At 37.0% G+C, this 288358-nt stretch overlaps 1 protein-coding gene, 1 long non-coding RNA gene and 1 other non-coding gene across 3 annotated transcripts; all 3 read left to right on the top strand.

The window, feature by feature from the left end:
* Nucleotides 1–69367: 69367 nt before the first annotated feature.
* Man2a1 (mannosidase alpha class 2A member 1) lies at nt 69368–239072 on the top strand. The gene is made up of 22 exons (XM_074076978.1): nt 69368–69502; nt 89322–89576; nt 91920–92064; nt 106577–106748; nt 122609–122736; nt 135950–136123; nt 139492–139678; nt 142974–143151; nt 148884–149086; nt 152285–152467; nt 155788–155902; nt 157147–157217; nt 189904–190069; nt 191384–191602; nt 192264–192386; nt 195155–195269; nt 210987–211120; nt 214829–214970; nt 218969–219102; nt 225609–225809; nt 234397–234507; nt 236272–239072. Exons 1-22 carry the CDS (start codon nt 69368–69370, stop codon nt 236422–236424), a joined length of 3444 nt encoding a protein of 1147 aa, XP_073933079.1. The 3' UTR covers nt 236425–239072.
* LOC141424447 (U6 spliceosomal RNA) lies at nt 204141–204251 on the top strand. The gene has a single exon (XR_012449374.1). It is a non-coding gene; the product is annotated as a U6 spliceosomal RNA (small nuclear RNA).
* Nucleotides 239073–248418: 9346 nt separating the features above from the next.
* On the top strand, nt 248419–273430 carry LOC141423899 (uncharacterized). The gene is made up of 3 exons (XR_012448662.1): nt 248419–248922; nt 271856–272033; nt 272711–273430. It is a non-coding gene; the product is annotated as an uncharacterized lncRNA (long non-coding RNA).
* Nucleotides 273431–288358: the final 14928 nt, after the last annotated feature.

The raw sequence follows: 288358 nt of genomic DNA, 5'->3' as shown, positions 1-288358 counted from the left end.
CCCATCCTGTCCAGGCTTTCTGAGGACATTTAAACATTTGGTCATTTTAGCTCTTGCTATTTTTCTCTTATTATTTGTTGAGAAGTTTGTTGTTTGCTTTTTTAGTATTAAAATTTTCATATACTGATATTTTCAATGAGGATGTAACTGATCCCATGGAAAGTAATATTTCAAAAGCTCTAATTTGACAGATAATGTTGACTTTCACGTAAACCAGCAAACAAGGACAGCAAAAATTTAGCCGAAGGTCTGGAGAAAATTTGCATTCAAAGACTGGTCCAGAAAATGGAGGTCACTCAGTGAGGCACTTAGAAACTCCACATGGTCAAAGCTAGTGCCAAATAAAGAGGAATAAAAATCAGCATTCAGAGGCCACCATGTTTGAATGACAATGGGGACGAGGCTGGATGCTTTTATTTTGACTAATTATACCTGATGTCCGTAATGGCAAATCATGGGTCCCGCTGGTTATCACATAAGCACGGTCTAAAAACGGTACAGGCCATTGTTCCTTCTACTCTGACTTTACCTTTGGATTAGACCTCTGATCCTTCTTAGGTATTAATCCAGTGAAAAATGATAGCTGTCCAAAGTATTAATTTTCTTATTTCTTTAGAAGAATATTGCTTTCTTTCCACACCTCACTTCCAAATTCTATTTTTCATTTTAGCATAAGTACCTCTCCTTGCTTAAGTATAATCTTAAGGGGAAACTCAGCATATATTTATAAGAATCATTTTCCCCAATAAGAGGAAGACCAGATTTAATCTTTGTTACCTGAGGCCAAAGAGGAGAATTCATTCACTAATCTTGAACCTACTTTAAACTTCATTGCTTTTGTTCTCAATGTAGGCTGATACTCCTTGACTTAACTTAAGTTATTATTTTCTGTTTCCATGCCACTGTTTACTTTGACATAGACACCCCTGCTTTTGATTTCTTTTTGATACCCAAATGTCTGAAATCATACTGAGATTTTTTACAGTTTAATAAACAGAGAAGTATGATGTCCGTACATATAGATACTCAGGTCTATCTCACAAGGAAAATTAATTTATCTGTAAGGCTCTGGGCTTCCCAGCTGCTTCAAAGTCACGCACTGATAGGCATTGATGTGAATATGTACATATACATACAGGGTTTAAGAAATAGAGTCCTCTGTGCTTTGCTGCAGCTGGGATCAGGGACTAGTGAAACACAGCTGGGAGTTCTTTTCAACTCATAATGGGCTCTACTCCAAGCTTCAACCATCACACTGCCTGTTTAAAACACTTATTCATCTCCCAGGGAATGTATGAATTCCTGAAGGAGTTGGGAGAGAAGGCACAGTCCACATGCTGTGGTCTAGAGGGCATGAGCCAGCTTCTTCTGAGGGATGAGTTAGGGAAGAAAGGAAAGAGGCATTTCCTTTTTCCCTGGACAACCTTCTAGTGGTAGCTAAAGATGACACCAAAATTTGGTTGAAAGTGGAAGGAAAGGAAGTTGTTTTATTTATTATTAATAATAAAGCCTTCCCCAATCTTTTCTACTGCATTTCTGTTGGGGATAAAAAGATTCAACTGAGTAAAGACAGTTCGAAAAGTTCCCCAAGGTAGGCAAAATGTTCTCTGTATAGCAAAGGATTCAGCCATAAAATGTCTTTTCTATCCTAATGTATTTGGTTTAATTATAAAAAGTATATGAAAGAATCTATGAATGTTAATTTTGTTAAGGGTACTGTAGCTATCTGCCCACATCTCTTTTCTGGCTATGCCTATAGACACTGGTCAGGTATACATTCACTAGCTTTCTGGAAAAAGAAACCAAATCAGGCATCATATATGTGTATATAAACATAAAATTCAAGTATCACTGTCAGCACTAAAGTTTGAAAGGATAAAAAATTGGCTCCAAGCGCTGTCATGACTTGCAATTGGTCTGTTGATGCATAAACTTTTGTTGGAGGAAAATAGGTCCTCTGACAATAATTCTGGACGTTAATTTTAAGTGTTCTCCCATATATTTATTTAACTTCTGAAAATACCAGGCTTCAAATTAATGGACCATTTGTTTGAACAGAAGAGATGAAGAAATGAGCACAATACTCCAACTCTGGGTTTTGAGACAGGGATCTTGGTTACCTGCCCAAGTTATCCTGAGAAGGGAAAAGAGTACTTCCAGAAGTCACTGTCTGTGTTCCTCTCCCAGAAACTGAGAAATAAAAGTGCCTGGGGAAGACATGTTAACAACACTTTTTTAAGCACAAAAGAATGAGTGGTTGAGTGGTTTCCAGAGACTGGGGGGAGTGAGACATAAAAAAGTGGCCCACAGAGAGTTTTGAGGGCAATGAAACTACTTTGTGTGATGCTGCAATGGTGGATGCTTGTCATTATATATTTATCCAAACATATAGAATGTTTAATACTGAGAGTGAACCTTGATGTAAACTAAGGCCTTGGAGTGAACCTTAATGTAAACTAAGAACTTTGAGTGATGATGTGTTAATATGACTGTACAATTACAACAAATGTCCCACTAGAGGCTATGCATGTGTGGGGGCAGGGGACATGTACAAAATCTCTGTATCATCTCATCAAAGTTGTTATGAACTTAAGACTTCTCTTTTTAAAAGTTTATTAAAATTTTTAAAATGAAGATGTGTTTAATCTTTTCATAAGTTTACATGATAATGGCTTTGAAGGATTTTTGTTTTGTTTTGTTGAGAAATTCAACATTCTCCTGCCTGCTATCCAGAAATGAATAAAAGCTTATGCTGCAAGCATGGTTTTCTTATCCCAATTCAGGAGCAATTCTTGTTAAAACTATCCCTCATTATTTATTCAACAAATATTTAGTGAGTACCAGACAGGTTCTGTGATGGATGCTAAGGATATAGCAGCAAAACCCAGTCCTTGTCCCTTATGGAACCTAGAGTCTTGGCAGGAGGAAAACAAGTTAACAAGTGACTGCACTGTAGAGGAGAAGGCCTTCTCTGGCTGTTAATAAGGGAAGAGTTCTTGGGAGCACATCGAGGGGGAAGCCTAACTCAGTCTTGTGTCGCTCAGTATCTGGGAATATTCTCTGGAGGAATACACGTGTAGTTTTAACACAAAGAATCATGAGTTAGGGGAAGGAGGGAAGTCAAGTTGTGTGGAAGAGCTTCTCATGAACACAAGGTGTTTAGTCCTTCTGCTATGGGTGATAGAGGAAGATGGAAGACTGAGCTTCCCATTGACTAGACCAGCCAAACTTCAGCTGTTGTCTTGTTTTCATTATAAATACAGAAATAGTAAATAGTCAGTAACTATGAACAGATGAATGTGCAAACAACTTGGTACTGTATTTGCACCCATGGAGAACAAAATGTACACTAAGGGGTCATTTTGTTTTAGAATGAATTTTCACAAAAGAAAATTACCAATTGTTCCTGTGACTGTTTTTGACAACTAGCAACAATGACCTGAAACATTATTTTTTAATTATTTAAAATAAATCCTAGGCATTCACATGGTTGAAAATTTAAAAATAGCCAAAAGACAACACATTAAACATACCTTAATTTATCCTCTTAACAATACATCTTGAGAATCATCCCAAATCAGTCGATTAAACTGCTGCTTTCGAATGCTTCATTATGTTCTATTTTGTGGATCTAGCATATTATGATACCATTAAAAACAGATACTTTTTTGGTATTATGAATAATCCTATAGCAGTAACTTTGAATATTCTTATAGATTACATTTCTAGAAGATGAATTAATAGATCAAATGTTATATTCATCCTTGAATATCCTTACTCCTTACTCATCTACATGCTTCTAAATCTATGAATTTGCAGTGACGGGATCATTTCATTTTCACACTGTCTCTAAGGTGGAGAATCTTCGAGCACCTAATAGCAGCTTCCATGAAGAGCTGTTGAAAGGCATTGTCCTCCAAAAAACTCTACTCAGAAGCTTCTAGACATCATCAATAGCTACAGCAAGGTAGCAGGATATAAAATCAACATAGAAAAATCATTAGCATTTCTATACACTAACAATGAGCAAACGGAAAAAGAATGTATGAAAACAATTCCATTTACAATAGCCTCAAAAAAAATCAAATACCTAGGTGTAAACTTAACAAAAATGTGAAAGACCTCTACAAGGAAAACTATACACTTCTGAAGAAAGAGATTGAGGAAGACTATAGAAAGTGGAGAGATCTCCCATGCTCATGGATTGGTAGAATCAACACAGTAAAAATGTTGATACTCCCCAAAGTAATCTACATGTTTAATGCAATTCCCATCAAAATTCCAATGACATTCATTAAAGAGATTGAAAAATCTATTGTTAAATTTATATGGAAACACAAGAGGCCACGAATAGCCAAGGCAAATCTCAGTCAAAAGAACAATGCAGGAGGTATCACAATACCTGACTTCAAACTATATTACAAAGCAATAACAATAAAAACAGCATGGTACTGGCACAAAAACAGACATGAAGACCAGTGGAACAGAATAGAGGACCCAGATATGAAGCCACAAAACTATAACCAACTTGTCTTTGACAAAGGAGCTAAAAATATACAATGGAGAAAAGACAGACTCTTCAACAAAAACTGCTGGGAAAACTGGTTAGCAGTCTGCAAAAAACTGAAACTAGATCCATGTATATCACCTTATACCAAGATTAACTCAAAATGGATCAAGGATCTTAATATCAGACCCCAAACTCTAAAAAGTTGATACAGGAAAGAGTAGGAAATACTCTGGAGTTAGTAGGTATAGGTAAGAACTTTCTCAATGAAACCCCAGCAGCACAGCAACTAAGAGATAGCATAGATAAATGGGACCTCATAAAACTAAAAAGCTTCTGTTCATCAAAAGAAATGGTCTCTAAACTGAAGAGAACACCCACAGAGTGGGAGAAAATATTTGCCAACTATACATCAGACAAAGGACTGATAACCAGAATATATAGGGAACTTAGAAAACTAAATTCTCCCAAAACTAATGAACCAATAAAGAAATGGGCAAGTGAACTAAACAGAACTTTCTCAAAAGAAGAAATTTAAATGGCCAAAAAACACATGAAAAAATGCTCACCATCTCTAGCAATAAAGGAAATGCAAATTAAAACCACACTAAGATTCCACCTCACCCCTGTTAGAATAGCCATCATCAGCAACACCACCAACAACAGGTGTTGGCGAGGATGCGGGGAAAAAGGAACCCTCTTACACTGTTGGTGGGAATGTAGACTAGTACAACCACTCTGGAAAAAAATTTGGAGGCTACTTAAAAAGCTAGACATCGATCTACCATTTGATCCAGCAATACCACTCTTGGGGATATACCCAAAAGACTGTGGCACAGGTTACTCCAGAGGCACCTGCACACCCATGTTTATTGTGGCACTATTCACAATAGCCAAGTTATGGAAACAGCCAGGATGCTCCACCACTTATGAATGGATTAAGAAAATGTGGTATCTATACACAATGGAATTTTATGCAGCCATGAAGAAGAACGAAATGTTATCATTCTCTGGTAAATGGATGGAATTGGAGAACATCATTCTGAGTGAGGTTAGCCTGGCCCAAAAGACCAAAAATTGTATGTTCTCCCTCATATGTGGACATTAGATCAAGGGCAAACACAACAATGGGATTAGACTATGAGCACATGATAAAAGCGAGAGCACACAAGGGAGGGGTGAGGATAGGTAAGACACCTAAAAAATGAACTAGCATTTGTTGCCCTTAATGCAGAGAAACTAAAGCAGATACCTTAAAAGCAACTGAGGCCAATAGGAAAAGGGGACCAGGAACTAGAGAAAAGGTGAGATCAAAAAGAATTAACCTAGAAGGTAACACCCACGCACAGGAAATCAATGTGAGTCAATACCCTGTATAGCTATCCTTATCTCAACCAGCAAAAACACTTGTTCCTTCCTATTATTGCTTATACTCTCTCTTCAACAAAATTAGAAATAAGGGCAAAATAGTTTCTGCTGGGTATTGAGGGGGTAGGGGGGAGATGGAGGGGGTGGAGTGGATGGTAAGGGAGGGGGTGGGGGCAGGGGGGAGAAATGAACCAAGCCTTGTATGCACATATGAATAATAAAAGAAAAAGGAAAAAAAAAAAAAAAGAAAGGCATTGTCCTTCCCATGGAGGCATAGGGATAATGCTATCTGTCTCTTCCTCTAGTATAATAGTCGAAGTTCTTTCCAGGTGTCCTTTGCCAACTTTGGGGCTATGCATTAAAACCATAGCCTTGCAAAATCTTAAAAAGCTGCCTTTTATTATCAACCTTGAGATTTCTCTTAGAATTTGTATAAGGAAAACTATCTCCTAGAGTGCTAGTTTATTTCTTCCTTTTACAAAAACAAGGTGTGAGTGCTACTCCTCCATTCTTTTCTGCATAAATTCCTTTTATTATCATTATCATTATTTATGTTTTGATGAATTGCCTTTTGGTAGAGTGATCCATCTAATTAATAAGCAACCAATTCAATCCAAATTTCTCGTTAAGTGGAATATTTAACAGCTGCGCAGGTGATTCGGATGCTCTTTGAGGACTACAGAACAGTAAACTAACAAACAATGAAGTAAGATTGTAACAGCAGTATAGAAACTGCCCAATGACATAAGCATTTCCATTCTCTGTATGGTTAATAACAGCAAGTACCCAATGTATTAACAATTTTAACTTTTTTTTTTTTGCAGTACTGAGGTTTGAACTCAGGGCCTACAACTTGAGCCACTCCACCAGTCCTATTTTGTGATGGGTTTTTTGAGATAAGGTCTCCTGAACTATTTGCCCAAGCTGGCTTTGACCCACAGTCCTTCTGATCTCTGCCTCCTGAGTAGCTAGGATTACAGGCATGAGTCACTGGCACTTGGCTAACGATTTTAACTTTTAAATCACATTAGGATAGGGAGTTGCCCCCGTCTCTCTGGATATGTGTGTCTTCTTTCCATTTCCCTACTCTTATTCGCCCTAGATTGTTAGAAAGGAAAATTCATGCATTACTTGACTAAAAACAAGACTAGTTCCTAGAAAATTTGACTGAAGAGCTAACTGTCCTGTTTTGCTTAAGGTGGCATTGTGTCGTTTCTTCACTCTGTCTCTCAGCAGATTCTGACATAGAAAGGGCCAAGATAAAGTTCTTAAAACTTGTTAGGTTCTGTTCTTTGGTAGCAGTTTGCTCTTCACCTGGTTTTCAGGTGAAAAATTCTTTTGGGGAAAATAAAAGTGGTCATTCTACTTCAATGACCTAATGGCCCATGAGTTGGTTGGTCCTCATTTTAATCAGTGCACTGATCAGATGGTGCTGGAGAAGGAAAATATAATCATGGCAGCAGAAGCTAAAGCTGCCTTGGTTCAGACTCTCTCCAGGAGTGCAAGGGTTTGGATAGTACTAGAAGGAAAAATGCCCAATAGATGGGTGAGGAGGTGAGGACAGTGATTCCACTTTACCTGACTTTATCTTTCACCAAGTGGCCAACACAAAGCTGACCCAGGCTTAGAAAGTAAGGAAACTCTAAAGAAGAGGCAATTCATTAATCATAGCATCTTGATCAAGAACTTAAAACTGATATGTAAGGAAAGGAGGGTGGGCTGTCTTTAAGTGGAAAAGTCACATGGTGAAGGAAGGGCAGAGAAATCCCCTAGGCAGCTGCAGGGGATTTTCTTTTGACATTCTGCTATGGCAGAGCGTGTAATCCTGTGAACTGCTGCTGGGAATCTGGCTGAGCTGGCTCCTGGAACTTCATATTGTACATGTCATTGTCAATTTGGTAAACCAGGCAGTGACTGTAGCCACCATTTCAGAACCTCATAAAGTGAAACTGCATTATAATTTTAGTGGCGTTAAGAGAAACTGAAGGTTTGGACAAAATGAAACCCTGTAACTATAGATAGGAAACTCTATCTTCCCTGAAAGCAGCTTTATAGCATATAAAACCAACCTTCCTTTCTGCAATTAAACCAGAACAAGATAGATGTGTCTCATTCCTTGACGTAATGGCCTTAAGGCATCTTAATGGAAACACTCTAATAAAAGTTTATCTCAAATACTGACCAATACTTTCGCTCTAGCTGCAGAAGGATGGTGAGCAACAGCTCCAAGCATTCAGGTTTATCAAAGAGGAAACTTTGGTGTCAAAACGTGGCAATGAAGAAATCAGGATGAACTGTGAGAGCAGTGAGGATAAGAAAAATACAATTGCATCTGGACCTTGCTTTTCACTTCACAATTTCAGAGAAGCAATATCTGATCTCACAGTCAAAAGGTCATTTGAGGACCTCCTGATACTTCTGTCAAACCATCAACAGTGGCTAGAAGACAAATAGAAAGGCCCTCAATCTTCCTTTTCTCTGAGAGGAATGTGAAAGAGCACAGGGTACCATTGTACTTCTCACACTGGAACTTGGCCCCTAAAAAATATAATCTCTTTTAATCTCTAAAAGAAAGAAAAATCTTTTGAGCTACCATAAAGAAAATCCTAAGACGTTCAGGAAGAAAAGCACTCCCTGGAAATTCACCCCACTTGCAACCTCATAACCCCAATACTGTACCTTCCGCATGGATGGAAAGCATTTCCCTCACAGGGTTGTCCATTCCTACAGAAATCATGACATTTCCAAACTTGGCCTCCCATAATGACTGTATTCCACAGGCTCCAGCCCAGCTCACGTGTTATATTCCATTCTCCATCCCGTCATCTCAGCAGGGGAGGAGGGATTGACTGATCCTCATTTCAGCGAGTGCTGTAGGGGACAAATTGGTGCTCAAGGTAAAAAACAAACAATAATCAAGTCACTTTAATCTTAAAGGAAGCTTTGAAGTTTGGGATATGCTGGGTAGTCATTTTCATGTCCAAACCAGGTGCTTGATATCTTTAACTTTGCTAACTGAAGAAGAAAGCAGGCACAGTTTACAGTGAAATATAGCAGCCAAAAATGGAAAAATTCAATCACTGAATTCATTTCTTATTGCTCACCTATACTTGGGAAAATCACCTTGTTAATACTGTGATCTGACCATAGCACTGAGAAAAGCCACCTCTGAGTGACAGTTACTAGCAATGGACTTTAAGAACTCACCTATTCTAGAGCCTGATGTGGTGGTACACACCTGTAACCTCAGCACTTCAGCACTTGGGAGGCTGAGGCAGTAGGATTGTGAGTTTGAGACCAGCCTGGGCCACAAAGAAAGTTCAAAAAACAAAGAGAGAAAGAAACAAGAGGAGAGCACAAGAGAGTGAGAGGAGGAAGGAAGGGAGGAAGAAAAGGAAGGTGGGAGGAGGGAAGGGAGAGAAATAGGAAGGAGGAAGGAAGGAAGGAAGGAAGAAAGGAAGGAAAGAAATAAGAAGGAGGAAGGAAGGAAGGAAGAAAGGAAGGAAAGAAAGAAGGAAGAAAGGAAACTAACTCAGCCAGTCATGAGTCAAGGGCACGGACTTCCGAGTTATGTCCCTGTTTGAATTGGTGTCAGATTCTCTTTCTCACAAACTACTAGCTACACAACTTTGGGCAATTCGTACATCTTCCTAAACTTCAACTTTTTCATCTGTAAAGTAGCAACTACTTCATAAGAGGGTTGAGCAGAGACATTCTGATAATAGTTATCAACAGTACTGCCTGGTATCTGGTAGGTGCTTCTTAGGAGGTAGGTGTTATTATTAGAGATAATTATTTAGTTGTTTAGTTCAAGGATGTATATAAACAAGGCAGGACGAATTAGATGAAATATTCAATGTTTCTTTAGTTTCATTGTTTCAATTTCTGGCAACGAGAAGACAACATTGAAGCTTTCGAGAAAGAAAAAGACTCCCCCTTTTTTTATGTATTCAACTGGTGCCCTCTTTGTTTGGCATGTACACCCTGCCACAGTAGATGATGAAAATTCTATGTTTTCACTCAACTTCTGCCTCTTGGCAGCCATGACCAAAATCATCCTGCAGCTGTCATTTACTACAGGGAGCCCCAGCCAGTCACTTGCAGCCACCCTGCTGTGAGGGGCAGCTGCTCAAGAGTATTTCAAGCAGGAAAGTTGACAGAGCCAGATGCTATCAGGAATCCCTCAATGAGCTCAGGGCATTAGAAAACACTAAGCCTTGCTCCCCCAAAGAATGGGGACTCCTATTTTCAACTCATGCCAGGCAACTAACCATATGATCTTCCTGAGATCTTGTTAATTACAACAGTGAAAATAATGAAAGTCAAAGGCTCAAATACTTTACAGTACTTAGAGAGCACAAAATTAGGAGGAAATATCTGATCGCAATTATAAAATTACAGGGAAAGTTGGTGTTATGAAAACCCTTTAAATCTTCCTCGTAGGAGTTCAGAATCTTAAAGGCAATTATATAAGATGTTATGATAATGTATAACTTGGACTTATTTACAACCTTTTCAAAAAAGTAACACATATTCTCCTTTTAAGATATTATAAATTCAATAACCTGCTTGGGAAACCTAGGATCCTAGAATTTTTCTCAAATTCTTCCTGTGCTAAAATGGCAAAAATAAACAGAAAAGCATTTTATATACTGATTTTAAAAATGTTAGTTTCTTGGACTATTGACAGGTATTATAGAAAAGATATGTCTCAAGTTATCTGGGTGAAATAAAATTAAATATGATTCCTCATCTCCAGATATCAGAACTTTTAACACTCTTAATATATCTATATCATGGGGTATGTGTGTGTGTGTCTGTGTAGCAATGTAGAAATATGTTTTCTCTGCAATGTGCTTTGGAAAATACAGCCCCAGACTATAAGCAATTTGAGGACAGGGACAACGTTTTTCTTTATTAATCTCAGACCTTAGCATGATGCCTGGCATAGGGTACATATTTAAGAATGTTTGTTGACTAGATTAATGATTGTATAGCAGGGAGGAGGATCAGAAGAAAACAATCTAGGCCTGAGTCCTGAGAAAGCAGCAGGGAGACAGGGATGGCATAGTAGAGAGATAAAACCTGAGAAATCTGAACATGAGGAAGGTCACATAGCACCAGGGAGGGGAAATTCACATAGCACTAGGGTAAAGTAGCCAATAAAATGAGATATAACCATATATGGATTAGACCTTGCTTTTTGCTTCTGTAACTTGCTTGCAAGGGTATATAAGGTGAGACCCCTTTGTTCTTGGGGCTCAGCCTTTGGACATGAGTCCACTGAGTCTGTGCTGGCACAATAAAACATTGCTTCCTGCTAATTGCCTCAAGAGTCCCATATATCAGCTAGCAAACTCCCGCAACAAATGTTAAGGTGATTCCTCGGATTTACTGATAAATACTTATGTAGTTTGGGAAAGAAAATAGTTTCTGGTCAAGCCAAGGGAGTGGGTGCTAAAATGTGTCAACTGATAAAGAATATAATCAATCTTACAGTGAAATTTAGGACAATTCGAAAAAGAAAAAAGATCTTGGCATAATAGCAGGAAACAAGATCACAGTGAGTCATATGTCTACTAGAATAGAAAAAATATTTTATTACATAAAATTCTATAACTAATGCTTTGCAGATGAGTATGGAAAATATCATTTTCTACTTGCCCATGGACTGGTGATGAAAGTGACAGAAAGGCCTGTATGCCTCAAGGCAGGGTACATTGTCTTCTTATTTTGCGGGGAGCTCAAGAAAGGTGAAGGAATTCTGCAGGCTTGATTGCCCTTAATCCCTGGTGAAGAGATACTAGTGGAAGGAGAGGAAATGGGCTGGAGGAAGTGCATTTCCTCACCTGAGCCCCCTCTGTATGGGCCTGACACAGCACAGGGCTCACACACAGCACCCTCTACTGCCCTCTCTCAGCCCTTCCCTCATCCACCAGCAGTGTGGAGACCCTCTGGACCACTGTTTTGGGCAGTGCGGATAATGAGTGTCCCACAGAGCAGCTGTAGATGTAGATAATAAGGAATCCCACATCAGCTGCCAGGATGGCAGTTGCCAAGCTTAGCACCTGCCTCCTATGGAGGCTTTCAGGGATGCCGGAGAGGAGAGCTGAGGACCTGTTCTCATCTCAACCTTCAGGGTTGCTGATGCAAGGTGATGAAACATTCACCTATCTGTTGTAGACGCTCTCATCCATTGTTTGTAGAAGCATATCTTGATAATAATAAGAGATTGGTTTATGTTGTATTGAGCACTGTTGTAAACAGTTTGCATGTATTTACACTTCTAATCCTCAGGACAAATCTCCTTTTTAGAGATCTGAAAACTGAGGCACAGAAAATGGAAGTAACTATCTCTAGGCCATAGTAAGTTTTGGTACAAACTCTTTGGAAGGCATGCTACAAATTTTAAACTTTCATTATTTGCAAAGCAAATTGGAAAAAAAATGTAAATATCTATAATGGAATTGCCAATTAAATAACTTTATTTCTACAGCAGAGTATCGTAAAGGAACTCAATGGAATGAAATATATGAATTTTTGAGTAATAAAGCAAGTTGAAAGAATGCTGCATATTGTATAGATTTATTTATATAAAACTTGACACTAAGAATGTAAAATACATTACCTATGTATGGAAGTTTGTCGGTGTTCATGGAGACACTAGCTTTAAAAATCAGTGTTCTATTTATTTATTTATTTATTTTGGCAGAACTGGGATTTGAACTCAGGGCCTCATGCTTGCTAGGCAGGCACTTTACCACTTTGAGCCACTTCACCAGTGTGTGTGGGGGGGGGCGGGGTTTGAGATAGGGTCTCATGAACTATTTACCCAGGCTGGCTTTGAGTGGTCACCTCCTATGTCTGCTTCCTGAGTAGCTAAGATTATAGGTGTGAGCTTCAGGTGTCCAACTTCCATTTATTTCTAAGAACAATATATTTATGTGTATCTTGTATAAAGCTTATAGAAGTTAAAAGCTGCATAAAAAGTAAAAACTTGTAAAAATTAAAAAAAAACAGTCAAAAGATTCATCAGGAAAAATTAAAACAAAACCCCAAATGAACAAGGGGGAAGAGAAGAGGAGTTGAGTTTAGCTTTCTCTCGCCATGATTTTTAAACCAGTTTGATGTGCTCATAAAGGAGAGCCCTCAAGTTTTATCCTTTCACTTATTTCCTTAAAAATCTCAATCTTTATTATTCATCATTTATTTTCTTAAAACCTCATATAATTTATTTTGAAAAGAATACACTGGTCTAGAATGTTTTTGGACTGGTAAATTATCTACATCTTGTATTGAAAGCAAAGAAGGGTGTTATTTGTGTAATGTTAAGATAATTCAGTTGCAGTTTTTCAGTGTACAAAAATACTTTTAAATCTCTGGCAGAATGTCTATAATCAAGCAAAGTCTCCTTTTCCTATGCCATCAGCTGCTGCATTTTAAGTATTTTCCTAGGGATTCTATGTTGCCAAAAAATACAATTACTTTTCAGTTACTTCAGAAACTTTTAAACAAACTGTAAGAAAATGTCAGAACCTGAAATAAGAATCTGCAAAGAAACTTGTTTCAATCACATCCCTTTTGGCTGTGAGGTGCAGCCTTGGTGATTCCATCTTGGTAGATTGTGCTTCATTTGCCTTGTAAGCACCATGTAGTTTATGTTTAGAGTTGAATTCTATCAGTGGAAATCAGAGCTCTGCAGGATTTTCTGTCAGACTGCTCTCTGTGTAAATCACCATGTAAGGTTTAGGATCTGTCAGCTGCACACACAGCAGCAAGGATGATCAAGTCTCGCAATTGGTCTCATATAATTACAGAGTAACAATGGACATTAGGGACATCTAGAAAACCTTTAAATTTTGTGAAATAGCCATGGACTTCTATTTTCTGCAACTACTTTAAAACTAGAAGACCACTGTCCTGCATAGGATAAAGGCTGTACATGAAGATCCATGTTATTCTCATGGCCTTTTCTGATCTCCACAAAGGAGAGGGAAGCAAAGATTGACTGGGTGCCTATTGTGCTATTAATACTACTTCAGATTACCACATTATTATCTTATTTAGTATTCAGAAACCTCTGCAATGTTTCTATTCTTCTCATTTTCCAAGACGAGACAAGGGTACTGAGAAATTTAGTGACATGACATTAGTCATATAACGGATGTACTATGTGTAAGAGTCAGAATTTGAACCCAGATCTGTCTAAATCCAAAGTCCAGACTTTTACCAATAATAGCCAAGAAAAATTACATTAATTTGACCTGCCCAAAAAGATGGTATTTGACATGCTGTTGAATAAGTCTGTTCAATGCCCAGTGATCAGAATACTGACTTTCTTATTACGTACAACTCTAATTGAGTACCAGGCAGGGGGAGAAGGTATCCAAGCTACCCAAGACTGTTCTAAGTTCCCGAGATTCTAGTATACTGAAGCATTTTGCACCCAATATGCTGGAATGTAGGCAGCTCACAGGAAAAAATATGGGCCACTCAGGTTGGATTAGTCAGCTTCACATTACTCGAATAAAATTCTGGAGGCAATTAATTGACAAAGAAAAGGATTATTTGGCTCACAGTTTGGAGGTTCAAATCCAAGGTCATGTGCCTATTGGTCTGGTCTCTGATGAGGATGGCAGATGGCAATGGTGGGAGCAGATGTCAGACCAAGTGGTCATATCACAAGCCAGAAAGAGGGAGAGAGGGGGGAAGACAAGGGGAAACAGAGAGAGAAACAGGGATCCCATAATCCATTTCAAGGGCATGCTCTCAGTGACACATGGACCTTCCACTAGGTATCACATCTTAAAGTTCCATGGCACCTCCTAATACTATGGGGACCAAGACTTTACATACAGACCTTTGGAGGACACTAAGCCCAGGTGAACCATAGCCCATGTAAAGGTCAGCTTCATTTTCCATGTCATACCACACTAAAGTGGAATGGATTGAGCTCAGACCTCACCATCACCTGCCACTCACCTCAACTGTCCCTGTTTACTCCTAATTCCCAGAGTGTGGACTACTCCATCTCACTATCAGAGAAACACAAACCTTTATAAAGAAAGAACTGTCCTCTTGTCTCCTTGGGGCCCAGGCAGACACAATGGTAGACAGTCTTCAATAACAAGTGCATGACTACACTGGCACTATCTGAAGCTCTTATCAGACTTGAGCATCTGCATCCTGCCAAGAGAGAGACTTGAAACAGCTCAAAAGAAAGTGACCAGGATAGAGTGAGTCATTAACCATTTTGTCTCTATAGCATCTGTGATTCTACGGTAACTGGAACCTAAGGGGAGGCAGTTTAGCATAAAACATTGCCTATCTTTTAAGGAGCTTTGGACACTAGAACATTCCTGCCATTCTTAAGGTATTTACAGTGTTTACTATGTGCCAGGCACTGTTTTAAGTACTAACTACATGTTCAATGATGAAAAAAAGTGAGTAACTATTAAAAGGCATTCATGAAAATAAATAGTACAAATCCAGCCTATACTACAATTGCAACTGTAAGAGAACTGAATGATATGGATGTCCAGAGCATTTTTACATTCATTTTATAACTAAAAGCAAAAAAAAAGTAGGAAAATAGTCAAATTAGGTTGTAGAGTTAACTAATTTTTGTGGGTCTCTATTTCTTTGATGTTGGAGGTTTTTCCCTTGATTTTAATTAGGAACTAGATTCCCAGCATATTGAATGTCATTTGGGATAAGGTTTGGAGATGGTGTGTTAATAAGTCTATAAAGAAGAGACAAACCTAGATTCTAAACGTGGCACCGAGTCTTGATGTCTATTTGTTACATTGTCAAACTGTAATTCCCATTAGAAGGGAGGAAAAGAAAGGAAGTAGGCCTTATCAGCAAGAATTACAAAATAGGGCTATGCCTTGAAGAATGTTCACATATACTGTTGTCTAAATGAATTTGTTATTTGAGACATAGTTTTAGAAGCCATTGTGGATTACTCAAAATTTCCTACAACATATTGTTTTGGAACAGCCATTGTGTATATGTTACTTATAGTATTTAACCAAACATATTATTGGCAAATAGATGATGATAAACTGTTATAGATGACCAATCATTCAGAGCTGACCATGAAACCAGAGTTTTAGACCCAAGGCCCAGAATCCTGGGCTTCCACATGTTAGGTCTGGCCACCTGCCCTTTTATGCCTAATAAAGAGATGGTAATGGTGAAAGGAGAGAGAAAGGAGATTTATTACATAAGCCAGAACATAGGCAAAGTCAGCACTCAACCCATCTTCGGCCATCTTAGGGGTACAGACATGGGTTTTAGCTTTAAATAGACAAAAGGTATGCATAGTTAAACAATCCCAGTCACAAGTATGGCCTAGTTGTTCCTTATCTCCATTTTTTCTTTGAAGGTTCTAGAGAAGTTATTACTAGCATTGCTTGAGGGGAGCAATATGGTTCCCAAGACATGATTACTCTGGCTTCAGGGTGCAGCCTCATCATTACAGGTAATTGTCCTCATTTTGGGAGTTGGAAGAGCTAGTCTGTCTCCTAAGGCTCCCCTGTTCCTTAGGGGTAGTTTTGGTCTCTTGTCATAAAGATGTTATCAGTTATATCCTTCCTTGATTCCAAGGTGGCTGCAGGAGAAAATGACTCGGAGCAAAGGACAACAGGTACAAAATGGAGGCAGGGATGTCAAACTTTTCTCCTGCTTTTAGTTAATTCGTGAGCCCAAGTTAGGAGTCAGGACTTTTCAGAAAAGCAGTTTAAAGCACCTCTTACAATTAGGCTAAATCTAATCACTTCCAGGTTTTGTTTGTTTTATTTTATTTCTTTGTCATTTATTTATCCAGTCTCAAAGTGCTGTACTGAGTCTTATTTACACATCACATATTACTAAAATCATTAACTATATTGTTACTACCAACTCATTTGACCATTTCTCCATATGATTTTGCAGCATTTTCTGATTACAAAATGCCTTCAAGCAGCACGTAAGTAATTTCCAATTGAGCAGGCCTTCAGAAATTTTTATCTGGTACCAAACATCACTTTGTAATGTTTTTTCTTCCTTAGGTGGGCAGAAATTTTTATACTATCGCTGAAAAGCAATCTGGTGGTTGGTGGTTCACTTTACTGCCTCTACAAAGAATTCAGTCTCATACCATCGTTAAAAATAAAAAATAAATAAAACACACACAAAATGAGAAGCATTTCCATGAGTAATTTCACACACGCTGCTAAGTACTGCAAAGTATTGCCTTTAATCTCTATGGGAAGTCATTGCTGCTGTAAACTCTTATTTGCTGTCAAATGCCTTTTTCAGGGTTATTAGAAAGGATAGGGTGCAGGAAATCCTTCCCAGTGAGCTTGCCTTATTTTTGACCTGCTTTTATTATCATTATCACTTTATATCAGTTGATAGCTCAAAATGTGTATATTTCACCTCCACATCAAGGGTATATTTTCAGAGAAATGCAGACCAGTGTGGTCCACTGATCCACATCCATGGATTACTGTCTCAGCTCTAGGTAAGGATCTTATGTGATAAATTGGGCCTAAAAGAGTATGGCCAAGCTGTTTGGGAGATGAAGCTTACTGAAGCTGTTTGTCTCTTGGAGTTAGGAAGCACATGACTAGATATTTAGTAGGCTCTGAATTATGCTCCAGCCTTTCTTCTGTAAATAAGAATTGTGAAAGGGTCTGGATTTTGAGTAGGCACCTGCACTGGGCCCAACAGACCAAACCAATACACTGTTTAATCACAATAACTGAGCTTTTGTTGGTTGTAGGGAGTCATATGGTCAATTAAACTGTAAACAATTAACTAGTTAAGCTATAACCAACTTACTAGTTGATTGACTAAGCTATAGCCAATTAAGTCACTTTCTATGTCTCGCCTCCATTTTTCTATAAATGCTGGCTGATCTTGCTGTTGGTGGGAGTTTCAGGATGTGCTCTGGTTCTAGGAGATGCCTGCTTCTTGCATCCTTTTTTGCTTTGCTCACATAAACTCTCTTAAATTTAACTCATTCAAGGAATTTTGTTTTGAATACTTCTTACAGGATTCAATAGGTATTCTTTGGATCTCTTGCCCTTACTTGATTTACTAAGGGCTAAAACCCAAATCACTGTACAGTTTCCCAAATTTGAAGGTACCCTCCTAGTTTTGGAAACAGTTCTGGAACCCCTTTAGAATTTTTGAGGGATAATTCCTATGTGAGGGTTGGAGGGTTGGGTGGCAGATGGTGTCAATGGTGTACTGAGCCTAATTGCTAAGTTTTCAGGAATTTTCTGAACACCATGAATTGACAAATGCTACACAAACTAGCTGTCCCCTGCCCTCAGCCAGGAAGAGTCAGCATTGGCATGTATAATAAGCAGCAGTGATGATTCCCGACTGTGCCATGTGCTGCTCACTCTCAGTATACTCATCTCTTGGATCACATGCTTGGAATTCATTAAGTATTTGTTGAATGAATGAATGAGTTTGAGACAGATCTTTTACAAGGTATGCATTATTTGTTCTGGTCTTTGCTGAAATGTCCAAAAGTTTAGGTCTATTCCCTCTTGTCTCCTATTTGCCTCTTTAGAAGGTCCTGTGCTTACTTGCCTTCTTGCCTACTCACTTTATCACTCTTTTATTCCTAAAAATGAAGCTCACTTTTGCTTGCTCCCTGCCTCCCTTATTTCTTCTGCCATCTAGGTTCACAGATATCCTATGGGATACATCTAATAAAGTTGGGAAGAAAGAATAAAATAAACTCCTCAGAAAATCTGGCTTCTAACTCAGCCATGTGATTTCTCTGTAACCTCAGAGAACACGCAACTTCCAGTTCTTGGTCTTTGTGAATGAGCACCCTCCTTAGTGAACTGATGAGGATGAAAGGAGGTGATACATGTTCCAGGGCTTGGTAAACTGTAAAGAACCCTAAAGAATGTAGGTTCTTGTTAGAGTTAGCTGTTACCAGAAAGCACAACTATCTACCTTGGTCTCTGTGTCTGGTGAGAGAAGGTTTCAGACAAGACAGGAAAATGTAGTGAAAGTGAGAGTAAAATTTATTAGGAAAGGAATTTAGTATAACAGGATAAAAGTAAGGAGAAATGGGGGAGGGGTGGATGAAGAAACATTTCTTACTCCTCATGCAGTAAATGGGAGTAAAGAGTCAAAATACCTTGGTAGTGTGAGAAAATGGTCTTTTCTATCAAAGTGTGTGTCACCATTTTAATTGCCTGTATATCTGGCTTCTTTGTTTGGAAAATTGCCCACTAACTGTGTATCTTAATACCTCCCCCAAGTAGGTATAGAATTTCAGCTAGTCAAGAAGATTGTAAACTTTTGATGGACTGATCCAGGTCACAAGGCAGGTTAATCACATCAGAAATATAAGGGAGTATGGACTGCTGGTTCTCCTTTGTTCTGGTTTTGCTCATATGCATGCTAGCACCCTTCTGTCAGAAGTAAAGTCTTGCATTGCTGAGACAATTCTTTGTTCTCATGTCCTCAACTGGAATTTTCATTTCTAACAGCAGTAGTCTCAAACTTTCAGAACTGGGGTAACAGACATAGTCATATTGTCTAGCAACCTCTAATCATTAAGACAATGGATCTGGGTGTCTAAGATGAATACTAAAATAAGGCAATATCATCTAGGCCTACCCAAAACACAGGAACAATAGGTGAATTTTAGGACTTTCCTTTGCCAGACATGTCTTTTATTTTATTCTGTCCCTCTACCCATTTAAGGAGCTGTGCAGCTTGTTAACATCTTAAAGAAGAAGGCAAATGCAGATGGCTCCTTTATGCCTTCCTATTCCTGTAACTTAATGTCTAAAAGGTGATGGGAGGAGAGCTAGCTGCTCTGGCTTTTTAGTTTTTACTTCCTAGTTCCAATGTCTGAGTCTGGCCCTTTTAGTATTTATTAAGAATAATATAATTTCCCTGTCTCATTTATCTATCCTGCTTCATTTCCCTTCTAACTGATTTTGGTTCTAGGAGATGTGATTTTACCTTGATTGGCTTAATCTTGAGTAAAGAAAGGATTAAGCTTAGGTGAGTGGCAAATTTAAAAGGATCTTGTGACATTCCATGATGACCTTGGTGGGCCACTTTGATCTCAACAAAGACTGTTAAGAGTTGTAAAGTTTAATTACAATGTGTTTCTCCCAGAGACCTTGAAAAATCCCCATCACTCATGGCTAACTGCTACCTAACATTGTAGACAAACCCATTGAAGTAGTCATTGACTTCAGGGACAGTAAGAGTCAGAACTGAAAACTTGCTCTAAGGTCTTAAGCAAGACTTTTAACTTTCCAGAGTCTCTGTTTCTGCACCATAGACTAGGAATAAAATTTAGGTGGTTGTGAAAATTCGATGAAATGATGTATACAAAGGACCCCATGGCTGCCCAGTACACTGGCTGGTTTTTAAAGGCCTGCAGAAGTGCTGTTGAGAACTTCCACCAAAGCATGGGAAAGCTGTGAAGTTCATGGAGGCCAAAAGTCGAGGGGGCGGAATGGAGAATGCAGTAAGTGGTGGGAGTAATTTGAACTCAATGAGATAAATTTCCCAGCCACATTCTCAAAAACCTCCTTCTGCACCCAACTGGCTGAAAGAAGACAGAAAAGACAAGGTGTTAAAAAATTGGAAGGAAGATAAATTGCCAATGCTGAACGATACTAATTCAATTAAGGAAGAAGGGAGCTAACTTAGAAAAGATCAAAGAGAAAAAGGAATCAAAGAATCAAATGGCATAGGTTCATAAATAGGCTCATAAATTAGAAAAGCCTCGGTGGAGGATCCAAGATGGTGACTAGCGGGAGGAAGCAGACAACACGAGCTCCATAAATCAGAAATCTTGCTGAGATACTGGAGCCACACTTGGCAGAAAAAAAAACACCAAGAAGAAACAAAACTCCGACACCCCAAACCCCCAGCCCGTACAAAGCTTCTCCACGCCACTTTACACTGAGAAAACAGGAGGGCTCCCACGCCACCAGATGCTGGCTCTAAACCTGCTTGGGAAATGCAGACCAACAAGTGAGCAAATCAGTGACATGTTGTATTCCCACAGCTACCCCTGGGATAATCCAGGACAATCCTCTGGACAGACTGACCCCTGCACCCCCCAAAAAAACTGAATAATAAACAAGTAACTGAAAAAGACACACAGCAGAGAGGGCGGGGTGCTCTGAGTGGACTGGAGAAGGGGATAGGGGCAAGGAGCTGAACTGTTCACGAAACAAAGCCTGGAAAAGTAGCCGGCTGACAGCAGGCGATAGACGCCTGAAATAGGGCAGAGAGTGGTCCACAAAGCTCGTCTCCTGACCCAACCTCCTTGTGAGACTACAACAGAGCTACTGCTTAAATACCAACACAAGGACTGGATGCTGAAGGAGTAACACTAGAACTACTAAGACTGAAATTCTATTGTTCCTGAACATGGACTTTTTTTTTTTCTTTCTCTCTAAGTATTTGTCTTGTTCACTGTTTGTTAGTCCACCATCTCTCCCTTTTGATTTCTTTGGTTCTCTATTTTTTTTTCTTTTCTTTCTTTTTCTTTTTTCTCTTTCTTTCTTGGTTTCATTAGTTTTACTATTGTAAGTTAGATAATACTAAATTACACACAGACCAGGGACAGAAAGACCACCAAGTGGAATGATGGGAAGACAAAAAAGGGATGGAAACCATTCTTCCCTCAAAAAATAAATTAGTAAGGGATTCAGAGGGAAAGGAAGAAAATGGGTACCCAGTTCCAGACTCCAACAAAACAAAAATAGACTATCCCAAGGAACCCAACGGTGCCCACAAGAACATTCTAAAAGAAGAAATCCTGCAAGAAATCTTTGAGAATATCATGAAGATGTTACTAGGCAAAGTCAACCAAAATGTACAGGAGACACAAAAGAAATTCCAAGACAACAAAAACAAAGAAATTGAGAAGACACAAAAACAAATAATTGAACTCATAGGAGCCCTAAATAAATACCAAAGTGAAACAGAGAACACCATAAAAATAGAGAGATAAATGAATGAAGGATGAAAATTGGCAATATTAAAGAGGAAGTGATTTTTTCTGGTTTTTTTGTTTGTTTGTTTTTTCTTTTATTATTTATATGTGCATACAAGGCTTGGGTCATTTCTCCTCCCTGCCCCCACCCCCTCCCTTACCACCCACTCCACTCCCTCCCTCTCCTCCCCAACCCCTCAATACCCAGCAGAAACTATTTTGCCCTTATCTCTAATTTTGTTGTAGAGAGAGTATAAGCAATAATAGGAAGGAACAAGGGTTTTTACTGGTTGAGATAAGGATAGCTATACAGGGAATTGACTAACATTAATTTCCTGTGCATGTGTGTTACCTTCTAGGTTAATTCTTTTTGATCTCACCTTTTCTCTAGTTCCTGGTCCCCTTCTCCCATTGGCCTCAGTTGCTTTTAAGGTATCTGCTTTTGTTTCTCTGTGTTAAGGGCAACAAATGCTACCTAATTTTTTTGGTCTCTTACCTATCCTCACCCCTCCCTTGTGTGCTAAAGCTTTTATCATGTGCTCAAAGTCCAATCCCATTGTTGTGTTTGCCCTTGATCTAATGTCCACATATGAAGGAGAACATACGATTTTTGGTCTTTTGGGCCAGGCTAACCTCACTCAGAAAGATGTTCTCCAATTCCATCCATTTACCAGCAAATGATAACATTTCATTCTCCTTCATGGCTGCATAAAATTCCATTGTGTATAGATACCGCATTTTTCAATCTCTTTAATGAATGTCATTAGAATTTTGATGGGAATTGCTTTAAACATGTAGATTACTTTTGGGAGTATAGACATTTTTACTATGTTGATTCTACCAATCCATGAGCATGGGAGATCTCTTCACTTTCTATAGTCTTCCTCAATCTCTTTCTTCAGAAGTGTATAGTTTTCCTTGTAGAGGTCTTTCACATCTTTTGTTAGGTTTACACCTAGGTATTTGATTTTGTTTGAGGCTATTGTAAATGGAATTGTTTTCATACATTCTTTTTCAGTTTGCTCATTGTTAGTGTATAGAAATGCTAATGATTTTTCTATGTTGATTTTATATCCTGCTACCTTGCTATAGCTATTGATGATGTCTAGAAGTTTCTGAGTAGAGTTTTTTGGGTCTTTAAGGTATAGGATCATGTCATCTGCAAATAGGGATATTTTGACAGTTTCTTTACCTATTTGTATTCCTTTTATTCCTTCTTCTTGCCTAATTGCTCTGGCTAGGAATTCCAGTACTATGTTGAGTAGGAGTGGAGATAGTGGACATCCTTGTCTGCTTCCTGATTTTAGAGGGAATGGTTTCAGTTTTTCTCTGTTAAGTATAATGCTGGCTGTAGGTTTGTCATATATAGCTTTTGTAAGAAAACTATTCCTAGTTTTCTTAGAGCTTTTATCATGAAATGATGTTGAATCTTATCAAAGGCTTTTTCTGCATCTATTGAGATGATCAAGTGGTTTTTGTCTTTGCTTCTGTTAATGTGGTTTATTATGTTTATTGATTTTCATATGTTGAACCACCCCTGCATCCCTGGGATGAAGCCTACTTGGTCATGGTGAATAATCTTTTTGATGTGTTGTTGAATTCGGTTTGCCATTATTTTGTTGAGGATTTTTGAGTCAGTGTTCATTAAGGAGATTGGCCTCTAGTTCTCCTTTTTGGAGGTGTCTTTGCCTGGTTTTAGTATAAGTGTAATACTGGCTTCATAAAATGTGTTCAGCAGTTTTCCTTCCCTTACTATTTTGTAGAACAGTTTAAGAGGGTTGGTATCAGTTCTTCTTTAAAGGTCTGATAGAATTCAGCAGAGAATCCATCAGGTCCTGGACTTTTCTTTTTGGGGAGACTCTTGATTGCTGCTTCAATTTCATTTTGTGTTATAGATCTATTCAGGTGATTAATTTCCTCTTGGTTCAGTTTTGGATGATCATATGTATCTAGAAATCTGTCCATTTCTTTAAGATTTTCAAATTAATTTGAATATAGGTTCTCAAAGTAGTCTCTGATAATTTCCTGGACTTCCATGGTGTTTGTTGTTATCTCCCCTTTTGCATTCCTGATTCTACTAATTTGGGTTTTTTCTCTCCTCATTTTAGTCAGGTTTGCCAAGGGTCTATCGATCTTGTTTATTTTTTTCAAAGAACCAACTTTTTGTTTCATTAATTCTTTGTATGGTTTTTTTGGTTTCTATTTCATTGATTTCAGCTCTTATTTTTATTATTTCTCTCCTTCTATTTGTTTTGGGGTTTGCTTGTTCTTGTTTTTCTAGGAGTTTGAGATGTATCATTAGGTCATTGATTTGGGATCTTTCAGTCTTTTTAATATATGCACTCATGGCTATAAACTTTCCTGTCAGGACTGCCTTAGCTGTGTCCCATAGGTTCCAGTAGGTTGTGTTTTCATTTTCATTGACTTCCAGGAACTTTTTTATTTCCTCTTTTATTTCATCGATGATCCATTCTTCATTAAGTAATGAGTTATTTCATTTCCAGCTGTTTGCATGTTTTTTGTCTTTACTTTTGTTGTTGAGTTCTACTTTTACTGCATTGTGATCAGATAGTTTGCACAGTATAAAATCTGTTTTCTTATATTTGCTGAGACTTGTTTTGTGCCCTCGGATATGATCTACTTTGGAGAAGGTTCCATGGGCTGCTGAGAAGAATGTATATTGTGTAGAGGTTGGATGAAATGTTCTGTAGACATCAACTAGGTCCATTTGATCTATTGCATATTTTAGATCTTGGATTTCTTTATTGATTTTTTTGTTTGGATGACCTATCTATTGATGATAATGGGGTGTTAAAGTCTCCCACAACCACTGTGTTGGAGTTAATATATGCTTTTAGGTCTTTTAGGGTATGTTTGATGAAATTGGGTGAGTTGACATTGGGTGCACACAGGTTGATAATTATTATTTCCTTTTGGTCTATTTCCCCTTTTATTAGTATGGAATGTCCTTCTTTATCTCGTTTGATCAATGTAGGTTTGAAGTCTACTTTGTCAGAGATAGGTATTGGTACTCCTCCTTGTTTCTGGGGGCCATTGGCTTGGTAAATCCTCTTCCAGCCTTTCATCCTAAGCCTATGCTTATTTCTGTCAGTGAGATGGGTCTCCTGTAAGCAATAAATTGTTGGATCTTCCTTTTTAATCCATTTTGTCAAGCGCTGCCTTTTGATGGGTGAATTAAGTCCATTAACATTAAGTGTTAGTACTGATAGGTATGTGGTGATTCCTGTCATTTAGTTGTCTTAGTTGTTTGAAGGTTTGATTGTGTGTACCTAAGTTGAAGTTACTCTCTACTGTCTTGCTTTTTCTTTTCCTGTGGTTTGGTGCTGCCTGTCTTTTCATGGTTAAGTTGGGTTTCACTTTCTGTGTGCAGAATCCCTTGCAGAATCTTTTGTAGTGCTGGCTTTGTGGTCACATATTGTTTTAGTTTCTGCTTATCATGGAAGACTTTTATTGCTCCATCTATTTTGAATGATAGTTTTGCTGGGTAGAGTATCCTGGGGTTGAAGTTATTTTCATTCAGTGCCTGGAAGATCTCACCCCATGTTCTTCTTGCTTTTAATGTTTCTGTTGAGAAGTCTGCTGTGATTTTGATGGGTTTACCTTTGTATGTTACTTGTTTTTTCTCTCTTGCAGCCTTCAATATTCTTTCCTTAGTTTCTGAACTTGTTGTTTTAATGATGATATGTCCTAGGGTAGTTCTATTTTGATCTGGTCTGTTTGGTGTCCTGGAGGCCTCTTGCATCTGTGTGGGAATATCTTTCTCTAGATTTGGGAAATTTTCCATTATTATTTTGTTGAATAGATTACGCATTCCCTTCGCTTGCACCTCTTCTCCTTCTTCGATGCCCATGATTCTCAAGTTTGGTCTTTTGAGGGAGTTGGTGAGTTCTTGCATTTTCTTTTCACAGGTCTTGAGTTGTTTAATTAATAGTTCTTCGGTTTTTCCTTTCATTACCATTTCGTCTTCAAGTTCTGAGATTCTGTCTTCTGTTTGTTCTCTTCTGCTGGATTGGCCTTCCGTTTTGTTTTGCAGTTCTGTTTCGTTCTTTTTTCTGAGGCTTTCCATATCCTGGGTGGTTTCCTATTTAATGTTGTCTATTTTTGTCCTGAGTTCATTTATCCATTTATTCATCATGTTCTCTTTTTCACTTTGGTGTTTATACAGTGCTTCTATGGTTTCCTTTATTTCTTCTTTTGCTTTTTCAAATTCTCTATTTTTGTTGTGTTGGAATTTCTTGAGTGTCTCCTGTACATTTTGGTTGACCCTATCCAGTATCATCTCTATAAAATTCTCATTGAGTACCTGTAGTATGTCTTCTTTTAAATTATTCTTGTGGGCTTCATTGGGTCCTTTGGCATAGTTTATCTTCATTTTGTTGGAGTCTGGATCTGAGTTTCTGTTTTCTTCATTTCCCTCTAGTTCCTGTACTAATTTTTTGCTGTGGGGAAACTGGTTTCCCTGCTTTTTCTGTCCTCCTGTCATTGTCTTTGGTGTCGTTACTGTCCCTGTACTGTGTGCAATTAAGTATTTTCTAGCTTGTTTATTTACAGTCCCGGGAAGGATTCCCTTCCCCCAATCTTCATGCTCATGGCGCCCCACCCTCTTTCCCGCATGTCTTTAGTGTTCTTATTGCTTATTAGTCAGTTTCTCTTTTTTCCCCCGGTGGAGGTCAGTCTGTCCAGGGGGCTATGCTGCTCTGGCCCAGGCTTGTCTGTGGGAGTACCACGGTACTGCAAAGCTCACCTGGTCTGCATCTTCCCAAGCCATCTGGGCGCTGGCGACTGGCAGCCCGGGTGCCCTTCTGGTTTCTCTGTTTAACATGAAGTGGAGATTCTCTGCACCGGCTGGAGGTGTGGAGGGGTCAAAGTTACGCCTCTTCTCAGTGTTCATGCCTACAAAGTGTGTCTCTGGCATCTCTCCAAGATTTCACTTTAGGAGGCTCGCTTTCTGCTTCCTCCCTCTAGCCACCACCTTGGAATCCTCTCCAGGAGTGATTTTTTGATGATACTATTCTAACAGGGGTGAGGTGGAATCTTAGTGTGGTTTTTATTTGCATTTCCTTTATGGCTAGAGATGGTGAGCATTTTTTCATGTGTTTTTTGGCCAGTTGAATTTCTTCTTTTGAGAAAGTTCTGTTTAGTTCAGTTGCCCATTTCTTCAAAAGCACCACTAACAACAGGTGTTGGTGAGGATGTGGGGAAAAAGGAATCCTGGTACACTGCTGATGGAAATGCAAGCTAGTGCAACCACTCTGGAAAAAAAATTTGGAAGCTTCTTGAAAATCTAAATATAGATCTGCCACATGATCCAGCAATCCCACTCCTGGAATATGCCCAAAGGAATGCCACACAGGTTACTCCAGAGGCACTTGCACATCCATGTTAATTGCTGCGCTATTCACAATAGCCAAGTTATGGAAATAGCCAAGATGCCCCTCTACTGATGAATGGATTAAGAAAAGGTGGTATTTATACACAATGGAATTTTACTTAGCCATGAAGAAAAATGAAACCTTATCATTCACAAATAAATGGATGGAACTGGAGAACATCATTCTGAGTGAGGTTAGCAGGCTCAGAAGACCAAAAATCACATGTTCTCCCTCATATGAGGACTTTAGATCTAGGGCAAATACAGCAATGTGGTTGGACTTGGGTCACATGATAAGGGGAGAGCACATATGGGAGGTATGGGGATAGGTAAAAAGCCCAGAACATGAAATATTTGATGTCCCCTCTGCAGAGGAACTAATACAGAAACCTTAAAGCAACAGAGGTCAATATGAGAAGGGGATCAGGAGCTAGTGAAAAAGTCAGTTACAGATGAATCAACTTGGGATGTAACACATTTGTACATGGAAGCCATGCTAGGAATCTCTCTGTATAATTGTCCTTATCTCTACTAGCAAAAACTCTTTGTCTTTCTTATTATTGCTTATGTTTTCTCTTCAACAAAATTAGAGATAAGGGCAGAACAGGTTCTGACTGGAAGCAAGGGGGTGGGGGGAAAAGGGGGCAGGAGGCAGGGGGGCAGGGGGGAGAAATGGCCCAGACAATATATGCACATGTGAATAAATGAATAAAAAAAGAAGGACCCCATGTAGAGTTTCCAATAATCTCTTTCCTTTTCCAATTTCCCAGCTCAGATGTCTGAAATGATATTATCATTATAATTAGTCCATCATTAAGATTCCCCTAGTTGGATTGGACTTTGATCACATGATAAAGGGAGAGCACACCAGGGAGGTATGAGGATAGGTAAGACACCCAAAAAACTATATAGCATTTGTTGCCCTTAACACAGAGAAACTAAAGTAGATACTTTAAAGTGACTGAGGCCAATAGGAGAAGGGGACCAGGAACTAGAGAAAAGGTTAGTTTGAGAAGAATTAATTTAGAAGGTAACACACATGTACAGGAAAGCAATGCGAGTCAATTCCCTGTATAGCTATCCTTATCTCAACTAGTAAAAACCCTTGTTCCTTCCTATTATTGCTTATACTCTCTCTTCAACAAAATTAGAGATAAGGGCAAAATAGTTTCTGCCTGGTAGCGAGGGGATGAGGAGGGTAAGGGAAGGGGCAGGGAGGTAAGGCAGGGGGGCAGGGGGAAGGGGAGAGAAATGACCCAAACATTGTATGCTCATATGAATAAAATAAAATAGAAACAAAAAAGATTCCCTTAGTCCCAGGAAAGAACCATTCCTATCTTCTTGGTTGGAAGTACAGGCCCTAGAGTCAGATCATCTGGATTTGAAGCCTGTCTCTATACCTGCTAATTCTGATCTTGAGCAAGTCACATAACTTCTCTGAGCCTCTGTTAATTTTTCTCTGTGATTATATGTACCTGAGGTGACTAATCATCCCAGTTTGCCCAGGATGTAGGATTGAAAATGCTGAAACCAAGAAAGTCCTATGCAAGTGGGAATGAGCTGGTTACTCTAATCCTGACTCACAGGGTGGTAATGAGAATGAACAGAGTTTTGTGTGTGTGTGTTCGTGTGTGTGAAGTACTTAGAATAGCATCTACACTTAGTACATACAGTGTAGGTCTCAATCATCACTACTATCTCTCCAGAAACATTCCTTTGCTCCAAAGATTGGATGGTGATATTTAGGGCACAGAAAAACTATAGCAGGGATGTGGATACAGAGGCTCCCAGGCCCAGCTGCCTGCCCAGAGTCTGCAACTGACAGTGTTCTGCAACATCTTTGCTTCATAGGGTCATAGGAGTTGCCTCAACCCTTGTCCCTCTCTGCTACTATGGCTGTCCTTCTGGACACTTTGAAGCCACTGCTTGAAGGGAGGAGAGAAGTTGAAGAATAAAACAACCATCCAACTGATACTTCTTGTGAGGAGTGGCCCAAGCCTGGGAGGGTGAGAGAAGTTGAAGTCAGAGTTGGCTTCAACCTCCTGCCTTCCTCACCCTGTGTCTGGACAGGCTCCAATGGGGCTGTGGGACACACTTCTGATGCTGACCATTGAACATTCCTGAGGGGACTTGACGGATCAACTTGGGCCTGAGATCACCCTGCCAGGGATCCAGTTCTGCAGCTACCCATGCTGTGTAGGTGACCTTAGATCAACAAACATCTTGTGTCCTTCATCTGTGAAATAGGGTGATAATAAGAACAGTACCACCACTGTGAGGGTCCTGAATTAAATGAGGTGATTTATACAAGGAACTTCTCTTACATTCCAGCCTGGCACATGTTAAACTTTAAGTAGCCATTTCTTCAGGGCCTATATATATGTGATGTTGAAGGGAAATCGTGACTGTAATGTTGTTTCCAAACACTAAAATCTCTTTTTTAGCCAATTAAGTTTATGTATAGAATTTATTCACTTATTTTTAGCATTCCTCTGAAGTTAGGATGTTAAGACTATGACAGTATTTTTGTAGGCCTAATGTTAGTTGAAATGGTAATCATGTGTGGTTTCACTGCTTTTTAAGAGTTTGTTTATTGTCACTAACCAATAAGAATTTAAAATCTGAACTTCCAAAAACTGGTTCCAGAAACTACGTTTTAGTGTGTCATCATTAAATCCTGAATTAATTGATCTGGGGCAGTTTCTTCTACTTTAAAAATGAGGTTTTATTTACAGAAAATAATACACACAGGTTTTTCATCTACAGTTTGATAAATGGATCCAGGTTTTAAAACCAACTTGCCATAAAATTTAGAGATAGTCTTTGACCTTCAAGCAGTGAGTATCTGTAGGGTTAAAGGAAATTCAGAGACCTAACAGGAATAGGAATAATTACTAAAATTACCTTTAGCATGTATTTCAAATTACATCCAGATTCTTCTGGAAATAAGGGCAGAAATGAATGTCAACAATAAGGTTCTTTCTTGCATGTTTAATTGCTTACATGTTTACCAAAATTACTTTTTATATGAATAAAATTCCTGATCTTCTCTCCTATCAATGTTTCTGAAACAATTTGAACTGTGACAAAGGTAATTAAACAAGGTCTTAAATTTCTGGTTCTATTTCCCCTACCTTAGTGCTCCTCTGGGTTTGGCTTCTTGGTATTCTCTGGTATTTTTCCATGCAGAGGATCCTTTGGAAACATGACATAGGCCAGACTTTTGCCTTTAGACATTCTGGTGCTGGCAGAACTCCTGTGTGCTCCCTCTCCCACCTCCTCCATGCATAATAACAGCACCAGGAGCAGGCTGTGGACTCAGCTTTTATCCAATCCTGCTCCTCTGTAACAGGCCTGCAGGTCATCTATGTAGGATAATTCTCAAAGGGAAAGAATCTCCTGATGCCTCATCTTCCCAGTGTTCGCTGATGTACATTGTGAATCCAGTCTTTCAACATGTACAGCCGAAAAAGAAAATAAATAATGCCAAATTGATGCCTGCACCAAACTGAACCCTCTGAGTAAATGTAGTCTGAAATATATTCTAAAGGTGATTTTAGTAATCATTGCTATTCCTGTTAGGTCTCTGAATTTCCTTTAACCCTACAGATACTCACTGCTTGAAGGTCAAAGACTATGTATCTGTAAATTTTATGGCAAGTTGGTTTTAAAACTGGATCCATTTATCAAACTGTAGATGAAAAACCTATGAGTATTATTTTCTGTAAATAAAACCTCACTTTTAAAGTAAAGGAAAACTGCCCCAGATCAATTAATTCAGGATTTTTTGGGGGGTGGGCAGAAGAATGTGTTTTTTTCTGATTGTCCAGGTGATTCTAATGTGAAAACAATGAGGAGAACCAGGAAAATTGAGGATCATTTGTGTGCAGGATCTGGGTACTCTCCCAACATCTAGGCATATCTGCATCTCCTAACACTGAATTCCCACACTCAAATCTAATAGTGTGTTAGAGAATAGCTTCAATAATGCCATCCCCTTCAAAGCTGGTTACAATCCTTCCATTCTTTCCCACCTAGAACATTTAATAAACATGAGTTTGTAAAAGACATTTATGGAATGGCAATGATACCAGATTCTCTTCCCCTCTTGAGCCAGACCAGTAACAGGGAAAGGAAAAAACTGCCATGTAACATAACCCTCTTCAACAAAAGGTCACCCCCAGACTGGAATTCTCTTTGTCCCTGCCCAGGACTACCCTTGGACATTCCCTCTTGTGGTCAGAACTGCAGTTGTAAATTTCCCAAAAAGATGAGGGAGTCTCTTGGCGGAATTAGACTGGAAAATGATTCATGCTTGGAAAAGGGAAATCTGTTCTTGATCTGGCCCCTCAGGTAGAGCCCTCTACATATGACCTTATGCATACTGGTTGCGTCTCAAGCATACAAATAAAAACTTGAGAATTGGCATAAATGCATGTGCAGAATGCCCCCATATTATGTAACAAGACCTTGTCAATCAAATCTGTCAATCTAGCCTCTCCCATAAATACTGCCCAGATTTTTCCTGCCTTTTGTTCTTACAATTTATAAACTGCCCACTGAACAAAGATCAATGACTCTTGAGCCATCTCACCAGAGTCCACCACTATCTTGTGGTATATCCTTCTGTATATAGTATAGTATAAACCATATAGTATAGTATAAGTATAGTATATATCTATACTTTCCTATCCCTTTCAATAAAACTTTGCTCCTGCTTTGCAATCTGGGTGTTTCCATCCAGTTCTTTGATGGGGACACTGAGATCTTCTGATACCACCCACTGGTAATAGTCTCAACCCCAGAATGGTCATTTGCTTTATTGTAAGGTTTTTTAAAACGCACAAACCATTGAGCTTACTTGGGAAGTAAAATTACTATTTTAATTACACTTTAATGAGTTTGAATCTCCCCTATTTTCTTGTCCTACTCCCCTTTATTTGTCATCCTCAGAAGCAGTTCTACATGACATACTTAGAATTAGGAAAGAAGTGTAAGGCTGGCACAGGAAGGACTGAACATGTCCACCACAGACCACAAAAACCATGATTGGCAGCTTTCTGGGTTTGAGCAGAAGATGGAAGTGTGGCCTGCATGGGGAATAATTGAGTAACTTGTATCTCTTCCATCTGTCATGCATTCTGTACTCTACTGACAAAATATTTTTGAAAAACTGACACTGATTATCCCATGTCCTTATCAGAAGTTCCCAGTGGTTCTGTTCGTTGGAGGGTTAAATACAACCCACCACTAACTGGTCCTGCTCCTCAGGCATACAGTTACTACTTCTGGTTTTCACAGTCTTTATCTGCACTACTCCTTGGTATTCCCACACCTGTGCCTTTTCCTGGAGCACCCTCTCTCCAAACCTCACTTCTCTTTCTAGTCATGGCTAGTGTGCTGTGGCCTTTTCCTTTCCTGACAGTTCAAGACTGCATCCTTGTTTGACTGAGTATGGGCTACAGACTCAGACAGACCCACTTAAAATCCAATGACCTTCAGCTAGCTCCTTCATTTTTTATCTAAAAGAAAATAATAATGGGATGAGAATAATACCCCTGAGACATGCTTGTGTAAGAATTATCTGAGATCACATGTGAATGCATTTAGATGATCAATACATATTTCCCTTCCCTTTACCACTCAAATAGCCCTGCTTTCTATTGTGGGTTTTCAGACCACTTCTTACTGTCTCTGTAAAAGCACAGAGTCCTTGAAAGCAAAAGCCTTTTCTTAAACTTATCTGAATATTTTCTAACATTAAGAGGGGTGCTTTGTAAGTCCTCCATAAATATTTTCAATAGCTGAATAAATAAACAAATTTTTTGATCTTCTGTTAGAGGACAATGGCATGGAGGGGGGTGTGAGGGAGGGTACTTACAATAGAATTCCCTGACAAAATGTTAGAACTCTTCACGTAATTATGGAAAATGTATTAAGCAAGGTATCCAGTCATATCCTAGCCTATTTAGGCTTTCTGGGTAAGGACTTAAGGATTTTTAACTTCACAAAGATTCTCTGAGCTTGCATTCCATACAACAGCAAAGAGGTGCTCAGGATCACATAAAAGTTAATTCATAGACATTTGATGTCCTTACACTTGCAATGTAAAGGACACAATGGACTCTTGTAGTTACCTTTTGTCAAACTTTCCTTTAATAAACTGCCCACTACTGTGTAGTCCAGATGTCTGTTTGGTATATCAATGTAAAAGTATGCTTTAAATTCCATGAAAAGAGGGAGGAAGCATACAAAAGGGATGCTTTATGGACAGCCCAGGCAGAGATAGTACTTCTTTCAGAATAGAGACAAAAAATTTTTTTTAAAGATTCTGTGTATAGAAGGATTATTGCTTCATTATGAGGTGGACTGTTTGACAAAGAAATGAAGCCAGAGAATATCTATTCTTTAGGAGGAGATATCTGTGGCTCTCTCAGGAGAGAAAGAGAAAAGAACTAGATGTGCTACTTTTAATATTTACTACCCAAACTACTAAACAGGAAAAAAAGCACATAGTCTTCTCTGATGACATATTGCAAGGTAGAAATGAGTCACTTAGTGATGTTTAAGGTCTATTAAAATTTGCAGGTAGATTGAGACTGTTGACAGATCACCTTGAAACAAAACAGTGCAATATGATATTTTTTTACTACCAAATAAAAGACATTTTTGACAGCTGAGAAATGGTGACCAGGTCTTGAAGTCATCTTGTTTCCTCTTAGAGGAATTTGGAATATAAAACCTAACACAGAGGTCTTGGTCTTTTCTGGGCTCTTTGAGAGCTTAAAGTAATACAAGATCCCACAGATAAGCAATGATTTCTAATCATTAAAATTTAAAGGAAAAAATTAATGATGAGGTTTAGAATTAAATTTAGAGCATGGTTTAACAAATGTATCACAGTTTCATAGGAAAAATGTATTTATTCAGCTGAACCTTCATTGCCATATAGAATATTTATAGAAAAATAACAGTTATCATGAAAACCAACTAATGTAAATACATGATAATAGTTTCATAATTATTTCTCCAGCTAATACTCTTTAGTAATAGGTATGACCCAAATTAAGCAATGCTACATTTTATTAGCTTTGCAATCTGTGTGTCTTCAGAGTTTTTGTTATCTATATTATCATTTCAGATTTCATAAAACCATTTCAAAAGAGGGACAATTACTTCATATTAGTATCATATTACAGCTAGTGGATAATCAATACCATATGACTTTTTTTTCAATAGGTTAGATTCAGACCATGAAGGAAATTTGAAGGGAAACCAAAAAAAAGTGAATTTCTAAGATCTATCACTGTCATCAACATACAAGGCCTTTAACAAAATTCAAGAGATAAATGGTAATGTTATGTTATCTTCATCACCAAATATGACTATTAATGCTAGAGATATTTTCCAGTTTCTTTATGTCCTAAGTCTGACTGTGCAACATAAATGAGGACAAATATTTTGCAGCTATTTTATTCTCTTATTGGGAGAAAGCATTTGCTGGCACTATTTTTGAAATGAATACCTTTTTCAGCATGAGCTATAGTTCTGAACTTTTACCTCATGATGTGCAATAACTGACCTAGTAAGAAGAAAAAATGGGGATTCATATTTTAATGTATGCTCTTTTTCACATTTTTCTTCAATCAGATAGCAGCCATTTTGAGCCTTATTGTTTCTCTAATCAATAAAAGTGTAGGTGGGAGAATTTTTACACTCAAAACTGATCAAAATGTATTAGTTTCATCCTAAATCAACACCTTTGTCTAGAAGTTTTCATTTTTTTTCTCTTTTAATCTCTCAGGTACTCTCTGATTGCTTCCATATTGTAAAGAATGAATATTGTCATGACAACTAAGAGGAAACTTTGCTTCCAAAGTTATTCAAAATACAATGTAATTCTTGCTATTGGGCTTTCCAATGTTGGCTGAGATTATAAAAATGTACTTTGTGCTTCCCACTTCAATCTAGATCAAAGTGTTTTGGACTAATTTGTCTGCTTACATCAGGAAAAAAAGTGTTTACTTTTAATCTTTGTGTGGGCTTATTTGAATATACTTTTGGTATGGTAATAGTACATTGATGGATGTTTAAAGCAATGAAACCTAATTACTTTTCTTGGATCAGGAAGGTAGTGAGCATTCAGTGGGAAAAGCGTGGAGTATGTTTTATACAGCTTCAAAAACATATACTAAGATAAAAAAAATGCACAATAGCATTCACGTCTGCACTTGTGAGTGATAAAATTCTAAAGCAACACAGGTAATGGATAAGCATAAAGACAAGGCCAGTCTTGCTTTTGGGGGAAGGGAATGGCTTTGGGTGGGTTCACATGGAGAGGCCTTTGACTTGATCTGAGAGGTGGTTGATTGATTAATATATATTCATTTAGCTTCCTGTGTCTACTTTTTATTTTATAGTGGAGTATTTTTGAAATGTTAAAACTTGCAGCTTCAATTTATGTATAGAGCTCTGTGGGCTGTGTATAATCTAAGGAGATTTCCTGGACTTTAAGCTATGCCTCTGCTTTTACATGTTTCCATCTTGTACAGAGATGGTTACACATCAAAGAGGTTAAGAGAGAAAAGCATGACTAGAGGGGAAAAAACACAATTATTTAAATGTAAAATTTCAATAGCCTTTCATTAGTCTTGCCATTAAATTACTTTGTATAATAATAATGCCACATTTTTTCCAAAGAAATAACTACTGAAGTATTTACTAATGAAGTATTATAATATCTGAGATTTGCCTTAAAAATAATCCACTGGGGATGTAGTGAGAAAATTTGGGGTTATAGTTGAAACCAGACTGCCCAATGCCCATATGTTGTTGAAACTGCGTGATAGGTGTGTGGAGTTCATTCTATTATGCTTCTTCCTTTTGTATATGTTTGAACACTTCCATAATAAAAAGTTTCAAAAGAAGAATAATTTCTAAAGTGTATAGCAATAGTATATATATATTGAAAATTGTTTGAGTATATTACAGTCTGTATGAAGTTTGTGGCATTATATTAATTTTTGTACCTGAATATGACTACCTATAAAAATTTCTAAGAGAACTACCTTAAGGATGAGCCTTTCATTTGGGACTTGTTCAGTTACATATTAGTGGTTTAAGATAATTGCAATCAAACACTCCTACAACCGAAATAAAACAAATCTAGATGATGAGCAGGTGGTGATGTCTTCACTTCTGCCATTCAGAGAATCTCTGTATTGTTGCTAAACCAAAATCAGGGAAGAAGGAGGAAGGCATGAACAAAGTAGGCTTTCTGCACAAGCGAAATGGAATAGAGAATTGGATTAAATTCTTAGATAACTCACAGTGCAAAACACAAGAGGATAATAATTGTTTCTAAAGAAGCATAATTTTTCCTTTTCTTCTCAAGATGTTATACCTGTAACCACAGGAAGTGAAGTGGTTTATTGACTCTCACATATCATCACTTATTTAATGTAAAATGTTAAAGCTATATATAAATGTGCCATAACTCACAATCTTAAATTCTTACTGCTAAAATTTTATTCATTCTTAAGGAAACAACTCCTGAATATAAGAAAAAAAACATATTCCCTGATCAAAATAGTCTCATAATCAGCTTCTTAAGCTGCTTTCCTAATTAAGCCTCTTCCCACAGACCAGTGTCCTCTCCAGAAAAGGAGTTCACTCAAAGAGAACTGATTCCCAATCTGAAACCTTTTCTTAGAGCATGTTAGTCACACATACAACTTCTAGAAACTCTTTAAAAAGTTTTTTATTTGTAAATAATTTCAAACTTGTACAAAGATGCAAGAGTATATTAGAGAATACCAATGTTCATTTCACCTAGTTTCACCTATTACCAGTATTTTACTCAATTTGTTCTGTTATTAGTGCTTGTTATCTACCCTTCTATCACCCGTCTTTATTCAGTGTGTGTGTATGTGTGCTTTTCCTTGGACAATCTGAGAATAAGATGTGTATATCATGTTCTTTACCTCTCAATACTTTCATGTATATTTCATATAAGAGATGCTTTTACATAAATATCCACACTATCTACCTACTCAACCATACTTAAGTCAGTATTTTCCATTAACACAATACCATCTTTATGGTATTTTCCCAGTAAGGGGTTCAGTCTAGGATCAAATACTGCATTTAGTTGCCAACATTTCATAAGAATATTTCTATAGACTCTATCTTTCATTGTATTTTCTTTGAAATATAATGATATTGATATTTTTGAAATATATAAAAATATACAGTATTACTCATTTGGGGTTTAAAAAATATTTCCTCTTGATTTATTTCAAGTTATACACTACTGACCAAAACACAATCCAAGCAATGTTGTATTCTTTTCAATGTATAACATCTGGAAACAAATGACTTCCATTTGCCCTTCACTGGTGATGTTAATTTTGTTGACATGGTCAAAATGTACTGTTTGTTCATGCTGTAGTTAATAAATTTGCTCCCTTGTGACTAGTAAGCAACTTTGGGATTGCTTGAATAATATTCTGCTTCCCATCAGAATCTCACCTATACTTAGCATCTGTTGGTGACTCTTGCCTGAGCTAATCTTTGCATAGTGGTAATTATCTCACTCCAGCCCTCTTCACATTTGCCCCTTGACATAGCATTCCACTTTAAGCCAGGGTCCTCTTATTTTCCCCTATCGAGGTAGTATGAACACAGAGACTCCAATTTTTATAATTTGCTACTGTGCTCAGTTATTTGGGTAAGAAAATTGTTCTAGCCAGTGTCAGTTCCTTCAAGCTGGTCTGTATCTTTTTCCCCAGTCCTTTATTTCTAGCACATTAAAACATTAAAGGCTCATCTTGTACTTATTCTGCTGTAGTCTCATAATCAGCCATTTCTCTAAGAAGGCTCTGTTCCTTTTAGTGAGAAATATTAGACACTAAAATATGCATGGTAAGCATGCTCATTCTTACTTATCTTAATTTCAGGTGTTGTCAGTGACCAGGGCCAGAAAATACATAAATATATACATATATATAATCACATACACTTATATGTACATACATATGTGTATATGTGTATATACATGTATACTTATATATGCCTATACACAGACATACATAATTTAAAAATAATAAATTCACACTGATGCCATTCTTCTAAATCTTCCCTAGGGGTTCCTTCTTGTCTTTCTCAGTTCTATATTTGTGGGTCCCTTCTTCCATAGTGAGAACCTTGCCTCTTAACATTACCACATATATCAATCTGCTTAATTCTACAATGCATCTAAAATGGCTCCAAATTGTTTTGCCCATATCACTAGAGTATAGATAAATGTACCTGAACAAACTTCAGGATTTCTTTTCAGTATTCACACTATTGCAACCTGCAACCAAGGCTGAGGCATATAGGCAATTACACACTGTGTTTATAAATTCCTTAGATTAGTTCTCTCCCCTCCTTCAGTGTAGTTGTGGCAATCATTTGAAATACAATAGTGTTTGCTCATAACACTTTGTTTTCTATTTTAGTTTTTTTCCTTTGTTTCATCCTGGTTGATTTAACTTTATTTTTCATTTGTAGAACATTAACATGCTTCTGAATAAGAACTATGCAAAGGGGTATAAAGAGAGAAATGAAACTACCTCCTTTATTCCTACTACCTTATTCCATGGTCCCATTGTAGTCACCAACATCACTGTGCTTTTTTACCCTTCTATTTTTAGTCTGCCAGGGTTGGCCATAATAAAATACCACAGATAGGGTAGATTAAATGTCATAAACTTATTTTCTCACAGTTCTGGAGAATAGCAGTTCAAGATCTAAGTGTGGCAGTGTCATTTTCCTCTGTGTCCCCTTGGCTTGCAGATGGTCAACTTCTGGCTGCCTCTTTGCATGATCATCTCTCTGCGCACAGTCCTGTGTCTCTCTGTGCGATCTAGGCTCTCCTCATTGGAACACCAGTATCGTCAGGTTGCATTAGCACCTATCCTAACAGTCTTGTTTTGATGTAATAGAGTATGTTATAGCCCAATCTACAAATATAGGTCACATTTTGAGGTACTTGGGATTAGGGCTTCAGTATATGAATTTTAGTGGGGAGCACAATACAGTTTAGAACACCTTCTTGTGGTTGTGTGTGTGTGTGTGTGTGTGTGCGCATGAAGATAAACAGATAAGTATATTCTTATTCCCCTCATTTCTTTCACAAAAAGAGTATTTATACTCTTAGCTTTCTAAGATTAAAGAGTTTTATGCATTTGTTGCAGTAATATTATTGGGCATGGGTTACATGCTAAGGGGAGAACACGTACAGGAGGGATAGGGAAAGGTGGGAAACCCAAAACTTGAAAGTGTTTGATGTGCCCACTGTAGAGGAGCTAATAAAGTAATCTTAAACTAACAGAGGCCACTATGGGAAGATGACCGGGAAGTAGTAAAGAGGTCAGGTAGAGATGAACCAATTCGGGTTGTAATACACTTGTGCATGGAAACAATGCTAGGAATCTCTCTGTATAGCTATCTTTATCTCAAACAAGCAAAAATGCTATGTCTTACTATTGCTCAAGTCTTGTCTTCAACAAAATTGGAGAAGAGGGCAGAACGGGTTCTGCCTGGAAGCAAGGGGGAGAGATGGAGGGATGGGGTGGTAAGGGGGAGAGATGGCCCAAACAATGTATGCACATATGAATAAATGAGAAAACAATAATAATTTTTTTTAGATATCCAAATTAAAAAAAAAGAGTTTTATGCATTTGTAATGACTACATTAATCTTAGTCTCATAGAAATTGTGTTTGGACTAGACAGAAAGGAATCATCTTGGATTTTTGGCCAGGAGTCTTGAAAAATGATCATTCTTAAATATAGTAGCATAATCCACTAAGATAAATATGAAATAATTAAACAGCAAAGCTGCAAGTAACTGAGTCACTGTTGGATAGTGTGATATTTGACAGTGACTTGAAAGGTAGTATTATGGCCAATGTTTCTCACAAAGAGAGTCTCCACACCAAGTGTGAATTAGAATTTTCTCTCAAAAAGCCAGGGTGGTCTATACAATCCTCACTATCACAGCCCAGCAGAGAGAGAAAGCAAAGAAAGATAAAAGATACTCTTCAACAACAACCCCAAAATCTCACCTAAAAGCAATTATACTGCAGAGTGATCTTGAATATGCACAATCGCAAATTAGAAACAGTGGTAGCTAATACAATGGAAATGTACTTGCTAAAAAGACTTTATACTTAAAGCCAGAACATAACAACATTGAAATGAAGACTTCATCATCTGTGTAGGGAAGACAAACTGGGATAGGAAAACGTGAGTCTGGGTTTTAGAATCAGGCACTTGTGTATTTGTTAGATGTCTTTGGCCATAGCCACAACACCTTTAGGTTTTAGAAGAATGTACCCATTGGGTGTGAGTTCTAGTGAAAGTCAGGACTTGTATTTTCATAATGGCATAAAAAATTGTGTCACTTCAAAATCTAGACTTTGAAGTCCTAATCCCCAATGTGACTGTATTTGGAGTTACAGTCTTTTTTTTTTTTAATAGTAAAATTTATTAGGAAGGAATTTAGTATAAGATGATAAAAGTAGGGAGAAAAGGGAAAAACTTCCTGCTCACCATGCAGGAAATGGGAGTAAAGACTCCTTGAGTACATCCTTATGGTAGTTTTAATTTGTAGGATCAGAGGTTGATTTTTTAGTAAAGTTATTTGCTAAGAAATTTGTAAATGACCATTTAGATTTCTATTATAAGTCAAGATTGAAAGTAGAGAAGTTTATACCACTTAATGTTTCACAGTTCTCTACAGATTATACATATATATAATTGATAATCATGTTTCAACAACACTTTTTCATTTGAATTGTTTATATATGCTGTTGTGCTTTAATGATTAAAATTTTAATATTTTCTCACTTCCATTCACATTTGAAATGTAGAACATTCAATAAATGGATTTTTAAATTATATAAGTTTGGATTTTTTTCATTCATGATTAATTTTGAAGCAATATTTACTAAAATAGGTCAACATTATCTATAAGTGGTCTTATTTTTCTTTTATGTCTACTTATTACTTTTTTTTAGTCACATATGTGCATACAATGTTTGGGTCATTTCTCCCACCTCCCTCCACCCCCTCCCTTACCACCCCTTCCTCTCCCTCCCATCCCCTCGATACCCGGCAGAAACTATTTTGCCCTTATCTCTAATTTTATGAAGAGAGAGTGTAAGCAATAACAGGAAGGAACAAGGGTTTTTGCTAGTTGAGATAGAGATAGCTATATAGGGAGTCGACTTACATTAATTTTCTGTGCGTGTGTGTTACCTTCTAGGTTAATTCTTCTTGATCTAACCTTTTCTCTAGTTCCTGGTCCCCTTCTCCTATTGGTCTCAGTTGCTTTAAAGTATCTGCTTTAGTTTCTCTGCGTTGAGGGCAACAAATGCTATCTAGTTTTTAGATGTCTTACCTATCCTCACCCCTCCCTTGTGTGCTCTCACTTTTATCTTGTGATCAAAGTCCAATCCCCTTGTTGTGTTTGCCCTTGATATAATGTCTGCATATGAGGGAGAACATACGATTTTTGGTCTTTTGGGCCAGGCTAACCTCATTCAGAATGATGTTCTCCAATTCCATCCATTTACCAGCGAATGGTAACATTTCGTTCTTCTTCATGGCTGAGTAAAATTCCATTGTGTATAAATACCACATTTTCTTAATCCATTCATCAGTAGGGGGGCATCTAGGCTGTTTCCATAACTTGGCTATTGTGAATAGTGCTGCAATAAACATGGGTGTGCAGGTGCCTCTGGAGTAACCTGTGTCACAGTCTTTTGGGTATATCCCCAAGAGAGGTATTGCTGGATCAAATGGTAGATCGATGTCTAGCTTTTTAAGAAGCCTCCAAATTTTTTCCAGAGTGGTTGTACTAGTTTACATTCTCACCAACAGTGTAAGAGAGTTCCTTTCTCCCCCCATCCTCACCAACACCTGTTGGTGGTGGTGTTGCTAATGATGGCTATTCTAACAGGGGTGAGGTACAATCTTAGTGTGGTTTTAACTTGCATTTCCTTTATGATTAGAGATGGTGAGCATTTTTTCATGTGTTTTTTGGCCATTTGAATTTCTTCTTTTGAGAAAGTTCTGTTTAGTTCACTTGTCCATTTCTTTATTGGTTCATTAGTTTTGGGAGAATTTAGTTTTTTAAGTTCCCTATATATTCTGGTTATCAGTCCTTTGTCTGATGTGTAGCTGGCAAATATTTTCTCCCACTCTGTGGGTGTTCTCTTCAGTTTAGAGACCATTTCTTGTGTTGAGCAGAAGCTTTTTAGTTTTATGAAGTCCCATTTATCTATGCTGTCTCTTAGTTGTTGTGCTGCTGGGGTTCCATTGAGAAAGTTCTTGCCTATACCTATTAATTCCAGAGTATTTCCTACTCTTTCCTGTATCAGCTTTAGAGTTTGTGGTCTGATATTAAGATCCTTGATCCATTTTGAGTTTATATTGGTATAAGGTGATATACATGGATCTAGTTTCAGTTTTTTGCAGACTGCTAACCAGTTTTCCCAGCAGTTTTTGTTGAGGAGGCTATTTCTCCATCATATATTTTTAGCTCCTTTATCAAAGACAAGTTGGTTATAGTTGTGTGGCTTCATATCTGGGTCCTCTATTTTGTTTCACTGGCCTTCATGTCTGTTTTTGTGCCAGTACCATGCTGTTTTTATTGTTATGCTTTGTAGTATAGTTTGAAGTTGGGTATTGTGATACCTCCAGCATTGTTCTTTTGACTGAGAATTGCCTTGGCTATTTGTGGCCTCTTGTGTTTCCATATAAATTTAACAATAGATTTTTCAATCTCTTTAATGAATGTCATTGGAATTTTGATGGGAATTGCATTAAACATGTAGATTACTTTTGGGAGTATAGACATTTTTACTATGTTGATTCTACCAATCCATGAGCATGGGAGATCTCTCCACTGTCTATAGTCTTCCTCAATCTCTTTCTTCAGAAGTTTATAGTTTTCCTTTTGCTTGCACCTCTTCTCCTTCTTCAATGCCCATATTCTCAGGTTTGGTCTTTTGATGGAGTAGGTGAGTTCTTGAATTTTCTTTTCACAGGTCTTGAGTTGTTTAACTAATAGTTCTTCGGTTTTTCTTTTAATTAACATTTTATCTTCGAGTTCTGAGATTCTGTCTTCTCTTTGTTCTATTCTGCTGGATTGGCCTTCCATTTTGTTTTGCAATTCTGTTTCGTTCTTTTTTCTGAGGTTTTCCATATCCTTGGTTGTTTCCTCTTTAATGTTGTCTATTTTTGTCCTGAGTTCATTTATCTCTTTATTAATCGTGTTATTTGTTTTACTTTGGTGTTTATACAGTGCTTCTATGGTTTTCTTTATTTCTTCTTTTGCTTTTTCAAATTCTCTATTTTTGTTGTCTTGTAATTTCTTGAGTGTCTCCTGTACATTTTTGTTGACCATATCCAGTATTATCTCTATAAAATTCTCATTGATTACCTGTAGGATTTCTTCTTTTAGATTATACTTGTGGGCTTCATTGGGTTCTTTGGCATAGTTTATCTTCATTTTGTTGCAATCTGGATCTGAGTATCAGTTTTCTTCATTTCCCTCTGGTTCCTGTACTAATTTTTTGCTGTGGGGAAACTGGTTTCCCTGTTTTTTCTTTCTTACCGTCATTGTTCTTGGTGTTGCTATTGTCCCTGTACTGTGTGCAATTAAGTATTTTCTAGCCTGTAATAATAGCACTGGTGATATTTAGAATGTAAGGGTGAGAGGATATGGAAATCAAAGAAGTTAAAGGAAAAGGGAAAAACAAATAAACAAGTAGAAAAAAAGAAAACAAAGAAACAAACAAAAAGTTTCAAAGATATAAACAGGGAGAGATAGTATACTAATCAACTGTAAACTAAACAGACATTAGAGAGACAGAGAGAGGATTAAAAATAAAAAATAAAAAACTGAAAAAAAATATAAAAAAATCTCCAAGTTCAAATGCAAAAAAGTTTCAGTCTTAATAATTTTTGTGTTTGTCCCTCAGCCTCCAATCCTGGAGATGGTGCCTCAGGAGTAGTTCTGTGGTTGTCTCTTCAAAGGGGAAAAAGACTGGAAAAAGAAAAATAAAACAAAACTACACAAAACAAAACAAAAAATACCCCACAAAGTGTCCCAAGTTCAAATGCAATACAGTTTCAGTAAGTTTTTCAGCATGCAGGTGTAGTTTGGTTGTTGTCTCATCAAAGGTAGGGAGAGAGAAAAAAAAGAGTCTGGAGACAGTTCTGTGAATGGCTATCTGCGGCTATGGCTTGCCTGCCCACTGCTGTCAGCTTGCTGTTGCTGGAGGCATTATTTATGCAGATATCAGGGGTGAGCTTAACACTCCCCTGGCCCCTCGGGCTTTGTTTACTCAGAGTTCTCCTGTGCTCGATTGGCTGCTACAAGCTTTCCCCTTTGCAAGCACACTGGGGTAGGTGACACTGCACCCACTTTCTCAGGCCGGCGTGTTTATTTACAGTTCATGTGGGAAGTGGGCCTTCTTCTCTCTCCTGTGGAGTTTTCCTCTCACCGCCACTTGTACAAGCTTTCCCGCTCCTGGTTGCTGGATGTGTGCCGCCGCTCCTGCCTTTTCCACCCGGCTTGTTTATTTACAGTTCCATGAAGGATTCCCCTCCCCCCCTTCGACACTCAAGGTGCCCCACCTGCTTGGCTACATGTCTTTTTTTTTTTTTGGTTATTGCTTATTATTCAGGTTTTTTTTCCCCTGGGTGGGGGTCAGTCTGTCCAGGGGGCTATGCTGATCTGGCCCAGTGTTGTCTGTGGAGTACCACATGCCACTTAGCTCACCTTGTGGTCTGTGTCTTCCCAAGCCGTCTGGGCACTGGCATCTGGTGGCAGCATGGGAGCCCTCCTGGTTTCTCCATTTAACGTGAAGTGGAGATGCTCTGCGCAGGCTGGAGGTGTGAAGGCAAAGTTTTGCCTCTTCTCGGTGGTTTTTCCTGTAAGGTGTATCTCCAGTGTCTCTCCAAGATTTTACTTTAGGAGGCATGCTTTCTGCTTCCTCCCTCTAGCCGCCATCTTGGAATCCTCTGGAGTACAGTCTTTAGGCGGTAAGTGAAGTGCTAGTACTAAATGCAGTACCTTAATCTCATAGGATTGGTAGGAGAAAGAGAGAGAGAGAGAGAGAATTCTGTCTCTTTTTCTGCCCAAGAACACACAATTAGGTTGTATGAGCACATAGTAGATGATGGCTACTTGCAAGCCAGGAAGCGAGTACTCACTAGAAAAATGAATCAGGCAAACTTGATCTTGGACTTCCAGCTTCCAGAACTATGAGAAAGTAGATTTCTACTGCTTACACTGCCCAGTCTGTCCTGTTTTGTTATAGCCACCTAAACTGACTAAGACACTCTCCAAGACCCAGGCAGATCCTCTGCCTTCAGATGCTCTATGGAGCAAAAGAAGCAGAGAAGCCACAGAAGTGACAAGCTCATGTTGATGGTGGCAGCATCCCAACCAGATCCCTCCTCTAGCATTTAAAACATTGTTTATTTCATGTAGCACATAAATGCAATTTTATGTGAATGCAGTAATTAAATTATCTGTGCGCAGTGTATATTCTTTCTCTCTTCCTTTTTTTTTTTTTTTTGCATGATTTCATTAAACTTATCCTATCTCCTACCTACACCCAAGCCAGCCAATGACCTCTGGTGACAACCTAGAATATGTCCTTTATGTCTCTCTCCATATCACATATGCATATGCAAGCATGTGCAAATTCATAGCTGTACATATAAATATTTTGGTATTTTCATGCTTTATAAAAATGGAATCCTATTATAGATATTGTGTGCATCTTGCTTTTCTTACTCAGCAAATCCTGTGTAAATTTCCTCAAAGCAGATGAACTCTATTTATTTTTATTAATGGCTACATTGTATTCCATTAATCCACTGTAATGTTTTCAGCTATTCCTCTTCATGGTTGTTCACCATTACCACTTTTTTCCTACTATGAACAAGTGGCATGGACTTGGGTTGACTTCTGACTGCCTTGCCTTCTGTCTGTTCTTCTGACGGGTTTGAGGCTACTTCTACAGTACAGATTGGTACCTTTTTTTAAATGGCAAATATTATAATTTCTAGAAGGATCTGCATAGATCTCTGAGCTCTTGGATTGATCCTCCAATAGATTACAGTTGTGCTTGTGTCAACTAGAAGCAGAATCTATTGTTTGCCACCCAGAGCCCTCACTGGTACAGCAGGGTTCTCATCCTAGCTTGGCAATTATAAACCATGTGACTTCTCTGCTCCTTTAGCTCCTTGCAGAGTTATGAGAGTTTAGGAAATAAATGCAGTCTTCTTGATAATATAGTAGTTTGCCGATAAATGGTAACATGAATCATCATTAATAACAATAATTACCAATAACTGTCAGCACAAAATCCTTTATATAAGCAAGAGATCTTTCTTATGCCAATGTGATACTTGGAACAATAAAGGATGTGAAAGAGGATCCAAATGGGACCAGCACAAGCTTCACACACAAAGCCTTGCTAAAGAATTTGGAGGTTATGGTCAGAACCATGCTATAGTGTTTGGTGGAGAGGGGTGTTGTGTTTTCAGTATGTTTGGTTTTTCTTTGGTGTTGGGGCTAGAACCCAAGGTCTTATGAATATTAAGCAAGCTGTCTACCACTAAGCAACATCCCCAGCCCACTATGTAGTTTGTACATGTCTAGTTATTTACCACATACTATATATTCATTCTCCAGTGTGGGTCCAGGGAGTCTCATTTTGTCCTTTCCACTGCCATTATGAAGTTTGGTATTAGACAAATCTCCTGTGATACCAAGGTAAATATTAATTAAGGAGTGAGACAGTAGACTTATTTGATGATAACAAGCCTGATGTGGTCCAGCACAGTAAAGCTAAAGTGTTGGAAGATGTCTTCTAACCCCAAGCCTGTCCTGTGTACATGTGCCATGTTGTGTTGCCACTTGATGCTCCATAGAAATTCCTTTGAACTTTTTCTTTACCTTGTAAGGATATCATTACAGCAGTTATGCCAATGAAAAGAATGTCTACATTTAGATGCTGATATTTTAGGTGGGTCATGAAATTAACTTTCTCTCCAGGAGTGAGCATATGCTGACAGGGCATGGCAGAGCTGTGTGTGCGTGAGTGTAGTTAGGGAGCAGGGAAAGAGGCTTTCTGTCTTTTAGATGCATATTCATGGCAAATTCATAAAGTTCTTTGAGAAAACTTCCATTTATATATTTGATTCTTGATAATTAAAGCAAATTGAGTGAAAAGGAACCATTAGCTTTGCAGTTTTGTTTGTAGTTTAATGCCGTTAACACATGGCACTAATGTGTTTAATGTGTTGTTTTGCATTTATTTCCTGTTTTTTTTAGTTTAGAGTTATGAGATATATTTATTTTGATTGAAAACAATTTATCTTACTGCTTTTGGATGAAATAATGATTTCCCTTTATTAAACTTTCAATTTTTTCTTTGATATACTTGATTTTTGCCATTAACTGCATTTACAGCTATTTTTATTAAATATTTTTCAGTATTAAACTGGTTTATATTATGGTAATTCATGCTCATGGTCAGAAACTCAAAAAATATGAAAGTGTATAAACTGAAAAGCACAAATAGACCTCTCACCACAGTCATATACCTAGTGTTGTTGCTGTTTTCAGTCTCTTCCAGAAGTAATTACATATACATATTTTCCATTTAGAAAAGAGTATCAAACTTTCTCTCTCTCTGTATATATATATATATATATATATATATATATATATAAAATGCCATTATATCACTAGATTTTTTTCATATAGCATCTATCTTGAATATCTTCCATATCTGTGATATAATCTTAATTACTAATGTAATTTAAGAAAATATTTAAGTACATTTGTTCATGTATTCTCTGAACAGACTGCTTTATCTTCCATTGCATTAGATTTATAATTTTAGTATTCAATTTATGAACATTAAGACATTTTGAGAGTTGTTTTACAAGATGTAATTGATATCATGAAAATGCTCATTCTATTATTGAATAGCAGATATCAGCTGACTAAAGGAAAGGTGTGAAATTCACCAACATCTAACCCATGTCACCTCCATCTCAACAATGATTCATTTTCTGCTTCTCTAGCAGTGTTCTGGGACCAAGTTTAATAAGGCAAGTGAAATACACGTACGGCCATTTCTACATAAAAGTTTGCTAAGATTTAGGAAGGTAAATCATTTTGACAATCAGTTATACAATTTATTTTGATTACAATGAGTGCTTATCAAAAAGACCATTCATCGGGTGACACCTCAACTTAGCTGGTATGCATTGCCTGATTGTTTGCAGGGGTCCCATGAAAAATGCAGTGGCAAAATAATTCAAAGTGAGAAAGAGAATTTTAAAATTCACCACTAAATTTGCAAAGTGACTCCCACTTCTCATTTATTCTTACTGTTTGTGTTGTTTTCATTGTTGTGTGTGTATTCAACAAAATTTTTAAGTTGTCTTTTTACCTTTCTGTTGATAAATAGAATCTCTTTTTTGACTGAGAACTCCCATTTTGTGGGACCTGTCAACATGAGACTAATAGTGAGACAAGCGATTCACATTTCCAAGTTTTTTCTTTTCTGTCATTTCCTTAATGTCCTCAATTTTGTAAATAGTTCCTTTTTCATAATTTTAGTACCTCTTTATTTCTCACACATTGTAGATGTCCCTTGATGCGCTGGATCTCAAAATATAAATTATTCTTCTTATTTCTACCATTTCTGTGATATAAATGATTCCTAATTCATAATATTCCCATGTGTCTTAAAATGGGCCCAGATATTGTATCTGAATTGGTTAGGCCTTCTTCAGTGTCTTTATTTTTTATTCGGTATCTGTTTTGCTACCAGCTCTGAAATATCCATTACCTTATATTTCTTAACTCCTCTAATTCTGTAGCAGTATGTGAAAATACTTACACTGTGAAAAAATATATATCAACAAAACAAAAAACAATATTTTATTGAGATCGACTGCAAATTTCTTAAGTTGTTTCCTTGTTTGGGTTCCAATTTCTAGGATAGCGCCTAGTACTTAGTAGGTAGCCAATAATGGCTCATCAGGAGGTTTATTTGCTTTTTCAAATGGATCCAAACTGCTTTAGGTACAGTTGCACCTAAAATATGGACAATAATTAAAAAAAGAACATAGATAGTTGATTTGTTAGGTGAGAGAGTAGCAGGTATTTTGCAGTTGTTTTTGTCTTCTGGCATTGTTATGTGCTGACTGAATAATCAAAAGTTCTGTAGAGGATAAAAATTAATAATAGTTGTTCATATTGGTCTTGTGTCTGCTGTTTGTCAGGCACTGTTCCAGGAGCTTTTATGCATGCTCTCATTTAATTCTTAAGACAAGTTTGCTTCATAAGAATTATTATCACTTTATTTCAGGAATGAGGAAAAACCAAGATTTAGAAAAATTAAATAGCTTTCCCTACATGAGGATTAAATAAAAAGTTCGATAGAGCCCCTCAATTATGTGTCTAAGCCTATCAACAACTGAATTCCATGCTCTCTCTTTTTCTAAAGGCAGATCATATCCTGCACGTCCTCTGATTCTTAACAATTTTTGTACAGTAGAATTGAACCAGATCAATTGTTAAGGATAATGATGTAAATAAAAGCCAACGTTGTTATATACTCACCCAAGGGCCAAGTAAAATATTTAGCACCTTGCTTGCATTACTTTATTTAATCCTCTGGATCTCATTTCTATTACTATTTTCTCTGTTTTACAGATGAGTAAGGACAGCCCCTGAAAGATTAAATAACTTCTTAGGGAGCACACTGTATTTAGGGTCTGTCTTCAAAGTCCTTGCTAGGAACAGTAACAAAGCCTGAAATAAGCAATTTAGAACTGATTGCTGCAGGCACAGCTACTTTGCTCCAGCAGAGATGAATGGGCTGATTGATTGTAAGTCTTTGTTTAAGGGTGGTGGCTGAGCCTCTGCTTTGTATACTCAAGACTCCAACAAATCAGAATATAATTGAAGAACAAATAGTGCAGACCCATTAGGAGAACTGTTTGCATAAAAGGCCAAAGCATGGCTGGGGAAAAAAAAAATTAGGAAAACAACAACAAAAAACCCCACATCTCATTCTCAGGAATGAGATCGTGGAGATGCTTCTGGTTTAACCTAAGCCTAATCAATCACTCAGGATCAAAGGAAAGACCTGTTCAGATTCACTATGGTCCCTGAGCCCAAGGCTGATGGTGCTACAAGCAAGAAATGAAGGTTTGGGAACTTATGTTCTGAGCCACATAGCAGATCACATGTGGTAAGGGGTAAAATGTCAGGAGAGGAATCCTTTACATTGCAGTCTCAAGAGTCTTGGTCCTAGGAAGCCAAAGCAAGCGTCCCTGTAAAAACTGGTTGGAGTTTGGTTGAAGTCACAGGGTAAGGTGACTCTGAGTTCTTGTGAAACTGTGAGGCAGCTCTAGTCTTCATAGTGGGGCTACCCCTGCAGTTCAAGCCACCTTCTGACTGCTTTGCCTAGTCATACCCATAGGACAAAGGTGAGCCCTAGTACAATTCACTATACCCATAGGACAGAACCAATTTATTTATTTTTTGTTATTAAATATTGTTGTTCCAGGAAGATGGAGAACTCTTCAAGGGCAAGAACCATATTATTTTTACCAGCATATGGTAGGGCTTAGCACAATGTTGAGCGTAGTGCAAACAGTTGATAATTCCTCCTTTCCCAGATTTAACGTTAGTTTGCTTTTTATTGTAACACAAAACTACAAGGTTGCAAAAAGGTACAAATGAAAACAAAAACAAACCAAAACAAAAAAACTCCCTTCATCCTGTATATCACCAAAGACAAGGTTTCGAGGAAAGGATTGAAGCATTTTCCATCTCTACCAACCATTTCCCTGGGAAGCCAGGCCAAGCCTTAATGCTGGTTAACAATGTTAATACAATGATAATGTTCTGTAGGCAGACTGGCAACTTGAAGGCTTGCTTTTCACTTTCCCCCTCTTCTGCAGATAGAATGATTTAACTGCTCTAATTTTCAGAGAGACAGAGAGGAGACCGACTGAGACTGACTTCCAGATCCACCTGGTGAAACACATCCCGTATGAATGTAGTATGCAATCAACTTTAATCTACAAAGGCAACACAAATACTTTGTGCTTAACCCTGTCTACCATATCAGAATTAATTAGGAACCAAGACCTGAACAGGACCTTGATGTTGGGCTATTTAAGGGTCTCTTGCTGAAGCCAGTGAAGTTTCAGCATCAGAAATAGCTACAGCTTCTAGATCTAAGTGATTGAGAGAAAAAAAATAAAATACCACAACATCCATGACACATTATAGTCTGTCACACAGCTGTTTACTTATATTTGCCCATGTACTTACTTGACTAAGAGATCCCATCACTTCCACAAATTTTATAGGCAGACCTTGTACATGGCTAGAATTTCCCTGATAATGACTGGGTGTTTGTTAGTTTATCCTATGACAGAAATTAAATGGTAGGATGTCGTTGGTTATAACCAATATACTTCAACCTAATCCCTTTCTAATCTTCAGCAAGAATGTCATCTCTCTGAACCCCATTTCCTTACTTATAAAGAGAAGCTTAGACTAGCAGACTTAGAGACTCTGTTCGTCTAGAACTCTAATGTTGTGTGCTGTTGTTTATGAGATAGGTGTGATGGAGAGATATCCATCTAAAATCAAGAACACATGACTTGAGGTCCGCCTCTCCATTGACCAACTCATTATCTTCTCTGAGCCTTGGTTTCCTTTGGCTGTAAGATCCATTTCAGTTCTAAATTCTATGACTATGACATTGCTTATTGAATCTGAGAATAACACAAACATAAGGTCTCAGAACTTACCGTTAAGATTTTTGTGCCATACAGATTGTAACATATAAACAACCTAATTTGATCATCCACCACTGGCACTTATTGTACAAGCAAATGGTTTATCTGAGCCACTATGCAGGGGTCAGATGCATATTTTGCACACAGAATTCCTTGGTGGTTTTACTTGCTCCAAAGTAATTGAATTTTAAATCACTATTAATGCTTCACACTAATTACCACCAACCTGTCTTATTTTCATGAGGTTAAACACTGTGTCAAGTTGATAAATTCTATATTTTTAACATTCTGGATTGCCCGTTCTCTAGGATGGTGTTACTGGAAAATAGCCAAATAAGTGCAGATTGGTGCCTTCATACCATTGGCCCTTGGAAAACTGCATGCATATTGAAGTGATTATGTAATCTGCTTCTTGCAGTAGGTTCTACTTTAGGGTTTAATCAATTCAGCTCCTTACTCTTTTAGGAAATAGAGTCACTTGTTTGTTTGTAATAGCTCGATTAAAGCCATACTGCTGCCTGGGTTGTGAGAATGCAGTGAGCAAAGAATGGTTGTCTCCAAAGTGATGTCTGTAAGATGCAGAGGGAGTTCACATTGTTTTGGAATAGGAATTTGTACTCATTACTTTCCATTCTGTCTTACTGGCTCCCCCCTCTGAAAGACAGAAAGAGAATGTTGCCAAAAATGGCTTTAATCCTTGTCTGGCAGATGCCAAGGTCAAAGAAGGAGGAAAAGAGATGGATAGTAACATTTATTGAGCACCTCCTGTGTTGACAGGCACTGTTTAACTCATTCAAGGTCCATGAGGTTACTTTGACATGATAGAATTCAGGAACCCTGACAGTGCAGTCAGGTCTCTGTTTTACCTCTATTCTTTTCCCTCCTTGATTTTGTTCTCATACTGACTCCTATCTGAGGGCAAGATGACCACCAGCAACCCATGGATGGAAGACTTCTGACATCTGAGTAGCATTCCCATGGAAGACTCAAATGGACCTTGGTAAGTCATATGTTCAATGATTGAACCACTCCCTCTCTCAGGGTGCTACTAGTCTGCTCAAGAGTCAGGCAATGAAGTGCAGTGGTGGGCACCCCAATGTAGAGTAGGGGAGGAGTTTCTTTAAGGAGACAAAAAAGAGCATGGCATCACTTCCTAGACAGACAAGGACTCTACCACAGTCTGTTGCAATGAAGTACTCAGGAATAGCATTGGCTTGATCTGTCAACTTGAATATTTTGTCTGGTAGAACTGAATTGAGAATGCAAAAGGGAAGTTAAGGCTGTTTTACCATGTTTCACTGGACATATATATTAACATACATTTATCAGACACACTACATAAATCTGTCTTTTTTCCTTTTTTGAAGGTTCTTGCTGTGCAGAAGTAGCAGTTAGGTTTCTCTTGGATACATATGCACTCATCTAGATTTAAAGGCATATGGTCTGTCTTGGATCGCTTACAGATTGCAAGATGGCTCTGAAGCCAAACTTGCTGCTTATTTCATGCCCTGCATATTTAATTACTGCTTGATGTGAATGAAGCATTTTATTCAAAGATTTGAGCCACTAAAATTTTACCTGGGTTGAGTCATAAAACAGTTTTCAACATATTGAAGCAATCTTGGAAGGAAGTTTATGAAAAAAGTTGGCCTGCAATATCTCGTTATAGGTCATAGTGTTTTCAGTCTGCTTGATCATTACTAGAAAAGACAACATGCACAAGCATTCCCAGTTTGATGATTTTTATTTTTTTAGAAAAATTCTAAGGTTGAAAACAAAATTCTTCTTTTGGGGTTAATTAATATTGAAAAATAATTGGCCATTATTCAGAGAGCTTCTGAAAGAAAGGGCATTTCCCCTAGTCATTTTTTGTTCTTTCTTTTTTGGGGGGCAGGGGCTATACTTAACTGATGCAAATAGTTTCTCTGCAGCACAAGTTTTTTTAGTTCCTCTTTTTGGCTTACCTTCCATGTCTTCATGCCAGTTAAACCATCCTTGCAGTGGGCTATGCTAGGTACTAGCCAGGGGCCAGGGAGAATCAATCACTGGGAAGCTTATATAACCTGTCATTTAAGCAGGTACACAAAACTTGTATGTTCAGTTTCCTCTGTCTCATAGTTTGCTCTAGCAATTTCCAATTATGTATATAAGGATATACATGTATATAAAGAAATAGCTAATCTGGTGGTGAGGATCAAGTATAATAATGCTAGTGAACTACTCAACTTGGTTTCTGGTGTGTCCCTTTCATACAAGGTGATTGCTATGTTGTCATTATCAGTCCCAGGATACTATCCACACACACTGTTCATATTAGAAAGTGTGGGACATGGAGAATGTGTAATTAGCTATGTCTGGCTCCTGGATACCCACTCTGAAGGATTCTCTGCTTTTTCTTCCCTGCTAACTTCCCTTCTGTGCTTAGATAAAAATGTTTAAAAAATATTATTCAACCTTTCATCAATCCTAAGAGATAGAATAGATGGAGGAAGTAATTTTATTGACCTTTTACAAATCTTCAAAGTATTGCCATGCTCTCTCCCCGTCCTGAGTCTTCACACAGACTGTTCCCTCAGTCAGGAACATTTTTTCTCTTGTAGTTGTTTCTATTTTTTCAGTCAAGGACTTAGTTTGGATTTCTTCTCTAGAAAACCTTGACTGACTCCTGCTCCAAGGTCAGGTAATGTCCCATCTTTTAGGTCCTCTATGCCTCCGTTTGGATATGCCTGGACCTAGCAGCGTTCTCCCTGGAGACTGACTTTGGCAGAGACTGTGAGCTCTGGGAGGGGTGGAGATTGTGTGTGCCTCATTGATCCTTATTGATGATTGTTGATCATTCCTAGCTCTGAGCAGGCACTCAGTAAATGTCCTTCCTTAGAATATATGTCAGTTCTTTCTCTGAAGAGTCTTAAGGATCATTGACTCTGTTACATTTAGTGGGTTATCCATCTCCTAGAGCCACAATGCTGTTATGGTGAAATATCCCATAGCTGTGCTGCCCGGTACTGTGGTCAGAAGTCACATGCTGTACTGAGCACTTGGAATGTGGTTAGTACAACTGAGGGATTATATTAATTTAATTTAATTTTAATTTTAATAATGAAATATGGCAAATAGCTAGCCTATTGGCCAGCACAGTCCAAGATCCTGCGGTTTGAAATTTTGTTTCCATGACTTTAGGAGGAATGACATTACCACAGAGCTTAGAAGCAGCAGAGTAATACTCAAGTTTCGTTGATATTTGGAACTGAGTTACCAAAGGGGACACATACACACACACACGCCCCCCATGTCACTTGTTGGGTGCTCAGAGCATCCCTGTTTTACATAATCGAGTGAAAGCTGGGTTAACAGGTCTGCTCTGATACCTTCTAACATGTCTTTGGGCAAGTTGCTTTTTGTTTAGTTTTTTTTTTTGACTACAATGGGGTTTGAACTCAGGGCTTCATGCTTACTAGGCAAACGGCTCTATTACTTGAGCCACTCCACCAGTCTGGACAAGTCTCTTAACATCAATATGTCTCAGTTTTCTTATCTCTAAAATGGAGCTAATATTATTTTGTCTGTCAAATAACTTCATTAAATGAGAATATGTGTGTGTAATAATATACTTAATATTTTAGTATGCCCTAAAATGCTAATCAGCATGATTAATTATTCCATTCTCAATGTTTCTCCATCAACATAGTATTTATACACACATATGTATAAACCTAAATACTAATATATCCACTAAACTGCCTTAATAAGTTTTGGTGAGGCAGAATGAAAGATGAATGTGAGCATAGTGTTATGAGGTCAGACTACAGGAGTAATAGTATATTAAACTGGATCTTTATTAGGGGAAGGTATAGAAGTAAAGTACGATGAAATGTTATTTTTAAAGAGCAATGATGTTTGGAGTAGGAAGCAGAATTCTTGCTTACATGAAGGCTTTGCTATTCTGTTTCCGTTTTCCTTTTCCAGTGTGGCACCTGTAGGCTGCCCTTTTGCCACTCTCTCAATAGGCAACACGGTTAAGCAGCATCTGCTCTGTGCCAAGCACCAAGGGGACCGAAAGGGGCTGAATCTAGGAGTCTAGAATCCAACTCTCTAGTTTTACTATTCAAATCAGTGTGCTGTACAGTCTTTGCATTCTTTGTTTCTCCAAAGCCCTATCAGGAAGCTGAGTGAGGGCGGAAGACTGGGAGATGGTTCTCAGAATAAGTAGCTGATTTGCAAGCCTGAGGAGTTTGAATGAAAGGCAGCAGTAAAAGTCAGTCATCAGCTCTGATATTTATAGTGAGATGGAGGAAAAAAAGAAAGAAAGCCATGAAATGTTATTAGGAAGTCGGGGAAGTAGAGGGAGCTTCTCAGTATAACTCATTCCGTATTACCTGTTCTTCAGTTTTTCAAATGCATGGGATACATGTGGGGTCTGGTTTTAGAAATGAAAACAAAAAACTGTCCTCTCTCTGATCAATGGTATGTGATAAGTTACTATATTCTTTTGACACAGGAATTGAAATGAACTAAACAGAAATGTAGGCAGATGAGATCTACAAAGCAATACGAGGGTTTCCTCTTTCTTCCCTTTTTAAAAATTTTTTCTGTCAGAAATTAGAGAATCATACTGAATTTCAAATAATCTGCCTGGTCTCGATACCAAGCTGTTGCATATTTTGTAAGTTTAGATGAATTTTAAAAAGCATTTTTATAAAATACCTTTGGTTCAATGATAAGACAGAAGGAAAAAACCAATTCTCTCATGATATTAAAAGAATCTAGTGACTTGCAAATAAGGAACAATACAATATTGTGCAAACAAAAAGCACTTATTTTATTAATACAAGTAAATAGTAATAACAGTGATTCACAGATGCTTTGAAAACTGTTGGATACCCTCAAATGGCACAGAATTCAGGAATTGCCCTCATGATCTGTCATGGGTATTGTTCCAGTATTACCTGGCCTGATTGGTTATTTATTTATTTATTTGTTTGTTTGTTTTTTTTGTGGGCTTGGGGTTTGAAGTCATGGATTTGCACTTGCAAAAGCAGGTGCTCTACCATTTGAGTCAAACCTCCAATTCATTTTTGCTCTGGTTATTTTGGATAGGGTCTCCTGAACTATTTGCCCAGGTTGACCTCAAACTGAGATCTTCCTGATCTCAGCCTCCCAAGTAGCTATGATTACAGTGTGAGCCACCGGTGACCAGCTTATCGTCTGTTTTTATAACAGTTTATTTTTGTTCTGGGGAGATTATTCTACAGTGTTTGGAATTCTAATCATCCTCCAAGATCACTCCCTGAACTTCCTCACATCTGGGAAGTAGAACAAGCATTTTGGTAGGAAGACTATGCTCAAATATATAGTAGAGTAAAAACCATTTCTATATACCCCTTTTTAAAATTTCTTTTTGGGTCTCTGAAAGGCATAAGTTTGAGCATGAAAACTACCTCTTGGATTGAATCAGCCACTGTTAGGAGGTCTGATGAATGCTTCCACCATTGTGAGGCCACTGGGTTTCCGCAGCAGTGAGTTAGTTCATTAACCTGCAGCAATCAGAGAGTGTTAGAGAATGAAGAAAGAAAAGTGGCTACCACACCTGGTTTTGCAGGTGAGAAAACTAGAGTCCCAGAGGTTGATGGCCTTCCTCAGGCCACGCACTAGAAAAGGCTAACTCCAAGAGCCCCTTCTGACCTCCTTCATCAAGTGCTCCTCATCACAGCACTGGAATTATATGGTACCCACACCTACCCAGTGCCTGGCACCTAGTACACTCACAATAAATATCTACTATCTGGTGAATGACCTGGGAGCCTAAATATTTTAAAAAATTATTTGAAGTTATCTAAAATAACAAACAAATTTGGTTTTAGAGAGGCTAGCCCAATGCAAACAGGGTCATTATGTATAAGAAGAGGGGCAACAGAAAATATAAACAGGAGGAAAAAATTAGACAGTAGCTTATAGTAAAAAGCTTAAATTTATCTCCTGATGGAGAGGGGCTGAAAAACTGGTAGCCTGTGACTGAATCTGAAGGGCTAAAATATCGTTGGCTATGATGGAGAAAAACATAGCATGAGATTCCTTTGCCTTCTACTGCTATTCAAACAGCAGGTGTATGTTCAGAATAGTTCTTTTAGAGAAAGCAGGGTAAAATTTTGACATCAAAAGGTTTTAAGATAACCATAGCAATGAGAATGACCATTTGGGGAACAGTATCCCTTCTTTTATACTGAGTTAGAATATAGCTATTTTGAGCACTGTTATTCAAAAAAAATGGAAATTTTACTTAATTTCCATTTATCCTGTTCTTAGTCTACCAACCCTGCAAAGCAGAGGATGATTGATCTTAAAATGTCAATCTCTCACCTAAAGAGAGGAAGAAAAGATTTATTTAAAGAATAAAATGTCATAGGGGCTCTTAGGAGAAAAACTCCTGGGTTTGGATTTTCTCCTGACAGCCAGGCTTCCAGATGAGTAACTCCTCCTCCCTCTCCAGCCAGTCTATCCCTCTCTATCCAGCTCCCCAGATACCTTTCAATGTACATGTCTAGACTGGCAAATGCTTTCATGTTTTAGGTTCCCCTTTGGAAGTTCATCTGCCTGGGCACTGAGTTTCAGTAAAGATTTCTTGATATTAATAGCAAAAAGTCTTCAGAACTTTGAGGAGATGATAAAATCCAACTCCTGGAGATTCTCATTCCAGTGAAAACTGTGTCCTGAGGCTAGGGTTGTCTGAAGACAAGAGTTGCTGGGAGGGAAGGGAAATCCATGATGTGCAGAGCTCACCTCAGGGCAGTGAAAAGATGAGCAGGTACAGAAATTGTCAATGGGCTTGTCAGAGGGTCCCAGGAGTTCCCAGCATGGAGATGCAGTCTGAATGCTGCAGGTGTAATATGCACACTGATGTATTTTCAGCATCTGCAGCAGGGCCTGGCTGGCACAGTTCGCATCTGAGAACTATTTATTAAAATAATTTAGTGTTAAAATTAGAAAAGCCCTTCCCAGTGGTTTAGGTATGGACATGAGTGTACTTTGTTTATGAAATGTTTAGCCATTGTTTTATGATCTTGTGAATTAGAAAACAAAACAAAACAAAAATGAATTTAAAGAAGTGTTATCTAAATTTATCCCATTTCAGAAAGAATCTTACTGAAATCACCCTAGATAAATGAATTATTTTTCAAAGAGATCTTTAGATGGAGAACAGCTACCTATAAAGGTCCAGTGATTGCTGCCTTGTTTTTCTTTTGCCAGGATAAATAATACTTTTCTTCAGGTTGTTTGTGTTTTCCCAGTGATGGGCAGGACTCATGGGTTCTGTTGCTATTGTTTTGGACTACCTGGAGGTACCTCTAGTCTTCCTAATAGCCTGGAAAGCTCAACCCCTATCTGTATCATCAGTCCTTACAGAGGAGCAAAAGATAGGAGATTCTCTGTCGTTGCAGGAAACCAGACTAAGGAAGAACCAGTGTACAGATCCAAATCTTCAGATCTTAGGTGAGCCTGAGGAATGAGTCAGTTTGTCTGAAGACCAGTAGGCTGCTGGAACTGAAAGAGTCCTGTTCCATCTTTGAAGGACTGAAAGGGACAGAGGGCATAGGTGAAACACAGCTGTAGTTGGCTCCTTTGAAACCATGTTGGGAAAATGTCCTGAGACCAAAAAAAAAAAAAAAATGCTAAGGGGGAATAAACAGTGCTTAGATAATTCTCTTAACAGTGAGTCCTCCAGAAAACCACCCATTTCTAGCTTTCAGGTAATGCAAGGTTCTTTTATTTATGCATTCAGCAAATAGAGTAGCTGAGACCAATAAATATTACGGATTGACTTGGTAAATATCTCTGCTTCTTGGCAGAGAATGAAGGAAAAAACTTGCATACGATTTTGGTGGACTGTTCCAAATGCCTTTGATGGGTTACATGCTGATGGTTCAAACATAAGGAGGACAAAGAGAATGCTCTCAAAATAAAAACCACTCTTCAGTGATTATTAAAAAGTCTTGGAAGATTTGAAATAGAAGAGATGCCTTAGTGTCAGTCATGATATGAATGTACCAGAATTGCTCTATCTTACTGAATCCACTTCCTACGGGACAAAATATATACATGAAATAGGAAATACACAGGTCTTTGGTTTCCCAATGGCCTAGGGGAATTCTAATTTATTTGGAATCTGTTAGGAAAATAGGGTACCTTCTCAGTTATGTTTCATTTTATGATTTGGAATTTTTAATAAATTTCATCAATTCTTGCTATTTTTCTATGACACACTGAGAAAAGCAAATTGTTTTAGAATTTTCCTTCTAAATAATCTCCATAAAAGTCAATTACATTACTTTTCATTTGTATACTTCTTAGATGTTATTTCCCTTCTTTGTGTCAATGACTTACCACAGGAAAAAGTTTTCTACCCATTTCTTACTTTGTATCTAAATGAAGGCCTTAGCTTTTTCTACAAAGTACTCCAGCCAGACTGTTGCAGAAATATGATAAAATTACTGCAGAACTGGCTTAATGCAATACCAGGAACCAAGGAATCAAAACCAGGATCCAAGGAAATACTCATAAGCAAAAAAAGCTGGGGTTGTATCTGAGTCAGGGTGGTGTGTTACAGTGTAAGAGGAAGATGAGATGGAGAGACAGAGAAAGCCTTCAGCATGTGGAAGTTTCTCCTTAGGAGAGCCTTGTGGCTCATTGTGCCTGTCAAGTAGGCTAATGTGCCTGTAAATTTCCTCTGACAGAAAACACATCACAGCAGCAAACAACACAGCCAAACTGTGGAAGACTGAAAGCCCAGCCTTTCAAGGGTGATCAGAATATACCAGAGTGAAAAGATACAAGGCACTGAAAATAAACAAAATCAAGGGAGAAATGAGATCACTTTCTAAGAAAAAAGCATTCATCATTTATAGGCAAAGGAAATGCTTCTCCCACAGTCATTTTTTATGTATTATTTGGCAGTCTGAGTTCAAGGTCAAAAATATCAGAGGGCAAAAGGAATATGACTCAAGATTTAATATTTACCATGACTAGCTTTGTAATTGCATAAATATTAAATATGTAGAAATAATTGTAAGCACATTATCTCCACATCGCCACACATTGCTTTAATTTTTAATGTAATCTTTTATCTGCCTTTTTCTCAGCTGGCTGTGGGTTTGTGATTTGCATAGCTAGAATGATCTGGTGCCATCAATTTAGTAATGAAGTCGCTCATTGAACGAAGAGGTTTCTAAAGATTATACAAAGCTGCAGGAGAGAAAAGAATAGAAATGAAATTTTATGTTTCAGGTAAATGGGAAATTTATTTTAGAACATATTTTTTCACTGAAATTTGATATTATAAGCAGTTTAAAACAAAGCTGGAAAACAGAGAGGGAAAAACACTCATATTTTCATTATCCTAAATTATCAGTGTTCTATTTTCTGGTCTTTTATTCCTATGCACATACATTTTAACATAGATGTAATTATATTATATCTGTGTATGTAATTTTGCATCCTGCTTTTCTACTATTAATATACTTTGTATAACTAAGATGATACAATGATAATAAAAGGAGGGGTCCATAATTTATTCATCCATAAGTTTCTTGTAGCTGGAGCTGAATGATGGAATCAGATGGATCAAATATCAACTCTGCTATGAAATAGTGTGGATTTGGGCAAGTTAGTAAAGGTTGTGCCTTAGTTTCCTCATCTACAAAATGGGGACACTAACAGTGTCTCTTTTAGAGTGTTCTACTTAGAGTTAAAGGAAACAATCCATGGACAGCATTTAGCATTTAGTTTTACCATACAGTAACTACTAAAAGCAAGTATTATGAAAGGCAAAAATGTCAAACACATTACATTTGGTTTCAAATATTAGGGGAAAAAGTCCTAAAAGATTGTGAGTTTCCTGAGACATTGCCATCACCCTTCAAGTCTTCATGTGCCTGTTCCTACGTATAACACCTTCCTCTACCACTAACCAGGCCTCAATGTTCTGCATTTCCTTGAGTTGCTTCATCCTCTACATGTAAGAATGCTTCTCTAAAGATGTACCTTCATTTTGCCTGTTAATGAACTCAACATGAACGGAATTACACACACACACACACACACACACACACACACACACACACACACGAGTCACTGTATTTAGGTAAAACTAATGCTAAGGTTCATTTTTGTTGTGATGAAAAAAAGCTTTGGACAGGAAAGTAAGAACTTGAGTTCTAATCCAGTCTGCCTGACTGTAACTCAGTCACACTCATCTTCCCCTTTTCCAGGAAAAAAATGGAAGGCATCTGGGAAATACTGTGTAGATGTGACACTTGTCATCTTGTGGAATCCTATAGCAATGCTGAAAAAATTGCTGCTCCTATCTCAATGCTGGAAAATGGAGGCTCAGATATTATGCAACTTTCCCAAAGTCACAAAAGCTCTATATTCTGGAGAAAGAATCAGATTTGGATTTTTATGATGTGGGCCCTGCCCTCATGTTCTCCTAGATGTGGGCAAATAAAACGTCTCTTGTGTTTTTCAGCGTTCCTATGAAAAGCTCTAGCCCCAAGAGCCATAGAAACATACACACTATAGAGAATATTTACTTTCACGTTTCCTAGATACATTTTCTCATAGCAGAAGGATTAGATCTATAATCATTTGTTTCCCTAATGACATAACTATTATTGTATTATTCTGATCCAAAAGGAGAATAAAATTTCACTTATCTTTCCCAAAGCAAAATCTCAGTATAGGCTCCTATGTTAGTTCTAAAAGTGCTAGGAGATTGGAGTGTTATCTATCTATCTATCTATCCATCCATCCACCCATCCATCTATCTTTTCTAGATTTACTGAGGAATATTTGACACATAAAATCATATATATTTAAGGTTTTGATATAAGTAAGCATTACAGAGCATTTACAATTTAGTCTATTAACATCTTTAGCACCTCACATAGTTTCTTTTGTGTGTGTAATGAGAGCAATTAAGATTTGCCCTCTTAGCAAATTTCAAGTATACATTTTAACTATAGTCACAATGCTATTCATTAGATCTCCAGCGTATATGTGAAAATCAAAAGTCTGTACCCTTTAATCAAAATCTCCCCATTTCCCCCATCCCATAGCCCCTGGCAACCACTGTTCTGCTCTGTTTCTGTGAGTTTCACTTACTTAGATCCCATATATAAGTGAGATCATGCAGTATTTATTTTCCTGGGTGTCTGGCTTATTTCACATATCATAATGTTCTCCATGTTATCACACATGATGGTATTTCTTCCTTCTAAAGGTTGAATAGTATTTTGTCATGTATCTATACCAAGTTTTCTTTATGCATTCATCATTCACCCATTGATGGATAATTAGATTGATTCTAAATGGAATCTTGTCTATTGTGAATAGTGCTGCAATGAAGACAAGACAGCAAATATCTAATGAGATATCATGTCACACATGTTAGAAAGGATATTATCAGCTCTATGAGAAAGACTCACATATTAGTTATTGAAAAATTCATCTTTTGCATAAATAAGTAAAATATTTGTAACGTAGTAAGTAAGTAGCAATCAAGATGGCCCAAAATAATTTTCTAAAAAAGAAAAATTGTTTTGGATATATACCTAATAGTAGGAGTGGTGGATCATATGGTAGCACTATTTTTAATTTTTTGAGGAAACTCCATACTGTTTTTCAGCTGTAAAACAGTATGTACCAATTTATATACTGTACAATTTATAGGCTATACCAATTTACAATCCCATCAAGAATGTACAAGGGATCCTGTTTCTCTACTTCCTCACCAATGTTTATCATTTTACTTGTTTACTTGTCTCTAAAAGGATAACAGGAGTGAGATGACATCTCTTTGTGGTCTTGATGTGTAAGTCCCTTATGATTACTGGTACTGAACACCTTTTAACCTATCTGTTGGCCATTTGTATGTCTTCTTTGAAAAAATGTATATTAAAGTCCTTTACCTATTTTTAAATTGGCTTTTTTGCTATTGAATTGTATGGATTCCCTATATATTTTGGATATTAGCCCTCTATTAAATATTTTCTGCCAGCTGGGTGGATGATTTCTGGATTAATATTTGTATACTAGGGTAGGCATAATAAGAATGGGTGGCATAAACAAGAGAAATTTATTTTCTCAAATCCAGAGGCTAGAAGTCTCAGATCAAAGTGTCAGCAGGTTTGGATTCTCTCTTCTTGGCTTGCAGCTGGCTGCCTCCTCACTGTGTCATCATATGGTCTTTTCTCTGTGCATGTAACCCTGGTTTTTCTCTCTTCTTATAAGGATACCAGTTGGATTAGGTTAGGGCTTCAACCAAATGGCCTCATTCTAACTTAATCACCTCTTTAAATATATCTCCAAATTCTATTACATTCTGAGGTACTAGGAGTTGAGACTTTAAACATGAATTTTAAGGGGATAAAATTCAGCTCAGAATACTTTTTTCTGTGGTCATCTGATTGGTATGACCAGTCCCTGCTGCAATCATTTCACTTTTTTATTGAATTCATTTTTCAATGTCTAAAGTGGTTTCTTCCTTATATAGCTTGAACATATCCTAAAGACCATTGTAGAGTTGTCACCTCATACTCATGATGATTATTTCCTTTTCTCTAGTTCAAATATGTATTACTAAAGCATCTAAAATACTTGCTTCTTCCTGCTCATTAGATCCAATCAGCATATTTTTGTCAATATAGTGAACCAGTGTGTTATTTTATGGAATGCAGAGATGCTCAACATCTCTGTGTACTACATTAAGTAGAATTGGTGGACGCCTAAGGCAACCCTGTGAAGGTATACTCTTGACCTTCTTCCTGTGGTTTTTACAAATAGGTATAGAGAAAATGGTATTACTCAAATCAATAGCTGTATACCAAGTGCCAGGTACTGTGATGATTTGTTCCAGTAAAGATACTGTATTTGAGACCGCAGCTGCAATTGGAATCACTCCTTATTAAGTCTATAATAATCCCAAGTAATTCTCCTAGATCCATTCTGCATTGGTCAAAGTGGTGAGTTAAGTGGGAATTTGATAAATACCACTACTCCTGCTCCTTGCAAGTTTTTTGTGGTGACATTAATCAGTGCAATTCTTCCTATTGATGCAGGATTGCTTCTGGTTTACTATTTTGGAAGAGAGTGAAAGTTTGAGGAGCTTCCACTTAGCTCCTTCTTTTACAAATGGCCCTATTCATTGGTGAGCAAGCCAATGTAAGGAGTATGTCTATTCCAATTTCATATTTAAAAACTAGAAAAGTAACCACACGGTTGATGTGCCGACCAACTGAACTAACAGAACCAACTATGAGTTGGACATAAGCTAAGACTTCACCTATCACCTAGGCAAGGTATACTCAAGCTTGGTTTGAAGGTTGTGATGGTATTATTCATCCTCAAGAATTAGCATCAATTCATACCAGTGTCTAGAAAACTTCAAAAGGTCAATGTATTTCCTTTTTGCCAATGCACCGTCACTTAGGTTAAGAGTCTCATGTCATTTAGGGGAAGATCAAAGGGCTATGTCACATGTACTGTGGCTATGGTACAGTTCCCTCTAAAGGGGACACAGATTCCTCTTCAACCAAGGGACTCTGGGGATGTGAATTGCTTTAGGTCTGAAAACTTAGAAGCTGTGACTGTCCACTGTGGCAACTCAGTCAGATTTTGGCAAACCTGATTTAGGGTTTTACCTGTTATGAATGCAAATATTCTATTTTGGCTGCCTAACTATTTTGTTTTGAAAACAGCTCTGTGGGTAAAGGAAGTCTAACTGCTTGCTTAAGGTAGAAGTGATCACTCTGTCCCTGTTGGTTAAATGCTGCGTGGCCTCTGCTACTCTGGGTTCCTGTCATCCCCCCAGAAATCAGAGAACCTATTTCAACAGTGGCATCCTCGATATAATACCTAGCCTCTGGAGGGGAACATTTACAGAGATTTTCAAAGATACAAATGTTCCCTCATCCATGTCTTTCTCAGTCTTCAGTGAACGGGGTGTCTTCTGGGCATGCATGAAACACAGTTTGGGAATGGGTATGAAGTTGTGTATGATAAGTACAGTATAACATTTTTATTTCTCCAATCATTGATTTACCTTTTCTACTTTATGTCATGAAGTTCTGGCATATCATTTTTACACATTGTAGGCCACATTTCCATCAATCATCTAAGTTGTTACAGCCACCTCTAGCTGCATAAACTAACATACACAGCACAATAACAATATGTTTTGGCTCAATTTAGTATTTTCCCTCCTCTATGGTCTAACACCTTTAGAGTTTACTCCTGCATATAGTCTGTAGATATCTGGCAATAGATAGAGGGAGAAGATTGTGGTGGGTTTTTAGGAGAGAGTGAATTTTCTCTTAAGGCATCTGCTTTGGACAAAGCCAATTGCTTCTGGTGGCTTTTATGGAAAAGATATGTGTTTTAGAGAAATACACACGTGAATTGTCACAAGGTTTTCAAGCAGAGGGAGGCTAGTCTCAGATGCTGGAGAGCAACCTACTTCCACTGGTAAGAGAGGCTCAGAGTGACTGGAGGAGGGGGATTGGTTTAAGATAGACAGTTTCATTTGCATTCAACTCACTCCAAATTTTAGGATCCTATTAATTACCAATTAATACTTTAACTTTTATAGAGAAACTTGGCAAGTATGTGAATTCAATAGTAATTATAACTCAGTAACCTGAAAATTAAAATTTTGCATTTGATTTTCAGCAATATCATTCTTGTTGCTACAATAAGTAATTCTTTTAGAACTGTCATGCAATCTCTTAGATTCCCCTATCATAACTCTGAGAACTAGTGGACTTGTGCTGGTCATTTCTCTTTATAAGCACTCAAAAGTACTCTAAAGAATTCTTCCACACCTTAGTCCCTATAATCACCTCTATAGCTGTAGCAGTCAAGGGCAGCTGGCACTTGAGGATCCAAGGCACTTCCTCAGGATCAACCACAGGTGATTACTTAATCCAGATGACCTCCATTCCGTGAATTATCAGCATTCCATTTCTTTTTGGCAAGGAGCTCATGCCCCAAATCTCAATCAAACTGACCTTTAAAATCCCATTTTGCAGGTCTGTCTCTTGGACTACTTCATGGACAGGGGAGCCTTAATAAAAACAATTATTAACTATAACAGGGTGGTAGAATACTAAAGGATTCACTAGCAAGAAAGAAGACTCTAGATAATATAGACATAGCAGCTATGTCCAGAGGTAATCCTTGGGCTGAGAGACAGTAGTCTCAAGAAAGATTCCCCCATTCCTCCTAGAGCTAAGACACAGATGTTTTTGGAGAGCATAGAGTCTGGCTTATTGACTAGCAGAGAAGTCACCGTGGTGGTGCTCTGTCTACAAAACTTGTTAAATATCTGCTCTCTGAAACTTGCTGCAGATTGTCTTTAGGGTCCAGGAAAGCTGTTCATGGAGTTCTGTCTCTCCTCCATTACAAATCTACTGGTTACCATGCATTACTGGAATTCAGGAGTGGAGAAAACCATATACAAGAACCTGCCTACCAAATACACCATAACCAGGAACTGAAATCCTTTTCTTCAGCACCCTCTACTGACAAAGTCTCAGTCCTAGAGGGCAAAGGAAAACCTATTTAAAAGGCCCAGATCAATTTTCACGGTATAGTAAAAAAGGGTGAATTTGGAGTCCAGAGGCAATAAATCAATAATTGACACAAAAATCATTTCTCACATTCCCTTCATAGATTTTTGTAGTTAGAACTCTGAATCTGCCTGTATGGGCCTTTGCCAGCCTCTTTTCTCCCAGGTTTCACCAGGATGTCACCAAAAGCAAAGGAGGAAAGGACGAGCCCAAACAAAATTCTCAGATTTCTTGTCTTTCTTTTTCTTATAGCCCTTTACGGAGCAACCTTCCAAGACATTCTGCATCTGGGTGTTCCAGAGTAGAAAATCTGGACATCAGAAGGAACGTGGGGAAAACTCAGCCCCTGTAAATCGTGGGCTGCGGGGGCTAGAATGACACTGACTGCTGGCCTCAACTCCTGCAAAGCGGTCTCTCATGTCACAGAAGCCTCCTGAGGTCTTCCTCCTGCCTGTGCTGTGGGAGGCAGGCGCGGGGCGGGCCTGGCGGGAGGCGTATTGTGATTGGGCGCCGGGGGGCCCGCCCCCTCATCCCGGCGCGTCGAGAGGGGGCGGGGCCAGCCGCCTGCCCAGCTCCCGGGCTGCGGGCGCCTATTGACCCAACGGCAGCAGAGCGGCCGCTGTCTCCTGATCGTGGCGGGCGGTACTCGAGCTCCGAGTGTCGCTGGAAAACCGGTGCTTCCTTTCGCAGCTGCCGCCGCCATCTCCGCGTTTTCGGGGTGGGAAGGAAGGGGGGAGTGCTCACGGCTGCAGCTGGAGCGGGCTTCTCTCCGGGGACGGTCCTCTCCTCCTTGCTGTCCTTTTCCTCCTCCCTGCTCCTCTGCCGCCGCCCGCCCCCTGCACCCTCCCGTGCAGCCCGGGTCCGGGGGAGGAAGGTAGGGGCGCCGGGTGGCGGGAGACGCTGGAGAGCAGACGCGCACGCTGAGGAAACTCCTGCTGGATCTGTGCGCCCCGGCGCCCAGGGTGCACCCCGGCCCGGGCTGGGCGGTGGCGGCAGCAGGAAGGGGCTCAGTCGGGGGAGGCGGGGACGGTGCTGCGGGGGCGGGCTCGGCTGTCCCGGCGCTAAGTTGTGGGTCCGGGCTCCTCCGGTTCCAGTTCCTTCTCCCCTCCGCTCCTCCGACCTTAGCTCCGCACTCTCCGCCCCGAGCCGCCGAACCCGCGCGTTCTCTGGGTGAAGAGGGCACGCCTGCCCTCGTCGAGAAAACTTTTCCTGCCGACTCAGTGGGGCGGCGGTGGCAGGAAGTCCGGGAGCGACCTCTCCTTCGCGGGCCTGGCGCGCCCGACCGGGTGTCGGTGCTGATCTAGAGATCAAGTTCGTGGGAGCCCCTTCCCGGTTGCAGGCCAGTCCAGCCTCGAGAGGGACGCCCAGCCCAGGGGAGGACAGCCGGCCAGGGCGCAGGCCAAGGGCGCGTGCTGGCGCCGGAGTCGAGGTGCGGAGCGCAGCCGGGACCCGCATTGGCACCCGACAGCGCGGAGAGTGCGCAACCCCGAAGCAGGGAGCCTTCGGCGTTGGCTTCCTGGAGTCCACAGTCCGCCGTCTCCTCCGGGTGAGGACAGTGTTCTGGCCCCGAGTCTATCGAGGAAAATGAAGTTGAGCCGCCAGTTCACCGTGTTCGGCAGCGCGATCTTCTGTGTGGTGATCTTCTCGCTCTACCTGATGCTGGACAGGGGTCACCTGGACTACCCTCGGGGCCCGCGCCGCGAAGGCTCCTTTCCGCAGGTAGGCACCTGGCCGCCAGGGCGCGGGGGAGACCTGGGGGCCTGTAGTTACCAGCTGCTCTGCGACTTCCTCGCGCCATAGCTCAGCTCCCGGGCAGGGTGAGGCCGAACACGAGGGGGTTTCGAACCTCTTCCAGCCTGGGCTTTGCATTGCTGGGTCCACTGTGACCGCGACTCGGTGTCTCCTCTCCGGCGCGCCGAGTTAACAAAGTGCTGGGTGGCGTGCGGTGGCAGCATAGCGCTCGGGTAAGTGGCCATGTTCCTGCACTGGCACCCGGGCCTGTGGAAGGGGCCTCTGTCACCTGCTGGCTGGGGACCGGGCGCAGCAGGAGGCGCCCCCTCGTCAGCATGGAGCCTCAGTATCTTTGTAAGTAATCCCTGGGCTCCCACTGGGTTAAACTGCCGGTGGCAGCCCAGACCTCCTGCGCGCACAGAGTCCCGGAAATTGATCAAACACATCCCACCTGGGCGTTTTGCTTTTTCCTACTTCCACTGTCTATTAAGAGAGAAAAGTTTATTTCGTGTTGAGGCCCTTTTAGATGTGGATCGTAGATAGAGTTGATTTTAGTGTTGTCATTCTTAAGCTGTTATTACGTGGGGTTTGTTTGGAGCCAGCGTGGGGAGCCAAGTGGGGAAAGCGTGTGTTATACTCCTGCCGGAAGCTGTGGGGCGCTCAGTTCTGTGCCGGGTGGCCAAATCTGCAAATGAGTTGATTAAACAACCCGTCTGAAATCTTTTATGTAAAGTAACTAAAAGTAAGCAAAACTGACACAACCTGTTCTATTTGAGGGTACAGTGCAGCGAGTGCGAGGTCAGTTTGTAGCTCTTTGCCAATGACTGGAAATTTTAATAAAAGGTATTGTGTGGTGTGCTCTGTAGTGAATGAACCTGAAGAACCCAAATGCTGACAAGCTTATCTAACAACTCGTTTGCTTACAGATTGAAAAACCTAGAAGGTGACCAAATCCATTTTTAAATGTTTTTCTTTGTGACTGTATGAATGACCAAAACATATCCTTGCCATTTCATTCTAGGGCTAATGGTTTGGGTTTGAGATGAAAGTACAAACTTTACCTGAATTATTCAAGTGAAAAAGATCTTTGTAATGGATCCTGTCGCCAATACAGAGTGCTCAAAATATTTTGTAGATGATCAGTATTAAAAATCTTGTTGAGACAGATGTTACATTTTTTTTAAAGCTTCTGCTTCTCCTAGGTGATGTGAAAGAGAAAATACATTGCAAGCCCTGAGTTGACTTTAAATCTTGAACTTAGAGTTTGCCTAGTGCTTGTTGATGAGGTAGGGAAAAACAGTTTGAGAAAGGTAAAATCCTCTGTAGCCAGAGCACAAGGTCTCTAAGCTTCATTTGATATGTATAATTTGGGGTTTAAATTTACTGCAGTTTCTCTCTCCCCCCAACATAACCTCATTTTCAGAATTTTCTCCACTTACAGGAAAAATCATAAAAACTGATATATTTCGTTTAAAGTTTTTGCTTGAGTAATGGCCTTTGGCTTTGGCTTGGTGGTCACTTGGAAATGATTTATGCAAACATCTGCATGGGGTTCTCTGGCAACCTTGACATTTTCTTCTGTTTCTAAAGAAGCGAGTGACTCATTCAGTTACTGGAATTGTTAGGCAAAGTTAATTCCACTATTTTAATATCCATCCTTAGTACCCCTTGAAGAGCTTAAGTTCTGCTTAAAGTGTAAAGCATCTGATGGAAAGTGACTGGAAGAGAAGGGCCTACATACGTTTTATGTGCAAGGAGAGCTGGTTTGGAAGGTGAAGCTTTGTGTACTTGATGTTGCCCTTTTCAGATTTTCACTGTAGGAAAAAAGTGCTCTGATGGTTTAGTGTTTGATGGGCCACTGGGTCCCCAAGTAGATAGACTTTATAAGCTATCTATAAGCTTATAGAGGTAGACTGTAAACTTAACTCTTATGTATTTGACATTATTAGCCTGTGTTCCTATAAACTTGGTTCCCACAACCACCACCCAGTAGGTGTGGAAACTGAGGCACAGGGAGATTACCTTGTATAAGGTCCCACAGCTAAAACCTGAGATTTGAACAGCCTTTCCAGTTTAGTGTCTTAGCCCTGTACTGTCCTGACAATGCCTGTGGTTCAGGTTCCAGCCTGCTTAGGGAAAGACCTGATGTAGAATATAAACAATGTTACCCTGTGATACCTTAGCTTAACTTTTTTTCAAAGGAACTTTTATTATGAAGTCCTAAAGAATGTAGCCCTTTTCTGAAACATTAAGTGCTTGAGATTTATATCTTCCCCAGAATGTCTTCTAGTTTACTTCACAGCCAAACATTATAATGAAAACCAGTATGTAGCATAGCATCCAGCATGTGAGTTGATTTAAAAAAATTTTTTTTCACTACTTCTGACTATATGTTCATCTTAATTTAACAACACTACCCAGCATAACAAAAATATATTGCAATATACTTCTTTGGCAAGTTTGGGCCCTGAAGTCCTGCACTGTAGTAGTGTCAATATAGCCATTCACTAAATACCATTTTTAGTGTCTAGTAGAGTAATGTATCTGAAAAGGTATTGAATTTCTCCATATTGTCCATTTTAGTTTTCTTTCATGTGATATGAACTTCAGTAAGGTATAAGATCTATTTTGTAAGCAAGTGATTTTTAAGACCATCTTAGACTAAGAGAAATCTATTTTCTGTTTTGGGGCGTTTTTCTCTCCTCAAAGCTATGTTTCTGTCACTTGACCATACTCTGGGTCATGAGTGGACTCAGTCAGGGTGCTCCACTTTCATGCTGGAGCAGTTTTCTGCCTCTTACAATAGTTTTTGGAGGGTTTTCCCCTGTGCTTCCAGAAAGAATTCCTTTGAGGGCTAGAGGCAACATGCGGCCTTCTTTTTTAGTTTATATATATTTTTCAGGATTAATAAATCTCAGCTAAAAATTAATAAAAAATTCCACTATGAATGAGAGGCTGGACAGGGCCTAATGTCTTGAAAATGCATTATTGTACACTGTAATACTTTGAGAAGATTGTAAGGAGAGCATTGTTACATGTTTCTCTATGTAATATGAAAGTCTTCCATCATTCCAACAGGCAGATTTTACAAGTTACTATGTGCAGATTTTATAAGTTACTTACTATCTGTTTATCTTACTTAAGACCCTTTGTGGTTGGATCCAGAGAACTAAAAGTAACAATTTTTTTTAACGAAATTTGTTAACAAATTTGTTGTTAAAAATAACAAATCAGGTTTTGTGTAACTAATAATCAGTGTTTAACTCTTGTAGTATATGGAATAAATGTTAACTTTTGAATGTCTCTGCAGAAGCTGAGAGAGAAGAAAAATGTTAAAGAGGAGTTCACATTTAACCTTTGGGCTCAGATAATATTTATCAAATGAGAAAATTATAATGTCTTTAAGTATTTGATTGAAAGCCATTCAAAGGCAAGGACTTTTATGCCTTTTAAAAATCTTTTATTGTGAGCTGTAATGCACATATAGAAATGTGTTTAAATGCTTAGAACACTATTATTTTTTGAGTCCAACTCAGTAGATATTAATAAACATTGACTCATGGCAGTAAGTAGACCATAATCTCCCAGTTATTTTTTTGTTTTCATAAATCTGTAAATCTTAAGAATGACATAAAAGAAAAATATGATCTTCCACCTCTTCCTCCAGTCCACTCTATTTAAAAACCATAGCACTTGTTGCTGTGGTCTTTTCAGGCTTGTGTAGGGGAGTTTGTCTCTTCTTGTGATGTAATGCTTGAAATCTATGACTTTTGGGAACTGGTGGAACTTTGATTGTGGTGGCAACCGGCAGTTAGGAATTCAAGAACTTTAAATCCTCTCGAGGCTAGTCTCCTCCATTCCCTCCTGAGTTTAGCATCCTATGGGACTCTGCCCAGGCTGTCTGAGACTTAAGCTTCAGAGGAGCCAACTGGGCCAGACTTTGACTGCATCTGGTCTGAAGGTTTTAATTTATTATTTTTAAATTGATTTGAATGTTTCATTCCCAGATGAGGGAACAATATCAGGCCCTGAACAAATATATTTGTCTCATAGAGATGTCATAATTGTATTTATTGGAAGAGATTGTCTCTGTTACTCATTAATTAGCATAAGGGACATTTGGACTATGGACAGAATGTTGGTAAAAGTGATCACTTGTATTTGTTGTTTGCACACTGATCCAGATACTGCTTTTTGTGACAGCTATTAAAAACTTACCTTTATTTTAAAGACTGAAATGAGTAGCTGTTTCCATTCAACAGTCTCTGTTTCCCCCTTTCCACAGAGGAAAATTTTAAGAACATGGGAGGATATTGAACAGCTCTGGTGATCTGTGGTTGCTGGATTATAAAGATCTCATTGCATTTTTGGCCCCTTCTGTCTTAGTGGGCAAATTCCTGGTAGCAGCAGCTTTTGTAAGAGTTCATGTAGAACTAAAGGAAGGAACTTTCAAGTAGTGAGCTTTGCTGATTCTTACAGTTGTTACTAGGACGTTAATCAGGAGAGGAAGTAGAACATTTAACATGGGTTTCTGTTTCAGTTCTCAAGCCAAGCTGCTAATTTTGAGGTTGAAACTATGTTTAGGTTTAAACAGGTTTTGAGGGTTGATTGTACTGTAATGGAGCTCATACATCATGCTTTAGTGAGTGTGGCTAAATTTGCCTTGTGATAGAGAAGTCATTTGACTTGAAAGAACACTGTCTCTTGAGGTCTTAGGCTTTTGGTTGAGTAGTTCAGATAATATTTTCTGTACTTTGATGCAGAGAAATGCATGTAAGTATGTTAAAAATATTTTAATGTTAATTTTCTACATCTACCATATTGTTAACTAAGGTAAGATCAACCTTGAAGCACTCTAGTTTAAAACTGTATGTACTCTGACTTTCCCTGCCTCTACTCTAGGGTCTTACAACCCCCTTGCTATTGACATTTTGGAGGGAGAGGTTTTGGGTGCTGGGGCTGTCTTGTGCATTGTAGGGTGTTTAGCAGAACACTTGCTGTCTCTGCAGTATATGCCAGCAGCACCTTTCTCTTTTTCTTCTCCCAGTTGTAACATCAAAAGTATCTCCAGACATTGCTAAATAGCCTCTCATGGTGTGGGAGGGGAGAATTGTCCCCATTGAAAATCAGTTTAGTTGCAATCCACACAAAAGCCTATTCTTTTTGTCCAATTTACTTTCTTTGCATTTTAGGAAAGAGTGATCGAAAAGTTTAATTCTAATATTCAAAAGGGATAATTAGCTTTTTTCCATTCTTGAACTGTATTCTTCCTCTAGATCTGCAAAATTCAGTTACATATTTAGGATTCTAATTCTCAGTATGTTACGTAAAACATAAGGATAGATTATGTTCGTATACAAGTTAAAGAAAAAAGATTATTACAATAGAACCTATTTTTTTTTTTTAATCTTTGCCAATTGGACATATACTTTCTGAGAAAAGCATATGGTCAGGTCATAGTAAGTAGATCATCCTTTATTTTCTACAAGCTAATTTAGAGGTTGGAATAGTCCCAATTTATTCCCTCTTTTTAGCATAGGAAGATAAGATATTTTGATCAGTGATAGGTAGTATAAAAATCATATGCAAAAAGGATTTTAAATTCTGACATGTTCTCAGACAGGCTGTTTGCTTTTTCCAGTGTATCCCTTCATTTTATTTATGTTAAATCTGATGGTTCTAGCTGTCTCATTTTGTGTACCTTCTTATCATGAGAGAATGCAGGGAAAGTGGGAAATAGACTTCTCTACTTTATTTTGTCTTCTAAATAGCACTTTAAAAAAAAAAAAGAAAGGTGGATAGAGGTGGCTGCAAGAAAATAATGAGGTTTTTAGCAAATATCTTTCTTCTCTTTTGTGCTGAAGGCCTCTGGTCTTGAACTCTGCCTAAGTCAGCCAACTATGGGCCAAATTGGCCTGCCACCTATTTTTGTAGGTGTATGAGCTAAGAATGGTCTGTTTTTTAAGAAGAATTTTTAAATGGTTAAATACTGTTTCGTGGCACAGCTGTGACCATTTGTCTATGAATCCTGTCTGGCTACTTTCACACTATAATGGCAGAATTGAATAGTTGGGACAGAAACTGTCTGGCCCACCTAACTTAAAATACTTACTATCTGGCATTTTTTTTCAGGAAAAGTTTGCCAATTCTTGATTTAAACTGTATTTCTTTATCACCAGAGACAAATAGTGTGGTTGGATCTGCTGAAGAAAGATCTGTTAATTGAAAACATACAAAATTCTCGTAAACTGTTTATTAAATCAGCGTTCGTCAATTTTGTGTTTTTAGTGTGAGGTTTAAAACTCATCTGAATGTTTCCTAGACTTCCAGATACCCTAGGGGGAACTTCTGTGATAGAGCAGGGGCATGTTTGATGTATTTAAATAGTTTTCCTTTTGTCACCTGAAGGTTTTTCTAGGGGACTGTTCTAGGAATAGGGGTTCTGGACCATGAACTATGCAAAACTGATATATAACTTCAGAATTGAAAACCATGACTTTGTAATGTTTTAGATCTGCTGTAACTCCTAGATGGCCTGAATTCAGAGCCCCATCTGAGTGTTTGGGTGAGTCAGTGCTGTGGAAGAGCTTTATAAGCTATAAGTACAGCTCAGGACCTGGCAGTTCTGTCTGTGATCCCCAGGGCTGCCCAGCTTCAGGGAAAGAGAACAACCAGACTGTTAGCAGAGTTCCTAAATGGCTATTCTGCTTATCAAGGAGTCGTTAGTTCCTGCTAATTTTCATCACTCTTAAGGATTATGTGTCACTCTCTTCTTTTTTATGTCCTTAGAAATTATAGCATCATCTTTAAATAGCAGTACACTTAGTCTGAACCAAATGAGTGCAGTGCATCTTATTGAGTAGTGTTTAAGGATAGTGTTAAGTACAATTTTTAAGTACTCTTGTTTTTCATTTTTAAATGTATGCATTTATGCATTTTCACATGTAAGTGGATTTCCCACTGATCCAGAAAAATTAAATACCTTTTTCTGAAGAGTAGAGCAGTCCCCAAATTTGACCTTTTGCTATGAACCCCATTGTTCTGAATCGGGGGACTGGGGAGGTGGGGTCTTCACCATTGAATTTGTTTTTTAAACACTTAGTGTTTATAAAAGTATAAATGTATACAGACTTAGAATTCAAATGGTATACAAGAGTATACCTTGACAACTGAGTTAGTCTTTCCTCCTTCCTCATCCAGTCTATTCTTCTCTGAGTTCTGAACATTTCTTTATTGATCCGTAAGTGGTTCCCTACCTAACCCTAAGTATGTATTTGTGTATCTTAAAATTTTTGTTCCATTTTGAGCTTCTGCTTCCCTTTAGAAAAATGAGGAATTCTTCCTCTTTCCATTTTGTAAAAGTTAGTTTCATATTTAGCCCTCCTGTTTGATATACCTTAACAACTTTGAATGATATAATTTTATTTGTTTTCTTGACCCATCTTTAGATACAACCATTTAATTAATATGATCCATCCAATTTCAGATACAACATCTTGACTCCCAACTGTCTCAGATGAGGAAGTTGGCATTTCTCATTCTTCTTCCACTCATTTCCCTTCTGTCTCTTCATTTTCTTTTCCCTTGAGCCATCAGTTCTTTTATATCCACAAGCCTTATGTCATCTGCATTTCATTCTAGGATTGAGTGTCTTACATACATATGACTATCAGTTAACAAAAGTTGCAAGCCAATAAACAATGGATACACAATTTCATTTAGAAGGAATACATTCAAGAGAATTATTATGTAGTAGATATTAAACAGCTTTTCATTTTTCCTGTCTGTTTCTGATTCCTTTCCCTTTTCCTTACTGACAGAGGAAATGGGAGTTACTGAATCCTTTCTATTGAATCTCATTATTTTAAAAATAGTTTTACAACTCAGTGTGCATCAATATTTTGGTTGCTGTATCTTTATAGGGTTGAAAATATGAAGTCTTATCATTTGTTTGTTTATTTTTGTGGTTCACAATATTTACTCAAATTGCCATTTTTCCTCCAGGGCTGGTAGTGTTGCATTTCTTCTTTTGTGGGAAGCCCTTTCCCATTGGGGTGAGAAAATTGGTCTGAAGTGCGTCTTTTGCAGCAATCCCTCTTTCATACCATGGTTGTGGAGGAATGTGGAATTTTCATGGTTTTGGTATTGGTGGTAACATTTTACCTGTGGAGTGCTACAGGATCAAAGTCAGATTGTAAATCATTCTCAGAATAATATTCTATAATAAAAAAGTCCTGAATTTGCATTTTTTAGAATCCATAAAACAGTCATTCTTTTTAACAGCCACCAACATCCCAGAAAAGTCATACATATGAAAAAGTTAGGTACAGAATTGTAGAGTAGGGATAGGGAGGGACCTTCCAGGTCAGTTGATTTAATCTTTGATTTTTCAGGTAAGAGCACTGAGCCACATAGACTAGACCTCACAGTTTGCCCAGTCATAGAGTAGCTGGGACATGCATTTTGACCTATAATTGAATGGCTTTTTTGATGTTCCATCCCAAGCCTCTGTTTCAGAATTTACTATGTGTTAAAAACTACAGAAATTAGGATAGACATGCAGGTATGTATCTTGCCTTGAAAGAGCTTCGTAAGTTATTTTGGGAAATAGAATTACCATATGTGAAACAATTAGAGATAATTAAGTGCTAGTTAATTATTCATTGGAAGAGTTAAAGAGATTAGAATGGTGCTGGGCACATATTAAATGCTCAATAAATGCTAATTATTACCAATGGACAGACATTTATAATATACCTATTTTGTACCAGGTACTTTTGTATATTCTGGTGAAAAAGAATAAAATAATAGAATAGGATAAAATAATAGTCTGTGATTTTGTTTTATGTTCTTGATATAAGTTTAAAGGCCTTAAAAAAAAAACTAAGTTCCGGCGATGGCCTAGTTCAGGTAAACCAATAGAGAAGGGAAAGAAGCTAAGCTTTTCTGATTGGACTTTGGAGACCCTTGCCTAGTATGAAGTACAGTGTTTCCTGAGTCTTGAAGTCCTGAAGGAGCCTCACACTTTGAGAAGAGGTGGGAAGAGTGGCTCGATTCAGAATCAGCCTTTGGTGCTTGTGAAAGCAGTTGGGAGAGCACAGTAGTTTGAGATAAGATAGTGAATCACCTGGCGAGTCGGTTGTGAGTTAGATGATAGGTAACCACCTTGAGTTATTCAGTATACTAGGCAACTGCTAAAGAAAAGAGAATTAATTTTGTAGAAAAATTTTAGACCTGGAAGGGAGCTAAGACAATATTCCCTCTAGGTTATTCTAGTAGCAGTGTGTAGGAAGACTCAGAGCAGGAAGGCAGCTAAGAAGCTGAGGTAATAGAGACATAAGGCAGAAAACTCTTACACCAGGATTGAATTGGCTGGAATCGAAAAGGAGAGAACTGTGGAGACATTGTGTAAAGTGAAGCACCAGGGCTTTCTAACAGGCTTCATAAAGGGTAGTGATGGGTGCCTTGAGTCAAGCATTTTCTTTACCCTGTCCCTTTGGGACATTGGAGACTGTGCTTTTTGCAGACAAATAGTTGGAAAGACAAGCTAGTGTGGGAAGCTAAGATCAGTTTCACTTACAATGAAGTGGATGTTAGTGGAAATAGCCAGGTAGGCTGCAGTGCTGAAATGAGAGATGAAGGAAGGGCTGTTGATCTGGGAGTCATCAGAGTGGAGAAAGAGTGAGCTCACTCTGGGACTGTGCTTCGCAAGGAGAGCAGACAGCCAAGTACATTTCTTATAGCCAAAAGCAACACTTTTTATATTAAGATTATTGTGCAGCAGATGTTAATAAAATAAAGCAGCTAGTCTTCAATTTGTCAGAAACCAGCTCATGGATCAGCATACCTAAGAAAAGATTAGAGTATAATAAGGAAGGATTTCAAAACAGCATTTCAGTAGGAGACTTATTAAAAAGACCCTTCTCATCTTTAGCATTATTTATGGGACTAAATCATGTTTTCTAGATGTAAGACAACATTATTTTGTGTATATGGGGGTGGTGAGGTGAAGATAGAGATACAGAGGTATACTTTAAAAATTATATGTTTAAAAGGTAACACCCCATTAAGAGGCTCCTAGCTCAAGGTTATTCTGAAGGTCACCCAGATTTCTGGAAATATTCTCCAAAACTGCTTCTTGTTTAGAGCATAGAAGAGCCCCTCTTGTTTGGTTGGTGACTGACCCACACACTGAAGAAGTAAGAATCACCGCCTGAAGAAGTAAGGCTACCTCTTGAAACCCGTTGGGCCAAATGACTGCAACGTAACATAAGAAGTATTGCTTGTGACTTTTAGGGAAGAAAATCTGATCAATAATTGTTAAAGGAAAACAAGTTTTGAGAATCCAAGAAGTATCCTTAACTCCTCTTTTGCAGCTGATGGTATATTTAGAAGTTTGTATTACTGTATTCTTTTATATGATGTGTCTTACTATTGATTACTGCCCATCTTGCCCTCATAGACCAGTTGGTTCAGATGGATTTTTATAAAGTAAGGCAATACGAAAAAAATTGTCAGACTTTACAATCTTTGGTGCTTGTAAAACGTAGTTGAGAAATTCAGGGTTTATAATAATTTGGAGGGGACTTACCTAAAAACATGTTTCCTAATAGTAAAGACCAGAAGGAACTTGTTCAGGAAATAATTCCTATAAATAAGATTGAAAAGGAGGCTGATTATCAACTTAATACAACCCCATTTTCAGAGACTCTCCCAAACTATTTGTATATGAAGAATGATCTCAGGCATGTCAATTGCATTTATTTTAATAGGCTAACACTGTTTAGGTTGATTGGTTTTTTCCATTACTGACAGTTATTCTCTTTTTAAATTGAAATTGTGTTTCTCACAATTACTCGTGTGAAATTACATGTTGACAGAACTTTTGTCAACAGATTCTAAGATACATGTACTAGATGCCCTTAATCTATGGGGAGTGAATTTAGGTAGTATAAATTGATAGTCCATAATTACCCCATGTTCAGAGACAGGCATATGTAAAAAAATATAAGGCAGATTACCAACACAGACTAGCAGTCATTGATGAGGTGGCATATTTAACCCCACGACCCTGGTTAGCTGGAAATTGTTGCTGCCTGAATGTGCATCTCATGAATTTTCATGTAAGTTCTTGGTGGGATACATTGTTGGAAGATTATCCCAGAGTGCCAAGTATAAGAATAGAGCTATATTAAAAATAAGTTTTAGGGAAAAAAAATCTGTGTTTTTTCAAATTCTACAAAAAAAGAGTAGTGATTTCATTGAACAGTTTGGGAAGTGCTGAATTAAAGATTCTATTAGTCAATAGTTGATTTGCTTAGTGCTACTTAATTGTAGTTATTAAATGGATTTGTAATAAAGTAATAAAACTGCATTTTATTAAAATATTTTATAATCCAGACATTTTGTCCTACTTACAATCTCTTCCTCCTGTAACTGTTTTGACAAGGGAATCTCACTTTATATGATAAATTGGTGCCTAAAATGTTGCCTCGAGTTCCTGTGCAGCCTTATCGGGCTAGTGCAGGTGGGCCCATATGGTTTTAACCTGAACATACATCTGGAAACTTCCAGGGTGGAAATGGAGCCTTTTCCTGAAGCTTGCAGAAAGTGCCAGCAGCCGAAGTTCCAACCAAGTTCCTACCTATTCCAGCTAGGGCTGGGATTCCTCACAGTGTTTCTGACAGTTGGTTAGTGGTCGCCTAGGTGTAGTCAGGTTGCCTAGGTGTGTCAGGACACGGTAGGAGTGTCCAGATCCTCTCCTCACATTTTGCGCACTTGTTATTTACCTGCACCTGAGTGATGTGTGTTACAGTCATAGGCAGGTGTGAGATTTATGAATGATTTTCTGGGACTATGTGTGTTGGGCCAGTGTTTTGGTAAGGTATTACGTAATTAAGTAGTCTTTATACTGACACGACCAAGGCATTTACTTCTTTGAATGGGCAAGTGGCTGCACAAAGACAATACTGTGAAAAAAATTCAGGCATGTTAAAGCTCTAGTTCTGGAAAATAGCATTAGAAAGTCATTTGTAACTGTATATTGTGGCTTGTTGATGGAGAGGTAGGAATATACACAGAAATGTGGCCATGGCCCCAGTTCACACTTTCTCTTTTTGTCCTTTTCACATCTTCATGGGTGAAGTGGGCACTTGTCATTTTATCAAACCCCAAAGCCTTCCTGTTAGGTGCCCGAGATCTGCTTTAATAGCAGGATTTTCCTGTTCAGGTTGAGTAGTGGATGACTAACCAGGGACGGCTACAATAGTTATGGTACCCTGCTAGAAATGGTACCCTCTTTTACCAAATTACAGAACCTATATTTAGCTCGAGTACAGTGGCTCTTAATTGAGAACGTGTAAGAATTGCTTGGTGAGCCATTTAAAGTGATAACAAGCAGATCGGTGCATGCTCGCTGGGTAATCCCATTTGTACCCATTGCTTGACATTCATATTTATATTGGCCATGCAAGTTTATATATTTTGCTTTGACTTTTCTCCTGAGTTCTAGACTTGCATGTTTACTGATACCACTATTCAGATACCTGATAGTTGCACAGTACAACATATTCCCCTCCATCTGCCTCATGTTCCTCTAAAATGCTACCCCTCATCCTCCCATTTGTCCTTGCAAAAACTAAGAGGCCAGTTTTTCTTCCTTTCCTGTCCCTCCCATTGCTAGTCTATCCATCTTGTCCCAGCATTCCCTGTTCTACCTTCTTGCCCTGGTCTAAGCCATCATGGCTTTTCCCTGGCAAACTATAGTCATCTCTTACTCTGCTTGTCTCACCAGATGTCTAGAGTGGCTTTGAAACATTTTATATTTATTGACACTAAAACCCTATCCAAGATGAAAGTGTTGATGTTTCTTTCCCTGTAATTATTTTTAATCATAAAAGCTGACTCTGCCTTTCCTCACCTCATTTATGCAAAGAGAGGTGTAGCATCTTGTTTGACCAAGTTATACCCCTGGGAAACAGCTCATACAGGTTCACCCTCTGTTGCCCCATTGTGTGGGCTCACAGATCTCCAGTTCTTCTGATGCAGATTTGGGCAGACTTCTTAAAACATATTGCAAGTGTAAGGACACTTTCTAAGTTTTAGGGCCAACTTTTCCCCAGGTGTAGTAGTGTCCTATTGCTGCTGTAACCAACACAACTGAAAACAAAACAAAATGTTGTCTTATAATTCTGGAGGTCAGAAGTGTGAAGAAGCCTTACTGGACTAAAACCAGATTTTCTGCAGATCTGCTTTTTCCTTTCTGGAGCCTCTACAGGAGAATCCTTGCCTTTCCCAGCTTCTAGAAGATGACTGTATTCCTTGGCTCAAGGGTCTCTTCCAATACTAGCATCATTCGACTTCCTTCTTCTGTCTTCACCTCTTCTCCTCTGTCCTGATTCCCCCAGAGCCAGCCATTTAGCTAACAGACCTTTACCTTTATCTGGTGAAGGAAGTCATTAAAAAAAGATAATCACTATTTGTTGTTACATTGTGGGCACATTTAATGACAGAATCAGTACAGGGAAATCTCGATGTGGTGAATTGAAGTGTTAAGACTAACAGAATTAGGTTTGAAGGGATAAAAACAAATGAAAGGTGAGAGATCAGAAGTTCCGGACATATACATACACATTGGGGTGGAATTTTGTTTCTTTTGAATGCTACCATTAGTGGTTATATTATAAATATGTAATCATATTTCTTCTATAGTTCTCTTAACTAGAAACTTGATTTTATTGAGTGCAGATCTTATGTCACTATCATTTCAAAAAGCTTTCTGGCATCATCTTGAGGTCTCTGAATCCCCACATCAGGTGAAAGTCATAGCTTATTGGGTTGTGGGTAGTGAAAGCTGAAAACTTGTGGGTGTACTGTGCAGAATCCATAATCTTTAGCCTAGAAAAGGAGCCATGTATTTTACTCATGAGGCCATGATTATCACCCTGCGGCCAAGAATAGGCCAGGTTCATTTCTAAACAGTTTATTAAGCCACCCTATTAATTAGGGCTTTCTGTTCTTTTCTTACCTACTTTGTTTTCAATGAAGATTTGAACTTTTCTTTCTTAAAAGACTGTTAGTGTTTTGTTTTTATTTGAATTGTTTTTGGTATGGGTAATATGTCAAAAAAAAACATCTAATACTTCCTTGTTCTAGAAAATGTGACACTGTTTTTGTTCCCTTTTTTCTTCCAAGAAATATTTGAGATCCTCTTGTGCATGAGGCATTCTGCTAGGGACCAGAAACAATGAGGAACAAAATATCTATATTGTTTCTTTATTAACATACGGGTCCATTTAGTAAGGAAGAGGAGGGGAGATGTAATACATGAATAGAGTAGATAATTGTGTTAATGTTGCGCAGGAAACAACAAATGGTTGAGTTAAAGAATAACACAAGGAAGCCAATTTTAGATAGGATGACTAGGAAGGCTATGCAGAGGTGACAAATTGAGGCATTGTGTATAGAGAGGGTAGAGAGGAGCTGGCTTGGAAATAGGTTACAATCATGGAGAAAAGTTGGGAGAGAAAGGAGGACAGAGGAGAGGAGAGCTATGCATGTCTTTATTGACTGTGGTATACCAGAGTAGGTGTTTCTGGTTGTACCTTGTGGATATTTTAATTTTACTTGAAATGCAAGGTGAAACCAACCTTGGATGCTAAGAAGTATGTTGTAACTGAGTAGGGCGTGGATGGAGTATATAAGCATGCACGTCAGCTAAGAGGCTGCAGCACCAGGCTCGAAGAGATTATTGGTGACTTGAAGCCTTGTGTTAAGAGACAAGACGGACAGAGGTAGACCTACACAATGATTATGTTGGAGGTAGGTTGGGTGTGTGAGCGCCACTCATTGAAGTCTTGAGGATTAAAGTGGCTTTTGGGGAAGGGTGATTTTTGGGTTTAGGCTTGAAGTCTGAATAGAGATGTAAGGAAGGCGTTTGAATATATGGATCTGTTTTTCAGAGAAGAGGTTTCAGCAGGAGATATTAGTATGGGAGACATCATTACAACATGGAATTTGAGTCATGGATGGATGAGATCATGTTAGACAGTGTAGAGAGGGAACAGGGCTTAGGAGCTAACCTTGAGGCTTTCTAAATTTAGAGGTTGGAAGAGAAGTAGCCAGCAAAGGAGACTGATAAACAGTAGATAGGGGAAAAAAAAAAGCCCAGAAAAGCCAAGGACATGTTATACTGAGAATCAGTGAAGATGGTGTTTCCAGGGGAAGGAATTGTCTGCTTACTACCTGCTCCTTAACATGATAAAGTAAGGGCATAATATTTACCATCAGGCTTGAAATGTGGGAGGCCTTGGGGACTTTACAAGGGCAGCTTTGGTGGAATCGTGGGCAGGAAATGATTAGAATGGGTAGCAGCATGAATTTTAATTTGTAAGAAAGGAGGGATGATGAGTAGAGACTCTTAATAGTTCCTATACATCTATGAAGGAGCTGGGGGAGAGGCTGAAGAGAATATGGGATATTTTAATTAGGGTTCTACAGATTATTAGAACTGATAAGACACACACACACTCAGGATTTATTATGGCTCACTTGGTTATGGAGGCTGAAAAGTCACACAAAAGGCAAACCTGGAAAACCAAAGAAACTGGTAGTCCATGCCCGAAGGCTCTGAATCTGGGAAGCTGTGGTGTAACTCTCAGGTGGAGGCTTGAAGTTCTGAGAGCCTGGGACTAGTTGGTATGAGTCCTGGAGCCCAGACTGGAGAACCTGAACTTCTGGCTTCCAAGGACACGCTGGCTCTGGAAGAGAGAATAGGAATTTGTCCTTTTCTGCCTTTTGTTTCATCCAGGCCCCCAGCTGAATGGATGGCGTTGGCCCACATCGAGGATAGGATAGATCTTCTCCACTCAGTCTACTGGAAACACACACACACACATTATAGTCAATGCGAAACCTGGGTTTCCCTTTCAGCAGAAGAGGCAAAGGGCCTCAGTACCTACTGAAGCACTGAAAACCATTAATGCTTTAGTAGCTAGCTAGATCCCTTAGTCCATTCAAGTTGACACCCCAAATCAACTATCCCAGGGAGTTAAGAGAATCATAGGAATATGATTGACTTTTAAAAATCTATATAGGATATATTATATGGTAACATTTAATATTCATAGCATATGGATCCATTGATATGTTGACTATTTTTGCTCTATGAAAATGGTAATTTCTTGTAGTTTGGTATAATAGTATGTGCTATACTATAGAATGAAGTGCTTTTGGAAGGGGAATTTGATGGATCAGTGTTGAGGGGGTTTAACCAAAAGAACACAGCCTTTGAACAGTTGAGAGAGAAGGGCTTGGAAGTCAGTAGAGACTGGCCTTTTGAGGTAGGGAGAGGGGAAGTCACACGAATTTCAGTTGTAGTAAGAAAGAAGAAGATGTACAAATGTAGCTGAGCTTGAGTGACTCCAGGCCTCAGTAGCAAGTGTCATCCCTCGGGCAAATAATTATGTATTATGCTTAGATTTAGCTCTAAATACAGTCATTGATTTTGTTCATAGGATGGAGTGGATACTGATTCTATTCTACTTTGTAGCAGACTCTAAATTTGCTCTCTCAAATGTCTTTGATATTTCTGATTTTTTTCTTTTTGACTCACCAAAAAGCAGAGAAAATCAAATATGACCTTCTCCACTCCTCAGCAGTGCAGCACAGGGTATCCCTATAGAACTGATTAGCAAATCAAAGGATAAAGTGGTTTTCTCACAAGTGATTTTTCTGCCCTACAGAAAATTGTCTTTTTCAATATTACTATCAGCATTCTTTGACTTGTCTGCATAATTGAAACATTATCTATGATTTCTGTTGCTTTAATGCAGGCTGTGAGTGCATCCTTTTAAGGTCATGCCACTCCTTTCTGTTATGTGTACAGAATTTGCTATGAGGTGTATGTCAATAATTTTGACTGTTTGGAGGGAGATTTTATTCCACTGCACAATACAGTTTAAAATGATTTTCACTAGACTATTACACTGACATATCCCTAGGTCACAATTTTCTCCATGCACTTAATTTAGTATAGAATTCCAGGTACTGATCATTAATTGTATGTTTAGAGCTACAATGAGATTGAAAATTGTCTTTAATGTTGATAGGCTCCCTCTTCCTCTTCATGAAATATTCCCCAGTAATGTTTATTTTGAATAACTCCCTTATTCATCAGTTATGGGACCAGCACCATAGGAAAAGTGTTCCCAAGAGGGGTCCATTTCTCTCTCTGTGTACTTTTTGAGCAGTAGGCAGCACAGAAGGATCTGGAGAAGCGTATTAAAATCTGGCCCCAATGTATTAAAATTATAATAATGGAAAAATAAGAATAAATGTGGCATATTTAAAAATTCTGATATGATGGCATTTTAGACTAAGCTCAAGTTTTATGGAGATGGGTAGACTTACTAAAGGCAAGACAAATTGACAAGTTCTAATTCTCTTTGGAATAAGAACTTAATTTTCTGTTACCTGTGCAGTAGAAATTTCAACACTGAAATGGATTTGTGTCTTCAGTATTGGAAATATTCAACAGAATCTATCAGAAGTGATTTCAGGAAGCCACAGTCTGTTGTGTGTGATAATGAGTGAAGAAAAGTAGATTAGTCGGTGATGTACCTGACTCTCAAATACTTTCCTTCTTTGGATTGAATTTTTGGGTTATTCCAGAGGACCCTCTTTGTTCCTTTCATGGGGAGCTGCTCATAACCAATCTTATGTACGCTTTGTTGATGTGAAGGCTTTATAGTACTACGATACTGCTTAATAGCTTTGCTGATCTGGAATCCAGTGGTTCAGCTAGCTCTTCTATATCTTCCCTGAATTACTGTTGTACTGATCCTGTAAGTTTCCTTTGCTGTGCTGTTTCCAGATGTAAATTGAAGCGTATTCTTTTTTTTTCTTTCTGGTAACTAGGGGTAACAGGGTTTATGTTGCAGGAAGAGATCTGTGCTAAAACATAGTACTTCCTGTTTCTCTTTACATCAGTGAACCAACCTCAGAGTTCTCTTTGTGGTGACATACCACTCCAACGTAGAGTTGCAACTGCCTACAGGAGTACAGTTTTGACGCGTAGCTATGTCACATGACTCTGAGTAGAGAGGTCTGTGAGAGCAGTCTTTCAGGTCTGTGGAGGCATGTGACTGTCTTGTGCTCTTTGCTTCTTTATTATCAGGGCTTTGGGTGTTTATCTCCAGTGTTTGATGCTCTCCTTTCCCCCAGAATAATTTGCTGCTACATTTGGCTAATTTTTTGTTTTGTTCCAAAATTTCTTTCCTAGTCTCTTCAGATTTCTGTCCACTCTGGCAGTTTGCTGAAATGACTAGACTTCTCTTGGTAGTTCTCAGTCTACATTGACTTCTCTCCTTTCCCTTGTTGAACTGATTAGTAACCTGTGAGTACAACTTTCCTGTCTCCCACTCCCTTCCCGTTACAAAAACAGCAAATATTCATAACAGACTAAAAAAGTGTAAATATCCACAACTAGTTTTTAACCATCTTGATAAAATTATCTCATGTATGCTTTTTCAAAAGGGTATCATGTCACATATACTACTTTTTTCATAATACTATTTTAAAACTTCCCTGAAGATAACTATCCTTAATATTTGTTTTTAAAAAATTAATTTCTAAATTTTTAGCAGCTGAATACTATTCCTTGCTTTAGATATGTTAACCAATGATCCCTAAGTTTGAGAAATCTAGGTGTTTTCTTTGTTACCTTCTTCATTCCTTTCTGTTATTTCTTGGTGATGGATATCTGGAGTTGTTTGTTTACCATGCAGATAGTTATTCTTTTAAACCTTAATATAAGCTTTTTGGGAATTGGGGGTTGGTTGTTGCTTATAATGTCACCTTCTGTATTTAAAGACAAGGCATATCTGTCTTGATAGCATGTGGAATTATGCCTGACACAGTGGGTTTTTGGAGAAGAATTATTATTGTTCCAGAAATATGAGCGCCAGCTGACAAATACACTAATATCTGATAAATAAATGAGTATCTTTGAACCCAAGATATGGGATTGAGCAAGTCAGCTCAAAGATTGTTCTTGCTTTCATCAACTGACTTGTTATTCTGTATAATAAACAAGGTTTATGCTACAGAGATGACAGACCTCTGAGTATAAGGATCAATTTAAGAAAACCTTTAAGAAAACACAGTATAATAAAAGTAGTTTGAATGACTTTTTTCTAAGTTCTCTTTTTTTTTAATTCATTTATTCACATGTGCATACATTGTTTGGGTCATTTCTCCTCTCTGCCCTCCTCCTGCACCCTTTCCCCCTCCCCGTCTCAGTTCCAGGCAGGTCCTGTTCTAGTATGGTTACTTGGGGAATGGCTAATTAAGAGGTTAAGGACTGATTTTGTCTACAGATGATATTTCTTACTTAGGATTGCCTATTAGTGTTAACAGGTCAAGATGGAATGAACTTGTCAGTTTCATACTTTTTAACCCTTGGGAGTTAACTTGAATCAGTTATATGCAAATTTAAAATTTCATATTTGAATATAACATGCTATTGTACTTAGTGATTCCAGAGACCCAAAGATCTTTTAGGACTGAATATGGTGGGGGGGGGGGTATGTGGATAAGAAATACATCCCCAAATATTTTGGTTGTTCTGTTGTACATTTTGAAACATGATTAAGCAAAAATAGCAGCTATGGAGAAGATTTTGTGCTACAAATTGGTACTTCAATCCTACCAGCTGTTCATGCTTCCCGTGATCCACTTCTAAAAAAGTGTGTGTGCTCAGCCAGGCTATAGTGGTGTTTCATATCGCTCTTTTTATTTTTTATTATAGGGCCAGCTCTCAATGTTGCAAGAAAAAATAGACCATTTAGAGCGTTTGCTAGCTGAGAATAATGAGATCATCTCAAATATTAGAGATTCTGTCATCAATTTGAGTGAGTCTGTGGAGGATGGTCCGAAAAGTTCACAAGGCAATTTCAGCCAAGGTGCCGGCTCTCATCTTCTGTCATCACAATTATCCCTTCAGGTCGACTCTAAAGACTGTCTGTTTGCTTCGCAAAGTGGAAATCAGCATCCAGATGTGCAGGTAATATAGACATCCATTAATAATCACAGGTCTTTTTGATTTTAGATTTGATCTGGCAGTCTATTCTTGGTGAGTTGCTTAAGCTGTTTTCCAGTATCTCTTTTTGTTGAGTGATTTGTTTAGTCACATTATTTTTGTGTACTTCTTTGTTCTCTTGGTTTTTCTGGTGAATGTAGTCTTTTTGTATACTTTTGTGTTCTTATTTTCTGTAAGGGTTGAAACACTTTGGGGGTTGAATTTCACTGGAGAGTTTCCCACATTCCTATGGAGAATGTATGTTAGATTTCTTTTGGAATATTCTTTTATGAGGAAGGGAACTTTTTGAGAGCTGTACTTCACAGTGTGTCAGCTACTATCCTCATGTGGTTGCTGGGCCCTTGCAGAGTGGCTCACTGGGCTTGAGATGCTCTAAAAGTATAACTCAGTGTTCCAGGCACCGTGTAAAGAGCCTCAGTTCACTTTTACATTGGTTACATGTTGAGTTGATTTTATTTTGGATAGGTTAAATCAAATATATCATTGAAATTATTTTCATTTTACTAGAAAATTGTAAAAAATTACATATTTGGCTTACATTATATTTCAACACTTGGACAACACTGTTCTAGAGGGGAAATATAGTTGAAAACCAAGGTCAGAAGGGACTTCTGTCTTCCTTAAACTCCAGATGTGTTACTTATATTGGCCCTAGTTGGCAATTTAGCAGAGGGCTCCATTTAGCTTTGTGCTGTAGACCAGAAACTGGAACTCTGTGGGTGACTCTAATTGGTGAATATTTTAAAGCTAAAGAAAATTAGTTGGCCTGTAGCTTGGCTTTAGAGAAGGCATTTTCTATGAAAGCCTAGGGGCATAGAACATGACATGATCTTGAGGCCATGGTTTACAGGCCAAACTGGAAGCTGGGGCTAGGGCAGCCCCAGGCCTCAAACCTGCAGCCTCCTGCGCTAGTGTAGTGCATGGGCAACTCAAGTGGGATCAGAATCCCTCGCTATGTGGGGATGTCTGTTCTGTGATGCTTGATCCCACTTTGGGTTTTATTGAAGACTTCTTAAGCACCTACCCTTGTCAACCATGCTAAAGGAATGGCAAAACCTTTATTTATTTATTTATTTTTGGTCTAAATGTGGGTCAGTTAGAAAGGAGCTGCAGAGTAAGCATGCCTGCAGGCAGAGCAAGGCAGCAGGGGACCTGGAGGACTGCAGGGCCCAAAAAAGAGCTCTGAGGAGCAACAGGCTACCGACGCTTCCTCCTGCCCAGCTGCTACCCAAAGATTTGCTGGCTTATCCTTGGAGGGGTTTTATTTTATTTATTAAAGGCACATAGTGATAGATATGTGATTGCTTAAAAATACTTTGTAATCACTTGTGTATGTTTTTTCTGTTATAAAGTTTTTGTAACTCATTCATTAATGTTAGTAGCTTAATTTCAAGAGTGTAAATACTATAAATGGCTGTATTCTTTGTCACATTTGGTATTACGCAGAGTCTGAAGAAAAAAAGTAAAGTTTTATATTTTGGGGGGGGCAGTTGTTTTTCCCTTTGTGCCCAAATAGATTATTTTCTTCAATGAATATTGTATTGCAGAGCTAGAAAACATTTGTTTTTTGAGATGGGGTCTCACTATGTTGTCCAAACTGGCTTCCAACACCTGGGCTTAAGGAATTCTCCCGCCTTGCCTTCTAAGTGCTGGGACAACAGGCACATGCCACTAGGCTCAGCTGCAGAAAACATTTGAATATTTAAAAGTTAAATGTCAGTTTCAAGAATTTTCTCTACTGTTAAATGATCATGCCTAGTTGATCCTTTTACTTTTAGAATAAAAGAAGTAAATAAAGCATATATTGGCTAGAAGAATAACTACATGTGCATTTTCATTCAGGTACAGATTTAAAAAATATATATGTGATTGACCATAAAATAAAGATGACCCAAAATGCAGTTAAAAAATTTTAGTGCTGTATTTGAAAACATTGAAATATTTGGTCATAATCAAATTTTGTAAGAATTATTTTTGTCTGTTTCTGTCCATTTCTATTAAGTTGCATTGGAAGTAAAGTACAGGAAGAAGAAATGGAATGAAATTGTATTTATTTAGAAGTGGATGGGGAGGGGATTATTTATCAGGCTAGCTATGTAGCACCACCAACTTTTCAAGCCTTTGAGTGATGATGAACTGTTTTTTCTTTTTTCTCTTAAACTTTTCAATTAATTTCTTTGGAAATACTTTCATTTTTACACAGTATATATGCAGAGTATAACAATGAATAATTTTGAGCAAATATCTGCCAACATTGAGGGTAAGCTAATAAGGTAAACTTTAAATTTTTTCCTTTCATGTTTTTAGATGTTGGATGTTTACGACCTCATTCCTTTTGACAATCCAGATGGCGGCGTGTGGAAGCAGGGTTTTGACATTAAGTATGAAGCTGATGAGTGGGACTCAGAGCCCCTTCAAGTCTTTGTGGTGCCTCATTCCCACAATGACCCAGGTAAAGTCTGCATTTCACAATCCCTAGAGGTCATCCGGCTTCTGTCGGCCCAGAGTCCTTTAAGAAGCATCAAGGGTTAGCCTCTTCCTCCAACTCCGAGATAGCATTTTCCGACTCTTAACAGTGACATGTTCCTTGTATGTCATTGTAGTCTCATTCTCATTTTACCAATTCATGTGCCACTCCTGGGTAGGACTTGGGCAGTGCGAGAGAGTGATAAAAACAAGAAGGGCTTAGCTTTTGGGAGTGAAGGTTGCACATTGAAGCCTACTGATAGTTTGGTTTAGTTGCTTTCGGTAAAAGGTGGCGTGGGAGAGTTATTTTCTTTCTGTAAACTACTTTACATAGGCAGGACAGTCATGGGGAGGTTTGCATCTTTGCCATGGAGAAAGTATGGTTCAGGAGCCTTGGTACACATTGGCGTCCATCAGGCAAACATGAGATGTATCTCTGTCCTTCTCTCAGCACGAGGTGACTTTAGGACTTTAGGCAAGTTGCCAAATCCCTCTGTAGAGGAATTGTGCATGGCACAGATGTAGCTGTTAATATTATTATTGTTTTCTCTATGTTGGCTTTTACTTATTGGGGCCAAGGTTTTTTTTCCCCTTCAAGGTAGCTGCAGTTGCAATAATTACAGTGGGACATATGTTTAGATGTGGGAACTTGTTAGGGTGAGTATGCAGTGCACAGCGAATGCCAGTGCATTCAGTTGCAAACCTTTTTTCTGAATGTATTTCTGAAGGCTTCTTTTGAAGGACTTCATTGTGCTTGTATTTCTTCTTCTTCTTCTTCTTCTTCTTCTTCTTCTTCTTCTTCTTCTTCTTCTTCTTCTTCTTCTTCTTCTTCTTCTTCTTCTTCTTCTTCTTCTTCTTCTTCTTCTTCTTCTTCTTCTTCTTCTTCTTCTTCTTCTTCTTCTTCTTCTTCTTCTTCTTCTTCTTCTTCTTCTTCTTCTTCTTCTTCTTCTTCTTCTTCTTCTTCTTCTTCTTCTTTTCTTCTTCTTCTTCTTCCTTCTTCTTCTTCTTCTTCTTCTCTTTCTTCTTCTTCTTTCTTTCTTCTTCTTCTTCTTCTTCTTCTTCTCTTTCTTCTTCTCTTCTCTTCTTCTTCTTCTCTTTCTTCTTCTTCTTCTTCTTTCTTCTTCTTTCTTCTTCTTTCTTCTTCTTCTTCTTCTTCTTCTTCTTCCTTCTTCTTCTTCTTCTTCTTCTTCTTCTTCTTCTTCTTCTTCTTCTTCTTCTTCCTTCTTCTTCTTCTTCTTCTTCTTTTCTTCTTCTTCTTCTTTTTTCTTCTTCTTCTTCTTTCTTCTTCTTCTTCTTCTTCTTCTTCTTTTCTTTCTTCTTCTTCTTCTTCTTCCTTTCTTTCTTCTTCTTCTTCTTCTTCTTCTTTCTTCTTCTTCTTCTTCTTCTATTGGTGGCTGTCCTTTGGTTGGAACTCACTTCCTAGGCAGGTGATCTACTCCTTGAGCCACACCCCAGCCTTATTTGTTACTCTTTTTAAATGTCTCAATTTCCTTATTACTATCAGCACCACTAATTCACCTGCAACTTTGAAGGCTTTCTTTTTTACACCAAACATGTATTTCTCTTCTACTTATGTTCTGTCCCACTTGTTCATTAGCTGTATTCATTTCTAGTTCTATTTCTGTGTCAATATAACTTACAACTTTAGGTTTCCACGTGATTTTTAACACATTTCTTCCTTTTTTTTTGGGTCGTACCTGGGTTTGAACTCAGGGCCTTACACAAGCTATGTGAGCACTCTATCATTTGAGCCATGCCTCTGGCACTTTTCATTTTAGTTTAATTTTTAGATAGAGTCTTGTGTTTTGTCCTGGCAGGCCTTAGACTATGATCCTCCTACTTATGCCTTTGCATAGCTGGGGTTGCAGAAATGTACCACCCTGCTCAGTTTGTTTATTGACATGGGGTCTTGTTGACTTTTTGCTTGGGCTAGCCTTGAACAGCGATTCTCCTGATCTTTGCCTCCCAGATAGCTAGGATGACTGGTGTAAGCCACTGCACCTGGCCCTTTTCAATTTCTTTTTCTGAACTTTTATTATCCTTTCCCTGTTTCTAAAGCTGTCCATCATTTCTACCCATCTCAGTTCCTGTTATTCTGTAACATGGCCACTTAACTGTAGTAATGAACTTGGTGGTTTACCAGGCAGAGTGCCAAATATTTTGCACACACCTGATGCTTACCACAGTCCTTGAAGTTTGGTGCCCCTATTCCTGGTAGAGGTGTTAGCAACTTGTGAACATGACCTAGGTAGTAGGAATACCTCCTGTGCTGTTAATTGGAGCTCCCTCTAGAGTAGATTTGATGGCTGAGATCACATGTATCCCACTGAACTCTGTTCTCCTTGTCTGTCCCAGTACTTGGCAAATGGTAAGTGCTGAGTGTGGGAGCCTTCTCTGACCTGTGTCCATGCCCCTCCACCATGCCTAGACCGTCCACGTGCACACCCTCATTTGCACGTGTACATCTGTGCAGTTACGTACAGCACCTTTGCTTGGTCTGCTCACTGGAATGGAAGCTCAGCAAGACCTAGAACTCTGTCTTACTAACTGGTATGTGGGTAATGCCTAGAACAGTAACCAGCTCTTGGCACCGAGTTAAATGAAGCAACGGCTCTAACTCTCCACACTAGGTCGAAACCCTTGACTTGTTCCTTGGCCTTTGTTTTCTTTTCTTCTTTCCGTTCTGAGGTCTACTTACTTCCATTCTCTTTTTAAAAAATCCTATTTAAAATGTATTTTGTACTTTGATGTACTGACAACAGACAATCTGAAGCCCTTTGAGGGCAGCACCTGCCTCTGCCTTCTTAGTTTTGTTTGTTTGTTTGCATTGCGGTTCCTGCTGCTGTAGTTAGTACGTAGTTTTCTGACAAGTCATCCTTAATAACTCTTCCTGACTGCAGTAAATGAATCTGTCTGTTGGTATCCTAGCAACCACAGTTGAATCTTTTTTGTCTTAGTAAAAGATGGTAATGACCGTTACCCTTAGGCCCTTCTCCACTTGAGTTAAAAATAATGGTCAGAAATAGACCTTTTTAAAACTAAAGCAATTTTTGCTAAATGCTAGAGAAAAGAACCTGCTGACTTTTCTAGTAATTTTCACTATTCTTTAACACAAACAGAATATTGATAAACTAAATTAGTCTGTGAAACACTGAATCACTCAGATCATGAAGACTCACTCTTGGAACAGGGAAAAAGAGAAAAGTGTGTGCATGTACATTCCAAGTCAAAATGTGACTGTAATGGGAAATCTTTGTAGAATACTCCTAAATGAATGTGCAATTAGGCAGTTTACCTTCTAAATGAGATTTATAGAGATTTGTTTGCATTTTCTGCAGCAACAATTTAAAACAAGCTTTAGCTCAGTAGTCTGTTTCATCAGTGGATTTGTGTCTGTTGGGGATAGAAATTATTTGAAATAAAAACTTTTTTTTAATTTGAAATAAAGATTCTTGTGTTTAGACCCCTAATGTAAGGAATTAATGTTGCTGTGCTTACAGTTTCGTTCTGAGTTTATAATATCCTGCAAGAAAAGGTAAATTTCAAAATATATTTATATCTTAAGAAAATTTCTAATTATATGTTCTTCCAGTCTACAAGGACATGTAACCATTGTCGTACGGTATTTAAATGGTTTACATGAGGTAAGACAAAATTGGAAAGGAATTATTAGGTAAATGCTGATAACTTTATACTGTTAAGCTTTTGAAAAGTTTTGAATCATAGACCATGAAATTAAATGTTAGTTGATTGATACATGTTCATGTTGTATTTAATAAGCTGATTAAAACACAATTATTATAGCACTTTTGTATCTACAATCTTCTTTACTTCCCACTAGTTAAATTGCTGAAATATTTTGTTAATTTTCCTTCGAAGAAATCACAGTGTGTAGAGAAAAGATAAGGTTACTAAATGGAAGGTTGAACAGAAAATTGTTAGCTAAGCAATTTGTAACACGAACATTAGAAAATAATCCGCCATGCAGTGTGGCTCTAAAGTAGTAGGAAGAGCTAGACCCCTAGGTTACACTGGAGAATAATTTTCTTTTGTGTAGTTGTAGTTTTTTTTTTTTTTTCTTGGTGGGACCGAGGTTCAAACTCAGGGATTTGAGTTTGCAAAGCAGGCACTCTACCACTTGAGCCATACCTCCAGCCCATTTTGGTTTTCCTTTTCTTTTTAAAATTATATTGTTGTTGTATCAGAGGTACACTGTGACATTTACAAAGGCTCTTACAGTGTATCATAGTTGAATTCATCCCCTCCATCATTTTCCTTGATCCCCTCCATTCCCCCAGCTCTGGTTATTTTGGGGATAGGGTCTCATGAACTCCCCCTTCCCCATCTCTCCCTTCTTCCTCCTGCCTCAAACCACGGTCCTCCCAATCTCAGCCTCCCAAGTAGCTAGAATTATTATGGGCATGAGCCACCAGCTCCTGACTGTGTTTGTAGTTCTTTTGAAGAATTGTTTATTGACTCAGTGATTGGGATTTTCAGTTTTTTTTTTAAACTAAGAAAAGAAAATTTTGCATTTAGTATTATATAACTTGGACTTGGTTATAAATTCTTACTTAAAAAAAGTTTGTGAATAGGGATAAACATGAGGAAATCACAGTATGATAGTATTTTGGAAACATATCTGTTTAGATATTGTTTAGTCAGTATTTGAAAGCAGTTCTGGTCAGCCGTGGTTAGTGCACATGTGTGTTGATGAAGGTCGTAGAGAGAGTGGGTGTGAAGGTCAGTGGGGGCACTTGTGTGGCACACAATGTGGGGAATGCTGCTCCATTTGGCATAGCTACTTCAGGGTGAAGTCAGTTCTTTGGTTTTGATAACCATGGTGGGAAACTTGAATTTCCAGAGTTCACACAACATATGGAAGAATTGTGAACAAACTTTTTTCCCCTGTTTTGCATTTCTGCATCAGGGCCTGGAAAGTGGTAAATAAGTTGCTTTTTTTTTTTTTGTTACATATATTACATTGCACTTGGTAAGGGGTCTCATTGTGACATTTTCACACATGCATGTAATGTACTTTGATCACATTCACCCTCTCTATCACTCTTGCCTATCCCCTCTCCCCTCTTTTCTCTTTCAAACTTGACAACCAAGGCAGTGAGACTGAGGTAGTATATAGTGATTTGTTGAAAGTCAGTCAGTGGGGAATTCTAAGAAGCTGGTGAATGGAACCTCAGATTTGTGCGATTCTGAAATCCATGTTCTATTTACCATACTGTCTCTTAAGCTACTTTGTTTAATTCAAATTATTCTCTTCTCTTCTTGCTTTACAGGCATTAACCAATGTGGCATATTTGTCTGTACTTTGGATTGTTAGTAAGGTTGTCACATTTAGCAAATAAAAATATAAGCTACTCAGTTAAACTGGAATTTCCAGTCAATAACAGAGTTTCTTAGTGTGTGGATATGTGTGTTCCAGGTATCACATGGGACAAACTTAAACTAAATATTTACTTTCTGTTTGTCTGAAATCCAGATTTACCTTGGCATCCTGTATTTTATCTGGCAACTTTGATTGTTAAGAGATCATATCATTTAAGAATTAAATAATTACGTGGCTTTTTAGAAGTCTGGTTTTAAGAGATAGGTGAGATTCCTTTTTAGAGGAGGAAAATGCAGATGGTTTGGGCTGTCATTAGACTTCCTTCTTTGAGGAACATGTATGATCAGTGGTTCCTGAGAGAGACTGGTGGTCATTAAACCTGTCCCGATTTCCCTTATTTCAGTTACCTCTTTCTACCTTTCAAGCCTGGGTACATGACAGCTCACCAATGCCCTAGTAAGAAAAGTAATTGCTGACGCCCAGGGCATTTACCGTGTTCTGTGTACTAGTCTAGGCATTTTACATATATTAAACCCATTACTGCTCTTAGCAATATGATGGTCTTATATTATTAACTCATTTCATAGATACAAGAGAAGAGGAGAAGCAGGAGTGTAAGTAATACGTCCACGTAGAACTGAGTTTGAACCCAAGTGATACTGGCTTCAGAACCAGAACTTGTAGCACGTTCTTTAAAATTGCCTTTTGTGTGTAACACTTCTGAAACCACAGATAGAACATTTTGTAGGAAAGCATTCTAAGTGTTGTCATGTCAAACACCCTTTACTATTATTATCAATGATAAAAATGATTTTATTTACTGTCTTTCAAAAGTGGACACCTCACTGCACTATTTTCTGTCCTTTTTTTTCCTTCTGAGTTTTCTGGTCTATTCTTAATTGAAGTGGATGTCTCTGTCTTTAAATACCACATTAGTACAGGAGATGATGAGTGGTTTTCCTTATTGCTATATTTCTTATAACTAGAAAGTGATTTAGAAGCAGCATTCTCCAGCTTTTAGCATAGTCTTCTAGAAACTTTGCTAATTTGCCCAGCATGTCTGACCATAAGACTAAATATTTCTCTCATGTACCCTAAGAATGACCCATCAATGGAAGTCACTTTTGCTTCTAAAAATCTCTCTCATATTATATACACCTTTCCCCCCATATTGTGTCAAGAAACCATGTTCTGTTTGGGGAAGATTTATTAGACTTCAGTTGGTGTTAGATGCTCACAGATGGGAGGGAAAATAGCACAGATTTAGAAGTTATTTTAGAGGCTGATTCACGTTTGCAGGTATCACGTGGCAAGGTACTGCAGGTCGTTTAAAGGGCGCTTTTCTAAGCAATCAGTGAACTAAGGGGTCACAGTTAGACATTATACAGCAGTAGGATGAACTAAGCCCCAGCTGTCCTAATGGAAATGTAAATAGGTTCTTGTCTTGTGGGATAAAATTTTCAGAGAGGGCATCTTAGATGGATTTAAAAAGTGTTCTATCTCAAACAACTTAATGGAAGTGAGCTGATATGCTTAGAAAAATTATTAGAGACACTGACTCACCTGGAAGGAAAGAGTAGCTCATTTTGGAAATCTGAGTTCAAAGTATTTTGAGGAATCAGCAGGTTTCTAGGTTTCCAAAGACTTACAGTCTCTGGCTGCCCCAGCTCCATCCTGACTCTCTCTCTTTGTATTCTCCTAGTCAGTAACTTACTCTCTCCACTTTTGCCTTGTTGGTCTCTTTCCCTCTGTCCATGTATTGTAACCATTTTTAATAGCAGTATTGCAGCAGTCCCATGTCCTGTTCTTATTTCTTTTCTACTTTTTAGTCTATCCTTTATACTCTGAATACACATGCATTTGAAAACTTAGATCAGAAGACCCAAACTTCCTTCCTTCTAAGTTTTCTGTAAGAAACAAGGATGTTTAGATTTTTAATATCTGTCCCCCACTTCTATTTTTATATTTATTTCTTACGAGATTCCTTCATGTACTCAGCAGTATTCCTGAACCCTGAAACTAACACGTCTTCATGGTTTAGTGTTTTTCCGTATGCTCTTCCCTCTGTCCAGCTGATGGCTGATCTTAGAACCTGTCTTCTGTTACTCTGGCAGAACTTTGGTATCTCTCTGTTCCTGCAGAATTTTGCATATATTTTCACTTGCTCATATTTTCATTTAGCTTTGCTTTGTTACTTGGCCCTTGTTAGCTGCTTAGTACGTGATTGAATAAGTAAACTAGAATATTAATTAAAACACTTTCACAGCTATTGGGGGGGGGAGAGAAACAAGCCTACTTTAAAATAGAAATGTTGGAATTAAAATTAATCATCAGCATATTTGAGTAATAGTAATACCAATAGTAATACATATAGTCTTAATTGTATGTTGGCCTTTAAAAATAAGATTGGATTTTAGTCAAATATTGAAGGATTAACAAGTGATGGAAGAAACATGTTGATCATTTGTTGATAGAGAATAACTTAATTACTAAAAATGAAAGATTTCTTTTTATGAGCCCGGTCTATATGTATTTTTAAATTTGTGAATATATCACATTGAAATGGAAGTAATGCAAGCTTAAGTTGCATGTTTAAACATTTATTACCAGTATTTTTCTTATCTGAATATAATTATTTTTGATTTTGTGCTTTCCTGAAAGTTAGTGCATATTTAACTTTTGAGTGGAATTAATGTTTGTGGTGTTTTTTTTTTTTTTTTTTTTTTTTTAAATTACAGTTAGGACCATAACAATGTAACAATGCTTTTTTTTTTTTTTGTTTCTTTTTAATGAAGTGGAGGTTCTTTTTTAGGACTAGGTGTTTTAAATAATCTTAGGCATTTTAAAATATAAATATTGTAGCAACTTAAAGATAGATGCTAGGCAAAGATTATTAGGTTAACAGTAGAATAAACAGTGAATGTATTAAACCTAGTAGTGTAGTATCTTTTGATTGAATTAATAAATTTGCACTTATCCTTCACATGCCTTTTTTTTTCAGTCCTTTTGACCATACGTTTCATTCATCTACCAAGTATATACTTACTGAATTCTTATTCATGTAGGTTTGCAGCAGGTGCTAGATTCATGAGAGTTGGCAGGTTTGAAGGTTGGGTTGTAGTTTGTGCCCATGATGGCTTCTAAAATTTGCAGGGTCTGGAGCATAAGTACACAGAGGCCCACATATCTTGTGTCTAAATATTTTAAAGTTATAAATTTAAGTAATACATTGCAAAAACCAAATAAAAAAGGAAAGAAAGAAAAAAAATCCTCTCCTCTTGCCTAGAGAACTAGAAATAGATCTGGAAGAACAAGCGTGGGTTTAGGCTTCTCAGGCTCGTTTCCCAGAGCAATGTGGTGTTGAGTAAGGGAAGGACCATCTTCCTCTCCTCTAAGACCTGGCCTTGTCCCAAACAAGGAGGAGCTTTGCTTGCAGATACCACACTGCTTTGTTTGCATCCTTATCAGCTGCAGCCTCTTGCACACTGCTCAGGTAGAGGGGTTTCCTCTTGTAGGGTTGAGTGTCCTGATGAGGAAGGACTTTGAGAAGAGCACTGATAGGCTGTAGAAGCCAGCATGGTTCTGTTGGGTCACAGATTTCTGGGCCTTGATACTCAGGACACTGAGGAGGACAGAGCAAGCTCTGGGTGGGCAAGTTCTTTGCCCTGTGGATTTATTCAGCGGAAATGGTTTGATTGATCAAAAGAAGAATGGGGAGATCCTTCTAGAATATAGCTCTCAGGGTCAGATACCCTTGCCAAGGTGCTTACAGTGGCACTGTATATGCCTGTGAGCCAAATAAAAGTGCGTTTCTTAAGAGAATCCGATCTCCAAAATTTAAAAAATACATCCAAGCTGTGTATCAGGATTCCAATATTTATATTGGAATATTAACTAGGAACTTAACTATTCTTACACATTGAAAATAGGAAATAGGTTTTTCAACTTCATTAGTTTTTTTATTTTAAGACTTACATTTTATGGTACTGGCACAAAAACAGACATGAAGACCAGTGGAACAGAATAGAGGATCCAGATATGAAGCCACACAACTATGAGCAACTTATCTTTGACAAAGGAGCTAAAAATATACGATGGAGAAATAGCAGCCTCTTTAACAAAAACTGCTGGGAAAACTGGTTAGCAGTCTGCAAAAAACTGAAACTAGATCCATGTATATCACCCTATACCAAGATTAACTCAAAATGGATCAAGGATCTTAATATCAGACCCCAAACTCTTAAGTTGATACAAGAAAGAGTAGGAAATACTCTGGAGTTAGTAGGTATAGGTAAGAACTTTCTCAATGAAACCCCACCAGCACAGCAACTAAGAGTTAGCATAGATAAATGGGACCTCATAAAACTAAAAAGCTTCTGTTCATCAAAAGAAATGGTCTCTAAACTGAAGAGAACACCCACAGAGTGGGAGAAAATATTTGCCAATTATACATCAGACAAAGGACTGATAACCAGAATATACAGGGAACTTAAAAAACTAAATTCTCCCAAAACTAATGAACCAATAAAGAAATGGGCATGTGAACTAAACAGAACTTTCTCAAAAGAAGAAATTCAAATGGCCAGAAAACACATGAAAAAATGCTCACCATCTCTAGCAATAAAGGAAATGCAAATTAAAACCACACTAAGATTCCACCTCACCCCTGTTAGAATAGCCATCATCAGCAACACCACCAACAACAGGTGTTGGCGAGGATGCGGGGAAAAAGGAACCCTCTTACACTGTTGGTGGGAATGTAGACTAGTACAACCACTCTGGAAAAAAATTTGGAGGCTACTTAAAAAGCTGGACATCGATCTACCATTTGATCCAGCAATACCACTCTTGGGGATATACCCAAAAGACTGTTACTCCAGAGGCACCTGCACATCCATGTTCATTGTGGCACTATTCACAATAGCCAAGTTATGGAAACAGCCAAGATGCCCCACCACTGACGAATGGATTAAGAAAATGTGGTATCTATACACAATGGAATTTTATGCAGCCATGAAGAAGAACAAAATGTTATCATTCGCTGGTAAATGGATGGAATTGGAGAACATCATTCTGAGTGAGGTTAGCCTGGCTCAAAAAACCAAAAATCGTATGTTCTCCCTCATATGTGGACATTAGATCAAGGGCAAACACAACAAGGGGATTGGACCTTGAGCACATGATGAAGCGAGAGCACACAAGGGAGGGGTGAGGATAGGTAAGACACCTAAAAAACTAGCTAGCATTTGTTGCCCTTAATGCAGAGAAACTAAAGCAGATACCTTAAAGCAACTGAGGCCAATAGGAAAAGGGGACCAGGTACTAGAGAAAAGGTTAGACCAAAAAGAATTAACCTAGAAGGTAACACCCACGCACAGGAAATCAATGTGAGTCAATGCCCTGTATAGCTATCTTTATCTCAACCAGCAAAACCCCTTGTTCCTTCCTATTATTGCTTATACTCTCTCTACAACAAAATTAGAGATAAGGGCAAAATAGTTTCTACTGGGTATTGAGGGGGGGAGTGGGAGGGGGTGGAGTGGGTGGTAAGGGAGGGGGTGGGGGCAGGGGGGAGAAATAAACCAAGCCTTGAATGCACATATGAATAATAAAAGAAAAATGAAAAAAAAAAAACAAAAAACAAAAAACAGATCTGTGTGTGCATACGGCAACCACCCATGTCATGGACATGGAGCCGTAGATAAGTGGACAAAGGATGCATTGTTTGCAAGATGTTATTAAAAAAACTGATTTTACATGCAAAAAAAAAAAAAAAAACTTACATTTTAAGAAAATACTAAAATAGCAATATTGAGTTTAGATTTACACTCATTGTTTTAGATATTTTTCACTTATTTAAAATAGCTATTAGCTCTTTTATGGAGGGTAAGTGTTGTTACAGTGCAAAAGAATAAATTGAAAGATATTTGGAATGCTGTTCTAGTCCTGGTCCAATTTCCAAGTATATTCAAGGGAAAGAAAAAAGCTGTCCCATTGATGACTTAAGTAAATCATCTTGCAACTCAATTTCCTAAGATTTTTAAATCTAGAGGTAGAAATATAATTTTATGTTACAATTCATCCCATACAACTTTTCATAAAATACTTTCTTTCTGATTGGTCCCATGTTAATATACATTTGTAGTTTTTACAGTAATTTAAGAAAAGAAAGAACCAACTCAGTGTAAAAGGGAATACTTGATTACTCTATTGTATAAGAGCAATAAAAGCTAATTTACTGTTATATTACTCAATATTGAAAGCTGCAAGAGGCTATCCTTCAGTCATTCTTCATTAATTGTGCTATATTGTAGTGGTATTAATATCTATTATGGATGAGTTTTATGGAAGGCTTTTAAGTTGACATCTCTGAGCTTTTATTTTGGCTCACATAAATATCTTTGACATACTTTCTGCATGATTGTTGAAGGGCAAAGGAAGTGTTGAAGGCAAAATGGATTAATCAGTCATTGTGATTCCTCTATGAACGTTCTTGTGATAAACTAGTCTTTGAAATTATCTTAGTCCATAACAAATTACAACTGTTGAAAATACATAGTTATATTATAAAAACCTTTTACATATTGATCTTTATAAAGACTAGTTCTAAATTTGCCTTTTATGCTAGAGTACTTGAGTTTTTCTATTAAATTAATTTTGGAGGCATTCTGCCATTCATAGTTCTTGAATGACTACCCTAGTGATTAGTAATTAAATTTGACCTTTGATTAAATTTAGATTAAAGTTATATGTGGTATCTTAAAGATGGTAATTCCAATAGAGTCCAATTCCAATTTATGTAATTTCCGTGAATGAACAGCCTTTTTGTACGTATAAAGAACATGTTACCCTGATAACATTTGCTTATATACATTTGAGTGCAGCTTAATTTTGTAATGTGTAGGTAGATATAGAATTAGAAATATTATGATGGTACTTGATGACATAAATTCTTCCTGTCTTGAAATCTTTCATTTTTTGAGTGATAATTGCCCTAATTTGTTCTTAGGCTACAGACTGAGTGGTGTCTTAAACAATCAAAATATATTCTTTCACAGTTCTAGAGGTTAGAATTCCAAAATCAAGGATTTAGCAGGATGGTTTCTTTTGGGGCAATCCCTCCTTGGCTTATAGATGGACATGTTCCCCCTTTGTCTTTGTATGGGCTTCTCTGTGTATGTGTCTCTGTCCTTAATCTCCTCTTCTTATAAGGGCACTAATCATATAGAATTAGAATCCCCCTTCCCTCAAACTTTATTTTACTTATTCAAACACTTTATCTGCAAATACAATCACATTCTGAGGTAGTAGGAGTTAGGAATTCAATATACGATGTAATTTAGCCCATGTAGCAAGTGAATTCTATGCACACTGAAATTGTGGGTATGTTTAAGATGTGGATCAATTTATTTAAATATTTTAATTATATACTTTAAAATTAGGTGTTAAAAATACCTTTTTAATTTCTCCATCACCTAGTTTAATTGTACAGCTGGGGAAGGTTGATTAAAGACTGATGATGAAAATGATGACAAAAGCAGTAGCAGTTAATGTCCATCAGGTGCTACATTACATATATCCCAGGCTCAGTTCTGAGCACTTGATGATTTTAAATTTAGGGGCATTGCCTGGATAGCAGAGAGTTAGGTGACCCCACTTGAAGGTAGGTTGGATTGTTTGCTCATCTCTGGGAACCCAGATACATATCATGGTTCAGTTCTCTGAGGCAGGGCTCCTTGTTAGTCCAACATGGGATTCTTTGGAAAGCATTGTTTCTTGAGATATCTTTGAATGTTTTTATTGTTATTTATGTATATATTTTAAAGAAGTACAGTCTGTTTGGTTAAGCACAGAAAAGGTAAATTATCCAGGAAACATTCTTTGATAACAAACCAGATTAAAAGTGGCCCAGATTGAGAAAGTCCTGTAAAGAACATGTTGCACTGTATTCCTACTTGGCTCGGAGAGTCATACCTGACATGGTATAGGTGCTCAGTAAATAACTGTAAAACAAAGGTGTGAAAGCAAGAGGGATGAATGCAGTCATACGTAGCTGCAGTGCCCTTTTCAAAAGCACATATTTGTGTTGTCAAAACTTTTATTATCATTTCTGCCTTAGGAGGTACTTATTTAATCAGCAAATATAGTATTTATTGATTGTTAACCATAGACAGACAAAAGAAACTGTCATTTGGACCCCTTAAACCTCTCACATGTATGAATTTTAGAAACAACTGAGTAGTAGCTCAGCCTGGAAATACAGAAACTCTCCTCCCTGTAAGATTTCAGAGATAAGAACAAGTTATTTACCAGGAAGTCCACTTTGTCTACCACCAGTAGTTGAAATTGGTGGCTTTGTATGTTAGTCTTTACCATGTTAGTAGTCTAATGGGGCTGTGTTTGGACCTGTGATTCTTGTTAAAAATGCTTCTTATAGCCAAATTGCTAGTGGCTAGGTAAACTCTCCAGGATATTTGAGAAGTAGGGAAATTCAGAGAACCAAATTGTCAATACCTGCAGTTCTCTTTGAAAAAAAATTACACATAGGTGTGTACACATTTCTTGTTTGGTTGTTACTTTATGCTTCCAAAAATTTGAATAATGAACAGCCTTTGGGAACAAATGACTATTATTGGCAGAACTCTACTTTTCAGTATTCATATTAGTGCTGTAATTACCTTACTGCTCTGCTGCTGGCATTTAGGTTTAGTTTTTCTTGGTTGGTTTGACTTATTTAGTGGGTAGGAAATTTTAGATGTGAAGGAGAAGATAACAGTTTTGATCCCATATTGTGAGAATAGTATTACCAACTTGCTAGCACTGTTTAGATTTTTAGGATTAAAAAAATCCATAAACTAGAGATAAATAATTGGATTAGTTATTAGGTCCTAAATAACTGCTTTTTGGTATTAGACCATCTTATTTTTTCTCATTTCTATCTGAATTTTTGTGTAGTTTTCATCATTTCATGTTACTGGATTTGACTCGTCAATAAAAATGGAATTTCATTAATTAAAAATACTTGTTAAAAATTTAAATATATCTTTATATGAATGAAAGATCAAAGGGTATTGTAAAGGTAATACAATGGAATGTGACTGAGTTGAAAGCAGCCCTATGAACCAGACCTCTGTGGTGTATTTGTGTCTTGATTTAGGTTGGTTGAAGACATTCAATGAGTACTTCAGAGACAAGACTCAGTATATTTTTAATAACATGGTCGTAAAGCTGAAAGAAGACTCAAGCAGGAAATTTATGTGGTCTGAAATCTCTTACCTTTCAAAATGGTGGGATATTATAGATATTCCAAAGAAGGAAGCTGTTAAAAGGTTTGTTTTAAAATTTTTTGAAATTTGGTAATATTACAGGTTAATTGTACCATGGACAGTATTGAATTTTTAGAAGGTGAGTTTTTAGCTTTATATTTGAAACTGAAAGTTTTCTTTTTTCACATCCTGCTTTCATTTATTTTGGTTCATCTGAAAAGGTGGATCAAAAATTTCTATTGAAATTCTTGTGTTCCAACTTCATCCTAAAAATGGAATTATTAGGGCAAGGGGCTTAATTTTTTAAGCCCCTTAAAGCTCTCCCTTTTTTTTTAAAGCATATAAAGTGGTCCCTGGAAGGGTTGTCTTGGTGTATTTTTCAGTCTTCCATGTAGAAATGAACCAGCTTCTCTGCCCACTTTGGTCAACTTGATGGCTGAAAGTATTTTAATTTGCTTTCAATTCCTAACAATGTGTGTATTTTCTCATACATACAAAGGATTTGTTGTGACTTGCTTGATTACAATTTTTCTTACTCATTTGTAGGGATACATATTTTTTTTTCCTGATTTAAAATTTTTGTTATAATTGTTAGTCCTTGATGTGCAGCTCTAAAATTTTTATGTAGTCAGGTTTATTAATCTATTTTCTTTTGATATCATAGTTAGAAAGGTCTTCCCCAATCTACAGCTAGGCAGTCCTTTTTTTAACTCCTAGTTTTATCAATCACTTTTTCAAGCCCTGCAATTTTTAAAAAATTTGGTATGATGGGAGATTCTCCCAGTCACTGAATACCCCACTTTCAGTAGTTAAGAATTATGTTACCATGAATTATTTTACTTATTTAACTTCACTTATATATAACACTCAGTATATTAGTCACTGTTCTAAGTACTTTACAAATTGTTAACAGATAATCTCAGCAATTATGGGAAAGCGTGCAATTGTTATCTTCATTTTACAGATGGGGGCACTGACTGACTCATCCAGGGCTGTTCTGCTATGCCATTGCTGGTATTCCATTCAGCCCAGGCTGTCTGCCTCCAGAGGCTGTGTCCTTTGCACACTGTGCTGCATCTGTAGATTTGAACCATTCATTCTTTTCTACTGATAACAAGTGCCATCTTTATTGTATTTAAGTATGCATTGATTTCTGGGCTTCCTGACCTGTTCCATGGACTTTTCTGTTTGGCTGTAATTGTTGTGGCTTTATGATATGTTTCATTAACTGACATCTCCTGTCTTTCTTTATTGGAATATTCTTTTAATGAGTGACCATTTAATTTTCTCAAAGAGCTTTAAAATTAATTTGTTAACTTCTTCCTAGCCCGTCCAAAGAAATCTTTGGATCTTGATGGAAATTGATGTAAACATTTAAAGATAATTTGGTGAGAATTGATTTCTGTCATATTCATTGAAGACACCAGCCTTAGGCTGCTTGCAGTATGGGCTGGGAGGGTGCTGTAAGTGAAGGCTGCTGTAGCTTTGGGAGTACTGGGATGAGCAGGGTTACTACCATAGCCAAAGAGCCAGCCACTTTTCTACTGCAGACATGGGTTGCTACAGGAGCCTTTGTTGTGAGGGTATCCCAGTTATTCAAGATAAGCTGCAATTCTGAAATATTATATAAATACCCTGACTTTTAAAGTTGAAACATTACAGCTAATTTAGATTAATATGTACAAACACACACACACACACACACACACACACACACACACAACCAAACACAACACTTCAGAAGCCTTAGTTTAGATCTAGCTACCTATTAACTTGCAATCTTTTAAAAATTAAGAGCTGTCTTAGAACTATGTAGAATTGGTGTTTGTTTTATAGGCATTTCTTTAAGTATTAGTTTTTAAAAACAAATTTTTGTTTGTTTAGATCTTATAGTACTCCTTGAGTGTAAATAATACTTAATATTTTCTAAATAGAAAATTTATAGAAATTATTTCTGACATTGTTTAGATTTTAAGAATCTATTTATAGTTATTTTTGCTTTTTTGTTACTTCTTTCTGACTTTTTTCTTCATTTTTATTAGACTGGCTAAAGCTTTTACTTATTTCTCTTGGTTTTTACCCACCCCCACACCCTCCAGGACAAATTTGTATTTTACCTATTTTTACCCTTGACCTTCTGCTTTTTATCTTTCCTAATTCTTTCTACCTGCTTTCACTAATGCTAAATGGGCCAGTCCATTTATTTTAATAAGAAGTGTACCTCCAACTGTGTGTTTGCCTTTTAGCACTGTTCTAACTAGCGTTAAAATTTTTATGTCATTTTCTCATTATTGCATTTTTCCTCTAAATATTCTGTAACTGTACTTACTGTTTTCTTTTTCATTGAGTTTGTTAGAAAAATAATTTTCATCTTGCAAGTGCTATTTTTCTCCCATTTAAACTTTATTGAAAGCTAACTGTAATGTCTTACAGAGTATAGACTTTTTATTCTTTAGCGTTTTTTGAATTTTCCTTTGTGACTTAATATGTGACCAATGTCAATGAACCTTCTGGTATTTGAAGAGGAGGTATTTGTAGAATGTAGATTTTGATGGGTTTCCATGAATTCTATATTTTGTAATCTGTATAATCTTTTCTAATCTGTGTACAGACAGTTCTACTTTCATAGAACATACACATTTCTAAAAACCACTGTGCTATGCAAAATTGTTCAATAAAACCACAGGGCTTATGGAAAAAAATGGGATTAGGGCATACCACTCAACAGCCTCATTAATGATATACATACAAAAAAAACTAAGAAGGAAATCTAAAAAAGATGCTAGTTGAGTTTTATACACTTTAAATTGGTTAAGAAATATATAAATGGTAGAAAAGTATGTAGGTTCACCTTGAAACCTAAAATTTGCTTATAGAAGTAGGTGTTAGGAGTATTCATTGTGAGTTATTGTGAAATTGTGGCAAGTGTTTCTTGAAGTCTGATGGAAAGTTGTGAAGCAGGTATGCATGGGTGTGATTGATAAGGTGAGAGACAGCTGGCGAATGTTTGAGTTGTGCACATGTGTGTGTTCCTATAGGGCTCAGTGAAGCTGGGTACCATTTTCTGGCTTTACCTACTGTCCCTCAGGGACTGAATAGCACACAAACAATACAAAATTTATTCTTAATATAATCAATGACTTTGGAATAAATTCTTTTAAAAACAAGCATTTATAAGCAGAACTGACTGTACTTAATTTTTGTTACTGTTCTCTTGCCAGCTTCCTTTTATTTTAGCTTTTCCCCTGTTCTTGCCTATTTTCATCTTTATTAACTCATTCATTCACTCATTCACTCATTCGTTCATTCATTTGACACTCCTTGAATATCAGCTATGGGGCTGCGATTGCAAAGCACTCCTGGCTATTGTTTCTTTTTCATAGTCAGTCATGAATTTTATCTTTCACCATTGATGAATGATAATCTTTTCTCTTTTTTATGACTAACATTGCTATCACTATAAATCTTGTTGTTTGTTGGAATATGTCTGATCTGTGCTGCCCTTTTTACTTTAAGGACAGCCAACTTAGGATGGTATTTCAAAAGGCTGGGGGAAGGCAGGCTCCCCAGGGTTCAAACCCTGGCAACTCCCATCTACTATGTAATTTTGCATGTTACTTAACTAAGACTTTGTGCCTCAGTTTCTTTGTTTGTTAAATACAGATAATATTGTATCCTATTTTATTTGATTTTTATAAAGATTGCATTAATACAAATAAGATATTTAGAACATGCCTTGCTTGCTTGCTTGCTTATTTACGATAGTTCTGGTGATCAAATTCAGGGTCTTTTACATGCCGGGCAAGCGCTCTACCCCTGAGCTGCATTCTTAGCCTGACTGGCACATTTTAAAATCCCCTATATGTGTATAATATATATATATATTATATATATATTAGTGGCTCTTATTACTTTAACTTTCGTTTTTCACTTGAAATGTTTTTCTTGGACACTATGTAAATTTTAGGTCTGAAGTCATTTTTTTAAGAGTCTTCATGTTTTTAGTAGGAAAGCTAATTATATAAATTTACGTTTCTAGTCTGTCTTTAAAGAGCTGACTTTGATAACGCTTCACTGAAAATAACTTTTTTTACCCTGTGCTCAGATGCACTTAGGGTTTTAAAATATTTATCCTTGAAATTCTAAATTTTCACCAAGTTCTAAATCTAGGCATCTAGGCATTGTTTTCTATTCTATTAGTTCAAACATTGCCTCAGCATGTTTTCTGCACTTCCTAATTGCCTATTGGTTGTATTTCAGTTGTTTTAGAACTCAAATTATGTGGTTATTGATTCTAATCTCTCTTTTTCATATGCATTTTTATTTCTTTTATTTCTCTATTGCATTTACTATATTTTTTGGAGATTCTTCTCAAGGACCCCACCTCCCCTTCTACCCCATTCCACCCCCCCACTCCTCAATGAGTACACTGTGGCATTGAGTCTACTCTTTCCTGGCTTAGAATGCTTTACTTTACTTCTGTGTTCTTGATATCATTGTCCACAAGGCCAAGTATTTCTCCCTTTTTATTGATCCTTGAGCAAAACCAACTCTACCCACACCTAAAATTTGTCCCCAAATTGTGTAACTTCACTTTTAAGTCAAATGTTGTCAGTTTCCTTGCTGTGTTTGTTATTACTGGCTGGTCAGCATCCACCCCCATCTGATTTCCTTGGGAAATGCTTCCTCATGCAGGAAGTCAGATCCTTGATCTTTCTCCTGTAGGCCAAATCAGTCATTTTGTTAATCAGCAGATTAATTCCCAGGGTTTTGAATCTTTTGAGAATGAGGTAAGGGCTGACAGATGGAAGGGAGGGAAGCAGACATGGAGGGAAGTTTGCAGGTCATTCTCATGGCATCTGCATTTATGAGACCCTTCCTGTCTTGTGATATGGTCCCTGCAGGCCCTGCTGTATGACCTCATTTTCCTCTAGCCCTTTGTTAACCTGTTTTTTAACCTTGTCTTCAGTTATTTGTGCCCAGGAATGTCCCTCAACATATTTTCTATCCTGTGTCAGTTTGTGTTGCTTGCAAACTAGAAAGCTAGCTGATGTATGCCTACTTTGTTCCTTTGTTGGAGAAGGAGAATTAGATCATGGAAGAGTACATGAGCATCAGGGATCCAGCAGCTGGGGAAGAGCCCAGGTTATAAATGGAATTAGGTGAAGGAAGAGAGGAACTGGGAATCTGAGAAGCTCTGGATAAGGAATGCCCCTTCTATGATTATTTTCTCTCCTGCTGAGACCAGGGATGGCTTTCTTTCCATATGGCCTGGAAGCTAGGTAGGAAATGTGGGCTGTGAGAGATGCATCTTCACAGAGCATAGGAGAGAGTCCAGGCACCTCAGAAGGAAACAGGTGTTGCCTGCTGTGTTTGGTCAGCATGGCATGGCTGTCAGCAAGCCTTCCTCTGTAGCAGGCAAGGTGCATGGATAGAGAGGCTCCTACAGAATGGGAGCTATGGTTACTGTCTACCTCAAGATTCAGCTTTGCTCTAGCCTTTGGCCCTCCAAATTGGAGCTGTTGTCAGAAACTCTCAGAATTTTCTCCTTTTGTGCATACTGGTTTTTCACAGGCAGCTGTGGGTCAGTACTTGGATTCTTTTACTTTCAACTGCTCTAGCAGAAGCACTGCCAGTTTTATGTCATGTGGATGGCCTCCTTCTGTTGATTCTTCCTAGAAATTTCTTCTGATTCAACCCAGTATTAAAGACAGAGGATAGTAAGAATTTTTTTTTGGGAGGGGATATAATCAAATTAGAATCTAGTGTCAAACCTATTATTTTTATTGTTTTACTCGAATTCCTTTTGAGAGCCTTTTTTACCCCTGTTGGGAACTAAATGCTTGATGCATAAGCATTTTTCTTTAGCTTGAAGAAAGAATTATTCTATCATTACAGTAGGACATTGAGCTTTGTTTCTGATCAAGATTTGCTAAAATTCTTTCTTCTAGCTATAAATATTCACTTTTATTCATTTGTTACATTTGTCTGTGGAACTGGAGTAATAGTATTTGTTTTTCTTATTTGAACAAAATATCCATAGTGTTTGTTGCCTAAATGTAGACCACATGTATATATTTAGGGAAAAACTTCCTCCTATTGTTTTAAATTCTTAGCTGTGTTAAGTGGCATTATTAATAGAATTGTTTGACTACTAGCGTAATGCTTATGCAATGACTTGTTTTTCCCTTTTTGAGGATGCATTATGGATTAAACGTCTGAACTTAAAATTGCAAGCTAGGTGTTGAGGAGCAGAACCTGTTAATTCCAGCAGAGTTCTACCTAAGCTTTTATTGTCCCTGAAGAATACCAATTGATAACGGGAACTTAACAGAATCACAACTCAAATGATCGTCATAATCTATTCCAGACGTGACTTGTTGGATTCTTCCCTCCTGTGCAGGACTATTCGATTCTATAATCTTTTTAAAATTAAGAATCTAATTAACTAAAGAGAGATCCATGCAAACAACATCTATATTTTCTTTTTCCTTTTTTGTGATTGAAAATAATTTTATCACTTGTTGTCTTGACCCCTGTACGTGTAACTCATTTCCACTAGATTTAAGAGAAACTGGCTTCCATTAGGCAGTTTAAATAATCAGGATATTTTCTGTATATGCTTGTTTTTTATTTACTTTTTTGGGCTTCATACTTGGATATTTTTGGCTAAATGCAGTTAAATGATTCATAATGTTTATAATATGTTGAAATGTGAACCCTGATTCAGAGTCAAGCAGCTGAAGTGTTTGATTCTGTCAAATAATACCCCTTAGGCTTTCCTTTGACTAGCACCCAACATACTATTTATTGTTCCTCTCTGAGCTCTGAGACATTGGAATGGTTTTTACATTGCATCTGCGCCTGTATTGAGATCAGTGTCTGGTGCAGAAATCCAACAGCGGTTGGAACCTGCAGTACTTTGGTGTGCACTAAAGTCTTGACCAGCTTCTTCATGCCAACCTTTGGGTGTGAAATGATGCTCCCAGTGTCCACTATACCATCAGTTTGTTAGTGCGGGCTTTGTGTTTTCACGACACTGCTGGGTTTTATTTCTTTTCCAAGAATGTAAATTCTTTATTCATCTAACCTCTCAATCCTTTTATGTTTTTTCTTTCCCCCTCTTAGGTTTTTTCATGTGTATTTAAAGTGAAACTTTCACATGCTTACTGAAGTCAGAGAAATTTTGGATACTACTTTCTTAAATAATAAGAATTGAAGCTTAACGTACATTTTGTGTTTTCTAAGAAAAATGAACCATTAATATTTTCACACAGACTAATTTATTATACATTTTATGCAGGTCATATTTTTATGGTATTTAACCAAAGGCTGCTGTAAAATTTATAGAACAGTGAGGAGTTAATGTGACTTGTGAAGTTCAAAGTCAGTTGCAGATTTGGATGGAGTTTAAAGCTGAAAGATACTTAGCGTTTCATCAGAGGGTTCAAAGCAGTGACCTTGGGTCTAGGTTTAACTTTCGTTTTCTGGTTCCCTCTGTTTACTTCCTAAGTATCCCACTCTGATTGTAGAGTGACATCCTTTTCTTCCTCCTCTTTCCATTTTGCGTGATGTCCTCTGTGTTGTTTTAATTACCTAGTATTTGGGATATTTCCAGATTTAAAGTTCCAACCTTGACTTCTTTCTTCTTCCCTGATTAATGGTACTGGTAAGAGCCAACTTTTGTTGAGTGCATACTGTGTGCAAGCATGTTCTAATCACTTGTTTAGTCACTCAATCCCGTACTTTCTCTTGAGATAGATGCCTTATTATCCTCATTCTACTGTTGAGAAAACTGAGGCAGAGGAGTTAAGGAGCACATCTAATGTTAGGATCAGAGTCTAGCAACTTTGCCCCAGGACCCCTGTGGTTCTTTGTCTTTCAACTGGCATTAGTGCCACATCCAGTTAGTCCATCGCCTTGTCACTTCTGCCTCTTCCCCATTGCTTTTGTTTGTGTGCTGCTGTGAAGACCACCAGATGATTGTCCTGTTTCCAGGGGTGCTACTTCTAAGTGCCCTGTTTTTTGCCTGCAGAGGTAGGCTCCCAGGTGCTTCAGTGGCACTTCACAGTCACAATGTGCAGACTGATCTTCGCCTGATATATCCTGGCCTTTTCTATCAGGTTCTTCCTGATTGTCCACCTTTAGCTTCAATCACTTCCTTCCTTATACCCTATTTTTAAGCAAACTGAGCCACACAGGTGTCCACATTCACAAACTATTTTGTGCTTCTTGGGAATTTGCCCACGTGTTCCACTTGGATTTGTTTTTTTCTTCTTTTCCACACTGGATAATTTCAATCTCACTCATTTCCCAAGACTTAGCTAAAATATTACCTTATCTCCAAAGCCTTCCCTTATTTACTGCACCATTCTTTCAACAAATATTTACTGTGCTAGGCTCCAGAGAGATAGGTTGTGAGCAGTACTGGTCTGGTTCAGCCCTCAGGGAAAATAGGCAAGGTAGCATAATTAGACACAGTATTACCATAAAGTGCTTTCTTCTATGGAGCAAGAAGGGGTCTTGGAAGCAAGTGGTATTGAAAGTGAAATCTGAAGGATTACTACAGCTAGCCAGTGGAGGGGGAGGTAACAGATGGTCGGGAAGGAAGTCCAGATTGTGAGAACTGTGGTAAGGGCTGAGCAGAGCAGAATGCACAAATTCCTGAAAGCAGTGGTTAAGGCTGACATAGTCGAGGGCAGTGTACACAGAGGCCACCAGAGAGATACAATTGAAAATTTCTACAAGACACTTGTAGAAGTTTAAGACTGTTTTGGAACAGCTAAATAAAAAAGACTGACGACAATACGGGTTTGCAAGAATGTGCAGTCCTCAGAAATCTCTTAATTGCTAGTGGGAACATATAATGCAATGACTTTCTATAAAACCTCTGGAGTTTTCCAAAGTTTACAATATACCTTATGACCAAGGAGTCCTAGAAATTAATCCCAGAGAAATGAAAACATTATTTGTACAGACATTTTCATAGCAAACTTTTTCCTAGCACCTTTAAACTGGAAACAGTTCAAATGTCCAACACGATGATGGATTAAAATTTCATATAATAGAATACTGCTCAGCAATAAAAAATAATGAGTTACTGAAATATTAATCAGTGTGGATGAATTTCACAAACACATTAAGCAAAAGAAGCCAGGAACAGAAGAGTAAATATTGTATGACTCCATTTTGTGAAGGTTGAGAGTATACTGGAAAGGGTCTTGAGGGAAGTCTCCAAGTTAACAGAAGCATTCTATACTATTTTGAGCAGTGGTTATAGTTCTCACAGTTCATAAGATTGAACATATGTCTTGCACATTGTTCAATTAAAAATACTTTAGAAACGAGACAACTGTAAACATAATGATATCTAACTGTTGATATGGAAAGACATTCATGATAAACTGTATTTACCATCATCTTTTGTGCTTGCATAACAAGATGTGAAGAATGAGTTTAAAAATTTTGTTTTTTAACTGCTGTATTTTCAAGTTTATTTTGAATTAACATTTTATGAAGTAATATTTACTGTACAGTGAGATTATTAAAGTGTATCCTGTTTATTAAAACTTCATAGAAATTATTAACTAAACCACTTAATATGAGAAGTATTTTTCAATAAAATATCACAAGTGTTTTGAAGTTACAGTTTTGTTAGTTTTTAGTGCTTACAGGAAATAGGATAGCATTTAAAGTTTGTAAACATTTTTCATTTATCTTTAAATTATAAGCTCAGATATATAGTACACAGCCAAAGATCCAAATACCCAAATATGTTTTGCACCTAACCATCTCCTTGTTGTTTAGTTTATCCCACAGGAAGTGCTGAGTAGACTCATTTAGTGTACATATGTGTAGAAATATATATATGTATGTGTAGCATCCAATGGTAGCATGCTTACCACATTGTGCTGATTTTTTAAAAATTCTATTTGAGTGGTTCTGTTTTTTTAATGTGGTAAATATGCATAAGATTTACCATTTTAATACCATTTCCATAGCATTAAAACATTCACATTGTTGTGCAGCCAGTACTGTCATCTATTTTAAGAACATTTTTTATCATTCCAAGACTGAAGTTTTATACCCTTTAAGCAGAAATTCCATCTCTGTCTGCCTCTGCCTTCTGCCTTTTTGACAACCACCATTTTGCTTTCTGAATCTGACTGCTCTGGGTGCCTCATATAAGTGGAATGGAGCAATATTTGTATTTTTGTGTTGGCCTGTGTCACTTAGCCTGATGTCGTACGGTTCATCCCTGTTGCAGTATCTTTCAAAACTTCCTTCCTTTCTAAGGCTGCATAGTATTTCATTGTCTGTGTGTACTACATTTTGTCTACCCATTTGTCCTTCAGTGGACAAGGACTGTTTCTACGTTTTTGGCTATTGTAAATAATGCTGCTATGAATGTGGGTGCACAGATATCTTTTTGATTTCTTTCAAGCCTTTTGTGTATATACTGAGAAGTGGGTATTTCTAGATTTAATTTTTTGAGGATCATCTGTACTGTTTTTCCACAGTGGCTGTATAGCTTTACACTCATGCAAACAATATGTAGGTTTCCTTCTCCACATCCTCAACACGTATTTGCTGAGTTTTGTTTTCTTTTTATAAGGACCATCCCAGTGGATATTATACTATGTTTTGTAAACATTTTGGAGCACCTTTCATAAGGTCCATTTTGTGAATGTGGCTTAAATTCATTTAAGTGTTCTCAGTTGATGATCATATAGGTTTATTTCTGGTCTCTTTCTAATGCATAGTTTATCTTTTATCATTAACATAAACAGGGCTTTTTATATTTTAGAATTTTATTTTAAAAAATATTTTCTGACTTTTTGAGTGAGCATGGATAAGAGTATGTGTACATTTTACAAGTTGGTGGGTATTAACATAAGTATGTGAGAATTCCTTTTTCCACACAACCGTGGCTTTACAGTACATTGTGTAACTTTTTTGTCTTTCTGATGTAATAGGTGAGAAGCTGCAACTCACTGAAGTTTGTTTCCTTGTGAGTGAAGTTAAACTTATTTTCCTCTTCAAGTGCCAGTTTTTCTGAAATATCTGCTTCATGTCCTTTTATTTGTTTTTCTTTTGCAGTATTGGTACCCTTTTCTTACAGTGTTATGAAAGCAGGGAATATTCGTGTTGAATGGGAAATGAAACTGATCGGATCCCTGCCCTCACCGTGTGAGGAACAAGACAGTACATATACACATGTGTGATTAACTTTGGTTATAAATGCTATGAAAGAAGAGTTTAGGATGTTACAAAAGGTGACAATTTAGGTGAGGTTTGGGTGTGTGTGTAGTAGCCAGTAATGGTTTCTCATCCATTCATAAGAAGCAACTAGGGAGATATTGGAAGGGAAAATCCTAGGCAGACAGAAAGCATGGATGACCAGCCGATGAAAGGGCTAAGGTAGAATGAAATGAGGAAGAAATGGTGAGCGATGACTCATGTTCTCTTTTCCTGTTTTTTTTTTTTTCTCTTTTTCTTTCTTTGAAGAAAGGCATCAACAATATGAAAAAAAATACGAATTTTCCCCAATTTTTATATGAGGGGTTTTTAAGCAAATCTTATTTTTGCTATTATAATAGATACACCCCATGAAAGGAATAGAAGTCAGTGATTTTGACTAGAAAATGTCTTTAGGGTATATATTGATTCTTTGGGAGCCTCCATCTTTTCGAGTTATCTATTTAACTAATTTTTTATTTAAGAATGAAGCCCTGTACGTCATCTTATATTATTTTGTATTTCCCCAAATGTGTGATTACAAGTTCATCTCATTTTCTCATGTGAAATGAATTTGTGATTCTTTGAAGCTTACTAAATGATGCATTGTTTGCTACTAAGTTGTCTGTAACAATTTCCCCATTAGAGAGAAAAGCTCTTTGAGTGAATCTTTTCTGTGTGTGACCAAATTCCAAATATCTGATGATTCTTCATGGGGGAAGAAATGACACTCACCGAAAATGATTTATAGCTTCTTGTGCTTTGCAGTAAATTCTTAAGTGTAATTCTGCATCTTAGGCAAAATGAGCAGTGACAGATTTGCCCAGCTTAATTTTGATCAGTTATTTCCTTAAGCTTTTTATGCCAAATTTCCAGCATTAAAATTGAGACATGGAGGTATGCTAATATCTTTTGTGAGTCGACTCACATTGTAAAAAAGTGAAACATGACTACTGTTAAGTTTGAAAGTCAGGTCCTAGTTTCTAAATTTCTGTATTTGCTAGATGTGTGTACTCCTTTGTTTCTCTTGCTTTCTCTATGACTTTTCAGGTTTGCTTCTAGGTTTCATTTATTAGGAAATATCATGATGTATACATATAAAAATGTTGACCAGAAATCACAGAGCCTCCTGGTAGAAACTAAGGAATAGATCCTCTGGGGTGTGGGCACATAATTTTTTCATTATTTTTCTTAGTTTTCATATTGATGCTTGATGAACACTTAGTGAATGGAAATACTTGAAGTGCCAGTATTTAAGTAAAGTTTTTTTGTAGCTACAAGCATTTCCTATTACTTATTTTTAATTATTAAAGTCTTGAGGGTACAGTTACAATCTGTCATAATTTTATTGCTAACAATAGTGATTTTAAGTATTGGTACTTTTGAGGCTCATACAGCTTTTCTGTTACTGCTTATAAACATTTTAAAGGTATTTTTTGACACGTTGCTACTATGAGACTTTCCATTCTAATTTTTATAGCTATCACTAAATGATGATCATTGCTGTGTTTCTCAATAATTAGGTCAACAGTTTTTCTCATTTTTTTGGTGTTTTTTTTTCCTCATATTCATCAGATAATCAGATACTTAAATGCTATCACATATGTCCTGGAATACAGGGCAAGTTTTGTGTTTTTGAAGTGTTTTTTTTTATTTCCGTGTGTGTGTGTGTGGGGGGGTGAATGGTGTGTGGCAAGTGTTTTTGTCTAACCCAGTAAATATTTAATATCAAAGCAAACCTTCCTGCCTGCGAGAAACTTCTGGTTTATAATGTTTTTGCATTCTGATGGATGGTTCAGAAGGTCATACAGTGGGACAAATAGGCAGTTCAGTGAAGTAGGTGTTCTCAATTACCTGATTATCCCTGCTGTCATGTTAGTTGAGCTGTGAGTTCATATTTAAAAATCATGCTGTCTGTTTGTTTCCAGCTGGTGTTTTGTTCTGTCTGATTAGAGAAACCATGCTAAGAAAAACTAAAATCTATTCTCTTTCTGGCCAGCTATCATGACATAATTTATGTCTGTTTTTGAGCTACTTACACATATTTTCTTTAAAAAAAAAATCATAGGTGCATGGTATTTTAAAACAGCAGTCCCTTGGCTTCCATGGCGTAATGTTTTAACTTTTTCTCATGAGCTCATTTGAAACCGCTCTTATTGAAACTTAAAGAGAAAAAAAGCCTATATTAATTCATTCTTTCCCTGTTCATTTGCTGCTTATATTAATAATATAAATATTTTAAAAATCTACTTCTTAATCTTACTGTCTGACCTACTGATGTGTCAATTCTGTGTTGTAGTTATGGTAACTTTTCAACGTCTATAGCCAATGGGAAGGGCAGGTTTGTTTTGTGGAATGTTTTATAGTGTTTTTTTTTTTTATCTTTAACATTTCTTATCACTTGTGTCATCTTTCTATTTGATCTTTGACTGTCCTTTTGGTATTTTTCAAGATTTCCCATCCCCTCCTATTTTTTCTTTTTTTCAGTCCTCTGAAATGTAACTTTTATATAGGCCCTTTTAAGGTAAGTTTCATATTGCAGTTGGTTCCTTTTGGAGGACCCACTATCACTAAATAGCACAGACCAAATTTATATTCATGATTATAAATGACTTCCCTTCTCAACCCATTTCCTCTGTTTACTGTTATTGCTACTCTTTTAGACACCTGGATTGGAAAGTCCAAGGCATCTTTACTGAAATCCTTTCTTCTAGCTCCAATCATTTCCTAATTCCTACTGGTATTTTTCATGAGCTGCCTCTTTTCTCTTCTTTCTCCTTCATATTTTCTACCAGTACTATATTCTAGATTATAGAAACTCCATTCTAGCTGATCCTTTCCTTTCCATTTTATTTTGCTTACACCTGTGAGCTTGTCCTAATATAAAAAAACCTTACGTAAATACTGATATTAAACTGAGACCCTCATTCATTGATTTCTGAAAGCAAGCCTCTTAGTTCTTGGTAAGCAGATATGAGCAGAACAGTATGTCTTAGTCCCTGTTTCGGAACTTGTGTTCTAATGGTGGATAGGAGGGAGCAGAATGAGTAGAAACATGAATAAGCAAGGTCGTTTTGGTCCATGATAAAGGCTTTGATGTGATAGGGCGTGGGAGTACAGTGGGAGTGTTGGCTTGGCTTGTGTGCTCACGGAGACTTCTAGGTAAGTTCTATTGAGTTGAGACATGAAGGCAGCTGATGTGAGCTAAGTTGGGAAAGAGGGAAAAAATAACACTAAAAAACATCTTTAGTGGGAGGTCTAGTCTTTAAAAGAACCATTGTGTACAGATTAAGAACTCAGTATATTATCAAAGTAGTATTTCAGGCATCATGAGGAAGGGGAAGGGATGATTATTCACAAGTGGAGCTGTGAAAATTACCTGCTGTAATCCATGTGTGATTCTTTGCTTGGTTGACTGCTCCTTGAACCATTCATGTCAACGGGACAGGAGTTATGTAGCAAAGGGAAACTGACGTAGATGAAAAAGGAAAAATTCTATCTTTGGAGTGATTTTTTTTTCCATTTAGTTTTCAGTCTTCTTAATCAGTAATTCCTAGTCTCTATTCAAGCTCAGCAAAGAATTTGTTTTTCATTAATTTATGTCCGAAATCTTGTAAAAGACATTTTTTACTGGGATATGAAATATTCCATAGTTGATAGTCAGAAATTAAATTCCAAACTGTCCTGACACCTCAGGTTGCCATGCCTTATTCACAAGGCAGAGAGTGGCTGAATCAGGCACTTGTTAGCAAGATCTATAAAGTGACCAACTGTGAACAAAGGCCATTTGCACTTGGGGTGGATAGTAAACATAGCCTTGGGTTTAGTTGTGTTCTTAAAACAATTTTTATAAATTTCTACCATGTTTGTAAGTGTTGGTTTATACTTATTAAAGTTTCCTTGCTGAAATTTTACATTATTTTCTAAACCATCTTGTTACAAACAGACAAAACTTTGATCCTTAGATGACTGCTTAAAAATCTTGACCTCCATACTTTCTCAGATACTTTTTAAATTTTCTGTAGTTTATGGTTTTTTTTTTTTTCTTCCTTCTCAGAGAAAAGTATCTTCTTAACAATTGATATTTTACTAGGGCTGGGGTTCTTGTTACCCTGTAGGATATTATGGCAAAGGTACTCCTTCATATTAGAGCTTTTCATTCAATAATGAAAAATAAGCTATATAGCCTACATTTCAACTAAATCTAAAGCATTGCTTTAAATATTATTATTAATAATTTTGAGTAGTTTCTGTGATTTGCTTATCAGTGCCAGAGACTTGAAATAAATACAGACTTCTCAATATATGTACATTGACCATCCTTAAAATGACAGCTGTCCAGTGAATACTCACCAGGCATGGACCCTGAGTGAAGGACTTTGCTAGGTGCTCTGCAAGATTCATAAATAAATTGCATGTGTCTCTGACTTCAGTAACTTTTGCATTATATCCTTGTGGGAAAGTGACCTGCATGTAGCTGCCTAGGAAAAGAAGGGATACCAAAGATTCTCTCCTAAGGATTCATTCTCTCCTAAAGATTTAGTCACTGGTTTTAAAAAAAAAAAATTAACAACTAGCATAAGTGTTGGCTATATTTAAACATTGTTCTTAAATGCTTATATTCTTTTAGTTTTCTTATTTGAACTGTCTTATATTGATACAAACTCTTATGCTTACCTCCCTAGCTTACTACAGAACGGTCAGCTTGAAATCGCGACAGGTGGCTGGGTTATGCCTGATGAAGCCACACCACACTACTTCTCTTTAATCGACCAACTAATTGAAGGACATCAGTGGCTGGAGAAAAACCTAGGTATGTGTTTGTGTTTTTCCCTTTCGTTTGAGCTGTTTAGGGTAGGTAAGTTGAGGGAGTATGAGGCAAGACTCTTCTTTTATTGTTTTAAATAATTGATTTTCCCAGTACTGATAATTGTTGAATAACTTACACTTCATTAATTTGTGACATTTCTTAGATGATGAACTCAGATAGATAGATACACAGTAGTGTCATTTAGGGTCCTCTACCTTGTTCAATCTATTATTTTATCAATTTTATTTTTATTAATTTTGGAAATTTTTGCCATTATTCTTTATGAGGTGAAAATCTAGTATTAAGTTAAATAAAAAGAAATAAAAGAGATATTAATTGATATTATGTCAGTGAAATTGCAGAGGTGGTGGTAAGTTCAGGTGAGGCTGGATCCAGGGGACTCAGATTATGTTGTCTAGGTCCTATCTCTTTGGGCTTAGCTTCTTTGTGTTTCAGTCTTCCTGCCCTTTCCCACCTGGTGTAGAAGATGGCCCTAAGCAGCTGAGATACTCATTTTTCCAGTCTAGCAACCAGAAGAAAGAACTTCTTAATGTTTTATTTGGTTGTCCCAACTTGTGTTGGGTGCTTGTTGGTGAATCAGTTACTGTGTCCAGAGGTATGTGAGTTGGATTCATGGAGTCCTCTTTGTGTGATGGCAAGAGTCTTAAGGGACAGGGAACTGTGGGGGACAGGGTCAGCTCCACCTGAACTATGTGACTAGGTCTCTGTATGAGTGGATGCATGCAGTAGGTCTAGTGTGAGAGAAGAATTCCACCACAGTAAGTGAAAAAGAGGGTGCTTGACTGATAAAATCAGATGTTGTTGTGACGTAAAAACGTAGGACCAGTAGAAATCTTTCTGATGTCTGATACTTGTATTTTGCAGTATGATGTGTAATCCTTTTCCAATATTCTCCTATCTCAAGTATAATTTTGTAGTTTTCTGCAATGTAAGCATACACATTCTTTGTTGAAGTTATTGCTAGATAGTTTCTCTTTTAAATTTTTCTGTTAGGGATAAAATCTCTCACTCTGTTATTCTTTTTTCTTTGACATAATTTCAAATTTAAACAAAATCTGTAGGAATACTGCAAAGTCCTCCCATAAAACCTTCACCCAGATACGAGTTACTAACAGTTTGACATATTTGCTTTATTTTTTCTTTTACTCTTTCTTGTTGTTATGATTAGAACCTTTGAAAGTAACTTGCAAATGTTACACCTATGAGAAGAGTTAACCTAGTCTATCCAAAGCTCCTGTCCTCAGAAGGCCTTTCTTGTAAGGCTTGCCCTTGTCTGTCGCTGGCAGTGTGGATTTCCTAAGTGATAAGAGTGGCCCACTGCTTTTAAACTGTTTCATGGTTTGTGCTGAACACCTGCATTCCTTCTGGGACTCTGTAATCTTAGTATGTACTAGTCAGATCTGCCCGTGTGACCAGCTCCCAGTAGAAACTGTGCACACAGAGTCTCTAATGAGTTTCTTTGGTTGACAGCATTTCATATGAATTGTCAAAATTTGGTGCTGGAAAAAATTAAACACTTTCTCAGGGAGAGGATTCTTTGAAGCTCAAGTCAGGTTTCCTCTGGACTTTCTTCATGTCCATTTTTCCCTTTGCTGATTTTGTTTTTCATCCTTTCTCTGTACTAAATCATAGCTGTGATTATGGTAATAATGCTGAGACCTATGAATTTTCTTAACAATTCACTAAATCTTGTGGTGGTCTTACAGACCCTCTACGCAGTGATCCATTTTTCAAAATACTGAACAATGTCCTAGCTAAGAACATTTACTTTATGGACCTCAGTTGTGGCGTTTTTCTTTGGATTTAGCTTTCATTAAAGTATAATTTGCATACAGTACAATATATGAATCTTAAATGTAGAATTCAGTGAATTTTGAAAAATGTACATACCCAGTTAATATATACCTGAAAGTCTTTTCTCCTCCTCATCCCTCCCCTGTGGCCAAATCCTCTTTGATTTCTGTTCCTGTAGATGAGTTTTGCCTATTGAAGAACTTGTATATGGATTCAACTAGTGTACACTCTTTTGGGTCTAGTTTCCTTATCTCAGTACAATTATTGTACTTTATTGATATAATGTACTTTGCAGTAATATGTTTTACATACTATGAGCCTCACCTGTTTAAAGCATACAGTTGAAGTTATGAATAACTGAAGTTATGAATATTTACTAAATGAATACACAGTTGCATGACCATTTTTGAACTTTTAGCTTCCTTAAATTTCATACCCATTAGTAGTCATCTTTCTTGTTTGTTCCTTGTCTGCCTTTGTCCCAGGCTAACACTAATCTGCTTTTTGAATATGGTCCTTCCTTGATATCTGTGGGAGATTGGTTCTAAAACTCCCCACAGATACCAAAATGTAAGTCCCTTAAGTAAAATGGCATAGTTATTTGTATATAACCGTTGTATACACTTCTTCCTGTATACTTAAAATCTTTAGATTATATTTAATACCCAATAGAATGTAAATGCTACATAAATGTTTTGTAGGGAATGATGATAAGGAAAAAAGCTATACATGTTCATTGCAAATACACCTTTTTCCTGAATATTTTTGATCTGTGGTTGGTTGAATTCACAGACTGCAAACCCAGGGATATGGAGGCCATCTGTACATGGAGTGACTATTCTGGACATTTCAAAGAAATAGAAACATTTTATATATGACTTTTCATGACTGGCTTCTTTGACTTGGCATAACATTTTCAAAATTCACACATGTTATTACATATACCAGTACTTCTTTCCTTTTTATTTAATGGCTCAATATTTTGTTGTATGTGTTTACCACATGTGTTAATCCATTCTTCAGTTGATGGACACTTAGGCGTTTCTCCTTTGTGATTACTGTGATTCACACTGCTGTACCAATTTGTGTTAATGTTTTTGTGTAGACACAGGCTTTCATTTCTTTCGCACATAGACTTAGGAGGAGACTTGTGGTAACTCTATGTTTAGGAATTTGAAGAACAGGCAGACTGTTTCCAAAGCAGCAGCATCATTTTACCTTCCCCTTCAAGGAAGTAAGAGTAATTTGATTTCTTCCTTTTGTATCTCTTTTGTTTTATTCTCTTGCCTTCTTGCTTTGGCTAAGAATTCAAGTACTACAGGGAATAAGAGTGGAGGGACTGGACACCCTGTCTCATTCTTGGTTTTAGAGGAAATGTTTTCATGTTGGCTATCAGTTTGCCACATATAGCCTTTCTAAAAACAGAACAAATGTTTTATTTGCTTATTTTTATTCCCAGTTTGTCAAAAACATATACTTTTATCAATTTAATAAAAATGAAACATGAGAAAAATGAAATTTAAAATGGTTTACAGAATAATGTTTCTTTTTTTTTTATTAGAGTCATGTTGAAGTATATTTCTTGCATTCCTAGTTCCTTTAGGGCTTTTTGTCATGAAGGTATGTTAAATTTTGTCAGAGGCTTTTTCTGCATCTATAGAGAGGATCAAGTGATTTTTGTCCCTGATTCTCTTTATGTGCTGTATTCCATGTATTGATCTGTGTATGCTGAACAATCCTTGCACCTTTGGAATGAAACCAGCTTGATCATTGTGTATGCATTATGTAATGTGTTGGTGAATTTGGTTTGTAAATATTTTATTGAAAAACTGTACCTGTACATTAAGGAAATTAGTCTATAATTTTCTTTTGTGTGTGTGTGTGTGTGTGTGTTATTGTCCCTTTTGGGTTTTGGATTAATACTGGCTTTCATAGAATGAGTTTGGTAGTATTTCTTCATTTTCTATTTTATGAAATAATTATTTCTTCTTTCAAGGTCTAACAAAATTCATCAGTGAATCTGTCTAGTCCTGGGCTTTTCTTTCTTGAGAGATTCTTTATTACTGCTTCAATATCATTGCTCATTATAGATCTGTTTAAATTATTTATGTCTTCTTGATTCAACTCTGGCAGGTCAGATGCTTCTAGAAATTTGTTCTATATTTTCTAATTTATTGGAATATAAATTCAGAATATTCCCTAATGATCCTCTGGATTTCATTGGTATCTATTTTAATGACCCCTTTTCCATATCTAATTTTACTAATTGCGGTATTCTATCTGTTTCTTTTGGGTAGCTTGGGTGAGGGTTTGTCAAACTTACCTTTTCAAAGCACCAACTCTGTTTGATTCATTTTAGTCTCTATTTCATTAATTTCTTCCTTGATCTTTACTATTTCTTTCTGTGTACTAATTTTAGGTTGGACTTGTTAGTGTTTTCCTGAGATGTTGAAGTGCATTATTAGGTTATTTATTTGGGCTCTGTCTGATTTTTTTATTGTAGTAATTTGTAACTATAAACTTCCTTCTTAGAACTGTCTTTGCTCCACTCCTGAAGTTCTGCTAATATGTGTTTTCATTTTCATTTGATGGTAAGAATTTTAAAATTTCTTCATTGCTTAATCTCCATGTGTTTGGATAGTTTCTGTAATCTTCTTGCTATTGATTTCTAATTTTATTTCATTATGATATGACATAGTTTCCATTTTTTATGTGTGTGTTAGGACCTGCTTTATGGCCTAAAATGTAGAAAGTTCCATGGGTAGTTGAGAAGAATGTGTGTCCTGCTGCTGTTGGGTGGAATATTCTGAAGATGTCTGTTAAGTCTGTTCTGTGATGCAGTTTCATTCTGAAGTTTCTTTGATTTTTTTTTTTTTATCTAGTGATCCATTGAGGAGTGTGAGGCATTGAAGTCATCAATTCATTCTGTCTGGATGTATCTGTCTCTTTATGTCCAGTGGTGCTTTTTTTCTGAAATTGGATTTGGTGCATATATATTTACAATGATTATGTCTTCTTGATGGATTGAGCCCTTTATTATTCTGTCGTGACTTTTATCTCTTCTGACTAAATTTGGCTTGAGTTCTACTTTGTCACATAAAAGTGTAGCGACTTCTGCTTGCTTTTGGCTTCTGCTTGCTTGGTGTTTGTTTTCCATTCTTTCACTTTCATTTTGTATATGTCTTTTCCAGTAAGGTATGTTTATTGCAGACAACAAGCAGTTGAATCCTTTTTTTTTTTAACTAGTCTATATCTTTTAATTGGAGAGTTAAAACAATTTACATGTAGCCTTATTATTGAGGTATTTGCTGATTCCTATAATTTTTTTATGGTTGATTTGAGCACTATTTGTTCTTTTTTTTTTTTCTCACTCATTAATCGTAGGAGTTTGCTGATTTTCTGAGTTGAACATATTTGATTCTTTCCTAATTCTCATTTGTTCATCCATACTTATGAAATTTGTTCTTTCTTGAGCTCTCATGTTTGTGACTGTTTTCCTTCCTTATCTGTGGAGGATTCTTTTAAATTATTTTCTACAATACTGGCTAGTGGTCATGAATTGCTTTGCGCTTATCCTGAAAGTTTTGTATTTCTCTGTTGGTTCTAAAAGCTAACTTTGCTAGATGGGATGTAATAATCTTGGTTGACAGTTACTTACTCCCTAGGTTTGAAATATATATTCTGGCTTTTATGGTTTCTGCTGAGAGGTCTGATGTAAGTCTGATAGGTTCATCTTTGTAACTTAGTTGGTGTTTTTCTCTTTGTTATGTAGTCTTGGCTTTTTAACTATAATGTGATGTAGAGAGATTTCTTTCTGGTTATTTATGGTTCAAAATGCCTCCTATACTTGAAAGTCCATAGCTTTTTCTTGATTTGGGAAATTTTCTGCTATAATTTCATGAATAGGTTTTGTATGCCTTTAGTTTGTATCTCAGTTCTTTCTTCTATACCACAGATTCTTTGGTTTTGTCTCTTGAGTGTGTCCCAGATTTCTTGCAAGTTATGGTAATGCTTGCTTATTTTTTTTTCTTTATTGCTGTCTGAAAGTAATATTTTCTTAACCTTACCTTCAATTCCTGGTTTTCTTTCTTTTGTTTGGTTTAGTCTATTGGTGATGCTTCTGAGTTTTTATTTGATTTGTTGAGTTTGTCATTTCCATCCCTCCTTCCCTTCTTTCATTCCCTCTCTCCCGCCTCCCTTCCTCCCTCCCCTCTTCTTTCTCTTTCTCCCTCTCTCTTTCTCTCTCTCTTTTCTTCTTTCCGTCCCTCCCTCCCTCCCTTTGTCCCTTTTTCCCTCTCTCTTTCCCTCCCTCCTTTTTCCTCTCAGAATCTCACTTTCCTTACTTGTACAGGTCTTGAATTGATTTCCTTATTTATTTCATCTGTTTGAATACTTTTTCAAGTCATTGATCATTTTTAAAACTAAGCTTTTTAATTCTTTATTTGGCATTTCAATAATTTCATTGTCTTTAGATTCTTACTGCCTTGCTTTTTCATACTTCTGCAGGGGCTAATCTCAAACTGCTCCCAGTAACTGAGCCCAAGGACTCCCCCAACATGTCCCCTTGCAGCAGAGGCACTTTCCCTGTATGAGTTTGTCATGGAAAATTCCCAAGTAGAGGGTGCTGTCCACCCATCTCTCTGACCCTCTAGCAGTGTACAAAGCAGTCAAACCAAAGCAGAAGCATCTACTGGGCAAGATACGGGGCACTGATTGATCCTGTGCACCCTGGCCTCACAGTTGGCTGTCCTAGCACCCCCACTGCACATATTCACACTCAGCTGGTATCTCTCTTCATACTAGATTTTAGGCTGCGGCTCCTGATGTTTTCATCATCAGCTTCCTTCTGTGTCATGCTTGTTGCTCACACTTAACCATCTAAGTAGTTCTGTATTCATGAATCTGTGCCCAAGTCCACAACCAGTTTACTGATTTTGGGGGTGGCTAATTGCTTAGCCAGTGGAGGAGGTAAGAACTTTGGTATTTGTAGGTGTAAAATTGTAGGGTCTTCTTCTGTCTCTAGGTAAGAAGTTTTGACTGTAAGTCCTTTCCTAAGATGATTCCACTCATGGCACCAGTGAGCAGACTAGGAAGTGCAAGGGACACCTTCTCTAGTGTCTGCTGCTCAGCACACAGATCTCCTATCTTAGACTGTTTTTGTATAGTGACATCTTTTGCACCTGTGGGGCTTTAAGAGGCTTCCCTTTTCACTTTTGCTTGTAGCCTCACTGGGGGGTTTCTCTCCATTCCCTACTGTTTTGCTTAACACACTGGTTAGCGTCAGTCATTTCTTTTATAAGTTTAACCTTTTATAAATATAACCTAACATAGATTAGGGTTCATTGTTTCTTTTATCAATCTAAACTTCAGTATTTCTGGGTCTTATATGTTCTCTTAACTGTCTTGTTTACTTTTACCCTTTCTTGACTTATATAACATCTACCTTTTCCTGAAACCACATTCTTGATGTTTTGTTTCAGTTTCATGGAGATGAAGAAATGTGCTGGGTGTCTCTAATCAGCCCTTCTACCTTCCCTCTACTTTGATGGATGAATTAAAAAATACACCTCTTTTGTTTTGAGTTGAGGTTTTGCTATGTTGTTCAGGCTAGTCTTGAACTCCTAAGCTCAAGTGATCCTCTTGCCTTAGCATCCCAGGCAGCTGGGACTACAGGTGCCCAGTAGAAATCTTAATTTCAAAAACCAATTTACCTATTATTTTTCTTTCTCACTTGTGTGTTTGATGTTTTAATAATAATCCATTGTCTAATCCAAGATCATGGTTTAACTGTTTTCTTTCTAGTTGTTTTATGTTTTTAGTTGTTATATTAGGTCTGTGATTCATTTTTAATTAATTTTTGTGTATGGCGTGGGATAGAATTTCACATTCCTTCTTGTACATGTCAGAGCCAGTTGTCCCTGCTACCCTTGTTGAAAAGATGATTCTTTCCTTGTTAAATTGTCCTGGTATTCTTGTTGAGAATCATTTGGTCATAAATATGAGGCTTTATTTCTGGACTCTTAGGTCTGTCCATTAACTTATGTGGCCATCCTTACACCAGTATGACATTGTCTTGATTACTGTATCATTGTAGAAAGTATGGATTGGGTAGTATGATTTCTCTAGTTTTGTTCTTTTTTTAAAGCTTATTTTGGCTCTTCAGGGTCTGTCGATTTCAGTTTATCTATTTCTGCAAGAATACCAGTTACAATTTTGGTAGGGATTGTTTTGAATATGTTGGCAAATCTGGAAAAATATTGCCATATGAACAACACTGAGTCTTCTGATATGTGAACATGGAATGTCTTTACATTTATGTAGATCTTTAATTTCTCTCAACATTGTTTTTATAGTTTTTAGTGTAAAAATTTGATGATTTTTTTGTTATATCTGTTCCTAGGTATTTTATTCCTTTTGTTGCCATTATGAATGGGTATATTTTCTTAATTTCATTAAAGAGTATTCATTGATATATATAGAAAGAAAATTGGATTTTATATAGTTATCTTATATTCTGTCACCAGAATAAAGATTTTGAGATTTGTCTATGTGTATGTCAGTAATTTATTCCTTCTATGACTGGGTAGTATTTTATTGCTTATCTAGGTTGCTTTTGAACTTTTGCATTGCTTCCTTTTGTTAGCTATTATGACTTAGGCTACCATAAACATTTATGCACCAGTCTTTCTGTGGGCATATGTTTCATGGTAGTGGATAAGTATGGGGAGTAGAATTGCTGGGTTAAGGATAGATGGATGTTCAAAGAAGAAATTTCCCATAGTGGTTTTACTATTTTGTATCCCACCAGCAATGAATTAGAATTCTGGTTGTTTCTTATTCTTACCAACATCTGATGTTGTCATTCTTTTAAAATATAACAACCATTTTAGTGGGGATAGAATATTTTATTGTTGTTTCACCTTGCACTTTAATGACTAATGAAGTGGAATACTTTTTCTTGGGCCTATCGACCAGTCGTATGCCTTAGTTTGAATTCCTAAGTCTTTTACCCTTTCTTTGTAATTTGTTTGTTATCTTTCTGTGTTTCAGAAACTCTTTGTATGTTCTGAATATGAGCTCTTTGTCACATATGTTTTATGAATGCTTTCTCCCACTTTGTGGTTATTTGTTTTTAGTGGTGTCTTTGTCATCTTCATTTCAATATCATTTTATAAAACAGATTTTGATTTGTATGTGTGTCTATAAATCTACCTCACATGTTTACCATATCTTTTTGTTATCACTAATATTTTATATTAGTGGTTTTTATTAGTTATAGTATGTCATATCTTCAGAAATGAAAGTTGTTTCATCTTTCTAATACAGCTAACATTTAGACCATATATCTGTTTGCATTGTTCGAATCTACTATGATAGCGACATGTGATTTCCATCCTTATTCCAGATATTTAAAGGAAATTGTTTAGCTCTACTAAGTATCATATTATCTGTCATTTTATGGTATGCATTTTTATAGTATTGAGAGAATTCTTTTTTTGTATTTTACAATTTGTATTGCATGCTGCATATTATTATATTTCTTTCAGACATCTATTAAAATTATGGTTTTTCTAATTTGTTTTATGAATTTGATAGCAGTTTGCTCAATTAAAAAGTCATTGACCTCCTAGGACAAATCTCGTTTGGTTTTAGGGCTACTGAATTCAGTCTGTTTAGTGTTTTTCATTTTTTTAAATCTTATTTTATCATTTTTACAATCATTTACATGTGCATACGTTATTTGCCCCCCACCCCTCCCTGAACAGGGCAGAACCTATTCCACCATCTTGTGTTTAGTATTTTTTGTTTTTGATTTTTATATGTGTTTCCATAAGTGAGATTACTTTTCTTTTTTAATTATTTATACAAATCATTATTGGTTTATGATATTTAATACAATAATAGAGTACTATTGTGTCCTTCTTTATAATCTATGAAGTTTACAGACATTTGAAAATTTTTCTGCTACAATTCTATGCCTACAGGACCTTTCATTGGAGGCAAATATTTGAAAATGCAAAAAATTTCTCTACCATGTGATTTACATCTAAGATGTAAATTAAAAATTATTTTATCAAAAACCCATCTTACTAAAATTTAAATTATTTAGAATATAATTGTGCAAGAATCTTTGTCTTAATAATTTGTTATACAAATGATAGGTACTTAATGTAGGAAGACAGGAAAAATAACATTTTATCAGGAAGTAAGGAAATATTCTCATGTACCTTTCACTTAGATATAATTATCTGTGGTGAATAACATAATATTCTGGGTATTTCTGTATTTATACAATTTTTAAATTTTTCTTATATGTAACATTTCCCTAAATTTGTCCCTGTCCTCCTTTTAAAAAATATTATTTGCCTAATTCCAAGAAAAATCCTAGCAGGATACTGGATTCCTCTTTAAGTCTCTCCCTAGGCCTCCCCTCCTTTCATATCAAAATTGTCTTTTTTTTAAATACAGTTTACATCTTTCCTTTTCTGATTCATTACCTTTCAGGGATTCTTGATTCCATGCAATGCAACTTGGTTGTGACTCCTTCTTTCAAGTGATGTTGTTGTGGAAAAGAATCACCAGGATGCAGTAGTTGCTAAATTGCATGGGCACAAAACTCTCTGATGTGACTGTAGCATTTGACGTTTATTTTTGTTTATAATCGGATTTTGCCTTTGTCATTTGGGACAGCACATACTACTTCTCATTTTGTAACTTAATTTTGTTATAATTTCAAGCTTATAAAAAGTTATGATAGTACTTGATAAGGACTCCCTGAACATAGATTCACATGTATTTTTTTTTGACTATTTGAAAGTAAGTTAGAGGCATCCTTGTCCCCTGATTGTACCACTTCATGGTGTATTTCTTAAGTAATAAGGCTACTTTTATATACAAGTAGAATAGAACTGTTAACTAGAAGTGTTAACAGTAATACAATAGGATCTAGGTCAGAGGCTATCTTCCAGTTTTGCCAATTATCTCAATAACGTCTTGTACGAAGTCTGCCCTTTCCCTATTCAAGTTGAAGAGCCAGTCCAGGGTCAGTGTATTTAGATATCATTCTCTTTAGTCTCTTTGAACCTGGAATAGTTCCTCAGCCTTTCTTGGGGTTTCTTGACTTTTTCTTGACCTTAACATTTTTGAAGAGGGTGGGCCAGTTTTGTACAAGGTCTCCCAATTTAAGTTTGTGGTTAGATTTAGGTTATTGATGTGTCCTTTCTATTTGTCTCTTGCTAGAGCATCTCTGCAGATATGTTCTGTTGCCCTGTGCATCTTACCAGAAGGCACATGATGTCTGCCAGATAGCTAATGCTAGTCTTGATCAATTTGTTAAGGTGTGTGTACAAAGTTGCTGTTATTCTTTTCCTTTTCTAATTTGTAATTTATGGAGGATACATTGAGAATAATTAAGTATCCTATTCTCCACAAAATTTGATGTTTTAGTTTTAGCAGCCCTTGATAACTTTGTAATTCTCCCATTCCTTCTGTAATTATTAGTTGTCATTGTGCTAAATTAAGTAAAAGAGCTTTCCTTTCAAATTGTCATTTATATCACTGTGGATTCATGGATAGCTATATTCATTGGGTTTTGCTCTTGTACTATCGTTGTTTATTTAGGTACCCGTTTTGTCACTGAATTGGTCAGTGTAAACCCCTTTGAGCCGTGTCTTGAATTATTTTAATTTGTTCATATGATTCCTTGAACATTTTAAAACTTTATAATTCAAGAATATTCTCCAGGCTTATTTTGTATTTTCTTGACCTGAACTCTAGAGTGAGTCCGTTCTTGCTGGATATATCTATATCTATATCTATCTATCTATCTATCTATCTATCTATCTATTTTAAATAAAGAACGGTGTTTAGAAGCCAAGATCTGGGAACTAATGTGTGCTTCCTGGTACTGAGGCATTATTGTATCTAGAGCCTCCAGTGCACTATGTAGGAAGTCTGGGAAGGGTGTGTGTGTGTGTGTGTGTGTGTGTGTGTGTGTGTGTGTGTGCATACACTATAAATCTAAGCTAGACAAACATGCAAAATAATTTATATGCATTAAAAACATTACCTCTTTTTCCAATTCAGTTTCATAGGGTACATTCTAGATCCCCAAACTTCCATATTTGTGGTTTGTAGTTACTTTCCTCATTGTGAAAAACATGATTATCTTGTTGTCATTTCCTTGGTCGTAGAGTATATGAAAGGCAGTTTCAGAATTGTCAAATTCACACCATCATAAAAAATGAAATCATTAAATAGAGTTTAATATTTCTGTGTAATTTTTAGAAGTGAATATAAATGTGAAATAGACAAATCTTATGTGGTCAATTCTTTGAGTTCTGATACATACTCTTTTTGAGTTTTGACCCCATCCCCTTAATCTTCTGTGGGTCCTGACTTGTCCTTCTGAGTTTTCCTTGCTGGCTTCCTATCTCTATGTTATTCTTTAGTTTTGTTTCGCAAAGTTGATTTTTTTCCACTGTCTTTTGTATTACTTTATGTTATATCTATTGGTATGGTAGCCTCTGCAACTAGAGTCATTATCAAGGTTAGTTCATTTTAGAAACCCTATGGTCTCTCATCATGTTAGGTATGAGGAAATATTAAGTGACATTTTTGAATAAAAATGCAGACAGCAATATTACTTATATCAATTTGTAGGTTATCAGTAGAAGTCTCATTTGGGAATCCTGAATAACTGAAAGATCAGATTTGTATAACTCCAGATGAATAATCTTATCTCATTAACTCTAGCTGTGCATTTTTGTATTTATTTTTCACATTTTTATCCTCTGTGAAACAGAGCAGTGTTTTTAGTCCATGGCTCTTAAAATGGGGATGAGCTAGTTCTGAAAAGTTCCATTGGAGAGAAACCACCAGCGTCAAAATGTCTTAAGACTTAGTGAAGTATAGTAAATAGTTATTTTGGTCAATACTACCACTGTAAAATAAGATAATTAGGGGCTTTTTTAGAATGTAAAAGGCAGGCTGAAAAAATCCTTAATGTTGGGATCAGGAAGTATAAGATGAAATGACAGACGAGTAAGTTCCTAGGTTATCTAACTCCACAGACAGCAGGGCTGTGAGGTGTGTGAAGGCAGGGTTTTGGTCCTGTTTGACTTTCTATCTGTAGTGAATGACAGTGGCTTTACAATAGCTGTGAGGTGGCGGGGGTACATACTTCAACTCTAATTAATTACAGTGAGCATTCCCCTGTCTTGGTACACATGCAGAGGCAGAGCCCTCCCTCCAGAGAGTCCTACTGAGCGAAGGGTAATACTGAGTAGATACATTTTTCTTCTAACCCAGGCAACCAGAGAACTCTGGTGGCTCTGAATGTATTGTAACTTCTTTTTATGTCCTTTATTAAAAAAATAACACTTACTTTCTTTATCAACAGGAGTGAAACCTCGGTCCAGTTGGTCCATTGATCCTTTTGGACATTCACCAACAATGTCTTATCTTCTAAAACGTGCTGGATTTTCACATATGCTTATCCAGAGAGTTCATTATGCAGTTAAAAAACACTTTGCATTGCATAAAACATTGGAGTTTTTTTGGAGACAGAATTGGGGTATGTCATGTGATGAAAATTAAGATTCCACTTGATTAGATGTTATGTCATGAAATATGAACTTTACATTGTGGGTTTGATTCAGAGTGTCCTTGAAAACCAGATTGCTTAAATATATTACATTTATTTTCCAATGTATTTGTGTCAAGATTCTGTTACACAATGATGCTGATGTTTACAGAACATTATAGAATTTTTTTTATATGGAAAGGTAGTAAATAAATAAAAGGAGTTAGCATTGTAAAAATCATGCTTTTGCATCTAGTTTAAAAAGCACATGTTTTAGCACAAAGTTGAACATGCATTAGAGCTGATGTGTGGTCATTTGTCTCATATTCAGCTAGTGTTCCTTTCATTCTGTCTTTCTTGTCTCTGCATCTTTGAAGAATTACTCTTGAAAACCTCTATCATGTCCTGGAAGCGCCCTCCTGCTGTGTGTATCATCTGTTTTCACTCTGTGTTCTGTGTGCACACAAGTGTTCCAAGGACATACTTCTGCAAGTCTCTGTTGAGGGACAGGAGACAGGATCTAGGTCTCTTGGGAGGCTATTGCCTTTACTAACCCCTATTTAGTTCAGAACACATTATTTTAAAATTCATTTTTATTGATTGATTCTTATTATGGGTCATGCCTTATGTTAAATGCTTTATATGTACTCTCATATTTAGCATTTATCACAATCCTTTAAATTAGGTTCTATCATTATACCTTTTTATGGTGAAAACACAGTCTTAAGCTATGTGAAGCTATTTGTAAAAAAAGTCAGAGAGGTTTGAATCTGGTTGTGTGTAGTTCTTAAAACCCAAGCTCCTAACTCCCTGGCATTGAATTCTTATTAAGACTTTATCTGAAGAAAGGATTTTGTTGCTAAAAAGATGTTAGGAAACTACTGTATTACATCATACTTGCTTTCCTGCGTAACCCAGACCCTTAAGTGTTTCAGAACACTTCAGAAAAATCATTTGTAAATCTAGACTGTAAGTTTTAAGGAAAGCAATTAGCTCTATAACCTTTCTATTGTGGAAAACTAAACCTGTAGGGGACACAAGAACATGCAGGTGATTGCATCCTGCATAGTTTGATTACATGCAAAGGAACAAAAAAAAGACTGTTAATTTGAGGAAACCTAGCTTAAATAAATGTGCACATTCGAATTTCCCCTAAATATCATTTGTAAGAAATTATTGAGTACTTTCATGTACTTAATACAGTGTTAGGAAGAAACATAGAAAAGATCTTTGCCTATAAGGAAATTGTTTATTTTTTGGTGGTACTGGGACTGCCTTGTGCTTGCTAGGCACGCATTCCACCACTTGGGCCACACCTCCAGCCTCTGTAAGGGAACTGTAGTCTGATTTGATAAAATACAGATAAAATCAAATGCAGCAGAGAAATTAAATATGTACATATATAAATAGGAGGATATTAGGAAAAGTAGTAGGGTATGTCTTGATCTGTAAGAGAGAGGAGGAAGTCCCTATCAGTTCTGGGACTTGTGATCGCCTATATGCACATGGGACACATTAGTGACTGGCATACATGGTGTCATACTTGTACACATGCTTCAGTGGAACAGCTGACTGCATCTAAATATACAGGTTTTAATAGTTTAAAAACTTATAAAAGAAATGCTGATTATTTTAGCTAAATGGTTAAAACTGGGATATATTAGAACTTCTCAGGTAGATTTGAATATGTTGTTTTTTGAAAGATGTTTTCTGTTTTTCATATTGTTGTACTGGGTGTTCATTATGACATTTATAAAAGTTCTTACAATATATAACAGTTGACTTCGCCCAACCCATTCATTTTCTTTTATCCCCTTCCCCCCATTCCTGGAATGTTTCAACAGGTATCAATTTTCCATTTTCATACATGTGTACATAATATTTCCATCATATTCACCCTCCTTCACCCTTTCCTTCTACTCCCTCCTACTGATACCAACCCCCTAGACAGAATCTGTTTTGCCTTCCTGTTCTCCATTTTTATTAGAAAAAAAATGGCATTTTTGTTTGTTTAAGATAGCTTCACAGGGTGTTTCATTGTGGCATTTCCATGTATATATGCATTATAACCCAAATTTGTTCTTTCCCTCTATTTTTCTCCTTTCTACCTTAGTCCCCTTCTTGTGATGATTTCAACGGGTTTAAAAATTCTATATTCATTCTTGTATAGGAAGTACATCAACCATATTCACCTTCTTAACTTCCTTCTTTTATCCTCTCTGTCTCTCATATGTGACCTCCCCTCAGTGTGACCTGTTTTTCATAATATTGCTTGTATTTGTATTCCACATATGAGAGAAAACATGTGACCCTTGGCTTTCTGACCTGGATAACTTAAGATGACGTTCTCCAGTGAAAGATATTTTCAAATTAGTTTGAACTTGTTTATGTGTACTGGTTCTTAATGAAGCCATTATTATCATTTTTCAAAAATGTAAATTTTTTTGGTTTTCTTTTATATTTATTATAAAAGCAATATATGCTTATTGCAAGAAATAAACCCATACATAAATAAAAGTGGGAGAGGTGTTTAAAGCTCGGGATCCCACTCATCAGGATAGCCACTTTTAACTATTAGTTAAGTCCTCCAGTCTCGCTTGATGGTAGCACCTGACCTTTCCCTGGTAGTGGTCTCATGGTGATGCTGCCGTTTTCACTGAAAACAATTCTCCACCTGTAATCATCCCTTCTTTTCCGTAGCTTTTTTGTTTGCTTTATTTTTGTCTTTTGTAAAATTGCCTTTTCTTTTCCTGTGCTCCTTTCTTGATGAAAAGTCTCATTGACTCATTCTTGGCAAACATCATGAGAGACTCCATGAACTTTCCTCTCTCACACTTCTCTTCCTCAGTGCAAGAGGCATTTGTCCCATGTTTTCATAATCGGTCACCACCTTGTTCTTTCAGTTCCGTTTTTTAATCTTCTCCTCTTACTCCGCCTCTCTGGCTAGTGTCATGGTATCAGTGTGTCCTCTTTGCTGTGGTAGCAACAGATGTAGCAGGACCTGGCAGCCAGAGGTAGACATGGTCATGATTTTGTATGAACCAGCTGTAACCTTTGTTTCTACTCAGTTTGTATCCTTTCAGGTCAGCAGATGGTGACTTGTTATGGGGCTTTTCTGTCTCTGCCATACTTAGATAGAAAAGTTAAACAGAAACTGAAATGTGTATTTTCCTTCAGAATGACTATTAAGCACTGCTGGGGTAAATGTCCTGGTAGTGAAAGGGGTTGTTAATTTAGGGTAGTGGTTGCGTTATATATGTACGTATATGTGTATATGTATAAAGTAATTGCACTTGAACAGCTTTGGGAAAACAAATTTTGTAAATACAAGTTTGTCTGTCTGTTGACTTTTATTTTAGATCTGGGATCCGTCACAGATATTTTTTGCCACATGATGCCCTTCTATAGCTATGACATTCCTCACACTTGTGGACCTGATCCTAAAATATGCTGTCAGTTTGATTTTAAACGTGTTCCTGGAGGCAGATTTGGTTGTCCCTGGGGAGTTCCTGCAGAAGCAATATCTCCTGGAAATGTCCAAAGCAGGTATGAAAGTTTGTATTTCATAAGACAATATCATGAGCAAAGTAGGTACTCAGCTGTAAGTTGCTGAAGAGGTGGCTTCCTTATCCTGTGTATGTATCCATTTAAGTCAGATCTGGAGCCTCGAGTATGCCTATTATGCGTTATAATTTAATGGAAAGTGAACAATAGCAGATCGATACGCAGTGGCTAGCCTATAATACACTATTATTACCATCTCCTTTACCTTCATTATAAAAGCTTTCTACTGTGGTTGATTGATTTTATATACTTTATATGTTGATAATAAAACTTCTGGTTCCCATTGTACAAATTGGTAAGAAAAGCAACTCAACTGCAGAAACACATTTATTGAAATGGAGCACGTAAAGAGTGTAATTATCTGTTCCCTTAATAACAATTTCAATAATAGTGAATGCTGCCCAGCTCTGATGAATACATATCTTTGAGTCTCTCTGATGCTTTTGACTTTCAGAAAACCTTAATTAGGAATGTTTATACTTAAATACATTTAATTGAAAATCAAAGCAATGAACTATTTCTTTAGAAGAAAATTGTGCTAATGAAGGAAGCATTTCATTAAGCCAAGTTACCTATAGTTTCTAATTTTGTGGTTTTTAACTTCAATTTCTTCACTTAAAAATTAAAAATATATAATGTATCAAAATAAAACATTGTGTTGTTAAAGACAATAAACTTTGCGAGGAATATAATACATCCTTTAAAATAAATTAAGATCTTTGTACTGTCAAATCAATGTATTAAAAAAAGTTACTTTAAAAAATTATTTGTAAGGAAGTGAGATTGAATCTCTTTACCTTGACTTTATGACTGTGGTCACTTTTTGGTTCCTATAGCAGTGAGAAGAAATGAGGACCTCTTCTCACCATCTGCTTTCTAGGGTTAGGGTGCTCAGGCATAAGAGAACAAGCCTGTATAGTGTAGTAGAAGATATAGTGGAAAAGAAGGAATGAGTGTGGGAAATCTGACTGAACAGCTGCTTGTATTTATAGGTATTTATACCACCCTTCTCAGCTTAGGTGGTCAGTGATTGGGAACTATTGTAAGATTGGTTAGATGTTTCAGTCTACCCTTAGGTATTATGAAACCCTTTTTTGGATAAAAACCCACTTTGTATAATTCTCTTGCTATGTCTAATAACCCCCAGGAACACACCTTGCCCTTAGTTCCAGTGATTCTGAAAGTGGTTCCCACGCACTGGGGGTATATGGATGAACGAGTCTGTATAATACTTGTGTAGATTTTTTTTTAAAAAAAAAACTTCTTTCAAGTCTTGAAATCCTAACCTCACTGGTTACTTCACACTCAAATATTATCTTGTTTTTGACCTGGTAATACATGGAGATCAAACACAGTCATTTCAGCTCATTGACAACATTTCAACTTTTTAATACCCTCAAGAAAATGAGAAGATATCTTTTGATTTTTCATTTCAGCGGGTTCCTCCTACTTTGTAAATAATGAAATACCATTCTTCATTATTTGTTTGTCTGGTACTGTATTTTAGTTTGGCTTTTTTTCACTGAATGACATAAAATTTGATGTTTTAAGGATTTTTTTGTTGTTGGTTAGAGTCGACATTTCTTAGCTGATAGAATAAGTGCAGACTGTACCTGCGTCCCTTCTGATGTGATGTTGGTCAATTCAGTCATCTCAGTTAGCCATACATTTAGTCTCAAATATACACAGGTGGTGTAAAAATGGTTACTTAACTTTCCCAGGGTTGACACTTTCTGAGAAGGAGTTGGAGGTTTAGGACAGATGCCAGACGTAAAAGGCATAGGAATAATGTTTATAATTTTCTCTATGTGTGTAAAGCACATATGTACACAAGCTTTGGTATATCTGTCTCATAGGAAACCTGTTTTATGCTGGCTGCTTCAGGGATCCAGTTGGATGATCAGTCACAATGTATCTTTTATCTGTGGCTGATAGATTTGATTTTTTTCTTTTTTTGGCCCTTGTTTCTTTTGGTCTTATTTCTATTTTTGTGAGACTAATCTCATTGCTCTTATGTTATTTTATTGTAAACAATCTAAAATTGTTTTGGGCAAATGTGAAATGTTAGTATATTAGTAGAAAAGATTAAATACTGTGCTGAATACTAACCTCAGAAAACAAAGCATTATAATGTTGCATAAGAACCCTGTGGTTACATTTTTACTCACCAAATTACTAGATTATTGCTAAAATTTAATATTTGCAAAGCAATTTCAGAGACCATAAGTTTTAAAAGACTATAGGGGATTCTAAATGAAGCTAAATAGCTTTTCATAATTTTTTTTAAAATGCCCCTTTCTATTATTGATTGAGTTACTTTCATAAGTTTTTATACTGTGAATTGGAATTTACTTTTGGATAATCCTAGAAATGAAAACTAGAATGCTAGGTAAAAACATACTTGTCATTTAAACACTAATTTCTGAAGCTTGGGTTCTGTAAACCCTGTGAATTACTTTGGGTTCATCTGCTTGTTTAATTTGATTTTCACAAGCGATAAGCCTTCTCTCTTAGTTTGTACTACCAGACTTTCTCAAATAGTGACCTAACTCGGCATTTCCCAAAGGCTTTTCTGCAGAATACCAAATATGAAGTATAAAAGCTGTTCATCGTCTCAGCACATGTGTTTAGCTGACCTTTTGAGTCATGGGTTAGAGCCCAAGGAAAAAGAAACCACAATAGATAATTCAACTCCTAAGCATTACCCGGTGGTCAGTATTGAAAGGACACAGTGACAAATAATCAGATTATTAATGGCAGGTTTTTAGTGACTTGGTTTGTTTCTTTGGAAAAGGAAATATTGTTGTATGAAATGTTACAGGTTAACATATCTATTGGTTTTACTCAAAATGCACTTTTTCTATGTTTAATTAGGCTATTAAGATTTTTGATTAAATTAGAGAAAGGAATAGTCAAGTAAATCAAACTTCAAAGATGGCGTAGATGAGAAATACTTTTGTCTTCTTGGAATAAGTGAGTGTGAAACATGGTCTGTCTTGGATCCAGTTACTGTGGTTGAGCTTCAGGAAGACTTTGGAATCCCAGTAATTACTGGGACTCCAATTATTACTGATTTCGCGAAGGATAATCCATTGAAAAGCTATGGTTATTCATAAAAGATATGGTTGTTAAAAAATCCACCTTACAAATCCTATTTTGTCTAAAATCTAGAAAAACATTTAGTAGTTTTCTTCCGTATAGTACACTTGTGAATTTAGATACTTCTTTATTACTGAGTTGCCCCACTGACCTCACATTTTTCCTTCCTTTTTCATAGGGCTCGGCTACTACTTGATCAGTACCGAAAAAAGTCAAAACTTTACCGTACTAAGGTTCTTCTGGCCCCATTAGGAGATGATTTTCGCTACAATGAATATACAGAATGGGATTTGCAGTACAGGAACTATGAGCAGCTTTTTAATTACATGAATTCTCAACCTCAGCTTAACGTAAAGGTAACAAGAAAATGCTTATTTCTGGTTCTGTGTTTGAAATTGAGCCTCCATATTAAATGAGACCATAACAAACTATTCTTAGTTTCTTTGTCCTGTATCCCAATATTTTTTAGAATGTGTCATTCTTAGTAAAAATACCATTCATTCATTGGAAAATTGTCATATCCTGTAGTTCCATTTCTAAAGCTGACCCTTTCTTACCAATCATTGAGGATTAAAGAGGAATAGCTTTTAGTTTATTGAAAATTATATGCCTACTAAATTGTGGTTTTAATTTTCAGGCATGTCCTGTCTTCCTGCCAGTGTTGCAAGTTTATTGTTTCTCTCTGAGAACGCCATCCTTCTAACTTAGTAAAGGTGACGGCAGTTACAGATGAACATGTCATGAATTTTACAAATGTTTGTGTCCAGAGCATACACTTTTTCTTTAGTGAGAAGACTTCTGAAATTAAATCCTTTGCCCGTGGTTCTTATATTTTAATTTTTAATCCTTATGTAGGATTCAAAATGTACCTTAAACTTGAGAATCGTACATATAGCCCCCTTCTCTTCATATCCATGGCTCAAATTCAGTGTTTTTCAAACCAAGGCCCGTTGCTCTCACCCCTCTCCCAGGATCATTTTGGAGCAAATCTTAGCTGTCATGTAACTGTTTCAGTGTATATATCTAAGTGATAAGGATCTGTTTCAAGCTATAATCATGAAAATGTTAGATCTAAAATTTTAACAATAATTTGATAATATTATGGATCTGGGTAGATGAAAACTTTCCTGATCTTATAAAAACAAATGTTTTGTTTGAGTCAGGATTCAAACACGAGACATCCAAGCCTTGTATGCACATATGAATAATAAAAGAAAAAAAATAAAATAAAATACAGACTTCCCAGTCCACTTCTACAATTTCAAAAAAAAAAAAAAAAAAAAAACACGAGAAATATATTTGGTCAATAAGTCTTTTCAATTTTTTTTTTCCTTAAATGCATGCTGGAAGACCTGGTGTGATTAAATTAATTATTCAGTGTATTTATTACATTCACATATTAACTTCTAAGATATTCGGAGATTAGTCAACATATTATAGAAGGGAGGTGATGTTACTATGTAGATGATGGGCTACAATGGATACAGCAGAAGTTCAAGTTTATTAAATATAACCATATGTGATATCAAGTGGATAAACTTATATAAAATATCAAACTTATTCAGGATACTTAGAACTAATTTTCTTCCAGTTTACAATCTGTGAGCATAAGATGTCTGTATTCTCAACGATGATGCTCATACATGAATGTATGACGTTTTCACTCCTATTATTTCTATTTGAGTTTTATACGAAGGGAGTCATGTGTGTGTATTTTGTTGTGTCTGGCTTTTTGTTCCACATTGTGTATACAGTTTCTCTTCACTCTTTTGAAATTGTATGTGGTATTTCTAATGTACATTTGATGAGTATGCCATAATTTATACATTTCACTATTGATGGACATATAAGTCATTTCCAGTTTCTTCTATTACAAGTAAAACTGCTTGAACATGTTCGGCATGCTTTGGTCACATATATTATGAATTTATGTGGGTATAAAATGCAATGGATTTTTTTTTTTGATCATTGGGTATGCACATTTAACTTTAGATATTGCAACATTTCAGTTATGACAATTTCAGTTGTGCTACAGCCTTACTCAAACTTTGTGTTCTCAGAATTGTTTTTTTCTTGCATTTGTATCCTTTGGTAGATGTGTTAGACTTTTTGTCACTGTGACAAATATTTGAGAGAGGCCAGGCATGGTGGCTCATGTAATCTTAGCTTCTTGGGAGACAGATTAGGAGGACTGTAGTTTGAGGCCAGCCTGTGCAAAAAAAAAAAAAAAAAAAATTACTAAGACCCCATCTCAGCCAATAAGCTGTGAGTGGTGGCACACACCTATCATCACAGCTACTTTGGAAGTATAAACATGAGGACCACAATGTGATACCCCATTCAAAAAATAATTAAAGCAAAAAGTAATGGGGGCATGACTCAAGTGGTAGAACACTTCCTTAGCAAGAGAAAAGCCTTGAGATCAAACCCTAGTACTAACAACAACAATAACAAAAATATTGGGAGAAACAACTTAAAAAATAAAGATTTATTTCAGCTCAAGGTTTCAGTCAGTGGTCACTTGGCTCCATGTTTCTGGGCCTGTAGTATGCGGTAATGTTGGAAGGGCATCAAGTTGGAAAGTGTCTCACCTTATGGCAACCAGGAAGCAGAGCAAAAGAGTAAGGGGCTGGGGTCCCCACACACCCTTTAAAGGCATGCCCCTCAAAATAGTTTCTGCTGGGTATTGAGGGGGGGAGGGAGGGGGCAGAGTGGGTGGTAAGGGAGGGGGTGGGGGCAGGGGGGAGAAATGAACCAAGCCTTGGATGCACATATGAATAATAAAAGAAAAATGAAAAAAAAATAAAATAAAGGCATGCTCCTAATGAACTACTTCCTCCCCCTGAGCCCACCTCCTAACATTTCTTTACTTGCCCCTAGTGTCACAGCTGAGGAACAAACCTCCAGGAGACATTCCAGATCCAGACCCATACTGTAACAATAGATGTGATGTTTTTTTTTCTGTTTCCTGGGTGTTAATGAGTTGATCCCCTTTTCATAAGTTTAATACCATTTGGGTGTCCTTTTTTGTAATGTGCCTATTGCAGTCTTTTGATGGTTTTTGAAATTGAATTTTATTGCCTGTCTTTTCCTTACTGTTAATAGTTCTTCTGTATATTTTGGATTAAATCTTTTCCAGATAAAAGCTATGCAAATATTGTCTCCTGCAATGTAACCTGTGTTTTCACTCTCTTAATGCTGTCTTTCCAGGCACAGAAATTCTTAAGTTTAATTAACTCTGTTGTAACAATATTTTCTTTTAGGTAGTGCTTCTTGTGTTCTGTTTAAGAAACTTGTTTACCTCATGGTCAGGAAAATACATTTCTTATGAAGTTATTTTCTAGGAGCCTTATTGTTTTGTCTTCAGCATTTAAATCTAGCATCTATCTGTGATGGAGTGTTGTCAGTCATGTGAGATGTATTTTGCCCATGAGAATATCCAGTACCATTTGTTGAAAAGATCAGTTTCCCTCCCTGCAACATCATCATTGTCATTAATCACAAGCAAGACCACATTTGTGTGGGTCTATGTCTAGAATGTCTGGTAGTAGACTATTTAACTAGTCTCATATTTTATTAACTACTGCAGTTCTTACCTGATAGTGTAGGTCTTTCAGTTTTATTCTCCTTAAGATAACTATCCTTAGTCCACTTTAGTTCTGTACTGTAAGTTAAGTTCAACTTTTTAATTTCTACCAAAATCAAAACAATGAGGATTGTATTGAATCTGGATTCAATCTGAATACATACAGTTAACTGCTTTATAAATAACTGGACCAGAGTATATTCTGTGCATAATAATGCAATTGGCTTTTGCACTTAACCTTGTATTCAGTAACCTTATTACGTTTATTCATTTTATTTGTTTTTAGATTCTTTCTGAATTTTCTTTGTTCAAATATTGGCATATTTTTCTATTACTTTCCAAAGCTTCATACCTTTCAGTCTATTTTCTTGCCTTTGCAGATACCCTGTCCTTTAATTTCTATTCCTGTCGAATAAAAGTGCTAAGAGAGAGTGGACATGCTTTTCTAAGGGAGAAAATATTCAAACATTTAGAATTTCTCATCAGTTATGATATTTGTTTCTTTTTTTGACTAGGTGGTAAATTTTATCAGTTGCTCCTTCTAGGTCTCACTTTCTATTAGACCTGTATGCCTCATGAAGTGATTGGACATGCAGATACCCCAAGATAAAAATTTAGAACTTGCCTTGATGCATTTCCATTCTCTCCAGAGTTTTTGTTCCTTGAAGTGCTGATTGCTTTGATTCCTCTTGATTTTTTTGTTCCTAAAGTCTATCTAGTTGTATTGGTGGAATGTTTAAAGTTACTGCTTCTAAACTTTTTTTAATGAAAGGGAAAAGTAAGTAGCTGAGTTTAGATGTCTTAGGGATTAATATTCAACTGGCCAAGACAGTCAGTTTGCCATTGATCATCACTTATTTAATAGTTTTGTAGTTTTTCATATGTGTTGTTCTGATAGATGTGTCTTATATTTTAATATTTAATTTGTTGGGCTGGGGCATCGCTCAAGTGGTATAGCACTTGCCCAGCAGTCATGAGGACCTGAATTCAAAACCCAGTTCTGAAAAAAAAATTTTAATTTGTTGCCTTTTAATGTATAAACTACTTAAATATATGCTACTTAAATATATATGCATATATATTTAAGTGGTTTGTACATTACATGTATATATATATATATACACACATACATACACATATACATTTGGCAGTACTGAGGTTTGAACTCAGGCCTCACACTTGCTAGGCAGGTGCTCTACCACTTGAGCCACACCACCAGCCCTTCAATATTTATTTGATTATTTTTATGTATGCTAAATATTCACTTTATATGAGCTGCCAGGAAATTTTTAAGAAGATTTGCTTTAAATAATTACTTTTGAAACTACTGTAGCACAGTTAGAGGATTACTTTTCAATCCTTAAAGATTGGATTAAATTGTAGAAAAAAGTTCACTAGGGCACTTATCTAAACTTCTAAACATTGTTTTGGGAAATTGCCAAGAAAAAATTGTCATCCTGATGTACAATAACAATTGAAGTATTTTAAAGGACATGCTTTGTTGTTATTATCATCTCAATGCTATGCCATAAATTTCTAAATTTTGAAACGCAAAGGGATTTTTGGAATTATTTACCTGATGGGGTTGTAAGTGCTTTACTCAGAACCTAATTTCCTTTAGCAGAGATATTAGGAAATTACTCAAAACTACTAGTGAGATAAGTGCTAAATATTAGAAATAGGGTTTAGAACCATGACATTGCTTTATTGTATCAAAATGACTTTGCTCTGTGTGTGTGTGTGTGTGTGTGTGTGTAAGGGAGAAATAATGAAATTCTGTTGAATAATCTTTTTTGTAACAAGAGTTCTTTTTGATATATGTTTATACTGTCTTATATAATGTTTCTTTCTTTGATTTGTAGACTAGTTTGAACTCATATAAATTTTTGTACTGGTAATTTAAATCATTAGTTCATTTGAGTAGTCAACCACGCAGTTCTCAGCATTCTAATGTTTTACTTTTACTTACTGTAGAAAATGTCCACTTTTTTAAATGACCTGCTGTTCTTAAATTTTCTTCTTTCTCTCTTCTAAGAACTCAAAACTGGAAGATGGGTCAGAGAAAGTACGATATATGAAATACCTTATGGCTAACAGAAATGTTCTTTACTCTTAACTGGAACATTTTGCTTTTTAGTTTTGCTACCCACATCCCACCCTTTCATTCATTTAGATAACTTCATGCCTGGGTCCTTGAATACTTCAGAACTTTAAAGATATGTAAGGAGCTTTCATGGCCAAAAATTTGTAGTTCTAAATAATTCTCCTCCTGTTTAAGTGTACCTGTTTTCTCCTAGTTAAATTTGAAACTTGATGCAAGTAAAAGAAAGAGTCCCTTGTATTTTTGCCCTGCTTTTGATCCTGGTAAAATTTGTGCTGTATGCTCATTTTCACTTAGAAGTGTATCTTAAACATTTATTAGTAGCTTTTCCTTTCAGTGTAAGAAGCAACACATTTTAAGGTAGAAATGAATAAAGTATAACTTCCAATTTTTTTAACTAGATACAGTTTGGAACGTTGTCAGATTATTTTGATGCACTGGATAAAGCAGCTGCAACTGAGAGAAAGAAGGGTCAGCTGATGTTCCCTGTTCTAAGTGGAGATTTTTTCACCTACGCGGACCGAGATGATCATTATTGGAGTGGCTACTTTACATCCAGACCTTTTTACAAAAGAATGGATAGAATCATGGAATCTCATTTAAGGTACATTTTAGTTACATTTTTCATTCACTTCCTTTATGTTATGGTAGCCTTTTTGTAGAGTTTTGCATACTGTAAACCACTTATGCGGTTTTATAATGCACTTAATGTAATTGTGAAATTTTAATACAATTAGAAATGTCTCTAAAGTATAATCAGATTATTACATTGATTTGTTCTGGGATGAAAAGCAGTTTATCTAATTAGATTTTCTTGCATTTATATTCTGTGTTTTGTATTTTTATAATGAATTCACCTGTGTTAATTTACATGCTATATTAACATTCCACGAGATCATCACGTGTGTCTACAGACCAGTAGTCCAGAAGGCTATATTGTTAGAAACATGGGCAAGTGTCAATGAAGTAACTAGGACCTCTCATCAGCCCAAAGTGGCTCCAAGTGCACACTCTAAAACGAATGTATTGTGTGTGGGAGAACTTTAGAGGCTCCATTTCATTTCTTCTTTATGTAAGATGTATTTCTCTAGGTATGACTTTTCTGCTTAGCAGAGATGAAAATTGATGGGGCTGGCTGAGTGATTGGCTGAAAAAACAGACTGATTCAGAGTAGATAGAAAAGTCAATAGAAACTAATAACATCAATGTAGCATGAATAGTAGAACTTTCCACTGTCCAGTGGAACTTCCTACAGTGAAAAGTTCTGGTTCTGCACTGTCAAGTGTGGTGTCTGTGTCTGTCAAGCACTTGGAAGGTGACTCCCATGTATTGAGTTCTCAATTTCATCTAATTTTTAATTAATTTAAATGTCAGTAGCCATGTGGTAGTGACTACTGTATTGAGAAGTACGATTCTCAGAAATTGAGTCAGATTCTTTTTTTTTCTGGTAAAGTTGAACTACCTCACTGAGTCCCAAGACTTCCTCTCTACATATCCTAGTAGAGTAATTCATTATTATGATGAGGCTTGGTATTGAAAATGTATTAGATTGCACCTGCCATTTTTTTGTATACTAATGGGTTCTGAGTACATTTTAGAAAGACTTTTTATAAATCCCTAAATTTCAAGAAAATTGGGATATGAGAGAGAATATATCTTGTTATATTTATAATAAAAGTATTCATACATTGTGAGAAATGCATAAAATGATCAGTTATCTGTTAACTTATTCTCAGCTTTCTATGATAAAATAGAATAAATGCTAACAATGTAGAGATTCTTTCACCCCTGAATTTATGATTTTAAATGTTATATTTTCTAATGGTAGGGTTGTGAATATCTTAATTTATTTTGAAAGTCCTGCTTTAAAGCAATGCAAAGCAAAAATTATGTAATAGTTTTAAATTTCCAAATGTATTAATTTATTTGAAAATAAGTATCTTGTCTGAAAATAGTAATATTTCATCCTCATTTGTAAAATGAGGATAAAATAGAAAGGTATAAGGAAGAAAGTATTTTTAAAAACTACTGTTTAGCATTTTTGGATATCTGTATCACATATATTTACTCTTTTCAAAATCAGGAATATTGGCATGGATATATATACATTATTTGCTTAATTCTAACTTAGTGATTTTCATGCCATGATTTTTGGAACATTTTCAAGTGGAGTTTTTTTCATTGTCTTTCATTTATTTCTACAACATAGTGGAATCCATCAGTTTTTATAATAAAGCACTTCCAGTATCTCCTTTTTCTTTGAAACATTTTAGATCTGCCTTGATTTTATCTTTATTTTCCTTTACATGTTTGACAGAGAGGCTTCTTATGCTTCTTGCCACTTAATTTATGTCTTTTTAAATTTCTACAATTTTAGCATGTATTAATTATAGAAACAGTGAGTTTCATTATGCATTTTCATATGTGTAAATAATGTACTTTGTCATATTTACCCCCGTTCCCCTTCTCTTCCCTCTTGATTTTCCCCTTCCTTTGCTCTAATAGCCCCCCTCCTAGTTACATGTCATTTATTTGGTAGGTTGTTTGTTTTGGTGGTGCTGGGGTTTGAAATCAGGGCCTTGGCCTTGCCAGGCAGGTGCTCTGCCACTTGAACAATGCTTCCAGCCTTTTTTGGTTTATGTTATGTTTTAGATAGGCTCTTAGGCTTTTGCTTGAGATGGCCTGAACTGTTACCTCCTACCTATAGCTTTCTGTATAGCTAGGACCACAGGCATGTGCCACCATTCCCAGCTTATTTGTTGAGCTAGGGTCTTGTTAACTTTTTGCCTAGGTTGGCCTCAAACTGTGATCTTCCCTTCTGATCTCTGCCTCTCACATAGCTGGGATTAGAGGTGTGAGCCACCATGCCTGTATATATATATATGTATATATATGTATATATATATATATATATATATATATATACATGTATGTGTGTGTATGTATAGGGAGGTGTGTGTGTGTGTGTGTGTATATATATATATATATATTTTTTTTTAAAGATCTAGATTCCACATAAGGCCATGTCTCCTCTTAAAGAATTCCTTTAGAACTCTCCTTTTGAAGATTTCCTGAACAATTTCTTCTGAAGGAAAGAAAAGGTATAGATCATAACCCTCTGTGTTCTTACCCCCTGTGAGAGTAGATGGTATTCTGGTGGTGATGTCGTGGTATTCATCCTCTCTGCTGTGTTAAGATTTTTTTTTTTCACTGTGTTACTTACAGGAGCAGGCTCATTTTCAGGATCATCTAGAACTAGGACCTTCAATATCATTGTAAACATAGTGGCCTTTATTGGGTTTTTTACCATAGTCATCTTAGATACTTGAGAACTTAAATGTTTTAGATAGCTTGGTGGTTCTATATAAACTGTAGTCTGTATTTTTTAGTATAAATTGTATTAAAATTGTAGGCTTAAAAATGTTACTAGCATAAATTAATTATATGAAGGGTTTGATTGTGATATTTACATAGTTATCTAATATATTTTGATCAGATTTATCCCATCTATAATACTCTTTCTTGCTTTCTCTTCCTTTTCCTCCTTGCAGTAGTTTTCAGTGGGCTTCATTATTCTGCTTTCCTATGTGTATTTAATGTATCTTGGTTACCGTCTACTTCCTCCCTTTCCCCTTATACTGTTTCTCATCCCCGAAGTCCCCTTTTTACAATCATGTCATATTAGTGTAGATTGTAGATTAATTTAAAACCACATTTAAAAACTATCAATGTCATACATTTTAGATTATAAGCTAAAATATTTACTTTGAAATGAAATTTAATTACTCTTTTTTGCAATTAGGGCTGCTGAAATTCTTTACTATTTTGCCCTGAAGCAAGCTCAGAAATACAAGATAAATGCATTTCTTTCGCCAACACATTACATGGGACTAACAGAAGCCAGAAGGAATTTGGGACTCTTTCAACATCATGACGGTATAACAGGAACAGCAAAAGATTGGGTAGTTGTGGATTATGGTACCAGGTAATGTTATTAGGAAAAATAATTTTTAAAAATATTAAAAATTTGAGACATACAGTTATGTATATCTTGAGATGAAGCTCTTAATGCATGTCAGAACACATTAATAATGATATTCCTTGTATGTATTGCTACAGCAAGCATCACCACTTTTTCAAAGCGTTCTTCAAGAAATCTTTCAAAGCATGCTAGTTGCCCCAACTTTCTTATTGTCGTGTATTTCTCTGAATAGAGTAGTAAAACATTATAAAGGTGATCCTGTTTTCTCCTGAGTACAGCATAGAAATTAGGGTTATCTTTTTTTTTTTAACATTTTTATTAGTTTATAGTAGTTGTGTATGGTATTTCTTTGAGATATTTCCTTATATGCATATAATGTAAGGGGTTATCTTCTTTATCAATGATTTGGTACCAAACAAATCATAGTTAAAATCCAAGCAGATAAAAAGCCCCACTTCATTGTATAGCAGTTCAGTGTCATTCTGCTTGATAGCAAGTTGTTCTTGGATACTTAAATTATTATTAGAGGGACATTGACAGAAAAGAATGAGATGAGGAGCAAACCAGGAAGGAAAAGGACCTAGAAAACAAGTTATGTATGGGTGATGTAAGCAGCTGAGGATGAGAAGGGTGGCTGCGGTGTTGATATCAGCTTTCTTTCTCACTGGAGACCTGTAGGGTAAGCAAGGGAGGAGAGGCTCAGTTATTTCTGTATCAAAGAATTAGGAACAATGAGTACAGGCTTTGGCTCAGAAAGGGAAAGGATTTGGTAAACAATGCTCAATAGTGGAAAAGCTAACCTATTGTGAGAGTGACATCTCTGTTGTCCTGCCAGAGTGTGGATGCCCATTCAGTGCAGAGGAGATTCCTAATACTGGAGAAGAAGTGTTGGCTATTGTTTCACTGTAGTTTATACTCTTGTTCCAGATATTGTTTCTATCATCAGGGATAGGCAGGGCTAGGATGTGGCTCAGTGGTAGAGTATTTGCTTAGTTTGCACAAGGTCCTGGGTTCAATCCCCAGCACTGAAAACAACAACAACAACAACAAAAAAAACCAATGGTATTCTTTGATAATATTTTGAAATCATTAAAATTGTACTGTAGTTTTCTTATAAATTTAAAAAATGAATTGTCTTATTATAACTACTCCTATATATAAAAAGCATACATAACATGTAAAAATGAACACTAAAAGCCAAGTGCTGGTGGCTCATGCCTGTAATCCTAGCTACTTGGGAACCTGAGGTGAGGAAGATTGAGGTTCAACGCCAGCCTAGGCAAATAGTTCATGAGACCCTGTCTCCAAAATAACCACAGCAAAATGGACTGCAGGTGTGGCTCAAATGGTAGAGGAACAGCTTTGAAAGTGTGAAACCCTGAGTTTAAACTCCAGTCCAATGGGGAAAAAAAAATCACTAAAACATAGACCCACACATAATGCTGTTAATTGTAGTAAGTGTTAAGTTTTTATTTGTACTATTTTGACTAGTTTTATAGAAATAAGGGAAAATATTCCTAAGGTTTTTATTGTTGACTTCGGTACTTCAGAAGTATATTCAAAGTAGTATCTTGGATATCTTCTCAATTTTCTTGTGGAAAATACATTTTTCTCAATGTATTCTGTCTACTGAAGCTGGGCTAAAAGTGGAAAACTCATTAGTTGATAGTGATGTTTGGTATTTCTCCCAAAGAAAGCATTTTTAAAAGTAAGGCCAGAACCTTCATTTTTCCTTTTCACTGGTTCTTCCTTATTGGTTTTTTGAGAGGTTAGAAGTGAGACTACCACTAGAGCTCCTTAGAGGGAATAGAGCAGCCATTCTCTTACACTGCCTCCTTGCTTTTTCTGGCTGCCATATTAAATAGATTTGGGTATAGATCAGTTAGCTTTTGCTACAGAATATTTTTTGTATCATGACCTTTCCTTGAGGCCTGTCATTAGTTTCTCAATATATTTTGTATTGCTTTTAGTTTACAAAAACAGCCCTGTACAGAATTGCATGTTAGAGAAAAAAAAAGACAGCAATTTTCAAATTGTGCTTGACATTTATAAATTTGCTTTGTGAGTACTTCACACTTCAACTGAAAAGTTACAAACAGTGATCAAGTCATTAGCACAGACATTTTAAGTAGGAAATTTCCAAACACAACTTAGAGAATTACAAACAAAGAGGCAGATAGCATTGAGTATTCTCTTGTATTTGGACTGTTGACTGCTGTTCATTCAGTTGTTGGCAGATATGTTGCTGTGATTAGGGATTGCATTTATGGCTGCTGGTAATTGCAATTCCAAATAGAATAAATCCTTTTGTGCTTATTTTATGTCCTATAAAGGAAGTTCCTGGGTCAGGTATGACAGCTCCTCAGTACCATCATAGATGGGGTAACTGTGAGTGTTATACTCCACAGTAGACTGAATGTTTATATCATGAACTGGAGAGCAAGAATATATTGTGGCATATCTGGAAGTTAATTCTAATTGTGACATGAGAAAATGAATTAGACTGGGACTGTTCATAATGGATGGTCATTTTAAAAGTAGATAATGGGGTTTATGAGGAAGGGAAGAAGAAATTGTAATGAGGTCAGTTACAGAAAGGATTTAGAATTCTGCCAATTTTTCCTAAGTTGTAATTAATATAGGTAGGAAGAAACTGAACAAAAGGTCCTAACATATAGATGAAAACTACCGAGTGACAGATACCATACTATTTGTTTAAACAATAGCATTGACAACAAACTAGAAAGCTATGATTCCTAAGTGATTTTCCCTCAAGTATATTCCATATTAATAGGATAATTACACATTAGGATGTTAAAGGTTCTGAGAAATCCCATATTGATGAAGTACTTAAAACATTTAAAATTTGGTTATACCAGTTTTCCTCAAATTTTCTTCTGAACTGAGAGTTAATGTTTCTTTTGTACTTGTTTTAACCCTTTTTGATTTTCTTCTAAAATAAAGGAACAAATAATTGGTTTGTGATACAATCCCTTATAGCTATTGAAGTAATCATTCTGGATACTCTTATTGTTTGATATGATATTTATAGAAAGCATAAGCATTTTAAATAAGTTGGTATGTTTCACTGTATTCAAAGTTTTCTATTTAAAAAGAATCCATATCAGTGAAAACTTTCTGATTAGCCATTTTTCCTAATTATTTACTTCTGGAGGAAAAAATCCAGTTCATTATAGATTCATTATAATTTTATTTTATGAATGTAAGATGTAGGTACTGTTGGTTTGAGTGTTATTAAGGAAATTGAAAATATTATATGTGGATTTTTGAATTCTTAGATTAATGAAATTTTTGATCTACAGACTTTATCATTCATTAATTGTTTTGGAGAAGATAATTGGAGATTCTGCATCTCTGCTTATCTTGAAGGACAAAAACATGTTCGAGTCTTTCTCTTCTGATACCTTCCTAGAGATGGTTAGTTGAGCTCTTCCGTATTCATCATAAAAATGTGAGATTCTTTTGTTCTTGGACTGGAAAAGAGGATGAGAAACTTAATGAAAAGATATATTGAATTATAATTATTACTTTGTGTTTTATTGGGAAGAATTTGTATCACTTTATGTCAGTTGCCTGTTCATCCCTCTTTTCTATAAGCGTGTATGCATTTGATTTCTCAGATGTATTTTGTTCTGACTAAATCTTAGTATGAAAAACAATAAAGAGAACTTATTTCAAAGTAGGTAAAATAAATAGGCTTTTAGAACAACTCTATTGAGGTGATATTATAGGGCAACTTGGCATAGTAGTTACTTATTCTGCTTGGCTTTAATTGGATACCTCTTGATACTTAAAATTTTTGTAAGTCTTAAGCCAGTTCATACCAAACCTGAATTCGAGTGGTCTTTAGGTTTCTGGTTTCCGTATGTCTGTGGGAGGCTGTGGGCTATGCTGAAATGTGTTCAACAATAGTGTAAATAATGAGGAGATTCTATTTTCCTCAACACTGCACCTGATTGAACAGGCCTTGAGAAGCTATTTAGGTTTTTAAAATAGGCCCTCATTCATTTGTTTGTAAAATGGATGGTAACAACTGCTAAAACAGCAGAGAAGGACAGTTGAGAAATGGTTGATTACAGTGCTCTTTATGCTTCTTCTCAACAACTCAGATGTTTTTACAGGGTAACTTAGTTATCATTAGAGTCTTTTATGAATGTCAGAATTTGAATTTTATATGTAATTTGAATTTATGTATCTGGAATCAGATTCAGCTTCAATATTTTTAGACTGATGCTTGTTATCAAGACATGATTATAAATTTTCATTTCAAAGTAGGAAAAAAACAAGAAATGGATACAGATTTTTTTTTTTAAGGATATGAAACATAGGATACAGAAGCAAAGTAGTAAATTATCCATGTAACTGATTCATTTGGTTCCAAACTGGAACACAACTCATTGTAGACTCTAGCCCTGGTAATGTATGTTGTGCTTAAGTCTGAACACGCACACATACACACATACACACACACACACACACACACACACGCACTCACATGCAAACACACACAGATTGCTTGCTTTGAAATTTGATGTATTCTATTACATTTGGAAAGAGGTTTCTTTTTTCACATTGTGCCCTTTGCAAGATTTTTGCATAGTATTGCATAGCTAATTTTCATACTTATTAAAAGTGAAATAAAATATTGTTCATTTTTATAGGATTCAAAACAAAACTCACAAGATTCTCTGCCACAAAAACGTATAATACAGCTGACCACAAATGAGCCAAGGTAAGTTTGCAATTTCTTATAAATTTTTACTACTTTTCTGGCTTAACATGTTTGGTTTTCATAGTTCTTGTCTTTAGTCAGCATATATTTTGAAGTAGTATTTCATTTAACCAGTTACTGAATTAAAAAATTTTGAAGAAATAGATTTTCTCCCATGACTGTCATACTCAATGCTAATAGCTAACACAGTGCTTGGTACATTAATTGCTAATTCTATAATTATAACTGTTAACATTTTCCATAAATATGTGATAGGGGAGAGTAAATGTGTAGCTTATGATTAAAAAAATCCCTTATCTTTGTAATACTGGTTTTAGATTGTTACATTTCTTGGTAAACCTTTCATCTAGTTGTCTGCTTTTTATTAATCGCTGATCTTATTAAACTCTATTGTTAGTAGATCAGTGGTCCTCCTTTAAATTGTTCACTAGAAAACTGTCCTTTTGCTCATCAGACTGCCTTGTTTTATCAATATTGGTGTATGATAAAGTAAGTGGAAAAGCTGTTTATTATTCAGAAACTAGGACATTTCTTGGGAGGCTATCTCCAATTTATAAAGAAGTGCTTTATGTTTTTACTGGCAATTCTTTGTATCTATTTTTTTGCGGGGGGAGTGGCTAGTGTTTGAACTCAGGGTTTTGTGTCTTGCAAAGCAGGCATGCCACTGCTTGAACCACACCTCCAATTTTGGAGATTGGGTCTTGCAAAGTTTTTGCCTTGGCTGTCCTCAAACTGTGATCCTCTCAAGTTCAGCCTCCCAAATAGCTAGGATTAAGGCGTGAGCCACTGGCGCTCAGGTTGAATGAAAAAAAAAAAAAAATGACCTGGTATCAACCAGTCATTATTCAGGGGACCCAGCACATTGTGCATTTTTGTAATATTATTTCCTATCATTATAATTGAGAAATTTAGTGTTAACTGCTGACAAATTGAAAGGTAAAAGAATAAATTGAAGAATAATTCATAGTTTTTATAAAAACTACTAAAAAATGAATAGAATAGCTGGATTTGGTGGTCCATGCCTGTAATCTCAGCATTCCGGTGGCTGAAGCAAGATTGTGAGTTCAAGGCCAGCCTTGGCTGCATAGCAAGGCCTTGTCTCAAAAAAGTAAATAAAAGGAATAAAAGTATTAGAGGAAATTTATATTGGCTAGTAGAGTTGAGATTTTGGATAAAGTGTAGACTAAGCCTTGGTTGTCGAAACTTATTCAGTAAGTACAAACTTACGACATATAAAGCTTATATCTTAGAACAAGAAGATAAGTGGTTTTTAGGAATAATAAAGTTATTATTGCTATTATTTACATTACTGACATCTGAAAGGTTTCAGATTGTGAGGATATTGTTAGGATGAAATGATACTGATAGAAATATCAGTGAAAAAATAATATCAATCATAAAATAATAAAGTTTTCTTTGTTTTAAAATAAGTAATTTTTCAATACATTTGGGTTCACATGTCTGTTCCTTAAATATTTTATTCCTCATAAACTGGTGTCAGTAGCTTATTTGCACTTAGTCATAAATCGCCTGTTGAACATTTTTCTTTTGTATTTTGGTGAGGGAACGTCTTTGACTTTTCTGAAGAATGATAGATGGTTACTATAAGTGATGTTATGTTCCCTCCCAGCCTCTTTACTTTTCCTCTGGAGTGTAGGAGGCATGAAGCAGGCCAGGCCATAACAGGTCAGAGAAGGAGATATTCCCTTTGATTTCTTTCCTTTCTTCACTGGTCCAACCTTAGCCAACAGTAATTGACAGTTTAGCCTTACTTATGCTAGAGGAAGGGAGTCAGGGAAAATAAGTCTAGCAGTAAAGGAGAAATATTTTTGAACTTTAATATTGAGGGGTGGTTTTAGTTACAGATAAACATAAATGGAATTTATATAGTGGGGTGATTCCTTTTTGATGCTTCTTCTTAAACAGTTTGCACTTAAATAGTGTTCATCTTGCCATTATTTCTTTATAGTACTTTTTAATCAAATGTCAATGTGGCCATTTCCATAGGTAGGTAAATTAGGAATACTTCTGACTGTCAGATTTTGTTTTTATGCCTTTTATCTATTTCATACTTGAAAGCTTCATGAATAGAATAATTTATTTGTGGTTTTAAAATTTATTTTTGTACTTGTTAGTCACAAATTACCTTAGTTCCTGACCTGTCAGTAAAATCACTGAAGAATAAAGGAATGAGAGTGGCCTTTGAAAAAGGAAGAATGTGATAGTTTTATTGAACAGGCCTACAAGTTAAATTGCTCTTCTCAGCCTTTTGAAAGTTTTAGCGCTGTGGTTGTGAGTGAGTCTCATATTCCTCATAAGTCTTGTGATGGTTCTAGAGGTTAGTTTTGATTTAATTGTAATTCCTATTTAAGTAACAAATTTTTAATCTGAATAAACCATGCATTCACAATGGGGAAGATAACTCTCCCCAGGAGAGTGAAAACTGGTTCTTGGGGGATTTGGAGAATTTCTTATTCTTGTTAATATAGGAAGCACAGATAATAAAATGTAGAAGTAAATACCATGTGTGGCATTAATATTGGGGGGCGGGGTTATTCAGAAATAAATGTCTAAAAAGAGCTGTATGGAAATGATAATATAAAAAAGGTTGAGAAAAACTGATCTAAACCCATAAACTTAAGTAATATATGCAAATGAATTTGATCATTCTGTTGGCAATGTTAGTTATTGCTATAATTCAACATAATTTAGTCTGTGACTATTTAGAAAGTAGTATATACTCTGGTGAAAGTCACATTAGTACATGTTGATGTACCTGATGTAGCTCACAAGGTTATGTGAGCATGGATTATAGGGCATGGATTTGTAGTTTCTGTAGAGAAAGCAGGTACAGTTAAGAATTAAAGTGAGGGCGCCTTGAAGAAGCCATAAATTGTCTAGCCTTAGGAATCCTTAAATGCAAAAGAGATTTTTCTGTTTCTCTACATTAATAATTTTCTAAAGAAACTTATTAGAATGACTTGCAAGAGTCGGGTCTTTGAAGACACTGATGGTACAAGGTAAAAATCTAAGGCAGGTAAAGAGAATTTAGAATTTAGTATTCTTTCAATATTCCATCTATATAGGAAGGACAAGAAGAAGCTACCATAGAACAGACCAGGAAGTCATGTGGTAAACAGACTTCTTCTGTAAGGTGGATAATTTGAAATGCCTGAAATATATGGTTAAAATTATATCCAAATAACCTCTATAAATCTGAAATTAAAGATTTTTTTTTTTTAAGTAGAAAGTTTGTCTTAGTTCATTTAAGCTGCTGTAGAATACCACACTGGGTTATTTGTAACAAACAGAAATTTATTCAACTCATAGTTTGGAGGCTGGAGAGTTCAAGATGTCGGGGCTGTATCTATCTAGTGAGGCCTTGCTTACTGTGTCATTTGATAGTGGAAGGTGGAATGGCAAGAGAGCCTTTTCGGGAGGGGTGTGGCAAACATCCTTTTATCAGGAGCCTACTCCCAAGATCGCTAACCCATTTCTGTGATGACAGCATTAATGTACTCATGAGGTATGGTTCTCATTACCTAATGACCTCTTAAAGTTCTCAGTTCTCAACACTGTTGCACTGGGGAGAAAGTTTCCTGTACATGAGCATTGTGGGACTCATTCATAGCAAACTTTTCTAGTTTGACAATAGTTTATTCAAACTACCATTATGAATTTTCTATAAATACTTTCTATTTCTAGTAAAGTATTCATTGATAAGTAATCCACCCCTCTGTCTCTCATGTCCCAAAAAAGAGAAGAGATTAACTTGAAAATAAATTGTTGACATTGTGGAGACACAAGGCAATCAGTGGTTTTTTTTTTATTGTTTTATTATTCATATGTGCATACAATGCTTGGGTCATTTCTCCCCCCTGCCCCCACCCCCTCCCTTACCACCCACTCCACCGCCTCGCTCTCCCCCCACCCCCTCAATACCCAGCAGAAACTATTTTGCCCTTATTTCTAATTTTGTTGAAGAGAGAGTATAAGCAATAATAGGAAGGAACAAGTGTTTTTGCTGGTTGAGATAAGGATAGCTATACAGGGAGTTGACTCACATTAATTTCCTGTGCGTGTGTGTTACCTTCTAGGTTAATTCTTTTTGATCTCACCTTTTCTCTAGTTCCTGGTCCCCTTTTCCTATTGGCCTCAGTTGCTTTTAAGGTATCTGCTTTAGTTTCTCTGCGTTAAGGGCAACAAATGTTAGCTAATTTTTTATGTGTCTTACCTATCCTCACCCCTCCCTTGTGTGCTCCCATTTTTATCATGTGCTCAAAGTCCAATCCCCTTGTTGTGTTTGCCCTTGATCTAATGTCCACATATGAAGGAGAACATATGATTTTTGGTCTTTTGGGCCAGGCTAACCTCATTCAGAATGATGTTCTCCAATTCCATCCACTTACCAGAGAATGATAATATTTCGTTCTTCTTCATGGCTGCATAAAATTCCATTGTGTATAGATACCACATTTTCTTAATCCACTCATCAGTGGTGGGGCATCTTGGCTGTTTCCATAACTTGGCTATTGTGAATAGTGCCGCAATAAACATGGGTGTGCAGGTGCCTCTGGAGTAACCTGTGTCACATTCTTTTGGGTATATCCCCAAGAGTGGTATTGCTGGATCAAATGGTAGATCAATGTCTAGCTTTTTAAGTAGCCTCCAAATTTTTTTCCAGAGTGGTTATACTAGTTTACGTTCCCACCAACAGTGTAAGAGGGTTCCTTTTTCCCCGCATCCTCGCCAACACCTGTTGTTGGTGGTGTTGCTGATAATGGCTATTCTAACAGTGGTGAGGTGGAATCTTAGTGTGGTTTTAATTTGCATTTCCTTTATTGCTAGAGATGGTGAGCATTTTTTCATGTGTTTTTTGGCCATTTGAATTTCTTCTGAGAAAGTTCTGTTTAGTTCACTTGCCCATTTCTTTATTGGTTCATTAGTTTTGGGAGAATTTAGTTTTTTAAGTTCCCTATATATTCTGGTTATCAGTCCTTTGTCTGATGTATAGTTGGCAAATATTTTCTCCCACTCTGTGGGTGTTCTCTTCAGTTTAGAGACCATTTCTTTTGATGAACAGAAGCTTTTTAGCTTTATGAGGTCCCATTTATCTATGTTATCTCTTAGTTGCTGTGCTGCTGGGGTTTCATTGAGAAAGTTCCTACCTATACCTACTATTTCCAGAGTATTTCCTCTTTCCTGTATCAACTTTAGAGTTCGTGGTCTGATATTAAGATCCTTGATCCATTTTGAGTTAATCTTGGTATAGGGTGATATACATGGATCTAGTTTCAGTTTTTTGCAGACTGCTAACCAGTTTTCCCAGCAGTTTTTGTTGAAGAGGCTGCTATTTCTCCATCGTATATTTTTAGCTCCTTTGTCAAAGACAAGTTGGTTATAGTTTTGTGGCTTCATATCTGGGTCCTCTATTCTGTTCCACTGGCCTTCATGTCTGTTTTTGTGCCAGTACCATGCTGTTTTTATTGTTATTGCTTTGTAATATAGTTTGAAGTCAGGTATTGTGATACCTTCTGCATTGTTCTTTTGACTGAGTATTGCCTTGGCTATTCGTGGCTTCCTGTGTTTCCATATAAATTTCACAGTAGACTTTTCGATCTCTTTAATGAATGTCATTGGAATTTTGATGGGAATTGCATTAAACATGTAGAATTCTTTTGGGAGTATTGACATTTTTACTATATTGATTCTACCAATCCATGAGCATGGGAGATCTCTCCACTTTCTATAGTCTTCCTCAATCTCTTTCTTCAGAAGTGTATAGTTTTCCTTGTAGAGGTCTTTCACATCTTTTGTTAGGTTTACACCTAGGTATTTGATTTTCTTTGAGGCTATTGTAAATGGAATTGTTTTCATACATTCTTTTTCAGTTTGCTCATTATTAGTGTATAGAAATGCTAATGATTTTTCTATGTTGATTTTATATCCTGCTACCTTGCTATAGCTATTGATGATGTCTAGAAGTTTCTGAGTAGTGTTTTTTGGGTCTTTAAGGTATAGGATCATGTCGTCTGCAAATAGGGATATTTTGACTGTTTCTTTACCTATTTGTATTCCTTTTATTCCTTCTTCTTGCCTAATTGCTCTGGCTAGGAATTCCAGTACTAAGTTGAATAGGAGTGGAGATAGTGGGCATCCTTGTCTGGTTCCTGATTTTAGAGGGAATGATTTCAGTTTTTCTCCATTAAGTATAATGCTGGCTGTAGGTTTGTCATATATAGCTTTTATAATGTTGAGTTACTTTCCTTCTATTCCTAGTTTTCTTAGAGCTTTTATCATGAAATGGTGTTGGATCTTATCAAAGGCTTTTTCTGCATCTATTGAGATGATCAAGTGGTTTTTGTCTTTGCTTCTGTTAATGTGGTTTATTATGTTTATTGATTTTCATATATTGAACCACCCCTGCATTCCTGGGATGAAGCCTAGTTGGTCGTGGTGAATAATCTTTTTGATGTGTTGTTTAATTCGGTTTGTCATTATTTTGTTGAGGATTTTTGCATCAATGTTCATTAAGGAGATTGGCCTATAGTTTTCCTTTTTGAAGGTATCTGCCTGGTTTTGGGATAAGTGTAATACTGGCTTCATAAAATGTGTTAGGCAGTTTTCCTTCCCTTTCTATTTCATGGAACAGTTTAAGGAGGGTTGGTATCAGTTCTTCTTTAAAGGTCTGATAGAATTCAGCAGAGAATCCATCAGGTCCTGGACTTTTCTTTTTGGGGAGACTCTTGATTGCTGCTTCAATTTCATTTTGTGTTATAGATCTATTCAGGTGGCAATCAGTGTTTTCTGGGCCTGCGTGTCTTCAGAATGTTACCAGATATTAAAAAGTAGTTACATTCAGAAAAGCCACGCCATTCTGCCATTGTCATTTTCTTGTGAAATGGTCCTCCCTCAATGACCTCCCAGCACTTCTCATTTAAGTTCCTCTAGTTTTTTCCACATGCCTTCTTTTTGGACCCCAACCTTGATTAATAGCCTTATTTCTCTTTCAGTTCTCTCAGGTCTGAAATCCTAGAATTCATTTTAATCTTACTTTTTATTATTCCTTTATTGGACCAACCAGTGAGTCTTTTGGATTTTCCCTCTACTCATCTTTGAAATCCATCCTCTTTCCCTGTTCCCCTCTAGTTGTGAGCCATCCTTTATGCTTTACTTGAACTACTGCAATGACTTCTTGCCCTTTTGTCTTCAATTTCTCTATGCCCTTAATCCATTACATGCAAGTATCTGAATAATCTTCCCACCAGTAGAACTCTGAGAAAGTTATTTCTTATCTCTGCATTCTCCAGGGACTTGTTACTTCCTAGAGGAAAAACCTTATATTGAGAGATATGTTTTAGTAGTGTGTTCCCTTAAATACCACCCCAAACTTAAAAACAGTTTATTGTATCTCTCATGGTTCTATAGAGCTGCTGTGCAAGTTTTTTGGGGGGGTGTCTCATACCATTGCAGTCAGTTGGACATTGAAATTGAAGTTTGCTAAACCTTGACAAGGCTGAAGTCCACATTCATGTTTTTGGAAGCTGTACTCATGTAGTTGGGGCTGTCAGTTGCCAATGTTTGCACATGGCTTCTCTGTATGACTTGGGCTTCTCTAACCGTGATGGCTATTTTCATGCGAGAGGACCTTGAGAATGAGATTCCCACGACTAAGACACTTGGAAGTTTTCTGGGTGGAAACTGCAAGGCCTCCTAGGACCTAGCCTCAGAAATCCTAGAGGTCATTCATCATTACCGTTATTTCTATTGGACAAGAAAGTCACTAGGTGAAGATTCAAAGAGAGGGGAATTACTTTCATTTCTTGATGTGAGGGACATATTTACAAAGCAGAGGAATGACACCTGTCATCTTTGGAGACTATCACAGTTGAACTGGCCATTGCAATTCATATAGCCATCACACACAAAAAACACTGGCTCTTTTCCAAGATGCCCAAAGCCTCATCCATTATAATACTGGCCCCAAATTTTCATCTAAATCAAGTCCAAAATAGCTCGCTTATCTGGCTACCTAGTTTCTTTCTGCCAGTATATATGAAGTCAGTTTCAGTAGATTGTAAACTCCTCAGGGGTAGGAACTAGTTCTTTCCTTTATTTTCACAGCCATGCCTGTATTCAACATAGTAAGGTTTGTTGGAATGAACTTAATTATTGACTGAAGAGAATATTAAGCTTCAAACAGGAGGCATGCATAGATGCACTAAGTATGGAAAGATATGGTATATCTTCCCCCAGTAGTTCTTTCATCTAATATTTGGAGGCATGGTCCCAGAGTGATTCCTAATGAACTTAATGGTACTACATATAAAATAAATAACAATTCAGTAGAGCTTTGAATATGTGTAACTCCTCATTTGAGATTTTAGAGCTTCATGCCATGAATCCTTAAAAATTTTAGATTTCATCTAAGCTTCACTGCATTTTTATAAAATTAACACCATCAAGATCATATTTTGGGGAGTTTTTTTTAGAGTGAGTTGACCTCATCAGATCAGTTTTTACACACAGAACTTTTTATCATTGTTTTTGACAGTGTATTTGCTTGATTCTATATTTTGTTTTTTCAATATTTTCACTGTAAATAGTTCTTCTGGCAATAATTAACTACTGGTAAAGTGAATTTCAAGGATTCTGGTGATTTTTTTTTTGAATTTGTTATCATGTCATCCACATATTTTTATACCAAGTAAGAATACATCTGAGAAAGTGTCTAATATATCTAACCAGTACTGAGCTCATGGCCTTCTTTTTGTTACTTTGAAATGGAATTCCTAGGAAAAGAGAATCCTAAACACTCAGCTTTAATTTTTGTAACAGACATGGTAGAAGCATTTGTCCTTAAAGAGGGAGCTGAGATTCCTCCGCTGGAACCAAGGCAGTTCCAGTCTGAGAAACAAGTCTAATGAGGAGTCCTGTCAGTGTCTGGATAGAGCTGGCCTGGTGCTTGACGATGGGAACTGGAAGTGCCAGCAGCGATTCGTGTAAGAACTATTGATCATGGATTATAATGCCCTAAACTTAAGTCTTATCATATGTGAGAAAACTAGTATGCAAAAGTCTTCACATTGGTTAACAGAAAAATAAGTATCTTAAGTCAAGAAGTTTGCTTTCCTTTCTTGAAAATAGTGGGCTACATTAAAAAGGTATAATTCAGGAGATGGAGGTAGGAGGATCACAATTCAAAGCAATCATGGGCAGAAAAGTTACTGAGACCCTATCTTAAAAAAATAAACCAGGCATAGTGGTGCCTGTCTATAGTTGCAGCTACTGTGGAAGTGGAGGTAGGAGGATTGAAGTCTGAGGCCACCTCAGGCTAGGTCTAAGCTCAAGCCTCTATCCAGAAAAACAAACTAAAGCATACAGGGCTGGGAGCATGGTTAAGGCGGTAGAGTATGTGCCCAGCAAGTACAAGTCCCTGAGTTCAAACCCAGTATTGGATTTGACACCTTGGTTCCTCCACAAGTTTTGTTATTTTGAGAACAAATGAAATACCCTTACCTTTTCAAACTGCTTTATAAATTTTCTTTTGATTGGAGAATTGCTAATTGCTAGTTCCTATAAACGTAAAAACTTAGCTGATCCTGTGCAAGTCTAGCTGGGAGTTAACAGCACAGTGTAGTTATGAATTTATATTAGCTTTAAGGAATGAGTTCATAAACGTCTCTGAGATGCCTTTTCTATTTATACATAAATTTCTTGTAAAGATGTTTTTGTGTTTTCATCCCTTCTGTTTGTGTTATGTTCTGTTAACTTTTTCAAGATATCATTTGACCTGTTCTTTGATGATCCAGATACACATTTTATCCTATCTATAATCTGTTGGTTATTTTTAGACAAGATACCTTACCTGAATAAAGCATAATATATTACTTAAATAATCAGATGTTTTTAAGTGTACTAGAAGCATCATTACCATGATACCTTAATTTCATGCTGAAAGCTGTTTTCATTGACTAGTGTCATGAGGTAGTTTTGGATGATCATGTCTGGGTAACAACATAAAATAATCTCACCTGGTGTTTGCCATTTTAAATTAATCATCCAGAGTCCTGCATTTTGCCTAATTTTTCAGGGAACTATAAAGGTCTTTGGGGGAAGAAATAAGGAAGAAAGACTCTACCTTTACCACAGTATTCTCCCCACACCTATCATTTCTATTCCTTTTATGACATCAGGAGTGATGAGTATTAATATCTGAAATACTGTTTCAGCTTCTCATTGACTTAGATGAAATAGCACCTATTATATTTAAAATTGTTGAGACTTCCAATTTACATGATGGTTCACTAGGGTCCCTAAGACTGACTCTCTCAGTTTCTCACTAAAGCTCATATGAAAACATAGAAAAAGAAGAACAGTCACAGGAATACCATTTGATTTGATTTGACAGTCAACCTATTGCCACAATCCAAAATAGCAACAAACTACAGAGTTGACAGAACTGAAAAATGCATGATGAACAGAAGTAAAAACAACATGCAGGTCTCTAAAAGCAAATATGAAGAAGTTCTTCTGTTTGGAAGAGTCCTTTAAGTATTTTCTGCAGTACTGGTTTGGTAGTTGTGAATTCCTTTAGTTTTTGTTTGTCATGAAGGTTTTCAATTCTCCTTCAATTAGGAAGGATAGTTTTGTTGGGCAGACTAGTCTAGGTTGACAGTTGTTTTCTTTCAGGGCCTGGAATATGCCTTTCCACGACCTTCTTGCATTTTGAGTTTGTGTTGAGAAATCTTGTTACTGTCATGGGGTTGCCTTTATATGTGACTTGTGTTTTCTCTTTTGAAGCTTTCACTAGTCTTTCTTTGTTCTGTATATTGAGTATTTTGATTATGATATGTCTGGGGGTGTTTCCTTTTTGGTCCTGATGGTTTGGTGTTCTGTAAGCCTCCTGTATCTGGGTGACCCTCTTGTTCTCAAGATTGGGAAACTTTTCAGCTATTATTTTATTGAATAGGTTGTCTGTGGCTTTATTTTGTATCTCTTCTCCTTCTTCTACACCCATGATTCATAGATTAGGTCTTTTGATGGTGTCTCAGCTATCTTGCATGTTCCATTCATATTTTCTTATCATTTTTTCATGTTCTTTGTTTAACCTGATTACACTAGTTTGTCTTCTGTTCCTGATACTTTATTTGCAACTTTTTCCACTCTGTTCACCAAGCTTTTGATTGAAATTTTTATTTGGGATATTGAGCTGTTCATTTCAGACTAATTATTTTTCAAGATTTCTATCTTTATTGATTTCTTCTTTCATATCTTGCATGGTAGTCTTAATTTCATTCATTTGCTTGTTTGAATTGTCTTTGAGCTTTGTCTTTTAGTTGAATTCAATATTTGATGCTTCCTCTTCTTGGCTATTGTTTAGATCCTTAGTGATGGAGTTGGCTTTTAAGGGAGAGCTTAAAGCTGCCTTGCTGCTTCATGTTTTTGTTTTGAGATTAACGCATCTAGGGTTGTTTTTGGTTTGGGGTTCCAATCCCTTGTGCCCCTGTGGTTGGGGTTTTATGAAGATTATAAAGGATTGGGCAGTGATTGAGCTCTGGTATGTGTTCTTGACTCTAGATGGGGGGTGGGGATAGAGATCTGGTAGTACTCCCTTCTGCTTCTTTTTCTCAGGGTGCTGGATTCTACCCCCTGTTCCACTTAGATAAAGGAGGCTTAGCTATTAAAGCTGCTGCAGTTGTTAAACTGCAACCTTGAAATTACAGTAATCCTTCCTGAAGATCAGTTATTGCTACTGTTCCAGTATCTTGGTTGTCTATTGGAGCAAGGATGAATCTTTATGGTCCTGGAAATAACCTGTTGTTATGCTCAGAGGCAGGCTTTTCCAAATGTCCTCACTGACAGCCATTTGGTACACCTCAGCTTTTGCTTACCTTTTGCTCAGCTTTTGCTCTTGGGGTTCCAGCAACTTCCCTCAAGGAGAAGCACACACCATGCATGGTTCTTGTGGTGAAGATTACAGCTTTCCCTCCCTCACTGGAGGAGCTGGTGCTCCAGTTCTGTGGTGGGAGAGCTTAGGCTGGCCTGGTGTAGAGCCAGGTGCCTCTGTGCAGGTAGGGAAGCAAGCCTCCTGGTATCAGCAGAGCATGGAGTCTGTGCTGGGAGGGCAACAAAGCAGGTGGTTGTGTATCTTCTGGTGCCAAGGGAGCTGTGGGACCCTGAGCCTACTCAGGCAGTTTCAGGGCATGGGTGGCTAGGCATGGAGCCAGAGGGGAACAGAAGTGCAAAGATCCTCTTATGCCTGCCAGGAGCAGGGACTCCACAGGCGGTGGAGCAGGAGTGCTGACCTGCTAGCCAGTTTTTCATGTTGTTAATTGCTTCTCTCTTTGTGGGTTTGAAGAGAGCTCTGCTTCTCACTGGATATGGGACCTCCAGTGTCCATTGGGGCCCCCAGTTTCCTCCTTCTTGGGGATTTTTGGTCTTTGGGATTAAAGGGATGTCAACAATCTTCCATCTTGCCTAGAACTCCTTTGCTTTTCAAAATATCTACCCCCAAGTCTTTGAAATTTTGGTACTGTATCAGTTAGAAAAATGGACAAGTATTTTACAGCAGGAAGGATGATGCTTTTTGAGGCTGTGAAAAAGAAAAATAGCAATTGAATTCTCCCTTCCTCTTTCCCTAAAGTCTGTATTAACCAATCTTAATTGAGTTGATCAAGTAGGTGTCTTTTCCACAAGGCACCCTGACCTTGTAGCTGTAACAGGGTACTAGTGAGCCTTCCTTCAGTTTTTAAGTCATGTGATGGTCATGAATCAGTTGTTGATTCCTAAACCAGGTTTTTGTTATTTTTCTCTCATTATTTGATTAATTTTTGTCAAATTGATGAATTATATAAAAGACTTTCCCCCCCTTTTTCTATTAAGTTGGCTGCTTTCAAAAGATTCGTAAAAGGTGAGTTACTGATACATACTGGTGAACTGAATACAAAAAGACTGGAGGAAAAATTATAAGATATAGAGGCAGTCTGTACTCAGATTACTTAATATCTGTGAGTTTTAAGTTCTTGCTCTATTGTAAAAAACCTGAACTTCAAACCACAGATGATTTAGCATGTGTTTGGCTATGCAGAAAATATGACACAGATTCCCAATTAGTAATCCTATAATCAAAGCAACTGCTTTGCTCTTAGATCAGTAGATTGTGATATGATACACAATTGTATGTTTTATGGTAAAGTAAAATGTTGTTGAGAGTAATATATACTTAATGGTTTCCTACTGTAACTTCTACTTTCAGGTCAACTTTTAGGCTTTAATTTGTTTGATATATTGCCAGTCTTTTTGAACATATTGATGGGAGAGAGGTCCTTCACCGTGTGTATTTTATAACCGGTTTGGAAACTGAGGCTGCCAGTAGTTAGGGACCAGTGGGACTGATGGTAGATCATTGATCTAGGAAGTATTTGCTCATGGAAATTGCTGTTGTGGTGACATGGTCCAGAAGACTGCTGTGCTATTCTTTGTTGAAAAGAGAAGCCCTGCTGCATTTGTTCAGTCAGAGCTGATATAGAAGACAGAATGACAATCAGGCACAGCCACCTTAGATGACAGCCTTTTGGAAACTGACAGACAGATTTATGCATGTGAGCTTGTTGTTACTCTTCTTTCCATCACTGCATCCTTTTTACATCCTCTGTGCTGTCAATAACAAACTGGCTATTTCATTTATTCCTCTTCTCCATTTCCCTTGCTAAAATATTGGCTCCTTGAGGGCAGAGGACTTGTTTGCTTTTGAATCCCCTGGCAAATACATGGTATGTTATAAGTTTTAACAGGTATTTATCAAATAAACTAACTCTGGAAAAGAGAGGGACTTCAGCCAATACTGAAATAAAAAGAAAAAAGCAAGTGTAGCTTTAGCAAACACGGGGTCTGAGTGCATATCTAATTCTATGAGGATAAATGAGTGGAGGTAATTATTGGAAGTCTATGGATCTAGTGACAAGACCTAGGTGAGCATGAAGACCATGAAGAAATATCTTCCTCTTAAAATGATTTATCACTGAGATTGGAAGGAGAGGATTGTGCATTGAATTCTGAGTTTACGCGTCGTGAAGTGAAAAGCTGAAGTGAAAAGACTGGGTTGAGAGCGCATCTTGGTGGAGGAGTGCTTGCTTAGCATATGCATCGGTGTGGGTCCGATCCTTAGCACCTCAAATAAAATAATAAAACAGAACTCTGACTAAAATGAAAAGATGGGAAGATGACATGAAAGGAGGAGGAGTAAGAGAAGATTGTTGGGTAGACAGTAACAGAATGTCTTCACTAGGGATTCTCAACAGTGAAGCCGATGTTGTGAAAGGGTGTGTCTGACATGAAAACAAAAGCCCATAAGATGCTGTTTAAGAATGCAGAAAAGAGGAAGATAAATGAAAATAATGAGAAAGAAGATGATATGTATAGAGGATAAGGTTCTGACCAAAGAAATATAGATCTCTTGTGGGAAAAAAAATAAAGTAGAGGTAATGATCAAGGATCTCATTGATGAAACGTTTTCTGAGCTGAGGCTTCACGTTGTAAATGAAGAAGGCTAAGTTCTGGGTAATATAAAGAAAAGAGAATCACCCGTGGTGCACCTCCTTAGTTCAGATAGAAGGGAAAACAACTTATTGTAAAGGTTCCCAAGTGAAGACATATATTGTAAACTATATAACACAAACTGTCTTAAGGTTTCCCTACGATAGAAAGACTGAAATTTTGAAATATTTCGGATTCAAAGTCTTTCTTTCTTTTCCCTTTCTTCCTCCCTCCCTTCTTTCCTTCCACATATTACTAAGTTTACATGTCGTGAAAGTGAAAAGCTCAAATGAAAAGATGGGGTTGAGAGTGCATCTTGGTGGAGGAGTGTTGCTTAGCATATGCATAGGTGTGTCCCCCCTTGCACCTTCACTTTCAAATGTATATTGGACAATACATTATAAAGATAACTGTGATCATCTTGTTTTTTTTGTTTTACTTTGTGTCTAGATACACACTAGGTCCTGTATTCTACTTCTTGAATGTTTCTCAAATTTGTCTTCCTCTTTCTACCTTCAACGCTGTTACACTGTTTCAGGCTTCTACTCTCTCTCTTGGGTGATGGGGGCAACCTTACGAGTAGGGTCCCTGATTCATACATTGTTGAATGAGGCTATACATGCGAACTCTATAGTCTATGGCCTTGCACTCAACTAATATTAGTGATTGTGTTCTAACTCCTTAGTTCAAAATCCATCGTTTTTTCCACTGTCCTTAAGATAAACTGTGGTATGTGACTGCATTTTGTACTCAAAATTTGGTATCTAAATTTATATCACCCTAGCCTGTTTCATCTGCTCCAGCCCATCAGTAACTATGAATTCTCTGATCCCATGTACTGTTATCTCTAGAATTTGGTTACCTGGAAACAAAATAAAACAGCTACAAAAAAACCTCCCACTACTCCCAAACACACCCAAGTGTGCAGACACACACATATACCAGTTGCCTAATTGATTCCTAGTTGTCTTTTTAAACTCAGCTTAGATGTTAACATCCTCTGTAAACTTTCCCTGAGATCCCTGAGAGAGAGCTAGATGTTACTCCCATACACTTTTGTGGAGTTTTGTTTTGATTCACTGTTGTCCTCATTACCACATGCGTAATGTCCCACATGGATAATATCTGTTAAAGGTTTGGGTTGCAGCTTGTTCGTCATTGTAACACAATGCCTATTAGTCTTTGAGGAAACTGTCTTGTGCTGTGTGTCAGGAGCATTTGAACTGTGAGCTGCACTGGAAGGAATCCATCCTGCAGAAATTATCAGATACAGAGGTAGAGAGAACTGTGGGCAGTGTATGCTTCTCAGCTCTATTTATCATGTGAAAAAATGTCTTAAGAGACTTAAAATATTCATCAGAAATAATAAATTGGCCAAATATTCTACATTTGTAAAATATTATTTAAAGCTTAAAAATAAATACGTTAGCTTTCTTTTTGTAATAAAGAGAGCATGGGAGCAGTAAATTCTGAGGTTTTTGCTTAAGTTTTTATTAAATCTGTTTTTTAAGTTCCTGAAGAAAATAAAGATGATGTTTTTGAATTAAAGAAATTGTAAATAGTTCAGTGAAACATGAAAGATGTGTTAGGTACATAGGAAGTATTTACTAAATTAATAACCAAATATTGGGGATGGAAAGGGTGAAAATTATGATCAAAAATGTATTATTTGATAGACACGAGCAAAGCTTATCTATAGTGATGAATCTTTATAGGAAATTTTAAAATTTATAATAATGTTGGATTTTGTGTTATTTTCTTCTAGGAATAAGTTTTTGATACTTGTTGGCCTCCCTTTGTTACTTGATATAACTTCTTGTATATCTAATGCTTTGTTTTTTGTTAAATTCAGCTACATATCATAGGAACCTTATTATGGTGGCTTCATAAAGAAAGCGGTTGATTTTTCCTATAAATGAGTGTCAAGGTAGGCAGTTGAAGACTTGGGATAGGTTCCATGGTGTCATCATGGTCCAAGTTTCTTTTACCTTTTACTTCTGCCACTTTTAGACTGTGGCTGTCCTTCTTGTGGACTCACGGTAGTTCTGACTTCTCTATACACTGTAGAAAAGGGGAGAGCAAAGCTTGAAAGTCTTTCATTGCATTGAGGTTACAATAACTTCCTCAGAATCTCATTTACTTAATTCTCATTATACTTTATTGGCCAGAATGATGTCACACGACCACGCCTAGAATGTGGAATCAGTTTTGTTTTTGTTGCTGTTCATTTTGTTTTTCAAGTTAGAAGTTTTGCTACGCTAAATAAAATTGACTCTTAGTCAGTAATGGTTGTTGGGTAGGCAACTAGCAGCATCTACTCAGTGTATTTGTTTACTAGATCAAAAAGCAGATACCGTATTTTCTATCTAGTGGCTACTCTTCCCTGCTGCCTTCAACTCAAAGACTGGAGTTGTGTGCTGTGTGCTGTAAAAACAGTTTCATGCTGAATAAATCAGTCTTGTGTGCTAGAAATGTATTTAAGACTGGTTCTCAAGGTTTATCAGGTAGATAGAAAAATCATATCAGACACTGAGTAATGAAACAGAGAAAATTTGTCCTTATTCCAAAACAAATCATAATTGAATATTGAAAAATTAAGAATTAGTAAAGATTCTCAGGAGCCAGAGACAATAGGGTCATGAGTTCAAGGTTAGCCCAAGCAAAGTTAGTAAGACCCTCTCTGAGAAACAAAAGGGGTGAGAGCATGGTGCAGGTGGTGGAGTGCTTACTTGGCATGAGATGGGTTCGATCCCCAGTACTGGAAAAAAAAACCGTAAATGGGTAAAGTAAAAGCTCATAAAAACATGTGCATCCTATTGGGATTTGGGGTATTCAAATATTAAGAAAATCAAGTATTTTAAAACAGTTAAAATTTCTTGGTGACCTTTATAAGACCATGTTAAGATCTAGTTACTTATTCCTTGGTTCACACAGTCATTCATTCAATGGTAGGTTTATTTTGCATTCCTGTCCTGCTCAGTGCTGTGCTGGGATATGCTTTATAATTTTCTTGACCCTTTATCGATCCTTTCTTGCTCAGAACCCACAGTAGGATCTCTGTTCTAGTAGTCTATGACTTACAGTCTACTGTGCAGACTGCCCTTAAAAACAAGTCTTCAGTGCCTTACCTGAACTCTTCAGGGCCAGATATATTTTTGAGTTCACAGGGTATTTTTTCTTATTATTTGAGGAAAGTAATATGTGTAGATGCCATAATACTGCAGAGTCTACTTTAAAATTTCTGAGTGTTCATATCAAATAGGATAAAGATCCTGTACAGCATCCCATTGATTCAGTTTTCTATTTTGTCACCAGATGAGTTGGAAAAATCTTTTCACTTTTCAGAGCTTTTTTAGATTTCACAGATTAGAAATTGAACACTGGTTTGGGAGAATTGTGAAATTGCTTAAAATATCTAGGAAGTTCCCTAAAAGAGACACTGTGCAACAGAAACTACAGTGGCTGTCCAGAATGGTGTTGAATTGTAACTATTCTCCCGTGCTCGAGTGGCTCAGTTTTCTCCTCTATCTGAATTCCTGAAGAAAGTCTGTTGGAAAATGGGAGTCTTGAGAAATCCTTGCTGGTTGGGCAGTGCAAAGGCACCGTGTTCTTTGAGCCCAAACACATTCATGGATTGATTCTAAATCTTTGCTGGACTTCCCTATCTAGTGTGCACCAGGTCAGAATTCACTTCAGTCTGTTTTTAGTTTCTCATTGTATTCTTTCACCTCCTGAAGTAATATTTTTGCCTTACACATATCCCATCAGATAGTTTTAAGTTTATGATAGGTTGCTTTAAACAATGCAATTGTATATTAAGTACCTTTTTAGAATGTAGAAGTTTGAAGAAAAATGTTAGTAGGCTTGCGTCAGTCCCACACATTGATTTAAGTGCTGTATGGTGTGGGTTTTGCCTCCTTAGTGTTTCTAAAGAATGAATTTTTAAAATCATTCTTTTTGTCAATTTTACATGGACTCAAAACAGTCATCCTTCTCAAGGTCTTATAGTAAGTCTGGTTTCTGTTGTTGTTCCTAAATATAGATTGAGATTTTTTTTTGTGGCAGTGATTAAGCAGATTGTATTTAAAATAGTGGTTTTATCTCTTGAAAAGGAATGGCAAAATTGTGAAGTGTTCAGAGAACACCGGCCTAAATTGCTTGGTTAGCCTATTTTAATTGCCCTTTTATTCTAAGTTTTTACACAGTGTGTTTTAGTGTGTGGTTTGTCTGATAAAATTCAGACAACTACTTGGGGCTTACAATTGTCCTATCAAGGGCTTAAGCAGGGAAGTGCAGATGAGGGAAAATATTTGCCTGTATATGTAGAATTACGATGAGATACTTTGATACCTCACAATATAAAGGCATAATTATTAGCATGAGGACACCATTTAATATAACCCAAGAAGGATTATAATAATTTCTAGTTAAGATATTTGGAAATGCATAACTCCATAGAATCTAAGAAAAAATTTGAGAAGGAAATGAGGTAGTGTCAAAGAATAGTTGGTGGTGTGTCTGCCAGATACTGTAAATTTTAAAAGATTCTATTGTTTTAGCTGTGGTGCCTGTTTTGTCACTGACTAGTTACAGTTATGTAATGTACTGTGAAAGTGTAAAAGTAAACTAATTATCTGGAATATGAGTGATTTTAAGTGCTTTTTATTGGGGTTTGGGTTATTGATGATTATATGAGAGAGATTCCCTGGTCATTTACTTTTTCCAGTGTCTTGCGAACTTAGTTGTCTATCCGAACTCTGCCTTTTTGGGGACTACTTCTTCTAGTATCCATCATGTCTTCTGAAATTGCTAGCATAAAGCTAATAAACTGCAAGCAGTTCAGAGCATAGAGTGAAGTGATGTGGTGTATTTCAAGGTCTTCCATTCTTCTGAACCAGATTTTTTTTCCTTCTAAATGCAGATTAATAAAGCGTGCACTACAAGAGGAACAAGGAAAAGGATTTTAGTGAAGGTATCCTGATCCTGAAAAAGTCAGGGAGGGCTTCAAGCCCATCTTGGACTTCAGAGCACTTCACAACTTTGTGGTAAAAGAAAAATTTTAAATAGAGCCTTTGGACTGACTTATTTCATCCTTATTTGGAGAGTAGCTTTATTTATTTTTTTTTTGGCACGAAAATCATATATGAAGTTGGGCTACTTTTCAAAGTAAGACATATCTGGATTTCAGATTTGTTGTAGGTACTCAATATATATACTTAAAGTAATACAGGTAGTTGGTTGGTTTGTGTGTTTTTCTTCAAAAGTGTTCTTGTGACATTGTGTTTGCGTTCACTGTGAGTGATGTTTTCTCTAGTGTTGTGCATTTTCTTCAATTGGTTCATTGGACTGTATAGTAGGAATTCTTTCCTAGGACCAATATTGTTTCTAAAAGTGTTTTGAAAATAGAAAGCAGTTGTTTTGTTGTTTTCATATTTTTATCATTTGTATGCTTACTCACTAATATGAAGAGATACAGTACCAATAAAAAGTTGTTGTTTTCTCCTCTGTTCACCTGGAAAACTTGGACAAGATAGATTTCATTTGTCAACAAAGATATGTTGAGTGAATATGAACATACTTACCATTTCTGTCTTTTACAACAAACGACCTTATCTTACTGTGTTAGCTTTTAAGGTCTTTTTTATTTGTGAAAACCATTCTGCTTGTGTACTATATGTTCTTCCAAAGTTGCAGCATTTTATTCATTGGAGAAATGAAGTTTTCTTCCAGTAGATGAAAATTACATTTTGATTGAACATCATTCCTTATGCAGTCACCCATAAATATAATGTCTTTTGCTGTCTTGTCAGAAAATAGCTACAGATGTGATTTCTGAATTGACAAGAAAATAGAACATCTTAATGTTTTAGGTAAAACAGATGCTATTTTCATCTTAGGCAAAACTCTTTCAGAATGAAAGCAACTTAATTGGTGACAAGATTCCTGGGGTCAGCCAAATTATATACAATTTTTTTCTGTCTGTTTCTATTGCTTTAATATCAAAAGTTTTAGAATACTTAGAAATGAATATTTATCCTTTTAATTGACTGTTTTCTGTTGTGCATTGGATACACTTACAAGAATTTTCAGTCCGTTTTTGTTTCTAAAAGTTGTAAGATTACACATTAGTTCTACATTGGTCACATGTATAGTTTTAGAAATGATTTTTACAGTGCAGAGAAACCCTGAAATTTGTAGTTCTGCTTTTGAGGGTTAATAATTTATAGAATTGAGTTGCATTTGTTATTACAAAGTGTGATGACATTTATGATACTCTTTTATTTTCATACCATTGAGCTTTGGGAGATCACAGTAACAGTGTTGAGAAGGGAGCCCTACACTGAGAATTAGGGAGTTGGTTTTAGTCCCATATCTGTCACTAACCAGCTTCCTGTTCTTTGGAACTTCAGTTTCATTTGATATTTATCTTCGGTAAGGTAGGGACTGAAATAGGTGATTTCTATGGTCATATCCAGTTGATATTTATTTTTCTTGTCAAAGGATGAAGCTTTTTAAGACATTCATTTGGATAAACATCAGGAAAGGAAGTTTTGTGGTGAAACACTCAACTCTGGAAAGTAGCATACTATGTCAAAAGCTAGTACACAAGATAAAGAAACTGGGGTCTAGAATATACCATTACTACAAAATAAAGACCTATTATGTGGCCTGTTTCCTTTTACCGCCTCTTACAAAAGAAGGAATTTACAGAAAGAGCTGCTTGTGTTGTCATCCCAGAGACCAGAGTAGCAGCCTGATCTTCATAACCTCAAAGATATCTTCTTGACTCAGTCTTGCCCAGGCAGGTAGGGGACTGTAGAGTAAAGGCTCTTTGCAGGCAGCGGTGGGTATAGAGCTATCTGACGAGGCCCTGTTCAAAGAGGCACTGAGAGGGGATGAGATGCTCAGTGCTGCAAAGGACACCTCTGTGCTTGGAGCCTATGCATCCTGAGTGCCCTGCAAGAGGACAGCAGGGCCACCTTACTGACCTCCAAGCTGCCTCAGAGCTTCACTGATGTAATTGGAATCCTGGGTCTACAACTAAAATGATTATACAATCATGATTAGGATACAGAACCATCTTATATAGCTGTAAAAGGGGCACGATTTTAAGGCTTGACAGGATGATTGTAAAGTAAGCTGAATGAACCAAGTTAATTCAAGTAAAACTCATACCGTGTGCTCAGCACTGTTCTAAATTCTCATTAAGTTCCAGCTGTTGAAATTAAGATCTGAAAAACTCTCTACCACCATCTAAATCAAATTTATTTAGGTTAAAATTTTTTTTAATCCTTTAATACAGTTTTGTATTTGATTTGCTGCTTTGTTTCTCAGTAATGTGAACAAACCATAATTCATTGCCCAAGTAGTAACTTTTAACATTTTTCTGAAATATTTACTCAGTATTATACTGTTAAGCTGAGAACTTTCATTAGTATTATTTTATGGAATTCCTGAATTTGAGAGCAGTAAAACAGTTGCAGAAATTACTTAATAGCAGTTTTAGAAGCAGTCAGTACTGTTTTGTGAAGGTCAACATTGTTTGCATTTGATTACACTGCAGTGTTATTTACCTTCCCTTTTGAGTCTTTTTTCTTGGACTTGACTCTCCATGAGATGATACATTCATAATATTTTCCTTGAGTTTTGAAAAAGTTTTTTTCCCTAAATTTGTGGCAAATGATGAAATAAAATTTCATTTTTGGGAAGATCATGTAACATTTATGTACTGCTATACTCAAGCAAAATTCCAGTTTTCATTACTGATAAGAGCATTCTCTACTTTAACGTTGATTGTTTCTTTTTTGATTAGGCCATATTTGTTACTTAACCAATTAGCTACTTCAGATACCATCATTTTTAGTTTTTTCCCTTTCAAATATAAACTTTCATATCTAGAAATTGAAAATAAGTGTGATTGTTATTGTATAGTTCCTAGAAGGATTTTTATGGAAAACAGCTATATGTTTGTGGCCTATTATGTAAGAATAGATAGGTTTGTAAACCTGGAAACCTCAGAACTGTGAAAACTCTTGTACGTATGTTCATGTCTCTAGTGAATGGGGTGCAACATAGGATGTTCAAAGATTAAAAAATAAATAGAATTTACAAAGGTTAAGCATGACCACTGTGACCAATGTAAGGAACTATCAATCATTTGCCTTTTAGAAAGTGTAGACTTTATTTGTTTCCCTTTATTGTCTACTGTATGCCCTTGTGCTGGGTTGGTGGGAACTTGGGCCCATGGAAGTGGAAGGAAGAGGGCAACCTCTGGAGGGGACTGAGGGTCAGATATGCTCTTCCTGTTGCAGTTAACCCACCCCTAATCTCCAGGACTCTAGATTTTCTTTTATGTGTGTTGGTGTGAAAGCCTTTAGTCTTCATGAGTGTAAACCTGGGACCAGTTCGGGAGGGGGGAGGGTAATGTGGGGATGAATATGTTTGAAGTATTTTCCTATGCATGTATGAAAATAGAATAATGAAACCCACTAAAATTGTTCAGAAAGTGGGGAGAGAGAATAAAAAAGAGTAGTAGAGAGGGTGAATTTGATCGAAGTATGTTATATGCACGTATGGAAATATCACAGCAAAACCCCTTTGTACGGTTAATGTATGCTAAAAGTATTATGGGAAGGCAAAGTCTAGTCTTGGTGGTACGGAACTGGAACTTCGCCTCCGTTTTCAGTAGCGATAGTATAACCTGGTGCATTAGTTTTCTGTTGCTACTGTAACATATTACCAACAAAATTAGTCTGTTTAAAAAACACAAATATGTTACTATGCAGTTCCAGAGATGAGGTCCAAAATCATTTTTACCAGGCTAACAAAGTGGTGACATGATGTTTTTTTGTCCACAAGGGAAGAATCTGTTTCTTTGCCTTTTTATCTTCTAGAGGCCACCTGTGTTCCTCTGCCTGTCACTGTTCTCAAATATTCCAACTTCTTGCTTCTTTGGTAGTGTGACCTCCTTCTGTATTGAATCCTCCTGTATCTTGGTATAAGGACCCTTGTTGAATATATTGGTTCCATCTGGATAATGTAAGATAATCTTTCTACCCCAAGATCCTTAATTTAGTTGCATTTGGCTGAACTGTATTTTTCCATCTTAGTGTACCATTATAGATGGTATTACTGTTCTTACTGTTTCCTATAAAGAAGCATGGGTGACTGAGTATAGTCCAATTAACAGTTTTTACTTTTGTGTTCTTTTGTGTAGTCAGTATTCACTTATTTTTTTTCCCATATGTTTGACCTCCTTTGTGCTCTTCATGTTTCCTACAAGTTTTTAGTTTACCTGAAATTATTTTCTCTCAGCCTAAGGAACTTCGTATTTCATTTTGTACAGGTCTTCTGGTAAACAATAATCTCAGTTTTCTGTTGTCTAAAGTCATCTGTTTATTATCTAGAAAAGTTTTTTTATGGGTATAGATTTCTAGGTTGGCAGTTTTATTTGTTTTAAGCCACTTTAAATATTTAGTTCCATTGTCTCTGATATGTTAGCTGATGATCTTATTTGCTACTTTGACGTTCTCTTATTTTTACTCTCCACTTCTAAGATTTTGCAATTTTTGAGGGTTTGAGGGGCCTTAGCATGATATATAATGGTATATTTTCCTCCATTTTGGGGCTCACGGAGTGTTTTCTATTTGTGGATTATTGATGGAAAATTCTTAGCTGTTCAGATATTTGTAATGTGTCATCTTCTTTCCTACTTCCATGTACACACATCTTTTTAAATTGTTTATTCATTTATTCATATGTGCATACATTGTTTGGGCCATTTTACCCTCTTCCCCTCCCTCCCCTCCCCCTTTGCTTCCATGCAGATCCTGTTCTGCCCTCTTCTCCAATTTTGTAGAAGAGAAAACATAAGCAATAATAAGAAAGACATAGCATTTTTGCTAGCTTGAGATTTTTGCTAGCTTTGAGCTATCGAGAGAGATTCCTAGCATTGCTTCCATTGGTTCATCTCTACCAGACCTCTTCACTACTTCCCAGTCCCCTTTTCATAGTGCCTCTGTCAGTTTAAGATCACTTTATTAGTTCCTCTACAGTGGGCACATCAACCACATTCAAGTTTTAGGTTTCCTTCCCTTTCCCTATTCCTTCTGTACATGTTCTCCCCTAGTGTGTGACCCACGAGTAATATTACTGCATTTGTTTTAGTTCTATAATCCACATATGAGGGAGAACATGCAATTTTTGGCCTTCTGAGCCTGGCTAACTTCACTTAAGATGGTATTCTCCAGTTCCACCCATTTACATGAGACTGACAAAATTTCATTCTTCTTTGTGGCTGAGTAAAATTCCATTATGTATAAATACCACATTTTCTTAATCCATTCATTGGTAGTGGGGCATCTTGGCTGTTTCCATAACTTGGCTATTGTGAATAGTGCTGCAATAAACATGGGTGTGCAGGTGCCTTTGGAATAACCTGAGTCACATTCCTTTGGGTCTATCCCTAGGAGTGGTGTTGCTGGATCATATGGCAGATCTATGTTTAGTTTTTAAAAAAGAAGCCTCCATATTGTTTTCCCAAGTGGTTGTACTAGCTTACATTCCCACCATCAGTGTATGAGGGTTACTTTTTCCCCACATCCTTGCCAACATTTGTTGGTGGTGGTGTTTTGATGGTAGCTATTCTACAGGACTGAGGTGGAATCTTAATGTGGTTTTGATTTTCATTTCCTTTATGGCCAGGGATGGTGAGAATTTTTTCATGACATGTACTCACATCTTCGTTTATATGGTGAATCTTTTCAGTGAATTGCCCATGCCCCTGTTGCTCAGTTTTTTTGTGTCTCCATCAATTTGGGTATTTTTTTATTGACCTCTCTTCTGCTTAGTGAACTCTATTGTTAAACATATCTGCAGAATTAAATAAAAATGTTTGTTCTCTTAAAACTCAATTTGATTATGTTGTCATGTGTTGATTTCTATGGTGTAATTTTCTACTTTTGCATTTGCTTTGTGTTTCCTCTTTCATTGGAGATAGTGTAGAGTTTCTTTCCCTTTTTATTAGGGTAAAGTCTCATCAGCTAACTCCAGTTTCCCTCGTGTGTAGTTCTGGTTCTTTAATGATATTTTGTTTTCCTTGATGTTTAGTCACCTGGCTCTATTTTTGAATGCCTCATAATTTTGTTTTGAGTGTGAGACATAGTGTATACCATTATAGAGGTCCAGAAAATATCTTGTAGAAGATGTTACTGTAATCTAGGACTGTGCTGAATTGATACTGATTCACTTACTTGCTTGTTCATTTTGGCCTTCCAGGTTTTGTTATGGCCTACTCCCTGATGGGCTCTAGAGCATCATGAAATGTCCCTGTTTTGCATTTCAGAAGCTTTCTATTTAGGTTTTAAGCTTCTCTTTTTGTGCAGCTCTGTATTTGGCACATGTCCTGATGAGAAATTCAGCTGTGTACCTGAAGCCTCGCAAATCCTCATCAAATGCTCTTGTGGCTTGTTGGCCCACCAGTAATTACCTTCTGGCTCTGTTCTGGGCTTTGCATCTAACTCCTGGCCCCTTGCTTGGTGAGAATTGGCATGCCCCATGGTGAAGATGACTTGTGAAAGGCCATTCACTTTTCTCAAGATCTTTTCTCTCCCCAGCCTTTCTCTGTTGCCCTTAAGCAAATTATTACCATTTGTTATCTGGATCTTCTGTTTGGCTAGTAAAAGAGCTCTTTGGCTATCACCAGCTACTCCATCTCTTCTTCCAGAAGTGGAAACATTGGTTTTTTATGTTTTTTTTTTTTTTTTATAGTACTGGAGATTGAACCCAGGGTCTCATGCTTGCTAGGCAAGCGCTCTACCACTTGAGTCATGCCCCCAGCCCCTTTGTTTTTGAGATAGGGCCTCACTAACTTTATCCAAGGTGGCTAGAATGGAAGATCCTCCTACTTCTGTCTCCCTGTAGCTGGGATTATAGGTATGTGCCACTGGTTCAATTTGATTTTTTAAAAATGCTCACTTCCATATCTATTGGTTTGTAAAATCACCTTATAAAATAATTTACTTTTGATGTTTTTTTGTTGTTTAATTTTATTTTAGACAGAAAAAGTTTTAGGCATTTGTTTCCAAACCTGCCAGCCTTTTACTTTGTTGAATTCTTCTGTTGTAGTTAGTTAAAACCTTTTGTACCACAAATTATATATCTGTTTTCCTACAAACTTTGTATCACTTTATGTTCTTAATTTTAAAAAATACATCTGGAATTAGTGTTGATATGTTTTCTGTAATATTGGCATTGCATAAAATTCATGAGTTAATTTTGGGAGAGTTGGGGGTTTGGCATTGTTTTAGTTTTCTCACCTTGAATGATATTTCTCTTCATATCACTCAGTCAAGTTTTGTCATTTTCTGCATGTACATTCTACTCATTTGGTATAAAAATTAATTTATAAAGCAATCATAAAATAATTAGCCTTCCAGTTCTTAAATCTTCCTAATTGTGTGTGTGTGTGCGTGCGTGTGTGTCTGTGTGTGTGTGCACGCGCAGTGTTAGCCTAACTGCTGCTGGGCCTCATGACACAATGCGTGCATTTGCCTTATTGGTTACCCTATTATATTGAACTTTCTAATTTGTTTCTGTGTCTCCCCACTCCTAGTTTACTGGAGTAAACTTCCATGACAGGGACCATGTATTCACATTCATAAGTTGCTTGCAGGAGGTATCCTTCTCTCCTTTCTTCTTTCTTTTGTTATAAGCCTTGTGGTTATTTTACATGTGTGCCTTCTGCTCTGGTTCGTGTATCCCCCTCGCCCCTTTGCCTACCAATATCAAGTTATCAGAACCTTTGGCTTGATGTCTGTGTGTTACCACATGTGTGATTTTGTTAATGGCCTACGTGTGTGTATGTGTGTATATATGTTTATATGTGTGTATATATGTATGTGTGTGTGTATGTATTTCTTACAAAATAAGGATTGACAGCAGTGCAGTGACCTGGGTTTATTGAATCGTTCATTTTTCCACTGGTGAGATGTGTCTTTGGTCTGGATGCCATAAGGATCTTGTAAGGGAAAGGAGAGAAGTGAGTAGTTAGTAAGATTCTTCTTTGTGCCTGGTCTAATCTAGGTCATTTATGAAGTATTTTCTCATTTAACGCTAACAAATAATCTTTTCTCCTGATTTTATACGTGCGAATACTAAGTCATTGGGAAATGAAATAACTTGTCTAAAGCCTCTCAAATTCTAGGTGGCATGATAGAGATTTGCCCTTGAGTGTGTCTGACTCCAGAGTAGAGGAGTCACAGAAAAGTGACTTTTGAAGATCTAACACATCCAAAAAGACTCCCGTTGTTGGTTTTGTTTTATTGGTGGGACTGAGCTGGGTTTGAATACAGGACTTCACACTTGCAAAGCAGGTGCTCTACCACTTGAGCCATACCTCCAGTCCATTTTGCTTGTGTTATTTTGGAGATGGGGTCTCTTGAACCATTTGCCAGGGCTGGCCTTGAGCTGCAGTCATCGCAAGGTCAGCCTCCCAAATAGCTAGGATTATAGGTAGGAGCTGGTGCCTGGCTCCCTTTTTTTTTTTAATATCTTCATGTCATTCCTGACGACTAACATGGTAATCATTATATTCTAAACATAGAAAATGAGGTAGAACATAGCAAAAGGACTTCAGATCTGGAAATTTCTATGTTTCTTAGCATATAAATCCACATATTTCCATATTCACAATACTGAACTTTCTTCTTTAGATTATGTTCCACCGATAGGGTTATTTAGAGAAGATGAATACATTCTTGTTTGAAATAAAAATTTGAATATTCTGCCACTGATTAAGAATCCGACGTAATGAGGTCAAATTTTTGCCTTGTTCTTTCCTTTCTCTGACTTGTCATTTTCCCCTTTACAAAGGGGTTGATTACCTGTCTTCCATTTTTTGAGAAAATAAAATGAAATTTTTACTTTTAAAAATAAAGTGAAAATGCCTTGATAAAACTATAAAGTCCCACACTAACAAGTATTATTTATAAATGAAGCATTTGCCTTATGAAATTTTTCTTGCATTGTACATTCATCAACTATTTATTGAACATTACTGTGTGGCAGGTACTGTGGCAAGCACATGAAGTCACAATTATTTTTCATAGATCCTTCTGTTTGCTTACCTGGTTTTTAACTGTGAATATGGAGGACTTGAAGATGTTTTTCACTTTTATCTTCCTTACACAGTCACAGAAATAGGTAGTGTTTTTAAATATTTCCTCAAATATTGTTTTTGGTTGCCTCATGTAGTAAGGTCATAAGACAAACTCCTTAGTACATTTTGCAACTTTTTTTTCTTTTCTGTGGTTCCCCTTTATAGGTTTTCTTTACAAATGTAATGTAATTGAAATGTGAATAGCTCTTTGTTCATCCTGAGCTTCCTGAGGAGAGAGGCTCTGTTGGAATATTTGGTATAGCTGCATAGAAAGTTCTTCATGTATATTCGGAACCCAGGAAATCTCCACAGGAAACTGCAGCTGTCAAAAAGATGCTTATACATGTGTCTGTAAGGGATGTGGTTAAGAAGATGGCTCTGGGTTCTAAGCCCTTTTGTGGTGTTTTTAGCTGGGTGGGTCTTGGCAATACAGCTAATCTTGCTGAACTGCAGTTTTCTTATGGGAAGGATGAAAGGCTGTGCCTCCTATGTTGCCCATTCAGTCCTGAGACTGTCCCAGACAACAAGAAGCACTCTGAATAATAACTTCAAAGTCCCATTGACCAAGGGAAGTATTCCTTTCTCCCCATCCTTTGTCAGTCTGAGAAGGAAGCCTACATGGTCTTAGTGTATTGTTTACATCTTTGGGCCCTGATTTAAATTTGTTTCAGAGGGGACTCAGGGATTGCTCTAGCTGCCTTTCTCAACTAATTGCTTCTGCAAAATGATTGAAGGAACTTTGAACATATTCATCCTTGGTAGATTTTTCAAGGACAGAACTATGTTTACAGTGGAATTACAGTTCTTCCATAAAGTAATTCCCAGTTTGACTTGATCATGTGGATGTCCTTCCATTTTTCTCCATTCTTTTTTCTCCCAAAGTACAACATTTTCTGTTTTGTTATTTGATTGACAGGTAACAAATGAGTGTTTTCTACTTCATGAGATGAGAGTTGTTCTTTATATGTAGAGAATTAATTGCCTATAACCCCAGGTTGTTAGGGTCTGGTGTCACAATGAGAACTGGGAGGCTGGACATGACCTGGTGACAGATAATAGCTAAGAAATTAATGCTTATTTGTGGGAAATTGGAGGGGAAATTGCTCTCAAAAAGCTCTGAGTTTCCTATGAAATTATTTTGTAGGTAAAGTCATTATTAACCCTCGCCATTTTCAAGATATGAATAATACTGTTTTGTTAGTGTGGATCAAGTATTGTTAATTTTCAGTAAGTGAGCAATAGTTTGTTATGATATTGAAAGTTGTTGAATTCAGTTACAACTGAAGTTCTTAAGAAACTCATATTTTAGGTTATTGGCACCATAACAAATGCTTCACTACCAGACCTTATAATGACAATAAAATTTTATTTGTGATAGTGTACTTATTTCTAAGGGAAATATAATTTATGTTTATGTTTTCTCTGTGCTCCACTTAAAATGTATATAGATAGGAGTTTGTATGTGTGTCAGATAAATTTGTACTCCGATGCACTTGAAGAACATGCTGTGTATCTCTAATTATGCTAAAAATTATTTTCTTAGTGCAGTATTACTATATACTCCACATTTATTTTTCAAATAAATTCTTTGTGTGATAATTACATAATCATTCAGTACAGTAGAAACATCATTATGGTCAAATACTAATTAACTATTTAAGTGAAACAAAACAGAACCTAGTTCACAACTTACAATAAAAAGTGATTTAATGTGGCACAACCAAATATATGGTTAAAATTATTATTTTTAAGTATATTTTCCATGCAAACGAATCGGCGTTCCAGACACTTATTACCTAATTTATTGCTTGAGCACATGTTACATTTTATCTCAACCTTCATGATCAACTCTGAGTAGTAGAAAATCCAAAGAATCTTCTAGCAGTTCTTTTAGGCTTTGTGTTCTATCAGTGCCTGGGTATGCCTGCAGGCCACAGTTTTCTAGCGTTATTCATATCCTAGCTTTGTAGACATCTTGGAACTGTGGGTCCCAATAATATAGATCACTCATTTGGGGTTTCTCTTTTGTGCAGAGAATTAGTGGCAATTAACCATTCTTCCTTAATGCCCATTAGAAACATGGCACACTTCCACTGTTAACACTGTATCTTGGCAGTTATGATTTTCCCGATGTTTTTAAGATGGGACAACTATCAGCTGAAATATAAGCTGTAGCTAGCAAGGGATATTATGAGGGTGCAAATAGGTTGCTAAGTCTATCAGAAAAGTGTTTTGAGCACCCCTATTGAAGGGGCACCATCCCCGCTTTCCTTGAGAGTTGCTTCTAGGCATAAAACAGGGTTTTATCTAATGGTAGGAGGTATAGTGTTCTTTGTGAATGTTTGTGACTGCATAGCTTCCTTCATCTATTCTTCTGTGTTATGGAATATCAATTGAAACAAGTGATGCAAGTTAGATCTTCCATATCTCAGAGTATTGTTTAAACCATAGCTCTTTCTCCCAGTAAGCAATTGATAGGTGAAAATGTTTTACAGATTTTGTAGTATGTCCTCTTTCTTTTCCTTCGTTCTTTCTTATACTCTTTTGCTTACTTTGGTCACTGTAGGTATTCATTTTATTTGTTGTTGAGTGATTTATAATGCATATGAAAGTAAAAATGTATAGGAAGCACATGCAGATGAAAGAAGACTAGTAGTCTTTCTGATGTATTATGGTAAACAGATACTAACTTGTTTCTGTTTTCTATAGCTATTATGTACTCTGTGGGAGAGGCAGTTATTATCTAACTATAGGGTCTGTGTTTCTGCAGTTACAGATTTGTCAAGGAAAACAAAATATTTCAGATCATAGAACTATTCACTAGTGAATCAGTGAATAGTATTTGTCAAGCATTCTCATTGAAATATTCTGATTTATTTGGTGATATAAGTTGATTTTAATGTAAAATCATAAATCATGCAAAGGATGCAAGTTCCCTGAGGCCTGTCACCTGATGGTGTAGAATGTTGTTTCTCATAGGCAGAACCGTGAAACAGTGAGGATCTGGCAGAATTCTGATAGAGAGAACATCAGGATGTTGGGTACTTCAGTGGAGAATTACTTGAATGTGAGAGAATTGAAAGAGGTCTTTAGGCAAAATTATGATTTCTTCAGATATCTCTTACAAATAGTTATGTTTGAAACCATCCTGTAAAAATTTAATGTGATGTGAAGAATGTCTTAATGTGCTAATATAAAGTATTAGAAAAATTCTACCAAAAATCTCAGTTCATTCACTTTTTTGTTCAGACTAAGAATTATATATAGTAACAAATACTGCCAGAAATTACTTTAATAGTTTTAATTGTTCTTCATCAAAGTCCCCACCAAATCTTTTTTCGCCAATATTTATCATCACATTTTGCCCTTATTATAAGTAGATGCACTTCAAGTAACCTTTTTTCCACAACCAAGTTTCTTCAAAAGGGCTCCTTCTTTTATTTTATACATAAAATATATTTCATATTTAATATACTTTGTATATAAAAATATACATGTGAATTAAGATATCTACACATAGAGTCATAATATTTATTTTTTAGTGGTCAGAAATAGATATCACATTTTTAAGTGGAACAGATGGTGGCTAAATTGCAAAGGTAAATTATGAATTTTTTAAAAATTTAGTGAAATTAGGCAGGGATCAGGATATTAGTTTCATAGTGCTGATTCTTTCAGGCTGATGACTAAACTGTACTTATATGTCGTTTTCTGGGATACAAAAAAAGTTTTTTACAAGTGTGTTAATGTCTTCCATTTAGAAAATATCCTATGTTTTTAGGAAGTGCTTTTTAATCATTATTTTATTACCCTTTGTACTGTGTGATATTTGTCGTGAAGGAGATGCTGGTTCTATAAAAGCTCTACCAGAATGTTCATTTTAATCCTTCTTCACATGTTGGTGGTATGACTGAAGTAAGGTCTTACAAAGAGTGGGAAAGAAGTAAAAATATTTTTGAGATCCCAATAGTGACAAAATTGTTTTTGCAGATACCTTGTGGTCTATAACCCTTTAGAGCAAGCCCGAAACTCAGTGGTTTCAGTCTATGTGAGCTCCCCCACAGTGCAAGTGCTGTCAGACTCAGGAAAACCTGTGGAGGTTCAAGTCAGCGCGGTTTGGAGTGATGAAAGAACCATCTCAAAAACAGCTTATGAGGTATGTTGTGCCACAGACACATTGTTTTAGAAAAGATATAGCATATGGTATAAAGCTTATGACTGTATAATACCCCACGGTGGGTCCATTGAGCGATCATGTTGGTGTATGAGAAGAGATGAAAATTGTAAATACCAAGGGGTTTACTGGGAAGATAAATGACACCAGAGGAAGAATAAATCCTGCATTTCCCAAAATGTTTTATTAATGTTAGTGGGAAAATTGTGTGCTATTATTAAGTGACATGTTAGTGTGATTTGTATGTTGCATATCTTTTTAAGTATGAATATTGTTAGCCAGGTTCTAAAGTAAAGAAGGAATTGTTAGGCATAAAACTTTGAATTTTTGCTCTAGCTCAATGACAATGATGCATAATGAAACCGAGATAAATACCACCACCTTTCTTAATAATTTTGGATAGTTTCAACTTTTCTTTGCAAAGTTGACAAATATATTATGGAACAGAGTCCCCCTAAGATAATTAAGATGCTTTTTGTCTGAGATGAGATTATGGAAAATTTGGACTCAAGTAATGTATGTGTGTGTGTGTGTGTGTGTGTGTGTGTTTTGACATGTGAAAATTTCTTAGAATAAGCAATATTAAACTAAGCCTCATAACATTGGTCATTTAGAGTTTAAATTTCTTGAGACATAGCCATAATAAACAAAGAACTCTAAAAGGGAATTACTTCTTGTCAAAAGTCAATTCTGGCTGCAAGGATAAATGCATAATCCTGTAGATAGAATGGGAAAGTACAGTCCAAGTTTTGGTCACATTTTTCAGGAAGCATCCCATCTAGAAAACAGAACAACTCCTGGAAGGCAGGCATCACATCCTATACTGTGTACATTCTCCATGCTTGTTCTATGTGTGCTAAACCTTAAGCATTTGATGGCTGGTGCCAACTGAACTAATGTCTATAATATTTATAAAACTATACTTACCATTTTAGTAAGTGTAATATTGCACTGAAATATTGTAATTTCACAAAAAGGATTTCTAATAAAAAAACTGTTTACAGTAAGGCCTCACTTTCACGAAGAATTTTCTCTTCTGAGCACCTATTAAGAACACTGTAGAACAACTTAAGATGGTCATATAATTTCACATATGGGATGAAAACATTGTGTTTGATAAGCCTATCATCCTATAATGTAATCACTGAATAAACAGATGTAAATGGATACTATACCCACAAGTTATCAAAAATATTTATAGAATAGTATTATGTCCTCTTTTTAAAAATTATGGTAGTTTATTATTTTTAACCAATAACATTTCTCCTTTGAAATTGTCTCCCCTATCTTTTATAGATTTCTTTTATAGCACACACACCACCTTTGGGACTGAAAGTGTATAAGATTTTAGAATCAGAAAGTTCAAATTCACATTTGGCTGATTATGTCCTGTATAAAGATAAAATAGAAGAAAATGAAATTTTTAACATAAAGAATATGATAAAAGATATGGATGCCATAACTCTGGAGAACTCCTTCGTTGCACTTTGGTTTGATCGATTTGGGCTTATGGAGGTATGTTCTGAATAATTCTGAAATTCATAGAAAACTTACCACTTTTACATGTGCTGATTACCATGCACAGGGGAAAATGTCTTTCCTAGATACTGTGGGAGTATTTGGTGAGCAGCCATCTGTACTCTCAGTGACCACTTGTGACTCATAGGTGTGACCTGTGGGTTAGTGCTGTTTGTGGCTGATAAGTATGGAAATTGTAAATGTTTGTGGAAACTTTGAAAGCAGTTTGACAGCAAAATGCTTATTGAATCTAATAATAAAACATTGAATGTGTATGTGGCTTATCATGTTAATCGTTGATTTGATTCTAATTTTTAATTTACTTTTACTATATTTTTCAAAAATACTGGAAATAAATCTTCTTCCACAGAAGGTTTGAGAAGTACTGGTATAGAGCTCTGCTCATGTGTAGTTTCTTGTTCCTTCATAATGTGTGTTCTGACCTTGTGTTCTCATTGTGAAAGTTATAAAAGCCTGAGGCTAAGTTTAAAATTTTGGTGTCCAACCAAGAATTTCTGGTGTTAAAGGCTTACATTAGTATTCATTATCCTATTCTGGGGTAGTTTTCTTTTTCAAATTGACATATACGTGGAATCAGATGCAATATAATTAACAATTCAGTAGTGAGTTGTTTTAATTTTTTTGTTTGTTTGTTTAGAAAATGAGAACTAAAGAAGATGGCAAAGACCATGAAGTAAAAGTACAATTTTTATGGTATGGGACCACAAATAAAAGAGACAAAAGTGGTGCCTACCTCTTCCTACCTGATGGTAAGGCCCAGGTGAGTAGTGCTGATGATATGCTGATGAGTGGAATAAATACTTATGGACAGAGTCTTGAGGAAAAAAGTAAGTGTGTCTCATTAGTTTTATCTGCTCATGTGTTAGGATGGATAAACTTTTGGCTCCAATGTGTAGTTGAAAGTTAAATAAATAATGTGTCAGAGTTGGAATTCAGTTAGGATGAGAAAAAGAACAAGTGCTCTCCCTGGAAAGAAGGTAAATTTGATTTAGGGTTCGGATGCTTTTGTGGTGTTTTAGATGTACAAAAATAAAAATACCTACCCTCTCAGAAAAATAGATTGGTTCACTGGGCCATTTCTCCCTAACTTTTAGCACTCTTATAGAACAGTTTTTCCACCTTTGACTATAAAAGTAGTATATGTAAACTCTGGCATGTTTTGAAAATGTAGAAAACTAAAATGAAAAAAATAAAACTTAACCAACTAGTCCAAACTCCATGAAAACCACTGCCCACATTTTTATGTATTGTTTCATTATCTTTTATTGTAGGCATATCTATTCTCTCATTCTCAGTTTTTGTCTTTGTGTATTTATATTTTTAGTTTTCATTCATAACAATATTCACAATTGGGTGGTATGCTTTTTAGACACAATTTTAATATACACTCTTGTATTGAAGAATTTACCAATGTTGCATGTATACTTTCTCCCTATCCTCCACCACCGGTATTATATAATAAGCTTTCTTTGTTGCCTTCTTCTTTGTGTAATTCTGATTATCTTATCAGAAAAACTTTCTAAAAAAATCTTTTTGTCTCAGTGTATGAAGTCCGTTAAGGCTTTTTTAGGCATACTGCTTATCTTCTCTCTAAAAGATTATCTAAGTATTTATTCCCTCCAGTGGTTTTTGAGTAATTCTTTAATGTCCCATTCCACTAAGAATTAGCTATATTAGAAGCTTCGCCTATAATAACAGATTAATAGAAAATTATTTTCCTATTAACATTTTGGGATTCCTAAGAGATTGTTTTTTTCTGCATTCATTCGTCTTCAATAGTTTTTTGAGTTTTTCTATTTATGTTTTCTGGTCATTCTTCTATTGGTGTGTCCTATTGATCTTAAGTACTTCATATTGTATATACAGTAAAATTCTTTTCCTTGTATGTTTCAAAATTTCCATCATGTGCCATTTAATTTGTCCATTATTTATTTTTCTAATTGTTTGTAATTTTTGTGTAGTCAATTCTATATGTTTTTTTCTTTAGTTTCTTCCTATGCTTTTCTACCTTTGTAGGTTTTCCCTTCGTCAAGACCAGTTAAGTGTTCTTAATGTTTGGTATCTTCTGAAAAAGTTCCTTTTCCAAAATTTAGGGAATCCTGTAAACCAAAATCAAGTGTGAGATTTTTAGAGATTGTGTAGGCTACACCACGGGCTCAACTTAGGTTGTTGTTTGTGTTTTTTAAGTCAGTGAAGAATTAGGGGTAAGTTCTAGGAGCCATCCTACGAGGTGCAGTAGATCATAAGTGTTAGTTGTTTCAGTGTTTTCTCACTTTTCAGCTTTTGTCATTGGATGCGCAGTGTTTTGGTTATTCTTATATTGAAAAGAAAACATAGCTGTGCTATGGAATATTATGCATCAATAATAGTAATTAAACTATTTAAAACTATTTTATCTTTTTTTCCTTTATTGTTGTGATGGGTGGGGTATATTTTATCTTTAAATATCTGTAATGTCAGCTAGAATTATAAAGAGAATTGTCAGAAATTTATAAGGAATAAAACATAATATAACAGAGAGAGGGACTGAATGTTTCAGAAAAAGATAGGAGCTCAGAAATCACCATCTCAGGTTCTCACCCCTACATACACACACTTCCTAGACAATGTGGTAATTTGGTACAAGAACATTGTAAGCTAGTGTTATTATTTTATTAACTTCATAATATTTTCTCTAGCCAAAGAGGTAGGTATGAAGTAAAATTATACCATTCTGAGCATACTACACGGCCTCAGTAGTTCACATTATATGCTGTTGTTGAGCTAAAGTATCTAATACTTAAAATATAGTTCTTCATCAGTGCTTTAAATATGTTACCAATTCACATATGTCATATGCTGCATTTCTGTATTTCCTTGAATTTAGATTTTAAGTAACGAAAATGGAACCAATGGTTTCTAAGAAGTTTTTTTTTTTCCCCAAGTTTGTAAATTCACTTTATATTCAACTAGTTCTTTCACATACAGGGGCAGAATGTTTTGTAGCTTAGTAAACCTCACTATGATTAAACTGTTTCTGAATCCTGCTTCCTCTTTGCTTAGCTGACATTCTACTGCCATCCTTACCACTGCCCTGAACCCCTAACATTAAGGGTCCCTGGCTATAATAAATGCTTGCCTGGGAAAATGTTGCTGCTATCAAATTATTATTTGCAATAAGCAACTGTATGGACAATATAGGAGAATTTTAATTGCAAAGTTTTGTAGCTGGGGAAAATATTTGTAGACCATATAAGCCAATCAAATTGTAAGCATTTGTAAGTAGTCAGCAATTTTTATAATAAAAAACTTATTAAAAAGTGGGTTTGTTTTAAACAAAAGCTTGCATTCAATTTTTATTACGCATATATATATATATATATATGCGTAATAAAAATTAAAATTCTGGTCTGTTAAAAGATTTGGTTCTCATTTCAAATTGTAAGTATTAGGGAATATGTATTTGTCATTTTATAAACTATGATAAACATTTCTTGGAAATGTTTAGAAGTCAAAATAATTTTGCCAAAAATGTCATTTCCTCTTCAGCCATATGTTTCCCAAAATCTGCCCTTTGTCAGAGTGACACGTGGAAGGATCTATTCAGAAGTGACCTGCTTTTTTGATCATGTAACTCACAAAGTCCGATTGTACAACATACAGGGTAAGCAAACAGACAAACACAGTTGTGAAACATTCCTATACTGGTTCTTGGATTCTTGCTTTTCTTGTATTATTTTTAATAAATTAACAATTGACTTTTAAAAATGATTTAATCTTTTAAAACTTTATATTTGTATTATGATTTTTATTAACTAGAAAACTTATTGTTAAGACTTGAAAATGGTACAGTGTTTTTGTGTTGTTGTATAAAATAGAATAATATCATATGTGGATTTCAATTAGTAGACTGACTTAACTGTGAAATGTACATATACACAGAGAGAGAGAGAGAGAGAAGGAAAGAGAAGGAGAGAGAGAGAACACCTGCCTCCTTAAATGTAGAATGTACTGCAATAACATTTACCATAGGAATATATCTGGAAAAAAAATGTTCTGAAGTAGTTTTGTTTCTTTATAGCTGTTTATCTGGTGCAGTACAAAATGAGTCAGTTGTTTATTACTTTTAGGGAATATTGAGTGGCATTATAAATCAGAATAACAGGAAATAAGCATTTGATCCTTTTATGAACTTACTCCTGGGCAATTGACCTGTCCTTTCATGGGCTCTGTCCAGGTTGAGCTATGGTTTCCCAACGCCCACATATACAGTTACGTTAGTGACTTGGAATTCAATGTTTTTAAAATGGAGTATTTTTCCTACCCCAAATTTAATTCTAATAACCAGGCCATTTACCAGGTGATCAACTCTCTGAGAAAGGGTCCTTACAAAAATGCCACTTTAAGTTATCTTTACTTTCAGCTAAGCTGAAAAAATTAGAAAAAGGAAAATACTCTTTCCCTGACTCTTCATACAGATAGAAAATAAAAGATTTCAACAACTAATGATAAACTCTGTTGACAGGCACTGATTGTTTTTTAGATATTATGAAGAAGGAAAGGATATTATGTCCAAAGAATTTCTTTTAGAGAGCTTGCATTAAATTTTCTGATTTTGCCATCTAAATACAATTTTGCTTGTACTTAACTTTGTTACTTCAAATTTCCTTAGCATTGCCTTTGCTGAGGATCTTAGGTATGGGCAAACTTTTCTCATGCAACCCTCTTAGGTAAGAAGACGTGTTATTAGAATAATACATGATTTCTAGGTTAAACCAAGAAGGGAAAGGTCTTTTGGAAGTGGGAAACAATACTGGGCACTAACTTCATGTCTTAAGTGTGACTTCTTTGTCGTCACTTTTCTACCTGTAGGAAAGCCTGTAGTTCTGAAATAATCTTTTATTGAGTTTCCTAAAACATCTGATAAGTTAAAAACAGTGTTCTTAGTTATCACTTTATACTCTTGGGTAAGCCACCTCTGAAAGCTCTGAAATTACATTTTCACGTATCACCAAAAGTTTCATTTTGTAGATGGAAAAGATCACACAGAGAATGTGCTTATCTATAAGCTTTTTTATTAGTGTATATTAACTGTACATAGTAATGGTTTCATTATGACATTTTCATACATTCATATAATGTACTTTGATCATATTCACCCCCTCTATTACCTTTTCTTGCCACCCTTCTTATTTTCCCCTTTCCGCAAGAAAGTTCTTCCTTGAGTACAGCATGGCACATACTTTGGCACAGATATGTGTCTGATTTACCCTTGTTTTTCATCATTTGTATTTAGAGATAGGCTGTGTCTTAGAATAAATGCTGAAGCCACTCATCCTAAAATTCCAACCTCTCAACCTCTTAGTCAATTATATTTCCTTCCTAGTGTTTCCTTTTATTTAATCACATCTATCAATGTCACTGGATCTCTGGCATTTTCATCCAGGGCCTCTGGACATTGTATCACCAGGTGGTTTTTCTCATATCACCAAGTAGATGGCCCTTTTCTTCTGCTGGTGGCTGTAGCTTACCCTACTATCTTACCTCAGAGCTTGATTTGAAAATTAATAGACTGACTTGCCAGCTTACTTATTCCAACAAATGGTATTCATCAGAACTAACAGGTTGCCATCTTTCCTTTCCTCCTATCCCCCATGGGTACTGAATTCTCCAGTGGTTGGTGAACAGCTCTTCAGCAAGAACCGGGGATTTGACTGAGATTCTATCCTTCCAGCTGTGTCTCTGTTACCCTCAGCATTGAACTATTTGCCTGGACTGTACTCAATCTTTGATCCTCCCAATCTCAGCCTCCCAAGTAGCTAGAGTTTATAGGCGTGAGCCACCGGCGCCTGGCTAGTGTGGTTCATTTCTATTTGCTGTATTGGCTTCTGCCTCTTTGCTCTGCTTTAAAGTTCTTGTCTTGTGTGTTTCCTTCCTAGTTTGTTTTCTCCTTTCTTCCTTGGTGTTTGGGTACAGAGGCTTAGGTTTTAGAGACATAGCCTATTGGGCTGGTCCCTTCCTCTCCTTTATCACCAGTCTGACCATTCTTGTCATTCAAGTCACCATTGAAGTCTTGGTTCTTATCTATTCTCACTTTTTTTCTGTAGTCATAGTTTGTTCATTTGTTGCTAGATAAATATTTTCATATGTCAAAATTCAGTTTTGTGCCAGTTCTTGAACTCTCCATCTGACATCTAGGTAATGGAAATAATTTTAAAATGCACTTCAATTAGTTAAGAGATGGAAGTTGTTTCGAGTAGGGCACTAAGAATATTACCATAATAAAAAAATAAACATGCATACTTTGTGTTGCCTCTGGATTTCTCAATGGGTAGAATAAACTTGGGCTGATACGTATTTTTATGCCAATATTAGATTTTTGTAGCTTAAAAACAGGGAGCTTTAGAAGTTTGTGGGAAATGACAGATAAATAACTGCAATGTGAAGTTAACTTAGAGTGCTTTTCTGTAAGAGTTTTATTCTGGTAGCCTGGATTAAACCTGAAATTGGGATATATAAACTTGAAGTGACAAATACACCTTTTTTTGTTTCTAGCCCAGAGCATTTATTTACTTATTTTTGTAACATGAAAGTAGTTGGTAGCAGATAAGATACCAGAGTCTTCTGAAAGGCTTTCTTCAAGCTATATCCCCTTCCATTTGCATTTGAGCTCCTATCAGCATTTTCCCTCTAGGAAAAGATTAGCCCCACTGTGGAGATTTTGCCTTTCTGCCCTAGTCTTGGTGACCCACCTCCATCTGAACTCTTGTACCATTGCCTGAGGATTTGTTTCATCTGGACTCTGGTTTATTGAGGTTTTAATGAATCTACTATTCAAGAACTGTGATAGAGATGTGAGTGTTTGACTGTAGGCATTGCAACTATCTTTAGTGGTTTGGTTATGCATTTCCAACCCATCTCTGTTCAGAATAAACTGAAAGCTCTTTAACATTCTGAACTTCAGCTTCCTGTAAACCAGGTGACTGAATAGCTGATCAAAATGCATAGACAAAAGGTGCCTTTTTGTCTCAGGTGCAAAGAAACCTTTGGGCAACTTTCATGTTTTTGTAGACTAACTCTTTTTTTTTTAATTTTTATTTTATTCATATGTGCATACTATGTTTGGGTCATTTCTCTCCCCTTCCCCCACCCCCTCCCTTACCCTTCCCCCCCTCCTCCTCACTTTTCCCCTCTACCCCCTCGCTACCCGGCAGAAACTATTATCAAAATTATCTCTAATTTTGATAATTTTAATAGCTATACAGGGAGTTGACTCACATTGATTTCCTGTGCATGTGTGTTACCTTCTAAGTTAATTCTTCTTGAACTAACCTTTTCTCTAGTTCCTGGTAACCTTTCCCTATTGGCCTCAGTTGCTTTAAAGTATCTGCTTTAGTTTCTCTGCGTTGAGGGCAACAAATGCTATCTAGTTTTTTGGGTGTCTTACCTATCCTCACCCCTCCCTTGTGTGCTCTCGCTTTATCATGTGATCAAAGTCCAATCCCCTTGTTGTGTTTGCCCTTGATCTAATGTCCACATATGAGGGAGAACATATGATTTTTGGTCTTTTGGGCCAGGCTAACCTCACTCAGAATGATGTTCTCCAATTCCATCCATTTACCAGCGAATGATAACATTTCGTTCTTCTTCATGGCTGCATAAAATTCCATTGTGTATAGATACCACATTTTCTTAATCCACTCTTCAGTGGTGGGGCATCTTGGCTGTTTCCATAACTTGGCTATTGTGAATAGTGCCGCAATAAACATGGGTGTGCAGGTGCCTCTGGAGTAACCTGTGTCACATTCTTTTGGGTATATCCCCAAGAGTGGTATTGCTGGATCAAATGGTAGATCAATGTCTAGCTTTTTAAGTAGCCTTCAAATTTTTTTCCAGAGTGGTGTACTAGTTTACATTCCCACCAGCAGTATAAGAGGGTTTCTTTTTTCCTGCATCCTCGCCAACACCTGTTGTTAGTGGTGTTGCTAATGATGGTATTCTAACAGGGGTGAAGTGGAATGTTAGTGTGGTTTTAATTTGCATTTCCTTTATTGCTAGAGATGGTGAGCATTTTTTCATGTGTTTTTTGGCCATTTCAGTTTCTTCTTTTGAGAAAGTTCTGTTTAGTTCACTTGTCCATTTCTTTATTGGTTCGTTAATTTTAGGAGAATTTAGTTTTTTAAGCTCCCTATATATTCTGGTTATCAGTCCTTTGTCTGATGTGTAGCTGGCAAATATTTTCTCCCACTCTGTGGGTGGTGTAGACTAACTCTTAGTATTTCTTAAAATAATAAAAATATTTATTCTCAAATTTAACTTACTATTTTTTATATATGCTAGTTTTACTTCCTGTAATTTGAACCGTGTAGTTATTGGATAAATGCTAGTGAGTAGAATGTGTTTGTTGTTAGTACCAAATTTCTGATCTAGGACAAATTAGGAGTTGGGGAGAGAGAGACTATTAATATTTTTTGTTAACATGATGTAACTCTACTTGGTCACTAACCCAGTTAATTATACAAAAGATTTTTATTATTTCTCACCAACAAGAATAAACAGAAACAGTAAATATTACAGATTGTCTTTATTGAGTGTCTGTATTAAACGTTTCAAATTCAGTTTATGGAAACATTCTTCCAAAAAATTAAAGTAATACTAATCTAACAAAATATCCTTACAGTTCTCAGTCTCTTAGTTGAGTTTTGTTCTTTTTCTCCCTAAAGTAACTTTTGCCCAATATAAGCTTTGGGAGAAAACAAAATGAAAGAACAAAAATTAAATAGTACTTGCCAAATTACACAAACTGTTTGGCCATTATTGATCTTGAAAAAAACTGTTGCAAGGCCTTGGTTCAATGTAGGGTTGTTTTTCATATGATATTTAGCTTCAGTGTCTCTGTGTACTTTTCAGATTTGAAAAAAATGATTAGAAGTACAGTGGAAAGGTCTCTCTTAGCATCATTTAGACTACTAAAAGAAACAAAACAAAACACTGTTTTTCTTTTTATTATCACTTAGGCATCACATTCCGAAGATTCTAGAAATATTAGATAAAATTTTGTTCAGAAGCTTTCAAAGCTTTAGAAGATCAGAGCAATTTCAGAGATTTCTAATGAGTAATTCTTTGCTTTATGTCAGGTTAAATGAGAAATCCATTTTATAGCACATGTAATTTAATGAAATACCTTTTTGGAAACAAACATTTCATGTTTTTCAAAAAAAATTATTTAGTTTATAGAAAAGTAACATTTCATGGGGTAAAAGGTGGGGGAGGTGGGAATTTTTCCTGTAGTATAATCAAGCATTACTAAATGGGTTACTTTAACTTTTTTGATTAATCTTGGGTACGAGGATAGAGTATGAGGTAAGCAAAAGCCCCTGTACCTCTTTGTCTTATGTTTGATTGTGCACATTCACAAAAGCACACACCTTTTAGTAACATAATGACCAGTAAGTGACATTGCTAACTGTGGCTTCATTTGTCTTCAGAGTTGCAATTATAGACTTCAGTGCCCTAGTTTTCTGACATCAACAGCTACTTTATAGAATTAGGTCGCTGTGAGTTACTGATGTGTCATGTACATTTTCTCTGGCAAAAGTTCAGGTCCCGTATCTGTTACAATATATAGCTTCAAGCATAACTGTAGGCAGGTGGTTATAAGTGAGTGAGTATGTGTGTATAAACCATGTTTTAACCTTAGGAGAAATATCTTAATGCAATACTTTTGCCCCATTTCCACCAACGTATTACAAAAGCACTATGTATAATGGATCTTGCTAAAAGAAAGCAAGTAGCCTGAAGGTAAAATGTAATGAACTGCTATCAAAAAGTATGGAAGGAAAGGCTTTCCTTTGACTGAAATGACTGAGTAATTTGCTTGCATGGGTGTAGTTAGCAATCAAAAAGAGTTGCTTAGTTTTTTTCTGAGCAGTTTTGAATATATAAATCTAAGTGTACTTATTACATGACTCTCAACTTGCAGAGAGTCGAAATGAGTTTTATCTAATTAATCATGTAAGATATTACATTGGGAATTAGAGATCTGTGTCCTCAGACTCAAATCCTTAGTGTCACCCCTAAGCAAACTAGAGTAACTTTTTAATTTCTTAGGGACTCAGTTTCTTAATCTATAAAAAGAGTAGATGGCCAATTAGGAATTATCATCAAAGAGTCTTCATAAAATTTAGAATCGTATAAAGTCTCTTTTGCTTGACTCCTTCTAAATTTATCTTCTAAGGATGTGTAAATCTGGGGCTTCCATCCCTGGAATCCGCCCCATTTGTAAACAGTCTCCCAGATCTTCATTGAAGTTGTTTTTATTTCTATAAAAAGGTTCATAAGAATATTAAAATGGCTTGCAATCAATCTCCCATTTTCCCCCAGGGCCACAGTCTATATTTAGTTTGATTTAAGAGTAAAAACCATTAAGTAAGTTAAGGCTAGGCAGAGTTAGGTAATTAAAACATTTTTGGAATATCATAATATGCAATTGACTGCTAAGAATTTTTTTCCTGTTAATTGGAACTTTTAAAAAAATTGAAATTAGTAGCTGTGTGTCGAACCTGATTATTCCCTACAGACATGGGAGAGAGATTATTTTAAGGGATTCTAAACACATTCTGGGACTGAGAGGTTACCTCGGGGGCTGTTTGACAGCAGCTGCTGTGTTGAAGACACAGCTCCTTCCCAGGGGAACACCATCACTGTACAAATGTGTGCTACACTGAACTCTGATGGAAGGGCTTGGGGATATAGGAAGGCACAAGAAAAATGAAAAGGCTCACATTCAGCCCTGCTGCTTACCAGTGTTTGACCTTGTGCAGGTTGCTGCCTATCTTTGATTTCATCATCCTGAAATTGTGACAGTCATAGAGTGTACCTCACAAGGGATGTTAGGAGGAATAACTAAGTTAATACACATGAAGATACAATACATATAACATACAATATTCACATAATAACTGTTGTATCTACTTAAGAGAAGAGTGAGCCAGATGAATCAAGCACTGTTTATAAGAGAAAAAATGGTCATTGAGTGTCAGTGGATTTGGGGAAAATTTGACGAAGTAAGTGATTTTTGAGAAGCCAGGTCTTGGAGAAATTTCACTTCAGTGGGCAGCAAGGAGAGAAAGAATCACAAAGCATGAAGTAGGGTTGTTTAGATCAAACTCTGGTTCCTGTAAGGTTTGAAGAAATCTATCACTTACATATTTTTAAGTTGACATCTAGTTTTTCTTTATACATTTAAATAATTGCAAAGAATGTTATTTTTGGTATTGTAAATAGTGACATTTAAAAGTAAGCATGTCCACAGGGTGCCATTTGATGCTAAATCATGGCATTTTTTAAAAGCCTACACTGTCTCTTCTTTAACAGTCAGAAATTTCAAAAGTGTTTTTCTACTTGAACTCATATTTCCATTGTACTTCCCCCACAGAATTTTACCATAAATTTAATGTTTTTATGCTTTAGAGTCTTATCTGTCAACCTTTCATTACTCATTACAATTTTTCTGGAAAAAAATAATTGTGTATGTATGTATATATAAACTAAAGTCTTAAAAATTCATCCTAAGGTTCTGAGTGTTAAATATTTTCTGGATTGAGTTATAAAACATTATACTATAAAATGTTCAAAACAGCAGAAATATATTACCTTTTTGATAACTTATTTTATAAATTTTAATGGAAACTTTTGTCTCAATGAATACTTTTAGGGCTGGAGTTGTGGCTCAAGTGATAGAGCACCTGCTTTGTAAGCACAGAGCCCAGAGTTCAAACCCCAGTCCCATCCCCGCCCCCCACCAAAAAAAATCAATGACTACTTTTATAAGCATCCATGCAAAGGAGTGTTGTTTATGTAAGTAAGTAGCCTGTTAGAGGAATTTTGTTATAGAAATGTCATTTAACACTTTGAACTCCTGAGTTAGATGTCATAAAGTCATGGGATGGTTTTCAAACATTAATTTTAGCCTGTGCCTGACAACCTAGGTATCTCTTCAATTGAAACCAAATGTTTTGAAATAAATTTGTTGCTCATTCATTGAAGTGAAGTCAGATACCCATATTTCAAATTATCTTTGCTCAGCACCCACGGGAGTTGGGGTGGATGAGAAGTCTGCTTCTGTTTTCCCTCCTCTTCTCCCTAGTATATTAAGAGAAGAAACACTAAAACAGTGGTAGAGAAGGAAGAAACAGATATGTCCAAGGCAGGACTGTTTCAGCAGACGGGGTGAGGAATGATATATGTAGTTTGAGCTTCCTGCCTAAGGCATCTGGGAAAGGATCATGCGTGGGAGAATGGGAGGTAAGTGGGTACAGGGTAACTGTCAGTGATAAGGAAGTGCAGATGAACTGCATGAATGTTCCAGCCGGGCTCTCTCCCTTGTCCTAGACCAGCCCAAGCCTGGCTCATGTTGTGAACTCTTTTGTTCACCTCCTAAGGAAGAGCTTTAGTTAGACCTTACCTATGTGGATTATCTATTCTGCAGTTAGAACCATTCGATGAAGTACTGCCCTCCAAAACAGAATTTAGAGTGCTGGCTTCAGCAGCACATATATACTAAAACTGGAACAATAAAAAATAGATTATAGCATGGCTCCCGTGCAAGGATGACATACAAATTCATGGAATGTTCCATTTTTTTTAATATATGAAAACATAGAGCTCCAAAAAAAAAAAAAAAACCTGTTGTTTCAGAAAAATAAATGTTTTTAAAAGAAACCTCCCCAATTTTGTTAGGTATCTTTCAGTTTTCAGGCCTGCTTTAAGTGTATCATACCTGGCTGTTATAATCTTTACCCAAAATTTGCAGTTCATATGATCAAAATGCTATAGCTTTCCTATAATACCTTTACTTTTTGACATTGTTATGACATATGCTAACCAGTGCCAAACTCATACATGATAATAGTTACTAGTGTTTTACACAAAGAACAAAGTGATGTTGAGTCATTGTTTGTTTTAAAATTTGAGTGTTGTAATGAAATTTGCTAAAATCTGTATTTATGAAAGCAGATGTTAAAATTTTCACTTGTGAAGAAATAATCAATGTGAACATTTAGAGACCTGGAAATCAGCAGTGCCTCAGAGGATAAATTAGACCTAATAACAGATGATAAGTTGAGAAAATCAACATGGAAAAAAGGTCATCCAGTGGTAGGAATTATTACCATTTCCATTTTGGTACTTGTAGATATAAGTACAGTTGTTAAAAATGTATAGTCGAGGTGATGTTTATTTTTTACAAGCAACGTTTCTGTGTTAATTCACTCAATTTGTCATTGTGAGAATTGTCATTTAAGTGTACATGTTGGAGCTAAACAATGTGTGTTAATTAATAACCTTGTCAACTCCAAGATTAGTTGAATAAAGTTCACAAGAACAGCACTGTTACAAAAGTAAGTACATAATAGGAAAGGTATTGTTTTACTTTTGATTAGTTAAATGCAAAACAGAATACTTCCAGAATTGGAGAGGGAAATACTCAAAATCAACAGCCCTTGTTTTTCATGACAGCTGTTATTGTTCTACTTCTGTGAAGTGTTGGTGAGTCACCCTGTCTGCTCATACAGAGGGAAAGGAATGAGGACAATTAACAAGGTTCCATCTTGTCTGACAGTCCATGTTGTCAGGATATTCACCAAAGAGCTTGCTTTGAATCTTAGGTGGATTTTTTTTTCTAATTTTTATTTTATTCATATGTGCATACATTGTTTGGGTCATTTCTACCCCCTTCCCCCGCCCCCTCCCTAACTCCCCCTTACTCCTCGCTACCGGGCAGAAACTATTTTGCCCTTATCTCTAATTTTGTTGAAGAGGGAATATAAGCAGTAATAGGAAGGACCAAGGGTTTTTGCTAGTTGAGATAAGGATAGCTATACAGGGAGTTGACTCACATTGATTTCCTGTACATGTGTGTTACCTTCTAAGTTAATTCTTCTCGAACTAACTGGTCCTCTTCTTCTATTGGCCTCTGTTGCTTTAAAGTATCTGCATTAGTTTCTCTGTGTTGAGGGCAACAAATACTATCTAGTGTTTTAGGTGTCTTACCTATCCTCATACCTCCCTTGTGTGCTCTCGCTTTATTATGTGATCAAAGTCCAATCCCCTTGTTGTGTTTGCCCTTGATCTAATGTCCGCATTTGAGGGAGAACATACGAATTTTGGTCTTTTGGGCCAGGCTAACCTCACTCAGAATGATGTCCTCCAGTTCCATCCATTTACTTGCAAATGATAACATTTCATTCTTCTTCATGGCTGCATAAAATTCCATTGTGTATAAATACCACATTTTCTTAATCCATTCGTCAATAGTGGGGCATAACCTGACTATTGTGAATAGTGCTGCAATACATGGGGGATTTTTTTTAAGGATTTATTTTCTGTGATTTGATAGCCATGTTAGATTTCAGTTAAACTTTTGTTTAAAGATTTAAATATCTCTTTTAAGGTTCTTACTGTAGCTTTTCATTTTCCTAGATGGATATGGGCCATCTTAATCTAATGACTTGTCCTAATCACATGCTAATAGCCACTGATAGGACACTGGATTCTTACTGAGGAGTAAGATTCTTTTGCTGTTTCTCCCAAGCTGTTCCTCTCTTTCCTGTTAGCATGGTAGAATTGCTATCTGTCTTGTTAGAGTATATTCCTTGGAAAATAATATTTTGCATTTCAAAATTGTTAATAGGAAATGATCTAAAGAAGTAGAAAGGGCTGGGTTAACTTGGAGATTCTATTGTTCAGGGTTGAATTAGGCTGTTCTAGATAGATTGTACAAAGATCTTCTAACTGGGGGAAGAGAGTAAATAGTGGAAAGGAAATGATGTGCAATTTTCAACAAAGGCCATCATTTTTGCTGCAGCTTTCCATCTGCATTCTGTCTTTACTTGGATGTTCCTCTACCCCACCTTTCAGGCATGGGACATGATATAGGTGTTCTTCCATCTTTCTCTCCCTGCTCTATGAAGTACCCATTTGGGGTCTCTAGACTGTGCTAAGCAACTGTCAAGAGGGTGATGCTCTTTCTTTTCTCTCCCTGCTTTCCTGATCCATCCTGTGGGGGAAGGCTCTGGGGAGACTATCATCATATTGAGAGTGACTCCAAGATAATAAAGCTGAGTTGCTGTGCTTTTGAAGCTGTGGCATGGCCCAGCCTCCAAAGTGTGACCTATTTGGTTTCATTTCTCCCTGATGACTAAGAAAATACTTTTTTAAAATGCTTAAAATTATTTTTATAAATACAAATAACATGCATGCATACTCTTTTGCCAAAAATTTCACACAATACAAACATAAGGTATCTGTCTCATGCACTTCTCAGGAGAAACAATGCAGATTATGCACATAGACACCCCTATACCTGTGGAAAGGTAGACCATTGTCTTTGTGTCTGTTTTCAGGGTAAACTTTATTACCCTACATTTAGCTTTTTCCATCAGATCTTTCTCTCTTCCAAGACAGACAGCTACTTCCATTCTTTTCATTTGCTACACAGCATTGCATGCATGGTTATACCTGATTTTATCTGTTCATTTCCTTATTGATGGATATCTAGAATGTTTCTCCATTTTTTACTCTTAGCCACAGTAAGCAGTGGACATGCTGGTGTGTGCTCCCTATGCTTACAACTATGCTCGTCTCAGCTAGATACAATAGGGAATGACTTCTATGTAACAGAGCATGTCTGTTTAATTATTAATATGTACTATTTTAAAAATAGGATTTTGGATTGTTAAAGAGGTTTTGGTGCAGGCAAATCTTGTCTCAATTCTGTTTTACTCAATTAAGTAGTTTTTGTGGTATATCATTTCAATCTCCAAATCCCTCTCTCTCCCCTTCTCCCTCTACTTGTCTCTCCCCCTCCTCCCCCTCCTCTGTTCTGCTCTCTATCCCCCTTACCCCAAATCTGGAGATCTTCCTACTCAGAGTTACTCAGCTTTCTCCATTCATTGGTCTGCTAGTGAGACCTGACAGTTGGTAGGTTTAGCCCTGGCGCTACCAGCCTTGTGTTCTTGGGCACAAGTGATTTCCACCTCGGCTTAGGATTTGTATTAAGTGGGTTATTTGTAGACATACAGTAAGTATAAGGTACATGGTACCTCAGTAACGGTTGGTGCTGTCATGCCCTCATTGCTGCCTCCCTTCATTCAGCTAGCATTTATGGTACACCTTCTTTGTGCTGACAGCATAAGCCTCAGGGAGATATGGTACCTATCTTTGAGGCGCTTACATTCTAATGTGCATTCATCTGCCTATAATGAAAACCCCTTTTCCTTCATGTTTCCCGATACTTAAAACTTTTATCTGTAGACCAGTTTGCCTTCCTCTGTTGTCTGCTAACTTCTGCACTATGGACTGGACTGGCCTTTACATCTTAGTTATTTCTGTTTAACAGTGATTCAGCACTTACCATGTGCTCAAAATGTTAAGAACTGCATTGTAAAGATGGTGTGTAGGACAGACTGTGTCTATGAGAAGTTAACAGAATCTAGGGAGAAAAAGCAACCCCCGCTCCAGGGGTGAGACTGAAGATTACAGCATATGGGAGAAGTTTAGTGCAGGGGTAGCTTTAGGAAGACTCTCCTCAGCCTCTTTTTTTTTTAAAAAACATTTTCATCTGTGAAATGTGTCTATTTAATCCTGCATTGCGTGTGTTAATAAGGGTAAACACCCTCCATTCTTTCTAGCAGGTATTAGGTAGAAACACTCCTTTCTGTGTTTGGGGGACTAATCTTGTAGGAGCCATTTTCTTTCCCAGGATTACAGAAATCCTGGAAGGTCTTAGAAAGCCCTGGTGAACCAGTCCCAGAGAGAACACTTTGGTAGCAGTAACCCCCTTCCTGCCACATACTGCAGACATTCAGCAGACCACGGTTTGTGTCCTGCTTCTCAGAGAGCTCTCCCTTCTGTCCTGCAGCTTGCTTTGGTGAATGCATACTTTGAAGAATTCCTGACATGGAAAGGGAAATGTTGGCAGTTTTCTCTCTCTCACACACATACTGTTCTTTAAGAAAAAAATAATACATTCTCTATGAGAACTCAGGGATTCCTCCTTTTGTTATTGCTGCAGGTTTTATTTGGTTTGTTCATGATGAGTATGTTATGGGCATATTATTTTAGAAGTCTGTCCTAGCTCAGAAGTTAAATTAATGTCTTAGCAAATTAGGTATGGACATATAGCTTCTGTTAAAAGGCTTGAAGTATTTGTTACCACAACAGGGTGTGAGCATAATAGTGAGCTTGAGAAGGATGAGTTTCTCAATGGAAATAATTTATCATTGCTCGAGGCAATATGAAGTTATTAATTTTTCCTTGAAGCTTGTTCTTCATAAATGTTTTCTGGAGATTCATGAATTGAAATTAATGATGTTCTCTCTTGTTAAGACTTCATTTCATTTCATGAGAGAATATCCAATCTAGAAAAAAGAAAACATAAAACATTACTAAAAATCCTATAAATGCTTTCAGTAAATTAGAGTTAACTTGTCATCATCTATGCTTGTTTCATAGTGCTACCTGAGAACCAGGGTAATATAATTTGTTTTCGGTTTTTGTTGGGGGGGGGGACTGGGAATTGAACTCTTACCACTGAGCTACTATCCCAACCCCTACATTTTGTGCTTTGGGTGTCTTAGATTCATTGTCTATTAAAATTTTATGTGGATTTCATTTTTGCTTTAAAAATAGTCTGGTTAATGTAAGCATATTAAAAGCAAAGTGTACACACACACACACTACACACCCCTAGGTCAAAGCAGATTCTGTTGAACTTTGTGATTTATGTGATTTTTTTTCTTAAGTTCCTAATAGTGTTGGAGGTATTTGTGTTATCCTCCTTTGCAGGTTCTTCTGATAACTCTCAGACGGAAATACATGTGTATATTTAACTGGCAGATTAGTATTTCAGATTGTGGACATAAAAATATGGCATTCCTTTTTCCATTCCAGGTGATTGTACTCTAATAGTTTTATGAACATAGAGAGAAACTAAAGTTAGCTCCAGTTGAGGTGGTTAAGTTGGAAGAGCAGTGTATACCAGAAAGAAGTTCTTTGAGCATTCTGAAGATTAATAGAATTAATAGAATCTGTTAATAGAGACTGCAGTCCATTTAGTATTAATTCATCACCATATTATTATTTGTATTTATAATTTCCAGTGTACTTTTCACAGAAATTTATAGTACCTAGACCAGCTATATATAGTCTTTTCCATAAATTGCAGAGATTCAAACTTTTAAAAATATTTGCCACTTTCTATAAGCTCTGGGGATTCTTTTTGGCTCCTAGAAAAAAAAAAGGTCTTCCTAACTCTATTCTTCCTGTACCGGTTCTTATACAACCCTTGTTGTTTAAAGAGTTTGCTGGTTATCAGCACAGAGTGACTGTGTGTGAGGAGAAGGGAGAGGTGAGTAATGGAAATAAAACTATAGGTAGGTTTCCAGGATTCTTGGAATTTCAGCAAGCATCAGCATTTTGAAATAGGATAGGATGGTTTCTTTTCTTAAGACCTCTTTCCTAACTGCTCTCTTTAGAAGCTCCTACAATATCTCTCATATACACATCTGATTAAGTGTGTTGGATTTTTTCATGACACCTCTCTTCACCTCTGAAATTGACCCAAGTCTGTACTAAGGACCTGATGATTCAGTTAAGGTAGAAGGACAAATGATGCTAGTAAACACTCAGACCCAAAAATAATGTAAGTTCGATACATCTGAGACTTCTTCAAGCTGTCCTCTGCTTTATATAGCAAGAGGCAGAATGGATCACTCCATAACTAGGGCTCCTAAGAGACAATACTCAATTTTAAATTGTTTTAACTTGTGGGGAGCTCTCTAGATTGTAGTCCACAAATACCAATATGTGAATATCAGCTTCAGCCATAAATCATGTCATCAGATCTCCTGTCTTTTTTTTTTCCTAGAAATAGCAGTCAACAAGCCAGTAGAGTGTACTTTTCACTGGCTCGTAATTTCTAGTGTGTAAAGAGGGTAGGTAGTGGAGAAAAATTACAATGTCTCTGTTGGAGAATTGTGCTACAGGTGAGAGGTGGGCTGACTTTTTCTCGTTTAATGTCCTCCTCCTCAGAACTAACTGGAGAAGCAGTGACACGTTTTGTCCTCTACCTTTATCTTGTCCCAACCTCCTCATCTTTTTGTTGAATTTCATGTGCCCCTGCATAAATGCTATCCACAGTCCAATGTAAAAAAGAGAAAAGGTAAATTGTAACACCATTTTATATGTGATATATGTTAAGAATAAGGAAGTAGAAAACAAGGGATTGATTGTATGTCACTTTAGAAGGAGTTCTCAGTACTATATTTAAGAAAGGGCAGTAATTTTTTTTTTATTAATGTGCACATTCTTTTCAATTTAGGAATAGAAGGACAGTCTGTGGAAGTTTCTAATATTGTGGACATTCGAAGGGTACATAACCGTGAGATTGTAATGAGAATTTCTTCTAAAGTAAACAACCAAAATAGATTTTATACTGACCTAAACGGATACCAGGTAATTTTCTTTTAAATGTTTAAGTGTTGGTTGAATTAGTGTGTAATTTTTATATAGGATAATAGGCCAGTTAGTTTTGAATCATTTGAAAAACCTGCCTAAAGTTCCAAATTATTTCTAAAATAAAACTGAATTTTAAGACACTTGTAGGTTCTATGTTTGATCCAAAGAATTCCAAAGTTAGAAGAAATATTTAGAGTCTGTTTTTTAGAACAACTTGTTTGTAGGATTTATGTTTTTCAAAGAGAGAGCTAGTGATCATTATTGCATACCTTGATTCTCTATGAATTTACTAGAAAAGAAACAATTATGGTTTGTTTAATTGATATGTTTTCTTTTTCTTATAAGGAATTGGTCTATTTGTATTTCATTTATTCCTAATATATTTTTAAATTTATGGTCTTAGAATGGGTTTTTAAAAATTTTTATGAAAACCCTTTCCCTCTCTTTACCAATGTGTATGTATGTGTGTACATTTACACAAAAACACACATACATATACATAGAAAAGCATTATGTTTAAAAATGTAGATGGGCATTTAGTTATTAAAATTTTTCATGAAATAATTTTAAATATTAAGAAATATTCATATAATTTTTTTGGATTGTCAGTTTTCTTTAACAAAATTTAATGGAACTATTTTGATTTTTACCTTAATCTCTGTATGTGTGGGTGTGATATAGCTTGTCTTTGGTATGTTAAAAATATGAGCATGTTTTTGATAAATTAGTGTTTTATGAATTCCTGGCTATGAATAGAAATAATTTCACCAAATCAAAACTACACTAAGATTCCACCTCACCCTTGTTAGAATAGCCAGCATCAAGAACACCACCAACAACAAATGTTGGCAAGGATATGGGGAGAAAAGAGCCTTCATAGACTGCTGGTGGGAATGCAAGCTAGTACAACCATTTTGAACAACAATATGGACGCTTCTTAAAAAACTAAAGATAGATTTTTCTTATGATGCAGCAATACCACCTTTAGGGATACATACACAAAGGAATGCAACTCAGGTTACTCCAGAAGCACCTGCACACACATGTTTATTGCAGCACTATTCACAGTACCAAGCTATGGAAACAGTCAAGATGCCCCACTACTGACGAATGGATTAAAAAAATGTGGTATTTACACACGATGGTAATTATACACAATGGAGTTTTACTCAGCCACAAGGAAGAATGGAATTTTGTCACTCACAAGTAAATGGATGGAACTGGAGAACATTATCTTGAACAAAGTTAGCCAGGCTAAGAATCACGTTCTCCCTCATATGTAGATTATAGACCTAAAACAAATGCAGTAATATTATTGAACATGGGTCAAACACTTAAGGGGAGAACACACATGGGAGAAATAGGGCAAGGGAAGGAAACCAGAAACTTGAATGTGATTGATGTGCTCACTGTAGAAAAGCAAATAAAGTAATCTTAAACTGGCAGAGACCACTATGGGAAGGAGACCAGGAAGTAGTGAAGAGGTCTGGTAGAGATGAGCCAGTGTGGGTTGCAGTACACAAGTGCCTAGAAGCAATGCTAGGAATTTCTTTGTATACCTATCTTTATCTCAAACTAGCAAAAATACTATGTCTTTCTTTTATCTCCTGTGTTTTCTCTTCAACAAAGTCGAAGAAGAGGGCAGAACAGGTTCTGCCTGGAAGAACCGGGGTTGAGGGGGGAGGTGGCACAAACAATGTATACATATGTAAGTAATGTAAAAATGATAAAAGAATGTAAGAAAGAAAAATAAATAAAAATCAAATGAAGTCCAAAGTCAATAAACTAGAAAAAAGAAAGAAAGAAAGAATTTCACAACATACGCTTTTTACTTTGCATGATTTTCAGCTGGCCGTAAGTGGAAAGGGTTGTGGTAGTTTTCTATGATTTCCTCCAAAAGTTATTCTAAACTGTTTCCAAAGCACAGAAGTTATAACGTACATCTCAGTTAACATGTTAATTCTACCTCAGCTGTTTGGTTTTCATCTGAAACCATGACGTTATGGTGGTTCATTTTCCTTGTATACAAAAGAAAAGCTTTTCTTAAAATCTCACAGAAGCCATTATTTGTATGTGTGGGTGTGTATATGAATGAGAAAACTTAATAAAAAAATGAATCACTAAAAAAATGTGAATTTTCTTTTCAAGGATCAAACATTTGAATAAAAAGGAAAATATTTTTAAGTTTATACTCTATAAATACTTTTAAAGCTACTTTTTAAGCTTTGGAGTTTGTAGTACTGGGGCAAAACTAGAAATTTAGCCCATAGGTGGTGGTGTTGGGGGGCAGCAGCAGAGTTGAGGCAGTTTAAACATCTTTTTTTTATAAGTTCAGTGATTCAAGTTAATTGAGGTGGGAAGGTCAGGATTGGAAAGGAGAAATGGAGAATTCTCTCAGTGTAGCATTTCTTTTTCTTTTTAAAATAATTTATAGTTTTTTTCTTTACTCATTAATTTCCTAGAGCTACCATACAAATTACTACAAACCAAATGGCTTAAAACCAGAGGACTTTATTCTTCTACAGTTCTTGAGGCCTAACACCTGAAGTCAGGGTGTTGGCAGGACCATATTCGCTTCCAAAGGACAGCACCATCTTTCCTTTCTTCCTGGCTTCTGGTATTTGTCAGGAGTCACCTTGGTTTTTAGATGCATCACTCCAGTGTCTTCCTCTGAGGTCACATGGTATTCTCCCTGTGTCTCTGTGTGTTTACTTGTGTGTCAGATTTCCTTCTTAACAAGAATGCCATGCATAGAGTTAGGGCTTCATCAATTTCTGCAGAGAAAATTGAGTATTTCGTATAGACTATTTCAAAATAAGATCATATGTTTAGGTTACGGGAACATGAATCTGGGGGGACCCAATCCAACCAGATTGTGAAGCAGATCGTTCAAGACCAGCCTTCCATTAATGGGCCCTCAGTATGTGTGCACTATTATAGTGACTTTGTGCCTCTTCTTTGTGGATGTTCATATTCAACTTTCATGAGCTGGAGATGGCAATTTTACATGGTATGAGTAAGATTCACTGATAACAGGCTCCTAAAGCGTTAGTTACTCACTGTGACGCAGGACTGGCTTTGAGGTTCTGACAGTCTTTCTCAAAAGATAAAGTTCTATTTCATGCATTCATATATGAGGCTATCAAAATTGAAACTAAACAAGAAGAGTAAACATTGAAAGGTTTTTAAATATAAATATGCATTTGATTATAATGTAATATGGTAGAGGATTTAGTGGGGAGATCTTTGGTATTTATTAAAACTGATTCAAGAATAATAAGAGATATTTCTTGAAAGGGGATGGAAAGCTATTATGCTTAGCGTTCATTACAAAAGCAGTATGTTAGATTTAGATGAGAAATGAATACTTAATACCTTTATAATTTGTTTTATGCAAATATGGGAGAGCTAGAAGACTTTTGTTAGGCATTTTTATTCTGCATTTAAATAGAAGTGCCTATTTTTAAAATCTGGACAAGTTGTACCATTCCCACTTAAAAATTACTTTGTAAGAGCCTTATGATTTTCTTCATACTGTTTTAAGGAATAATTTAATTTTTAAATTATTTCTTTACTTGAACAAGAAAGGAAGTAATGTGGCTTTCTCTTTGAAAGAAAACTCAATACTAAACACTCAGTCCTAATTTTAAAAAGCATATATGTAAATATCACATTAAAAAAAAAGAGCATTGCTTGGTTTTATAGATCCAACCTAGAAGGACAATGGAGAAACTGCCTCTTCAAGCAAATGTCTACCCTATGACTACAATGGCATATATCCAAGATGCTGAGTGTCGGCTGACACTGCTTTCCGCTCAGTCTTTAGGTGTTTCAAGTTTGACTGCTGGTATGTGTTGTTTGAATTCTGTTTTGCTATGAAAGTTTTTAGCTGTAAGTATATAATTTTTCTGTGGCCAAATCTAGTCATTATCCTTTCCTGCTAAAACCTACCTGTCTTTTAAGAACCAGTATATTTGTTAATTTGGGGTTTGATGAGAACACCATAAAATGAATTTCATCTGTCTTCATGTGAAGAAAGGGGACATAAGATACCACGTCACAATTGTTGTTAATGGTGACTGTGTTAGTTTTTCTGTTCGTTTGTTTTCACTGAGACAAAATAACCCGGAAAGAAAGCTTATGGGTGGTTTCATGGGCATGGTCAATTGGCTGTGTTGTTTCTGGGCCATAATGAAGCAGAACATCGTGTCAGGGAGTGTGTGGTAGAGCAAAGCTGCTTACCTCATGGTTGTTGGGGAGAGAGAGAGAGAGGGAGGGGAGGGAGGGAGGGAGGGAAGGGTGTGGAGATAAGATACATTCATTGAAGGCACACCCCCAGTGACCTACTTCCTCCAACATGGTAGCCCCCACTTACATAGGGGCCTAATAGCCCATTCAGTTATGAACTCAGCAATGAATTAACCCGTTTATGGATTTAGCATTCTTAAGATCCAGTCAGCTCTCAAGAACATCATGAGATGGTTACCAAGCCTCCAACACATAAACCTTTGGAGGTCATTTCATATCTAAGCCATAATAAGTGGTTTGCTTCTCCTGATTGCCTATTGTTTGCAGAGACCTGTATTGTCATCATGTTTTGCTGGATGTGAAAACTCAAACTCCAAAATTTATATGACTTGCCTAAGTTTGTAAAAGTTTGAAGTTGTAATTCAAAAATGGTCTTTTCTAAATCATGGTGTTGTGGCTTGAATATGACATGTCCTCCCCCAAAAGGCTCATATGCTGAAGGCCTTATCCCTAGCTGCTGATGCTATTAAGCAGTGGTTGGGTGATGGGAACTCTAGTGAATGGATTAATCCATTGGTGCATTCATAATTTGGCATTATTGTGAGATGGTAGAAACTAGGTGGCAGGGCCTAGTTGGAGGAAGTAGGTCACTAGGAGCATGACAAGTATACCTTGTCAGTGGTTCCTTCCTCTCCCTGTTTCCTGGCTGTCATGATGCAAGTAACTTTCCTCTGCCATGATATCACTACCTTGCTGTAAGCCTGAAAGCAGCAGAACCAAGTGACCATGAACTAAAATTGTGAGCCAAAATAAATCTTTCCTCCTTTAAGTGTATTTCTCAGGTATTTTATCACAGTGGCAGAAAATTATTAACATCTTTCTACCTTCCAAAAAGAAAAAAGAAATGGAGAAGAGGTGATACATATATGGTAATAAAGAGGTATAGCTTCAAGGACTCCAAAAGACAGAAAGCAATGTAGAGAAAGAGAAAATGAGTTAACACTGCTCAGTTTTTGTCACATTTTCTATTGAGACTTTGGTCCTCTTTAATACATAGTTTTTTAATTGGTTATCATACATATGATTAATTGTTCTTCTTTTTACCACTAAGAGTTGCTAAAAATAGGTACCTGAAGGAGCAACATACATAATGAGTGCAGACGCCTGACATCCTTTGGCATGAGCCCACTTTTTACTTTAGGCATGTACATTCATTCTGTGTTTCCATACGTAAAGAAATTAGTATTTCACAGTTTTGTTTGTGGCCTTTATTACATAAAATCCTGTGAATTTATACAATGAAGACTTGAATTCACTTATGAAAATAATAATGACTTGATGTCATGAATCAATGCAGAGTGGTGAGGGCCTGAACACACTGGAGGGCATTTACCCATTTGCAGTGGGACAGCCATGAGGACACTTAGTGCCCTTTAATTTTTGCCATGAGGATAGGGATCCAGTATTGCTAATTTTTTCAGTTTTTGAAGAAGCATCCAGAAGTCTAGAATTTTAGGTGACGTTATCCTGTAAATGTTAGCATATTTTAAAACAAAACTAAAAAATCACTTTGTAACAACATAAGCATCTTTATGCTATATGACTTGTGAGTCATCCATTTTTAAATCTGGCCTTGAATTCTCAGAGTTGTGCTCTAAATAGGGGACTACACACTAGACTCAGGCAGTGAGAAATCACACTCCTCTACTCTTACTAGAGGCACCCAAATATTCATAGTGTTAGAATAAAAACAGTTTTAGCACATTCAGGAAATCACTAAGTGTCTCATAATATATGAACTGACATTTTGAGGCAGAAGAATTAGAAATTGTCTAAGGATTGATAGACTAATTTGGGTGTAAAGTGGCAAGCTCTAGATTGTCATGAGAACAATTAGTCCCTGTTCTGGGGGCGTAATCCTACACAATTGTCTTCTAAAATGTGGAGATAATAGCAATAAGAATTCTACTGTTCGCTGGTAATTATGTATTCTGCTCTTTTACTGGTAAACCAAGAAGAAAGAAAGTAAAGACTTGATTTGACTATATAAGAGTAATAGTTATTAAAATCTTTCAGCTTTTCCCTTTTATACCAAATGTTCATTAATTTAGAAATGTGTATAAATGTATATATACATGTAGTTTTAAATCTCTCTCTCTCTCTCTATATATATATATATATATATACACACACACACACACATATATATGTAACTTTAACTTTTTAAATTTTATTTGAATATAATCTTAAACCAGAACATATGGTGCTGGTTGAGTTTTTTCACTTTATAATCTCCCAAAACCTAATCAGTAGCTTATACCTTAAACTAGAGGAATTTGGAACTACTGCCTAGCAAAAAAAGGGAACCACATCTGACCATTTTGAGCCAGAGGACTGGTTCTACAGTGTTGACATCAGAGAATAGAGCACAAAATGGTATCTGCAAATTCTAGGAGTTCCTCAGAATTGCCACATACCAAGTAATCTAACCAAGTAAACTAAGTTTCATTCACATTCACAAATCTTGTTTAGATCCCCCATATCTGCATATGTCTTACTGTTCCATCTGTGTGCCTTTCTGAACAAACCTCACAAGCATTGTTATTCTAAGTGCTGGCATTAAAAGTTGAGAAGAATTTAATTTACTCTTTAAGTTAATTTTTTTGACAAAAAATTCCATTTAAGTTGCTATCTGTTCTGTTCCATTTTCAAACTTTTCCCTCAGTATTAAACATTAATGAAGAAAAGAAATGCTATTCTGTTTTGTAAGTTTATTGTAGCTATTATTTGAGCTATTAGGAAAAATTATGAATAAAGAAAAAATAACAAAAAATTTTAGCAAAGAATTGTTTTTTGAGGAGGGTATATATAACTAAAAGAGGGTGTATATAGTTAGAAACTGAATTTCTAAATTATAGCTTAGTCATACTTTTAACTTACATAAATACTTGGAAATGTTCCATTTTCTTTATTTGTGAACTAATATTGACCTTAGATTTTTTTTTATTTCTTTTAATTTTTGCCAGACTTATATCATGGCATGTTACTATAAAGATTCTTATTTAAAATAGTTTAATATCCATGAATTCATTAGTTTTATATGGTAATTAAATTTTGTCTATTTTAGATTAAGACACATATACACTTATTAACAACACTAAGCATTTATCTGTGTAGATGTTTTTGTGCCCTCATGTTAACCATATTTGCTCTCAATGAGTTGTTCCTGATCCCTTCTCTGAGAACTTTCAGTTCTTAAATCAAGAAGATATCTACTATGTAATCAATGCTTTTATTAAAAAGCTAAGCAGAATACAGTTACGCATTTACGACCAAAAATGTTTTGAAGAAGGAAACACTTCTCCAAAATACCTAAAAAAAAAAAGAACGAAAAGAAAAGCAGAAATGCTGTTCAGTTTTGTAAATTTATTGTAGCTGCTTTGAGCTATTATTAGGAGAAAGCCCATGGCACCTAGATCCAAATCCTTAACTACAGGGGAAATTTATAGTAACACCATGCCTTCTCTGTAAATTATCTTCTCTAAATATCCGTATTAAATAATCCTGGCCACTTTTTGTTGTTTGTTTGTTTGTTAGGTCAAATTGAAGTTTTCATGGATCGAAGACTCATGCAAGATGACAATCGGGGTCTTGGGCAAGGTGTCTATGATAACAAGATTACAGCTAATCTATTTCGAATACTACTAGAAAAAAGAAGTGGCATGAATGCGGTAGGGAAAAAATAACCAGCATGTTTTGCTGTTGCTTGTTCTTTGTCAACCAAAATTTGAAAGAAGTTTCTACTCAAATAATTTTTTATAATCTCTAATATTGCTGTGTACTTATAATAGATTTAACCTACATTTGCAGAAAAACTTCAGTTATAAATATTGTATAAGATCTGCACTTAGGTCATTTTTTTAATTGCTTATTGTACAGATAAATGTCAAGGAAGCGGTTTGGGTGAAATTATTTTGAAAAAAAATCTTTAAATTGAGCTAAATAAGAATTCCAGAGTAATGCTTAGTCATTTACTTAGGAAATTGTAGAATTTACTTAAAACCTTACTGGTCTCACCTTAGTCTAAGCTATATCAATTGAAAATGGATTTATTTGTCTTTCTTCCTTAATTAGTTTTTATTCCTCTGATCATAGTCAGTTTTTATTCTTAGAGGAATAACAGTCTTAGAGGTTAAACTGTCTGGCAAAAGCTGGACTGGACCTGAGTGACTTGGCAGTAGTTTCAGGTGCCAGCAGTGTGATCCTCAGAGTTCTCCATAACATGCTGCTTGCTCACCTCAGAGGACCCTAGACATGGCCATTTTCCTCTTCTGCACTGACTGTTTTCTAGTCACCTTTCACTTTATGTGGAGAATGGCCATTGCAGAGAGCTAGCTCTCTGTTCTGGAACTATCTTCTCCCTCTCTTACCTTGTTACAATATAGGTGATACCAGTCTTTCATCTAAGGCATTCTCTCCCAAGTGTCTCTGGCACTGAGCCCTTCACCCTTATCAGGGTTTGACAGTCCATCCTCTCTCTCTACCTTTTTACCACTGTCATAGCCAGGACATCCCTAGGAGATCTTCTCTATTAGGTTTTCACCAATCTTTGTACTTCCATTAAAAATAAAAATTGAAAACAGCTCTCACTCAGCATCTCACTCTTGTGTTCCCTCACTCATTGACATGAGTCACCTTCCCATCCAGTCCCAAGCCAGACACCTGGGAGTCATCCCCGAAAGGTATTTCTCCCTCACCACCCCTGTCCACACACCAGTAATCTCCAGTGCCTGTCTCTTCACCTAAGTATTTCAGATCTGTAAGTCACTCTGATCTAAGCTGGCATCATGTATTTCCTGGATCTGCCTATGCCCATCCACCCTGTACTCTTCTTTCTTCCATATCTGCCACTTCATAGGAAGAACAACCATCATGCCACTGTTTTGCAAGTTCTGCTTATTGCCTCATCATCTTATGCATATTTTATTTCCCCTAAGCATCTTGCATACTTCTCACCATTTCTGCTTTAGCTCATTGGTTTTCTTTTAGTTCCATGTTCTTCCCATGACCTCTTCCCCCAAGGTACCTTTACACATGCCCTTTGGTCCTCTCTACTTAGGGAATTCTTAGTACTAGTTCAGATCTGCACTCACTAATCAATGGCCTCGTGACCACTTCATGTTCCCTATGCTCCCTCTGAACCATGAATTTCTCATTCATGCATTATTTGATGACTGTCTTTTCTCCTCCTTTGGACCATAAATTCCCCACTCTCGTATCAGAGGAAGGACCCAATATTTGTTATGTGAATGGATACACAAATTCATAGGTGAATGAGCTGTGTTGCAGTTTCTGCTTATTGCCTCATTCTCATGTGCATGTTTCATTCTCCCTACTAGAGTCCCGAAATGATCCACTTCATTTTCAGGTGTCCTCCTTGCCTGTGTAGACATTCTATAAATAAAATACTAATTGGTTGAATGGAATGGAAAGAGCTAATTTATTCTTCCAGTATTTAGAATCTTTTGGAAAAAAAATAATATCCACTTAAGATGTCAAGATTTATACCAGTTCCTGAGACTTAGGGTTTAAATCAACTACTGATAAGATGGCTTAGTTTTAAGAGCTAAAACTGCATTGGAACATCATTGTCTGAATGTTGGCAGCTACTGTCTTTTGCTTCTCCCAAAAATGTTTCTGGTTTACATATTTTTTTCTCTATATTGACACTAATGTACAAAATTTCCATTAACTATGGCAATAAAAATTTCATGTCAGATCTATAAATCTTTCACATAGAACTTAAATAGTTTGTTGATTCCCATTTAAAACTCCTTAGATAAAGTCCATCATGCTGTAATGTCAGCACTCTAGAGGCTGAGGCAGGGGGATCTTGAGTTTAAGGCCAGTCTCAGTTACGTGGCAAAGCCCTGTCTCAAAAAACAGATAGGAGGCTGGCTTAAACAGTAGAACACCTGTCTAAGAAGCATAAAGCCCTGAGAGTTTAAATGCCAGTGAACAAACAAACAAAATGCACCTCCTTGGATAGTTAATCCAGTGTTTTTATAATCCTAATCCTATGTTGGTTATTTTATAGATTCTAGAGCTTAAGTCAATTAAGAAGAAAGAATACATTTTAATTTCTAGTGAAACTGATTAAAAAGACAGTTGGTAAAAAAAAAGTTATATATCATATAATTTAACTTTTGTAGAAAGCGTTTTTAATTTCAACTCAGACTCTAATATCTAAAATGTTAATGGTGGAAAGTGAAGTGGAAGCCACTTCCAGAAAGGTCAGGGTTTTAATGGAAAGCCTTCAGCCTGTCAGAGCCTCATGGGAATAATCCTAGATTGACTAACCAGAGTGAGTCCTGTTCCGGGCAGTGGAAACAAAGACTTGGGGTGATACTCAGATGCCGGTGGAGGGCAGCGGCTGTACAGGGTTTACCATCATCCATACTAATGATCAGGAAGGGTCAGCAGAAACAAGAAATGGGAATTGTCTCTGGCATTGACCTCTTCAACATTTGTTTTCCTTGACTCTTAACTCCCAATGCCATTCGTGGTGATGGCTGGTATGGGAAAGGAATCATTCAGGATTTAGAAGTCCTGAAGTGTGTAAGTATTCTAATTTGGTCATTTACGTCAGGATACCAGTTCTTTTAGGGAGAAGAAATTGGAAAAGATCAGGTTAAAAACTCATGTTTATTTAAGGCTCTGGAAAGTGATAGCTTGGGGAGGTCAGCAGGTTTTATACCCTTAAAGGCAAATGCTTGGGTTAGGTGACTCAAGTGTCTGTTGTGAACTTGAGGACACATAGCTTGGGGAGGTCAGCAGGATCCCCAGCAGGATCCCCAGCAAAGCTCCAGCTAATGGTTTCTGCATGGGAATGCTGGCACAAAGTGACTCGAAGTTTCAGTTTCTTGGATGAAAACAAAACAAAAATCTGTGTGAGGAGTTTCTGGTTTTGTTATATGAATTTTTTCAGAGGTGACGAAAAAAGTTTTAATACTATGTGACCTACCAAAACACATCTCTAGACAAATTTGCCCAGTGGTCACCATTCTCTAACTCTGAGCTAGATAGATGACCTCACTAAATGGCATCTTTCAATATATGTCAGTTGTTTTCTCCCTTCTTCTTTGTCTTTTACCTCAACCTTCCCCTCGACAGTATTCTTTTCTCATTTGTTTTTATTACATTTACTTGTTAAATTAATAGATTTACTTTAACAAACTGTGTCAGGTTAAATTAAGTAAGCAAAGATGACTAAAAAATGATCTCTAACTATCTTACATAATTTAGCAAGTTCTGATTAGGTGAAATATAGACTTTGATGTTGAAGACCAGTTACCTCACATAAGCCTAATAAAGAGAACAAGAAATTCTGACGTGTGGAATAAGGACTGTAACCCAATAAAGAAGATCTCAATGCTATGTGGTTTGGACCAGTATGTGCTGAAAACTGTCAAGCAGGCTGCAGAGAGAGAGAAAGCTAGAATCACACAGTCTGAATGAAGCCTTTCAAACAATAAGAAACCCAATAATGTTTATAGTAACAATATCAGTTACTACAAGGTTGAGGGACGGACCCATTTATAGCTGAAACAAACATATAACATTGTTTACCCCAAACATGATTTATACATTTGGGGTTTATCTGAAGACTGAGAGTTAGAAGGCTACCTTTCTAGGAGGTTAATCAAAATATTGATAGTTCAGCAGTTAAATGTCTTGGTGAGCCCCTTGTTGCTGGCAATATATAAAAGTGTGTGAGACTTTCCTGGCCAGCCTCCAGCAGTGCTGTTTGTTCACTGTCATTTTAAGGCACTGGACTACATCTTCTCTATGAACTCTTTCTTATCTTGCAGAGGACAGTAATTCTTTAATTCTCAAAGTTCTTCCATTCACAGCATTGTTTCTTTTTCTGAGACTTCTGTCCAAACATCTTTGAGTTTGAACCTTATTTCTTTAATCCAAAAAGAGCGAAGGAGTGAACTTGTTTGGGGTGCTACTTCCCAGCACAGAATCACGGCATAGTACATAGCTGACTCTATGAGCTTCGCCTGCGAAAGCTTTTAAGCTTTACATTCCCAGGGCCTCACCCCTGGAGATCCTTGGTGTTTCAGGGAAACACCAAGGTTCAGGAGAACTGATCTGTTTTGGAGGATTGATATATAGATATCATCTATCTATCTATATATATATATGCATGCACCTTAACTGCTTCTCAGGTATAGATAATCAAGTGCCCAGGAATTCCTCCAAGAATGTATAACAAAGCCTGAGTACCTTTTTTTTTTCTGAATTTGTCTTGACCTAGAATGGACTTAATGCCTCTCGAATTTGATAAGGCAGGTGTTTTCCTTTCTGTTTCAGTCTTTTATCTCATATTACTCAAAAGTGATTTTGTCAGCAATCCTGACCTAGATTTTGAAGCCCTTTGATCTGGGTATACATTTAAGTGTCTTGTTGAAAATATTCCTTTTCTATACCTGTTATTCTACAAGATGCATTAAATGGCAGCATTGTTGCAGAATATTATTTTATATGCTTTATTTAATCTCTCTTTTAAAAAGAATGTGGAATGGATACATTTTCATATAACTCTCAGACTTAACTTTTTTGTCAGTATCTTAATATTGCAATGTTCATCTGCTGCCTTTAAGATTTTTTTTTTTCATCCTTTGTCTGAATTGTAATGACATCTGCTGTTAGCCTCTGGCATGATGCTAGTCACTTTTCTCTAGCACTCTTCTGTCCAATGTTAATCTGACATTCTGAATTTTAAGCTCCATATCTTTATAAATCCTGTCTTTTCACACAGACAAGTATCCAAGCCTTTTGAGTCCTGTATTACAAAAAAGATGCAAAAACTGGAGGATATCAGTGGAGTCATAAAAACTTAAATTTGCTTCAAATGTAGCTAGTGATCAAAGGACCTTTCTACATAAATTATTTTCTCAGTTCTTCATGTGTCTGCTTTTACTCCTTAAACATTATGTGTTAAGGTTAGGTTTAATTATTTTTTCATGTCACCTAGCATATGTGTATCCCTAAATCTGATAGATTTATTTGATGTTGGAATGTACAGAAATGTTCCTGTAAGTAGTCACCATAGCAAAAATTAAAATATTTTTAAATTATATTGAATAATCATGTACTATATAAATGTGTGGTAACTATCCAATAACATACATAGTTGTTTCTGTTTTTAGAATAAGATGAAGTGAAGCAATTGGTAGTGATTTACCAAATTTAAAGAAAATAGTTAGATGATCATAATGTCACCTGTGTTACTGATACTTAAAAATAAGATTTATTGTGAGTTTGGGGTCTTTCAAAATTCTGTCAATGGGTTATTTAACCCCTATAATTTGGTAACATTTATGGACTGCAGCTTCGGGTGCATATATGCCTTCATGGTCTTATTTAAATATATAAATGAATCCATGAAAATATAATGGGTGAAGCCTGATAGAGAAGGGAGATAGCAACTTGTGCTTTGAGAATTTTGTGCTAGATTGGGAGTTTTCATAAAAATTAGGCCTTAACCAAATTTGTTTGTGAAAAATGTTTTCAGTATCTTTAGTATTAAATCAGGAGATAATTAAAATGCATGAGTTAGGCAGACACCATTTGTTATATTGCTTGCAATGAGCTTAACAACCTACTGCGTATTTTCTAAGACTGTTGCTTATGAAATGTAATACATCAAGTTATTTATATATGTATGTATTTACTTATGTTGTTGTACAGGGCTTTGTGCTTGCTAGGGAGGCAATCTACCGTTGGACCACACTCCAGAGGACTGCACAGTCCTTTTTGATTTGTTTATTTTTGAGGTAGGATCTAGATAGGATCTTGTATTTGTTTTTGAGGTAGGATCTAGATAGGATCTTGTATTTGTGCTTGGGCTAGCCTGGGCTGTTACCCTTCTATTTGTGCTTCCCGTGTAGCTGAGATGACAAGTGACATGCTAGGGTGGCATGCCACTCTGCCCAGCTTTTAGTCATTGAGATAGGGTCTTGTAAACTTTTTGCCCAGGCAAGCTGGCCTTGAAATTGCAATCCTCTTGATCTCTGCCTCTGTAACTAGGATGATAGGCATGAGCCACCATGCTTCACCTAGTGCCAATATATTTTTTAATGTAAGGTAAACTTTAGTAGCTAACTCAATTAATTTTATGGGAACTGCAAATATAAAACTTCTAAGGTTTTTTGGTTTTTCTTGATAGGAAGAAGAAAAGAACCCGGTGAGTTACCCTTCCCTCCTCGGCCACGTAACCTCTTCCTTCCTGAATCATCCAGTGTTTCCACTGACAATAAACGAAAAGTTCTCCTCAGCCACCCTTGAGCTGCTGAGTGAATTCTCACTGTTAATGTCATCTTTGCCTTGTGACATCCATCTGGTCAATATGCGGACAATACAGTCAAAGGTATATTCCAAAATATATCACTAAAAAATTCTTACAAAACTCTTGGTTTAAGGGGTACAGAGAGGGGAGGAAAATACTGTATGCATTACTGTGCTTTGCAGATGATTACGAAGGTTTCCCTTTTTATCCACAGTCATTATGGCTTTCATTTGCAGTTGCTCTGTAGTTTAAAGCATATCCCAGCACTAATTTATTTGCCTTTCAGAAAAGTTCTATGTGGGGATCAGATCAGGGATAATATCATCTTTCTGTGGATAAAGAAGCTGGTACAGGCCTTGGAGCCTTGGATCACATAATTAGGTGGCAGAACCAGACTGAAGCTCTAGTGGCTTTTCTCACTCATTTCTCCATGTTAGCCAGTGTGCCTCAGGAGTTAGAGAATTGCAAAGTATAGTTCTTATTTACTTCTGTAGCAGAAGCTTTGTATTTTCATTTCTTCCTCTTCCAAATCATTATATCTTAAACTTTTGTATTGAGAAACCAACTGTTTGAGAGAAATGTTGGAGAAAGAGCCTGGGTAGGTTTTATTAGGTATGAAATTTAATTGCTAGACTGCTTTAGTGTATATTTTATATGCCCATTTTCAAAGTGAGAAAGATTTCATTCAGAAAGAATATGGATTAAGCATTTGACATCCCTATGTGTTAGAGAGCAGTTCTGATGTTGTGAACAGACAGTCGATTACCTGGATGTAGTAAGTGGTATGGATTCTATGGGAAATATAGTAAATGACTGCTGGGTAATAAGAGGAAATGTTCAACATTAGAGAAGATAAATATTTAAGAATAAAGAGCTAACACAAACTAAAGTAAGGACAGTGTCTACAGTTTGGACATTTAGGGATTTATAGACTTTGTGTCCAAGGTAAGGAACTTATGCTTGGGTGTTCAGGAAATTATATATGACTTATAATGAATACATGTGATCACCAAAGTGGCTGGGTACACATGCACACACACTTTGTTTTGTCATGTGAATGAACTTGCAGGTTTATTTTATGCCTGCTGTGTAGTAGTTTCTGCCATAGGCACTACAGATACAGCTGTGAACAACACAGGCAAAAACCCTTGACTTCTTGGCCTCATTACTTCTCAGATTAATAATTCCATTGCCTACCAAATTGGTTCACACCCTTGAACATCAGGCCATTTTTTGTCTGGACTCCAATCACTGCATCCACCTGGCTTCCTGTTGGTCCTTTCACCTTTGCACAGGTTGACAGATGAGCCACTTTCACTACTACAGGCTTAGCCACTGTTTGTGAGGAACTGTGTCAAGTATCCCTGTGTCAGACCTGTTGTGAAAGCAGACAAAAGGATGCTGTGAAAGTCCTTTGAAGACAGAGACACATTGTAAATACCAGTCATTGTCCTGATGATACATACAGTATATGCCAACTTGAGTACGAATTGAGATTTTAGCAGAGGGAAGAGTAGAGAGCAGTTTAACACCATGAAGATTTAACCAGGAAGAATAAAGGCTGAAATGTTAATGGCTATCAGTACCATGCTGGCACATATCAGAACTAAATATTTGGGGCTGTTTTACATTATCACATCACTTGGTGCCAGTTCCTAAGTTAGCTTTTGACACTTAGCACCTATTTGAAACATTTGCTAAAAGCCCACTTGTAATCCAAGGAAGGATATCATTGGTCATTTAAAGCAACTTCTTTGTAAAGAGTTGCTCTTTTCACTAACCTTTGAGAAAACAATGACAATCAATGAAGCTGATTAGATTATTGGCTCCTGTTTATGTTAAAAGAAAGACAAAAATTCCTCAATAATTTCAGAAGCTAGACCTAAATATTTTAAATCAAGTTCCTGGTTTTGTGTATTGGTAGTTTTTGGTATACAATAATGTTTATTCACTTGGAGATTCCAACTCCTTTTTCCTCTTGAAGTACTGTTGACATTGCAGCCAAGACCACAGGTCTGCATTGGCCTGTTTCTAATTTAGTATTTTCCTAACCACCATGGTGTTTTCATGACTGATATGTCTGAGGACTGCCTTGGCATGAGAAGGGCACCTGTCTCTTCAGGCTTGGTCCCTGCCATCAGTGATAGAGTCTCCCCCTGTTTGCTCAGCCTGCAGGCTGCTATCTGAAGGTACCTCAATTCTAAACCTCATTTGGTCTTCCTGACTTCTCTTGGGTAAAAGGGCTATGGGTTAAAGGAAGAGTGAGAGAGGCCAGTAACAGGCTGGAAGTGTGATAACCTAGTGAGGTGATTCTGCAGTTCCAACAATCAGTGGAACTAAAAATGGAGACTTTGACAAGTATACTTACCTCTGAGATTCTGATTCTGTAGGTTTGAGGAGGAAAACCTCAAAATGTTATTAGTAGTTTTTTATTATTCCTTTTGATTCCATGAATTGTGAGTTATCTCCATTAAGGGTTAGAGGTGAAATGATTAAAACAAAACCACCCAGCAAGTCTTCTAATCTGGGTGCTGTATGTTCACTCAGAGGATGGTATTTGACTTTTTAGAGTTATTAAATCTGCTGTTAAAGTCCAGTTTCTCAGGAATTGTCTTATATAGTAGGTAAGTTTTATGTTTTTAAAGAAGCATATCTTGTTTTTGTGCTTTGTATCTGTTTTTGGAAAGTGATCCTGTGCTATGTATTTGTAATCAGGTGAGGAGAGGAACAGACATCTGTAAAGCCCTGCCTATAGCACACTGTATGACCTTCCTAGCTCATTCTAGCCACTGTCTTGGAATTTGACTGCTGGTCTCCTCATCCTGTGTATCTGTTGTCTTCTCTTCTCAGCTGTCTTCTCTCAATCACTTTCTTTTCTTACTCTGTCAAGCACTTCAGCTACTACAAAGAAGTCTCTGTAAAGGTTTGAAACTGGGGGACAGAAGCACCACCAAGTACACTTAAGTAGGAAGGCCACCTCATCAGTAAAGGGTAATTATTTAAGGAGAAGGATATCTTGGCAGAGAAGATGCTGAGAGAATCCCATGGAAGACAGATCATGAGTTGGGGTTCTGAAGGCTGGTGCTGGAGGTTCAGCCTAGAATAGAAGGGACGCAGAGGAACCTGAGTAAGCGTTCAGGTGGCTGCATGGAACCATTCGACTTCATATTTTGAAAAGTGATATGTGGCTCAATTTTTCTTCTTCAGATTACTTCCACTGCTTTTATATTCTAACATTTTCATTTAATTTACATGTATATAACATTTTAAAATCTGTGAGACTTATTTTGATTTGTGGTTAACTGTTTTCTCACAAATAAGTTAACTAATCATTTCAACATCAGCACCACTTTTCAAATAAGATTTTCTCTCTCCAGTTGTTTATGCCACCCCTTCTTTTCTTGTAAATGGCAGTTAAAGATTTTTACTTTGTTTTGCCTTTCTTGTAAGAATTGATTGGTGCTTTATTCATCTCCCCAGCTTCTGGAAGGGTGAAAATTGTGAGGGGGATGTTTTTCCTTTTTTTGTGCATATCTAAGAACAGCCATTCACCTTCCCTTTCTTTCTGTCATCTTATCTTGTTGATCAAAACAGGAGAGCTATTATTGGACATTTTAATGAGGGCCCTGAAAAATGAATTCCTACTGCTTATTTCCTGTCTCAGGACTTACAATGAAGTGTACAATTTTCTAACCTTTCCAGCTGACAGAATGCACTAAAGATGAATGTTGTTAGGCATTTTCAAAGAAAATGAGCAAGTTGGAAAAACTTTCCTACCATATATTTAACCATGCCTTACTCTACAACACATACCTTCAAAATCCTGTGGGGTGGAGGGTCACACTAGGGTAAAGGCCCCTTACTTCTCCAGAAAAATGGTGGGTTTACATACAGTGTTTACTTGGAAGTTACAAATAGTTACCCATCTGTGAACCTCACATTATTAAGAAAATCAAGGGTTTTTTTTTTTGTTTGTTTGGAGTAAGAGAGGAACAGCGCCTTTTCTTTTCCTTAGAAGACACAATCATATGCGTACATAACTTTAAGAATGGCTTTAATCCTGTTTGAAATGATATGAGAAGATGGGTGGGGAGGAGGTAGATAGGTAGAAATTATAATCTCCAAATCTTGCTTTCTGAATTGATAGGTATTTTGATGTCATGCTTAGCTCCACTGGAATCATTGACCAAGTACTCCCTTTTTTCCAGCCTTATATCAGAAGGTTCCTTTTTAGAAATGTTTTGGTTTAAGTACCTTCTTATATTACATCAAAAAGAGTCCCCGTGTTTCCTTCCTGGTATGGTATCCATGAGCAGCAGTCCAGAGTGGGACCACAGACAGGAGAATGAAGCTGTTAAAAGCAGAGTTTGAAGTTGGTTCATCTGGATTTGAACGTGACTCTTCTACTTGTTAAACCCTGTGACTTAGAGCAAGTCACTTAACTCTTTAGAGTCCCAATTTCCTGATTGGTAACGTGGGGATGGTGTAATACCCCACTTAGAAATGTTCTCAGGATTAGAGGTAGTGTTTGCAAGGCACTTAAACAGGACACAAGGCAAGTCCTGTGAGTACTCAGCAGGTAAAACTCCTGACCTGTGTTCCTTCAGTCCTGAGTCATGCCTATTAGTAACAATGAAGTAAGAATGTTGTTTTTTAATTAAAGAAGGTTGACTTTTATTGTCAAAGTGTATCCTAACATCACTGACATATTCTTGACATATTTTATTAATAAAATTCCTATAGACTTTAAGCCACATACCTAAAACTGCCTGTGGGCCAGGCATCATACTAGGTACCTTACATAAAATTACTTAAAAACTCCCAGACAGCAGTAAGGTAGGCAGTATTTTTATCCCCTCTCATGAAAGATGAGACTAACTGACCTATAGACAATATTAAATCCATAAGTGAGTCCAACACTAGGTCCTGCTCAGAGCCTGTGCTACCTAAGGAGACAGTGCTGAAAATGTTGAAGACTACCCTGATTGTCTTTCACTCTACTCAGTTCATAGAGGGATGTACTAACCATTGAAGGGAAAAGGTCATGAAGAGCTAAGCAGGGCCATGAGTGATCATTGCTACTTGGCTATAAGAGATAATACTTTGTGGTAGAGATCTTTCTGTACATTTAACATACTTATACAAACTTATAAAGCACCTTCACTGTCTTAAATGTTGTTGTGAAATAAAATGAGCTAATTGGTAAAGAGCATCCTGCACAGGGCCCAACACACAATAGCAATTACAGTATTGTCACTGCAGAGGGACTCTTTAGAAGTCTAACCTAGTTACTGAATTTATAGAAATTAGTGATTTATTCAAAGTTGCAAAACTGGTTCATAGTGAAACCAAAACTTGCTTTTTTCCAGCTTTCTCTGAGCCTAGCTTTATCTGGTGACTTCATTCTGCAAACCAATTCCATCTTTTTCCACACTCCATCCAGTTGTGGGAATAATCTTACAGGCCCAGCTTCATCTATGATCTGGGTGTTGGTTTTACCCAGAGGAATGAATTTTGTAATGGATTTTTCCAGTGACTGTTGAACACCCCAACCTTACTCCAGTGATCAATCTCAAATGTGACCTCACCTGCTTTACAAAGAGTTACCTTACCCAGCATAGTGCTTGACACTGTGTCCCCTCCTTTTCTGGTGTTCAGATATTACTGCTGTGCTAGTAAATATAAAAATCACTTCTTTGAACATTGTTTTACTCTCCAAGAGCATACAGTGTGACTGCTTAAAGGTATCTGTTTTCTTGCATGCATATTCAAGTAAAATTCACAGTTTCCCTATTTTGAAAAACAGTTTTCTTGGAAATAAAATGTCTAGACAGTCTTTGAAACCGAAAAACTGCTGCTTTGCCTCAGGTATTTTTGCTTGAAAACTGGTACCTTCATGAATATTTGATTCTTAACAACTTGGACAAGATGATTGCTATTTCAGTCAGTCCTCACAAATGTGATACAATTTTAGTTTGTAGAGAAAGTATAACTCTTTCTGTCAATGAAAATTAACTTGTATGATTTTATGTCTACTTCTGCATTGTTGGTTTAAATCTCTGGAGGAATTCTATGGTAGAATTCCAAAAAATGTCTGACTCCCCACTTTTTTTTGTCCAGTTCAGGTCCTAAAGGCCATAAGAACTCATTATTCCAGGAACAAATGTGTTCTTGGAAATTTTGACAATGCTTGCTATCAGGTGGCTTTTAAGGATGGTTCAGTGAATTAAAATGGCCAAATGCCTCAGGTTAATAGTCGTAACTGCTTCTTAAAGAGTCTATATTAAGAGGTCACCATCTACACAAGAACTTTGTTATGGTTTAGATATATAACTGTAGACATAATTTAGGATTTCCTTGATTTCTTTAGTTACAAAGTTATTATGTCAGTAAAGAAATTTATGAATATGAATTCAAATAACCCAGCTACTTGGTAGGTGGAGATTAGGAAGATCATGATTTTAGGACTTTCAAGGCAAAATAAAGTTCTAAAGATAGTAAGACCCCATCTCAGCCAATAAGATGGTCATGGTGATCACAGCTGTAATTCAGCTACATGGAAGGCATAGGTAGGATTACTATCCAAGACTAGTCCCAGGCAAAAAAGTGAGACCCTATCCAAAAAATAACAAAGTCCAAAGGACTGGAATCATAGCTCAAGTAATAGAATTGTCTAGCAACTATGAGATCCTAAGTTCAAACCTCAACACTACTAAAAAGAACAAAAAATGTTTAATTTGTAACATTTAGAAAATTATCACCTATATTTATTTGATAGATCACTTTGATAGAAATGCTAATAGCTATCATACTAAGGACATCCTATATGCCAAACATGAAACACATCCTTTCTGTGCTATTTCATCTTATTTCATCTCCGTTTCACGGAGAAGGAAAACCAGGTTTTGCTGGAATCAGCAGCTGCTAAATTGCAGAGTATGGGACTGGAGCTCTCTGTGACTCCCAGCCCAAGCTCTGATCCACTGATTTCTGTGGTTTCTCCACCACCATGCTTTCTTTATAAGGCCACGGTGTATAGTGTTTTCATTAGATTAATCCACATAGTGATTTCTTACAGGAAGTAGACAAGCATTACAGATAAGGAAACTGATACTTAGAAAGAATAAATGACCATTCCCAGGCCTCTGTTGGCACATGGTTAACTTCTGTTTGTTATGGTTCTGCAGATCTCATATAATAAACGCAGGTTTTGCTTACGTGCTGCTTTTAAGTTCTGTGTGTGGGAGGGGTGAAATTTGTTGAAATGTCATTAGAAATTTTATCATATGATTCAAGCTTGCTGTGTGTTTCATGTGATGACTCAATTCCTTAAATGACATTTTTCTTTCCCTTCAAACAAAATCTTAACAATATCACTGCAAAATGCTACTGTGAAACACTATAACATAGGTCATTCCAGCCAGGAATCTGAAGTGAGGATAGGTTTTAGACTGTTCAGGCAAATTAAAATGAAATCAGGGGTGGGGGTGCTGGCAGCTGTTCAGAAAAGAAGTCTCTGAAGTATATCAAAAAATCTTGGTCCTACTGCTGGGAGCCGGTGGCTCACTCCTGTAATCCTAGCTACTCAGGATGCAGAGATCAGGAGGATCACCTTGAAGCCAGCTGAGAAAATAATTCCGTGAGACCCTATCTTGAAAAAACCCATCACTAAAAAGAGCTGGTAGAGTGGCTCAAGGTGTAGGCTTTGAGCTTAAACCCTAGTACAGCAAAAAAAAAAACAAGAAAATCTTGGCCCCTAGTGTGGCTGGTCAGGAATTCAAGTGTGTTCATATCTGACCAGAGAAGGGAGAAAGAAAGAGATCAGTGGTTATCACTGTAGCAGTGTGTGACTTCTCTCCTTTAAATAGCTGTACATGTCTTAACATTTCCAAGGATTTTAATTTGTTTGCTTATTATCATAAACATACTTCTACTTTAGGAAATGTAATGTTTATTAAGATAATTCTAATTCAAAAATTTGAACTATTCATGACATCATTATTTAAATGGATGCAAGGAATTTTACTGCAAGAAAGTATATACTTATCCCAGTAACTGACTGGTTATGTTTGGTATTTTTCTTTCTGTCTGCCCAAGAAGAGTAGTTTCTGTAATGGGAATTTAAATGATAACGTCAAGTTAATAAATGTAGGCTGGACTTGCAAGTGATAAGCATAACTAATTCAATTTAAATGTCTGGTATAAAAATAATGAACCAATACATTAAAGATTAAGAATGTTAATGCAATTACCAAAATTAGTATTTCATGAAGAAGCATATTTCAGTTTTATGATACATGGCATATTATTCAATGACCAGAAAAGGACTGAATTTGGATGCATTTTATTTAACATATGTGTACATAAAAAAATAAAAGAAAAATGAAATACCTTATTTGAAGACACATTGATGCAGCAGTATGTAATGTGTAGACAAAAAGAAACCTATGGGGAAAAACCAAGGTGTGATGTTATTAACCAGTAACTTTAGCACATAATCCCACCTGGCTTAGTGGGACTTCAGGGGAAGGTTGTGATAGATGGATGGGTACAGTAAATGTGGAACCACTAGATGTGGTCTTGGGATGCTGGCATCAAGACATTGGTGCATGTGGTCCTATATACTTGCTTTAATGCTTCTGTGATATATCTGTGTGCTCATTTGCAGGTAGGCAGTGGATTTTCTGATGAGGCAGCCTTGATCCTCCACAGGAAAGGCTTTGACTGCCAGTTCTCTAGCAGAGGCACGGGGCTGCTCTGTTCTACTACTCAGGGAAAGGTAAGTTTTGCTTACAGAGTTAGTGTGTTTTAAAATCCTCACTTTCAGTAGAATCCTGGCAGTAAGGTAATCTTTGCTTTTTCACTCACTCATTTCCCTCAGCCTGGAAGTTATCTTAATTTCTTCATTTCTTCTTCCTCTGGACCACATATGTTCACTTAACCAAACCCAGTTTCTGTAGAGGCCTGGGCAAGTTTTATGGTAGCTGAAGCTTGACTGGCAGAGCATTAAGGAAGTGACGACAAAAGCGTTGAAACAATGAAATGATTGACCACAGAGGCAGCTGTACAGAGCTCCACACCGCTGATTCCTTTTGGGAAGTAAATGTATATTTAGGTCTTCTGATAAATCCAGATTTGCATATGAGTCAACACTGTGCAGGCCAAACAGATCTTTAGTCTGAAAGCTGCTGGCTGGCTGCCTGTTTGATTTTTCTTCAAGTTGGTCTTATTGGCAGTTTCATCACCCTCTCCTTGGAAGACAAGGAACCTCCCATCTCCTGCCTCTGTCTCTGAGCTTGGTATGACTAGAGAAGGCAGACAGGCTAGTTCCTGCATATAGACAGGTCTGCCCACTCAGGGAGCTTAGCAGACCCAGCTTTCTGCTCAAACTCCAAGGCACAACAAAGGCCAGACTCAAGTGATTCTGTAGATCTGCATATGTATAAGGTCTGAAAAGAAGAGATAATCTGTCAGAGGAGGACCTAAATCTACTTGGATAGATTAGCTTCCTCAATTGCTTTTATCCCACTTTCCACAGCACTGGAGCCAAAAAGCACTGACATTTTTTCCATTATATTTGCATTCTGCCTTACCATTGATGAACTCAGTGTACTTGACTGTGAGCATTCTGACGTTAAGGCATTCAGTCTTCAGTAAGGAGAGACATGGGTCATATGATCCAAAGAGACATATTGGGTAGGATAACTTGGCAGGGGTGAAGAATGTATTTCCCACCTGTAGAGTGGGACTCTTAACATCATGAGCTTTTGTTGTAATGGCCCTTTGTCTTATCTTTTGATTCTGTTGGAATATTAAAAATGATGGATAGCCACCATTATTAGGGATAAGTAATAAGTGAAAGAATCTAAGGATTTTTAAGTCCTCAGGAAGCATGGGGACTTGTCCCATAGATGTACTTTCTTTTCATGTGTGAGAAAAAATTTTTTTCTTTGAACATTTTTATTTGTATATATTAGTTGTACAGGGGGTTTTCCGTGGCATTTCCATGTATGCGTACAATGTACCACGGTTTGGTTCATTCCTCCATCATTCTCCCTCTTCCCCTACCACCTTCTTAAAATGATATTGACAGGTTTCGATGTTCCATATTCATACATGTATAGAAAATATATCAACCATATTCACCCTTATACTCTCTTCATTTATCCTACTCCTCCCACTGTTACCCTCCTGTTATGACCTATTTTACATTCCTGTCCATTGTTTAAGTGTCTGTTCATTGTACAGTGGGGTTTTGCCTTGGTACTTCACCTGTAAATATATTGTACTTTAGCAATACAAAAAGGAATGCAGAACAGATTGCCCATGGTCATTACCACTTTTTTGTTTCCCTCCAGGGATAGTCTGTATGTTCAAACATATCTATGCATGTTTTAACTGTCCCCTCCATTTTTCCTTAAAAGGGAACTTCACCATATATACATACTCCCTCCTATACTATTTGTTACTGAATATATAGATGTGCTTCTAATCTTTTTCAGGATTTATGTAAATATGCAAATATTTGTTATTTACTTTTTAGATATCGGTACAGAAACTTTTTAATAAGTTTAGTGTTGAAAGTCTCACACCTTCATCATTATCCTTGATGCATTCGCCTCCAGACGTCCAAAATATAAGCGAGATCAATTTGAGTCCCATGGAAATCAGCACATTCCGAATCCGGTTGAAGTAAACCTGACTTCTGAATTCGAAGTGAGAAGCATTGGCTTTTACACCTTTCTTGGTTTAATGTGCAATAAGGAAGCACATTATTTTAGCTTCTGGTTACTGTGAGAACATGAATTCTGTGATTTTTTTTTTTTTTAACCAGTACAGTAAGAAAAGGAAAAAAAAAATAAAAAAGCCATGCTATCAACCAGGTTTTTTTTTTCTTTTCTTTTTTTTAAGTTTGTCTCACAAACTACCATTATCAGTGTGAGTTGATGCAACAAGTGAAGAAACGCTTAAAGACAACCTCTCAACAGACTGTATCTCAGGTTATATGCTAACTCATTATTTTGTGTTGGGGGTTGTGAAGAGATTCTTACAGGTATTGCTGATCCTTTGTTAGTTTTATAAAAATATTCATTTAGCCAAATAGAATAAAAAGTCAGTGGGTAATAGCTGAAAGCCAAAAGGGTTGCAATCATTGATACAAGTTAGAAAAAATTTGTGTATTGAAGTATGTAGAAAAGTGCAATCCCTCAACTCTTATGGTAAACATGGTCGATTTTCATACCTGTTCCTAATGAAACTCTTGACCCTACCTTCCCTCCCCTTTGTATCTCCAGAAATATCTGATTTTGAATCATGCAACAGTAGAAAATATTTTCATTACTTGACAATGTGGGATAGGTGCAATTTATTCCATGGTCACTAAAATAGAAGAAGCAATTCCATAGGTACCCTAAACCTATTTTAGGTACCACAAGGTGTCTTTTTACACAGCTAATTTGAATACAGGTGTTCTGAGATGGGGTTTTCTATTTTAAAATTACCATATCAAAATGAATGTGCCTTATTTTTTTATAAGTCTTGTTAAATCTTTTGGTGTCCATATTACGGTTTGGGAAAGGGGGGATATTGGGAGGCTAGGGCAGGGGATGGGTACTTTCTATGACACATAAATTATGTAATTTTTGCCTGATCATGCTGGCCACATTCTGATCTGTTTCATTAAATTTATGATGGTGTTAGTCTAAACATTTTGACTATTTGAATGTATTGAGATGTCAGAAAACAAAACAAGGAAGAAAAATATTGTTAATTAAAAAATGCTGCTGCCAAGGAAACTGCAACTTGAAACAAGGATTTTGTAACTTGCAAAATCCAGATACTGTTTCCATTTCACAGTAGTTAACCATATGAGAGAGAATGCTTTAAAATAGACTCTGTTTTGAAATGTACTTAAGCAGCTCATCATGATGTATCTTATTAAAGAATATGTTTGTTCAGTCAATTCCAAACTTTTGTATGTGCTAACCTCAAAATGTAGTTCTAAGCTCATGTGCCATTACAATTTGTATAATAAAATTTGTTTGGGATCATTGTTTCCTTAATATTAAAATAATAGCAACATTAAGAATATTCCATTTCAGCATAGAAAGACTCCTTTAGATATGTACAGTTTTAGAAATTCTCTTTGTTATGTTAATCTAACAGATCTAATATTATCTGACTTTTAATCTCCATTTACCTCTCGTCATTTCAACGTCTCTATAGAGAAGTTAGTTCAAACCATTCCTGTTTCACCATGTAGTCTGATTATCGTCTGAATTTTCACTCAAGATGCAGCTCCTAAGATTACTGTTATGTTAAATTCATAAACTGCTTCGCCTTTAATAATTAAGGAAACAATACCAGTGTTGATAAAGATATTACAAGGGAGTAATTTCATGCAATAAACGTGTAATGTTAGCATCCCTCCTCATTTTAGGGAAAATAAACATCTGAAAAAATAGCAACAACCACTTCCTTTTTTTTTTTTTTTTTTTTTGACATCTACAGATGTTAGAATTGCCAGAAGCAAATCCCAGGAATAAGAGCAGTTTTCCCGTTGTATCTTAAATGTGCACCTTCCTATGGAAGGAAGCTCACTGTGTTCTGTGGTTAAGTGTCTGTGCTTAATCACTCTGGAAATTCTGATCAGATGAAATAAAAATCCGATGCAATAACAGTGGTTTTGCCACTTCTGGTGTTCAGGATGGATCTGTCTCATGTTCATTGCCGTTTTATTCAGTGTGTGTTGTTGCCACCAGCTATTCACAGGTGAAGCAGAAATTCTTCTTAACCAGCAAGTTTCTGCTTTTTATAGTTACTTTTAGAAGACATCATCAGGGAAATGAAGAGAGGATGTTTTTGCTTTGGGTTGTGGTCAAGAGCTGACTAAATAATTTAGTGTTTCACAAGAAACCGTACGCTTCAGTTGTGGTCTCAGTGGCATATTTGTTTGGTTAGGTTTTATTACATCGATTATCACAGATGTTCAGCTGACCACGCAATAAGTTCACTGCTTTCCCCCTCCCATTTTCAGTTGTGAAATTTTAATTTGGGGTTATAAGTGCATTGTTGGATAACTCAGCATCCTTGTTTTCTATAAGAACTGATCAAAGTAAAATGTAAAATATGTTGTAAAACATTGTAATTATCTTCCTATGTCTTTGTTGTATTTGTGAAGAAATGTTCTCACATTCCTTTGCCTACAAGAAAATATTTGCTTTCATTTTGATTATTTTGCTCACCTTGGAATCAACAGGTTTTGATATTTTCTCGTGGAAGATTTTATATCCTTTGGGGAATATGTAATATAAGATCTCTAATAAAAGATAATCTTATCCTGTGCATGGCTCTCTGAAGCAGTTCTTAGTCCTGTTTTGTAAATAGACATATTAAAACATAACAAAGGAACAGGGTGGAGTAGTAAGAATCAGTTCTTTGCTTTTTTGTGAATGAATTGCTCCTTCACCTCAGTGCTTATTAGACAAGGTAGTTGTAGAAAGCAGGTGGCATATGGGTAGTTGTGAATTATTTCACCTCTGAGTTTGGGGACACCACTAGAATTTAAGCCACTCTGATGGAGAGAACCCCAGCCGTCTTCTTCAGTATTGTATCCTCACTCTTGGAACACGGGGGTTCAGTAAGTGAATATGTTCAACACTTGTAAATGTTGAGAAACAAAAATTATACTTGCAGAATAAAATGACCCCCCAAAAAAATACCTTACAACTTAATTTTATATATCTGTTCATGTTATTTTCCCTACTCAAAACCCTTACTATGATTCCATGACCAGAAATGAACATATAATCATTTCAGGCAGTATTCCTAATCTCAAAGGATGCAACCTTATGAAAGACACTGTACCAACCAACCACTGCCCTTCCACCATCTTCCCTCCTAAAAAGTATCCCAATGTTATCGAGTATCGTGAGTCTCGGGATGCATAATTGGTCTACATTGGTAATGGTAATTTCCTTCTCCAGGCTAGGTCATTGATTTAGGATTGACATGTGACACAGCACAGTTCTAGTCAATGAGCTGTCAGTTGGGGGCCTCTGGGAGAAGCCCTCTTAAAAGGGGAATGCATCTTACGCTCTTGTGGCAACTTCAAAGGTAGTGTTTCCCAAGTGTTGATGATGGAACTGCTGCAGAAATTTTACAGCCCTGCAGAGTACAAGCCTGAGGACAAAAGTCAACTGAATGAATGTTGAATAAAAATAAAAAATTTTGAATAAAAAATGAGTAGAACCTAGGTCTCTCATGTTTAACTGCTAAATGAACCAACTCCAACCTTATTATATTAAGTAATAAGCCACTACTTTTTAAGCCATTTTGAGTTTAGCATTATGTTACGAAGAGCTAAAAACATTTCCGTTGACTATCTTGGGTGCCACCACTGATGCAGGAGCATGCTCTTATGTGGATGCTTTTCTGAGCTTTATGTGTGTACTTGGTTGTGCAGTCAGTCTCAGATTATGGCCTTTTACTTTATCCCTACTGTCCGTACCGCCTTGCACATTTTGCTCAAAAATTCTAATAAAACCATGCTTCATTACATTGCAGAGAGTTTTCTTTCTCCCAATAGAAGATGGGAGGAAGGAATTTTAAATATGAGTGATCAAGGATGTGGATAATAACAAAATGCTTGAAGACTGCAGTTTCTTTACTATTTACAGTCAGTGTTCCAATTCAAATAGGACTGGCTCCTGTGAGGCAAGATGAACTTTCCAAATGTCAACCAAAGACTGGGTGCCAAGGTAAGAGGAGGAAGGAGCTGGAGGTTGGATCATTGAGTTGGTGGTAGCCTGCTTCTTTGAAGTACGTCAACTAACTCTTTAAATCTGGCGCTTTTTCAAATAAACTTGTATTATCGAAGGACTCCAAATCTGCAAATGAAAGAGGGGACTGGAATAGTGCTGAATAAAAGGGCGGATTTTCGAGGTTTCACATGTAAGCTAGTGTTCTTGGCGCACATGCTTCATGTTGCTTTCCAGTTTTAAATTGTTCATAGTTTAGCCTTAGAGCTCATTTTCTGTTCCTAGATCTACATAGTAATACTAGCAAGCAAGATATATCTGTTGGGTCTTTTCACTAAAGCAAATGGAGCCCTCATTGCTTGGCTTTCAGAGCATAATCTGAATTTAGGGGTAAGCCTTTGCTTTGGTTCAAAACTCACTCCTGGAGCAGAAGACTCAGAGCACTTGAACTTCCTGGGGTGTATTCCTTTGCTATATGTGGAACAACGATAAATTCAGACTGACTGTATGAAAGTGAGTTTACCAGAAAGACAGTTTGACTCACTCATTTCTTTTGTCAAATGGATTTTCTAAGTGCAGTTAAAAAGATTATTTTGGAATGAAAATCTGTTTTCTTAACTAAAATGTACCAATTCATCCTTGCTGAATTTATGGGATAACTTTAATAGATCCTGAAGGCAATCAGTTTTAGGTTTTGCATCTTGCTTTCAATCAATAGACATTTGCCCCGTTCCTTATTTGGGCAGTTCCTTATTAGTCAGTACCTATGCTGGGCTCTGGGGAGCAGGATCTTAATAATTCTGCTCCCATAACTAGTAAGGAAGAGAAGCCCCAGTGGAGTTAAGGTGCCCAAAGATGAGGCGAAAGAGCAAGAGGGTCACATTAGAGGCACAAGTGACAGATGCCGCAGAAAAAAAAGGAAAGGAGACCCTTCTGTTTGTAGGGATGAGGAAAAGCAAGGTGGTAGAAGGATTTGAACTGAGCCTGGAAGAGTAAGTAAGTCCATCGCTAATTAAATGAGGGAGAGGAGATTGGCTTGACACCAATGGCACAAAACCAAGAACTGATGTCTGCTGGAAGTTTTGTGAAGGACATTTATTGGAAGTTAGACTAGAAATATTTTTGTCTAAAGACTCCCTATACTCTGCATCTATACTTAGTTCTCTACAGAGAAACATGGTAGTGTGCATTTTAATATTGATTTGTAAAAACACTTAAGAATGTGAAAAGAAAAATGTGTAGTTTTCAGAAAACCTTTGTGTAACTACACAGTTGTTTAATAATTGTGAAGGAAATTGCATGCTTATCTCTGGATTTACGATATTTTTTTCTTTTTGGCCCTATGATGGGCAATTCTGAAATGTTAATTTCTTACATATGGGTCTGATGACTCTAGAACCCTGTATACAATAACTGATAATACAACACAATGAAACCTTATAAATGAAATAGCAGAATATGATCTAAGTTTGGACAGAACAATTTTATAGGATATTAAAGTAGTTTCTTTTATTAGTCCACAGTCAGTCTATTTCAGGGTTGTCTCTAGGGTTTAATTGGTCAGCCATAAACTCAGGAATATTTGTCGTTCAGATAAGAGGTTAAAGAATTAATGAGATGCATTATTAAAATACTTTTAGCTTTGGAAGAGTTCTATATTATTTTAAAGTTCAGTAGCACTTTGTCATAGTGCAGTCTCTGGGTCTTGTGTCAGTGAACTATGATGATGATGAGGTTTTATAATTCGGTATAAACTACACTAGGTGAAACACTGCGCTTCCTTCTACTGAATCTCACCCTGTTTGCATGATGGGAAATGGGAGAGTGTAGCTTTGACAGGTATAAGGAGTACAAAATTTCAATTTAGAAGGAAATTCAAGAGGCAGGGTGCCACTGGGAAGAATGGTCGGGCATTGAAACATTACATCTGGCTTCACTAAAACTTCTAGAAATAAATAAAATGGAAGTTGTTCAGTATTTACAAAGGAAACTCCCTGTTTGGACACTTGGTGTCAAGGAGCCAAGAGGCTGTGGAAGTCCAGAATTTACCAAGGTTCCAAAGAGAAGGCAAACTATATTGGCCTCACAGGGGGATATAGAGTCTAAGGCTGCTATCTGTGATTATGAGAAGAAGCTCTCTGATGAAGTTCCAAAAGCAGTAGGGGGCTCATGGCAGTGAGTAAATCTTGTCTCTCTGTGGGCAGGGGAAAAGAAAGGACTGCTAAATGTTGATTTGTTTTTTTCAGAAGACATGATTAGAAGTAAAATAGTGATAATAATAATAGCCAACATTTTTTATGTCATGCATAGAGAATGTGAAGACATGACATGTCTTCTATCATTTAGTCCTCATAACCACATTATAAAGGATATCCTTTTATACTCATTTTATGGAACAGGAAGTTGAAGATTGATGAAATTTAAATTTAACCTTGATATATCTAGGAGTCTGCAAAGTATAGTATGAAGGCCCACACAAGCCCACTGCTTGTTTTTTATACATAAAGTTTTATTTCGAAATACAGTGGTACCATTTGTTTACATATTTTCTATGGCCACCTTATGGCTACAAAGGCAGAGTCGATTGTTTTCACAGAGACCATATGGCTTGCAAAGCTGAAAATATTTACTAATAGTTATTTACAGAAAAGTTTTGCTGACCTCCTTTGTGAATCCCTACAGTTGTCACTTCCAGGAATATTTTAATTATAAAAGAGAATGGAAAGTGTGACAACAGAACCCTGGACTAGCATCTGGAAATCTCAGTTCTAGTCTACCTCTGCCAAATGCTGCTGTGGGACCTTGAACAAGTCACTCCACTTAATAAGAAATCTTTTTTATTTTTTTTCTAGTCTACTAATTAAAGCCATACTGCCATGTTTCCAATTTAGAAGGTTTCCCAAACACTTTTTCTGGTTTGCAAAAAGTTGTTTTAACAGACGAAGTAAAATGTATTTTAACTGGTTCTCCATGGCAACACTTACAGCTATTTCCAAATAACCTTTTGAAGTCCTACTTCTCCATGTTTTTTGGTTGTGACACCTTTGGGTGTTTGGAGATCAGAATAGAAGGACCTGCTTAATGCAGAAACTTATTTTTGTTTCTATTTTCATAAATGCCAGCGATTCCTTCCTCTGAAACAACCTAAGCCTGAAAAAAAAATGTACTTAATAGCTTTCTCTGAGGGGACTGAAGCCTGAATTTGAAGGTTAATATGAAAAATCCTGAAAGAATTATGTGAAAACACTGTGAATCGGCACCTAAATCTTGTGGATGCTGTGGTTTCCAGACAAGCTTGGGAGCTTCTGAAACAGATAGCGAAGATGAGAAATCACTTTAGAGCTTAGAAATTTTAGAGTCTGGCCATCTGTGGTTAAAAATCAATCCTATTGTAGCTCTGCCTGAAGAACTGAGGGTTAGCAAAACAAAGGTGCATTGTAGGAAGTGTGTGAGCAACTCCTTAGCAGCGGATTTGATTAGAAGGCTGGTGATGCCAGCTTTACCTTGTTTCATGATGCATCATGGTAATTTGAAGTAGACAACTTACATTAATTTGATAATCCAGGCTAATATTTTCTACTAAGAGTGCAAAGACTTGGAGAGGGAGCAGGAAGGAAGTAATTAAATGTATATATTCTTTGTTAATTCAACTTCAGTCAAGTTTGAGTTGGAGAGAACTATAAATAGAGCTATAAATGGAAACAGCAAAATGTCAGAACTTCAGGACCATTATTTGAGAATGAGTTTCTATTTTGACTGATTCCAGCTGTGGCCAGTTGAGTTTCATGAACTGCAGGTACAGTATCTGCTTTACATTCATTTTCTCTTATGATGTGAGGCACTTATGGTGGGTTGAATGGTAGCTCCTGATATTATATATCCATACCCCAGTCCCTTGAACCTGTAAATGTTACCTTATTTGTGCAATGCGGCTTCTGCAGATATAATTAAATTGAAAACCTAGAGTTAATATCATCCTGAAGTACTTGTGTGAGCCCTAAATTCACCAACACATAGAAAAGACAGAATAGGAGTAGTGGTGTGATGTGACTGCAAGTCAAGAAATGCAAACGACTATCAAAAGCAGGAAGAGGCCAGCTGACACATTGGTTTTAGACCTCTGGCATCTACAACTGTGACAGAACAAATTGGTGTTCCTTTAATTTATATAGTTTGTATTCATTACAACAGCCTTAGGAAGTTGATAGGGTACTCAAGTCCTTCCCACTACCCCTCTGGACAAGTCCACTAATTCTTCCCCACCTCCCTGTGGTCCTATTAGAGAGTGAAAGGCTGAGGATTCCTGACAGACAGGTGTGTGCCGAGATCATAAAGGTATAAAACTAGATAATGGTTGGAGGCTAACCGTGGGTGGGGTGAGTATGGAGTTTGAGAGACCTTATTTAAACCAATGGCTGGATGGGTGGCATGCAGCTGTCATAGAATCTCTGACCCAGCAGGCTCAGGCATAAAGTAAGACTTTTAAAAATAACCAACACAAAAAGGGCAATGCCCTGAGTTCAATCCCCCGCTACCGTGTACCTCCAAAAAATAACTTAGATAGGAGCTCCTCTAGTATTTGATTCATTTTGTGGGATGACTTAGCCACTCTCAGTTTAGAATACAACTTGGAATAAAAAGATGTTTTCACTGATTTCCTCCATTTGCCACAGAACACTACTTGTCTAGTTGCAGCCAATTTGAGTAAAGTCTTCTTAGGATGAAATCACTGGATACTTGTCACTAGTAGGAATATGAATAATTTTCACTCGCCAGAAACTTTTAATTTTTAGAGCACTTTAAATATGCAGATCAATTTTCACTCTCTAGTCTCACAATAGATCTGTGAAGCCTGCCAGACAGGGATGATTATGGATCTTTGAAAGCTATGCAGCTTAAAGCCAGGGAGCTAATGAAGAAAGCCAGATTGAAGGAGAATTTTTCCTGATGCAATACTCTGTTTATTTATTGGCTTATTCTGCAGGGAGTGAATGACTGGACTCAACAGAGAGTTGAAAAATAGAAGCTGTGTTTTCCTGGAAAATGTTCTTACATGAAAATAGCAAAAAATAAAAATAATAAGACAGGGACATGTTCTACCACAAAACATATCCACATTACACGAATGGCAATCCTACATAGAATATGGTAAAGACTGGATTTCACATTGATGATAGGTGATAATTCAATAAATAGCACAGAGGTTGATTTGGACAGTAAAGATTTAATTGAAAATATAAGGTATATACAATAGAAAACATACAAGCGAATATTTTAATCATTTGGGAGTGAGAAGGCCTTTCTATGATGGTATGGACTTGAGAGCTATGAAGAAGAAAAGGCTAATTATAAAAATTAGAAACAGTATTGTCAAAGATGCCATTAATAAAGTTTTTAAAAAACAAAACATTAGTGATGTATATACAATATACATATGTTTGCAATATGTGTTTATTAATTTGACAATCAGTTTTGGAGCACTGTGTCTGAGCTAGACACTGTAGATAGCACTGGGGACACAATACACTGAGGCAAGTGGGCAAGTGGTCTTGACCTCATGGAACTCATGATCTAGTGAGAGAAAAAGTACTTGCGGATATAATGAGTATTATAATAAAGGTCAAACCTGGACGTCAGGGTAAAGTACTGTGTGGATAAGTAAACAAAATTCAAGACTTCTAATGTAAAATTCCTGGATGAAGAAATACAGTTCACCAATAAATATATGAAAAGATGAGTGTCTTCATGAATAATCAAAGGTAGGTAAATCAGAACTACAGACAATGTTTTACCTTTTAGGTGAAAGAATAAAATGATTTATGATAAAAATGCTGATAAGAGGGAAAAAATTGAACACATTTTGGTGGTGATGTAAATTGGAGAAAATCTCATATTACGTATCAACATTTGTAACTTAAAAATCTTTTTTTTTCTACTCAATGTGTTATAGACTGAATTTGGCACTGAAAAATTCATAGGTAGGAGCTTTAATTCTCAATAGGGTGATATTTGAAAATGGGACTTTGGGAGGGAATTAGACTATGATGGTCGGGGCCTTATAGTAGTGATTAGTGCCCTTATAAGAAAGATAACAAAGAGTTTCACTCCCTCTCTCTCTCTCTCTCTCTCCCTCTCTTCCTCTTTTTCTGCCTCTCCCCCCTCTTTCTCTCTCTCTCCCTTTCTCTCTCCTCCCCACCCCCTATACCCCAACCATGTGCAGACCCATGGAGAATCACCCACTGAAAGACAGGAAGAGGGCCTTACCAAGAATTATTTGGCAGGCACCTTGATCTTAAACTTCCATCCTGAGAAATAAATTATTGTTTGAGCCATTAGCCTGTGATATTCTGTTATGGTAACTGCTCAAACATTGTGTGTATGTGTGTGTGTGTGTGTGTGTGTGTGTGTGTGTTAAACGCAATTAATAGAAAAAGGGAGAAAGGATTGAAATACTAACCAGAAGATTATATCAGGGATAATCAAACTATAGATCATGGCCAATCAGCCCATTTCCTGTTTTTGAAAATAAAATATTACTAGAGCAGACTCATTTGTGTATCATCTCTCTGTTTTAGTGCTATAACAGAGTAGAATAGTTGCAGCAGAGACTACATGGCCCACAAAAGCAAAAATATTTATTATCTGGTCCTGCATAGAAAATTTGCCAACCCTTCCTCTGCAGAGTAGATCAAAATCACAATTTGAATATTTGTTAATTATACCTGACTAAAATTAGGTATCTTTAATGTGAAGCATTGATAAAATAGATTATTATATAATGTCATGAAAATGTTTAGATACATATAGTATAATCCTTTTGTTAAACTATACACAAATAGAGATGAATATTTAGGCATGCTGCAATTTTCAAAATGTTAAGAGATTGAGGTAGTTAATATACTTTATCTTATCTAATTTATTCCACACAATATTCATATATGTTAGATAATATCATCCCTATTTTACAGGTAGGAAATTTAGTGTTAAGAGGTTAATTTGTGGGCCAGGTGTGGTGATTCACTTTTATAATCCCATCAGTTTTGGAGACAAAGGTAAATTTGCCATCTAAGCTAGACCAGGCAAAAGCATGAAACCCTATGAGAAAAGCAAGCTAAAAGCAAAAGGACTGGACCCATGGCTCAACTGCTACACCACTGAGTTCCTCGTGTAGGGTGGAGGATCAAGAGGCTAACCTCCCTGCTCTTACAGATGATAAATGGTGAATAAATGAATCCACATTGCTAACCACTCTACTCTGCAGAAGGATTTGAAAAAGACAAACTACAACAGCTACTAGAAAAGGGGGTGGGAATAGAATTATAGGGGCCTTTAATTACTTAATATTGTTTATTATGTGTACTTATATGATTGCTGCTGAAATTTAAAAGTAGTTCCATTTTGGAAGAAAAATAAACCTAGCAGATAATTCCATAAACTTTGCCTGTCTCTAAGCTAATGTTTATAGTCAGTAAGTTGTGATACTGTCACATTAATGCATAATAAATTGAAAGTTGTCATTTAGAATCATTTCCTAATCATTGAATTAAAGTGTTATTAGAAAACCTATTCAGTTTACAAAGAAAGAAAGCTTAACATCAATTATTTTTCTAGGAAACTTGAAAGACAACGAAAACTATAAAATGTCAAAGACTAGATGACTAGTGTGGATTTCTGGGGGTTTCATTCTGCAAGTTTTCATATGATTTTTCTACCTTGTCATTTGACAGGCACAGTGGTGAGCTACTGGAAATAGGTTTACATTGAAAATACACTAGATTGAAGTAAAACAAATATTTGAATATAAATCTTGGCTCTGTCCTTTTATTAGCTAGGTCATTAAATAACAAATTATTTATTTACCCTCTTGAATTTTTATTTTATATTTAATACAGGAATTTAGTCTTTAATTTTCTGGGTCTACATACATAAAATCCTCTGATACACCCAAGCACACTGTCAACCATTTATATAGTAGGTGCTTAATAAATGTTGACTCTACTTGCAGAGATACAATTTATGCTGTCAAGTAGAGAGTTAAATTGGTCATCTCAGGTTTTTCTGTCCTCAGCTACACAGTCCAGAAGGAGAGTGATTTTCTCCCACTCATTAGTACAAGCCGGCAACAGCACCATTGGACTGGATGTTTGTCACTATAGTAACAACCGTGGTCTCCCTGCTTCCAGCTCAGTATTCATTCTCCCATTTTCTCTCTTTCCTCAGAGCCAGACTCAGCTTTGTGGCTCCTACTCAGAAGGTTTTTTTGAAAAGAATAGACAAATTATAGCAAATGGTAATTATACATAATCTGTTTTTCACTTCAAGTAAGATATCACTATGATCCACTTTAAAAAAAAAAAAGGAACTTAACTAAATATGGAACTCCCATTCCTGTAAAAACACAGATCCTCTTGTTTGATGGAAATGCAGGCAAAGAGGTAAGATTTTTGATAATCATCTTGAATTTGCTTACTACTCTTTAGAGCCCTAATGCATGAGGCATTCCTATCTAGTGAACTGCCAGAGCAATGACACAGCTGTAGGAATGCAGTCAGAGGATGTGAAGGTTCATGGTTTTGTGGGTTTGTTGGAAGAGTAGGTTGACACAGCTAAGGAGTGGGAAACAGTTGGACTGTAAGATTCGGACTAAGTTGTTTAGCAATTGTTACTACTAATCTGTAGTAACAATTGTACTAATGTGTAGTAACAATTGGTATTGAATTTCATTGTACAAATCTTTGCACTCCTTGTTTCTGTGATCCTTGTATCTACAAGAAACTCAAACATAGTGAAACCCAACACTACTTAGCCTTCAGCAGTTTATGATTTATGGCCCTAGGTGCAGTGTTTACTCTTGCATAAATTACTTTCTTAGCTTCCTGTTTCCCAAAGGCAGGACTATCTAGATTACTATTTTGCACAAATAATATTTTGTAAATATTAAACTGACATTTTTCATTCTCAGAAATCGTGCTATGTGACTCTGCACTTACTAAATCAGTGGGCTTTGTTTTGGTGGAAGTTAGGAAAGAAAACTCATTTCTTGGCTGTCAGCGGAAAACCATACTTTTAAAAATTCACAGTGAGACCATAATGTTGAAATGCAGGATTTGTTGAGAGGGGAAAAGTGTTGATTAAATTTACTAAAATTCATTTTACAAATCAAATGCTAAGCCTAAGGAATCTGGATCACTAAATTTTCAAATAAGCCATAGTGTAGAGTGGACTGACAGATGCTGCAAGGAACAATTCCACCTGAAAGGAAAAAGTGAAGTCCTTTGTATTTCTGAGAGGGGGTGACTGGAGGAATGAGGGAAAAAAGACAACTTATCAGACATTAATATCCCAGCTTTCTGGTGCCCTTGGGCGTTGTACTTTGTTGGAAGGTGAAGTAGAAACTAAGTCCACAACAGCAGGCTTATCCTAGCACATATTCCAAGCACTGTCACAGTTGGCATGGCATCATCCAGCATGGTGCCATGCTGGGTTTTGAAAATGCTTGGTGGAGGAATCTAGAGCTTCAGTTACCACCCCATCTTTTCATATCCCAGATTTCTTTGAGAGGAATGGGAAAAATGAGGCAGTGAGCCAGAAGTCTGGAGTTAAAAAGAGGTCACAACTATGGCTTTACCTCTAGTGCCATGGCCTCAACAGAGGATACCAGCATGGCACTTAAAAGAAACAGGGAAAACCACACCTCAAAGGTGCCACCATTGTTTCCTGGGCACTGGACCAAACAAGCTACAACATATCAGAGACCAGCAAGTACACAAGGGTAGCATATGACCCTAAGGACATTTGGGAGGGATTTGTTTTTTTTCTCCGTACACCACAGATCTAGCCCAACCTATAAATTAGCAAAGGAGAAAACAAAGGTTTAGAAAAGTAAACTTGATTTCTAGTTATTGGAAGAACCAAGGTTTTTAGTGGAAGGAGGCAATTTCTGTACACAGTATTGAGAAAAAGCATGAAGATATGGGATGATTATATGAGGTACACCAGGCAGTTGATCCTGTCATTCAGCCACATGATGCTCATATCTCTCCTGTACTCTCAAATGTCATCGTTCAAATGGATGTGACAAGGTCAGTAACCCTGATAGCAGGTGATTTACATTCTCAATCCAGTGACATAGGAATTCTCATGGTCAGCATACATGAATAGGATTGCTTCATATTGGGACATCAACTTTTCCTGCATGATGTAAGAGGTACGTGTGACCCCAGTACCAAGACCAGTCATACATCCACAAATGTTCATGTTTTTTTTTAATTTGATATATTAACTGAGGACTGAGGAATGCTCACTACACACCAATATATTGCTCTTAGTTTGTTTTATCAAGAAAAGGAAGTTAGGTTTTCAGTCCAGAAGTAAGTTCTTTCAAAAGACACATTTGGGAGAAGATGGTGTTGCCAGAGGCCCTTTTAGCTCCTCTCTTCTATTTTCCTAAATGTAATGCAGATTCTTGCCCTTGTATTTCTAACAAATTTTCTTCCTAATTTCCACTTCTTAGTGGAATGCTTTCTCATTTGTAGAGGCATTCTATAGCCTGATTTCACCTTCCTGTTTTATATGTTTATGTTCACTTTTATGTTACCATTACATTGAACAAACAGGACTTTTAAGGGACAACCATACAGCAACAATTCTATTTTCATATGACTTCTGCAAGAAAACTCACTTCAAGGACAGTTCTTCTGTCTCAGATGAAATTGGTGGAGGTGCCATTGACTTTCCTGGTCACTGTTAGAAAATAAAATATCCATTAGTTTCCTAATGTCCAACCTAGTCTCACTTCCATCACCTGGATGTCTAACCAAAACTCCAGATTTCATTCAGAGTTAAAAGTTTGTCCTGCATTAGTGTCAGCCTGTCAGAGCCTCTGGTGGAAGGTAAGTAGAATGTTACTGGCTTCATTACACTGCCAGTTTTCTCTGCCCTCCTCCCCAATTCCCTGATGAGATGGAAGAAGTGAGAAGAGGCAAAGGGCTATAGGGAGCGCTTGATTGGCATCAATCAATGATAGATATTGTGGAATAACTTCCTGGATTCTTTGGGTGACAACCATTTCTGTGTCTCCCCTTGATGTGAGCACATGTTTTTGCTAACCCCTCAAGCTTCCTCCTACAGCCCCCCTGGATATGTGGTGGTGCACTTCCATCTTTGAGTGCAATATCTTCCCAAAAAATAGCCCACTTTTCTCCAGCCACCTGGTAGGCATCTAGACTCAGCCATACAATTAACTCTTAGGTTACACAGGCATGAGTCATATACCAGTCTGGGATCAGAGATCATATTACAGGTTTTCCTTATGGTTTTCTTGAGACCCCTGTGCAGGACTTGAAATCAGGACTTGAAAGAAGCATAAATTCCTCTCCCAACTGGAGGTGGAAGACACATGAAGAACTGAGACTCAGCACTGTAACAAACATTTTTAGGGAATGTTTTCCCTAATTGCTATTTCCAGGTATTTAATTTCAACTGTTTTATGTTCTTCTTTTGAGATAAGCTAAGTGTTGCAAAACTGGATTTAGACCACACCCATTACAAAGCCCAATATAAGTGTCTTCATTTTGGAATCTAGTTATTGTCTTGAGGCCTTAGGCCTGAGACCAATTCCCATTTTACCTTCCTATTGTTGGATTCAGCTGGAGACAGATCTGTACAACTGGGGGAGGGGTGTACTTAACCTCTAAGCTGTCATTCACCCCTGCGATTTCCTTATGTTCAGGACTTTCCTTTCTCTTTTTCCCCTGGATAAGTGCCTCCTCTTTCTGTGAAGTCATCTCCATAGCAAGTTTTCATACATTTTTCATTCCTTGGCTTTGTGGCTCTTTCCACTGTAATATTTCTTTGCTTTATATCTAAACATCTGCAAACACAGGGATTTTTAGCTTTTGTTATTGCTGTCTATTTGGTTCAAGACTCCTATAAAAAGTGAAGAATATAGATCTTAGAAAAAGATGTTAGGGAAAATATTCCAGTACCCTGGGTTCTTGTTCCCCTTGGAACTTCATCATCCAGCCTTCCACAGATTCCTTCTCTTTAAGGGAGCCCAACCTACTTGTAGAGACAGAGAAGACTATGTTGTTTGTTACCTAGAAAAGTGTGGCATCAATCATTGAAAGAAACTATGTTCAGAATTTGATTTGCCAGTTGTATTTTAGCTTGTGTGTGCTTATTTTGTTCCACATCTGTACTTGCAGTAGAAGAATAAGCAAAGGAAGTTTTTTAAAAATGCTCTCGGAGAAACAACAAGAAAAAAGCATAGCCATGATTTTCAGACTAAGCTTTTTGAAATATTTTCTGTTGAAAAGAAAATAATGCAGGTAAGTTAAACTATACAGATTCAAATCTAGGAAACTATCAATACACCAAACTATATTGTTATCAATAACATTTGGCCACATGACAAATTTTACAAGTGGTTTCAACTTTCTTCTAGATCCCAAAAAGAATGTTTTGTCAGACTAAAGTGCTTTGGAAAAGAATTTAAATTTAGTAAGCTAAATATTTAGAACAATTTTGATTAGATCACATATTAAAGAGGGTTTGTATATTCACCATTAGTAATTCCCAATCTCATAGTGCCAGTGAGGAAACTGAACAGCTGCCATCTAGAATTCTAAAATATCACTCATGACAAATGTGCAACATAAGCACCACAGTTCAACAAAAGGAAGTGCAGTTTTCTCTTCAGTCAGAGAAAAGAGCAAGTTCAAGATTACTTATGCATTAAACAATCCATTTGGGGAGACTAATTGAAATAGAAGTCATCAGAAAAAGCTAGCACATGAGTTTTGTTTTCCTTTTTTGGAGACTTAATTTATCCTTTGTCAGAGGCAGAACACCTGTGAAAAGTCTGTGGTGCCATCATGCAAAGTTTGGTTATAAGGTTTCGAAGAATTTCTGATGCCTGAAGAAGAAACAAAACAAAACCCAATAATTTGTGAAATTGTCTTTAGGGGTTCTGGAGCCTTTCAAGTATCAGGTTTCCAAATTGTTATAACAGGTGTGCAAACTAAGTGCCAAACAAACTAAAAAAAAAACCAAAAAGCATGGGCACATATTTGAGGTTGTTCTCTTTTTTTCCTAGCACTTTAGAAGGACTAAGAATGAATAGAACATATAGTCTTAATACGGTCCAATTTTTAACAAGAAATCTAGCACATGAGCAAAAGTCTCTGAATTCTTTCCAGTTTAAATGCACTCAGATTCATATAACCCTCACTCCATCCAAGCAGTGATGCTTGTGGAGACTGCCCCCAGCCTAGTATCACATGCTACTGTCTGTAGCCCCTCAATCAAGGATGAGAACAAAGAAATTATTCTTACGTAAATTGTATTTACATACGTATAATTAATGAGCATATTTATCAAAAATCTAGGCTTGATGCTTTTTCTTAACAAATCTCTGTGAGATTCTGAGCATCCATGTTTCTCAATATAATCTCATTTTTGAGGACAAAGGTGAGAATGCCAATTGTCTCTTATGGGAGTATCTACTAGAATTGGTGATCATGCCCATGAAATATCTCTGGACAGATTACCCTAGACCTGTCTTTTCTAAGGACTGGAGAAAACAGTCTTGATAAAAGACTAGAATCATAAATTAAGGATTTTTTTTTTTAATCAGACCTTCTGTTTTCTGAGGATTTGGTAGCCTGGGCCTGAAGCAAGATGGGCCAGAAGTTCAGCTCTTAAACTTTATCAGTGTCAAAAACTCTCAGATGATCTATTAAAATCTAAGGCTAGCCATGTACTTTCCCTTCAGAAAAACTATTTTTATTGGAAAAAAAATGCAATGAAAAAATTCATTTGGAAGTACAAGGCTAAGGTCAGCCACTGTGGTGACTTCATAATGAGGCTTGATGTTCATAGTGGAATTTGTCCACTACTCTGAACTTGAGGTAGGCAGTGCCTAAAGGCCAGAACGCTTCTTTGGGGTCACCCTGCTCAATGTTCTTTAATCCTCTCCTCATCTTCCTTACCTTTTTGAGGGAAATAACTTGGTTCTGAAGTTTGGGGTAGGGGAGAAATTTAGTTGTTCTAAGTAGGTTGAGCAAGTACATGCGCTCTCTCTCTCTCTCTCTCTGTTGTACTAAGGTTTGAACTCAGGACTTTGTGCTTCACAGGCAGGTGCTCTAGTGCTTGAATCATACCTGTAGTCCAAGTACATGCATTTTAGAAAAGCTTCAGATCTCTGTAGTCTCAACCACATGAATCACCTTATTCAAGTTTTGTTCTCATAAACAGGGATGATAATCAAATCATCAAACAGCTACTAGGACTTCTTCGTGAATGATGCAAATGGCACCCAGCCACAGTACTGGAGCTAGGACCTGAAGGCATACTCTGTGTTTCTGGATAGGAGGCTGTGCAGAACACAGTGGGGAGGGGAGCGGTCACTCACCAACTTGAGCTGAATTATTTCAGCACTCTAATGATCAATACAGTTGTGCCATGTTCACTGCTTAGAGAGAAGCCTTGCTGTAGCACTGTGGGGTGGCGATTATCTCCATTTTATAGTTGAGGAAACCAAGGTTCAAGGAGATTAAATAATTTTGCTGCCACTCAATTAAGAGATAGGCAGGAAGGGGAACCTGAAAATCTAGTCAGGCTTACAAAATGCTACAGCACAGGTTGTCTTCTCTGCTGTATGCAACATCTCTGAGAATAGGGCCCACATGGATCCAGCAATCACTAAGGCAAGTTTAGAAATAACAAAGCCTGCCCCATTCTGTGAGGTTGGTCTGGCTAGAAATGGCTGGAAGACAAAGAAAAGGTTGCTCCCACCCCACCCCCCACCTTTGGCAGCTTCAGGAGACCTTGGCTATTTTCACACTCTATGAGACCCCCTCAGTGGCTGCTTTCCTGAATAAGAGCTGAAGCTCTGCTGGGCTTCCTTTACTGTACTTGCTTTGGGAACAAGAAACTGAAATACACTCTTCATAAAAACGTATTTTTCTTCTTTCCTTTTCTCGTCAATGAAGTCTATAAAGGAAATAAAATGATTTTTTTTTTCTTCTGGAAATTCCTCTGTTTTAATAATTTTAGTTTTGCCTGTAAACCAGCATATACTCACTGCGGACAACTGAGGTTATTAAAAATTATTTATATTCCTACTATCTCTTAATATATATATGTATATAAAGCTTGGAATCAAGCTTTTTAGAGTTTTAAAGTGACTTTCATCTATTTTATTGATGCATATTAAATTGTACACAGGAAGGGGTTTCATTGGACATTTTCATACATGCATAGGTTCACCTCCTCTATTACTCTTTCCCCTCTTAAAGTTATTTTAAATTATTAGCTTTTAAAGATAATTTTTTAAATAAAAATAAAACAAATTTAGCAGGCAAAGTTGTTTTCTGAGTTTCTTCTCATTTTGCTACTTGATATTTGATATTTATTAATATGCCTTTATGGCTGGGCATTGGGACATTTACAATTTTTCACCATTATACACAATGCTCCCTTCAAATCCTGATAGCATGAATCTCTAACTCATCATGAACTATTTCCTTAGGTAGAATCCTAAAAAATGAGATCACAGAAACCAGGTATTAATATTCTGCCCCATTAATTTCCAGAAAGGCAGCACCAACTTCTGCTTCTGCCACGGGATATTTAAGCACCTGTTTTATCTCATTTATGCCAACATTAACGATTTCAAAAGATCTCTCCAAACTAAAAGATGAGTAGTATCTTTTCTTTTTCTTTAAATAATAGTACAGATTTTTGAACACTAATGATCGCCAGTTACTGGGCTTAGTATTTTACACTTATTATTTCCATTAATACTGGCTAAACCCTATGTAATAATTTATGGTTTCTACTTTACAGATTAGGACTTGAGGCTGAGAAAGAATCCTGGGCCTGAGAGCATATCTGTAATAGTGTCAGTTCAAGGTTGCTCCCAGGCATTTCTGGGCTGGTTCTTTCCACCTCTCTGCTATGCTCTTCTGCTTTCTCCTTTGATCTGGCGAAGAGTAACATGTTCTTTGTTACCCACATTCCACTTTGACAAATTTAGAAGTTTTGAAAGCAGTTTTAATACCCGTTTGTGGTTACAGAAATCCAGATTTTCCATTACATAGAATAATTAAAATAGGTTTTCATTCCTATTTCCTAATTATGTGTCATATTTTCTTTGTTTTTTAATTTCTTATTGTTCACAATAATGTGTTTCATTATGACATTTTCACACATGGACACTGTGTACCTTAATCATATTCACTCCCCCACCCAACACCTTCTCTTACCCCGTCCCTCCTCCCTCTGGTCCTCTCTGTCTCCCAAATAGTCTCCCTTCTAGTTTTGTGTCATTTTTTTAAAAAATCTAGATTCCACATATGAAAGAAAACATATAATGTTTGTCTTTCTGGGTCTGGCTTATTTCACTGAACATGATCTCCAGTTCCAGTCCATTTTCCTGCGTATGACATAGTTTTGTTCTTTGCAACTGAATAATATTTCATTGTGTATATATATGTATCACATTTTGTTATCCATTCATCTGTTGATGGACACCTGAGATGATTTCATGACTTGGCTATTGTGAATAGTGCTGCAGTAAACACAGTGTACAGGTTGACTTTGATTCCTTTGGGTATATATGCCCAGGAGTGATATTGCTGAATCACATGGAAGAGCAACATGCAACAAACATGTTTAGTTTTGATTACAAAACTAATATGAGTTCATTGAAAAGAGGGCAAATATCCAGAGAAGCCAATAAAGATTCCAGTTACTCAAAGTCAACCACCATTGAGTCCATATATGCATTATCTAATTCCCTTCTCTCTTTTTGTCTCTCCCCCCATCAACCCATTTCGCACACACATATGTGTAATGTACATTGTCATATTGTTTAAACTTCTTGATGTTCTGTGGTTTATTCCATCCAATGGTCATGTCAAAAATGACTTTAAGTAGATGCATAATATTTTTGATTGCATGAACTATCAAATTTAACTAAATAATTCTATAGTGTTAAGACATTCAAGTTTTTCCAATTTTTTCACTTATAAGTAACTTCAGTAAAGATATATGTAGAAGGAAGTTCATTGTAGAACTGATCACAAAAGCAAAAAAAAAACATTAAGGAACTTCAATGCTCCAAAGCATTTTATGTCACTTTGCATTACTTACTATAGTGTACCATAACAGCCCTGCAAGGTTCACCCTCCCTCATCCTCCAAGACTTTCCCAACCCCAGCCTGTAAATTCCTTTAGTGCCTTTCATTGTCCTTGTGTCTGCTACAGTGTTTGAAATAGGAAAGAGCTCAAAAATTGTTGGGTTGTTGAAGAGGGAGACAGAGGAGGAGGGGAAAGAAAGCTATCTAGGGATCCACATGAATTTGTTGGAAGATTTCACTAATGTGCTTGTGCCTTCATCTTCCTATCTGGTGTTTCTAACCTGGAACCATCAAGGGTCCCAAATTGTGTCCCTGTCCCCCAGACCAATTAGAATGGGGTTTTAACCTGTCTTCTCACTGTCCCCAACCCTGGCCCTGACAGTACACTATATATGCTCATATTAGCACAAGATGATTTTTATTGTCAATGTGATGGGATTTCAGGGCTAGAATCATTTCCAATTAATGGTGTGACATTAGCAGCTGATAGACTTAGCTTCAGCCTCAGGAGCTAAGTCCAGCTCAATCTTCTGTTTCATTCATGCTGTTACATATTTCCGAAGGACTGCTTAGAAAGCAGAACTGCCAGCTGTCTGCTCACTGCTCCTTAGATAAGGCAGGCCCATTCCCTTGGGTTATTTTCTGAGCATAATGTGCTCACAGCAACTGTCAAGACTTATTGCTTACAGAAGACAAGGACCTACACTAAGCCAGCTTAAGTATGAAATGAAACCTATGTAACTAACTCACATAACTCATGCAACCAACTTCTAAGCGATGTTGTTGAGTCAGCCTCTCAAGTCCAACATGTTGTCACCCTCCCACCTCCGTGCATCTCTCACCTCTGTCCCTCTATGTTGGTGCCATTCGTAAGTAGGTCTACTCCATATAGTAGTCCCAGCAATTTCTACCCTATAACCTTCCAGCTTAGCAACCCAGGCAGAAGTTTCATTTTCTTGTTTTCTAACTATTTACAGCCAACGTTCTGGGAACTGAGACTCATTGGTCTGTCCAAGGAATGGGGTGTTCTTGTTGCCCATTGTAAGAAGTCAGGGTTGGGGTCATCCCCAACCATGTCCACTTGTGTGGGCAAAGGATGGCTCCCCAAAAGAAAATTGAGTCATGGAGCCAAGATAAGGAATGGATGTTAGGCAGATGTGATTAACCTGACTGGGCCAAGATTTGCCTAGATATTTGATCAAACTTTATTTTGCTTGCTCCTGAGGAAATCTTTGGATGAGTTTAAGATTTAAAATTGGTCACTGGAATAAAGCAGATGGCCCTCTGTAATTTGGATGGGTCTCATCTAATTAGCAGAAGGCCTGAATAGAGAAAAAGGTTGACCCTCCCCTGAGTAAGGTAGAATTCTTTCTGCCTGACTGCATTTGAATTGGGACATTGGCTCTTTCCTGCCTTTGGACTCAAAACATCAGCTATCCTTCAGTCTCCAGCTTTCTGACTCAGCCAGAACAACTTGAGGCTTGTCAGTCTCTGTAATTATGTGGATCAATTCATTATAATCTTACTTATGTAATACATATAAGGTCTTGGTTCTGTTTCTTTAGAGAACCCTGACTAATGCAGAAGGCCAGTGGTGGCTCAGTGGTAGAAAGCCTAACATATGTGAGGCCCTGGGTTCGATTCCCAGCACTACAAAACAAACAAAAACAACAAAATAAACAAACTGCACAAGGCCAGATGATACAAACCTGCCACACTCCCCATTTCCTCTCTATTCCTTTTCCCCACACCTCTTTATTCCTTTTCTGCCCTGTATTCTGTCTACCAACATCTTCCCCTTCCTGTCCCTGAAATTTGTAGGCAGCCAATTCCACAGCTGATTCTTTTCCTCTACTTTAAATTTCTCCCTTATTTTATTCTTAGAAATGGGCATCACTCACCGTATAGGTTGATGAGGTGAGGGTATCACAGGCATTTCCCCTTAGTTTTCTCATTCTGAGTCTAAAAACTTTCCCTTAGCTTTCCTATCTTTAAGGGAGGAAAAGCACTTTCTTTTTGTGCACCTGCTATGTATACAACACTGCATTAATGTTTTATGGAATATGAGTTGTATATTCTAGGGTCTCTCAATCAAGCCAGGGCAAGGATCAGATAATCACGGTCTTCTGACTCCTTCTCCCCTCCCCTTGTTTTCTGACTTAGCTCTAATCAGGAAGTTCATAATATTTGTTAGAGCCAGAACTGCTTTTAAGGTAATAATTAAGTTTGTGGCTGATAACAGTAAACCCATCCCATAGAACCCCATCCTCAGAACAGCCCCACACCTGAGTTCAGCTATTGATGTCTTGAAATTCTTAATGATTTTTGAACAGGGGTTCACAATTTTCATTTTGTACTTGTGCCTACAAATCATGTAATTGGTCCTGGTCCTGGTCAGTGCTTCTACAGGATCCACATGGGCCTTCTAAGGGATAAGGGACCTAAGATCCTATTAGTTTGAAAAAATGGGTTGAATTTTAAACAAAAGTAAATAAATTTCTTTATTAAAGGGCATCTCAGAGTCTTTACTATTTCGATGTGCTTTGTAAATCTCCAGAAAGGGGGCATGAAAGTCATTTTCTAAACATATTTGACCTCAAAGCACTTCCCCACCTTTGCTTTGCTTTACTTTGCTTTCTCTCTCTTCCCTCCCTCCCTTCCTCCTTCCTTCCCTCCCTCCCTCTCTCCCTCTCTTTCTCCCTCCCATCCTTCCTTTCTTTATTCACTTATTCATTCATTTTTTATTAGCAAATACAAAGTGGTTTCATTTCCATACATGCATATAATGTGCTTTGATCAAATTCACTCCCTCTATTACTCTCTCTTATCCCCCCCTTTTTTTTACAATTTTCATTGGGTTTCAATATTCTATTTTCATATATGCATATAATATACTTTGATTATACACCCCCCGATACCCTTCCTTTTATTTTAAAGGAACTATTGTCATATAACAAACACTAATCAGAATACATTGTGGAAAATGCTGGTCTCAGTGTTTGCTTAGGTGTCTGTGATCTCTGGCAACCTGTACATTTTTATTGGAATGAGTTGTATGTGAAGCATGGGAGCAGGGTAAAGGGATAAGCTGGAACTAAACAGCAGAAACAGGGTCATGTTCCACACACATAGAGGCATAATGTTATTTCATGACCCATGGCTCTGTTGCCAGAAACAGTTACCCTGGCCTAGTGTTACTGAAGCCCACATACACTCACCATTTTTCTTCTCTGAATTTTTTGTTGTTTTGTCTAACTTGATGTCCTATGCAATCTAACAAATTCTTGGTTTTTTCCTCCAAAATGTATGTTGAATTTATCAACTTTTCTATCTACGGGGCCACCCTTTTGTAAAACTGGAAATGAAACAGTGCTATAGTTTCTTAACTCACCTCCCAGCTCAAGCCCATTCTCTACGTGGTCCTCTGAATTTACTTCTCTTTTTAAACTGCAAAGTGGCCTCATGCCCCTGCTCAACTTGAAACACTTTAAGGGTCCTGCTACATTTAGGAGAAAATCCAGACTCCTTATCATGGCCAACTGCCTGTAAGAACGGTACCCTACCTGCTTCTCCAGCACCAAGCCAGCCTGCCTAAAGCTTTTATCTTTTGGCCACCATGACCTTCTGAGACTTTCTTAATAACCCCAAATTCTTTCCGTTTTTAGAAACATTAAAACACCCTTGCAGATGGTTGGTTCTTCCTAATCTTTTAGGTCTCCACTAAAAAATCACTTTCTCAACAAGACCTTCCTTGACTTTTCTAAAGTAGACACTACTCAGCTAACCGTACCAATGCAGCCTGGCTCTTCAGTTCTTAGTGTCCATACAGATGTAATTATCCATTTATCTGCTCCTTTTTTACTCAGGACTAGAATGCAGATGCCTTGAAGGGAGGGATATGTCCTCAAATCCCCAGTTCTATTCTTTCTTTGCATTTTTGGCCCTTTTTATTAGCACATTAGCTGTGCAGTGGGGAGTCATTGTAACCTTTCTGAAAATACTTACATTGTACATTGGTTGTTCTCTGTATTAATTGTACAGAGGAGTTTTACCATGGTGTTTCACAATCCATATATTATACTTTGATCACATTAACCTCCTCTATTTCTTTCTTCTTCCTCATCTCCCTATTTTTAAGTTTTAGTAAGTTTCATTATGTCCTCTTCATATAGACACAATGTACTTTGATATTATTCACCCCATCATACTCTTTCCTTCTCCCCCCACCCTCTTTTCTCCCCAAATAGTCCCCTAGTTACATTCATGTTATGTGTGTGTATATATATGTGTGTGTGTTTATGTGTGTGTATGTGTGTATATATATATATATATGTGTGTGTGTGTTTGTGTTTGTGTATACATAAAAACATACACATATATTTTAGGTCTTAACAGATAGTAAATATTTGCTGACCCAATGAATAAATTACTAAAGGTCTATATCAAGTGCTTGTTCTGTATTCATGGTGTCTCTTCTTATTTTTTTTCATCAGATGTAATGTCTCCTTTGTCCAAATCACTGTTACTGTTTCTCTTTATCACTGTTTTCTCTACCTCCTCTTTATCTCTACTTCCTATGTTTGGCCTCTTTGTGTTATTGGTGGATTTATCATATCCTTGTAGCATCCCAAGTTCTTGGAGTGGTATCTTACAGACTTTTGTATCCTTTAGTTGTGCTTGGCACAGAATAGGTGCTCAGTAATTCTGATTGACTTAATGTGAATAAGTGAATAACCTTTCAATAGAATAGGCAACTAAAAATTGTTGAAGAGGTTTATTTAGAAATAAAATCATGACAAATACTGGACTCTGCCAGAAATGGGCACATTTCCCAGCCATTTTAGCAGTCTTGGAAAATGGCCTAAACATGGATCTCCACTGACCCAAATCAGTTTCATTAAACACTCCCAGGCCTGTGAGATGGATGGCATGTGAGTGAAGTCCTGACAGCCAGGGGGAAGGACCTCCACTTCCACGTGCTCCTCCACTGCTCCTGGCCCCAATTAATGCCTTGCATGGAAACTTTCATTGACAAACTGCAGTGGACATGAGGACTGAACAATGTTCCCTCCATTTGAGGATGGAGCCAAAAATATGTACACAAGTGGGGGCAGCGATGGAGACTTCTGAAAGAGGAAAGTGTCTGTCCCATCTAAAACATGCAAATGTGACTGGCCATTACCGCTCTGAGTTCATTTTGTTTCTTCTGACAGAGTTGTCATGAAGGATAAATATGTCTTAGCTTTATATGCATATGGTAGATGCTAAATACATGTTAAATTCCTTCCTTTCTTCCCTGCCATTTCAAGTGAGAACTATACCTGTGACCTCCAGCCAGGATGGACCAGACCACTTTAGGGGACATAATTTGAATTTGTGGAACTACGTGTATACATGTGTGTGCATGTCTCATGGGTGTATGTGTGCCCTTTCATATGGCATGAAAGGAAGCCTGTACTTGCTTCTGTGCATTTCAATGTAATAAGCAAACAGTAGCCAAAATGGTATGCAAGTAGCCTCTGTTACTTTTGCACCCAGAAGAGAATGCAATTGCAAACTTGATCTCAATGTAGACAGAAGGGACTTGATGGGCTAATGGGAGCTTGTAGGAAGAAAAGTCCTACCACCTTAAAGATGCAACCGAGGGTGATTTGCTTACCTGATCCAGGAATAAGAATGAGTTTAATCTGAGGTAACTAATGGGTAACATTAGAAAATCACACATTCTTTTTAAAAAAATTATTACATAATCAGGGTGAGGGATTTCCATTGATAGATCTGGAAGCCTTGCAGGTCAGTCTCCATTATTTATTAAATGAACTTGGGAGATGAATGAATAAATTAGTATCTGAAACTTGAAAGTCTCTGCCATATTCTGTACTGTAACCCAGCAAAAGAGGGGTCAAGTTACATTAAGATGGTTATTTTTATGTCTTCCTTTCTTACAATCACTTCCTGGACTCAGGTGTGGAAACAGATTACTTAGAGACAGAACTCATCTAATAGGTGCTCATTGAAGTTTGGGAAGCACCTGCAACATAAATGATTATTTGTCCTTGTACATGTGATATAAGTTCACCTGCAGACCAAATGAGGTAAATGCTTGGAGATCCACCAAGACATCCATTAGCTGGAGCATCATCCCCATGATAACCTGATTTTGGTTTGGGAGGAGAGCAGCTTCTGGAACTTTATCTGTGGGCTTTGTGTTTCCTAACGCATACCTATGGTATTTTCCTCATTTCTCATTACAAATGGGCATGAGATCTAAGAAGAAAAACAAAATTAAAGAAAGCAAATACAGACCCTCAGAAGTTCTCATACACACAAGGATAATGGATGGAATTTGAGATAAATCTGTCACAATGATAGTCAGCATTAAAAATAATTGTCTTTAAAGTTTTGTTTAACTGACTTTGACAGTGCAGATAAATTGGCTAGATATTGTGATTCTTTTGGTTTCTTCAATAATTGTAAATTGTGGAAATAACAAATATATCTGCTTTTTTGTTAATGAAAACATATTTTAAAAGGACACAATACAAAGAGGAGAAGGGAAAAAATGGTCATCATCCCTGACATTCAAAATTAGAAAAAATAAACACAGCAAAATAATAAGAAACTTAGGCAAGAAGTTCCAGATCGTTACTATTTCAGAGAATCCTCCCCAACTATTTATTTGCTGTTTCTTTCCTCCATCTCACTACTAGTTGCATTAGTGACACAGTGGCACCAAGGCCATTTATTAGATGAGGCAGTTTATTACATGAAACAATGGAGTTTCATTGGAGTGGAGACCCATACAGTCATTGAGTGAAAACACGTGTCAATTATGGGAAGAACTCATGTTGCCACAAGGCATATTAAAGATGACTGCACAGAATAGCTCTTGTGAAGTGTTTTAACCTTCTTGTAGCAATGAGCAATTTACCTCATGTAAATAAAGGACCAAGTTCTCTGAAATCTTACCTGGAGCTTAACAAATGAATTTCAGCATGCTTATAAAAATAGCTGCATAAATATTTTTCCTTGCCCATTTCAGAGCATGTTAATCAGAAATGCTATTTGAAAACAATATTTTTATCTGTACCTCATATTCATCCATACCCATTAGCTGCTCAATTAGGTGAAACAAACTTTTAGTGCATGCCAGGGACTTAATTTAATTTGTGTGGAATAAGCAGTGGGCCCTAACTGTGAAACCCTGTGTTTTTTCAGAAATTAAACCAGAATAGTGAAGCAAAAACTATTAAAATGCAGTATGGAAATTGAAGCAGACCACAGTTTGAATTGTGTAGGAAATTCAAGGAGATTTTAATGGCCAATATGCAGGTATATTAGCCACATCCCCTGGTGTTGCTCATTCTCCAGATGTGTTTTCTTCCCACTGCTGTCCTGTGGATTCTACAGCAGAACAACTTAAGTGACATCAGCTCATGAAGACAAAAGAAGCTTTTGTTTGATTATGCCTGGGTGGGCGTTTAGTTCAAGCAAGAACTGAGCAAAAGAAAAGTTGTCTTCATAAATCCTTAGCATAATACTTTTTTGAATAAAAATGTAAATTCTATTAAGCCACTTTTCAGTTATCATATAATTTGCTGAAGCATTTCTGCTTAGCAAAACATCTTTTGGCTTAAATGAAAGCAAAAAAAAAAAAGAATTTAACTGTAAGAAACTATTCCTTTATTTGTAATCATTTAAAACAACATCTAAGATAATTCTTATATACAGAAATGGAAAGACAGATGCTAGATTCTTTACAGCATATACAATAGTGATGTCAGGTATGAAGCACCTTCCTAGAAGAATAGAGGAGTCCAAAGTAGAGCCTGTTTCCACTGCATGTTGCTGACACACATGTTGTGCAGAAAATCAGGAAGAACCACAGATAGGACACCATAAACTCAGTGTATGAGCTCTGGCTCTGACACTGATACTAGTTGTATGGTCACTTGATCATGTCATCTTGGTTTCTTGATATGTGAAAAGGTGAAAGAAATAATTTTTTTTTCTATACCCCATAGGGTTGTCTTCGTCAAAGGAGAAAAAGAAGAAAGTGGGAAAATGTGCAGCCAGGGTCCAAATGAGGGCTAAGAGGTCAAAGAGTAAAGAGAAGTAGGTTGAGAGAAAATTTGGAAGTTAAGAGCAAAGGGGTCAAAAGTGGTTTTGAGGCTGAGAAGGATGGGCTGAAAAAAAAGCATCCCTGGGATTGATGGGTAGAGAGATGCTGCCACATGAGTAGAGGAGATGCCACATGGCAGTAGGAAATGCAAAGCCATTTGGATGTGGGGGAACTTTGTACCCTGACCTTTGCTGCAGTGTACACTTTCTGTTGGCTGTACTCATTCTGTACTCTGACAGCATGTAATTGGTTAAGAACCTTGGGGTTGGGAAGTCAGGACCAGGCAGGGAATTGGTGGAAATAGCTGCATGGTGTTGATGACTGTGTCTCCTGCCAGGCCTGGTAGATGAAAATAATCCATGCAATGGCTGAGAGTGATGAGGTGATAATTGAAGAGACAGAGTAAAAAGAACAGAAAACTACTGGATGCTCAGAGCCCAGAGCTTCTTGGCACGCTGGATTCATGCAGTAAGAAAAAGGAAGACAGGGAAGTGATTGGCTCATGATCTCTCTGTTTTAGACTTACTTGCTTAATTGCCAATGAGGGAGAGAGGCTGCTTGCAGGTGAGTTGCCAAAGTGAATAAACATGAGTTATGTTAAGAAATTAACAAAAGATGAATTCTGGGCAACTTTCTGGAAAACACAGTCTGCTGATACGATCCACTGGACTGTGAAATAGCCTTTCAGTGGAAAGGGGAGGGAGCACCATCATTTAAGATATTTAAAGCAAGACTAGCTAAAGCATCTGCTAGAATCTTACCCAGAAGGGAAAAATTCAGTCCTGGCAAGAGATGAGGTAGCTGATGTCTGGGAGTTCTCACACCTCTCATTCTTGATGTTGAAAAGTTGTGGTCAAATCCCCGAACATTGTCACAAGCATATTTAAGACTAGGAACTGTGTGACTCATTAATTATTCCCGTAATCTCTGGGATTCCAGATGTGGAATTTCAAGCAGATGTGGCAAAACAGCAGAAACCACCTTTTGGATTCATCTCCTCTTGTCTCTCACTCTGGTTTTATCCTTGGAAGATTCTGAGTATGTTTTTAAAGGGCAAGTTAGGTGGTGGTAGAATTGAATAAGAGAAAGAAAAATCTGTTTAGAGAGAAAGCTTCCTGCTTCCTAATTTATGTGAAGGAAAGCAGAATTATACATGCTCAAATTTAAGTACCAAATACTGTGCTTTGATCTGACAATTACAAGATTGTGCCCAACCAGAACAATTGTGAACCATTAATTATGCATTTGAGCATTGAGTCCAGCAAATGGATAGTTTCAAGCCATCTTCTCTTGCTGTCTGTATGTTTCTAGCCTGTCCCTTGGCTGTTTGCTAGCAGAATGAACTCTATCCTAGATAAGACTGCCATTTGAAAAGAAATGCATCTGGAAGGACTGGCAGGAGAGAAGGGATAGAAGTGCTCCCTTGATAAGTTGTAACAACCATCTGTCAGTTCTGAATTGCTGGTCTAGGCTAATTGGGGAACAGACAGGTGCAGACTGAAGTTGAAAACACTGCTTTTGAATGAATTTGTCAAACTTTGTCTTACTTAATTTCCATAGATACTAAACTAGTGACTTTGAACTGACCTCCTGAGAGTGGTGTTTCAATTGCTTATCTCTGACATACATGTGTGGGAAAACAGAAAGAACCACAGATAGAGGCTTGGAAGTTTGGAGCTTGGGAAGTTAGTTGTGTGACTTTGGACAAGTCACTTAACCATGTTGTCTCAGCTTCCTGGGAAACTGAGTGAAAAAGTGAAAGAAATAATAGCTTGTCTTTTGTAATAGCACAAAGAGTTGTCCTCATTAAGGGAGAAAAAAATGGGAGCAATTAGTGTGTTTTACTCTTTAATGAAAGAACTTAAATTGGGAAAAATTTCCCTATCAAAGGCCAGCTCCTCTATCTGCTTAAGAACTGGTGCTCATCTCTTTTTACTCAACTGTAGCAATTCTTTACTATCTGGTATCTTTAATTTTTTCCTTCAACCAGATCATTCACATAGGTGTACAAATACTCTTAATATTTTCCATCTTAAAACAAGCAATATCATGAGAATAAAGCAGGAGAGTTTTGAGTTCAAGACTGCGCAATATAGCGAAACTATGTCTTTAAAAGAAAAGAAAACAAAACAAAACAAAGCAAAAAACAACGAAGACAACAAAATCTTGATCCAAGTCTCATGTCTTCCTTCATCTGCTGTCCCTTTCACTAATCACCTTGATGACAAAACACTACAATAAGGTAGTCTATTTGCACCCATTGCTCATCTTTGACTCTTTCTAACTAATGCCCTTAGACTTGGTCCTCTTCACTCCTTGGGAACAATTTCGATAAAGTCACCAGTTGTTTCTATGTTGCCCAATCTAGTGATCACCTTATAGCCATTATCTTTTCTGAACTCTCAGCCTCATTTCACACAAAAGTTTACTTCTTTTTCTAGAAATGCTCTTCAGCATTTAGGAAATCAGTTTTCTGATACTCATTCTATCCCCTCAGCTCCTTCTCAGGATTCCCTTCTGGTTCCTTCCTTTCTTGCTGACCACTGTTTTGGAATCCTCTCAGACTCATTTCTCAGATCTTTGTCTTTTCTGTATCCTTAAGGAATTGCATCAGTCTTGTGTCTTTCAATATTCTCTCCTGCCTCAACCTCTCTTCACTCACATCAAGGTGTCACATGGCATTTCCAGTGTCTAATAAATTCCTCAAGCTTATCATGTCCAATACATTATTTGGTTGGTCAGGTCAAGTTCCATGAGCCACCTTTGAGTTCTCTGCTTTCTCATATTCTATTTTGTTAAATTATTGTTGTGCTGGGTGGGGGTACATTGTAGCATTTACAAAGGTTCTTACAATATATCAAGTATATCTTACTTGAATTCACCCCCTCCACAGCTCTCTTTCATTCCCCACCTTCCCCCTCCCACCCTGCAGATTCCTGGAACAGTGTCAACAGGTATCATTTTTGCATTTACATACATGTGTATACATTGTTTGTACCATATTCATCCTCCTACCCCTTTCCCCATCACCTCCCACTGGTGCCCCCCCCCACACCCCCACAGACAGAACCGGTTCTGCCCTCTGTTTTGTGGTTTTGTAGAAGAAAAAAGATAATACAATAATAACATAATAACATAAAATATAATAAGAGGAACAAGGTGTTTTTGCTAATTCGAGATAAAGATAGCTACATAGGGAGATAGTTTGTGTTGTTTCCATGCATATATGTATTACAACCCCAATTGGTTCATCTCTACCAGTCCTCTTCACTACTCCCTAGTCCCTTTCCCGTGGTGGCCTCACCAAATTTAAGATTTCTATATTCATTCCTGTACAGTGAACACATCAACCACATTCAAGTTTTTGGTTTCCTTCCCTTGCCCTGTCCCTCCTGGGTGTGGCCTCCTCTTAGTGTGACCCATGTTTCATAATATTCCTGCATTTGTTTTAGATCTATAATCCACATATGAGGGAGACCTATGGCTTTTGACCTTCTGAGCCTGACTAAGTTCACTTAAGATGATGTTCTCCAGTTCCATCCATTCACCTGTGAATGACAAAATTTCATTCTTTGTGGCTGAGTAAAATTCCATTGTGTATAGATACCACATTTTCTTAATCCATTCATCTGTAGTAGACCATCTTGACTGTTTCCATAGCTTGGCTATTGTGAATAGTGCTGCAGAAAACATGGGTGTGTGGGTGCCTTTGGAATAACCTGAGTCACATTTCTTTGGGTACATCCCTAGGAGTGGCATTGCTGGATCCTATGGAAGATCTACTTTTAGTTTTTTAAGAAGCCTCCATATTGTTTTCCAAAGTGGTTGTACTAGCTTACATTCCCACCAGAAGTGTGTGAGGGTTCCTTTCTCCCTGCATCCTTGCCAACATTTGTTATTTATGTTTTTGATGGTAGCAATTCTAACAGGAGGTAGAATGTTAGTGTGGTTTCTATTTGCATTTCCCTTATGGCCAGGGATGGTGAGCATTTTTTCATGTGTTTTTTAGTCATTTGGACTTTTTTCCTTGAAAAAGTCTGTTCAGTTCATTTCATTATTTCATTATTGGGTCATTGATTTTAGGGGAGTTTAGTTTTTTGAGCTCCCTATATTATTCGGGTTATCAGTTCCTTCTCTGATGGATAGCTAGTAAAGATATTCTCTCATTCTGTGGGTGGTCTCTTCAACTTAGAGGCCATTTCTTTGGTTGTGCAGAAGCTTTTTAATTTCATGTAGTCCCATTTGTCAATCATTTTTCTTAGTTGCTGAGCCACTTGAATTCTACTGAGGAAGTCCTTGCCTATGCCTATTGTTTCCAGCATATTCCCTGCTCTTTCCTGGACTAGTTTCAAGGTTTGAGGTTGATATTAAGGTCCTTAATCTACTTTGAATTAAAATAGTACAGTGTGACAGGCATGGATCTAGTTTTAGTTTTCTGCAGGCAGCTCCAGTTTTCCCATCAACATTTGTTGACGATGTTATCTTTTCTTCATCATATGATTTTGGCACCTTTGTCAAAATAGGTGGGCATAGCTGCATGGATTCATATATAGGTCCTCTATTCTGTTCCACTGGTCTTCATGTCTGTTTTTGTGCCAGTACCACCCTATTTTTATTACTATGGCTCTGTAGTATAGTTTGAAGTTGGGTATTGTGATACCTGCAGCATTGCTCTTTTTGCTGAGTATTGCCTTGGCTATTCATGGTCTTTTGTGTTTCCAAATGAATTTTAGGTTGATTTTTCAATCTCTGTGGTTAATGTCATTGGGATTTTGATGGGAATTGCATTGAAAATGTAGATTGCTTTTGGTAGTATAGCCATTGTTACCATGTTGATTCTGCCAATCCATGAGCATGGGAGATTTTTCCATCTTCTGTAATCTTGTTTGATTTCTTTCCTTAGAGGTTTGTAGTTTTCCTTGTAGAGGTCATTCATATTCTTTGTTAAGTTTATTCCTAGTTATTTGATTTTTTTTTTTTGGAGACTATTGTGAATTCTGATCCTCATATTCTGGATCCTATCCAGCAACAAATCCTATCTGTTTTATCAAATCGACCCTAAATTTACCTATATTTACCCCTTCCAATACTGCCATCCTATCACTCTTCTGAGTCGCCAGCATCCCTCATTTGACCTAGTACAAAAGACTCTTGACATACCTTCTTGCACCTTACTCTAGACTGCTTCAAATCTATTCTCCACACAATATCCTCAATTATGGTTCTTACAACCTAAAAAAGTGACAATCTTGTCACCTTTTATTCAAAATCCTCCAGATATGTTCCCATCACACCTATGATAAATTCTTTATCATAGTCAACAAGTCCCCTATACAATCTAATCTCATTTTCTTGATTTTTCCTGCTATATATTCTTTTCTGATCACCTGGTCTTTCTGGGGATCCCTGAATGTCCTGGCTTATTTCCTCCTCAGGCTCTTTGCAGTCACTGCTCCTTCTGCCTGCTGTCACTTTCTGATTTCTGAAGGAATTTGCATGAAGAGTCTTTCACTGACCATCTATCTATGATAGTCCTTGCTCCCTATTGTCATACCATGTTCCTTCAATCTGATTTTTTTTTCCAGAGCACTTATTAGCATCTGGTGTTACACCTTTTAGTTTTTGTGTTTTCTTGCTTTTCTGTTTTCTCAAATAAATGTAAGCCCCCTGAAGACAAGGTCTTTTTAAGTTTACATAAAAAGCACATAAATAATCATAGCAAACATTATATGCTCCATAGTGATTTTGGCATCTTATAGACTCACCCCCACCATTTAAATTTCCTTAAAAATTACTCTGTTATGTAACTTTTGATTCATAAGGAGATCAGGTTTTCCTTCAGGAGTCAGAATATGCCTGACATACTGGCTGACTCCAATATACTAATGTTTATTCTCATAGTGATATTGAGTGGCAGTGTTTGCACAGTAGCTGATTCTTTAGAACTCCTAAGATTGTTTTTTCTCCCCAAAGAGTCCTGGATGTGTCAGTGTGTCATATATTACAAGGGAAATTGACTACTTGAATGTGCCTTAGAATTGTTTTTTTAGTGAAACTATAAAAAATCTGGGATATTTTGTCGCTTTCCTTCTCAAAACACAGCTGCATCAGAATGGGGACTATGGAATAAAACCATTGGTCTGTGAATGGAGGAAAGTGAACTGGAAAAGAGTAAGCAAGATTGGGGTTTGGCCCCCACTCATTGAAACAGAACTGAAAACCTGGTGCGCAGATAAAGAAGATGCCTTACTATAGAGAAAAAGGGCCCTGTGATCGAAAGGTGAGTGATTGCTGATGGCAAAGGGCAAGGTGAGGGTGAGGGATTTGATCCTACAGCTAGACCATTGGCAGGAGCAGATGGCCATCTGCAAGAGAAAAGGAACTGTGGTAAAGGAGAGATGAACTTCCTTTCAGGAATTCTTCTGGAACAGTGACTATGATCTTCATTCAACTTAATTGATGATTTAGGATTTAATTAAATGACCACGACTTCCAGGTTGGTTAGTAGGAACTGGCCATAGGAAGATAAATTACCCTCAAAGTGCTCACAGTGGGTGTATTCTTGGTTCTCAACAACTCTGGGCGTTCATAATTTCAGGGAAGACAAATGTGGTAGAGAAACTGGCTAAGGTTTAGGGGGAAAAGGAGGGTACAATAGAAAAGAGAAGACTTGAAGAGTCTTCTCTCTGAAAAAAAGGATTTCCATCTCTTCATAAAAACATTATTTTAGTGTTTATCATAGTCTTCATCAGTACAACTATTGCTTCACTGTCAACAGGAAGAATTTCCCCCTCATCTCTCACTGGAGATGATAGAATAGGAAGTCTGAAGTCAGTTAAATAGGAACATAATTTCCCAGAGTGTTTGAAAAAAAACTAAGCAGGATTTCTAATACAGCCAAGCATTTATGAGTGCTGTTCTTATCTTTTGTGCTCTTCTTTTTTTTTTTTCCCCTAGGATTCCTTGGAGAAGTTTGCATGACATTCTGTTTGACGTAAAATCAGCATGTGTCTAAGTAAATCAACAGCAGCTGTTTTAAATAGCAGATCGCATCCCAAAATATCATTATGAACCAGGGGAAGAATTGCATGGATGCTCATGTTTACAGATTGCACTGATGGAGCCTAGCATCTGGACATTATGGCCATGGGGAAACAAGAGTTCACAGTTGCCTGGGAGATGGTGCCTGTTTAATGGGACAGTGACTCTTAGGGGAAATTTCAGGGTGATTTGCAGTTTAAAGATACCAGCAGAAAAGGAGCTAAGCCCCATCCAAAGGAATCATGCTTCCTTTGGCTGAAACTTCTATTTAGAATCCTGAGATTAATATCACTTTGTTCACTACAAAAGCACTTATACCAGTGTTCTAATTAATAGTCAATATCCACCTTCCATCAAGAGCTCTTAGTCTAAAGCAGATACTTTAAAGCAACTGAGGCCAATAGAAGGCACCAGGAGCTAGAGAAAAGGTTAGTTCAAGAAGAATTAACTTAGAAAGTAACACACATGTACAGGAAAGCAATGCGCATCAACTCCCTGTATAGCTATCGTTATCTCAACTAGCAAAAACCCAAGGGTTTTTATACTCTCTCTATATTGTTTATACTCTCTCCTATTATTGTTTATACTCTCTCTTCAACAAAATTAGAGACAAGGGCAGAATAGTTTCTGCCTGGTAGAGAGGGGTAAAGGGGGGTAAGGGAGGAAGGTAAGGGAGGAAGCGGGGGGAAGGGGGGAAAATGACCCAAACATTGTATGCACATATGAATAAAATAAAAATTTAATAAAAAGAGTTCTTAGTCACTACAACAGATGAATTGCATTACTTTGTGTCACTAAGAAAGTTAAGGTTCTATAACCTACAGACTGTCCCAGGCTCAGGACAGAGTGAGATGCACATTGCCTCCCTTTAGTTAAAATTCCTTGGACAATGCCCGTATCTCTGCCCTGTGCTCTGATTTCAGGCCTCAGGGGAAAAAATTAGTGATTTCCCCTTTAACTCCTAATAAAAACTGCTTTGAGCTACATGTCCCCTTCTATAATCCTGCCCAACCTGGGCCTTGCCTGCTTCATTGAGTTGCTGGCAACAGCTTCAGACTTCAGGTGGCCTGTACATATCTCATGAGCTTCACATTCACCCTGTGTGCCCAATCCAGGCAGGCACCACTTCCCTTGGGAGACCCCCCTCGTCTTATTCTGCAGAATTACTGAGGGGACCATCATTATATTAGGTGACTGAAACTGTACCAATTCTGTTGTCCATTGGTCACAATGTAAAAAGTCCCTGTGGTCACCTCAGTGTCTCAGGGAACTGCTAGATTTGACTTTGTGCCCCAGGTTCTCTGTGTCCTCATAACTTCTGTCTTTAGATTGGCACCTCTATTGGCATATCCAATTCAACACCTGGATGCTGCTTCTTGTACTTACATGCCCAGCCTGAAGAGCAGTCCCTCCCCAGCCTCCAACATGGAGCTGTAGACTGCTCTGTGGCAGAGGATTGACTGTATCTCTACTGGATGTAACTATCCCCCAAAGGAATTACTGACAGACCTTGGTTTCTATCATTTATATTTGAAGTAGTCAAAGTTTTGCTTGATGCAAGTGAAAATGTGAATCTAGAAAGTTCGCTAATCTAGCATGCTCTTTCCCATTATTAAGGTGCCCCCTTTGAAGTACTTAGAGTGTACTTGAAGTACACAAACAGCAAGTGATTCTCTGAAACACAACTAATTGATGACTTCTTTTGAATTCTCATGGCATTTTATCAGCCTTTTATCTTTGATTATGGTTACTGACACATATCCATTTTGTAGAAAGATTCTGTATAAGAGCTACTGTATTCCTATATCTCTCACTATGTCTTTGCATGGAAGATTTTTAATGTTTGCCAAATACAGAACTCCTTGAAAGGGTTATGCTAACTCTGCAAAACAACAACTAAATAGAAAACAGTCAAATTTATGGTCCTGTCATACTTGGATGGTGCAGAGATCTCTGGCAAGAGTTACCAGGCCTTTCGGGCTCTTCCCAGGTCCCCTCCACAGGCAGCTATGATGTCCAGGAAGCCTGACTCCAAGTGTGAAGTTGTTAATGAAATATATGCAGAATGATTTTGACCACTCACCCAAACCACTGAGGAATCTAATTAACAAGCCTAGTCTTGACCAACATGTGAGAATAAGAGTTCACATGCATACTAACCTTGCCAAGGAAACCTTTATAGGCAGGGGTGAAGGAGGTGGAGATGGGCGTTAAGGGGGAGGGTGGGGATGGGGTGGGATGGGAGGACAGGTCTCACTGAATGCCAAAAATTATCATTTCACAGAAAGAAGCAGCCTAGTTGTTTTAATCTAACATAGGAAGGGAGCTGTGTTCAGCCTGGGAGATCCGGACTTAACTCTTTCCAGTGAACAACAAAAAGCTCTCCAAGCTTTCAAAATCCATTCAGTCTGCTGCTCTCTTCTTTCTATAAAGGTCAGAGGTCAGAGAAATAGCAGGGTTTAAATAACATTTTAAAAATATTAGTGTCAACATTGCTACTTTCCTCTCCAAGGTTAATTTCTATTCAGTCCTCTTCACAACAGAGAGAATGTAAAATAAATTCAATGGAAATGGTATCCATGTTGCTCTCTCTCTCTCTCTCTCTCTCTCTTTCTCTCTGTCTCTCTCCCTCTGGGAAAGAGATCTTGACAAATCCTTCCTGGAACACTCCACTGAGCAAGGCATTCATGCTTTTCCCCCTCATAATTGATGGGGTTATTGTCCTCTGAACTCAGAATCAGCCAATTTATGCTTGCCTTTTACCTAGACCCTAAAGTTACTTTTCATTGCCTACTGAACACAATGCATCTGGAAAACACATTATTGTGCCTTTTGGTTTACTGTTTTACTATGAAATCTTGAGCAGGGAGTATGTGGAGCTGAATCCTGAAAACTGGGGCCTCACAAGGCCCCTCCTGGGTGGCATGTTTGCTCCTTTATTTGAGTGTCAGCAACAAGCAAAGTATATAACCTATGTTTAGATATATCTACCCATACTGACATGGATAGTGACTGTAGAGAAAAAGGTTCATAAAGAACTACAGTGCCTTGGAGTTGAGAGAAAGCACACGAATCCATTCTACTTCCCTTCTTCTACAGGAGCCTGGCAGAAGCCCTCTTTTTCTTCCAGTGTCTCCTCCATTCCCTACCCCACCAGCCCAGCCCTTCTTCTGCTCCTACATGAGATATACATGCAGACTTGAGGACTGGCTCCAGTGCTTCTGAATTCCCCAGCCATATGTCTAAATCTTTTGTTTTGAAAGGTGCTTGTGTTGCTCTGCCAGAAATACTGTTTCATCTCCACAACCTACAGTAAGCATTTCCCACTTTAGAGGCAAAAATGCAATCTCTGGTGTGTATATACTAACACTATCATTGTCGCAGAGGTGGAAAGTCATATTCAGGTCTTGGCTGTGGTTCATGATACGACAGAAGATGAAAAGGACTTTGGACTTTCCCTAAAGAAGATACAGAGCAATCTGGACCAGATTCCCCGTCTTTGAATCCCCTTTCACTCCAAATTTGATCTGATTCCTGATTGAGAGGTAGTAATTCTGATGCTCCATTCATTTATCAATTTGTATTTTCAAATAACATTTACTGAGCATCTGTTTCCAGTGAGTCTCTGTGCTGAGTACAAACAAATACAAGGTGGACCTTATTCTCATTGTGTGAAATTGATAAAATCTTTTATTTCTCTCAGAGAGCTTACAATGGCTTTTGATTATCCATCTGTGGCTTCCTCCTTCATCTTTACTTTTATCTTTTCTCACCAGGTATGACAGCCCAGCTTGGAGGTCACAGATGAACTCTACCTTTGCAGGCCTTGGAGGTACAGTGAATGCTGTTTCCTTTGACTTGCACCACTTCCCTGCATCTGTGTCTTCATTGTGTTTATCCTTTGAATATGAGTGCCAGCTACCATCTCTGTGACACCTTTCTTGCTTTCTTCAGTCAAGTTCTAGTGCTTCTTCTGCATAGTCTCAAAATATTCTGTATATAGTCTTGTAAGCTTGCTCACCCAAAAACTGTAAGTTCTTGGAAGACAAAGAGCACACATTTTTATCTTCTATCCACATTATCTTCTGCCATACTTGGTAAGTGCTCAATGAATACTTAACACTTGAATAATAAGGAAATCATTAAATGTAGAAAATGATTATGCTAAGAGAATTATTGATAAGTGGCAGCTGCCATTTATGGAGTGCTTATTCTTCCAAAGTCCTCATTACAAATATAATAGTAATAATTAAAAAATCATTCAAAATTTAAAAAGTAACCTCTCCAAACTCAATTTCCTCTTCTATAACCTTCCATAGATGAGAAATAATGATACTATCATGAATGTATCAGTGTAATGAGGACTTTGGAAGTAGATGAGCTCCCCTTTACTTTTGTTTTCTTTTTAATTAGTACTTAATAATTGTACATATTTGTGGGGTATGGTGTGATTTTTTATTAGCATAAAGTTTTACAAAGTGGTTTCATTATGATATTTCCAGACATGCATATAATGGATTTGATTAAATTTGCCCACCTGTTACTCTTTCTTATCCTTTCTCCCTGTTTGTTTAAACAATTTTAAGGGGTTTCCTATCAATGTGAGTCAATGCCCTGTATAGCTATCCTTATCTCAACCAGCAAAACCCCTTGTTCCTTCCTATTATTGCTTATACTCTCTCTACAACAAAATTAGAGATAAGGGCAAAATAGTTTCTGCTGGGTATTGAGGGGGGGAGCGGGAGGGGGTGGAGTGGGTGGTAAGGGAGGGGGTGGGGGCAGGGGGGAGAAATAAACCAAGCCTTGTATGCACATATGAATAATAAAAGAAAAATGAAAAAAAAAAAGGGGGTTTCCTTATTCTATTTTCACATATGCATATAAATTATGTCAATCATGTTTATGGTGTGATATTTTGAAAAATGTATACCACACATGATGATCCAGTAAGGGTAGTTAGCAATTCTGTCTCTTTCCATTTGTTCATATTTGGGAACTTTGAGTTTTTTTTTCTTCCAGTTCTTCCCAAATATACAACAGGTTATTGTAAACTATAGTCATCCACCTGTATTTTTGTAGAACACTAGAACTTATTATGCCTATCTATGTTTTGATAACTGTTTTCTAACTTCCCTTTTCACCTCCCACACTTCTTGGTCTGTAGTAGTTGTTGTTCTACCCTTTTCCACTTTGAAGACAACTTTTTATTTCCCATATGTAAGTTAGGTCATGTGGTACTTGTCTTTCTGTGCTTGGCTTATTTCATGTAACATATGACTTACAGTCTCAACAATATTGATTTTTTATGTGTGAATAATATTCCATTGTATATACATACCACATTTACTTTATCCATTCATCCATCAGTGGACACCTAGGTTGGTTTCATGTCTTGGTTGTTGTAAGTACTGCTACAATCAACAAGTTAGTGCAGGTGTCTCTGATGTGCTTTCATTCCCTTTGGATATATAGCTAGAAATAGGAAAGCTGGATATTTTTAAATTTTGAGGAGTCTCCATACTGTTTGAAGAAGTTAATTAAGTTGCCCAATTTGACATGACTAAAATGCTGAGTCATACTTGACTCTGGACCTGGTGACCCCAAAGCCTTTGCTCTTCAGTGTCACATGGCGCTGTGTTCAGTGAACAAGCTGACCCAGGAAAATGAGCCTAGAATTTAGGTGCTATGGCTTTTTCTAAAAGAGTACCCAAAGCTCCATTCCCATTCACTGCTGTGAACATGTTGGGCATCATCTCCAAGTCTGGCCGGCCACCTCTCAGGGTTTCTGGAGAAAGAGCCAAACCTTTAGTGCTGAGCTGGCACAGAATAGGCAGTGGCTTTTCTTCAGAAGTTAGGTCACTGAGTAATGCACAGGGTTTAATTGATGCTGATCAAATTCAAATCTCATTTGAATGTGGAAATTAAAGTTCTCTACAGTGAACTCTGAGGGATTTTGTCAACATAAGATAATTCTCTTCCAAGATAATGACTAAATTTAATCTCACATAAGCCTGATAACAGGCAATTCTCCTGACAGCCATGGAGCTGCTAGGCTTGTGTGTGAGCAGTGAGTTGCTGAGCAGCCTGCCAAAGTCCTGCCTGTGGTGTGGGAGAAAATGGTGAGTGGAGAACAGGGCTTTCCTCACAGCAGGAAGACCTGACTTAGACACTGCTGAGGCTGCACCAGGCCTCCTAGAGCAAACAGCTCTGTCAAAGGTGCAAGCAAAGACACAACCCCAAGTCTGAAAGGCATTTCTGGATGCATTCACTTCTATTTTTTATTTATTTTTTAATGCTTTTTTTCCTCTCTTCAGCAATGGTGCTTCTGAAAATTGGTGTTTTTTAGCCCAATCTAGAAATGCTTGAACCAAAACCTTTCTTGTACATGATGGATGGGGTAAAAAAAAAAAATTAGGCAGTGACCAAGTCCCTAGATTGTTCTGACCTAATTTATTCTTCAACAAAACAAAACAACCAAAAGTAAAAAAGAAACCCCCCCCAACCCAAAACTTCTCTTATTTGGACTCCACTAAGAATGGCTATTTTTTCTTTAGGTATTGTTTTCACTTTTATTTCTTTTTTTTACTTTTTCCTTTCTTTTTTTAAATCATTTATTCATATGTGCATACATTGTTTGGGCCATTTCTACCCCCTGCTCCCCACCCCCTCCTTCTTACCCCTAACCTCCTCGCTTCCAGGCAGACCCTGTTCTGCCCTCTTCTCCAATTTTGCTGAAGAGGAGACATAGCAATAATAAGAAAGACATGACGTTTTTGCTAGTTTGAGATAATGAAAACTATACAGAAAGATTCTTAGCATTGCTTCCATGCACATGTGTATTACAACCCAAATTTGAAGACCTGGCTTTGAGTGGATTTTCTTTTGTTCTTGTTCTCCTCTATCAGTGAGAGTGAGCAGAAACCCCAAAAGCAGATGAGGTGTTCCATTCCAGAGTTCCTGGGGCATAAGGATGGTAGGACTATTGGGAGGCCACGGCGAGGGGCATGCCTGGATGGACTGTGCAGAGCAGTGTTGGGGATGGAGTTGCTAGCTCTCTGTTGTTTAGGACTTTTTACCTGTGAGGGCTCATAGTAAGCTTTGCTCAGAGGTGACAAAGCCTCATTTCTACTTTCCTTAATTCTTCTGTCAACCAGGCCTGGGCTCCAGGGATACCCAAGATGAAACAACCAGTCCTGTGGGCATGGCTGGTGGTTCCTGGTCAGTTCTGGTTCCTCCCTGCAGCTACAAAAGATTTGTGGTCCTATTAGAGGAGACTGGAACTGGCCTTTGGCTGCCAAGAAAGGCATTAAGCAGGAGCTGTTCTACACTTGGGACTAAAGGAAAGATGCCAAAATTATGAATTGGAAGACACCACTATCAGCATCACTGGCTCCCCCACCAAGGGGATTGCTATGGTTTGACTATGGTTTGTCTCCCAAAGGAGACACAAGTTTGTGTACTGAAAACTTGGTCCCCAAGAGACAGGGCCTAGTGCAAGGTGATTAGGACATGGGGCATCACACTCAGAAGGGTGTAATCTAGTCATCTCAAGACTGGGTTAGTTCTCATGAAGTAAGTTGCTACAACTTGAGGCCACCCAGGTGCTTTGTCCCTTCTGCACTTGGCTACTTTCCTTTCTGCTTCTTTTCCATTTTATGATGCTGCCAGGACCCTGCTATTTGAACCTTTTGATCACCAGAATTATAAGCCAGATGAGCCTCTTTACTTTATAATTTACCAGTCTCATGTATTTTGTTATCACAACACAAAACAGACTAAGGCATGGAGGATCACATTGTGACAGAGAGAAGGAACATCCAGATGGACATGACTTTCCAGACTTATTGACCAACTGTGACTGTCTTTTACTGACCTTTAGAAATGACAGAGTACTGTATTCTCTTCACTCAGAGTATGACTGCTAAGGGAGAGTGGCTAGGAAAGCATGCCCTGCCATGTTTTATCTCTTTTTTTTTTCCAGTGTTAGCACACAGACTGGGAGTGAGCTAAAATGATTATAGGATCTTGATGAACACAATATTAATGTGGGGATAATAATTGAGAACAATAAAAAGGGGTAATAGATAACTGCAGAATTGTGTGCAACACTCTGGAGGGATTGTTGGAGAAGCCTCAAGGGTTATGGGAGCCAAGAAAGATTTTGAGAAAAAGTAACTTAATCTAGTCTTAGAGAATATGCTAGATTTGAGTAGGGGGTTCTAGAAGCCAAGAACAAAGGGGAAGTCACAGGAACTTTTTATTCAATATTAAGGAAAAGTTGTACAAATCTAAGACATGGCAGGATAGGCTATGGGGGTCTTTAACTGTGGACTGAATCAGAAGGAGATCCTGTTCAAGGAGAAATTCATCATCTGTGAACCTCTCAGACCCTGAAACCCACTGGGTGACTCTTTCACTGAGTAGTTAAGGTGGCAGAAAGTTGTGGTGTGTCTGTGCAGTCACAGGCTTGAAGCAGTTCTCTTTCCACCACTGTGCATTTGCTTATAACCCCTTTGAAGCTTGCCAAAACACAGGTGCACTTTTGTTTTGATTACAAACATGGAGAGCGGCTGGTGGAACTTTTTGAGTAGTGAGGCTTCTGTTGCTTTGCAGCTGCTCATAACCTTCAAAGAGATGAGGCCTAATCTGCAGGGAAAGGGTGCCTCTGACTCCAGGGGCTTAGGGAGAGGTGTCTTTTCCAGTTTCTCCCTCCCCCTTTGGAAGCAGAGGGTGCTGGCCTCTTCCAGAGAAGACCAGAGCTTCCTCCTTGTCTCTGATGGCCTGGCAGTGCCAAGCGCTGACAAGAGGTCATGGCCGCTTTCAGTCGAGAATTAGTCCTAATGGGTTTGGCAGGATTTTAAAATAATCAAAACAAAGCAGGTTAAAAGGTTTGGTGGGGGAGGGGTGTGGTGACTGCCTGAGCTCAGATCACAGGATATGCCCGACAGCCTGGGCTCTGAACAGCTCCAAGGCCCAATGCCAAGGATCTGGGCTGAATGGAAATCTGGTGTGGCTTTATCAGAGAAATTAGTCCATGATTAGAGCTGAAAAGAGTCACGAGTCTTAACTTGTATTTAGCACTCCAAGGATAAGGTGTCCCCTGCGGCGTGTTACTCCCTTTGGCTTGGGCAGCCAAAAGAATGAATGGGATGCTTGTCAAAGAAGTGTGGTGGAGGAAAGAAGGAGCTGTGGGAAGGGAAACGCCACTCAGCAAGCCGTGGGCAGACATGCTTCTACTTGGCTTGGGGGAGGTGAAACTCTTTCTGTGCTGATTTCTGTCCTATGATTGGAGACCTAGGACATGAGTTGGAACCAAGAAAAGGTGGGACTTGACCAGGATGGGTGTTGCATTTTTAATACTATTGGAATAGTGTACAAAAAAATCTTTGTAGAAAAGAACAAGGCTTCAGGGGTGATGGGAGTTACCTACCTAAATTTCATGATGGCAAGACATTGTGTTCTAGTTACAGGTACTGAAGTCTGCAGCATTTGGTGTGAAATGCTGCCCACTGCAGTGACTTGGATAACAGTCTGGGAGCAGTTAGCAAGTGATGCAGTTGTCCACGGTAATCCTGGTTTTGCTTCCACTTTTGAAGCTCTCTTCTCTTTTCTACCTACCGGTGCCTGTGTGGAGGGTCTGGTTCTGAAATAGGCCATGAGACATTGTGCAGGTGTGCATCTAGACATCAGGCTCCCAGACTCTTTATAGTGAGGAAGACCTGCTACAAGGCTATGCTGAGGACCTGCCCAGAGCCTGCAACAAACCCTGTCCTCACTTGAGCAGGGGCCTTCTTCAAAGTTGTCTTTGCACACAGGCAAAGACGGAGGACTGATACCAAGAAGATGGCTATCTCCTGAAACCCAGGGGAAAACCACATGATAATGGCTGGGCTTGGACCCAGCATCTGAAAATATTCAGAAGGCAACACAGTTCCTCTTTCTCTCTCTCTGTTGATCTCTGTCTGTCTCTCTTTCTGACCTTCCAGTCTCTGGCTCTCCAGTTACCACTGTGTGTGCATACTTTATTTTTCTTTTACTGTACTGACATTTTCTATTTCTTCAAGCTCATAGCAGAAGATAGCCACCTCTTATCCCCCAATTTTACAAAGCCCTAAATTCAGTCAAACAGTAGAGCTCGACCTAACAAAGCCATTCCAAATTCATAGGAAAACATCTGCTTAGTTTAGATTAAGTCAGAGAAGGTTAAAAGGATGCAGTGATTGCCCAAGTTCTGGCCCACAGCAACTACAAGACTGTGGTTATGGAATGCTATTTTGGGGTGGTTGTGGGGAGTATAGAGAAGATCATAGAATATTCAGTAGAATACTAGCATGACTGTCAGAACCTATATTTACTAAGGCTCAGAGCTCAGCGATGTGTGCAGGTGGGTGTGGTCTTACAGTTGAATAGAGACCTCCCCGCCAAGTGTCACATAGAGAGAAGACACATGAATCCATCCTTTATCGAGAAGTTTCTTTTTGTCAAGGCACCTTCCTGCTACACAGATCAACAAAGTTCCTCATTAACATAGCCCTCCTGAATCAGGAGACTTGGTCACAGATTCTCTAATCAGCCTCCGTCTTCCCAGGATGGAGAAGCTGATATACGCTTAGGAAGCCTTTGTGAATTTACATTTCCTTTAATATGCATTGGGCACAGATGGTTACCAGGTTGTCTCCGATCCATAAGTCTTCTTTCATCAAGGGCTGATCAAAATTTAGTGCAAGCAGGTTTAAAGGGACAAGCTTTTAGGCTTGGAAATGTGCATATAAATAAAAATGTTGCTGTAGAGGCGCCATTGTTAATGAAAGAAAAATGATCCATGTCCTCTTCCGTGATAACGGAGTCTCTGAATATATTTATTTCAAGATTTAGGTGCTGAGGGAACCAGCCACAAATCACAGAGCAACCATTAATGAGCCTCTGTCCCTACCTGTTAAGCTTATTAACTGCCTCTTACTACAGTTCTATGTCCCACTTGGGGAAACAAAATGTATGCTTCGGTACTGCAAAGGCTGAAAAATACAGAAGTTAATCAAAAGCACAGGGGGGGCCTAGAAAAGTAATCAGAAGACATGTGCTGGCAGAGATTATTAGGGGACTGGGAGGTTGCTGGAGGGAGGGTCTGATGCTGTCTGATCTGAAATTTAGCTAATTTCCTCCACCCATCCTTCAGTCAGTGTCCTCTGGCTGCACGTGTACTGAAGATATGAAAAGCAGGGTCCCTGCCTTCACAGAACCTACATGCTAATTGGGGGCCATGCTCTACCTAGCCAATGGATTCTGATTCCAGGCAGTATGAGTAAGTACTAAAGTAAGAAAAAAACAAGACTATGACAGAGCAGAAAGAGCCCTGAGCTAGGAGACAGCCGACTTTGGGTTTTGCTTCACTTCTATGATATGATAGTAACTGATACTGATCAGTTCCACTCTCAGTTTTCTCATTGATAAGAGAATTTGAACTTGGTCATTGCTAAAGAGTATTCATGGAATGCACTGTCTGTATCCATGAAACAGGAGCAAAGAATGCAAATTGTTGATTTGTACACTTAGCAAAGTCTAGGATTTAATTCATAGAAAGGGAGGAGGAAGCCACTCTTGGCAGGGATACTATGTGCATTGGGCCTGGAGGCAGGTATGTGTATGTGTGCGTGTGTGTGCGTGTGTGCATGTGTGTGTGTGCAAAGGGGTGGTCTGCCTTGTGACATGGGAGCCCAGGAAAGAGGGTAAAGATTATAGACAAAGAAGCAGGCAGAGCCACTTAAGGAGGTAGACAATGCAGAGTTCAATACTTGGACCCATAGCTATAGTCTTTAATGCAAATATTTCAGAAATCTCAGCTGCTTCCCATCTTTACAGCACGAGTCTTTTTTACTAAAAACAGAGGCAGCCCTTTTAAAGTAATTTGAAGGCAGATAAAAACTGAAAACTAAAAAGGCTTGGCTATATGATTAATTAAATTTGAGATGTCAAATTTAGAAAATTGCTTAAATAAAAGAAGACACAAATTGCATTCATATAGCTCCATATGTTAATTATGGCTATTTTTCCTTGTTTTTCTGCTGCTGCTACAGCCATGTTCCATCTATCACTGGTTTTCTAGCGTCATAATCAATCGACTGTACCATAAACAACATGTACATGTGGCAAATGACAACATCATTTAATGAGACACAGGTTAAAAAAACTCCCCTTTTTTCATTCATCCAGTCTCTCAGAAGAGAAAAGAGTAGCCTAGAATCAATTTCTTATTGAGTCAAGCAGATATTGTTTTACATGTTTTCCTGGGGCAGAGAAGCAAAGCCCAGCAAGTCTACCACAGCACTGCACCCACTGTGATGGAATTCCACAAGTGAATCTGTTGCCCAGTGTCCAGAGAAGTGCCTGGTACACAGAAGCACTCAACTGCTACATGTCACCCATATCACTGTGGGTAATTTGACTTCTCTGACAGGTAGTAAATATCATAGAGAATTTGTTATTCATCACTAGATGATGAATTGGTTTTTGTTGGTTAAAGATATGTAAATATAGTATAAAATCTCTTAGTGTCCACTTGACCACTATTGAACCAACACCCAACTCTCCATGGAATTAACTGATTTCCTTTCATTTCTTCTCTAAACATGATGACTGAAGCTTGTGGCACACTGAGTGCTATAGCCACTTGACTGTTAAGCACCATGCCTTTATTCTATTGTGCCCTTGGTTAGCTGTATATTTTATGCTAACCCAAAGCCAACTGTGTTTGTTTCCAAATCTCTTCCTTCCAGTTATCATTAAGATTGTAATATAGGGCTTAATTAATATCACATAAACTGATGATAAATATAAGAAGAGAGAATCATTTCTTTGAATGCTCTGGAGAAACTCAATAAAATCAAGTGCTTAAAAATTTATGCTCAATTAGTGGGCAAGACACCCATAAATGAAGGAAAAGCATGTAAATAACTAGAAGAAATACATTTTTCATTTTAAGGAAACTGAATCTGGAAATAATTGGTTTTGTATGACTTCTATGGATATGTTCAAGTCAAGGAAGACAATGTGTAACTCCAATTGACAAACGCTCAAAAATGTGAATTAAAGATTCAAGGGAGACAAATATTTGTGTTTTGGATGCATACTTTAAAAAAATAGCTTGCCACTTTTTGTAATTTTTTTTCAGTTGACCAGCAAACTATGCTTCCTGATTGGTAAGTAGCTTAAGAGCTCTACTAAAAATATTAGTATATTCAATAAAAGGACCTACAAAATCAGCAGTGTATCTGTGCAGTGAATGCACAATGACTTGTGGTCACACCCTTAGAAATAGCAACAGCATAGGAATGTAGCCTAGCACTTCCAAGCCAAATGTGACTCAGACCAGGGTGCCTCTGTAGACAGGAAGATGCTTTCACAACAAGGAATGGTTGTTTGTCTTATGCATAGTTCTCCTTCTCTCTCTGTTTTCTCTTCTCTTCTCTTTTCTCTCTCTCCACACACACACACACACACACACACACACAGAGTTTCTTCCTCCTTCTCTTCTTCCCATTTGTACCATTGTTATATTTGCCAAATGGTTTTAGTTAGTTACAAATATTATTCCTAAATATTTTTGTGTGTATCTCTTAAGAATATTCTTTTACAGAACCACTATGTGATCATCAATTCAGGAAACCTAACATTGATATAGTAATAATCTATTGTGTACATTTAGTATTTATTTTGCTTGGCCTGCAAGAACAAAATGCTAGTAGCAACTAGGCAGCTTGTAAACAACATAAATTTATTTCTCATAGTTCTAGAGCCTGTAAAGACCAAGATCAAGGCACTGGTAGAGTTGGGCTCTGGTGAGGACTAGTTCTCTGGTTAATAAATAGCATATTCTCACTGTGTTCTTTTTGCTAGAAAGGGCTAGCTAGCTCTCTGAGGTTCTATTACAAGGGCCCAGATCCCATTCACCAGGTCACACCTACTGATACCAGCATCTTGTGGGTTGGAATTTCAATAGATGAATTTGAGGGAGACACAAACATTCAGACCATAGCAGATCAAATACCAATAACATCTATTATGACATGTTTTTTTTTCTAATACAAGATCAAACCCAAGATTGTTCATTTACTTTTTATTTTCTTTTCATCCAGAATAATTTTTCAGTCTCTATTGTCATTCAAAGCCTTTATATTTTCAAAGACTACCTGGCTAGTTGTTTTGTAACGTAACCCTCAACTTGTGTTTGTTTCCTTATGATTACTTTTGAGTTATTCATTTTTGATAGGAATATTAGAAAATAACACAGTGTTCATCTTTATGCATCTTATCAGAGGACATGATACTAGTTTGTCCCATTGTTGGGGATGTTAACTTGGAGTGGGCGGCCATAGGTGTCTCCTTTGGGTTTCTCTACTGTGAAATTACCACTTTCTTCTATAGAATTATTATTTATAAACTATTAATATACTGTTTCTTATCAAAATTTCACCCATCTGTTTCACTATCCCTTGATATTTCTTGTATGAGCCACCTATTATTTTGGTTGACAAATGTACCTGTTTCTCTCTACCTCCTTCACTTCCAACTGGATGAATGAACTCTTTGCTAGAAACTGGAGATGGGAGATGGGGAGAAGGACATATATTCCCTTTGCTCTTCACACTTGGACAGTGAGGCAAAATGAATTTTTTAAAATTTAGTCAACTCGTCCCTAGGTTGTACTCTAGATTCATGGGGATGTTGTATCTCTGGATTGTTCTTCCCTCATTCTTTCTTATGTCAGCCCCTCAGTTTCTCAGTGTTTTTAACCCCCTTGGCTCCCCAACCCTCCTATTTCTGCCATCTTCTGTATATAGACTCAAAATATGAGCGATCAACCATTTTTATGCTCCAACTAATTTTGCTGAATGGAGTATTGGGACAAAAGGAGGTAGCTGTATAAGTGTCATGTCATAAGAGTAAGGAGGGGAGGCAGAAGAAAGAAACCTCAAAGAGATCTGTCATCAGGGTGGGTTATCTGAAAAACATTATTGCATATCGTCTGATAGCACAGCATCGCCCATATTTTTTTATTACTTTGCTCGGCCTAATGAGTTCCTGTCTACCCCATGACCTTGAGGTCTTTTGCTTTATTTAGTGTCTACAAGTTCCAGTGCTTACTTGTTTTATCTCATTTGCACTTAGCAACAAATATATGTTACATGTGAGGAAACTGAGGCTTAAGGAAGTTAGCCTTGGATCACAAAGCCAACAGCCAAAGGTTCCATTCCAGAGGCCACTCTTTTTTGACACCATGTTTGTGAGAAGTGAGGAAATAGGTATCAGGAAGCTCATGCACTGAATCATTCCATAATTCAGCTTATGGAATTTTCTGCTGGCCATCCAGCTAGAGTTTACTGAATAAGTCTTGAATCAAATTATGCTTTCCAATGTAATAATCTTGGTATTGTGTTTTCCCCATCCTCAGACAAATGACAACTCTTCTCAAATCATAACTGATTCTCATGAGAAATAGCAATGGCCTCACTGACAGATGACAGTTGGACAGATGGAAAGGATCAATCCAGTCTCCTGAATAGCTAC

Source organism: Castor canadensis, chromosome 6 (genome assembly GCF_047511655.1).
Source record: "Castor canadensis chromosome 6, mCasCan1.hap1v2, whole genome shotgun sequence".
Lineage (NCBI taxonomy): Eukaryota > Metazoa > Chordata > Mammalia > Rodentia > Castoridae > Castor > Castor canadensis.
This window is presented reverse-complemented; position numbering and strand designations above follow the sequence as displayed.

Excerpts from the sequence above, each read along its gene's own strand:
- Man2a1 (XM_074076978.1), top strand. The coding sequence starts at position 69,368 with ATGAAGTTGAGCCGCCAGTTCACCGTGTTCGGCAGCGCGATCTTCTGT. Across the intron at positions 89,577-91,919 it reads ATCAGCATCCAGATGTGCAG|ATGTTGGATGTTTACGACCT; the intron begins GTAATATAGACA and ends TCATGTTTTTAG. Across the intron at positions 122,737-135,949 it reads GTGGCTGGAGAAAAACCTAG|GAGTGAAACCTCGGTCCAGT; the intron begins GTATGTGTTTGT and ends CTTTATCAACAG.